Genomic DNA, 250,376 nt, shown 5'->3' with positions numbered 1-250,376 from the left:
AAGTCTTTAGATAACAGTGGACTTCTTCCTCCCTCTCCACTTAGTCCCATTGGACAACTTTTTCAAATCATCTTTAAAACAACACAAGTTGGGAATAAAATCTTGAGTTAGTGTTCACCACAGACCTTATTTCAGGCTTTTAATCAAAATTCCATTTAAAAAAATGATAGGACTCGTTTTCGAAGTTTGGCCTACAAAAATAGCTTTATGTCATCACCGCATCACTCCACGGAGTCAAGAACCCTGGGGTTCTATTAACCTTTTTTTCTAAGGGTGTTTAATTTATGGAATTTTTTATGAAAAAAGTAACCTAAACACTTTTACAAACTATAAATGTGTAATAAAAAAGGATTGAATTCCCTCAAATTAGCTTTCAACAGTCTTTAGAAACAGCCAAAACATCAACATCATATATTAGAAACTATCTCTAATACTCTAAAATATTGACACTGAACTTAAATAACAAGAATTTATGTCTTATATCAGAGGAGAATAATTGTCTAATTATACATGCGGTCAAACGCACATGGCCCTTGGAGTGTGTGTGTGGTTGAGAGCAGATTTACAGTGCTGTGAAGAATAAGTCATTGTTTGACAGGGCCAGCTGTCAGCTCCAATCTTCCTCACGACAGGCCTTGCCTGGCCACCTGCCTACTATTCTCCAACTATGGTCACAAACTCTCTCCTCAGACCACCTCCGATTAGTGCCAAAACACATTACTTTATTGCTAATTGCCATTTTGTACTGTTCAGTAAAAAAGTGACCAGTTGCTCTTCTCAAAGAACCAAATATAATGCCCATTTGGAGCAATTCAGACATTTAACTGTATATAAAACACCTTATAAGTAGCAAATCAATACATTTATTTTAGATGACTTACAGAATATTCTACCGTTCAAAGGTTTGAGGTAAATACGATTTTTGTTTAAAAATTCATCAATACTTTTATTTAGCAAGGATGCAGTAAATTGATCAAAAGTGACAGTAGAGACGTAAATTGCAACAAAAGAGTGCTATTTCAAATAAACCCTGTTCTTTTGTATTTTCTATTCATCAAAGAATCATAGTCTCCAAAAAATTATATTATTAAACTGCAGAACTGTTTCAATATTGAAAATAATAAGAAATGTTTCTTCCGCAGCAAATCAGCATATTAATGATTTCTGAATGACCATGTAACACTGAAGACTGGAGTAATGATGCTGAAAATTCAGCTTTGGCATTACATTTTTAAATATATTAAGATAAAAAATGAGTTATTTTAAATTGTAATAATATTTCATTTTTTTTTACTGGATTTTTAATTAAATAAATGCAGCCTTGGTGACCACACTGTAAAATCTAATTAGTTAGACCTACAAAAAAAAAAAGAGAATGCAAACCAATTGCCTTAAAAAAAACAAGTAAAGTGAAATAGGAATAGTTGTGCTAACAAATGCTTAGTTAGTATAGTTCACTTACACTTACAGTTCTAGTAACTAAAAAAATAACTGTAGAGAGTTCTTGATAATTTAATTTAGATTTACTCTTGACTTAGTATAGTTGTTACCATTGTGTTTTGCATGCTGAATGTTGAAATCATGAAGACTCAAGCATGATCAACCGCAAGATATTGTTACAAATATAGAGGGATTATATCAACCCACGGTTTCACAAGGTGTTCATGACATAAGCATTAGCAATAAAATTGTAAACAATCATTATACGACATGAAGGGAAGTATAGGTTGCTTGTAAAAGGTGACTTAATTTCTGACTAAATCATTAACTAATGATTCAGTCAGAAGCTAGGTCAACTTTTAAAAGCCACCTATTTATTTCTTATCTTCCTTTGACACCAAATAACTGATTTCCTGTTGCATTGCTGCATCAATAGGAAGCGAATTACAATAATATGAATGTTCCAAGTGCGCAACCAAAGGGAACACTGATCACCATAATGGAGAGTTTTTTGTTTTGTTTTTGTGCTTGACAAAATGCCACTCAAACCAATCAATTAATCTTGGGTTTTCTGAGTAAACAAAGCATAGTATGTGAATAGTACAGATTACTAGAATTTTACAATTCTATTAATTAAGACTAGAAAGGAATACAACTACGGGCACTGGGCATGCGCACATCAATATTGCGCAATTTAATTACTGTATTTGCATTATTTTAAGGGTAGGTTAAGGTAGGGATGGCTGACGCGAAACTAACGTTTGGGCGATTTGCAGAGATCCTGAAGCGCAGATGTTTCGAAACACTGCTCCGAACAGTGATTCGGAACACCCATGTCACGTGACTATGGCTAAATGAAGCTTCAAGTGTTTCATCAGGTGGCGCCTGTCGAAACTACGTTTGATTGAAAGGGGCGGGAACAAACCACACAGTCACACATCTGTATAAACAATGTTTATAAAAAATCTGTCTTAAAAAATGTTATGTAACAAATGTGACATATTGTGGCTTTATTTATTTTTATTAATCATTTTCATTAATCATTCATCATTTTTCATGACCAAAAAAAACAAAACTATAGTTATCCACAACGAGGAGGCTACAGGTAAAAAAAAAAACAAGATCATGTAGTTGTCAAACAGATGTTAAAAACTTTTTTCTTCTTCTTTTTACATGGATCGTCAAGGTTATCTCAGATCAACACATGCAAGTGACCACTAGGTGTCGCCGTAGAGACGGGTGTCAAATTTGATTTGAAGCTTCGAAACAATTTGGCACATTTGCTTCAACTGTTTCAGTGCTTCACGAAGCCTCGGTCTGCCCATCATTAGGTTTAGGGTTGGAGTAGGTGTAGGAGTTAATAAAACACATCTGGTAAGTAGCAAATTTATTTATTGTTATTTTATTGTGAGCTTTTGCCTCACTTCCTACCATTGCTGTCCCCCTTCTAGCCACAACTCTTCTTCTCCGTTTTTAGTGTATTTCTGTGGCAGAATTACAGCACCACATATTGGCCTGGCATGTATACTACATCCTTTTGAGTCGGTTTTAGTGCTCTTGTGTGTACGCAGATATTTCTTGAAACGAGGGGAAAAAAGATTGGATAGGGAAAGCTCTGGCTTCGTGTGGACGGGGCCAAAAAAACGTAACAAATTGCAATATGCTGCACTAGGAACATGCAAAAGTAAGTACACTGTAAAAAAAAAAAAAAAGTTGTTTCAACATAAAAAGTAAGTGTTCGTGCTGCCTTAAAATTTTAAGTTTAGTCAACTTGAAATGTGAAGTTGTACTAAGTGACAACAATTTTAAGGCAGCACAAACACTTTTTTAAGTTGAAACAACACAAGGCATTTATTTATATAGTACACTATCCCAGCAGGCACACAACATCATAAGACGTTAATATTTGGTTACATTTTGGTTGCGACGTAAGGTGACATCAACGTCTCAAGCCAACATCATTTTGATGTCATATTCTAACATCATTAGGCGTTGATCCTTTGTTGGTTTTAGGTTGTGGTATTAACTAACCAAAATCTAACGTTGAGCCAACGTCTCAAGCCAACATCATATTGACGTATTAATATTTTTATTAGTTTTAGGTTGTGAAACTCTAACATGAAACAGGAAACTCTAACATCATTAGACGTTGATATCTTGTTGGTTTTAACACATTTGTAGTGGAGGAAACCTCCCGAAACTACTAGTGTCGAGGAGCGGGCGTGTTACGGATACGTGGTGTTGTCAGACGCAGCATGCGGATGTTTGTAGTGGTGTTTGTAACAAATAATCAAATTACGAGCAACAGCACAATTCATATCGAGCAGAACAAACATACAAAGGATGTAGGCTAATATAGGTCTAAACTAGATTTTCAGGTACACAAATAGTAATCAAATGTAAAATATTACTGCACAGTCTGCATTAAATTATATATCACTGCATATAAATATGGATTAACCCTTATTAAAAGTTATTCCGTCAAGAGTCGTGAGTGATTTTTTTTCCCTGTCTTTTGTTATCTCTACGATATTTTCACATTTCCATGTTATACGGTAGGGGGTGCTATTACACATCTCCTGAACGAGTACAGCATCTCTTGATTAAAACAAGCGAAGAAGAAGAAGCAGCAACGACAACGATTACAGACTGGTGATATCACTGAATTCATAGTGTGAAATATCCTAAACCATTGCTTTTGGTTCCATCTAATAATTGCTCAGTCAGTTGTTTGTTGTTTTTTCTCTTTTTTGTGTACATATTCACAACAGACCTAAGTAAATGTTTAGAGATTTTTAGGTTTTAGATTTTTGAATTGCATGTTATCACTTGTGTTGCCAGAAGATAAAAACCTGGCAATCTGGGTGAGCCCATGACCTTCCATCTAGCACCAGAGTAGAACCAGTGTGACATCTGCATTAGATATGACGAACCTGACAAAAACTATGACAACCGGTTCATAATGTGTTACGTATTATTAATTATTTGGACATTTAAATCCTTTTCTTTTTATATCCACAGGCTGATGACAAATGAGATAATGGCCAGTTTCAATATGAATGTAATGCAACGTCTGTCCAACGTTGGAGGTTGATGTCAATCTGGTGTTGAGTTTAGAACCCAATGTCAGATAGACGTCAACATCCAACGTTGGACGGACATTGCATTTTGGTTGAAAATGAAAATCGGGTTGATGTCAGAACCCAACGTCAGATTGATGTCAGAACCCAACGTCAGATAGACGTCAACATCCAACGTTGGACGGACGTTGCATTTTGGTTGAAAATGAAAATCGGGTTGACGTCATAACCCAACGTCAGATTGACATCAGAACCCAACGTTAGATTGATGTCAACATCCAACGTTGGATGGACGTTGCATTTTGGTTGAAAATGAAAATCGGGTTGACGTCATAACCCAACGTTAGATTGACGTCAGAACCCAACGTCAGATTGATGTCAACATCCAACGTTGGACGGACGTTGCATTTTGGTTGAAAAAGAAAATCGGGTTGACGTCAGAACCCAACGTTAGATTGACGTCAGAACCCAACGTTAGATTGATGTCAACATCCAACGTTGGATGGACGTTGCATTTTGGTTGAAAATGAAAATCGGGTTGACGTCATAACCCAACGTTAGATTGACGTCAGAACCCAACGTCAGATTGATGTCAACATCCAACGTTGGACGGACGTTGCATTTTGGTTGAAAAAGAAAATCGGGTTGACGTCAGAACCCAACGTTAGATTGACGTCAGAACCCAACGTAAGATTGACGTCAGAACCCAACGTTAGATTGACGTCAGAACCCAACGTCAGATAGACGTCAACATCCAACGTTGGACGGACATTGCATTTTGGTTGAAAATGAAAATCGGGTTGATGTCAGAACCCAACGTCAGATTGATGTCAGAACCCAACGTCAGATAGACATCAACATCCAACGTTGGACGGACGTTGCATTTTGGTTGAAAAAGATAATCGGGTTGACGTCAGAACCCAACGTTAGATTGACGTCAGAACCCAACGTCAGATTGATGTCAGAACCCAACGTCAGATAGACGTCAACATCCAACATTGGACGGACGTTGCATTTTGGTTGAAAATGAAAATCGGGTTGACGTCAGAACCCAACGTCAATCTGACGTCATATTGACGTCCTGTGCCTGCTGGGATATAGTACAAATCATCTACGTAATCTATCACACAGCATTACAAAATTTACTAAAACTGCTAAGAATGTATCTTAAAGGAGAACCAGATTGGTGCTTGCACCACGGAGCTGTTACAGCTATTACAGTTACAGCTCCGTGTTGCAAGCACCAATCCGGTTCGGTTTTTTTTCTATAGACAGTACTCGCAAAGGTATAACGATCAAGATTAACTTAAAAATTCCCTGGAGTTCTCCTTTAAATTAATGTATCTTATAAAATATCACTGGATCATTGTAGAGTTGTATCATGAGTTGCATCAGCATTGCAAATCAGTCAGAACTCTGTATTTAAAACAGTGATCCAAACAAGATTGGGGGTGGAACAGTGACACATCAGATGCCACTGTGCTGGCATGAACATGCCACAGACATGTCAGCACAACTACAACATAACTATCATTCTGTGTCATCCCAACGCCCCACAAAAACACTCCGCAACATGCCACTCTATACCGGCGACTCCTAAAACTCAGTTCTGTCGTAAACAAGGCTTTATGCTTTCAAACACAGAGTAGGAAGGTTGTGTTATGTTTATGTAGGAAGCTGCCTTGACTGGAACCTGTCTTTGTTTATCAAGTCATTGAAGTCAGGGATATGCCTGGTATCTGTGTCACTTTCCTAGATTTGCATTCCAGAGACTGGGATGTTTACACTATTCCGTTTATGTCTCTTCAAGTAAGAGTAACCGTATCTGCATCATGGGCATTCTCACCCCGTCTTCAATGTTGTCTAACTATTTGGTCGCTCCAGAAACCGAAGCGCTAAATTTGTGCTCCTGATGACATGGGAGAAGGTCATTGGAGCCCAGAGTCAGATATAAACATTGAGGGGACGAGCAGAGAAGCTTGTAGGCCATATTTTTACTCGCAGATAAAGCCTGGGACGGGGCTCAACTTTCCTCAACGTCCCAACTGGAATCCAGACATGGAAGACAAACAAAATTAGGACCATTGCCGGCATAGTTTCCGCAGAGGACATTTGAATGCAGTCCCATCCCTGCCCCTCCTTTTCAAATGGATGTCAGATACAAGTAATGACCACAAATGTGATTTCCATGCATTCATTTATGGAATGATCGCCATTAACTGCTGAGAATGAAAAATATGCATGTGTTTGAAATCTATATTTCGAATTCCAAAGACTAATATTAGGTCTACAAACTGCAGAGAAAAGGTATTTAAAGGATGCTATTCTGAGATGCATTCCTGGATGTTCATGGCATCAGTGTAGGTCTGTGGGTGACAATCAAATGGAATTCAACAGGAACACACACCCTGTTATGTGGCAAAAAACAGAACAGATATCTAATCTTGACTGACACAATTCATAGGGAGGTCATAGGTGATCCATTTTTAGCAGTAATAGGCCTACACTACATGAAAATGCAGAGGTGCATTTTTCCACAAAGTCTTTTGAAGGGCATATTATGAGGTTTAATGGGTTTGTCAGCTGTTCTATGATGCTTTTGTCAAGAGGTGTTTCCACCAGCTTCCCACATGGACAGCCGCCATGATGGTGCACTTAGAAAGTGATGTATCGTTAACGGCTTGTCTGGTCTATTTAAATGACCCATGAGAGGCCGCAGTCACACTGCCACAGTTTAAGAAGGTGATTAATAGTTCGCCTCGTGAGGTTGATACTGTTGTGGAATACATGCTAATTGGACACATATGACCTATGGAAATAATCTATCCCTGAATGAGCTGATGTTTTAAAGAGTGAAAGGAATCAGGCCCTTGTTTTAAATATATTGTTTTTCCACAGTACATATACTACCATTTAAACGTTTGGGGTCAGTACGATTTTTGTATACATTAAATTAATCACAATAATATTTTCATTCTTTTCATTGCTCTTTCCATTCATCAAAAATCCTTAAAATGCTGCACAATTGTTTTCAAATTTCAATAAAAAATGTGTCTTGAGCGCCAAATCAGCATATTAGAATGAATTCTGAAGGATCATGTTGCTGAAAATGTAGCAATGCCATCACAGTAATATATTATTACAAAAAGTTATTTTAAATAGTAATATTATTTCACAGTATTACTGCTTTTACTGCGTTTTAGATCAAATAAATGTAGCTTGGTGAGCATGAGATCTTATCGGCCCCAAACTTTTAAATGCCATAGTGTAGCTGAAGTTTTAAAGGGATAGTTCACCAAAAAAATGAACATTTTCTCATTACTTACCCTCAAGTTGTTCCAAACCTGTATGAGTTTCTATTGAACGCAAAATATATTTTAAAGAATGTTGGCACCCAATGACTCCCATAGAAGGAAAAAAAATACTATGGAAGTCAATGGGTGCCGTCAACTGTCTGGTTACCAACATCCTTTAAAATATCTTCTTTTGTGTTCAACGGATTTTAACAGCTATTTTCATTTATGATCCCCACTGAAATGCCTTGAAATGCACAGTGTTATTCAAAGCTTTGACATAATTTCCACTGAAACAGGAAGACAGGGTGGGACACGCTTTAAAATATAGCATTCTGTGCAGAATTCGAATGGGTCCGATACATTTTATGGTATGCGCTGACTCGTACATACACTATAATGCCAAAAGTATTGGCACACCTCTCCAAATAATTGAATTCAGGTGTTCCAATCACTTCCATGGCCACAGGTGTATAAAATCAAACAACCAGGCATGTAGACTGCTTCAAACATTTGTGAAAGAATGGGTCGCTCTCAGGAGCTCAGTGAATTCAAGCGTGGTACCGTGAGAGGTCACCTGTGCAATAAGTCCATTCGTGAAATTTCCTTGCTAAATATTCCATGGTCAACTGTTAGTGGTTTTATAACAAATGTGGAAGCAATTGGGAACAACAGCAACTCAGCCAGATGTGGTAGGCCATGTAAAATCACAGAGCGGGGTCAGCGCACGCTGAGGCACACAGTGCGTAGAAGTCGCCAACTTTCTGCAGAGTCAATAGCTACAGACCTCCAAACTTCATGTGGCCTTCAGATTAGCTCAAGAACTGTGTGTAGAGAGCTTCATTGAATGGGCTCCCATGGCAGAGCAGCTGCATCCAAGTCTTACATCACCAAGTGCAATGCAAAGTCAAAGTGTCGGATACAGTGGTGTAAAGAATGCCTCCACTGGACTCTAGAGCAGTGGAGACGTGTTCTCTGGAGTGACGAATCACACTTCTCTGGCAATCCGATGGATGAGTCTGGACTTGGCGGTTTCCAAGAAAACGGTACTGCATTGTGCCAAATGTAAAATTATAGTGTGTGTTTGTTTTTCAGGGGTTGGGCTTGGTCACTTAGTTCCAGTGAAAGGAACTCTTAATGCTTCAGCAAGACATTTTGGACAATTTCATGCTCCCAACTTTGTGGGAACAGTTCCTGTTCCAACATGACTACGCACCAGTGCACAACGCAAGATCCATAAAAGCATGGATGAGCCAGTTTGGTGTGGAGGAACTTGAATGGCCTGCAGAGAGTGCTGATCTCAACCCTCAACCTTTGGGATATATTAGAGTGGAGACTGTGAGCCAGGCCTTCTCGTCCAACATCAGTGCCTGACCTCACAACTGCACTTCCAGAAAAATTGTCAAAAATTCCCATAAACACACTTCTAAACTTTGTGGAAAGCCTTCCCAGAAGAGTTGAAGCTGTTATAGCTGCAAAGGGTGGGCCAACTCCATATTAAACCCTACGGATTAAGAATGGGATGTCATTAAAGTTCATGTGCATGTAAAGGCAGGCGTCCCAAAACTTTTGGCAATATAGTGTATGATCCGCTTTGTGTCTCTGAACCGGAGCAGTCTCTGCTCGCTGCGGAGGTTAACATGACACTAACATGAAACCAGACTTCATTCGCCCCAATGGAAAGCATATTTACACTGTTTGAATAGTTCCCTATCCACTATATAGTGCACTGTGTGCCATTCACCATGTCAGTAAATGTGTGAACAAGTGACCAATTTCAGCCGCAGCTTCAGCGTCTTATGGTGTAAGGGGCGGGACACTGTAGATTCTAGAGAGCATTTGATTGGACAGAAAATCTGATGAGAAGCTGAAGTGCAGAGTGATGTCATCAAAATCATTGATCCATAATGGCGGAAGTGAGAGACTGTAAGTTTTGAATGCTGCTTATATCTCTTAAATGAGTATTTTGTCATTGTTTTGAAGCACACTAGCTTGTAGATAACAGTAAGGCATACATATTCATACTTAAAGCAAAAAAAAAAGTTTAAGACTGATGGAAAAATGCTACATTACAGCTGACATGGACATGTAGTTTTTACTGTAAGATCTTACTTTACCTCCCTTTTTTTAAAGAATCAAGAATATGAGTCTGGAATGGACTCTTATAATTGACTCAAAGAGTCTGTTCCAAAATTCTGGCTTCTCTTTTTCAATGCGCGTGTCGATTAGGGTTTGAGAAACATATTATAAACAAACAATGTGTTTTACTTTTACTTTGGGTCAGATGTACCCAAAGTACATGTTTTTACAATAATATACAGGGGGTTTGTTTAGGTCAGAGGGACACATTTCAAAATGACTATTATTATTTTTACACGTACATTCTCTCAGGGACCCCAAACATAACAACAGTTAATCACAACAGAATATGAAGGTTAAATTGGACAGCCTCTCTCTTCATAAAGCACAAGGCCACATCTCGAAAAGACTGAACCCACCAAATCGTTTTTATGTGGTATTCTTCTTTCCGCTCTAACAGTGAGGCAGCTTTGTTTGTGGTCTCTTGGAGAGAGGCATTTACTAACAGTGAGTAGCGTGCCACTGAGGGGAGAGGCAGTCATGGTGCTCATAGAGCCAGGATCATTCCTGTGACTTAACATGACACCACTTGCACTAAGACACCGACAGCTGCACACGCACATGCTTTCCATTCTGTTTGTTGTAGAGGATTATAACCTGATAAAAGAGACCAGTGGCTATCGTATTGTAAGGCCCTGTCCACTACTGTTTCTTTCTGACGAGAGCCCTTAAGACAGTAAAAACACAGGTACCGCGGTCAGTGTGATTTTAGTACTATTCTAGTGTTTATTCATATTTTAAATACATTTTTTATATTTTCAGTTTCATTTTAATTTCAGTTAATTTTGTTATGTGATTTTGTCAACATATACATTTTAAAAAATGAAAAAAATTTTTTATCATGATACACCGCCAATCAAAAGTTTGGGTTAAGTCAGATTAAAAAAAAAAATTAAAAAAAAATGACTACTTTTATTTAACAAAGGAACATTAAATTGATAAATGACATTTATGAAATAATAAATATTACAAAAAGGTTAGACCTTTTGAACTTTCTATTCATCAAAAAATCCTGAGAAATTAACAGTTTTAACAGTTTTTAAATTAACAAAAAATTAAGCAGCACAACTGTGTTTAACATTAAAAATACTAATAAGAAATGTTTATTTAGCACCAAATCAGCATATTAGGATGATTTCTGAAGGATCATGTGACTCTGAAGACTGGGGTAATGATGCTGAAAATTCAGCTTTGCCATCACAGGAATAAATTATACTTTAAAATGTATTACAATAGAAACCAGTTAATCTAAATTGAAATAATATTCACAGTATTTCTGTTTTTACTGCATTTTTGATCAAATAAATGCAGCCTTAATGAGATTACGACTCTACTTTCAAAAAACATTAAAAAACCTTAATGTTTCCAAACCTTTGAATACTTGTATATGTTTGAGGTATTCAATATGTACACAGACTCAATTAAATCTAGCGGAACTGTAGTAACTAGTTGTGAACTTGTGAGCTGTTTGCCATTTTTGTTTTATGAATAAACATAACTTTTTTTTATTTAGAGATGCCATAGAAGAACCATCATGGGTTCCTCAAATAAACTTTCAGTGAACAGTTGTTAAGAGAACCTATTTTCTTTTCTTAGTGTAAAGAACATTTTCATAATCTAAAGAACACTTTTCCACAATAAGAAGAACATCCCATGGATGTTGAAGATTTGGGACCATAGACCTTATTCATGGCAGCGCCATCTTTGATTTTTAACGGCAATGAAAGGGAGGGATAGACATACATCTCTCAAATGGGTTGTTATTTAATGTGTTTTTGGATTGTTCTGCTGACTAAAATTGTCCTTTTGCAAAAATATATTTCTAAGATATTTCAGTTAAACTTTATTTTAAGGTGTCATTTTTACAGTGTAATTACATATAAGTACTGAGTAATATTACTTAATATAGGGTTAGGGTATGATTAGGGTTTGGTTGAGGGTTAGTTGCATGTAATTATGCATAATTTACTGTTATTACTATGGTAAGTGCATGTAACATATGTAACAAGGACACTGCAAAATAAAGTGTTACCGACATTTCAATATACAAAAAACTCGACAACATGAGCTGTGGAAAATTGTAAGTGATCTAGGAGCTTTATACAACTTTTTTACAGCGGATGAAGTATATCCCTCACAGCCTTGCTTTCATACCTGGCATGGCGCTACTCTGAATAAGATCTATAGATGCCGATAAAGTGTGACCCCAAAAGTATTTGGACATTTCATTTTTAATAATGTATAAATGGTATTGCATAGATAACAGTATCAAAAACAAGTCGAATCTGCAAGCACGTGATTCTACACCTTTTTACACGTAACTTTTATGCTTTATTTTCACTTTTTAATGATATTTTGTTATCAACACAATCACATACACATTTTTGGGGCCGCTGCATTTGATAAGGCATGCTTAGAAGTCATAACAGAGGTGCTGGAAAAGAGCGAGTCTCTGACAGACAGCCCTGATGAGACTTGAACCTGTTGCTAGGCCAGCTCAGCGCTGCTTGCGGTCCAGAGGATCCAAGCATCTGTTCCAGTCGCTACTCCCTCTCCTAAAAGCAATAACAGAGCTCGTAATATCTTTCTTGGGTTTGAGAGCCAAATATGAGCGAAGAGTGAGCATTCCATGGCTAATGCAGCCACGTTCTGGGCATTTCTTCACAAGAAGCCAATTCCCCCTCTCTCCTCCTCCCTTTCTGCCAGCTGTCCTGCAATGTGCTGCTGCTTGTCAGTGAGGAGAAGTAGCACACTGTTTTCAGTGACAGGGCAGCACACCATGTCGCCTTACACCTAAGACCCACTCAAATAGACTGATATCATCTGTCTGGTTCAGGATCTACTCAATCCCCCACGATAAACCTTTGTTTCTAGCGTGCTTGCCGGTAGTCAGGGACACTTGAACTTGAAACGGTTCATTTTGACTATAAGTAGTTCAATTCATTTAACAAAAAGGATTGATATGGTGATTGTTACTTGTGTACGAGTTTTAAAACGTAGAAATTGTGAATTAATCAGCCGATTCACAAAGAAACACGAAAGTCGCTGTTTGGATTTAAATAGGCAAATGCTTAAGAGTCAATGACTGGATCATTAATGCTGTGATTATTATGTTTATTGCATGTTATATGTGCGGTAACAGGTCTTATAACCCTAATTGATGGAGTCTGTAGCTTTTCATTTCGTAAAGGAATAGTTCACCCAAAAATGAAAATTACCCCATGATTTACTCACCCTCAAGACATTCCAGGTGTTAATGACATTCTTCTTTCAGATGAATACGGAGGGAGCTATATTTTACTTTATAAAGTTTTAAATATGGATATTTTTCTTACAACATATCGATTCGCTTAAGAAGGCCTTTATCAACCCCCCGGAGCCGTGTGGATTACTTTTAGAATGGATGGAGGCACTTTTTTTGTGCTTCAAATTTTGTGCTGCCATTTACTGCTATTATAAAGCTTGGAAGATTTTTCTTTATATAACTCATATTGTATTCGTCTGAAAGAAGAATGTCATATATACCGGGATAATCATGGGGTAATTTTCATTTTTGGGTGAACTATACCTTTAAACAACCATGTAGGAATACACATCATGGCCATATTCCAGGATGACAATGCCCAGATTCATCAGGCTCAAATTGAAGCATGAAGAATCATTTTCACACATGAATTGGCACTGTCAATTCATTGAAAGTTTTTGGGATGTGCTGAAGTAGACTTTACAGACTGCTCAACTCTTGCATTTTCAATACAAAATCTTGCACATCTTGATGGAAATAACATCACAACATTAATTTCCATCAAGAGGTGCATACAGTTTTGGTCAAGATCTGGTATTGACAATTCAAGAGTCAAGCACTTTGTAAAGTCTACTCCAGCACATCCCAAAGATTTTCAATGAATTTAAAGTGCCCCATTATGCTATTTTAAAGTTTCCTAATTTACTTTTGGAGGTCTCCAACAACAGGTTTACATGCATCAAAGGTCAAAAAACGGTTTAATTTTCTCATAATATACATTGCACATCACCACAATGTTCAATGATTCTCAAATGACTTGATGGATGAATCAGTCTCTCTAAATCCCTCCTTTACGTGAGCCTACACTCTCAAAAATAAGAGTACAAAAAAAAGTGTCCGTCATTGGGGTGGTACCCTTAAGGGTAAATTTTTGTACCTCTAAGTCAGGGGTAGGCAAGTTCGGTCCTAGAGAGCTGATGTCCTGCAGAGTTTAGCTGCAACCCTACTAAGCCACCACAGTATAAAACGCATGGTTCCCAGCATGCATTGCAGCATTAAGTATGTCACCATTGTTGAGATTCATATACTGATTCTTGATATCTGTGTGCATGTAATCCCCCCCCCCCCCCCAGAATGTATTTAAGAATTCAAATTCAGAATGTCTGATCTGTGGCAAGAAAGTATTGTTAGTAAATATTTTTAATAAAAAACAAATTTTTCGGTCAGTGATGAGTTTTTTGTGTATGGCTTTTTTTGATTTGAACAGATTATGTGTTTTGTTAACACTGTAACAAAAAACAACAAACTCCAATAAAAAGCCAGAGCCAAACTACCCTCAAACTTAAGGAAACACTGATCATCATAATGGTGACCAAATATTTTCAATAAAACTCAAACATCTAAACCTCTGTTAATTCTCAATAAGAGCTTCTATAGATGTCTTTAAGGGCTGGAGCCAAACTCTGCAGGACACCGACTCACTAGCACTGAACTCTCCTGCCCCTGCTCTAAGTAGAGGAAAACAATGGTATAATGGTACCCTAAGGATCAATTGTGTACCTTTAAAGGTACAGTTATACGTTTTGTTCCCCAAGGAACAAAATTGTACCTCCACTGTACTTTTTTTTCCTGAGAGTGTACTCTGCTCTGATTGGTCAGATGGCCCAGTCTGTTGTGAAACAAACGGTCATTACCATAACTGAACTCCTGCTCCATCCGGAGGCTTCCTAAAGCTCAGCGATTATTGTACACACTGTAAAGACAGTAATGATGACGTTGATTTTACACCAATCCCAGCACGAGTCCAATGATGAAATATTGGAAGAACCAGTTATTCAACCCGAACCTTGAGCAGGACGTTTCTCAGTGTTGCTACTCAGTTTGAGGTATTTTATGAGATGTTTCAACTGTAATTCCACACCATCAGCATTAACAAGTGTGCGTCCATCAACAAACTGTGTGTGTGTTTCTAATTTATTGTGGTGCACATGCGGGAACTGTATCAATAACAGCGCAACAGAAGCCTGAAAGAATGATGGAACATCCAAGTTTGCTAAACAAATCTTGCTCCATCCTTTATATTTACTCAGAGTAGTAAGAATGACAGACAATCTGCATTAATAGACAGTTTTAGGTACAGTACTCCATATACTAATATATAAGAATGCAGCCCACAGCTGATTTACAGTAGTATTTCAGTAAGACAGTAATAATGTGAGTTAGCCGGTTAGCCAAAAACCTACACAATATGAAATAAAATAAACACATTGTAGAGTACAGCGTTTTCTCGACATGATGCTATCCAGTATCCGCTGCTGTGTTCCAGGTTTCCCTGGTGTCTGCGCAGCGTGGTGATATCCCAAATGAAACGGCTTGCGATTCGTTTAATTGACTCTTACTTTTGAAAGACTTTATAAATGGAGCAGTTTCAGATTTAAAACTTTACAGGATGTTTTTATTCACCTACAACTATGTTACACACTACATGAAAGGTCATTTTCAAAAATCCCTAATAGGGGCACTTTAAAGGGGTGGTAAACCACGATTTCACTATTCTAACTTTAGCTAGCGTGTAATGTTGCTGCTTGAGCATAAACAACATCTGCAAAGTTACAACGTTCAAAGTTTAAAGCAAAGGGAGATATTTGCTTTTAAAGAAATCAGTTTCTAAGAACTACAGCAAACGGCCAGCAGGCGACTACACACATTCCTCCAGGGTTGGTGACATCAACAGGCTCAATATTTACATAAACCCCTCCTCCGAGAATATTAAATAAGGGGGGTGAGGCCATTTTGTATCGCGGCGCTGTTGTGGTATAGTTAGGCTGGAGTGTTGTTGCCGCGATGCCAAGGAAACGCTGTTATTTTCATCTGGATTGCAGGTCTGGAGTACTTGCTCTGTTCAGCCTTCCTTGGGACGGGGGTGCGTTGCAGAGCGTTTAACATACAGCATGTTATATGCACGTGTGTTTGAGTCAGCGGGGAATCAGGCGCGCGCAGGGCTCCCTGCAGCACATCTAACAGAGGAAAACATCCACCGTCTTCGCGATTTCAATGCCAGATTTGCACAACGTCAGCTGCGTGAAAAAAACACTGCCGGCGCGTGGATGCACGACACGCGCGCTGCACATTTCACAGAGGACAACACAAACTTCCACAAACTTCGCGAGTTCAATACAGGATATGCACAACGGCTTGTCCTGAAAGCTGGATTTACAAACAGAAGCTGTTTACGGGCCACAACCTGTAAGTCTGATTTATTTTTCATCGATGTGTTTTCCTGTAATAGGTTGTAGCAAGGAAGTAAACAGATGACAACACTGTTCTGCAAACCAGTCTGTTAAATGCTCATTCATACTTAACGTTATCCGACGAACACCTAACGTTACAAACACTAACGTTAAAATCTCAACAGCGAACCTGGCATTAGTGTAAATGATTCTTTGATTAGAGCTTTTATGTATTGTTTATCTACAGGCATGCTAAACATGGTTCTGTGTGTGATTTGGCTAACTTACTAGTTAAAGCCAGTGCTTAGTGTTCGTTTTGGGTTAGTTCTTGCAACAGATATTTGGCTATAATCGTTCTAAAAATACGAAAGTAACCGTGCCATTCAGTAGCGATCACTATAGATCCGCAGTCTTTACTCTTGAGGACTGAACAGGTTCTGCTCGATCATCTTCACTCAAATGTTCTGGGTCTGATTCGGGCTCATATGGTTTTATTGACGCAAGCACAGCCTCCGGTAAGGGGCGTGACGTTTCCGACAAACGTACACTAGGCGGTTAGCGAATCACAACACACTGGGCCAGCTAACCAATCAGAGCCCACTGCGTATTTTTGAGGGACTGGCTTCATACAACCCGGAAAGCATCAGACCGTTTTACAAGGAGGGACAGAGCAGTGTAGAATAAAGGTCAAATATATGAAAAATAAGGCTATTTTTTTTAAAACGAAGCATGAACACATGTTACAGTGCACCCCACAAACACAGCCAAGCCTTCAAAAGAATGTGTTTTACCAACTCAATTCAAACTCAATTCAGGTGCCAATTCATGTGTGAAAATGATTATTCATGCTCCCTCCCAACCATGCTTTCACAATTTGAGCCTGATGAATCTTGTCATTGTCATCTTGGAATATGGCCATGATGTGTCTTCCTACATGATGGTTTAAGAAATGAAAGCTACACACTCCATCAATTAGGGTTGGATGAACTGTTGCCTAACATATGTCATGCTAGAAACATAGATCATAGACTCTTAAGCATTTGCCTATTTAAATCCAAACAGCGACTTTTTTTTTTTTTGGCTGGGCAGTGTAATTACAATACAGAAGAGTTTAAAACTGTTGATAAATACAGTTTTAAAAAATCTTATTTTTTTGTTTTTCTGTTGTGTCATTTTTGGTCAATTGTATTAAATCCAATTAAGGTCAATTTGATGCTGACCAAGGTGATCGTACCCATATTTTTAACCTAATATAAGGGTTAAGCTATAGATTTTGACATTTTCTGCAAAATATGTGAGGTTCTTGCACATGTTCTCTCACGATGCTAAGACATTACATGTGGTTGCCAAATATACTGTAATCCACAATCTGGCAAAAAGTTTACTATTAATGACTAGGAAAGGTTAGTTTAGGTTGTGAAATGTCATGTGGTGTGACTAACCGAAAAAAGGGTAATGACATTTATGAAGTATTAATTATGATTATTGGTACAAAAAAAAAAATCTTGAAAAATGCATTTCAAAAAGATAATGTATTGAAGGTATAAAAGAATATGATATTACTTTTTACTGGATGGTGCACCACATATTTAAAGTCATTACATTGAAACTTTTTTGATAATTAGTTGATAAATGGGTTATGTTTTTAAAAACCAGTGTGAACACAAACACAGAAAAAGTTTAGTTTTCCCCCCCCCAAAGATTTTCATCATGGACACCCCTCTTTGTGATACACCTTTCGAACAAGACAACTGTTATATCATTGGTAACCTGACCTTTACTAAAATGCTGAGAAAGCGCTTTCCTCTTCAGGAAGAGTTCCTGGGTGGTGTGTGTGTGTATGTGTGTGGGTGGTCCTGGTAAACCCTACATTATGGGGACAAAATGTCCGCACAAAGATGGCAATACTTTGGTCCCCATGAGGAAAACAGCTTATAAATTGTACTAAGTGATGTTTTATGAAAATGTAAAAATATTGAAAGTTTTCTGTGATGGGTAGGTTTAGGGTTAGGAAAAAGAATATAGTTTGTACAGTATAACAATCATTATCTACAGTATGTGTGTTTTTCTATCCCGGTGGGGACTTAAACCTGAATGCACTGACTGATGGGGACTTTTGTTACCATGGGGACCTATATTTGAGGGCCCCATGAGGAAACAAACTTATAAATCATACAGAATGAGTTTCTTTGAAAATGTAAAAATGCAGAAGGTTTTCTAGTTTTAGGGCTAGGGTTAGTGTAAGGGGATAGAATATACAGTTTGTGCAGTATAACAAACATTACGTCTATGGAGAGTCCCCACAAAGATAGTAAACCAGACGTGTGTGTGTGTGTGTGTGTGTGTGGATGCATGGACCTGTCACCCTGCCATGCTCCGTTTCTGCTGACAGTAGGCTGAGAGAAGGTCTGGGGTGAATGACTCCAACACACTGCTCCCCTGCAGCCTGGACAGCCACAGAGGCCCCATTGTGCTCCGCAACCATCAGTGATCATCCATCACATTTTAACCTGACAGCCAACTGCACAGCCTCCTAATCCTGCCAAGGATGGAGGCTTGGGTTTCCATGACGAGAGCACCACAGGGTTTCCCACTTCAGACCTGTGCTGGACAAGGGCAGAACGTATGTTCTGAAACGGGTCTCCACTTCTACATTCACAAACAAAAGATCTGAAAGGACAGAGTCAAAAGTATTTTGAGGGACTCTTTCACCAGTGACATTGTAGAAGTGTTCAGCATACTGTCACTCAGGGAAAATATCATGGTGAAAAACCCCCTTCACCATGTACTACATGGACCTTGAATAGCTGTGGTGTGTCAGTAACCATAAATAAGCCTGTGGATTCATTAGGAAACATAGCGGAAGCTCTTCCGAATTAGCATGTGAGCTATGAGCCCAGACAAGCCCATTAGGGATTTCCTGCATCCGGAGAGCCTACCTCACTTTTTGGGGTCAGGGACAAGAAAGGTCTACCTTACTGAACCAATGCCAGACATTGCAGGACAGGTAAACATATAGACACAGTAGTTACCTCAAAGATTTTAAGAGAAACATGCAGCAAAAACAAAACAAAAAAACTTCATGTGTTAATAGGACAATGATTGCAAACATTTTATTGATTCTATATTAAAATAATATATATTATTGTTATTATTAACAAAAGCAAATTATTGAGTTAATTGGACAACATTTTTGAAGATAATTTAAAACATCTAATATTTCTATATTATATTTTATAACATGAAAAAATTGTATTTTTTATTATTAACAGGAAATTATAATAAGATTGAGAATATTATAATTTTATATATTAATATATGTATTATTACTATTGTTATTATACATTCTTAACATTACTATATTTATATTATTATTATATTTTATAATAAATTAAAATTAATTAATTTATTATTATTATTATTATTATTATTATTATCAAAATTGATTGCTGACTCAAAACTGTAAATTCACCGGTTGTAGCTTATATATAAACAGAGAATTTAAAGTGATATAATAGTTTTATATAATAGTTTATATATATATATATATATATATATATATATATATATATATATATATATGTGTGTGTGTGTGTGTGTGTGTGTGTGTGTGTGTGTGTGTGTGTGTGTGTGTGTGTGTGTGTGTGTGTGTGTGTGTGTGTGTGTGTGTGTGTGTGTGTGTGTTTTTAATTGTTTTTTATAAATAAAATGTGTTTATATATTATTAAAATATATAAATACAACATATAAATAATATTGTATTTATATATTAATACATTCTACTTGTTATTACAATTTATTTTACAATATTATTTATTATATTAACAGTTAATTGCATTTATTGTCTCTAAAACAGCTATAAAATATAAAAATAAAACCAGAGGATTTTCTAAAGTTTCCCATTTATCTTGAGCTTCTTCTTCCAAAAAGACACCCTCAATAATGAAGCTATAGAAACAACAAACTGTTTATAATACATAAAAGCTATGAGACATTTTTTTCAGCTTTAGAATAGAAGGGGATGTCGTCTGACAAGGATTTAGATCAGTTAATTAAGGAGCCATAGTGGATCTTTCATATCTGCTGTAGTCTGTTTGATTTCCACAGCACCCAGATCATGTTCCTGGACTTTCAACAGCGGCCTGACGCCGTTCTTGAAGCAAACCGGTCCCAAATCCCCAGAAGATTGGGGAATGAAAAGAGATGTAAAGTTTAGATGTGTGGCAACAGCTAAACGCAGGGTCAGGTTTCTCAGAGCCCTGGCTATATTTAACCTACTGATCTAACACCAGGCAGAGAGTTTAAATGCCACCACTGCAGTTGGTGTGGAGCAGTTGTCGTCCACAGATCTTCTTCAGCACGAGCTCAGCTCCGGGGGAAACACCCACACACGCTCGCAAGGACCGTAAAGGACCTATACCGCTTTCAGAGAAGACACAGCAGAGCCGGTGGACTCTAATTCCAGCAAGACATGGAGCTTTTCGAGACCAACCCCTACTTCTTCGCAGACCAGCGTTTTTATGAAGGCGGTGATAACTTCTTCCAATCCAGGCTGACCGGAGGCTTTGACCAAGCAGGATATCAGGACAGAAGCTCCATGATGGGCTTGTGCGGAGACGGAAGGCTGCTGTCCAACGGAGTGGGATTGGAGGACAAACCGTCTCCATCATCTAGCCTCGGTCTGTCCATGTCTCCTCATCAGGAGCAGCAGCACTGTCCGGGTCAGTGTCTGCCTTGGGCCTGCAAGGTGTGCAAGCGCAAGTCGGTGACTATGGATCGACGGAAAGCCGCCACTTTGAGGGAGAAGAGGAGGTTGAAGAAGGTCAACGAGGCCTTTGAGGCTCTTAAGAGAAGCACACTCATGAATCCCAACCAGAGGCTGCCTAAGGTGGAAATCCTGCGCAGCGCCATCCAGTACATCGAGAGACTGCAAGCGCTGGTCAGCTCCCTCAACCAGCAGGAACACGAGCAGGGAAACCTGCATTACAGAGCCGCAGCTCCTCAAGGGGTGAGTGAAGCTCGGGGGATCAGGGGCAGGTGTACGATGGGATTTTTCATTGTCAAACTGGACTGTACTTCCAAAACCGGCATTTTCTTTTCTTAAAGCAAAACTTATTGGAAAGTGCTTCACATTAAGTAAGTGGGCACTCTTTTGACATTGTACAGTTTTGTGGGCATTTATTACCTGATTTTATTTCCAATTGTGTAAAACTAAAAGACTTTTCTCTAAAAAATTGAAAATGTTGATAAAGCTGCATGCATTCCAAAAAAAAGTTAAATGGATTTATTTCAATTGAATAAAACAAATGCAATTGTATTTTACAAATTCAGCATGCATTGCAAAAAAAAAAAATAATAATAATATAAAATTTTTAAATTGAAGACTAAATACAGCCTTGAATGCAGTATGCACTGCAAAAATGGCAAGTTAAAATGTAAATGTTTAAATTAAATAAATAAGAATGCATTTTAAATAACTTTTAAAAACACGAAAACGCCTACATAAAATGTTCAATCAAACGTGTGAAGGCAGATAATAGGTTGCCGTGTGCAGTTCTTGTTTCTGATGGTTGTGAGGGTGTTGAGGGTCCTGTGGTCGGGTGGGGTGGGGTAGCTGCTGATGTGACTGACAGTAGTGTGTGTGTTTGTGTGTAACAGGTGTCGTCCTCCAGCGATCAGGGCTCTGGCAGCACCTGCTCTAGCAGTCCAGAGTGGAGCAGTGCGTCGGAGCACTGCGCCCCCGTCTACAGCTCCACCCACGAGGGTAAGACCACCACACCTACACTAACCAGCCTGACAAATATGAGGGATCAGTTTAACACAAACAATCCATATTGTGAGGTTTGAACGACTTGCCTGGCAAACGTGTGACAGCGTTCTCTCATTTCCTCAGATCTCCTGAATGATGACTCCCCAGAGCAGACCAACCTGAGGTCTCTGACCTCTATTGTGGACAGCATTACAGGAACAGAGGTGACTCCGGTGGCCTATTCAGTGGACATAAGCAAATAAATGAGGAGGGTGACCCTACCGTTATGTTCAGACCACCTTTCAACGACCACAACAGCACTATCTACGACACCCAAGGTGAATGAAGAACCTTTTAAAAGTCATAAAAGCCTTGGGGGCTTAATTTCCAGACAAATCTTGAGGTCCATATGATTATATTTCCAAATGTTTCTTATCTCTGTGGGAATAAGAACCAATTTCAGATCAGCCTAATTCCTGCTGAAACTTAAGACAGTCAGGCTGGGCAAATCGTACTTTTCATAATTTGTCCTTTTTTCCTCTTGATTCCTTTATTTTTTCATTCTGTTTGTGTGTGCTTTATGCTTACCAACAAAAAACATTTGTGGGTCCAATGATTTACTTCTGGTTTTGACCAATTTCTGCTTAATTTAAACTAGTTCCGAATGCCAGTCGTGTAAATATGTTCCTATTTTCTACAGAGTGGTTTTGTTCTTTTATTTTGTATTTTCTCTGTGTGGTTGGAATAACTTATTTGAACTTTTATAATAAAGATTGTTGTGTATTTGTATACATTCATTTCTAATCCTATTCTCCGTCCTCTAAAAACAATTTTCTTCTTTCTTTTGCTGATTTGATCATGACATTGAGCTTTTTGTTGGAAAGTACTTTCACAAAAACAACCCAATAATCCATGAAATGATTTATAATACATAAGGTAAATATTTATTTTATATATTCATATAATTATTTATTTGTGACAGCTTTTTACATTTAAAGTGAAAAAAAAAAAACCTCAACAGTATCTGACCAGTACTAAACAAACAAATATCACATTAAAAGAAAAATTCTCACTTGTTCAACCACATGCTTTATGTGGAATCTGCATCTACTCTATACAGAATTATATACATAAATCATCTATTTACACACACACATTAAACCTTACATGCACACAAAAGAGAAAGAGCTTGTGAGAGAGAGAAAGAGAGAGAGAGAGAGAGAGAGAGAGAGAGAGAGAGAGACCTGCACCTGTTTTACAGTTCACATTACTGTCAAGAGCTACAGAAACAAATTAGCGTAAAAATGACCATCACAGGAGAACACTCTGCAAAGCAAGAGGCTTCAGTTACTCCACCACTATCGCATCAGGGAAACGTCTCGGCATTGTACTAACGCTTGGTCCTCGTCAAGGCATTATTTTTAGCAAGCCACTAAAAGATCAAACAGATATTCAGCGAGCGTGCTGAATATTAAAGAGGCATTATAAATGAAACGGAAACAACTAAACTGGCTGTGAGAGGCTAGGCACAATTGGCAGATCGAGGCTTAAAAAAAGAGCAGCACACCACAGGATTTCAAGTTCAAGTGTTTGAGTGGTGATATATTGTAGTATATCTGTGGTAATGGCGATTGAGAGCGAGAGAGAGGCAATAGATGCTACAGTGATTGTCAAGTTTAGTGGCATGCATGCTCCACCGGACGCCCCAATGCCAACAGTGACCCACACAGCACAAACAAGACTTAATCATCATTCATTCATTTAAAATGATGATTACGGTGATTTTTTTGCGTATAAAATGAAAAAACAGTCACTTATATTAATACTTTTTTTAATAGAGAGCACTTCTTAAAGTAAGAACATGATTTGTCAGCATTGTGTAACACTTAATACACACATACACACACACACACACGTTTTCACACACAGTACAGTAGCTGCCACAATAGCACGATACATCCTGTGAATTATACAGAAAACATTGTCTTAAATGAAGAAATGCCCAATGCGCTCGTAACTTGTTTGGTAGGTATGCTGCTCAAGAATCATTTGCTCCCATAGTGGTTCAATTTCAAATGGCGGCACCAAAAGAGATCATATGTTCGTTTGCAGGTCCTACGTGCTGGAAATCTTTTTTTTTTTTTTTTTTTTCTCCTGATGCTAAGTGAACTGAAGTCTATTGCTTTCCCTGATGCTCGACAATATTTAGCATCATGGCTTCATACGATCTCGATGTCCTGGAAGTGTGTGGACCGAAACTCTACGTGGATAAGCACTGCTGATGTGAACACAAACGCACGTTTCTCCAGTCACCACTGGTGTAAGACACCGACTACAAGTGTAACACCCTTTCTAGCAGACGGAGCTGTCTAACCGACAGGAAACAGTCACAACTGAGACTTTAAAATTCATATAATAATGATATATTCATCTCGATATACAAGTCTGATATATATATATTTCCATAAAAAACATAATAGCATATTTTTCTGTTTTTCATATATACATAGACGTTGATTAATAATTTGCATAACCAAAGGGAAGAAAGCCTTAAACAGTAAAATGCCAATGGCACACCCAAAGGAGCAGACTAGCACTGACAGACTACAGGGCCAAGTACACCAGTTAAGTACGACCACCACAAAGACTATATAACCGGGATTACTGGGAAACGACTGATACGACGAGATTTCTCCTTTGCGGCTGCAAAGCGTTCCACGCGCGAAAAGAGTTCAAAATTCGTCTTTCTGTCCCCCTCTATTGCACGGTGTCCAAGAAAGCTCTGGTGTGGTTCAGGACAGGGGAGGGGCGGAGGTTAACCCTTCCCTCATCTTTTCAAGGTGTCCCCAGATTTTGGCATATTTCATTGTCGAAAGGCCGCAAGCATGTGTCCGTACAGGTAGTGGGAATGCACTGGGAGGAAACGACAAGAAAGAAATCACAAAAAATATCATCAAAATCAAAGTTTGTTCCAGGTTCGAGCATGTCAGGCGATAACAAAGCAGTCAGAGACAGTATAAACACAAGCTGTCAGCTACTTCTTTACCTGATGTCATGCCTCTGTTGATGTACAATGTCAATGACAAGTAAACAGAAGTTATTTTATGGAACAATTCACACAAAAATGATCAACTTAACATTCAGTTTTTGCGTGTTGGTATTAAATGTCCATTGTAAGGGGTTATACACACAGAACGCATGAATTTCAAAATGTGAGATGGAGGTCAGTGGAATAAAAAACAAAACGCAAGGTTGGACTTTTAACTTGAACGCCACATTTTCAGAATGCCGTGTCATATACAAAGAGGCAACAAAAGATGAGTGCAACGGTCACACGTGTCTGTCTGTTTACATATATAAAAAAGGGAAAAGCAGCATAGTGGAAGGCAAACATATTTTGTGTATGAACTGCCCCTAACACATGCAAATGCTTCAGACCGGAAACGCAAGCTCATGTGAAAAGTTTCGCATTTTGCTGTGTTCAAGCTTGGTGAACTCTAATCTGCGAATTCACATCGCATGACGACGTGTGACCAATAGAAGACTGATATATCATGAAGTTCACGGCTGAATTAAAAGAACAATATTTTTGCAGTAGAGTAGATTGTATATTTTTTTTAATTTTGAGTGTCGTACTATTTGTTATATGTTGAATTCATGTTAATAAAAAAGACGCTTCAGGGAGTGACATCATATCACAACCGTTGCAGTGTGCGTAGAAATTTCGCATACTCAAAGTCTAGTGTGACAGAGGCTTTAGTGCGTTTAAAAATGCCAGATGCAGGGCAATGGAATGACGCAAGATCTAGAGATGCAGTTTTTAAAAGTTAAACAACTTTTAACTTGAGAGGCAAATTTTTATGTGCAATGTGGCAGAGGCTACAAAAGACGCAAGTGCAACAGTCATATGGTGCTTTTCCACTATACAGTACCAGCTCACCTCGACTTGACTCGACTCGCCTTTGTTTGATTTTACACACAGGTTGTACCTGTACCTGCTTCCAGGTACTTTTTTTCGTATCGCCTCCGGCGAGGTTCTGAGCGAGCTGAGGCGATACTAAAATGTGACGTGAACACGTGGCAGACTGCTGATTGGTCAGAGAGAATCGTCACTTATCACTGCATCATCATTGCACGCACCAGAGTATCCTGAATATTTTTTTACGGTCTATGGAATAACCCCGCTATTTTTAAATAGTTTGGCCAGAGATCACGTGATATACCCATTTATATTATGACAACTCGGAAAAATACGCCGTGGTCAAACGACAAGGTTTCCTTTGTCTGGTTGCCGAAGAGAGGATCCTGCGAGAGCTTGATGGGGCAACGAGGAACGAAAAAGTTTCCTGCGGCGTCGCTATGACGACCAGGTACTATTGTGGAGGTACTATCTGCACTGGAAAACGGAGCGAAAAGCGAGCCGAGCCGAGGCGAGGCGAGTCGAGCTGGTACTGGTTATGGAAAAGCGCCAATATTGTCATTGTGCATAGTTAACGTGCATATGTAAGCAGCGCAGTGGAAAGCAAAAATGGGTTCAAGGTCTGCTTTCTTAAAGTCTGAAACTCTTTTAACTTGAGTGCTGCATTTTAGAATGGCTTGCTATGAGCGAGACGGTGCAAAATAGGCACAACAGTCAAACACGTCTGTCTAGAGCAGGTTTACATAGAAAAACAATGGAAATGCAGTGCAGTGGAATGCAATTGAGTGTTCTGTGTGAACAGCCTTTTACTCTAACTGCAACTTCTGCTTAGAGTTTTCAAACATTATGCTACAAATTTTGAGCTTAACTTGTATCAAATGCAAAGCAGCACTTTAAAGGGCTAGTTCACCCAAAAATGAAAATAATGTCATTTATTACACACCCTCATGCCGTTCCACACCCCTAAGACCTCCGTTCATCTTCAGAACACAAATTATGATATTTTTGTTGAAATCCGATGGCTCAGTGAGGCCTGCATAGCCAGCAATGACATTTCAATATTAATATTATAAAGCGAATATTTTTGGATTTCAGAAAATTTTTGGATTTCAAAACACTGCTTCATGAAGCTTCGGAGCGTTATGAATTACTGTATCGAATCAGTGGTTCGTTGCGCCAAAGTCACATGATATCAGCAGTTTGGTGGTTTGACACGGGATCCGAATCATGATTCATAACGCTGATTCATAACGCTCCAAAGATTCATGAAGCAGTGTTTTGAAATCGGTTATCACGATATAAGTCATTATTTAGGTTTTTTTGTTGCACCAAAAATATTCTTGTCGCTTTATAATATTAATATTGAACCAATGTAATCACATGAAGTGATTTAAATATGTTTTTAGTACATTAATGGATCTTGAGAGAGGAAATGTCATTGCTGATGTCATTGAGCCATCGGATTTCAACAAAAATATCTTAATTTGTGTTCCGAAGATGAACGGAGGTCTTACGGGTGTGGAACGGCATGAGGGTGAGTAATAAATTACATTATTTTCATTTTTGGGTGAACTAACCCTTTAACAATTTGAGTGCAATAGTTGTAAAAAAGGTCATAAGTTCACATGTTCATATAATCCATGAGTATATGAATATATGAAAGGACATTAGGGCTTTTCACACTCAAAATAGTTAACCCTGGGTCATTCTAAATCCTGGGTAAACAGAATCCTGGGTTATCTTGCTTCACGTTTCACACTGCTCATAATTTACCCGGAGTTAATAATTAATCCTGAGTATTCATATGGTGACGTTTCACACTGTACATTCCTTAATCCTGGGTTAACATCCTTATTTGCATATTTGCAGTCTCAGTGTCACTGACTAGACAAACGCAGCATGTGACCTGTTTACATAAAGGCTCTAGCATTGCGCGTCCTCATATTACACATTGCTGACTGCAATATCAAGTTTTTTTCTGAATGAACTTTTCGAGTGAACCGATCTCTTCTTCACTCCAATTGTAGAGTTTTCCATTGATGTTTGACGTTTTTCATATCAAATGTAGAAACCACTATTTATATACATCACACAGAGTTTCCTTGACTGCCCAAAGCACATGGTTATAAGGTACGTGATTGGTTGTCATTTGCTAAGCAAATCTAGTTGTAACATTCTAACACTGCATTGTTTCACACTGTACAAGTTTGGCACCACAATGCGGAGTTAAAGGGTTAGTTCACCCAAAAATGAAAATTCTGTCATTAATTACTTACCCTCATGTCGTTCGACACCCGTCAGACCTCCGTTCATCTTCGGAACAGAAATTAAGATATTTTAGTTGAAATCTGATTGCTCTGAAAGTCCTCCATTGGCACAATGGTACTCTACACTCTCAAGACCCTTAAAAGGTACTAAAGACGTCGTTACAAAGTCCATCTCACTACAGTGGTTCTAAAATAACTTTATGAATCGGCGACAATAGTTTTTGTGCGCAAAAAAACCCTAAATAACGACTTACATAGTGATGACGATTTCAAAACAAAGCATCATGAAGCTTCGAAGCGTTATGAATCACTGAGCCGAAGATGATTCGGATCGCGTGTCAAACCGCCAAACTGCTGAAATTTGGCGATTCAAACCGCTGAATCGACTCAGTGATTCATAACGCTTCGAAGCTTCATGATGCTTTGTTTTGAAATCATCATCACTATGTAAGTCGTTATTTAGGGTTTTTTTGCGCACAAAAACTATTGTCGCCGATTCATAAAGTTATTTTAGAACCACTGTAGTGAGATGGACTTTGTAACGACGTCTTTAGTACCTTTTAAGGGTCTTGAGAGTGTAGAGTACCATGGTGCCAATGGAGGACTTTCAGAGCAATCAGATTTCAACTAAAATATCTTAATTTCTGTTCCGAAGATGAACGGAGGTCTGACGGGTGTCGAACGACATGAGGGTAAGTAATTAATGACAGAATTTTCATTTTTGGGTGAACTAACCCTTTAAGACCGCAAAAGAGCAGGGTTTTATAATCCAGGATAAAAAAGCGCTGCTAACCTCGCATCTAAATTACAAGTGTGAAACTTTCCTTCACCCAGGGTTAAAAGCAGGGTTAAAAAGGACGATAACCCGAGGTTAAGTGCAGTGTGAGAAGCCCTTTTGAAAATTGAAATAAAATAATAAGAGCACAATAATCCATAGCAATTGGTACTTCATATATGGAAGTCAGTGTGTTGCTATGCAGTTGTATTCTGACTGGTTGCTACGTGGTTCCTAGGGTGTTGACAGGATTATATGAACTTTCATTTTAAACTTTCATTCAAGTCTGTTTTATAAAAGTTTACGCTACTTTGCTAGTTTATGTTTTGAATTCAAACACTCAAAAAGAAACTCAACTGACCATTTATGTCCAAAAAGCAGAACAAAAAAAGCCAAGCAACAAATCTGAGCATCATTGCCTAACCAGATGCGATGCGACGCCACAACATGCGGTTAAAGGTATCCTTTCCATGTTTTTATCCTTACCAGATGCAACAATGATACTCAACGATTTTAGATTTTAGAAACAGTTTCTATTTTTCTTAGACATTGCAGCTAGAATAACATACAAAGTATGACAGTGATAATCAGCTACTGATGATTAAACACATTAAATGTGCTTCATTTAATGTAAAAAATAATTTAATGTGAGTTTGAATATCATTTTGTGTGACCTTTACAGCCATACTAAAAGTGACAATGGATAATTCAAAGGGATACAATTAAAACGGAAAAAAAAATGCAAATGCAAAAAAAAAGCTGTATTCTATGACAAAGATTGTATCAGTTTTTTTTATCAATGTTAAAATGGGCTCTCTTCAGATTGGCTGTGATTTTTGACTGATTTCTCGTAGGTCTGGTGGACAGACAAATTGCCTGATGCTCCAATCTTATCGCATCGCTTCTGGTTAGGAGATGGTGTTAAACATCTCTTACTGAGCCATCAGAGTTTATAGACGAGAGGCTGAAGTGAACAGCTTACCTGTTAGTGTAAGTGCAGTGATTAGTAAAAGCAAGTTAGCAGGAGTAAGTCCTGACAGCTGAGGGGTCTAGTCTCTGCGGGGCCGGGGGACCGGCTGCTGAACCACAGAGACAGAGGGGAGAAAACATGCAATGACACAAACTGAAGGACCCCGACCTGTGCCATTAATATTAGTTACTTTTAACACATGCTTTCACAGTCAATATGCATACATGTTTGCCATTAGCGTCGTAAGATATACTGTAAAAGAGTTAGAGAAGGCACTACTTGTTAGTACTGTACTGCAACCATTAAAGAGCAACGTGCTAATGGAAATGCTGAACTCATTTCACCCTTGTAAAACACCCTGCCCCCCTTTCTACCTTCTGGTTGCAGCTGTCTCCTGGGCACAGCAGCCATAGAAGGGGGAATGGACATGGTGTTGAGGCGGAAGCCAGCGGGAAGAGTCTCTATGGACCCCGGCATCATACCAAGACCCTGGCCGTCCCTCGGCCTGAAGCGCTTACGCCACGATGGAGACCTTCGGAAGGACTTGTCATCACACTGATGATAAGGATGACAGCACAACAACTGGGTTCAGATATTGTTCTAAAGTATGACTGCAGTATGACATGGCAACAGAGAATGAATGAGAGCACAATGATATAAAAGCTTCAGCTTATTTCCTCGTTCTATGGGGAACAAATGTCAACGTTAATGATGAGCAGAACAATCCTGGCTATTTCTACAGAAGTGTCTGGCTGCCGACATGCACTCATAAAATGTAAAAGCAACTATCTGCCATTTAATCACGTTTTATACCATTTCACATATTTTATTATAAAATGTTTTTTTGTTGTTGTTTTTTTTACAGAAAAAGCTGTTATACATATACAATAAAATAAAAAATTCTAGTTTATGTTTCATTTTGAAAAGGCTGTTAGATAAATAAAACAATAAATAAATAAATAAATTAAATAAATAAATATAACTATTTTATGTTTCTATTTCACTCAGATCAGTGAAATTCACTCAGATCAGCTGTTACACAGATAAAACAAACAAACAAAAGAAATTAATACATATTTTTGTTTTCTCTTTGAAAAGGCTGTGACACAGATGAAATAAACAAAACAAAAAAACAAATAAAGAAATATATCTATTTTATGTTTATGTTTCACTCTGAAAAGGCTGTTACACAGATAATACAAACAAACAAAATAAATGAATAAATATTTTATAATTGTTTAAATATATTAAATTAAATGATTGGTACCTGACATATAAATTAAAATATATCCATCTCATCAATTCTATAAAATGACTATATAAGATGCCTTATCCTGTAATCATAAATGATTGTGATTGGTCCCTCCTGACCAGCACTGACAAAAGATAAACAGATAAAGACAACAGATAATTGTGACAGTGTCATTCTTAGTGGGTTAGCAGCTCTGGTCTACATTTTGAACCTGAAACATTATTTTCCCATTCAAAAGACTACAGTTAAAGGGGTCCTGAATTGAGAAAACCGCTTTCCCTTGAGCTTTTGATAAATAAAAGGTCATTTTATTAAATGTAATTTAATTAAATTATTAAAGGTCATACAAGGTAAGTTTCAGAGCTGAAAACGTCCTTGTTAGTCAAAGAAACGCTTTTATTGACACCAGGCCCAGCAAACAATCGATCTCAGAATGAAGAACAACGCATGATTCTGTAGCCCCGCCCACCGACTTGCACCTGACATGTCATAGGCCTACATAGAGCTAAACCGGATCGAACTTCTAAGCAATAAACATGCTGCATCAGCTTCATTCGGATTCCAATATTATGAATACATGGATGAACTTTATTTTTAATGAATATCGAGCTCAAGTGAGGAAGACATTGCGCGTTTGTTCCTTCAGTTCACCACGGATTTGTTTGTAAACAAGAGACTGGATTTGCAGACAGGATAAGATTACATGAATGAATGAAGCAACACACTAATTTTTTTTATATTTGATAGTATTGCATTGTTACAGATCTTTTGATATCTATTGATTAATGTGTACATGTGTAACTGAACATAACTTCCTTTATTCCATAAAATCCTTTATTTGTGGTGTTGTTGGTTCATTGCGATTCGGGATCAGACTCGGACATGTTTATGGGCCAGTGCTCGAAAATGTGTTTTCTAGACCGGCTACCAAAACGTAAGCCCGGCCTGCCAACAGGCTATCTTAAATAGTGAAATAACATTCCTTTCTTGATGTGTGTTGTTCACTCTCTTGACTTGATTTTTGAAGGAAAAATACAATCGCAGATGTTTTGATTATGCTGTCTGCAACGTACTTGGCGTGTGTCTGTGATGCACGGTTCGTGCTTATATACACCGATCGGGCGCACCAAGTAATGAAAAAATAACATTCCAATCAATTCCAATCGGGTGGATGAGAGATAAATCATTGTGTTTGTTTTGCAAGCCCTGTGGGCAATTCATTCCGGTTGTCGTTTCCCCACACGCTTTCAAAACAATTCCCACATGTACTGACAGGGGAGCAGAAATCTTATCCAATCCAAGCCGTGGGTGTTTACTTCCAAGTCTTCAGTGCGGCACGCCCATGAAAACCGAGTGTTCCGGAAGAGAGCCTCAAAACCAGGGTAGAAAATAGCCTATAACTTATTCATTATGATGTTTTTGAATGTAAAAACCACGCAAACGTCATAAGTTGATAACAATATAACATTTTTAAAAAAGCCAGTTCATGACACCTTTAAGACAAAAGAAAAACCACTATATATTACCATGACAATCTTTAGTTACATCCAACTTTATGTTTTTGTTTTGATGTATTATGTGTTCTCATGCATTTCCTGACGACTTCAAGTTCATCAGTGTTCAGTCATTAAGTGGCCATTGAGATGCTTTTCAGGTGTCCCAAGCAAAACAGCGTGTAACGATGGAGAAGCCTTCCACCTATTGAAATCTGCCCAAATAACTGCACCGTTGGAGGTGAGAGAATTGGACAAAGAGGGTCAGATTATCGTCGGAAAGGTGCCACAGAAGCAGAAGTTTCACAAAGGAGTGACACGTTAACTGAAACCCAAGTCACAAGGTCCCAGACTGAATCTATGAACAGTGCCCACATGCTGTGCTGAACCACAGGTAGAACACCTGGGCACATTCATCCACCTGCTGAGCTCAAGCTACACACACCTGGTGAGACGGGGTGTCCAGCAAGTGAACATAGAGCCCCTACAAGGTCTCTACAGCTGCTAACTGTACAATGACAAGTTCTGAGAAATCTGTCTTGCCAATTCTGTCTTGGCACTCTGCGTTGCCTAATATTCAGAAGTCAGGTATCGATATCTTATTGTTTGCTACAAAGTATTTGATGTTATGTACGAATTATCTTTGAGTTGATTATGTAATTGGCATTATACATTTACCTGACTGTTAATAAATTGTCACATTTTGATCCTTTCTGAATTACTCTGTAATTATTAACCATCTCCAGTACGGAACGGTATAACTGCAACAAAGGGTTAAAACGAAATGATTAAATGTGTGACTAACTAGTATAAAATGTATAACTAAGTATAAAATGACCAAACAACCAATTGGCATTCTATCCTAAATTCGACAACTATGATAAATGGAGTCAGATAAAGAATATTATAATCAAATCCATTTTGCCCAGCTTAAACACGAACGAGCAACGGTCTTCAGTCGCAGCTCGTTACCTTCCTTGGAACGAGATTTCAGCGGCCTTACAGTTACATGCTTTTGGCTTCATAAGAAAACAAACCCAAGTGGACTGGAGTGCATTTCCAGAATCCAAATCTTCACCTACCTCTTCCAGGCGCCGGTCCGTTCCCAATGCTAAGAGGTTATTGAACTCCCTTTCCAGAATCTGCCTGGCCTGGAAGACACATCAGAGATACAGGATTTTGGAAAGATCCTCAGTATGCTGAACCACCATATCACCTATGTTAGAACATTACATAAGTCCTTTCCTAGAACGGTAGGCAGGTATGGACCAGCTAGTGGCTTTCAATTGCTTTTAAACATCTGTGTGGTCCTCACCTGGGTGTTCTGCATGGGGATCTGTAGAATGAGGGCCAAGCTACAGAAGTCAAATGTCTCATCTAGGGCAATGAGAGCTCCATGCACGCTGCTTTCCAGCAGGTTATTACTGTATTCCTTCAGACCGATGTTCTGAATCCACTGCATGACATGATCATTGGTCCACACCAGGGTATCTAGGAGCGACAACGGTACATGCATTTGCTCTTATCTCTTGTTATTATTTCACAATAAACTGAATCAAATTACTTGCATTATAGAGCCATATTATAAAACATGTAAAAGTATATACATCTTGATATAAAACGATTTCGGTCAGACCACCTGTAGCAAACATTAATGAAATCTTCGAAGGGGCTGTGTTTACAACTGTACTGGAAATATCTGTGTTTAGGTAACAGTATATGTGGAGTGTGATCATTTTGCACAGCTGGCTAGCCTGCTTTCTGTTTGTACAATCCTGTGCGTAATGTGCTTAAGTGTGTGTGTGTGTCATAAGCAGTTGGTGCGTGTGTCTTTAGCTATGAAGATGAAAGATTTTAAAAAGCTGTGACAGCTGTGTCAAGTTCATGTGTTATGCTGAAGTTCAGCCGGGCGCCGTCCCTTTAAATGGATTTGACACTAAAAAGCTCAGCTGTTGACCTCACACATTCCTGCCACCGAAATGCAAATAACAGGTACGGCCACTAGATAGTGCTCTTCCCTTCATAAGTTAGAAGTAATGAATCCAGAGAGTGCAATGATAATTTACTCATACCTTTGATGTCATGTTGGAAATTCTCTCTTCTTCGCTCCAGCTCCTTCCTGTCATAGTTCAGCCTTTTTAAGCACATGATGCCATAGTGTAAACTAGCCCTGTAAGGATATAATAAATGTACCATTGTAAGTAAAGTCTATTTCACACCGTGGTTATAAAAATGAGCAATCGCTGCTATAGTTTACCTGTGGAAGCTGTCCACCATCTTGAGATGTGTCCGCAGGTCTTTCTTAGTAAGGTGGTCCAGCATACGGGCGTCCACCAAGCACTCCATGAAGTAGCTGCGGTACTGAGGCAGGCCGAGACTGGGCAGCCACTCGTTCCCAATCCACTCATGGTTCATGTCACCATATGCTAACGTCTGAGAAAGCAAAGAGACATTATCCTTCTGTGCCTCTGTCAACTGGATCTAACATGGGTTTAGTTAGTTTAAACAGTCATTTTAATTAGATTTAATTAAAAAAAATTATTTTATGAAATGAATATAATATATACATTTATATATAGTACATTTCTATATAATAAACAAAATCTATTATATATAAAATATGTATTTATAATATATAGCAGTATTTCTATTTTATAATTAAAATATTTAGTTATATTATATGCATTTCTAATTTTCAATAATATAATAAAATGATATAAAATTTTTATTATACTAATAGTTCATGATATACATTATATATTTACTAATATATATGTACTATAATAACATAAAATATGTATTTTTGGCAGATTTTACCTTCCACATTTAATATAACTGCATGAATTTCAATGTGACAAACTGGCACATTTTCCAATCAATTCCATTTGAAAATCATATTCCATTTGAAGATCATGCATTCTTTCTAAGCTATAAACCAAGTCAATAACAGACTTTTAAAATGAATGGTTGATGGAAAGGCAAGTGAAAACCACATATAAGAGTCAGTGGAAGGCTCTTGTTTGGTCAAAGACAGCCAGCTCTCTCACCTGAGCCCAGCTTCCTTCCTCATTCTCCTGTCAGTCAAAGGTGACAGCGTGTTATAGCACAGAGGAGACAGTGTTAGCAAGACTCTCTTCAAGCTAAATAACTCACTGAGCTCAGTTCAGTCTGAGTAAATGAAGTGCACACCAAGCAACAGCATCAGTGGTTGTTACTAGGTAACAATTATTGCAAATGCAGTTAAATATGGAATACTTTTGCAAAGCAACAGGACATCAATCACACAGAAACATGCGAAAAGGTTTAATAAGCGCACTCTTTGGGTAGATTGCAGGGCAGAGGGTATGGGGGTGGATTCAGGGGCAGCAGGCTGGGGGTTGTGAGGGCTGCGGAAGCGTGGCATATGCATGGCACCGCGGGCACAAGGGAGTCACCCAGATGGACTAACCATTTTGGTGGAGGTTGCCATGTTTTCCATCTCCTCATGAGTCACCCACACATTTCCGGAAGACTGCACAGAGAAAAAGAAGCACACACAGATAAATGATCACACATTGCATAGTCCTCATAAACACCTTTATGAGTGAGTGTCTTCAGCAAAGTTCCTTTGGCAGCCATGTTACTACCGCCCCCGGGCAGCTATTTTCTATGTATGTAATAGGCGTACAGGTGCCTGAATGGGGACAGACCAAAATCTCTGTTTGTTATTAGAGTTTAAGTGTTTAAATAAAGTGTGATAAATAAAGTATAATAAAATATTTTTATAAAAATATATTTAATATTGAATTTTTTACACAAAAATTGTTGATCAATTATTTTTATATAGTATATTATTTGTTTTTAATATAGCTTTAAAGTTACATAGTTTTTTATTTAATTATTTTATATAAATGATTAAAATAATAAGCAAATAAAAACATTAAAATTATAAAATAATGATTTTCAAATAATTACATCAAATAAAATATAAAATAAAATAGTTTTATAAAAACAATTTAACAAAATATATTGAAAATATTATGTTTAATAATTGCTTAAATTGTAAAATTATTTTTATTTCGTTTTAAAGTTACATAATTGTTTTATATAATTTTATATAAATTATTAAAACAATAAGAAAATACAAAAAAGAAAAATAATGATAATAAAAATAATAATTAAAATAAAATAAAACATTTAAATAAATAAAGATTTTAAAATTATGGAGGAAAATCTTGAGTAAAGAGAAAGTCGAGACATGATAGCAAATGATTTGGGTACGCGATCAGGATGATTACGACTCCCACATGAGCACAGCATCTGTCTAAAGGTCACATATTACCAATAAGCCAATAATGTAATAAGTATGTTAATGTAATATTGTTACAAAGGAAAGGATCTGCACCGAATATTTTTTTTATTCATATTTGTTTTCAGTTTGAGACTGTATATGTGAAAATGAGCAGTTTAGGAGCAGGCCTCTTACTGTGCGTGAGGTGAGAGGAGCTGACGGACTTGTCAGTGACACCATTTCCTGGATGGCCAGTCTCAGTTTCAACCGATGCAGTGGGTTACTGATGCCGATCTCTCGCTGAATCTCCGTGTCCGACAGTGCCGACATGATAGCGCCGCTCTTCACATTGGCACGGCACGCTGCCACGTACCAAGCTGGCATGCCCACCCACAGCTGGAGGATGTCAGAGAGAAGACCGTCAAGATGCATCTTTGTTATCTCCATCATCATCAGAGCGAGTAAGAAATTATCGTAATTATTGTCATCCGAATCCCCCTTGTGATTTGTGTGATTATAATCATGAGGATCATGAGTGCTGTGCTCATTACTGCACGGTGGGAGGGATGGTGGATGATGTCTTTGTACCTCGAGCCAGGAGACCACGGTGGGGCCGTCCCACTGAGCAAAAGGAAGCCCTTTCCTCCTGGCATCCTCCAGCAGCTCATGCCTAATAGAAGACAAAGAAAGGTCACAGCTAGGAGGAAATACAAGCATACAACATATGAAGCATACAGTGTAGTGGTTAAACCATATGGGGATTTCAACGTCCAATGTTGTGTACAATATCTAGAGAGAAGGGTGGCTGATATAGATCCAATTTATTCACAACTGTTGAAAAGTTCAAAAAGCTTTTTTGAAAGTCTCTTATGCTGACCAGGGCTGAATTTATTTGATCAAAAAACTGTAATATTGTTAAATAATAGATGCAACGTGAGCAGATCTTTTTTTCTGATAATTTTTTTGCCCCTGTATCTTGAATTTAGGGCCATATTTGTTTTGCCACAAGGCCCTTATAAAGGGATAGTTCACCCAAAAATGAAAATTCTGTCATCATTTACAAAACTTGGTTACTGATATTCTTCAAAACATCTTCTTTTGTGTTCATCAGAAGAAAGAAATTCATAGAAGTTTGGAACAACTTGAGGGTGAGTAAATGATAACATTTTTGGGTGAACTATAATTTCTGAACTCTAATTTCAACTGAGAATTTTTTTCAGGGATCTTTGATGAATAGAAAGTTCAAACAAACAGCATTTATTTGAAATAGAATTCTTTTGTTAAATTATAAATTACTTTACTGTCACTTTTGATACATTTTATGCACCAGTACTGACACCTACTGTAGAAAATAATGAAATGGATCAAAACATTTAAGTAATTTTAATAACAATATATTAAATGTTTTTTTTCTTTACACAAAATTGTTAGGAAGATTTATTTTTTGTATATAATAATTTTATAAAAATAATAGTTATAAATTACATTATTTATAAAAAATGTATAAACATAATAAATATTAAATTTACAATATACATACAATATTAAACAACCCATGAATAAATGTTTTAAGGTTAAATGATAGCATATGAGAAGTACATCTGTTTTTGTGAATATAGAAGACATAATTTTGACATCGTTTAAAAAAAATTTTTTTATTAGACTGCAAAGGCTATCTAATTTATTTTCCTCATCTTACACCCAAACAAGAAGAACATTTCGTTCTTAGAACAGTGCCAAAGAACGGAGACACACACACACACACACACACCCATATAACTCATCCACATGGCAGGTGCTAATTAGGAAACCTATTTTTTCTGTCACACTAATGGTCAGGGGACAGAGATAAGATGTGGAGATGAGGACAGACTCGACAGAATGGTAATGTACACTTAAATGAGGCCCTGTTATTAACCTACTATTAAGCGTTATTTGTAACTTGTTTATCTGCAGGAAATGGCACTTTGCCATCGAATTGATTGGTCATTTGCTTTAATTGAGCCGTGTAATTAGGTAATAAGGATTAGGTCAGATTAGCGAATGTCTCAGGGTGATTTGGTGGGCGTCAGTGTGAAGGAGCTGTATGAGTGAGAATCACAGAGCAAGAGAGACCTACTTTTTCTTCATCCTGCGGTCTCGCTCTGCCTGTGTGCCCAGTTTGCTCAAGGTCATGGTATCTCCAATACCCATCTCGAAATCTGTCACAACATATTAAAATACTGTTAGTTAAGGAGTATATGATCTTCATTTACTTAGTTATCTGAAATCAAATAAAAATGAGACATTTCCTGCATGTAATGTGTGCGTGTGTTTGTTTCATGGTACCTGGAATGATAGGTGGTGTCACTTGGCCATCCTTGATCAGAGGCTGATCTAAACGTGCTTTCTCCTTCTTGCCAAAGAGACGGCCTATGGAGGACTTTATGCCCTTCTTTTTGTTGCCCCTAAGCAGAGAGAGAAAGAGAAAGTGAGAAAAAAAGGACATTATTTGACTTTTAGCAACTACAAATGACCTTAACTTTATACAAATGAAAAGTAAAGCAATATGGGAATTGCAAATGGGTTTGCAGAAAGTAATCTGTCAGCTAATAGTTGAATACTGCAGTCGAATAGGAACAGCACCAAAGACTACATATACATGTGCACCAATAATGCGATTATTTCTAATAATCAGAGTAAGGCCTTAATCGTGGTAAGATGTTAACATGACATGAGCAGAAGCCTTCACTCCAGTTTACATGCAATTTTCATTATTGTGATTGTTCGCTCTGGTTATACCACACTCAGATAGACATACAGTATGCATGTTACCGACCATTGTTTTAATCTACAAACATCAAATTCAAAATACATTTTTATGGACGTACTGGACATTATTCAGCGCCGTGATGAACATTGCAATGCCGGGCTTATGCGCTGCCGTAGCGTTCTTTGCGCCATCTGAATGAAGAAACGGAGCAAAGACTGCACAGCGAATTGTGTTGACAGAGTTTAGCGATTCAGAGAAGAAAAAAACTTCATTCATGAAGTTGTGTGAAACCAAGCACATGCGCACTTTGGTCAGAACGGTAATAATGCGATTAAGACGTTTACATGCCTGTTTATTGCGATTAAAATTGGCGTACGCCACATAGTTTAATGCAATTATGGTTACTACGATTATGAGTGTAATCGCATTAGTTTGATATTGAAGTATTGCGTTTACAAGAGATAAAATTATATCGCAATATTGCCAAAATCCCATTATAATCGCATTATGAGGGTTCATGTAAACACACTCATTGACGAGGCTTGGACATTAATCACTGTCAGCATGTTTCCATTCATCATCCATTCAGTTTTGGGATATCACAAAAAAAAAGAGAGAAGATGATGGATAGAAACGCCAAGATGCACATAAACTGTAAAAAGAATACATGCACATGAACTACGCGGGATACATTTATGCGTAACTGGACTAACCAGCGGACCAATTTCTTTAGACAGCATCTCAGTATCGCATGTTGGTTTGGTCATAATGAAATGCCTGAGCCAAAGTCTGTCATTAAAATTACATAATTTTTATTACAGATATTTTGCACCAATTTCTAAGGAAGTGACAATTTTGTTCTCTTGAATGCATTGGATGGAACACAGGATTGTATGTGATACTCCAATATTCCGCATAATTTAAATTCGCAACTTTGAAAGGAAACTAGTGTGAATGCATCCCTTTCAGTATGTTGCAACATTAAAAAAAATGGACTCTATAATATAAATGGACTGTATAAACAAACATTTTTAAAAAGTGCAGAGGAAATGCAAAACACCCGTCCTGTGTGACCATCACCTTATATTATATAACATGCAAGATCATTTCTGTTTGTAATCTTTTTTATCAGCCTGCCCTGTGTAGTGGAAATTAAGTTTGCTTTATGTAAAATGTATTTACTTTATATTATGTATGTGTTTACATAACAACAGACAACTGATTTTAGTGGAAAATTACTGTGTATGTGTGCTCATGTGTCAGACGAACTGAAATTGTGTTTACAACAAAAGGTGTTACATGTCTACAATCCTGCTGTTTTTTGTAGAAGTGGCTCCTCTATCCGAGGCCTGGAGAATGAGAGATGGGTTTTGGTACAAATCTTTAATTCTTATTGTGCATCTCCTTCTATAGTACATATCTTCAATTCCTATTTCGCATAACAGGAACACAGCAGGGTGAGGGGTAACAACGTATATCAGACAGCCCGCACTGGGCGAGGCTGTCCTTCTCTGCAGAAACTTTGTCTGTATGTGAATAGCCTTCTTGCAAGAATAAAATACTTCGAAGACAAGTGGGTTTGGTTTTCATTACAATCTCATCACTAAAGAGTTAAAATTTCCTCAACACCTGCTGGGCCAATTCAATCATAATGAAATCACTCCTCCCCTGACATCACCATGAATTTGTGTGAACATTCTGATAGAGTCTGGCTGCTCTGAAAAGCAGTTTAACTCCCCGACAGTAATGTGGGAGTAGAAGGGACAGAGGGAGACTGAAAAATAGAGAACATAAGGTTTGATTTCTTGATTTGATTCAAATCAATGTGTTTTAGTCTGAGAGTGCGAATTAAATTAGCCAGACTACAAAGGTTTGATTTGTATTCGACAATACCCATGGTAGTTCATCATTAAAAACATTACGCAGCTAAAACCTCACAGAGCTCAAATAGAAGAAGATTCTCTGGAGAGAACATCTGGAGGAACATAATTAAAAACACAGCATCACTGATGGCTAAAAATGATGCTGCCCACCAGGAAATCCTTTTGTTATTTGCATAAGTGTAAGATTAGAAAGTATGTAAAGACTGCATGCATTGATCAAAAATACAGTGTCAACAATGATATTGTGAAATATTACAACAATTTAAAATAACTTTCTTTAAAAAAAAAAAAAAAAAATATATATATATATATATATATATATATATATATATATATATATATATATATATATATATATATATATATATATATATATATATATATATATATATATATATATATATATATATATATATATATATTGTCATCGTAGGTGCACGTCCACTGTGAGAGACATAATCTAAAAAAAAAAATCCAGAAATCACAATGTATGATTTTTTAACTATTTATTTGTATGATACAGCTGCAAATAAGTATTTGAACACCTGAGAAAATCAATGTTAATATTTGGTACAGTAGCCTTTGTTTGCAATTACAGAGGTCAAACGTCTCCTGTAGTTTTTCACCAGGTTTGCCCACACTGGAGGAGGGATTTTGGCCCACTCCTCCACACAGATCTTCTCTAGATCAGTCAGGTTTCTGGCCTGTCGCTGAGAAACACGGAGTTTGAGCTCCCTCCAAAGATTCTCTATTGGGTTTAGGTCTGGAGACTGGCTAGGCCACGCAAGAACCTTGATAAGCTTCTTACAGAGACACTCCTTGGTTATCCTGGCTGTGTGCTTCGGGTCATTGTCATGTTGGAAGACCCAGCCTCGACCCATCTTCAATGCTCTAACTGAGGGAAGGAGGTTGTTCCCCAAAATCTCGCAATACATGGCCCCGGTCATCCTCTCCTTAATACAGTGCAGTCGCCCTGTCCCATGTGCAGAAAAACACCCCCAAAGCATGATGCTACCACCCCCATGCTTCACAGTAGGGATGGTGTTCTTGGGATGGTACTCATCATTCTTCTTCCTCCAAACACGTTTAGTGGAATTATGATCAAAAAGTTCTATTTTGGTCTCATCTGACCACATGACTTTCTCCCATGACTCCTCTGGATCATCCAAATGGTCATTGGCAAACTTAAGACGGGCCTGGACATGTGCTGGTTTAAGCAGGGGAACCTTCTGAGCCATGCATGATTTCAAACCATGACGTCTTAGTGTATTACCAAGAGTAACCTTGGAAACGGTGGTCCCAGCTCTTTTCAGGTCATTGACCAGCTCCTCCCGTGTAGTTTTGGGCTGATTTCTCACCTTTCTTAGGACCATTGAGACCCCACGAGGTGAGATCTTGCATGGAGCCCCAGTCCAAGGGATATTGACAGTCATGTTTAGCTTCTTCCATTTTTTAATGATTGCTCCAACAGTGGACCTTTTTTCACCAAGCTGCTTGGCAATTTCCCCGTAGCCCTTTCCAGCCTTGTGGAGGTGTACAATTTTGTCTCTAGTGTCTTTGGACAGCTCTTTGGTCTTGGCCATGTTAGTAGTTGGATTCTTACTGATTGTATGGGGTGGACAGGTGTCTTTATGCAGCTAACGACCTCAAACAGGTGCATCTAATTTAGGATAATAAATGGAGTGGAGGTGGACATTTTAAAGGCAGACTAACAGGTCTTTGAGGGTCAGAATTCTAGCTGATAGACAGGTGTTCAATACTTATTTGCAGCTGTATCATACAAATAAATAGTTAAAAAATCATATATTGTGATTTCTGGATTTTCTTTTTTAGATTATGTCTCTCACAGTGGACATGCACCTATGATGACAATTACAGGCCCCTCCATGATTTCCAAGTGGGAGAACTTGCAAAATAGCAGGGTGTTCAAATACTTCCGTGTTTATCTAAGCGCAGGGCTCCAGACTGTAGCCGAAGATATACTAGTGTCTGTGGATATTAAACTGCAAAATACTATTTAAATATTACTCCTCCATGTACTGCGTCTCTGTGTGAATGACGGGGCGCAGAGGCGCGGGCGGGCGCTCCATCGCTGTCTTTGCAGTCTCTGCCGTGTCTCACTATCTGGTCACTATATAAGGACACGAACGCATAAACCGTCCCTTCATGAGAATTTACCGTTTAATTTGAGAAAACTGTCATATCATGAACACAGACACTCAAAAGTCATGGAAACCTGTCAAAATAAAAGTTTGGTTTACCGAGTACCATACAATTTTTATGGTATTGGTACCGACTACTGGAATTTTGGTACCGTGACATCCCTATATATATATATATATATTAGGGGTGGCACGGTTCACAAAACCCACGGTTCGGTTCGTATCACGGTTTTAGGGTCACGGTTTTCGGTTCTGTACGGTTGTTGTTGTTGTTTTTTTTAATCGTTAACACTCCAGAAATTTACTTCAGCATAAGGTATATATGGCTTAAACATCCACAATTTAGGATACAGTATTAAAAAATTGTTATATCAAGTTGTTTCCTAACTGGCTGTCTACCGAGTCCGACACATTGGCATAACATTTTTCATGTTAATCATATCAATTTTGATTAGAACAATGCACTGTGGCTTTAATTCAGCTGACCTGATTAACAAATTTCACCATGAAGTGTTCCGTGTGTTTCACAATCACCATATGACATCCAGCGCTGTGAAAAAATAAAATAAAATACACGAAAACACAACACTGCTAGAAGTTTTTGCCCAAACTTCAAAGGCATGTTTAAATTATTAAAACTAGAAGCATATCTTAACTTTTAAATGTTACATTTATCATGTGAACTACTTATATACAACATGTTATATATGCATGTGAACACGGTCGCATTTGCAGCAGATATGCTACCCATCATAAATCAAAGCATGAGACAGACAGGGGTCAGAGGAGAACACCGAAAAATGTGACATAATGGACTATATTTTTCTGTATTTGCAATACACGAGCCGCAGTTCAGCTGCGCGAGACAAACACTGCCCGTGTGTGTATGCGCAACGGGCGCGCGCGGCGCGGCTCCCGCTCTCCGCACTGCGTCTGCCCTGCCTGCTATACGACGCTAGCGCATCCTCCAACAACTCCGGGCAGCCTTCCTTATCTCTCCCACTTTCATTTCTACAGGTGCAGCACTCCACTTTTACTTTACTGTATGTCCACACAAACACACACCTCTTATTTCGCGCGAAAAGGACACCCACTGTCTGAGGTAACATACGGGCACCAGGATACATTGCGCATGCGTCGAACCGTGCGACGCACACACTCCGAACCGAGACAAGCGAACCGAACGGTTCGGTTTTTTTCTATGTACCGTGCCACCCCTAATATATATATACATACATACACAGGGCTATACATTAACTTTTTTTGAACATAGCACTGGTGCTACAGAGGTTGAAAGTTTGAACATAGCACTGGTGCTACAGAGGTTGAAAGTTTTGTAGCACAGGCCGAACAATTGTAGCACATGTATAAAACATCTGTTACCATGTCTGAAAAACATTTAATAATAATAACAATTATTATTATTATACAAACCCAAATCAGAAAAAGTTGGGACAGTATAGAAAACGCAAAAAAAAAAGTGATTTCTAAATTTACTTTGACTTGTATTTCATTGCAGACAATATGAACACAAAATATTTCATGTTTTGTCTGGTCAACTTCATGTCATTTGTAAATATGCATCCTTTCCTGTCATTCAGACCTGCAACACATTTAAAAAAAAGTTGGGACAGGAGCAATTTAGGGCTAGTAATGAGGTAAAATGGTTAAATAATGATGTGATTTGAAACAGGTGATGTCAACAGGTGATTGTAATTATGATTTGGTACAAAAGCAGCATCCAAGAAAGGTCTAATCCTTTAGGACCAAAGATGGGCCGAGGATCGCCAGTTTGCCAACAAATACGTGAGAAAATTATTGAAATGTTTAAAAACAATGTTCCTCAAAGAAAGATAGGAAGAGATTTGGATATTTCACATTCAACAGTGCATAACATAATTAAAAGATTCAAGGAATCTGGAGGAATTTCAGTGCGTAAAGGACAAGGGCGCAAGCCTAAGCTGAACAACCGTGATCTCCGATCCCTCAGGCGGCACTGCATCAAGAATCGTCATTCATCTATAAGCGATATCACCACATGGGCTCAGGACTACTTTGGCAAACCTTTGTCAAGTACCACAATACATAGTTACATCCACAAATGCCAGTTAAAACTGTACTGTGCCAAAAGGAAGCCCTTTGTTAACAGTGTCCAGAAGCACCGTCGACTTCTCTGGGCTCGGAGGCATCTGGGATGGACCATCACACAGTGGAAACGTGTACTGTGGTCAGATTAATCAGTATTTAAGGTATTTTTTGGGAGGAATGGACGCTGTGTGCTCCGGACCAAAGAAGAAAAGGATCATCCAGACTGTTACCAGCAACAAGTCCAAAAGCCAGGGTCTGTCATGGTATGGGGTTGTGTCAGTGCCCTTGGCAAAGGTAACTTGCACTTCTGTGAAGGCACCATTAATGCTGAAAAGTACATAGAGATTTTGGAGCATAATATGCTGCCTTCAAGAAGACATCTTTTCCAGGGACGTCCATGCATATTTCAACAAGACAATGCAAAACCACATTATGCACACATTACAAAGTCGTGGCTGTGGAGGAAGAGGGTACGGGTACTTGACTGGCCTGCCTGCAGTCCCGAACTGTCTCCGATAGAGAATGTGTGGCACATTTTGAAGCGCAAAATGCGACAACGAAGACCCCGTACTGTTGCCCACCTTAAGACTTGTTTGCAGGAAGAATGGGACAAAATTACACCTGAAACACTTCATCACTTGGTGTCTTCCGTCCATAAACGTCTTTTAAGTGTTGTGAAAAGGAATGGCAACATTACAAAGTGGTAAATGCTTTACTGTCCCAACTTTTTTAGAAATGTGTTGCAGGTCTGAATGACAGGAAAGGATGCATATTTACAAATGACATGAAGTTGACCAGACAAAACATGAAATATTTTGTGTTCATGTCTCTACACCGCGAATCACTTTACAGAATATAATAAAATAATATAATTTCTGCCTCATTCTGTGATGTGAAGCACATCCGATCTCAAAAGTAGGTTATTTCAAACACTCGATTAAACGCTTCTCATAACAAGTTTGGAAAGATGTTTGGCACATGTTGCTTTTGGCTTTTCGCAGCGTTGGCCTGGTTTCACACTCAACTTGATTCTATCGAACCCTGGTGTATTTGCGTTCATCTCATCACAAACGTGCACGGCGCATGATAGAAAACAGACCGCGGTAATTATATTGTGTTTTTTATTAATTTGGTGCTATTATGCGCAGCTGAATGAACGACACTTGGGTTTACTGTACATGCACCGCATGAAGTTGGCTTTCTGCTGCTTGCAAACGGACTCTTTAGAGGAAACAGTGGATTGCCATTCATTCGCTGCCCTGATTTTCACTTGCTTTGCATGAATACACTGTAGACTCATTCTCGCTCATATCTAAATCATCAACACTATCATCCCTTACACGTGTTTTATTGAACTAAATACTTCGCAATCAGCTAAAACACATGCCCTGGTTACTTTTCTTCCTGAAGAAGTGCGCACCCGAGTCCGTTGCTTTCACATTCACGCGAATCACGGCACAGTTCGAGTGCCACCGAAGTCAAACCACCTCCTGGCTACAGGTAGTGTCGGGTTTCGGTACCTCAGTGCCATGCATGACAGTTTCGAACTAAACTGCTAATGACTCGCAGCGCTTGCAGAGATGGCGCAGCATGTACTGTGAACCGATCGATCTGCCCTGAACAGTGCTCACGCTTCACCTGCACATTTATTTATTTAAAAATTGAAGTCTTAGTGATTTCATAATCTCACTAGAAAAATCGTGATTTTGGATTAATTTCAGTTCATCGTGCAGCCCTAGATAACCTCACACAAGCACCTAACAAATTCTCACCTCACACAAACGATCTCGGTCTCACATGATAAACTGTATGGCACGCGTATTTGTAGCATATATGTCGCACTGTACAGCCCTGTATATATACCAAATATATAACAAGTCAACATATTAAGAATGATTTTCATAATGATTAAATATATATATATATATATATATATATATATATATATATATATATATATATATATATATATATATATATATATATATATATTTAATCATTATGAAAATATATATATATATATATATATATATATATATATATATATATATATATATATATATATATATATATATATATATATATATATATATATATATATATATATATATATATATATATATATATATATATATATATATATATATATATATTGGCCATGAATTACCAAACTGTTCCCACAACTTACTAATACATCAGCACGTTTTACTAATAGTGTGTGTGTGTGTGTGTGTGTGTGTACAGTATATATATATATACTATATACATATACTATATATACATTTACCAAACAAAGCTGCAAAGGTATAACTTTATTGAAGAGCAAAAATGTAGACGTAGATGTAGACGTAGATGTAGATGTAAATGTGTTTCAGATATTTTTATTTTTATTTTTAAACCTACAATAAGCAAATTCAACTTATTTTCAAAGATTTAAGTTATGATTAAAACCCATTTAGCTCAAAGATCTGGGGGTGGGGAGTTTGTGCATGACACACCTGGAGGTGTATTACAGGACAAATGTGGGTTGCAAGTGACTTGAACAAATGCAAGCTGACAGTAATTAACTAGTTTTTAGACCCATAGTCTCAAGAGCAGTTGAGTGTGTGTGGGAGAGTCAGTGCCTGTAACAAACTCTCAAGTGTGCCTGCTGGATAAATTATGTCTCATCTTGTTCAATCAGAGAGGGATCTATTAGCACCTGAGATGTGACTGTCTGTGTATTTGTGTGTGCATTTACCCTCGGCCATCCTCAAGGCTTCCTGTTAGTTGAGCGAAGTTCATTTGGTCTAGTCTGAGACTTCGGGGGGAGGAAGGGGGCGACGTCTCGCACTTGATGGTGGCTTTGTCCTCTCTGGCTTCCACAGGGGACTAGGAAAAGCAAAAACACACACATACACACACACACAAACAAACAAAAAACATTGTCACAATATCCCCTAACATTAGCATTACACCAAATCTTCACCTCTGAACAGAAACGCATTGATACTTAGTCACCTACAAATAAACACACAAAATCATATTTAATTCCTTCACTTTATCCACAGAAGCTAAATACGCACACACTGAATTAGCCACAAGCAAGCCGATGTTCAGTCATTTAGAGATGAAGACACACTTACAGCCACTCTCCTGCGATGTTTCCTTAAATCACTAGGCTGAAAGTGTTAGCAGGAAGAAAGAGACAGAGGAAAAATACAGGGTGACAGATGATTAAGTGTTGTCAGTGTTAGAAAAAGGACATTTAATAGGGTTAGCACAAATTAAAAGCATTGCAGTGTGAAGCAAGGATCACCAGGGTCATGATGCCCAACTCGTGGGCCGCTGAACCGGATGTCAGTTTTGGCGTGGATCGGCCGCTGACGGGAGGCGATGAACTGGCCAGAGAGAGGGCGGTGACGGAGGTGGGGATGGAGGAGCGTGGCCGCAGGGTCACATTGAGGCCGTCCATACTGCCGCTGTTCACTCGACTCTCAATCTCATCTGCCCGGAGCTCTGCTGATTCCCTCTCCACCTGGATCATTCTAGAACAGAAGAAGAGAGAGAGATAGAGAGAGCACTCAGCACATGGACAGCAGGAACTCAAACTTCCTACATAAAACACACACATCGCTAGACAGCACATATTCTCTGCAGAATACACTTCAAATCAAAGCCAAACGCAAGTGTGTCTGAAGAGCAGTAAGCACATCTGCCATCCTTTTCCAAGCTTTTGTTGGTCGTTTTTTTCATCGGGGAGAAACTGCAATTTCTAATTTCTGTGCCACTAGCACAAAACCAAATAGAACTGCAAAACTATTTAGACTACCGGTATATAAAATAAATAAATAAATAAATATTGTATATACATACATTTTGTACTTGTAACGTGTTACTATGTCACCTGTCACATATTTAAAGTTAAAAAAAGTTATACACATAAACGTTATACACATCAGCTCCAGTTTGTATCCAGCCTCTCATGGAGACTTCAGATGCCCCAACACCTGTGATGAGACGACTCGACGCCTGTGAAGAGACGACTCAACGCCAGCGTTGTTATGGCCTAAAATAATACATGATTGATTAACTTATTCTAACATTTTTCTTTAACATTCTCTTTCTAACATTTTTCAGTGTACATTTATGAAATGCACTTTCTGTAAAGCTGCTTTGAAACAATGTGTATTGTGAAAAGCGCTATACAAATAAATTTTAATTGAATTGAATAAACATTTAAATAATTATCATCTAATTTCATGTCTTATGTTACATCTTATAATGAATTTTATACAGTGACGGCTAGTAATTGTTAAACCATAAATGCACTACTAATAGCCTTAAAGGTCATAATGTATTCAATGTCATCATGACTCCGCTTACTATTGATATCCGTTAGTATTCATGCAGTGGAAGTTTTGTCTGTTGAACCCACAGCTCAGGTCATGAGTCATCACTATCTGCACATTTCAGGTGATAGCTCTGCCATTGTCTGGCATTTATATTCATCCACAACTCAGAATCAATCTGTGTGATGGGCAGATTCAGCTTACAGACTTACAAATATCGCCATATTTGACAGATGTTCTAGCGCCAGCGCTTTGTGCCGCTGAAAGGAAGCCAGACAGCTCGGTATCAGGACAAGCTTCAGAGGACTATTTGGATTTAAACTGAAGTTTTCAAACTGCCTGACAGTTTCTGTTACCGTTCTAGTTATATCTGCAGTCGGCCAGAGCACAGAGAAGCAGAAGTGCTCCTTTATTCAGCGTGCAGGGTCTAAGTCATTGTGAATCCGAAAAAGGTCAGTGAGTTTGAGAAGAAAGTTGACTCTGGCTTTAACTGGTCACCAGTCTGAAGACTGTGTTTAACAAGGCATGTATTTAAAGCACAAGCTCCGATCAATAAGACAAATTACATTTGAAGGCTCTAAGCTGATATCGAGGCAGATGATTATTTCTCATGCAAATCATCCAATCTGTGAAATTGTAAGTACTCATATACTAAAGCAAATATTGTAAAGTGTAACCCCGAGTGAACTGTAAAAGAGTTTTTATTAAAATCTGTTCAAACTGATTAGAAATACATCCGTGAGATAAGGACTTTACTGCTATTTTAAGGGGGCATTTAAGCACCTTTATTTGACACTTTTCGAGCATATAATTTCCTTATAATGTAAGTCAAGGTTTCTTGCACCAAAAAGAAATTAAATAGCCAGCGCAAACCCTCTTTTGGCATTAAAAGTGGGGTAAGTGTTATTTCAAAAATGCTCTATAAAAGTGTCTCGGGCCGAGGACCAAAACAAACTTGTAGCCAATCAGCAGTAAGGGGCGTGTCTACTAATGACGGGGAGAAGAAAGCGCTCAGTGCACGTCATTATTCAAAAGACACGACAAAGGACGGCATTAGCAGAGTGACGACAGAAAGAGAGAGAGGGCAGATAAAAAACACGTGGAAAATGTCTATGGAACAAAAGAAGGCTTACGATCAGGCAAGAAGTAGGACCCGTGTAAATATCGGATCAGCTTTCCAGCGCTAGAGAGAACTCAAGGAGTGCTAAGGCCTGCAATCAAATGCCGAGGTTGCTTTATTTCTTCTTGATAGGCGAGTAATATTGGTTTTGTTTTGTTTCACAGAACTAATATATGCTAGCTTTTGCTTGAATATGCTCGTGTCATGTTCGCTTGTTTGTCCATTTGCAATCGTATCGTCGTTCACTTCAGCGATGATAACGACCCATTCATTTCCACATTGTTTCCAGTCGGTTTCAAGCGCCAGCTCGCAGTGTGTCCGAAAAGTAAAATAATAAACATCTAATACACTCACCTAAAGGATTATTAGGAACACCATACTAATACTGTGTTTGACCCCCTTTCGCCTTCAGAACTGCCTTAATTCAACATGGCATTGATTCAACAAGGTGCTGAAAGCATTCTTTAGAAATGTTGGCCCATATTTATAGGATAGCATCTTGCAGTTGAGGCAACAGTCTTCAACTGTCCAATTTTGGTGAGCTTGTGCAAATTGTAGCCTCTTTTTCCTATTTGTAGTGGAGATGAGTGGTACCCGGTGGGGTCTTCTGCTGTTGTAGCCCATCCGCCTCAAGTTTGTGCGTGTTGTGGCTTCACAAATGCTTTGCTGCATACCTCGGTTGTAACGAGTGGTTATTTCAGTCAAAGTTGCTCTTCTATCAGCTTGAATCAGTCGGCCCATTCTCCTCTGACCTCTAGCATCAACAAGGCATTTTTGCCCACAGGACTGCCGCATACTGGATGTTTTTCCCTTTTCACACCATTCTTTGAAAACCCTAGAAATGGCTGTGCATGAAAATCCCAGTAACTGAGCAGATTGTGAAATACTCAGACCGGCCCGTCTGGCACCAACAACCATGCCACGCTCAAAATTGCTTAAATCACCTTTCTTTCCCATTCTGACATTCAGTTTGGAGTTCAGGAGATTGTCTTGACCAGGACCACACCCCTAAATGCATTGAAGCAACAGCCATGTGATTGGCTGATTAGATAATTGCATTAATGAGAAATTGAACAGGTGTTCCTAATAATCCTTTAGGTGAGTGTATATTTTTGTTTCCTTTGTTCCTCTTTTCGTGATCGTTATATAACCCTCTAATCTTGTCATATTTGTAATATGTTTGTTAGTTGGTCTGTCATGCTCGTGCTATCGAGTTGTTCATGAGAACTGTTTGTGTTTTTGTGATCGCTATAACCCTCTAATCTTGTCATAATTGTAATATGTTCGTTAGTTGGACTGTCTTGTCCGTGCCATCGAGTTGTTCATGAGAACTGTGTTTGTGTTTTTGGGATGTAACGGAATGACTTTTGCATTGAACATTCGACCTGCATTATCATAGTAACACACATTACTTTCACTTATTGATGGCATCATACCCTCGGCTGGCTGGCACAGCAGATTCCGCCATAGTCGTTGCCTGCGTTGCGTATGTATGTGTGGGGCGGAGCTATCAAAATAGGGGAGAGACCCTTTTGGGGTAGGGGCGTGTTTGTTTTGGTGATATGAAATATCAACATCGGTTACCAGAAAGCACTTACCCCACCTTTAAAAAACTACTGTCAGGATTTACTAAAGACAAGTGGTGAAAGATTTGCGCTGAAATGGCGTGGACAGGATTATTTTTGTGGCTGAACTTATTGCATATGCATTTGTAGGAGTTTCCCTTTCAGACGCAAAACTTATAGCACGAGAGTATTTAAATGAATCATGCCCAAAAAAAGCATGTCTTAAACCAAACGCTAATTTGTACTGCTCTTGGTAGATAGCGTTGGTCATTATGAAAATGATCCGGCTGCATCTATGTTCTTTAATTTGCGAGTCATCAGTAGATCACGCCAAGAACTTTCCACCCCCATCTGCGCTTTTTTGGAATTGTGCTCTCACGCTAATTTGCTGTTTAGTAAATCTGGCCCTAAGACTATGCAAACCGCTGTTTATTGGCTAACGTTTCACAAGTTAAATGAGTAACAACGCCCCCATCCTAATGATGAATACTGAATAGGTGTTGATATGGGTGGTCACATGATAATGTGTTGATAGTTCTGACATCATAATTATGACACACTCTGAATGACCCATTTTTGCTGCTAACTTAGGGGTTAGTCATTTTAACAGTTAACAGTGAAATTGCTATATTAGTGGGCTAATTCATGCAAAACTCACTGCCACAGTGCAAGGGTGTTGTGAATGGTTGTCAGGCTGTTGCTAATGTGTTATGAACGATTCCAGGGCATTGCTAGGTAGTTAGCTAGGTAAGGTGTTCTTCAGAGTGGTTCTAGGTAGCACTGCCCTGCACAATGCCTATGCCCTGGCACTGCGGTGTCATGTTATGCCTTCCTTTAATAGCCAATATTCCCAACCTGATCTCCTCATTGATGGCATCCAACTGCTCTTGTAGCATGAGGGCAAGCGTCTGGGCGTCTGAGTGCCCGCTGGGGGACAGCATATCGGCTGAGCTGAATATGGTCTCACGGTCTTCATCGTCCAAGTCAGACAGCTCGGTGTCGCTTCCCATCAGGTGAGTACGGCTGGCCCGCAAGCTGGAAGGTTGAGAGCGATCCCAATCCTGCTCCACCATCGGCAGCATCTGGGAATAAAGACATGGATCAGGGCACAAACCAATATTTTGAGGATTTTTTCGAATCAGGCTTCCAGATTTTAGTGTTTCAGCAAGATCTGATGTGCTATAAACATGTTTTGTTGTGGATTAGAGAACCCGGAACTTACAATAAACACATCCAACGGGGCAAAAGAAAAGAACAGAGAGAAAGAGAGAGATATGACTGAAAGAATAAACATTCATGTTCATGTCTATTAGTTTAGAATAAGGATTCTCAATGATTTCATGACATGCACAATTTATGCTATTGCTTATATTTATTACATTCTAGTGCAGAGAACAAGAAGAGAAGTTTTGGTTAAGACATTGACAGATGTGAGATGTGGAGAGGTGTGACATTGGCACCTTCGTGGGTTCATCCCTGAGTGCCACCAGTCGACCTTTCTGAGCCCGTCGTATGACCCCTGTGGAGGAGTAATGATCTCCCTGACCTTCCACCACCGAGAACCGCAGGTCTGTGGCACTGCCAACATGAGACCTAATACAGCAGAGAGAGACAGAAAAAAAGGCTCAGACACTTCACTGCATGTTTACAGCCATATCACTTTTAATGACCAAATAAAAACAGGGCTCATATTTTAGTATAATTATATAACAATACAATCATCGTTCTAAATCTGGATGTCACCTAGGATATGTTCCGTCTCCAAATGCCCCGCTCCTGCGCTTCAGATGATCGAGTTCAGCCCGTAACTTCTCAATCTCCCCAATGAGCCTCTCCTACACAGCCAGAAAACACTTGATTAGTCGAGCAAACTCGGATCAATATAATTATTTTACAATTACTAGGAAAATTGCTTTTATGTACTTAAATGAATTGAGACTAATATTTAAAAAAACATTTTTAAATTAGACATTTTTAAAAATTCCTTTTAAAAATACACTACTGTTCAAAAGTTTGGGGTCAATACGATTATTTTAAAGAAATTTTATTCACCAAGGGTGCATTAAATGAATCAAAAGTGACAGTAAATACATTTATAATGTTACAAAAAGATTCAATTTTAAATAAATGCTGTTCTTTTGGACTTTGTATTCATCAAATAATCCTGCTAAATATTAATACAAAACATATTAAGAAGTTTTAAAACAGTTTTTAACTGATAATAATAAGACATGTTACGTAGTGTATGTATGTATACATACACTTTTTTTTTAGCAACACATTTTTTTTAAGCTACAAATATTTTTTTCACTTATGTGAAAAAAATAATTTGCAGCTTTAAAAATATAATTGTCATAACGCAGGACAGTGAAGACAAAAAGATTGTTTAAAATAATGAAAAAACATAAAAGAAATGCTGACCGTTCACAGGATATTGACTTTTACACTTCTTTATACAGTACATTGATAAGAAGTCCATATACACTTAATGCTACTCATTTATTTCTGGCAATTGCAAAATCTCTGACTGTTGCTCTGCAGATCTTTGTGATATTAATGAACAGTGGTACCTTGTTGTGATGGAACTCCTCCATTTGTTTTTGGGAATTCTCCAGATCATGGATGAGTGCATTCTTGATGGCAGTAACAGAAAAAACAACAACAACAACAGAAGAAACTAAGTTAATAAAAGCTTAAAGCAGCAGGTTGTGCATGCGATAACATGCACATTCTCTCTCTCTCTACATGTGGTGCTTCAGCCTGTCCCTTCACATTTGGCCATTCATTTTTTTCACAGTCTGTTCTGTCCTCTCAGCTTACAGCTCAAAAGAGAAACAAACGGGGTTCTATTAATTCAAGCTGAATAGGGAACCTTTACATCTGTTTATCACAAACTATTCCTTGTACCATTTCAGTATATGCCTAGAATATGGCCTTGCACTCTCAGTGGTGTAGGCAGAGTATAAATATGGACATTCTGCTACACTCAAATTTTTGAAATATTTATTTAAAATAATTTCTTATTTTCAATCATTTCTAATGCATTTGGGTCCGTTTGGACGAGGAAGAGGTACATAAAAATAACACATTTAAAAAAAAGCTTTAGTGTTTAGTATGAATATATGAATATAAATGAATATATAGTTTATTATTAAGAATAATTTACTGTATTTACTATAGTATAGTATACTATGTTATATATGTTACTTTACACATGAAATTATGCTGCCTTTTTTATTTTTATTTTACTTCTATAAAACACATTTAGCCTTGTAGTGTATGAAAATACACTCAAAAACCTTGAAAAGCATTTTGTTTATAAACATAATTGTACATGCACACACAATAATTCTGAAATTAAAATAAAATGACAAATTAAATTGAGGTCTGTTTGTAGATCAAAAGTTCATAGACCAAATAGTCAAAATTTTAAAATAGAAAGAGGGTTCAAAAAAGGAGAAGTCCACATTTCACTCGGCTGCAACCTATTGATGAACCATTGCAGCATAAAAAGGAGAATTTTCTTGAATCACATTGGTTTTTACTGTGGTTCTGGTAACATTTTAAATTTCAAATAATATTTTTTTTTATTATTAATAAAAAGGGGGTAAATGCAGTAATAGCATAAAATATGGTAACATTAATGAGAAGCTATTGATCAGATATAATATAGTTTTAGTTTAAAAATATTAAGTTATGACTGTCTTATAAGCTTACGTTCCACCGGGTCCAAAAAGACCCGGAATTTGCGACAGGTGTATACAGTGTATTAATGCATTGCAAGGGTTAAATAATCATTTAAATAATTCAGTAAATGTATTAAGAAAGGAAAAATCAGCAATGAAAAACTATTTGCCAAAAGTAATTACAATTTTATTTCTGAAGATAGCTCTTAATACTGTATCTTATGCTTTTTTTGTTTTTGTCCTAAGGATGAAAATTGAATGCCTGTTTGTGGCTGTGTGCTGTTTGAATACTTTAAGCATCAGATGATAATGGTGCTTGAAGTAATAAGCGATAATAATTGTGTACAGTATATGTGGAGACGGGCATGGTAAAATCCACACCTTGTCCTCCAGCGCAGCCATGCGCTCCTTCAGGTGCAGCTGAAGACGTTCATTGGACTCGGTGAGGAGACGGTCCACAGTGTCAGACAGACGTTTGTTATGCTCCTCATTCATCTTCTCCCTCTGCCGAGCCTGAGAAAAAGTGATGGAGCGAATAGAGAAGATAAAAAAGGGGAAGTATGAAACAAATTCCTTACTTTTAGCAGTAAAAACTAGATTCTTACATTTTTAGAAGATGTCTATAGGATTTTATTTCTGATATACATTACGCACAGTATAACCAATAGAGGGCAGTGTTACACCCTAAAGCTCTGTGAACATATTCAAGGAGTTGTCTGATTTTCAAGTCTGGTTCATGATAATAAAACACAGCTGACTCTGACAGTTCACATTTTGCTTTAGAATTTAATACTAACTTCTCACATTTTTCTAAAGGTGTGTATTTTGTGATCATCCCTCTGGAGAATGAATAACGACAGTCCTTGTAGTGGAATGCAGGGGTGATGACTTTTAAACACAGTTGCGGTGGGATATGGGCACTCTGTTGCCTGGCAACAAAATCTTAATTTTCTTTTGGTGGCAAACGGCCTTTAAAATGTAGTCAACACAGAGCTTTGTGACTGTCAGGGGAAGAATTCAAACTAAAGCTCAGTCTGAGGTGTACGTATCAAGGGTTAATTAAGGCTGAAGGGAGATAAGGACTCTCTTTGACTGCTTTAAGTCATTACAACCATCAGCTCACACGCAGGAGAAAATTAACCATGCATGAATTATTCAAAATCCAAATATAGCAGCCAATTACAGCTCTGCTCTCACTGGGGGTGGGGAAATTCATCTGCAAGATGAGCTAAAAAATGCCCCATATTCACAGAACAGCAGCATATGTGTGTGTGTGTGTGTGTGTGTGTGTGTGTGTGTGTGTGTTTACAGGAGTGCTAGCTTATCAATCTTTGTACGCCTCAGTTTGTGTGTGAGAAACACAAAAGAACGGGCAAAGCAGCACAGGCTAATCGGAGTGGTCAGATCTCAGAGTCCCTACTGTGAGGTCAAACACACCGCCTGAAGGCCTGGTCAAGACCTATTGTACAATAGGTAACATCTTCACGTCTTCCTAAACACATATGTGTTTTCTATCTAATTAGAACCATATACTTACAAATTTATATATATATATATTTATTTAGTATAATATAATGCAAACTGCTAGGACTAATCTGTCACTAAACAATGGCTAATTAAACATTTCTGACACTGAGCTAATAATGAAATAAAAATAAATAAATAAATATAAATAAATAAATAATATATTTTATTTTATTTTAATATTATTATATGTTTATAATTCATTATTGTAACACTTTGCAATACGATCCCATTAGGTAACATTAGTTAATGTATTAACTAACATTAACTGACAATTAGCAATACATTTTTTACAATATTTATATATAAACACATAACTGTTCATTGCTTTATTAATGATTGATTTTATTAATGTATTAACTAAGATTAATATATTTTCTTGGAAGTGTTTTTCACTGTTAGCTGATGATATAACTTATGTAGTTAACAAATGGAACCTTATTGAAAGTGTTACTACATTATATATATTGTATAAATATTACAAACAATATGGCTAAACAAATATTTTTACAGCTAATATCCCTTATCCCAACCATTAAACCTAACCATAAACATAACTCATATAAACCTTTTTGCTATTTTACATTTTGATATTTTGTTTATTTAATGAATTTATTAAGCCTTTTCCAGTAACACTTTACAATAAGGTTTAATTTGTTAAAATTAGTAAATGTATTAACTTACATGAACTAACTATGAGCAATACATTTGTTACTGTATTTGTTCATCTTTGTTAACGTTAGTTAACTGTTCATTTTGTTTGTTCATGTGCATTAAATAATGTTAACAAATAATACATTTGATTTTAATAATGTATTAGTAAATGCTGAAATTAATAATATTATAAATTAATAATACTAAATGCTATAGAAGTGCAGTTAATTATTAGTTCATGTTAACCAATGTAGTTAACTAATGTTAACTAATTAAACCTTATTGTAAAGTGTTACCCATTTTCCTTAATGGGAACCATTTGAAATAGGCATTTCGAGTTATGTGGAGACATTGTGTCCACACATTCACACACATTCAAAACAACACTGGTGCCTCTTTATAGTGTTCATTCTTATGTGCACTTAAACAAATCAAAACCACACATAATGAACCAAAGCCACACACACTTCCTCATTTTCTCCCTCCTATCATCCTTCAAGCAATCTCATATTTTCTCTATCCAACGTTCACTCTCTCAATGACACACTCTACACCCCTCTTCCCTTTTGGTGTCATGTCCCCAACCCAGTCCTCACCCTGCCCAGCTCTTGGTTCTTCTCCTCCAGCTGGGCCTCCAGTTGGCGCAAACGCTCTTCGATGTTGCCATGACGCTCCTCCGCCTGCAGGAAACACTAACATTAGTATAAAGAGAGCAGGGCTAAAACCTTCAAGGATTAGAAACTTCACCTTTAAGAAGAAAGGTTTAGAAATTGCTTTAAGCTTATTGGTTGGAGAAATCTACTTGTCATATATTTGAATAAACCATATTTAAATAATAACTAGCCATAAATGTACAGTCTGTTTAGTGCATATTGCTGTACAGTTCAGCTTCCCTGACTAAAGTAGACTATAGTCCAATAATGGCATGTTCTGTGTATAATAAATAGGATCTAAGGAAGGAGAAAGTCTCCATCTGGTTTAAGGCCGGCCATGGATTTGTGTCATTAGGAGCATGAGGTGTGTGACAGGATGCCACCGACTGAGAATGACAAAAAGTTGCCATTTTTAATTAGCTGCATTAGGAAGACTATAAACAAAACCCCACTGCCTCTCTGCCACACTGACAAGACATTTGGCTGCCTCGGAAAAACACTGTCATCCACAATTCCAGCTGATGCTTGGATGGAACGTGACTGCGACCAAGTGAGGATTATCTAAACTGGCAAGAAAAGGAGATGGAAGTCTGTAAAAGAGAAATATCTGCTCTACCTGTGCATGTTTGACGGCTGATGCAATGGTGTGCTTTATCATGAACAGTACAGCTGTATTTTTATATTTTGGTCTTTTTTTTTTACTTATAACAAGAAACTGCACAGAAATGAGGAATTGGAACAAGATAAAGAAATACTGCCAGACTCAAACTTGCATGAGCACCATGGCTCATTGTGTCGGAAAACTCATTGCCAAACGAATGGTTTGAATCAGTGATCCTCAAATGGTTTTGCATCAGGATCCAGATTTTATACTGGACACCAAGTGGCGATCCACCACGGTAAAGACACACTAAAATCGCTTAAAGAAAACCTCCATATATCAGAACTGCATAGTCCCAAACATTTTCGAAAATTGATTCCTTGCAGCTGCTGTTTTGACTCGTTTACACATTTCATAAGCTCTTCACGAGTTCCGTATATCGCAAAAAAAGGAGGTGGTATACAGGCAATTCGAAAAAGGTACGTAAAAGTTACACATCATTCATTAAAGATGACACGGTATGTTCAGACAGAAGATGAGACAGAGCTCTTTATTAAACTATAAAAGACAAAAGAATTACGGGGAATACTGGATTCTAAACAACAAAGAAATGCCACAATTTATCAAGAGCTCAAAGCATTATTTTTGGTCCAGACCAAAAGAAACAACAGAACCGACCAACAAATGTGAACCCTAAATTAAAATTAAAACTTGAAGTACTAAAATGACTAAAACTAATACTGAAATAAACATCAATTAAAACTAAATCGACATATTAAAAAACCTGGTCTGCTTAATACATTAACCGTTTAACGTTAATATGAATCTGCTTAATATGCAATTAGTTGCATTTGCAACCCAAATTTGGGTCTTGACCCATCATAGAACACTAAATCATGTCTCAGTAGGCTAAAAAGTCTTTTGAACAGCCTTTTGTTGCTTATCTTTTATCTAATCCTGCTGTGTAATCTTTTCATGTCAGTTTCCGCCCTTCTTTACCTTATCATTTTGTTTCATCACTATCTCAGAGGGTGTTTTCCTGACAGAAAATAATCTCATGAACTGACTCTCTAATTTTTTTTTCCTGCTGCTGTTGTCTGGAGGAGTGATTGAGTACTCGCCTTAGTGAGGGCGGCCACTCTCTGGGCCAGTTCAGCCTCCACCTCGGGCAGAGTCTCCGCCTTCCTCATGGTCTGCTGCAGCCGCTGTTCCGCCAACTCCAATAATTCCTGGAGGTGTCGTACCTTCTCCTCACTCTGATAAAGAGACACGTGCACACAAATGGCACGAAAATAAGGCAAACAGAGGGTGTATACACATGTTGACACCATAAACACACCAATTTTAGAGAACGCACAGATATTGAGATATTATACACCCAATATATGAATTGACACACAAAGGAAGTCCACACAAGGTTCTCACAAACATACACACATAAACGAAAAACATACCACACATATAAAAAGGAAGCACACATACAATACAAAATAAATAAGTGCACATAAAAACAAACCACCAGTGTATACACAACACACACAAAATATAAAGACATGATAAAGTATCAAAATCTGGATTATACACTACCGTTCAAATGTTTGGGGTCAGTAAGATTTTAAAATGCTGCATTTATTTGATCAAAAATACAGTAAAACAGTAATATTGTTAAATATTGTTACAATTTACAGTAATTGTTTTCTATTCAAATATATTTTAAAATGTAATTTATTCCTGTGATGGCAAACAGTTTTAAGCATTATTACTCCAGTATTCAGTGTCACATTAATTTGGGGACATTCAATTTTTCAACTAAACATCGAAATACATCTAAATAATAAACTAAATTAACCATTTAAACTAAATTACTGATCGAATTATTGATCTAAAGCCCACACTGTCACTGTATGATACTTGAAATTTTTCCAGAATGGCTATACAGCTGGATAAAATTATGCTGCATTATTTTCCTGTTTAACACTGTAAAGCTGCTTTGAAACAATCTACATTGTTAAAAGCGCTATATAAATAAAGTTGACTTGACTTGACATGATCCTTAAAGGGATAGTTATCCCATGATTTACTCACCCTCAAGTCATCCTAGGTGTATATTCAGACGAATAAAATCGGAGTTATATTACAAAAGTCCTGGCTAATCCACACATTATAATAGCAGTTTTTGAAGTCCATAAAAAATGCATCTGTCCATCAAATAACTGCTCCACACGGCTCCGGGAGGTTAATAAAGGCCTTCTGAAGCGAATCGATGCGTTTGTGTAAGAAAAATATCCATATTTAAAACTTTATAAAGTAAAGTTTCGGCCGATCGCCTTCCGTATTCAAATTATGGAAAAAGTGTTGAAAGTGCCTCTGCCGATCAAAGGCTTCCGTTACACGGTACGCTCGTCAGACGTCGCGTACGCATCTTGAATTGCGAGAAGGTACTTTCAACACTTTTCCACAGAAGGCCATCAGCTGGAACTTTACTGTTTAAAGTTTTAAATATTATAAAGCATTATAAAGCTTGGAAGACCTAGGATGACTTAAGGGTGTGTAAATCATGGGCTAATTTTCATTTTTGGGTGAACTATCCCTTTAAGAAATCATTCTCATATGATGATTTGGTGCTCAAGAAACATTTCACATTCTATCAATGTTGAAAACAGTTGTGCTGCTTAATATTCGCCTAACGAACAGCATTTATTTAAAATAGAAATCTTCTGTAACATTATGAATGTCTTTACTTTTGATCAATTTAATGCTTCCTTGATTAATACAAGTTTTAAAACCTTACTGACCCCACACTTTTGAATAGTAGTGTACATCACTGCAATATCAATGTGATGCAATGAGAATATTTGCTTAAACAGGGCTGTCGCTAGTATTCAACATTTCATTGGGTCTGCCCACTCTGTCCACTCCTGGTTGTCCCCACTGATGACAGTCCTGCCTGGAGCGCAAAATCACAAACTCATGCTGTCTAAACAAGATACTTGATTTATCTATCTCTATTGAGATATTTATACCCACTGCATTCAGAACAAACACTCTGTCCAAACTGGCACCAACATCAATGCAGTTGGGAATCCTCTTTATTTCTCCAGATGATGGATCTGGATATTAAAACAGTCAGGTGGTACCTGCTTTCTCCCAGCATGCCTCTTCTCAGCAGGCAGTAGGATTCTGAAGGATTCCAACATGAGTCTGCTGGTTTAGTACTAATTAAACCCCCTCTGACTAACACACACCCTTCATACGGACAAGCACAGATGGAACATGACTCTGATAACATCTCAACTGAATTATGGGACATCAACCAGCACTGACCTACGGCTCTTATTTAAATCAGCCCAGGTCTGATTCAAGGTTGGCGTACCTGTCGGTAAAGTGAGTCCTTGGTGGCCAGCTCGTTCTCTAGCTTGTCATTCAGGTCATGGATCGAGGTGGTTTCTCTCTGGGCGGCCAGGTAACGCTTTTCTAACGTTGTGATTCGCTCTTCCATGTCCTCCTTCTGTGCCATCGCCTGTCGAACAGGCACATAGTAAGAGAAAACAAAAACCCTTGGGAAGTTTGAAAACCTTTAATAGACTACAACGACATTTGGGAAAGTTTTTCTAAACTATGAAACGGTGCTTAAAGTCAGCATGAAATAGAAATGTATTTAAACTTAAACAACGACCCTTACTTCCAATCAACTGAAATCTGCTTCTATCCAATCAACTACCAACAGATAATTATTATCAAGTCCCACATTTTCTCTTTTTCGACAATCCGTTTCACTTGGATGTCACAATATGGAACAAAATATCTGTCAATAGTTCTGATACTATCTTTAATAGAAATAATTACAATAAAAATGTTCTAACCAATATGACTATTTTTGGCGGTAAACAGAATCTTTACGCTACTCTTCTATACAATGAAAGTGGACGGTAATAATAACAAGCTCCAAATATGACAAAAACATCATACAATTATCATAAAACTAGTTCCATGACATAGCTTTAGGTAAAGAACAATATAAGAACAATTTAAGCCATTTTTCACTGAAAAGAATCACTTACGCTGTAGCTTTCAAATCTCATTCAGGATTGTCATATTTGATTACACAATACAAGAACCAATATTATTTTGTTTGTTTGTTGCTGGTGTCAAACCAGGAGCAACATGATGTGAAAGCGCTTTAGATGTATTTAGAATATTATGCAAAATATCATCTGTGTTTCACTGAAAAAAGTACTGGTGTGCAAAGTAAATGATTTTACCTTTTTAAACTTTAGACCGCGTCAAGGGATGAGTCACAATCGCATTATTTGTAACCTTCTGTCTCTCAGTGAAAACAAAGCAGAGCTGAGAAAATGTGCTTGCTGCCTGACACTGTATCTTCCCTGAGACAAGCCCTCATAGTTCTGTCCCCATTCTGTCCCTTTCCTCTCCCCCCAATCATTCTAACCTCGCGTATGTCCCTCTGGTGTTTGGCGCTCTGCTCTTCACTCTTCAGTAGGTCTTTGCGGGCGGTAGCCAGTTCTGTCTCAAGCTCGGACATGTGATTGGTCAGGCCGCTGATCCGGTCTCTGTTTTGGGCCAGCTCCTTATTGGCCTTATCCAGCAGTTCCTGCAGCTCCAAACACCTGCTGGTGTCGTCGTGCACATCGATGGAGCCATTAGGAAGCCTCTGTCACAAATACAAAAAAATGTTAGAGATGCAATGGAGAGCTAGTTGAGAACTTGTTTAGTGGTCCCCTGATTTCCACTCAGGGTCCTAAATAAGCTTCTAAATAAGTTTCAGAGAAGCAAAATATGCTGAGTCAGAGTCTGAAGAACACGGTCAGCAAGTTATGCAGCAGTGCAATTACGGGCCCCAGGAGTTCAGAGGTTCTCTCGCATACATCACGTCGTGACCGTGCATTTCATCCATCGACTTTACACAGCTGAGCAAATTAAAACTTCCAGATTTTGCCAGCCCTGAAACGAAGGGTTCCTCTGCACGTTATTGGGAACAAAAATACGACCTGGGTGAGATGCATATCTTTGCCCCAAAAATGAGCTGCTTTCTCAAAACAGAAACGTCCAGTTTGGGGTTGACAGGAGAATTCCATAGAGGCATATTTAATGAGGACACTTTTACAGGGCTGTCTAAAGTGAACGGAGTTCGCTTCACTGATGTGCTTGGCTCTATATCACTACAGGAAAGCTTAGAAAGGGACCTTTAAAGAGCCCTGCCTGAAGTGTTTTTGCACATATGTGTTTGTGGATGTCAGTAATGCTTATTGGCAGATGATTTGATGCGCTTCTCAGCCATAAACTGAATTACACGCTGTTAATTAAATAATTCTTCAGAGAGAGCTCCAGATTCAGAATCGCAGCAGGCAGTCCGCCAGAGACAACTAATTTACAGTTTTTTTTGTCTCTCGCATCTCTATGACATTTACACCTTATATTTACATTTGCAATTGCTCATTATATACTCATTTAATACACTGCCACTAAAACCCACTGCCTCTTTCATTTGAATCATACAATAGGCCTACTTTCTGAACCGAACAGGCACTTCAACTATAGAAACTTTAGTGTCTTGCGTGTTTAATTTGATCAAAACAATTCGATTTCAATGTATTACCTTTAGCTATAAAACTAAAGATTTTATACTATGGCTTCAACATATTTGTGCTACTTTTCAAAAAGCTTTATGCATAGATTTCATTGTTTTACCCTTGTCACAGAACTTACAATATGAAAATGTCAACTATACTGATCCAAACAAAAAGTGAAAAACAACAACAAAAAGTGTAGTAAGTATTAATAAGTATTTAAGTATATAATAAGTGTAAACCCTCTCCGTCACTCTACTGGGAGTCTGCTGAGAAACCCATGGCTGAACTTTGCTTTAAGTATTTGATGAGCCATGAACCGCAGGCATTATCAGCCATATTTCTGCCCTCCAGGGAGACATCAGCCAGCTCTCCAGAGAGACAGAGTCTGGACCACGTCTGCCGTGTCTGGGAATTCTATCGGCTTTCATCCTCTCCATCCAGCTCTACATGATTCATCGTTTCTAATAGCACATGCAGATTCAAATGTACAATGTAAGATTTCCTGCGAAAATTCAAGAAAGCTATGTTTGAAAAAAGCCTGCAGGCCTCTGATTTTCATCAACTTCTCCTGAAGGTGTAATATTATGAAACATAACCTTTCAGGTGCTAACAACTCCCAGGGGAAACCCACCAGAACACGTTTTGCCTTTGTTCTATTAAAATACAACTATATAAATCATAACAATCACATCAGAATGATTAGAGCACTTGTATTTTGGAGAAAATATATAAAAATGAGGGCCTAAATACCTGCCAGTAATGATCTAAAATAAACACAGAAGAGCCAGACCGTGAGTGACACCTGGAGGAGCTCTACTGATAAATGGCACAAGTAGAGAACTTAAAGAGCGTCAGTTCACACAGAGACTGGTGAAGAGACAGTGAATCACACACTGTGAGATATCAAACAGTCAGCATGGCAATGTTCTTCCTCATTAGGAGCGGTAACATTTTAGTTACCTTTTCAGAGTCTGAAACATTTCAGAAAAATGCTGACACAGAACATTGGAACATGATGTAAAACATGATGTTAAATTAGCTCCTTAAAAAAAAACAATGGTCAATGGGGCAGATTTACTAAACAGAGCAAATTAGCATGCAAATGCAATTCCAAAAAAGCATTGATGGGAGTGGAAAGTTCTGCATGTGATCTACTGATGACTCGCAAATTAAAGAACCATTTCCATAATGACAAATACAATCAATCAGTTAGCGTTTGGTTTAAGACGCGCTTTTTTTGGCGGTAAATAATGGCGCAAATACCAGTAAATTGACGAGCGTAAACCTTGGTAAATCACCTTGCGTGATTCATTTAAATACTCTCCTCCCATACATTTTGCATCTGAAAGGGAAACTCCTACAAATGCATATGCAATAAAGTCAGCCACCAAAATAACCCTATCCACGCCTTTTCAGTGCTAATTTTCTCATTTTAGTAAATCCTGACAGTAGTTTTATAACACCAAAAGAGGGTTTGTGCCGGCCCTATGTCATCAAAATTGACTTTTTTTTTAATGGAATATTGTAAGTATTCATTATACTGTAAATGATTAATTCGTACACATAATTACTATTTTTTTTTTTTATTTCAGGTGCCCTTGTAATCTTTCATCAAAATAGCTTCCCTTGCCTCTGCAGCGACATCTCTTTTCTTCTCTCATGATGATGCGTTTACTGTCACGAGGACAGGGCAACCTGTCATTCACATGAGATCCACCGCATTAGCAAACCACAATAATCCAATCAATTCCTTATGGACAAAATCAAGTCCCATCCTACATTTTTTCTTGTTCGAAAAGCCGTTTCACTTGGACATACTGTACGGCACGATAATGATGATCGCAATTTACGTTTCATGCCGACTTTAACTATAAAGTTCATCTATATGCTTTTTCACTTATTTGTAGTAAATATACACATTTAAATGTATTAATTGTGTATATTTACTTTAATACCCTTAAATCTTTAGATGTCATACTCTTATATATTAAAGGTGAACTATGTAAGATTTTTGCAGTAAAATATCCAAAAACCACTAGGCCAGTGTTATATATTTTGTTCAGTTGGGTACTTAGAATATCCCAAATGTTTCCAACTATTCCAACAAGAATCCGGGATGTGTGAGCTATGCGTTTGAGGGAGTCGCCTATCGATTTCGTCATATCTGCGTTACCCTCGGTTTCCGGTTTTATTTCGCAGAAACGCTGTACTCTCACTGCAGTGGGAACAAGTGTCATAGCAGCCGCCGAGCGAACGTTATAACTTCCTTTTCAACACACTCAGATATATCTAATACGATAAACAGAGTTGCGTTACCTCACACTCATGACTGGAAAAGAGGATGTAGCGCCGGCGACCGTGTCATAATAAAAGTCCCGCCGCGACTATTGCTCAGCTCCACAACACTCGATCCCGCTCTGCTTCATACTACAGTAATGTTAATAATCGCATCCATGAACATGATCTCTGCCTGAGTCCTATCCCGATTCTTTTCCACCGGCTGTGAGGTGAAGACCACAAGTCCCAAGATTCTGCGCTCAAACGTGCCGTCATCAAACTACAACTTTGTTTTGAACAGGCGACCTCTAGTGGACGGAAAAGTTACATAGTGTAGCTTTAAATATGCCCTTATGTCGTAAACCCCTGTTTCAATAGGAAATACATAAACATGGAAATATGGAATTGTGAAGTTGGTGTAAGTCGAACAGATGAAGATTCAGTTTTAAGCTGACGAAATGATTGAAGAAGTCATGTATACGTCACCAGAGAGAAGTCTGACGTTTCACAGGAAGATCAAGTTAAGACATTTTGATTAAAAATGATGTGGTCAATTTTGTTTTTTTACGAAACACATACATGGATGAATAAATCACAATAAGACCTATAACATGCATTTAGAAAACAGGGCAAATTTTTACTTCATGCCGACTTTAAAGACAGACCTTTGTAATGAAACCCACAAGCTGCCCCCCAAACTAATTTTGCGTACTAATGGGAAAATCGATACTGCTGCATCGAAAAAAGTCTCTTACAACAGAAAATCAATCAATAGCATTTCAATTACATAAATAAAAGATAAGGTCATATTTAAACAATGAACCACGGGATCAAAGTTTAAGAGCAATTCACAATTCTCCTATTGACCAGACTCCAGTTGGCTGGCTGCTAGAAGTGAGTCACACTCAGAGACAGGAGACAATTTAGCAGCCTGTGCTGAAGGTTGAAGGGCAAAACCACTTGGCGCATAATCAATGCAGTTTATTTCTCAGTAGCGAAGAAAATACCATCTGCAAGAGAGATATTAGAGCAGGAGGGATCCCTTTTGGACCAGTGCCTCAGATAAAAATGTTACAAATTGTATGTAATGATAAAACCTATGGGGTCAAACACTATCGTTCAAAAGTTTGGAGTTGGTACGATTTTTTCATACTTTTAAAAGTCTAATGCTCACCAAGTTCGCATTTATTTAATCAAAAATACAGAAAAAAATGTAATAATAGTTTTGTTTTTGATAGTTTTGATTATGACTAATTTATTATATTTTAAGAGGTAATTTATTCCTCTGATGAAAAAACTGTATCATATGATCCTGTAGAAATCATTCTAGTATGTTGATTTGGTACTCAAGAAACATTTCTTATTATTATCAATGTTAAAACGTGTCTGGCTATCACCAGATCAAGCTCAATTTAAGATTGAACACAGCTCCCTAGTTCAGTAGTCAGGGCACTGATCAGGGAGTCAGCCCATTGACTTATGTCCTCATCAGTGTCCTGACTACTGAACTAGGGAGCTGATTGAGACACACCCTAGCTATTTCTACTGCACCGAGCATAATTCAAATGACTCTATATGCAATTGGATAGTCCTTCAACCAATTAGACAACAAGAGGCGTGATCAACAGGCATTGATCCATCGCTTCTCTATCCGTCATCATGTTAAACCCGCCAATAGTGCACCAGGTGGATAAGCCAGTCTGTGATTGGTTCCCGCAAAAGTGTGACAGAAGCAGGATAAATGAATGTACAGGTTTCCAGCCTGAGCTGCAGGGCGAGATCAAATTGCTGGCAGATCAGGCTGGGTTTACCCAGTCTATGTTAAAACAGTTAAAAATAAATATTATTTTTTTTAAATATAATATTATTAAAAATATATTTTTGTACAAACTACTGACCCCAAACGTTTGAACGGTAGTGTATTTTGGCATGACATTTGCATTGTGTTCTTGGTGATTCAAGAAGGTCAGAATTTACAGTATGATGTACAGCATATCCTGATAAAAATTTAGCTTAAAAAGGACTGAAGATCAAAGAAAATTTGTTTCCTCATGATTTGACCCCCTTCAAAAAATCTAAATTCTAAATGATTATTAAAAGTTTGTAGAAACATGTACTTTAGAAAGCTTTAGCACTCTCTTATAGCACAAGTGACTATTTTAAGCACTGACCAAAATTAAAATATTAAAATTTATGCTAATCCAACTTTAAGCAACTAAACACACGCACACACACCTTCCAAGTAGGTTTAGAGCTGTCCATCCTGTCCACAGCATCCCCATCTGCTCTTCCATCCTTTCTCTGTCTCAACATGATCACCTACATAAACAAAAAACAAAAAAAAGTCACTCTATCAATGTATTACATGTGTTAAACAAACAAAATTCATGTTAGACACATTAAATGTGGCCTACCACATAATTACTGTTCACAAAGCACAGCACAGGCATTGATGCACTTTTCCATTCCCTTTTTTTCCAATTGCACATTATGAAGATGTACATTTTCAGTGATAGTGGGATTTAATAGTGTTCCTTTTAATAGCATTTGACGCTGTTCCTGTCTTCTTAAGGCAGGCTAGGAGTCTGGCGGGAGATAAGATTATACGAACTACCCATTTTAAGGAATTAACTTATCATTGTGCTTAAAAGCAGCATGTTATTAAGGTATTAATGAAATACTGGTAGGCCATTTGCATTTGAATCCTGGCATATCAGGACCAGTGAATTTTTAAATTGGAGGAAGACAATTAAAATATGTACATATTAATTTGCATGCCGGTATTTGGATGAAGGGATCTGATTTAAATATTCACAAGGCTCTCTTTATTATAGCTCGTTTGTATTAAAGTATTAGAGCAGGCTGGCGAGACAAAGTGAGTGACACCGCTTCATAATAATACCTCAAAACCAACTACTGTACGAGTGCAACATTCAACACAACTACACAGACTGAAGAATTTGTAGAATTACAATCACTTTTTCTCCAGCAAGAGGACAATCAAATCAGGTTTGAGAGAGTGGAATGAAAGAAAGTTTGTGTTCTTAAGAGTTTTATGACACACGATCTACCACAGTGACCAGTAATGCGAGTAACTAGGTAACACTAACAATATCCTGTGACATAGTTCAGTGGTTTTCAAAGTAGTGTAGCATTTTCCAAAGAGTAATGTGACCAAACGCTTCATTGCTGTTTTAATATCTGAGCTGATGGAAAAATCAAATATGCTCACTTAAACTGTCCGACTGGAAAGACTTATTCAATATAAGTTTCTTTGGACAGTCCCATCTCTCATCTGCAATGTCCAATTCTTTATAGTGAATCTTTTCATTTGGACTGGCCTTTCTGCGTGTGGAGTCCATGCATCCAGACTGCATAAGAGACTGCTTGATATTTTTGTACAGATCAAATAAATCAAAGCAGAAGCCTTATAGTCTCAAATTAAAAATGCTCTTATGCAAAAATAAGGTGGGTAGCACCTTTAACTACTTCAAATTATGAGTAGCTTGTTTCTTGGGAATTTCAGAGTAGATTTCCCAACACAGTACAGGTGATGACCACTTCCTTTGCTCCCTTTGTACTCTTTGCAGCATTAGGTCCTGTTTGTACTGAGACAGCATAAAATCTTCCAGTTGGTCTAAATGCAGCATCATGACACCCAGAGGCCACTTCTCATCCCGCCTCTGCAGTGCGGGCTGCAGCCAAAAGACTCTTCTTACTCAGCGGATGATGAAAAAATAGCTTTTGTCTCAGTGTTCACGCATGCTGACCGACCCGTCCTAGACAGTTATGAATGATGTGAAGATTTATTCAATGGGGGAGTGTAAAACTGGACCATTAAGGCCTGCAGCACTTTTTTTGCTATTAATAAAGGACATGCATTTTACATCTCATATGTATTTTTAACTAGAGTCAGTATACACCACCTACTCAAGCTTTTAAATTACACATTAAGGAGTTAACCAAACTGACAAGCCTTTTGTTCGTTAAACACAAACTAAGATATTTTTAATGTTCTCTCATCATTTTTGTCCATGCACTGAAAGTCTATGTAATCAACATTTTTGATGACAGAATTATAATTTTCCGGTGAACTAGACTTTATTATGGTGACACTAGATAATGTTGTTGATGGTTTCATAGTTTGCACAAAGTCTCTAAAGCAGCTGCAGTGAATTTCTGCAGCCAAATATCATCTAAAATATATTCTCAGTGTAAATAAAGTTTCGCTAAAACAAGATGAGAGGCATTTTGTGTAAAAAAAAGTAGTTAATTACTGAAATATTAAAATGTAAGTTACAAATAATGAGTATGTATATTTTGCTTTATTCACAAAATTACAAATCATCAATTAAGGAACAATATGCATTAACAAAGATTTTAAAAAGATTTAAAAAAAGTGTGATGATGCATAGAAACCAATTAGGGAAACCCATGAATTATGGTAAGTAAAAAACACATTCAATAATTCGAAACAGAATGCACTGAAATATAGTGCAGTGAGTAATTGTGTTGTCAATGCTTTTTCTTATCAGTGTAAATCTATGGTGTGTCAAGTGCATTCGCTCAGCTTGAACTCTCAGTGGCATGTGAGTGATGGTAACAGACAGCGTGCATTTCTTGTACGGGTTCACATCAGGGGGCAGGTGCTCATTGGACAGATGTTAATGAGATCAGCAAATACATACCAGTGTTCGTGCATATACCTGAACACACACACATGCACAAAACGACCGTACCTCCTGACTGGCGGCTGCCAGCTGTCCTTCTAAAGTAGTCACCCTTTCAAGAGCCACCCGTAACCTTTCACGCACCTGTGCAAATTAAAAAAAAGACATTTTAATTGTCAAATTTACACATGCAAACAAAGCCCCTTCAGCATATACTGTATTCCACTTGAACTACCACTAATGTTACATGCTTATACTGACTTCATTGAAAAACATTAAGGAGGACCTTTTATGCTCTTTTACAAAGTCTTGATTTAGTTTTTGGGGTCTACTAGAATAGGTTTTCATGCTTGAATGTTCAAAAAACTCTTTAATTTTTTTTCACATATTTTACATTTTTGCCACCATCTCTCTTCCCAAACAGTCAGTAAGGCTTTGTTTAGTTCCCGTCTCTACGAAGCTTTTCCTTCTAAAAAGCACAATGTGCTCTGATTGGCCGGCTGAATCAGTGTGTTGTGATTGTTCAACCACTTCGAGCTTGTTTTAGAAATGCCCCTAACTATAATCACGAGTTTCAGCACACTACTAAGTGTTGTCACAATACTGGAATTTCTAACTTCAATACGATACCTTGAAAAATAACGATATTTGATACCATTTTTGATACCACAATGAAAACTGCCATTTATCAATAGTTTTCACGTGACATCACACCATTACAGGAACGGCCACCGGTTTGTAGTAAGATTTAATGTAGTAAGACAGTGATATTAAAATACCAAATTCAATATACAGCTTTTTGATGTTGCATACTTTGTACCGGCAAGCAAATTAACAGAATATTAAATACAACACAAGGTTTCTCGTTAAGTCTTTGTCCCATCGAAAACCATTATAAAGAAAACGCATTGCGTTCATATTTCTACTGGCCTATATATAGTATGCATCATCAAAAAGGTGTAAACTGAATTTAATATTTTAATATAACTGTTATAGTACATTAAGGCACTTTAAGGGTGGTTGCACTCACGGTTGCACTAATAAGAATAAGGTTCATGCTCCACCTGTGCTGCTCGATCAGCCATTTAATTCTAACGGTCTTTCTTCGTAGTTAATCTGTGTTTAAAATTAAGTGGTGCAACAGAACTCGATTTAGAATAAAACCCAGATCAACAAATCCTTGATTAGCTTTAAATTTTGCTTAATTTAATCCTTATTGGTGCAACTCACCCTATAGTGTTTTTCACGTTAAGCCTTTAAAAAAGTCGCGCTGTTTTTAGTGATTTAAATACTATAGCAGGTGCTTTATATGGGTCACATGTGCCCAAAACTTGCATCTTGTTCACATATTTTTATTTTTAAGATGATTTATTTTTTATTTTTAGACTTTTGCTGCAGTTCTATGGCTGTTTTGCCCTCCAGGGCTCCGCAACAGTCATGTGACTGAAAACTATGAATAGGCCCACTGCCATATAAATATTTTTAATATTATCTTGTAATTTTTTGATAATTTGTGTAACTGTGTTGCAAAAGCTTATACACAGAACAGGGAGGGGAGGCTTTATTTTGAAACTGAAACTGAAAAAATAAAAAAAGACATCAATAGTCAGTAATAAAATAAGAACAAATCAACAAATTGCAAATGATAGCACAAATAAATACAATAGAATAAAGATAAAATTAAATAAACAAGTTTTTCAGGTGGGTCTAACAGCAATATTCGGGTAAGAAATACTACAGAAATGAAATAGTCAAATGTAAAATAACACTGAATAATCTTCATTGTACAAATTAAATACAGATTAATGCTTATAATTCAAGTTACAAAAGTTATTCAGTCAAGAGCAGTGAGTGATTTTCTTTTTATCTTTTGATCTTTAATTAACATGATGGACAGCAGCAGGTATATTAGGCTGCTGTCACTTTAAGAGCTTAAGAGCACGGATCCAATATACTGTTACACAATATACATTTTCTTTCTCAACAATTTACATTCCAACACTGACTGTTTACCTGAATACTTGCCAAGATGTACATTTTTACAAGGTTGTGTGTATTTGAACGTTTAAGCACAATAAGCCATGAAAAATAACTAAATTTGGTATTTGCGAGCTGTTTATGTGCGCGGGAATGCGTAAAATTATGTGCAATACCCGCAACCCTGCATTGAAATTCAGGCCATGTAACAACAACACTATTCAACCGGAGAAGAATGGAACGAGTGAGTGAGAGAGTGAGGAGGCACGTGTGTGTGTCAATTCGCATCTGAGAAAAGAGAGAGTGAGAACGTGCAACTGGTATCGTGTATTGATGCTGCAGAAAAGGAGTATTGGAATCGTTTAATATATAGTATCGATACACACTGAAATATCAATATTTTTGACAACACTACTACTTTTGCAACTCAACCAAGCCTTGGCACCTTTATTTGGCATTTGCCTTCAGCAGGAATTATTTAAATGAGGGATAGTGTGACGCATACATTCCTGGAAGAAAACTTAAGACTATAATTGAGGCATTTCAGGGAGTTCAGAAAAAAATGCTTACTGATATAGAAAATAACTCCCTTTTGTGTGGATATTGTGCTTTGTAACTTTTCAGACCTTTGTTAATGGCCAAACAGCAACATTACACACAAAAGAACATTAAAAATGTACAAAAAAATTATAATGTTATAAGACAATATACATTTAAAAAGTCTTACTTTTTCATCCAGGGCCTTATGATGCTCAAAGAGGGATTTCAAAGCCTTGAGCACCTCTACCTCACTGGACACCCCGGATGGCGGAGGAGCCTGCCTCTTCACCACAGTCATCCTCAGCGAACGCTCGTGACGAGACACCAGACACTCCAAGTGCTCCAAAAGAAGCTATAGAACAACATAAAGATGCAGAAACACACAAGCACATCCATCGACAAGTCCTGTATCACATAACTTCAGTTATTCTATACATTCCACTTATAGGAAGAAAAAGGCTCTTCATAAACTGCTACTCATTAGCTTTGAATAGTAACATGTAATAGCCCAATACATTAGTGTCACACAAGAGTGAATATATCATGTGAATTTTAGGCGCTTTGCATTGGAAAAGCATGTTGTAAGCGAATTTAGCTGGCCATGCGACATTAGATGGTGCTTGCATACCATACAAGTCAAAAATCTTGCAAACCGCCCTAAAGCGAATCAAGTGTTGCCTAACGGCTAACAGAGTCTACAAGCGAATGGGCATCTTTTACATTGTTCATGACAATGCAGCAGCATGAATCTGGCAATGGAGATATGCACACTTCCATTTGACACCTGCATTATCTCAGCTGTGCGAACATCCTCTCCATTCACACAATCTAGCAGCACTTGGCAAGAAAGATAAAGGCCGCTGATGCTGCACAATGTATGGCGAGTCATTTACACAAGTGAAGCTTTTACATAAACATTTACTCACTGACTACTTTTCAAGAGAACTAGTTGACAATTAAAAATGAGTTCTCTTACAATCCCTAGACCATACATTACTACCATTCAACAATTTAAGCTCAGTACGATTTTATGTTTTTTAAGTCCCTAATGCTCACCAGGGCTGCATTTAGTTGATCAAAAATAGGACAAAAAAGTGATATTGGGAAATATTATTAGAATTTAAAATATATCTATTTTAATATATTTTAAAATGTAATTTGTGTCTGTAATGTCAAAGCTGAATTTTCAGCATCATTACTCCAGTCTTTAGTGTCCCATGATCCTTTAGAAGTCATTCTAATATGTCATCATGAAAGCTTTCTTATTATTAATGTTGAAAACTTGTGGAAATCATAATGCAGTTTTTTCAGGATTCTTTGATGAATAGAAAGTTCAAAAGAGCACCCTTTATTTTAATCTTTTGTGACATTATAAATGTTGTCATTTTTGATTAATTTAACGCATCCTTGCTGAATAAAATGTTAATTTCTAAAATAATTTCTAATTTAATTTATAAAATTGCTTTTTTTTTTTCTTTTTTTTTTTAAGAAATCTAACTGACTGAAAGCGTATTTAAAATAAACTAAATCTAAAATAAAATACTGGAACAAAACACGTGCCTGTACGTTTTTGAATGTATTGGGATGTCTGGTCACCTTACACACACACACACACACACACACACACACACACACACACACACACACACACACACACACACACACACACACACACACACACACACACACACACACACACACACACACACACACACACACACACACACACTCACCCTGGTGTTATTCCTCTCTGCTTTAAGCTCAGATATCTCCTCCTCTTTTTCTAGAAGCTGCTCTCGACACAAATTCAGCTCCTTAGTCAGGGTAGCAAACTCCTGTCAGGAGAAAGAGAAAGAGGGAGATTAATTATTTCATTTCATATAAATAATTCACTCTAATATGCTACTGTTACACCAAACTTATACACAACGCTGCGGTTTGACTTCACAGTTTTTATTGTGGTTTTTATTCACAGCTATTCTTCCAGGGCAATACTAATCTGCTCAGGGAATGATAATAACTCTTTCAAATGGTCACATTTCATACTGTATGTTATTTACTGATCTATCAATGGGGCAATGAGAATGAATGGTCATAGCCCATAGAGCTCAGAGTTAGTGAAGCTTCAAGTCCTGTTCCAACAATTACTGGCCTTTTGTTGACCAGGGCCACACAATTTAAACCCAGGACCACACAGATGGATATCATTCTTTTTTTGTGGTATAAGACATTCAGCCACCACAAACGACACCAACACCAGTCACATGTTAAGAAACAATTTGTTATTAATTTGATAATTTTTATTTTATCCTTTATAATTCCATTTAGAAATGTTAATCGAAGTTGGCAATGTACCAAAAATATCCTTGTAAAAACGGTTTATTTGTGGTGAACTTGCAGTTACTTTGCAACAAATAAAACTAGTATAATGTTCACTTGCAAGATGAACATTTTAAACGGAAAGGGTTTTGTTTTTTGCTACTATAGCTTTAGATGCTAGGGTTTTGTTTTTGCTACTATAATACCCCTTTTTTTTTTACAAGATTACAAGACTCTACTGTCCCCAGAGAGTGTATGTGAAGTTTCAGCACAAAATACCCCACATATTTTGTATAGCATGTTCAAATTGTCACTTTTTGAGGGTGAGCAAAAACACACCATTTTAGTGTGTCATTTAAATGCAAATGAGCAGCTGCTCCTGTCCCCCTTTCAAGAAGAGGGCGGAGCTTCAAGAGCTCGTGTTAGCAGTAGGGATAGGAAGTTCGGTTCTTTTCTTTTGAAAAGACGGATGTGACAGCTTGAGCAGACTCCCAAATGTGTTCTACTACAACAACTCTTCCTCTTCTCAACATGGCTTCACCCCCTTTGTTGTGTTATTCCTAGGGCAGGGTTTTTGTAAATTTTAGGGTTAGTGATGGCCCTGCTGTCCGTTTACCAAGTACTAAAAAGGTACTGATATGTAAATGTGGGCTCTCAAATGTAAATGCACTCATGGTCATGACATCATAACTATAACCATTTCTATATAGTGAACCTTAAAGGAACATGCCGACATTTTGGGACTTTATCTTATTCACCGTATCCCCCAGAGTTAGATAAGTCCATACATACAATTCTCATCTCTGTGCGTGCCATAACTCTGTCTGGCGCACCCACCGCTAGCCTAGCTTAGCACAAAGACTGGAGGTAAATGGCTCCAGCTAGTCTATTGCTCAATAAGTGACAAAATAACGCCAACACTTTCCAATTTACATGTTGTGAGGTGTATAGTTACATTGTGTACTAAGACCGACGGAAAATGAAAAGTTGTGATTTTCTAGATTACACAGTGCCTGAAAATAGTCCCTAGCACGCTCTCTGTGTAAGCAGGTTGTCACTTTGGTTATGTTGACGGAAGTTAGTCTATTTTCAGGCGCTGTGTAATATCATTGCGAGGCTGCACTCATGGTACGGCACAAAGTTAATTGATTATTACGCAGGAATGAGAGTATAGTTTCTAGCCATATCGGTCTAGAAAATCCTGAGTACACAATGTAACTAAACACATCACAACATGTAAATAGGAAAAATGTTGGCGTTATTTTGTCACCTCCAGTCTTTGTGCTAAGCTAGGCTAGCGGTGTGTGCGTCAGAGAGTTATGGCACGCACATAGATGAAAATGGTATGTATGGACTTATCTAACTCTGGGGGATACGGTGAATAAGCTAAAGTCGCAAAAAGTTGGCGAGTTCCTTTAATGTGCATTCACATTTACCATTACACTGTGAAATTTTGAGGACGAAATCCCGTCATTTCAGTAGGAAACTCCACGATTGGAAATTTTGCACGAGAGCAAAAAAATTCCCCACAGAGATATTGGAATAGGTTCAAGATTTTCACACTAGTTGGCTGTGAATGCAACTTTATCGTTGGCCTAGCTAGTACATCAAATTATTTTATTTCAAAAGGGCAAGAGAAATCTTGTGTTTCATGATATAGTTTTAAGTACACTTAAAAACAGTTAATATAACACAACAAAAATCTTGTATCTCGACAATGAGATGATTTATAAAAGGACATCAGTCACAATATGCGTAACATTTCACTAACATTAACACTATGTATTTCTCTAGCAACATGAAAGCAGAAACATTCTGATTTGGCCTCTCTGCCTCTCAGTCCCGCTGGCATCCAGGCTGCACTCTTGCGTGGCTCAATAGCTCTGTTCTATGAAATGCCCTGGCCGGGCCTCTGGCACTAGTCCCAGTTAACCCAGCTGTTCCTCGTAGTCTTTTGGGAAACTTTCAGGGCACTGTTGAAGCATGTCAACACCCCCTCCTGTTTCGGCATGCATGCATTCATACGCTCTTTGATTCAAGTGCACAATATACTAGGGGGCTGAAAAAAGGGTCACATGGTTTTTTCACAGATGGTGAAATGGACAGGAGAACTGTCATCCTTGCTGAGCGGCAAATTATTTTGCTATGGCGGAGCAATAACAATCCTAGCGTGCATGCGGATGGGTTTGAATCTTATGTCTTAAATAAAATAAAATAATATCAAAATCACAAAAATGCACCACCCAGGATCATGTGATCATAAAAGCTTCCTTAAAGGATAAACCAAAAATGTTAATTCCAACACTGTTTACAAACCTGTATGTCTTTCTTTCTTCTGTGGAACATTCAATGACAATCAATGGTGGTGTTGATTTGGAAATTGACTTTCATTATCTGGGCAAAAACAGTTGAAACATTTATTAAAATAACTTTTTTTGTGTTCCACAGAATAAAGAAAGTCATACAGGTTTTGAACAACATGAGGATGAGTAAATGAAGACAAGGTTTTAATTTTGGGTAAACTATCCCTTTAATTGTGGTATATGGAAGAAGCAGTCCTAATGACTCGATTCCTGCTAATGAAAACGTGACCATACTGACAATTGCTGCATTCAAATATGCCTACTTCCATACTATATAGTAGACGAATAACAGTATGCGAGCCGAGCAGTCTGAATTCATAGTGTTCATAAAACAGTAGATGTAAAGTACCTTGATGACCTACTTCTTCCGGCGAAATTCAGAAGTGTGCATTAAATGGACACCATTAGGCCACAGGAGGGGATTTGTGAATGGAAGGGAAGCGACGCAACTGACGCTGTATGTCACATGACAATGACAACATAGTGAATGTGGCATGTCCGAATTTCATTCATAATACACACATTCATACTATATAGATTACAGAATATTTGTTTTTAGCAGTTGTGAAGGAAGTTTCAACCAAATTGTATCTGTGTGTGATTTCAAGTGATTTCAGAAGCAGCAAATGAGTTTATGAGGCTATTGGGTCAGCTATGATTGTGAATACTAAATGAATACTATCGAGGCCACACATTGTGTTAGTGTGCTGTTTTTCTGCTTTTTGAATAATGCTGCTTGACTGAAATGTAGGGGCAGAAAGTACCGGGAGGGGGGTAGAGGAAAAAGAAAATGGGTCAGTGCGTTTATTTGATTTTTTTTCTTTTTTTTTTCACAGGAATGGAGGAATAGGTAGGAAGCAAGTTCAAATCCATAAACAGATGTTGGATCTTCCAGCCTCTTCCAATCACTGCATCAGCCTCTGAAAAACCCAAGCATTTCTCTGATATAGCAGGGCATGGGTGAAAAAAAAATGAAACAAAAAACACATTTAATCAACAACAACAAAAAAATTATATTCCAATCCGCCACGGCTCCTCAATAAATGTTTGAGAATAAACAAAAAGGAATTGAAAACATGCATTTGAGGTTTGCCATCAGAGATTGCCGTTTCAGCGCTGAATTCAAAGAAAAAAATGTGTCTCCGAACTATAGAAGTAACACAAGAGGATTTTCTGTGCTGAGGTTTTGCATTTGAAGCCCTGGATTATATTTATATTGTGACTTGTGAGCGTGAAAAGCTGAAATCCCCCCAGTTAGTAGTTGACTGACTTTCTCATCTAGAGCTTGTGGTTCTGCTTAAAAGTGGTTGCAATAAACTTTTCAGCTCTTGAAGTCAACCCAACAACTATGAATGCAATAAATAAGTCTTTACAAAAATAATATTTCAAACACTTACGAACCCAGATTTAGCATTTAATATAGGGTACTTTCAAATGTGGTAACAAAATGTTACATATGATATATGGTCATAAACACTTGTTTCTGATTCTCTAGAAAGGTTCACACTGTGTAAATAAGGGATGCAATAATACAAAATAATGGCCAATATAAAAAATCTGCATTTTGTCTCAAAAATTACAATAAATCTTTTTTGTGAATTTAAGTAGCAACAGTTAAAGTTTGTTAAAAAGTTATATTAATTTATGAATTTGCTTAGGATTCTAAGTATTACATGTTATGGTGTTATTGAATTCTTAGAGCTTTCCCCCTAAAGATAGGGGAAATGAGCATGCATAATAAAATACCCAATATTGGCTGATAACGGATATGGTGTCAATATACTGTGCACTGTGCATATACTGTTTATGCAGCCAAAATGGCATTCATACACTTCACTTAAACATTTTCAACAGCTGTGATAACTATATACAATTCATAAGCACATAACTACTAAAACTCTTCAGGTAAATACTATATGAAAAGCAAATCAGTCCCACTGAGATATAATTCATAGGCTGAGCCTCTGGGAACACTTTCTTCATTTATGCTTCAACGTAGGTACCACAGTTAACTTTGGTTTATCAACAGAAGAAATTATAAGGCTGGCATAATTACCATTTTCCTAGAAAGAAAGAAAAAAATGGCACCACAGGAAAGGAACACTGCTAATTATTACAGGACATCTATCACGTAAAAAGGTGAATTCATGGTTGTGTTTTCATGAGGTGATAACATGAGACTATATTGCCAAAAGTATCGGGACACCCCTCCAAATAATTGAATTCAGGTGTTCCAATCCCTTCCATGGCCACAGGTGTATAAAATCAAGCACCTAGACATGCAGACTGCATCTAAAAACATTTGTGAAAGAATGGGTCACTCTCAGGAGCTCAGTGAATTCAAGTGTGGTACCGTGATAGGTACATTTGTGCCAACAATTTTCCATTTGTGAAATTTCCTCACTACTCAATATTCTACGGTCAACTGTTAGTGGTATTAGAACAGAGTGGAAGTAATTGGGAAACACAGCATCTCAGCCACGAAGTGGTAGGCCGTAAAATCACTGAGGTGCACTGAGTAGAAGTCGCCAACTTTCTGCAGAGTCAATAGCTACAGACCTCTAAACGTCTTGTGGCCTTCAGATTAGCTCAAGAACAGTGCGTAGAGAGCTACATAGACTGGGTTTCATTGGCCGAGCAGCTGCATCTAAGCCGTACATCACTGCCACTGGACTCTAGAGCAGTGGAGACGTGTTCTCTTGAGTGATGAATCACTCTTCTCTGTCTGGCAATCCGATGGACGAGTCTGGATTTGGCGGTTGCCAGGAGAATGGTACTTGCCTCACTGCATTGTGCAAGTGTAATGTTTGGTGGATGGGGGATTATGGTGTGGGGTTGTTTTTCAGGGGTTGGGCTTGGCCCCTTAGTTCCAGTGAAAGGAACTCTTAATGCGTCAGCATACCAAGACATTTTGGACAATTTCATGCTCTCAACTTTGTGGGAACAGTTTGGGGATGGTCCCCTTCCTGTGTCAACACTCCTAAACCTTGTGAAAAGAAGAGTTGCAGCTGTTATAGCTGCAAAGAGAGGGCCAACTACATATTAACACTTACGGATTAAGAATGGGATGTCATTAAAGTTCATGTGCATGTAAAGGCAGGCGTCCCAAAACTTTTGGCAATATAGTGTATGAGGTGTGAGTGCTGTTTCATGAGAACACTGCTTATAGCTCTTAAAATACTGGATGCAAACTTAACCTATATTGTTCTGTTATTTTTGTTAGTTTTGATGGCTATAAACCACCATCCTCAATTTTCTTTGGCAAAAATACTCTTTCAAATGAAGACATTGTTTTGCATGGCAGTTAAACTCACTAAGGGTTTCTAAAATGTCAAAACTGCTGTACTGATGAAAGAGAGAAAAATGCACAATGTGTCAGCCAGCAGTGTGACCTTGTGAGGCGGTATTCGGCAGGTGAGCAGCTCCAGGGATTTATCTGTGTTTGGTTGGTAAAAGCCTTGGGATTAAGGAATGGAAGGAATATTGCCAAATACAGCAGCGTTTCTGAGCACAGGATTAAGTCATACTGCAGTCTGCAGAACTACAAGCACCAATAGACAACACTCACACACACATTATGGAGGCCGCAAATGGTTTCCATAGTATACAACAGATTTAACAGTATTGTGGATTTGACACCTAACATGGTTAGTAGTTAAGTAATTCATGCTTCTTAACTTATACATCAGAGGATAAAATTAAATAAAATCTTTGTCAGTGCAGATAAATGTGGAATGGGGACTCTGATCAGGAATGTTGGCGTTTACAGTACATTAACCATTTTTATATTTACAGTCTCAAATGACAAAGTTCACTGAGCTTCTAAAGAACTTCTTGCAAACATATTTTGTAATTAGTACAAAATGATAAAGGCTTGAAACACAAAATATAATATCCAAATGTAGTACTTAAGTTTTTCATAAATGCTCCACAGCATGCTCCTCATGCGGACCTGTCACAAACAGCTTTAAACTTTTTCCCCACCTCCACCAGACAAGCTTACAGTAAGCCGATTTCTCTTAGTCTACCCAAATCCATAACAATGTTCAATGTCTTATACATGAAGTGGCTTCTGAATAAAGAAACACGTTGACAATCAAAGATTGAGAAGAAAGGCCACACAACTAACAACAAACATCTGTTTGTCTGTTGTTGACTGAAACCGCTCAGTCAAGCCTTCCTGCTCAATGAGCGTTTTTACATGCACAACAAAAATCAGCTCATTATAAGTAACTCTTTTTTTATACATGGAAATTATTTAACCAACAATGCACATCATATATGTGCATATTACCAGACAGAATGCTGATAAATAAATTAAATCAGGATAATGAGCAACAAATGTGTCCATTGGGTTTTTGTACATCATTAGTGACATTCTCCAATAAAAAAATATGCTGATGGTTGAATCATAATCCGTGTACGATGCAAATGTAAATGCGTGTAAATACACTCAATGGAAAAAATAATGCCATGTACATTATTAAATGTCAAACTGGACTTGCAAATCAAGACTATCACGACCCACATCACATCATTATATTCTACTAAATAAATGTTAGCATAGGGATGTGCGATAAGGCCCAAAAATGTTAAGTAATAAAAACGCCATCTTCTCATCGCCTTTACAACATTTCAAATCCCTGTTCTCGTCATCTCTACATCAAATTATTGTAATCAGATTGTAGATGGAATGAATTTGCCACCAATTAAGATGGTGCGAATTAGCCACCAACTTGCCAAAAAGTAAAATAGTTACGATTTGTTGGTGTTTCCCATACTGAACTGTCAAGTTCAACAAAAATGCTTCATCAACTTGCATTTTTCTTTATTCTCCCTGATAAGTCCTATGAACAATAAATATTGAGGGAACTTTTTTCTTAGCTAGCAAATAAGACGTGACAACTTAGAAATCAACATGATTTATTTTCATTTGAAAAAAATCCAACATCTAACAGTTATCTAATTAAATAAGTGAGTCTGGGGATGGGATGGAAGAAATCTAGGGAAGAAAGCTATTAGCTTTAATTAATCACCTCAAGCTATCTGTGAGATGGCGGTCTGGCACAATGTACAGACGGTCAGCTCATACTGGTTATCTATTTCATCTCCATTTTGCTTAGCGGGCTTGTTTACATGTTGGAACACATATGAAATATGATAAATCTTACCGTAATAGGACAGAAACCACAGTCTATCTTTTCAATGTAGACCTTGTTAGCAAAATGTGCTTGAATAGGAAAATTGCCTTAATAAACTGAATCGATTCACTGAACTGATTCATGGAAATGAATCAAATTTACAACAAAAACGCCATTTTGCTAAAACACCAAAGGGATTATTGAAACATCACCATACTTGCAATTTGTAATACAAGGAGCAATCATGAAATTAATAAATCAATATTAAATTTTGCTTACTTTCATTAAAATTGTGAATATATTTTGCACATTGCTTTATACATATACACACCCTGACAGGCCATCTCCAATGGGCATTTCAGAGAACAGACTGAATCTCTTGGCTTGGTGTTGGTGGGTTATTAGAGACTGATGTTGGTTTATTTCATACCACATGCAGCTGCTCTTTTGGCCCATCTTCCCCTTGGTCAAATGCAAAGAGGGAATTGTCGGAAAGTATGCAGAACACGGTGCTCAATTGGCTGCTAATGGATTGATTCCTCTAAAACACGGCATCTCCTGTGGGATCAGGACAGATTACGGCCATGCGCTCCAGGGCTGGAATCAGTCAGGCAGAGCGCAGAGACAGGCACGCGAGGGACAGCAGTGGCCCAAACGCTGACATAATGCCTGTGGGCACTGGAACAGGTGAGGCAGAGGCAAGGGGCTAGACTTTTAGGTTGGCATTTAATGAGTTAATCTTACTCCCAAAGCATTCTGATTGGTCAAGGCACTCCACATATAATTGATTTTCACTCAGAAACCAACATCCTGAAGATTCACCGCTCCCTTCATCAATCATTTCACAAAGAAATTTTATTCTCAGACTTTATAAAATCAAACTAAATTGTAAAAATGACTAGTTTCTTTCACTTTGCTCAGTCTCTGACATGACCCATGGAAAGCAAACTCATGCCAGCTCAGATATGACAGCGCAAATATGAAATGTGAATAGATACAGTGAGAGTAAAGGCAAAACAGTTAACACTCCATCAACTGCGAGCAGCACAGATGGTTTCACTGACGAAACCAATGAGAAAATTATACCAATCACTCATCACTGCAGTAGTTCAATTAAAACATGCAAAATATGTACGGAAAATGTCGCTTTCCTCCCTGATTGGTCAAATGTTGGCTAATGATAGCCTCCACAAAGACTTTATTCCAGGTTAGGAACACAGAAAAGTTATAAATCACTGGCAACAGGGAGTCCCCTGGGTGACAATATGGAGTAAAATCAAACCTGATGCTGCATAAAACTACAAGATGTCACTGAAGGACAGAATCAATCAATAAGTCACTCAAGGTCATGCGTTACAGGGATTTTACCATGGGTACATTGGCGTGACATGAAGCAAAGATGTAATAAAATAAAATACAATGCATTGTCTCGAGTGGCTTATTGCTTTTAAAAAGTGGCAGCAACAGCAATTTAATAAAATACATAATTTGATATAATAATAATAGTAAACATAAGATCACAATAAACACTGCTTCCACCAATTAATAATACACTTCTAAAGAACATGTCTAAATGCAGCCTGTTTCAAAATGTTGTGCTAACAGCATACATAATATTTTAATATAAATATAAAATCGCAGCAATTAAAACGTTAAAGGTAGGGTAGGCAATTTCTGAGAGGCTAGCAATAGCAAGCTTGTTTTGAAAGCATCAGATCCCACCCTCCCTTCAGAGGGTCTCCAAAGCCACGATTCCTTTAAAACACATGAAGGTGCACAGCCAGAGCAAAGTCTGCAAAGTGTCACGAGAGACAGCTGCAAATTACCTCATGTCTCAAAGCACATACTGTAACACATAATAATGAAAGTAAACCACTTACAGAGCTCTTACTTGTACCACCTGACTGCTGCATATTACACCGTTACACCATAATATCCACTGTTTTTTGTTAACATTTTAATTTATAATTTCCAGTCTCGCATCTGAATGCAGATTTTTGGATAAAGTATCAGATAACACTAATCTAATTTAGGATCATATTGTTCCATAACACCACTGATCTAAATCAATACATACTAAAGCGACCCAGTTGCTCAGAATACAGGATGCACATGTAAACAAAGATTAGTGTTTTCAGCACCTCCACTTCCCTCCGAGGTGTGATATCAGTACCATGGTAACGATGGTTCGAACACATTCGCTGTCATCCCCCCTGCCAATGCAGCAGAATGCGATGCCTCCCTGAACTTTGTGCGTGTTAGAAACAGAGACCTGCCTTTGCCATTACTGCACTACTCCCTATCATATACAACTGGGCTTATTTAAAGAGACACAGTTTTAAAAAAAAAAATCTAATATAACAAGGCTCTCTGGAATACTTGATTCTGATTGGTCATTTGCTGCATTGCTGCAATCACTGTTGTCCCAGGCAACCAATTTTCTTACACAGCTGCGCTATAGTCTGATGTGTCTCATATCACTCTGTACCATGTTAATATGAAGTCATTTTCTGTACAGATTTTTCACCAATGTTTTACCTGTATTTTGAATTATGCATTGCATTGTGTTGTGTTTTAAAGGCCCTTAAACCTTACGGAAAATTACTGGCAATTTTCTGGCCAGGCCTTTTTTTCTACTATGGATTTTTTTCTTACAGTGTAACGGTTAGGAATAATTGGTTAGCCAGTTAGGAATAAAAAGAATAATTGACGATACATCTCAACCCAAAGCCTACAAATTTTAGAGCTAGTAACTGAGGATTGCAGGAGCCACTGATATGCAGATTAATGTAGTTATTAGAGAGATTGAATGATTGAATGATTGATTGATTGCTTAAGCAAGTCTGTGTGTCTCTTAACTGTAGTAGTCATTTTTATCATATGTTTTGTTATATCTATTTGCTTGGGTTTTGGTTATTTTGCTGTTGTTGACTGTAAGGACCTTTGAAATGACTGTATTCCATATCACTTTTGCCAAATGTTTTCAGTTAAGACCTGCCTGAAAGTACTTTAACTGCACGTCTCCTCAAAAATAAGTGCACACCTTAGTGCGTTCATCAACCAATCAGAATCAAGCATTCAACATGCCCATAGTTTAAATAAGATGCCTTTATTGGCATTGCATTTAAAATACAACAAAATTTGTAGTATACAGGTAGTATATAGTTAGATGGTCAATATTGCAAAATAATCACCCTTTAAGATGATACAAGACCAACTCATGTTTAATGTAGTTAGATGTAAATAAATAAATACGTTACCAGTTTAATATATATATATATATATATATATATATATATATATATATATATATATATATATATATATATATATATATATATTAAAAGCCAATTTAAAATGTGTATATATATATATATAAAAAAAAAAGAAATTTCGCTCAGTCCTTGTATTGGAAAAAGAACAGAAGTTTGACTAATTGTCTAGATTTGAACAAGCTACTTGAAACAAATAATTTTAGTGCAAAAGGCTTTAAAAATTTTTACTCAATTATAAGTTGAGTGAAGGTTTTATTCATGTATTATTCTTGAGTACCTAATCACCCTGTCTGGTTTATTTTGCTGTCTGTACATCATCCTTCATATAACTTTGTTTGCCATGCTACTTACACAGAAGTCAGCAGCAACATTACACTGAACAAGTCAATGCATCCGAAATGTTTAAACCATACAGGCCTGTAATTTGTTCTTTAAGGCCCTTTTTACACCTCGTGTTAAAATGCGATTTGGTCGATCAGATCACAAGTGGACAATGCTAAATTCAGGTGTCCACTTTGACCACTTCCAGTGGTAGTCGAAAACGTATTCGACTGGATTGCTTTCGTAGTGTAAATGCTCATCTGGTCAAATGTGTTCGAACAGTCACAAAAGACCGTCTACTCTCCACCTACCGACCTAATGTGTAAACATCATGGAAAGAGCGCTATCCAGACAGGATTTTGCCAGCTGATGACCCAAGTTTGATTTGAAGACAAAAAAAACGTACCAAGCACAATGTTCTCTCTCCACTCCTGATTTCTAACAATCACTCACATCGTTCGGTGTGGTCTTGTGGCTATCAGAGCAGAAACGATAGCCACTGCTCTCCTTATGTTAAATTGCGCAAGCTTATTTTGTCCATTAGATCGAAAGGACTGAAAAAACATTGAAGAAATCGGGACAGAAGTGGTTCAAAGTGGACAAAGAAAACACCACGTGTAATCGGGTATGTGTCTCCCTCGTCTACTTGTGATCCGATCGACAAAAATGCATCTTAATACCAGGTGTAAACAGGGCCTTAGAGATCTGCCAAAAATGTTTTCTTTATTAATTAAAAAAAGAGATACAGAATTATTTGTAGCTCTGTAAAATGTCAAAAGAGGCAGGGTTTTGGCACAAGTATGAATCAGTCACAATTTAATTAGAAGTAAAGGCAACAAAAGCTGAGTTGACGAAGTGCCAGAATACACATTTACTGAAGTGTATCACAGACAGGGGACACGGCTCAGTGGGACCGGTTCTGATCCTATAGCCTAAAGCAGAGATTACTGAGAGAAACCAAGAAGATAAGAAAAATCGCACCAAATATACACTGTCAAACAACTCTGAAAGTTTCATCTAATTCTGACATACTTTGGATCTTGCTGTGTATGTATAAACAATATATGTTATTGTTATTAAAATATAACAATAACATATTAAAATATATGCTTTTATGTTTTTAAAGTTGTATAACTTATGCTTTAAATTTACAATAATGTGGAGAAATTCAAACAGACAAGGGCAACTGCACAACAATAAGACATCATTAAAATACTTTACATAACAAATGTGAATCGTGAAGATGTTAAGAATGTTTTTCATGGACAAAGGAAAGGTACTCCTCTCTGAAAACGTACAAATAAAGATACTTTTAGATGTTTAATTGCTATTTGGAGCATTGGGATCGCAAGACTTAATGAATAAATGTTTGTGAAAACTTCAAAATTTACATTTTTAAATTGTTTTGCCTTTAGCTTTGAAATTATCCGGTGCGCATTCCAACTCCTTTTGCCATCACGGGTCATAAATATTTGATTTTCCACAACAGACATCTAATAAAGAATGTTTCCTGTTTTCAAACCGAACATTGCCTGAATGTATTCAACTCCCCCAAGCATTATACAGACAATCAGAGACTAACACAATAACCCCACCCTAACCTTTCATACACTGTTATATATTGTACTGCTCAGGCCCAAGGCTCAGAACCAAATAGACAGAGAAAAGCAAAGAAGGAGAAACAGAGAGTTCACAAACAGACAGAGGGACACATCTCTCATCAGACCCAATCTGTCAGAAACACTCTAGAGAAGGCAGATGCTGTGAAGGTGCGGACAGATGTCGTTCTCATCGGTGAACTCCAGTAACGTCCAGCACAGTCATCAGGCTCCCCGAGAATAAGAAGAAACAGACTCGCATTCGGCAGAAACATAAATACACCACATTTCAAAGGACATATACGGCTAGCTAGCCTGACAGGATTTTGGGTAAGGATATAACAAGAGTAGAACTGAGCCCCCAATACTGAAAGTGAATCTTTTAGCTGAAGTGACATATCATGACCAAAGGAACCATCACACATCAGCTCTTCAAGAGTTCTCTGCAGTTTAATTCTTTCATGCGTCACAGACGTTCTGTTTTTGTCAAGCCTAAAAGTGCCTTTGGTGAGATAGAGAGGATATCCATCATCTGATACACAGGAGAACACAAAAGACAGTTTCTGCACCTCTTGACAGAACCAAAGTTAGTTCTCCCCAACAACTTTCACATCAGCTCACCTCATCTATCGCTCCTTCTCTTGTTCTCTGTAGTGCCTCAACCCGAAATAGCTTCATACGTGTATTCCTCATTATTAAACAACAAAATGAATGTTTTTGTCTCAAGAAACCTGGCTTGGAGTCCCTCCAAATCTCTCTCTCTCTGGGGAGAGAGGCGACAGAAAAAGCTCAAAAGCTCAAGAAGTTCACTGCAGTATTTGCTTCAGAATGCATCTTAGAACAGGACACTGTGTCTCTATGTAGAGAAATATGCAGCATGGAAAATTACTGTCAAGCTATTATGAATATAGTTTCATCATACCACCAGGGGCATTGCTAGACATAAATGACATTTAGCATAATGAGCCATAGCATAATGAAAATTACCTTCAAATGTAAATAATTGAAAGCAGAGCCATTTTTTATAGGATTTTTAATTTGGCTATTAAATGTTTTAAATCAATTATTAACTTAAAATTAAGAATCAAAGATACAACTAAGGTCACTTCCAATCTCAGATAAATTTTTACTTTCTAAGTTATGTTTTATAGTCCATCTTGGTAAAATGTTGTAACTAAAAATAATGATTTTTTTTTCACACAAATACATCTCTGTATATCAGTGTAAGTCCAAAAACATTGTTTCCGCCAGCAAGTTTTAGTAAAAACTTCAGGCTTTGTTTTTATGTAAATGAAGTTGCATTCATTGCTGTCATGACACTCATTAGAGTGTATCATGTTTTCAGTTGGCTACAGAAGGTTAAAGATGCAAGAACAAAAAGATCAACTACAAATTGTATTGCAAACACTGTAATTAGTCGACACATACAATCTCCACACACATACAGGCAGTTATCATTTAACAGCACAGCACCAAAGACAGCTTGTCTTTAATTAGTGATAACACGCGTGCTGGACGCTGAAAGATGCCACTGTATTGGGCCTAAATAAATATATAAAAGTCAAAGATTATATATATATATATACATAGACACATACATACACTGTATACACAAACACACATGTCTGATTTACTATCTTTGTGGGGACTCTCACGTAATGGTTTTTATACTGTACAAACTGTATTTTCTATCCCCTTGCACTAACCCTACCCCTAAACCTTTCTGCATTTTTACATTTTAAAAAATGTAAAAAAAAACACTCATTCTGTTTGATTTATTAGCTTTTTTCCTCATGGGGACATCAATTTAGGTCCACATTGTGACACGAGTCCCCATGAGTCTGTGTGCATTCAGGTTGAAGTCCCTGCAGGGATAGAATAACATGAACGCACACACACGCACACACGCACGCACGTACACACACACACATTTGTTTTTGTTTATTTGATATATATATATATATCCTTTCACTATAATAAAATAGAAAAAAAGTTTTTGTAAAAATAAAATTAGTTGAAATATATTATTAGGTAAAATATATAAAAAGAAAAAATACAATCATATATTATAAAGAATCATATATTTTAATTATTACTTTAAATATGATAATATGAAAAGAAGAACTATTTAGATTTAATGGATCTATAATAGATTTTTTTTTTAAATATTTATATATTTTGTTATTTGCAACATTTCCTTACTCAGTATTATTTTCTCTTTTTTTCCCTGCTAAATCTAAGCATCCTTGAAACAAATGAAATTTACTTGAAAAGGAAAAGTCCATAACATATTAAGACAAGAACATATATCTTGAGTTTATGTCTGTTCCAAGCATAAATCTAATTTTAAATAATTTAGTTAGGTTCATGCTTAAAACAACTTCAGAGATATATTCTCTGAATACAAGTCTTATTAACTTCTCAAGCAAATTTAAATTGTTCAAGGATGATCTTTACTGGGAAACAATACAAACATAACAAATACCTCCACACAAAACACTTGAAATAAGCAACACACACATCTAGGTTTCCACACACACACACACACACACACACACGCTGAAGTTTAAATAAGCCACTGATAGTGGCCTGTTTCCCTGCTTTGAGTTAATTAATGCACTGTAAACCTGCAATGTAAGCAAGTCAAACAGCCACTTAGTCTGTGTTCCCTTCTGCGATTTCCTTTTAGAATGACTCCGCACAAGAAATCCCATGTAGGCAAAGGCTCTAACAAGAAGCACCTTGGATAGCTGACGCACCGTTTAAAGTACCTTGCATGTTTAAACAGCCAGCCAATGGCAGGATGGGTCACAGTCCCTCACCTACCTGATACATGTATGTGCTAAAGTAGATCCCATTGTTTAGTTGGATCTTCGGAGAGGTGAGGTTCATCTCGCAAGAATCATATCAGAACCTGGTTTGGATCTGCGAGCCCCCCGCAGCGAGGAGAGAAGGGGAGGGTGGAAAAATAGAGAGACAGAGAGAGAACACAACTCTCCCTCTGTCTCCAAATCCCTGATGGATGACAGTAAGCTAGAGAATAAATTAAAGTCTTCGAGACCGGCTCTAAGCAGACAGCGGTACAACGCGACTCTCTGGACTGAGACCAACATGGAAACGAAAGAAAGAGACTGAGAGAGAGACATGGGGGGTGGGGGGGTATTTGAGAGAGAGTGTAGCAAGAAAAAAAGGATGCTAGACAGTGCAAACAGAAAAGGAAATAGAGCAAAGGACAGGATAGAGATGTTTCAGAGGGGAGAGAGGCAACGGAATGAGAATGGGAGGGACAGAAACAGACAGTTTTGATAGAGTGTTTACTGGCATGGCATGTGAGGTTACATGGAGACAGAAAGAGTTCAAAGCACGGTGGACATCAGCCCACCTGTCATGGGCATCAAAAACTTGTAATGGCTTCATCAAAACATTCCAATGGAAGAGCTACTCTACTCTGGACAATTATTTGCAGGTTGACAACCATCTTTGTCATGCCGCCTTTTACATCCGTCCAATAAGAGCAGATGAGTCAATGAAAAAAAGACATGTGACTAGCATTTGAGGCATTGGTTTTTAGCTTAATATTCCCCTGGTCTAACCAGGGGTTTTCAAATGAAACGTCACACTGTTGTGAATTTCCTTTTCCTCGTTTGAAGAAGAGACCAGGAGACGTTGGGAGACGTTGGGATATCTTTAAAGCAGACGTTACTCGTTTATTGAGAATCGTGCTGTTCTTCGGCTGAGGTTCCAAGTCTAACTAAAGGAGTTATACATTGTAATTTATCTATATTTCAGGGGGAGGGATTATACAGCAGGGGAGGAGACACTCTGAACAATATAATGCAAATGTTGTATAGGTAAAAGGACACACCCTACTATGAAAGCCCTACCAGTCCCATTGAATCAGCATAACTATTTGCATGCTGATATTGGCCAGGAACTCCATTTCCAAGAGCCATCCCAGAGCCATTAAAGACAAAAGGTGCAACGTCTGGGCTCCAAAAGGTCTATCTATCTATCTATCTATCTATCTATCTATCTATCTATCTATCTATCTATCTATCTATCTATCTATCTATCTATCTATCTATCTATCTATCTATCTATCTATCTATCTATCTATCTATCTATCTATCTATCTATCTATCTATCTATCTATCTATCTATCTATGTCTGTCTGTCTGTCTGTCTGTCTGTCCGTCCATCCGTAAAAAATTTTTAGGGAGCAGGTTGTCGATAGATACTGTATAGTGGATATGTGATATCACAATATTTGATTTAAAGATAGCAACAAAAAAAGACAAAATAGTAAATTCAATATGACAAAGATATTTCAAATCGAAAAAATAAAATGTAAAATAAAAAAATATACATATACTTCAGATAGAAACGTCTTGATTCTGTAATCATATAGTATTTTAGTATATATACATATAGTTTATTATTTATTCCAATATTTTAGAACATATTTTACTTGTATATCAATTATGTATATACATCCAGTTAGGGCTGTCAACGAATATTCTAAATTCGAATATATATTCGAATAGTTTTTAAAAAACGAATTTCGAAGGTGAAAATTAATATTCGAATAAATAAAAAAATGTGGGGGAAAAAACGCCGGCGGTAGTAGAGGCGTGGATGTCTGCTTTGCGAGCGGGCGCGCTAGCGCCTGAAGCCTGTCTCCGCAGCGCGAGCCCCCGCTGACTGCGCGCGCTCCTCCCCAAACGGACGACGTGTTTATACTTGACGCGCTCGCCGTTGTGCTTTTCTTTGAAACGACAGATGGCGACTCGGAGTAATTGTTCTATAAACTATCAGGAAAAGCGTCGAGAAGAAGTGGGCTAATGTACACAGGTGACGATATTTATTTTAGTACACTTCACCGAAAACCACACTACAAAAGAATCATGTAAAACAGATCAAAATAAACCTTGATATCACTTGTGACATGAGAACAAAATGTATGTAGAAATGTAACGCTAACTTGTTCAACTCAATTTATGATATCTAAATGTTTCCTAATTTCACTAAACACTTTAGTGACTTTTCACTTAGTTTCGTGAACTTTTCTTTATTAAACGGGCTTTTTTATGCTTTTGTAGGCTCGTTTTGTAAATATAAGCAACTAATTTGTATGTGCAAACTGGACCACCCTTTACTTTGCATCGCGCGCCACAAGCTCTCTGTCTGCAACACGACAAGAGGCCATAACGGAGAAATTAATTTTGTTCATTTGTAAGAACATGAGAGCGATCAGTGTCGTGGATGGGGCGGCTTCAGTGAGTTCTGTCAAGCAGTGGAACCGAGGTACTGACTGAATAGATATTGCATGAATGAAGGAATGCACTGCTTCCACTGGTTTGATTATTTACCGTTTCACTTTCATATCAAGGAAAAGTTCCATGTTTACCACAGCACAGCTCGCTCGGAGCGTTCAATAATATGCTGTAAAACTTATATTAATATTTGTTTCAATCACTGAATGAAGCCTGCTATATTTGGGACAAGAGTCGCGACCTTAAATTGCTTGCACAAAACTCTTGATCAGCACTCAATGTGTGTGTGTTTATTTAAACCATGCGCAGAGAGGGTGAGGGCGAGAGAGAGTGAGGTCTGCGGTCTTTAGCCATTAGTTGATTTACTTGTTTTTGTGTAGGTAATACATTGTCAAATATGTTTAAACTTAAATAGACTACCTATATAAGTAGTTATGTCTCCTTGTATTAATTTGTCCTGTTATTGACGTAATGCGCGTCATTGATAAAATGCGCAACCAGATGTTCGAATAGTTCGAATATTCGTGCTTTTTTTAGAGGGAATATTCGAACGTCATTTTTGAGCAATTTTGACAGCCCTACATCCAGTATGCGGCAGTCCTGTGGGCGAAAATGCCTTGTTGATGCTTGAGGTCAGAGGAGAATGGGCCGACTGATTCAAGCTGATAGAAGAGCAACTTGAACTTGAACTGAAATAACCACTCGTTACAACCGAGGTATGCAGCATACCATTTGTGAAGCCACAACACGCAGAACTTTGAGGTGGATGGGCTACAACAGCAGAAGACCCCACCGGGCACTCATCTCCACTACAAATAGGAAAAAGAGGCTACAATTTGCACAAGCTCACCAAAATTGGACAGTTGAAGACTGGAAAAATGTTGCCTGGTCTGATGAGTCTCGATTTCTGTTGAGACATTCAGATGGTAGAGTCAGAATTTGGCGTAAACAGAATGAGAACATGGATCCATCATGCCTTGTTACCACTGTGCAGGCTGGTGGTGGTGGTGTAATGGTGTGGGGGATGTTTTCTTGGCACACTTTAGGCCCCTTAGTGCCAATTGGGCATTGTTTAAATGCCACGGCCTACCTGAGCATTGTTTCTGACCATGTCCATCCCTTTATGACCACCATGTACCCATCCTCTGATGGCTACTTCCAGCAAGATAATGCACCATGTCACAAAGCTCAAATCATTTCAAATTGGTTTCTTGAACATGACAATGAGTTCACTGTAATAAAATGGCCCCCACAGTCACCAGATCTCAACCCAATAGAGCATCTTTGGGATGTGGTGGAACGGGAGCTTCGTGCTCTGGATGTGCATCCCACAAATCTCCATCAACTTTAAGATGCTATCCTATCAATATGGGCCAACATTTCTAAAGAATGCTTTCAGCACCTTGTTGAATAAATGCCACGTAGAATTAAGGCAGTTCTGAAGTCGAAAGGGGGTCAAACACAGTATTAGTATGGTGTTCCGAATAATCCTTTAGGTGAGTGTATATATAAAGTTATATATAATATATATAAGTTTCCATTTATACATATAAAATGACCAGTTTGTTTTGTTTTTATGTGAGATTTAGGGGCAGAAATGGATGAAACGAATGACACCACAATAATAGTTTGTGGAACGATAGATTGATAAATCTGACCTGGGTCATGTCCTGAAGCCATTCACCCTCTCTCTCCCTCTGTTTTCCTGTCAAAATCTCCACAGTCCTACATAATATGACATAAAGGGGAAAGAAAATGTGCACCATAACATTCAGAAGGTGTTAAGCACATGAAGCGGTCCAAAAAATTACTATGTGTATTCAAGGGTGAGATATAAGGGTCTGAGACAATTTCTGAGAGGAGTTTCTGGGTCTGAGGGGAATATATTTCATAAAAACCTCACATTAACAATATAGCAAGAATTACACTTGTATAAGCCAATAACAATGCAACTTATTGCCAAACAAAAACAGAGGCTGCTATAAAGGGAAAGGGATTAGCATTATATTCTTCTGTTTCTGGGTTAGACGGGTTAGACATACAGCCATTGTTCAGCTCACAACACACAGCTCAAAGGCTTTTTTGAGTAAAAGTGACAGAAAAATGGTCCTCCCAAAAGCCTTACCAAGAAAAGTTTCCAAGTTGGAGAAAAAAAAAAACCCAAACCATGTCCCAAAGGCACAGAGAAGATGTGAATAGATATTGAAGCTGAGCTCACTCTGCAAAAATAAATCCTTCATCTCTATTTGTGTGTTGTGTGTGTGTCTGTCATTTCTACTTTTTCTTATTTTTTTCCTCACCGAGTCACCGTCATATCTCAAACCACAAGATTTCACCCAAAAGATATAGAGCTACTGGGATTTCACAGTTGGTGTGGCCGTTTGTATTTTAAAATTAATAGGAACAGTCTGGATGTTAAAGGAAAAATAGAAGATCCTCTTATTGAGACTGATCAGGGAACAGTGTGTTTGGTTAGCGAGAGGAAGAAGAGTGACAGACGTTTGCTGGGACCGTGGGAGACATGATTAGGCTAAGAGACGTGCTGGAAGGTACTAGATGAGGAGGAAGAAGAACAGCAAGTGTAATGCAAGACAAAACACCCAATGGGACACACAATCACAGGTGGCTGAAACTGGAGAGTCCCACGTGTGGCTGTTAATGGCAGGACTAAAGGAAATCACAAAGACTCAAATCATGGCGTTACAAGAACAAGCACTTAGAACCAGATCAATGGAAAAAAAAGCCAACGTAATTCCAGTGGAGACAGAGGTATCCCAGCACAACTCCAACAGATCCGAGTTAAGGGTGAAGAACCAGATCCAGAAAAGAGCAATGCTTATACCAGCAAAGATCCATCTCTGAATTATTAAGCTCTCAGACCACAATCGACTGATTAATAGAAACACATTTGCATATGTGTCTATGGGACATCATTTATAAATGCCACACCAGAATATCAAAGCCACTGATCATAAACACACTTTCACAAAATTGATCGTGTAAAACTGTGTGAACAATTCTCCTCCTGAGAAATAGGACCAGAAATCTTGCACATGTCAAAAAAGTGCAGAGATTTCAATATGAACTCAAACATTCCTTATCTAATTCTTCCTCAAATTATCTGAGCTATGCAAACTACATTACATTTAGGGCACCCATTTCAAAGTTCGGTTGATACCAATAATTATTTTTATATTATGACTGGAATTAAAATCTTTACCTTTTTTGTCTAAATAAATTAAAACAAAATTAATTGTTCTAAATGTTGATAACAGTGTAATTGAATTATTATAGTTTGTATAGACTAACTTTAAATGAGGATTGGATGACTGCAAAGAAAAATGAAGAAATATGGAAATTAGCATCACGTCCAATTAAATATGCAATAATCAATGCAACAGATAGATTAAAAAAATACTAATGATACTAACATATTGTGCATGCATTCTTAATATTAACACTATTTTTAAAATTCTATACAAATACACTGTTAACAACCATCTCATTTACTGTATGTCTGTATGAGACTTATATCAAAATAAATAATAATTTATTGACTGGAAAGTGACGAGTGATGTTTTCTTAATATAAAACAGAAATATAAGAGATCAATTCTTGTGTATTTGTAAAACTTTCATAACACACAAGTGGTGTTATGAAAAGGCAACCTCTGAGAAATGACTTCATTTTTTCACACATCCTGTAAAAAAGGTTCCACTTCCTGTTCCCCATCTTCAAGTTCAACCGAGAACTAATTGACAATATCATATCCATTGGTTCAAGCACACTTAAACGCAGTTGTCAAGGAAACAGTAACACATCTATGCCAAGTAAGAATCAGGTTCTGAGAAGCGATAACAGGAGAGCAGCACTACGGTCACTATTAAACACGACACAATGAACACACCAAGCTAAATGAGCAGCTCTATCCTTGACTTCTTATGGGAGCTCTAAAAGGCCTTGCAGGAATAATTGAGCTTGAATAAGGACTCACAGATTCTCAGCAGAGTTTTTAGGCAGCAAGTTTTCTGGTGAGAAATACCAATCGGGCTGGAGGCCAGACTGAAGCTGGAGAGGTCTAGCACTCATAATACAGTAATCCATCAGTAAAAGAGATTGCTGTCATTGGACACTCAAAGGCAATGGGTGAGATGAGAATATTACGATGACCTCACTTTGAAAAACAGTGAAGTAAAAGTACAGAAATGAAAAATGAAAATCTCCCCTCCGGTCTTGCCTACCCCCCTACAAGCCACTGTTGAAGACCTTCTCCATCATTTGTAATGAGACTGAGCCCCCTTGTGACTAGGAGGTGTAAGTGCTGACCTGGAGCGGGGCCGACTGCACTTCTCAGACTGCATTTCCCATGATGCCTTTCAGTAAGCATCAGTAAAACATCAGTAACAGATGTTCTTGAGTAAGAGATTAATGGAGAGCAGCTGAAATTCAAATAAACACCCTTAAAAACACCCTTATATGCTAGTGCATGTTTCCCCCCCCATTTTTTTTTATTTATGTGAAGGACCCACTAATGGTGATCCCATTTCGAAGGACCCCCTTCATATATAGCCGTCTTTATATTTTAAGTCTGTGTAAGACATATAGTTGATATTATAAAGACTACATAATATAATGTTTTATATTATTTATATTAAATATTATATTATAATATATTATTAGTATATTATATTAAGTTTAGTGTTGTCAAATTGATTAATCGTATTTTTATATTATATATATATATATGTGTGTGTGTGTGTGTGTGTGTGTGTATATAATATATATACACACACACACACAAACAAATATGTATACACAGACACATACACACAAACAAAAATACACATATATAATATAATAATAATAATATACACACACACATTTTGCCACAGGTGTGTGCAGGCAAGAAGACGAAGACAGGCAGATACAATTCCAAAAACGTAATTTAATCTTAAATAAAGGCAAGACAGGTAGACGGGCAACTGCACAACACACTTAAACATAACTGAGATCGGAAAATGACAGAGAGAACATGAGGAACTTAAATAGCAAATACAAATGAGGATAATTAACAGATCACAGCTGAGACAAATGAACTAATGATGATGGTAACCAGGGAGACAGAAAAGTGGCGGGAAACAAAGGAACATGTGACAGATAAAAACTGAAAAAACTGAAAAGTCTAATCACACTGAAACTAAAAGTGACTGTGACACATATATTATGTAAACAAAAACTTTTATGTTAGAACGTGATTAATCAATTTGACAGCACTAATTATATTTAAATAATTGCCATTTATGGTATTGTACCAAAGCCAGATTACATAATACAATTTTTATAATTGTAATTATAAAACATAATATATGTTTATATTGTATTTATAAACATAATACAATATTTACATTTATTTGATTAGCACTTATAATGATTTATAGTCACCTGTTTGATAACCCCTGTGATAGTGCACTTCTAAAAGTTGAAGAAAAAAAAGAATTTGTAGCATATAAACACATTTCAAATTACTATAAGTCTCTCTTTTCCATGTAAATGGAAATTACGAATCAGTGATTTGTTATTGGTTATTTAATAAAGCTCTTCAAAAATGACTTGCCCCAACTTCAAGTTTCAGTAGAAAAACTCAAAATATCATATTCCAAATTACAATAGATGATGACAGAATAGCTGGCATTTTGCAAATATTTTTGTAATAATTGGTTTAGTTGCATTAACATAGGTGAGAATCGCATCACCCTTTTTCCGTCTCATCACTATAAGGTGAAGAAAGAGACACATTTCTAGAAGGAAGACAGGGTTTCCCACACGGCAGAATGATGCCAGCAGCTCTACCAAAAAGCTTTTGCTCATCTATTGCCACCCTGTCTCATCTCTTTTACCCCTCACCATGCATCTTTCTTTCCTGCGGCTTTTCTTAAATCACCTCTCCAGATAATCTCCTTATGCTGGACTGGGTGACTGCATGACCGAGGAGCCATTTTACAGCTCAGCATGATGCTCGAGGAACATACTGTACATGCACACACGTTAACGCCCAGTTGCCAGTGTCAGCACAAAAACAGAGACTCAGCCACATATATTACTCCCAAGCACACAATAACTGCAGTCACACCCTGAGTTGTCCCTGGTGAGGTCAATTCACCTCCAAAAAAAATTCACCACTGGGATTTCAGGGACTACTCAAGTTCTATATCTTCACGTAATATACGATTTCTGTGTATCACATCTGTCAGAAGGTGCTGGTGACCTGATGCTGAGTTACAGCGCCAATCCATCATTGCAAAATAGCATAAGCAAACCATGAATCACTCGTACTACGTAGTGCTGAGAACAGAATGTGAGGGATAATTTTATTTTAGCATGACAAGGTTATTTAGCATTAGATGCAATTAAAGCAAAACGGAGACAATCCAAATGCTTTCATTTTCTTTTTCTCATTACATTTTTACAATTCAACTTATTTAAACTAAAATACATAGCTCACTACAGTACATAGTCACTATATTTTAAGACCCATTTTTACGGTGTGAGACAAATTGTAACCCCAAATATACATACTAGGGGTGTAACGGTACACAGAAGTCACGGTTCGGTAAGTACCTCGGTTGTGAGGTCACGGTTCGATACAACAGGAAAAAGCAACAAATCACCAATGCTAGTTTTCTTTTCATTTATTTTGAACAGACAGTACTGCAAATCACAGTTTGTTCCACCTAGCAGCATTTAGTCTCCTAGTTGGTACAGTACAGTGCAGACTCCCTTCATGTATAAATCGCTAAGCAGTAAACAGAATGCACCCTTGCATAGGTCTTTTTTTTGTAGGTCTTATAAAAACAAGAGGTATTTGGTCATAATTAACTACAAAACTGAAAGGCATCTCTTAGGTTATACAAAATAAATTGAATGCTGAAAAATAAAACATGTGCAAAGATTTGTTTACTTTGTGCGTGAGTTCATTAAGGGGGGAGTGGGGGGTCTAATGATGTTTCATGCATTCTGACTTATTTACACTGTTATACAGTTGGATTCTCATGTTAAATATGGCCAACATTTCAGTATTTCTGTGCCAAATACACTCCTTCATGATTCAAATCAGTTTCGGAAAGTTTTTTTTGAGTATGGCACTGTATGACTTCATAAAGGGCAGAATTCCTTGTAGGGATGTCACGGTACCAAAATTCCAGTAGTCGGTACAAATACCATAAAAATTGTACGGTACTCAGTACCAATTTCAAAGCTTATTTTTGTATTTTTATTTAACTATTTAAAAAATACATATTAAATGCATTAAGTTTATTATTTATGATGAAAATCATTATAAGTAAATAATACAAACATTTAAAGGCTGTCTGCTGTTTAAAAATAAACATTGTTTATAAAAAAAAGTAAAAAATAATCAACCATTTAATTCTCATGAAGGGACGGTTTATCGTGTCCTCATATAGTGACACACGGCAGAGACTACAAAGACAGCGAGCGAGTGTCACGCGCGCCCGTGCGTCTGCGCCCCGTCATTCACACAGAGACGCAGAACATGGAGGAGTAATATTTAGATAGTATTTTGCAGTTTAATATCCACAGACACTAGTATATATTCGGCTACAGTCTGGAGCCCTGCACTTGGATAAACACGGAAGCCACTGAAAGCAGCTGCGGGTACCGAATATTAGGGCTGTGCAATTAATCGAATTTCGATTTCGATTTTGCCTCCCAACGATCACCAAAATAGTACAATCAAGAAAAAACGATTATTTTGTAATCCGCATCCGCCCCTCCCGAAGCCACAAATCTCTCAGGTCGTGAGTCTCGTGTGTATATCATCCGCTGGAATTTAAAAACTCGGCGCGAGTAAAGATGGCAGAAGGGGGGCAGTTACAGCAGCGTTTGGTGAGCAAAAAAGGCAAAACCAACTCCGTTGTCTGGGAACAGTTCGGCTTCGAGGAATCAGACGACGAGCAGAAACATGCTACGTGCAAGATTTGAGAGAGAGGCACACGCGGATCACAGCGCGCAAATATTGAGTTCTCTTTCAAGTCTTGCTCTTGAACGGACAAACTCACACAAAACGTATGTCAACATGTCCAACTTGATGAGTATCCTAGCAGACATAGTCTGTATATGCCTTAAGTGAACTTTATACAGTCGATAAAGACGACGCATATCCGATCATTAGGTCTTAAAGAGGCAGTAGCCTTTACTGCTGTCTCTTTAATGTCAAACAACAACAGACAAGGACATCACTCACTGCACTTGATTGAATAGCTTTTGTAAGTTTAATAGGATTAATCTTTAATTTATGCACTCAAATATGCAATGTTATTTTACATTTGATACATTTCTGTACCTGAAAACTAATGTTAGACGTACCTGAAAAGCATATCTAGCCGAACCAAATTGTTTATCTTATTTATTTGTGGTTATCATTTTTACGTGAATACTTTTATACTTTAATTTGAATATATGTTATATTATTTATTTTAATAGTTCAAAAAGTACAACAAATGTTACAATTTCAATTGAATTGTTGAAAGGTGTATTTTTAATAAATACAACACATTCCCAAAGTCATGTGAAATAATCGTGTTACATAATCGTGATTTCAATATTGACCAAAATAATCGTGATTATGATTTTTTCCATAATCGAGCAGCCCTACCGAATATACTCGGGAGTCAGTACTACAGAAATGCTGGTATAGTCACATTTTTATAATTTCAGTACCGACTTGGTACCAAAGTACCGGTACTTGTGACATCCCTAATTCCTTGTATGGACACTTCTCCACATCAACCAGAGCGAGAGCAAGAGCATGCCCATCAGCTTAATTCGGGTTACAGAAGCTGTCGGCAGCGCTGTCATTTTGTTTTTCGACCACGAAATCAACAATGTCACTAAAGAAGTGAGTTTTTGGTTGTGAGGGAAAGATAACCTCGTTCAGATTCCCAAACAACCCAGCGTGAAGGAAACAGTGGATGCAGTTTGTTTTTCTGGAGCAGCAACGGAGTTCTGCAAGTGTGTTTATTTGTTCCCGGTCATGAGTCCAAACCACAGGCGGTGAATTTTATTTGCAATCGTGCATAAGTGCATATAATGTAAACAACACAAACGTATATTGAATCGGAAGTTATCCAGGGATAATGCCATGATGTATTGTGTGTGTTTGTGTGTGTGTGTGTGTGTGTGTGTGTGTGTGTGCGTGTGCGCCCGTGACTCCGCCCACTGCACACCTGCACGAGTTCGGCTGTTTTCGGAAAGAATCAGTACAGCGTATCTGTCTTTTATAAATATGATAAAACTAAAGACTCTTTGGAGATATGAAGGATGCAATACTACTCCATAGGTACTAGGTATGCTCCGATCGATCGGCTGGAGATCGGTATCGACTGATCATCATATTTTAAGACTCGATCGGTACTCACTACACTTGGCCGGTCTCATGACCCGATCACAATTTGATGACGTCAGCGCATGAGGACATACATGATGCGTAAGGACGTACATGATGTGTGGGGTAGTAACAAATATTCAAACAAGAGCTTTGAAGGCCGAAGTGGAGAGGGGTTCCATGTGAACAGCAGTTGAACATGGGTCGGTCGGTCCTAAAGGATGGGCGAACGCCGTAGTGGCGGAGAACGCAAACGAACCTGGCGAGAGCCCCAGGAAGAGTTCTCTTTTCTTTGTGAAAGCCCTGGAAAGTGCCAAGGTTCCGGCGGCGTCCGGTGAGCTCTCGCCGGCCCATGACGTGTGGGGACTTAAATTATTTGGCGCCGAAGTCATGTCATCGCCGGTGTGGAATTACTATGACGTTTCAAGAAACAATGAAAAATTTGCTATTTGCCGTGTATGTTCCAAAGAAATCTCGCGTGGAGGAGCATTGTATTGGACAATGTTTAAGTTACATCAGACTTCTCCATTTTAGGAGATTAAATGTTTATTTTGTCCTCAACATTTTACTATTGGACAATGTTTAAATAAACCTTGTGGGCTGTCAGACTGCTCCATTTCGTTTGTTTGTTTTTTTTCTTATATTAAGTATCCTGATATGCATAGTGTTATGCAGAAACTCCATTTTAAAGGCATATTAAAATGTTCACTGTATAATGAATAATTTTGGTGATTAGTTAGTACCCGGTTAAAACAATATTTACATTACATTACATAATTACCATAAAAATGTAACAAAAATATGATAAAGGCAACATCTATAGTATTTTTTTTTATCTGAAAAAAAAAAGGTCAACAGTGATCAGAGAGCTTACAGATCAGTGTAGCATTGTAATCGGAATCGGCCAATCACCATGACAAGAAATCGGTACTCAACATCGGCAGTAAAATCCTGATCGGAGCATCCCTAATAGGTACTCAAATTTAACATGATATTGGCAGAAACTGGGGGTGTTATGTAGGGATGCACCGGTTGACCGGTCAAAAATCGGAACCGTCGGTTTTCTTTGTATTTTTCTGCCGATTTTTCCGGAAGTGCGCCCGCGTGAACATACGCCTATATTGCAATCATTCGCGAATATGTCACTTGTGTGTTACAAACGGAAACTGGAGAACTGAGGGAAGAGACGAGATACGCTGAAGGGAATGAAGAGCCGCTTTCCTGAGCGAGCTGAAGTTGCGCGAGCTTACCTCTCCGCGCCCTGCACAAGCGTAGATAGTGAGCGTTTGTTCAGCTCAGCTTCTCACGTGTTGGATCGGATGAGAACGAAACAGACTAACTTGTGACAAAGCCGAAATACTTATTTTTGTAAAGAAGAACATGCATGCACTTTTGAAATGAAATACTATCAGGTCTGTAGGCTGATCATTTTTATTTTACCTTAAAACTACATTGACTTAATTTGATTTAAAAAGCACCTGCTGTAGCATTTTAGTTGTTTTTCGTTGCACTAAACATTATTTGATTTAACATTTTGGAACAATTATATACTTTGGTTTTATTTAATTTCACTGGTAAAGACTTTTTTTTCTTTACACTGAATTTAAAAACAAATGCTGATTTAAGTAACATCTTTGTTTGGATTGCAGAATATGCAGTTGTTGCCTTTAATTTCACCTTTCAGCCTTTTAATTTCCAATTAATTTTCCCGTTAATTTCAGATTGCGGACTTGTTTTCATTAGCCAAAAGCCAATTTAGCCTGCTAAATACCAAATAAACATCTTGTTCATGTATACTTTCATTCTTTTATTGTGATTAAAAAAAAAATCGGAAATCGGTATCGGAATCGGCCAGTTTTCTTGAAAAAAAATCGGTATCGGAATCGGCCATGTAAAATCATGGTCGGTGCATCACTAGTGTTATGTACCCTTTAACATGCGGTGACAATGGCTGATGCAGAGAGTTCAATATTACTCCTTTTCAAGAAATCACGGGAAGGAAAAGTGCCTTGTACATCTGAGCCTACTTCACCTTTCCGCGAGGAGACAGTGAGGGAAGCGGCACCTGAGGCTTCCCATTTCCTGGACATGCATATTTCATCAATGGACTGTAGTAATGACTAGTGAGACAGACTTCCACGACTCAAAGCCAAATGATTTTGTCTCAATATAACAGCAGAAACAACATAAAATACTAATTTATGGTCATATAGATAAGAGTAAGATATCCTTCAAAACTGTAAGGTGTCAATTTTTATTTGTGTACACTACACTACACTCACAATCAATACAAAACATTTGCTTTTGCAAAAGGTTTCTGTGAAGTTAGTGGAACGCATCACAAATATAAATCGAAACTCTCCGTTTAGGCTACTAGCAAGCTCTTGTGTGCCATCTGAACTCGTTTTGGGTTGGTGCAGATCATCTATTCTTCTTCTGCACTTTTTTCCTCTTGTTGCGGTTAGCAAACAGCATTGCATTACCTTGTGCGCCCCCTTCTGGATTGCAGTGTGGACTGTATTCATCGTTTGACTGTATGCACCGAACCGTGACGTCTGTATAGTGACAGTTCGGGATGAATACAAGTTACAAAAATACCTTTTATAAAAAATATAATTAAATATTATTGTAAAATTCTATTAAACTAAATGCAAATATTTTTCTTTACACTTGTAGTCTCAGACTTTATAATAAAGACTCTGTATCAGTAAATTTGCCAACCACTAACACAATAACATGCATGCCCTCATGAACACATACATGTTTACACACAATGAACTACATAAGTCAAAACAGCTCAAACACATCCAAGCAAATGACATATTCCCTCCTTTCCAGTTGTCACATGCAATTATTACAAGAGTCGGTTCACCCTTCTCTCTGCTATCATGCCATCATGTGCATTCCCTTCTCTCTTTGTCTTAACTAGTATGTCTCCTTCTCCATGCATACTGTGTCTTCTGTTAAAAAGCCTTTCATGTACATGGCCATGCCATTAAAGCTCTCAAGGGTGTGTGAATGTGTGTTTTCCTTTCCTTCTCTGAATCTCTGTATGCATTTCCACTTGCTGCATGTCAGTGTCATGTGCCTGCTAGCTGCCTCCTCATTAGTTAGTCATGCACAAAGCCAAATAGTAAAATTGCCTCTTTCAAAGCTTCAATCATGGGAAAGCCTACAACAAAGCTGGAGGAGCTATCAATGGACAAGATAACAAAACAATGAAAGCCTTCTATTTCAAGTGTTTGTTCACATCAATAAAAAATCTCTGAGCGCAGGAATGTGAGATATATGAGATACCCATTTATGATTTTTGAGGTCTGTTATGCAGATTTTTCACCCATTGACAGGATCACAAGCAATATCAGCGCCCAGAAAACTCTGAAAAAAAAAAAAAATATATATATATATATATTTATATATATATATATATATATATATATATATATATATATATATATATATATATATATATATATATATATATATATATATATATATATATATATATATATATATATAAACAGTGAGGAAAATAAGTATTTGAACACCCTGCTATTTTGCAAGTTCTCCCCCTTAGAAATCATGGAGGGGTCTGAAATTGTCATCGTAGGTGCATGTCCACTGTGAGAGACATAATCTAAAAAAAAAAATCCAGAAATCACAATGTATGATTTTTTAACTATTTATTTGTATGATACAGCTGCAAATAAGTATTTGAACACCTGTCTATCAGCTAGAATTCTGACCCTCAAAGACCTGTTAGTCTGCCTTTAAAATGTCCACCTCCTCTCCATTTATTATCCTAAATTAGATGCACCTGTTTGAGGTCGTTAGCTGCATAAAGACACCTGTCCACCCCATACAATCAGTAAGAAACCAACTACTAACATGGCCAAGACCAAAGAGCTGTCCAAAAGACACTAGAGACAAAATTGTACACCTCCACAAGACTGGAAAGGGCTACGGGGAAATTGCCAAGCAGCTTAAAAAATGTCCACTTTTGGAGTAATCATTATAAAATGGAAGAAGCTAAACATGACTGTCAAATCTCCCTCGGACTGGGGCTCCATGCAAGATCTCACCTCGTGGGGTCTCAATGATCCTAAGAAAGGTGAGAAATCAGCCCAGAACTACACGGGAGGAGCTGGTCAATGACCTGAAAAGAGCTGGGACCACCGTTTCCAAGCTACTGTTGGTAATACACTAAGACGTCATGGTTTGAAATCATGCATGGCACGGAAAGTTCCCCTGCTTAAACCAGCACATGTCCAGGCCCGTCTTAAGTTTGCCAATGGCCATTTGGATGATCCAGAGGAGTCATGGGAGATGGTCATGTGGTCAGATGAGACCAAAATAGAACTTTTTGGTCATAATTCCACTAAACGTGTTTGGAGGAAGAAGAATGATGAGTCCCATCCCAAGAACACCATCCCTACTGTGAAGCATGGGGGTGGTAGCATCATGCTTTGGGGGTGTTTTTCTGCACATGGGACAGGGCGACTGCACTGTATCAAGGAGAGGATAACCGGGGCCATGTATTGCGAGATTTTAGGGAACAACCTCCTTCCCTCAGTTAGAGCATTGAAGATGGGTCGAGGCTGGGTCTTCCAACATGACAATGACCCGAAGCACACAGCCAGGATAACCAAGGAGTGGCTCTGTAAGAAGCATATCAAGGTTCTGGCGTGGCCTAGCCAGTCTCCAGACCTAAACCCAATAGAGACTCTTTGGAGGGAGCTCAAACTCCGTGTTTCTCAGCGACAGGCCAGAAACCTGACTGATCTAGAGAAGATCTGTGTGGAGGAGTGGGCCAAAATCCCTCCTGCAGTGTGTGCAAACTTGGTGAAAAACTACAGGAAACGTTTGACCTCTGTAATTGCAAACAAAGGCTACTGTACCAAATATTAACATTGATTTTCTCAGGTGTTCAAATACTTATTTGCAGCTGTATCATACAAATAAATAGTTAAAAAATCATATATTGTGATTTCTGGATTTTTTTTTTTTAGATTATGTCTCTCACAGTGGACATGCACCTACGATGACAATTTCACACCCCTCCATGATTTCTAAGTGGGAGAACTTGCAAAATAGCAGGGTGTTCAAATACTTATTTTCCTCACTGTATATATACAGTATATATATATTGGGGGTGGGCAAGAAAGCACTCAAGCATTAAATATGGGTTTTATTGTATTATGCAAAAAAGGCAAAAACAAAGAGTTCACAGGAAATAAAGCATGAAGCAATGTAATCAGTTATTAATATTTGGTTGGTTCTCCCTTGTTTTTTTATTACAGCCATTCTCCTAGGCATTGACTCACTAAACTTTGTGCATGTGTCATGCTTAACTTCTTTTCATTCCTCCTTAAGTTCTTTCCAAAGTTCCGCTTCCTTGGAAGACATGTGTGCCTTATCACAATGCATGTTTATAATTTTATAAGGTAAGGGAACTGAGAAGGCCACTTAAAGAAAAAAATTCTGAGCATTGCGCACAACTTTGTGGCACTCGTCTTGTGTTTGAGATCGTTATCATGTTGGAAAATGCACATTGGATCTCCAAATAAGTCCTCCATACTTTGCTACATTGTGTTCAGCAGGATTCCCAAGTACTGGTCCATTTTCAAAGTGCCAGCAACATTGTAGATCCTTTCAACATGGGCTGCAGACATGCGTCTCCAAAACCATTATGTTTCCCCTGCCGTGCTTAATGGTGTCACGCATGCATTTGGTATTAAAACACTCCAGTCGTCTCCAATGAACATAACAGACACCATCCAATGTTACATTTTGACGTGTCTGACTGCAGGACATGGCTCCAATCATTATGTGTTTTTTTATTTATTATTTTGCAGAAGATAAAATTAATAAATGGTACACAACCTCTCAATCCAGCCTCTTATAGCCATTGTCTTACAGTTCAGGTTGGAAGTCTCATCCAGGTTTTTAGAAGCTGTTTTGAGGTGGTCCCACATTCAGGTGATTTTCTTTCTTTCTTTCTTCTTATAAAGCACAATTTAATACAACACAAGTGCAACACAAGATTGCTCACAAGACAGCACTTTACATTCTGCATGGTAGTGGTCTTACTGTGCTTCTGTGGACATTGTGAACATTCACATCCAGCAAATGAGCAATATCCAAAAACGATTGACCAGATTTAGCCATTTTAACAATATCCTTCATTCTTGGTTGCAGAGGACAACTCCTTCCATAAGGCCAGTTTCACTAAAACCCACAAAATAAAATCTAATAATATAGCTAATACTTAAAAAATTGAAAAAAAATTAAGTCCTCACAATTCTGTATGTTTCATTGTGTCATGACACCTCAGGCACAACTTTACAACATGTATAGGAAATATCTAATAAATATATTTTATAAAAAGGTTGAATAAAGTATGAAGAAGCCAGTTTTCCTAGGTCGGACACCAACAGTTACTTCTGGTCCTTGAATCTGCAATATATATATATATATATATATATATATATATATATATATATATATATATATATATATATATATATATATATATATATATATATATATATATATATATATATATATATAAAAGAACAGACCCTCTGCTTTTAGACAACAACAACAACACCACATGTTTTATTCTAGCTTAATGCATTCTTTTTTTTATCAACACTTGAATGTTGGTAAGTTTGACAATTTTTTTTTGCAAAAAGCGGATAAAAATCAAGTTTTTGTCAAAGACTACATCCAGATCAGATTCAAAACGATGATCAAAACATAGATGGAGTAGATCAAGTCCATCAACACCCTAAAGCTTGCAGTCTACAGCTCGTCCTGGGTTGAGATTTCGTTCAGTAACATAAGGCAGTTTTGATTTATATGCTGTTTAATGTAGATGTTCACGTTATTTTACATAAAGCTCTGGAGCTGTATGCATTTGACTACACGCGATATCGCTTGTTTCTGCTTCTTTACATGTCTTGATCATTAGATTCAGTACTCTTTCAGAAGATGTATCATAGGGCCCCCTACCGTATAACAGTGAAAACACGGAAAGCTGGAAAATTCTGTCAATGTCAGGAAGAGTTTTCTCACAAATGATGAACTTTTCCATCAATGGCAGGGAAAGACTTCAATAAAGCAACTCCTTCGGTACTAGCTCTAAAGTGACGTTTTCAAATTAGTAATGGAGGGTTGGGCTCAACTGTTAAACTGTCAACTTGAGATTTGAATCAAACTGTGTGTCAAACTGTTGTAAAAATGCCTTATCACACTCGTATTACCTCTATGGCACTCGGCCTGCAACCTCGTCTCGTGCCTACGGCCGAATCAGAGCCGTGCTGATATACAGCCATAATCACACTCCTTCTTGTGTGATATCCAAAAATATCCAATATCCAGCTGATATTGGATATTAAATTGTACATTCTCATTTCCTAAATTTTTACAATTTAAGATTACCTTTGCCATCATCTAACACTCACTTAACGTTAATCTTTAAAAAAAGTTATAATTTAATAACATTATTAAACCTAATCTTAAAAAAACCTACATTCAGTTATTTAAATGGTCTGATTTTAGGTATTATGTTTTTACATTTATTTAGAAAAAAATTGTATATAATTTTAATACTGGCCAGTTATTGTCCATAACATGAAAACCGTATCTGTCTTAATATACCATTTTACAATTCTGCGTGTTTTTTCTCAAAATGAGCACAGATTCCGTTTGGATCTGCACGTTGATAATTGTTTCCATAGAAACAGCTTTTTATGTGTCAATCCAAATAACATTTTATTACCCAGACATTCAATTTCATTTGTAAATCAGATTTTAATATCGCTGAACGCTCTCTCCAATGTAATCTGTGAGTGCTATTAGTGAACAGCCTGCGCTGTGTAATCTGATACAGGACATGATCTGATACCTGCTTCACATTTATCAAGAGGAGGAGGGGGAAGAGACGAAGCAGGAGGAAGGGTGAGAGAAAGGAATTGTAAGCTCATTCCAGCAGGAGTGGTTATAGACAGGCGCATTTTGTAGTGTTGTAGTGAGCATGGGTGGACTGATGCCTTCATATAGTTTTTGTTTATGGAAGTGAATGCTGGGACATAAAGAAAAGGTCAAAGTCACAGCTACTCTCATCCTCACAGGGGCACCAAATTAACATGTATGTGTTTGACTGAATTTCTGAGCTGTGGAGAGATGAAACCTTATACTCTATGGTGGACGATAGGATTTGATTGGGAGAGGAAGGAGAATGTTGTGTGGCAGGAAGCTAGGAAGGCGCCACGGCCTTAATCTTGACCTTTCTCCTGTCTGCACATCACACTCCTCATTAATAAAATATAGATGCTAACACTCATCTCACTGTAAACATTCTTTTGTATTTAGTCATTTTATTAAATAGTGATTTACATGATTTACTCTGAGGTAAAGTTGTGTATTAAATGGGGTGAACATATGTCCCATTTTCATATGTCCCAGTGTTCTGACAATTCTCTAAAAAAATCATATGTCCTTCTAGCTATTGTTTATGGTATAATGTCCCATCAGACAAAGGCAGACAAATACTGTGGGCCCAAAAAGTATTGAAGACAATTCTGGACACTAAAATAATGTCTGAATGCCATTGCAATATACAAAAATATCAACAAAAAGTGTCAACAAATTATGCTAGAGCTTTTCTCATAATATAATAATATGTTATAATATAATAAAACATTTTCGCTTTATTCCTTTAAAATAAATGTGCCACTTGGTTTATATTTTATCTAATTGAATGACATTTTAAGCTGGAAAAAACAACAACAACAACAAATTAGATTCCCTTAATATCAAGATCTGCTAGATTGTCTCTGTCCAAACTTTTGAATATGCTGCATTCAACCAAATGTCAACCTTTGTTAAAAACAAGCTGCATGACTGCTATGACTCACACTTGCCCTCTTTATAATTAAAATGCTTAAAGTTTTCATGCAAAGAAAGTTTTGAAAGTCATCTCTTTTCTTGAAGATGTAGATGCTGATTTTAGTCCATCTGGAAATTATTGAATTGTTGGACTTGTTTGCCAATTGCGGAAGTGACAGGTTGCTGGAAGGGAGGAATTATTGTATCATATTGCACACATCGAAATGACTGATGCATGTGGAAACTCTTTTCATGCGTACCTGTGTACCACTTCATGTGTTGTTGTTTTTTCTGATCGGATAGATATCCAATCATGAAAAGACTGAATTCCGCATTCCAGATGAAACTGGTTGTTGGTTATTGAAATCTGGTTGTTGAAGCCACATATGTAAATTTGACTTTTATAGTAAAAGTAGATATGATAGCTATCCAATCAGTTAAAATGCATGAATGACCATATACCCATTGGAAATCTTCAAAGTCTCACCTGAAAACAAACAAACTAAAAGGAATTTGACAATTGTCAAACAAATTTTATGAAAAATTGCTTTTAGGTTCTGTTAGCCATTATGAATATTTTTAAATCACTGACAGGTGAAGTGAATAACACTGATTATCTCTTCATCACGGCTCCTGTTAGTGAGTAGGATATATTAGGCAGCAAGTGAACATTTTGTCTTCAAAGTTGATGTGTTAGAAGCAGGAAAAATGGGCAAGTGTAAGGATTTGAGCGAGTTTGACAATGGACAAATTCTGATGCCTAGACAACTGGGTCAGAGCATCTCCAAAACTGCAGCTCTTGTGGGGTGTTCCCAGTCTGCAGTGGTCAGTATCTATCAAAAGTGATCCAAGGAAGGAACAGTGGTGAACCGGCGACAGGGTCATTGGCGGCCAATACTCATTGATGCACGTGGGGAGCGAAGGCTGGCCCGTGTGGTCTGATCAAACAGACGAGCTACTGTAGCTCAATTTGCTCAAGTTAAGGCTGATTCTGATAGAAAGGTGTCAGAATACACAGTGCATTGCAGTTTGTTGCGTATGTGGCTGCAGATCAGTCAGGGTACCCATACTGACCCCTGTCCACCGCCGAAAGCGCTAACAGTGGGCACGTGAGCATCAGAACTGGACCACATAGCAATATAAGAAGGTGGCCTGGTCTGATAAATCACATTTTCTTTTACATCGCGTGGATGACCGGGTGCGTGTGTGTCACTTACCTGGGGAACACATGGCACCAGGATGCACTATGGGAAGAAGGCAAGCCTACGGAGGCAGTGTGATGCTTTGGGCAATGTTCTGCTGGGAAACCTTAGGTCCAGCCATCCATGTGGATGTTACTTTGACACATACCACCTACCTAAGCATTGTCGCAGACCAAGTACCCCCTTTCATGGAAACGGTATTCCTTGGTGGCTGTGACCTCTTTCAGCAGAATAATGCTCCCTGCCCCAAAGCAAAATTTGTTCAGGAATGGTTTGAGGAGCACAACAACAAGTTTGAGGTGTTGACTTGGCCTACAAATTCCCCAGATCTCAATCCAATCAAGCATCTGTGGGATGTGCTGAACAAACAAGTCTGATCCATGGAGGCCCCACCTCGCAACTTACAGGACTTAAAGGATCTGCTGCTAACATCTTGGTGCCAGATACCACAGCACACCTTCAGGGGTCTAGTGGAGTCCATGCTTTGACAGGTCAGGGCTGTTTTGGCAGCAAAAGTGGGACCAACACAATATCATAAGGTCATAATGTTATGCCTGATCGGTGTATGTTTATGTATATTTACTATTTATACATATATGATGTTGTTGTGGCACAGTGATTAACTCTGAAACTTAAAAATGGCACTTCATGAGAAAAAGGTTGCACACCCCTGGTTTAAATCGTCCTGCTTTCTAAACTCTATATTGATTTATCTGGATCTGTCCACAGCATTCAACACAGTTAATCACAAACTGTTAATCTCAGTTCTCACAGAGTTTTACTGAATCTGCATTTGCCTGGTATATTGCCTAGATCAGATCACACTAAGTTAGCTGGAAAGGTTCAATCTACTATAGTAGATCTCTTAGCACTGTTATCCAGCTGTATAGATTCTCTTATCACTGCTAAGGCGCTGATACTGTGCATCTCATTTCCTACCTCTGCATTCTCAAGAGACGGTCTTGGCTTGCCTTCCAGGCATTTCGACCTGGATGGCTACTCATCACCTCCCGATTATCCTTGACAAGACTAAGCTCCTTTACCTCCTCCTCTCACGCTTTTTCCATTTTAGTTAAAAGTAATTCAGTCATCGCCTTTATAAAACCCCAGGAGACATCCTAGATGACAGAGTGTCCGAGTGACATTACAGCACTAACACGATCCTGCTCACCCTTGACTCCGCTCTTGGTCCAGGCTCTGGTCCTGTCATGACTAGACAACATAGACCAACCTACTTGCCACTTCACTCCAAAACTTAATGTAGAGCTGCATTAAAAATAATCCATATGACTATACCCAAGTCCTCTAAAGCCATAACTTGTGAAGAAAAGAGAGAAATTTAAATAGATAGATAGATGATAGATAGCAAAACAAAGCGAAAAAGAGTAAGAGCGGGGACATGGATGGACGGATGGATCAGAGGTTCATTTACTTCAGTGATTGAGTCAGACATATTTTTTGTAAGCCATTAGAACACAAATCACTATCATTTTTCAAAGAAATAGCTTCATTAAAACCCATTTTTCTTACATCAATAAAAAGCGGTTATGTTGACGCCGCAGCATATTAATGGCCCTCTCTCTAACTGTAACTTGTGAGAGAAAAAGAGCTGGGAATAAAATCATTGGCCATAACGGCCTGGCTGTTTCCTGTTTCACAGTGTCTGTCATACCTCAGTCTATTGGATTTAACAGTATTCACTCCGGACAGCCTTTAAACAACAGCATTAACCTGCGAGGATTCAGTTCCCCAGCCAGGAGAGAGAGAGAGAAAAAAAATCACATTTCATAAATAAATCAGACACGCTCCTGAAAGAGAGAGAGCTACAGCGGTGCTGCTGAGATCCGCCACGGCCACCCAGAGACATCTGAGACATATGACTTCAGAGCTGTATTTAAAGCACTCTGCAGCTCTCTGCGTCTCTGTCCAATGAGAGGGAAGGAGGCAGATGGAGTAGTCTGGGTGTGAGAGAAGCGATGGGGGAGAGAATATGAGCATGTTTGTGTGCATGTATTTCTGCATTCACGACCGCATATGTGAACATGTGAACTTGTGCAAAGTGATCTTATAAGCCCTTATACTGTTACAGGACGGCCAAGTGGTGGAGCTGGGTCTTAAAGAAGTGCTCCACTCGGGACAGTTGATGAGTTTTAGTGACCTTGAGAGCAGTCCAGTCAAAACATCTCTCATTAAAGAAGGACATCAAGTAAACAAAATAAATCAATAATAAAAATACACTAATTTGTTTAGCGTCTCCATATGTGGGGTACAGTTCAGTGGTATACATTACAGAACAGATGACCGTAAAACAATTTAATAAAACAATAAAAACATGCATTTTAGAGAATGAAACAGGATATTCAATGAGAAGATTATAGGGTGGATTATATACATTATATTAAAGGGTTAGTTCACCCAAAAATGAAAATTCTGTCATTAATTACTCTGTCATATGCCTCCACGACGCATGCGCGAGAATATTACGCAGATCCGCCGTTCGGACACATGACCCAGAAGCGATTTGTTTACAAGCAGAGGAAGACGCGCGTATCTAAGCTGTTGAATTCTACATTGATCGTGCTTTAGGTCTCGGCGTAGTGCTCAAAATGGGGCTAAAGTGTGCATTTCATGGATTCCCGAACGCCGGTGCTACGTCATATTCTCGCGCATGCGTCGTGGAGGCACACACGGAAGACAAGAACAAGTTGGATAAAGGCGTTATTTTGATTTTTTTGGCGCACAAAAACTATTGTCGTCGCTTCGTAAAATTATTGTAGAGCCACTGTGGTGAGATGGACTTTGTAACAACGTTTTAAGTGCCTTTTATGGGTCTTGTGAGTGTGAATGTACTGAATGCCAATGGAGGCCTATCTGAAGCCTTTCTCAGCCATCAGCTTTCAACAAAAATATCTTAATTTGTGTTCCGAAGATGAACGGAGGTCTTACGGTGTCGAACGACATGAGGGTGAGTATTTAATGACAGGATTTTCATTTTTGGGTGAACTAACCCTTTAAGATTAAATAAAGATTATGAACAGGGATGTACTGATATTAAAATAGCGGCTGAAAAAATTAAGTCTGATAACTGATACATTAAAATTATATACTCTTTACTCTAGATAAATTAAAAATAAAACACTAAAAAATAAAAACAATCTTTTTAAATGTCAGTGTTGTTACTTTTAACTAAAACAATTAAAAATATTTTTTTTATTTGAAGAAAGCTAAAATAAAATACAATATAAATATTAGATCTTATAAAAACGTAACAACATACGAAACAAAAATTAGAACGGTTGCATTGGCAGCTAACTGACAAAATAAGTAAGTTGAAGTAAAAAAAATAATTACATTAAAGCTAAATAAAACTACTAAAAAACTTAAAAATTACAAACACACACAAGATTACTAAAACTCAAATGAAAATGAAAAATATACTATAATAGTATATAAATAATACTAAGATAACAATTTAGAAAATCACAACATTATCATGTACAGTATAAAATAGATATTCAGTTTAAGATTTGATAAAGATTACACTTAGTTTTATTTAATTATTAGTATTTTTAAAGATTAACTTTAAGTGAGTATTAGATGACAATCTAGATGTAAAAATATGGAAAATAAGCATGCGCAAAATATCTGATATCAACCAATAAGATCAAAAATGTGCATTTATTTATAGGGTCAATAAGGTTTTAATTTCATGTTCCCATTTAACCCATCAATATGCAAATGCTATCCTTGTGCAACTTAAAAATGATGACAATGAACTGTAAAAATGTCTCTATTACAGAACTGATATGGACAATCCTTTGAATTTCATCTTTAAGACTGTACCATACATTAGTGCTTCTTTCCATTCTCAAGGTCTTAACCGAGGCATCTGGATGGTATTTTTGGCCCAGGATTGGTGTAGCTCGCGATACTGACAGCACAGCCCATGAACAGCTCTAGCGACTCTGCACTCACTCCATGAATAATGAAGAGACACGGGACTCAGCCAGACTGTGGATTAGCATTAGTATGATGTAATGCTTCTGGAGCGGTTTAGCACTTTTTTTTTCTTTTTTTTTTACTATGTACCACATTGTCTGGAAGAACAAGGCTGGAAGAAAAATGTCCCTATGTCAGCCCCGATCCGGGGCATTTTTACTTTGTAAATTCCCAACATGAATAACACAAATGGAGCTACAAAAGCTGCTCTTTGAATATCAACGAGTAGTAACTTAAACACCGCCTCATAAGGTGCAAACAGATCTAATATCCACTGGCACAATGTCAAAACAACAACTCTCTCCTCTGTGTACAAGCAAGACCACAATCGAGCTAAAGGTGTGGTTGGAGCACGTGCCAACCCCGAGTCACCCCCTACTGGGCTGGCATGGCACTGTAGTTGGCAGACAGCGTTGTCTCTTTGTGTCTGAAACTAGAGACACCACACCCCACTCATGCACGACTGACTATATCAGTCATGGCAGGACAGCTATAAAAACAGAATTGATCCAGAACCCATATAGGATGGTGAAAAAACTAATCCCACTTAAAGAACAGCTGTTATATAACATACTTACAAACTGCATACTAAAAATTGTAGTGTCTAATTGACTGACAGATCCAAACAAGATCCCTTATTTGCTCTCTCCAGTTTGTATGTAAATGTATGATTGCGCCCTTCGGCTAGTAGAGTTAAAATGACACATTCATAAACAGTGCGTGCATAACGCATGCGATGCACTCTTGGCATCAGCTGTAAAAAAGCTTTAAGGAAAATGTCTTACAGTATAAATAATCACAGTTTGAATAATTCATGAGAATCCCTCCGAGTTTAAGCATTCAATTTAGGAAGTGTGAATCAAACATTTCACGGATCTTTAACTATATTCTTCCATAGCCTTCATAGTTTACGAGCAATTCACTGCGACCATGTCCCAAAAATGCACTCATAATTTGGCTGAGGATCAAGAGGCAGACAATGACACGAAGAGAATGATGTAATTCACTCTGCCCATATAACCCAAAACTGCCTTAAAACTTGACGTTTACAAACAAAGTGCTGTTTCTTCTATTAAAAATAAAACTCATTTATTTACTCACCTTCATGTGGTTTCAAACTTGCACTGTGAAAAAAATAACTTGCAAATTTCAGGAAATTTTACACAAAAATACTGTTAAATGTACCTGTGGCAAGCAGGACGAGGCAAGGGGGCCGCGAGAACGGGGCGAGGCCGGTGGGGAGTGATAATGAGCACCACCTCCGTCAGGCACGCAGGTGGTGCTCATTATCACCCACCACCGGCCTCGCCCCGTTCTCACGGTCCCTCGCCCTGTCCTGCTTGCCACAGTACCATTTTTGGAAGTAAAAAAAGTCATTTTTTGGATTTTCCAGATTTTCTGTTAACACGATCGTTATTTCTGTGAATAAAAGCCTAAATTCAATCTATTCATCATATAAAGTGATATAAAGTCAATGTAGGGAGAGAAATCTCTCAGATTTCATCAAAAAGATCTTCATTTGTGTTCAGAAGATGAACGAAAGTCTTACGGGTTTGGAACGACATAAGGGTGAGTAACAGATGACAGAATTTAAATTTTTAGGGGAACCATCCAACAAGCTGTTGTACCCTTAAAGGGTTAGTTCACCCAAAAATGAAAATTCTGTCATTAATTACTCACCCTCATGTCGTTGGACACCCGTAAGACCTCCGTTCATATTCGGAACACAAATGAAGATATTTTAGTTGAAAGCTGATGGCTGAGAAAGGCTTCACACAGGCCTCCATTGGCATTCAGTACATTGACACTTCCAAGATCCATGAAAGGCACTTAAAACGTCGTTACAAAGTCTATCTCACCACAGTGGCTCTACAATAATCATACAATGCGACGACAATAGTTTTTGTGCGCAAAAAAAAATCAAAATAACACCTTTATCCAACTTGTTCTCGACTTCCGTGTGTGCCTCCACGACGCATGCGCGAGAATATGACGTAGCGCCGGTGTTCGGGAATCCATGAAATACACACTTAAGCCCCATTTTGAGCACTACGCCGAGACCTAAAGCACGATCAATGTAGAATCCAACAGCTTAGACACGCGCGTCTTCCTCTGCTCGTAAACAAATCGCTTCTGGGTCATGTGTCCGAACGCCGGATCTGCGTCATATTCTCGCGCATGCGTCGTGGAGGCATACACGGAAGTCGAGAACAAGTTGGATAAAGGTGTTATTTTGATTTTTTTTGCGCACAAAAACTATTGTCGTCGCATCGTAAGATTATTGTAGAGCCACTGTGGTGAGATAGACTTTGTAACGACGTTTTAAGTGCCTTTCATGGATCTTGGAAGTGTCAATGTACTGAATGCCAATGGAGGCCTGATTGAAGCCTTTCTCAGCCATCAGCTTTCAACTAAAATATCTCCATTTGTGTTCCGAATATGAACGGAGGTCTTACGGGTGTCCAACGACATGAGGGTGAGTAATTAATGACAGAATTTTCATTTTTGGGTGAACTAACCCTTTAAATGGTAAAAAAAAAAATTCTGACAGTGTATTTTTCAACTGTCTTTCTACCATGGAATACAAAAAAGGAGAAATTTTGTATCAGCATAAAAGTAGTTCATATGCCTCAAACACTATGTTCAAATTATATATTCCAAGGCATATGATAGCTTTGTGCAGGAAAAAAAACTAAACAAACAATTCTTCACTAATGATCTTCACTTCAGGCAAAATTTGTACCCCTGTACAAATTCAAATATTTTGTCAATACTGATACTGAAGAATGATTTTTTTGGTCTATTCCTAAGGCTCCAGAAGACTATTTTGTGTGTTTTTTAAGAAGCTTGTTAACTGGTCACTATGAATGGTCATTTCATGGCAATATCACCATGGAAAACATCCAACATTTGGACTACATGAGTGAATAATAACATCCTTTTCATTTTTGGTTGAACTATCCCTTTAACTGACTGTACTTTTCTGACAAACAAGTCAGTATTTGCACCTGCCTGGATAATGAGACCAAGAATCTAGCATGAAACAAACCCATCAATCCTAAAATCTGGTGAGGTAGTTTCCTCGTGTGTGTGCATCTGTGAAAGGAAGTCGCTGACTGTTTACACCTCTTGGGGTAGATGGGAGATGTAAAGTTGACTTCAGCTGCCACAACGTCTCGCTGTTTCCAAGGAGACAGGATTTTCAGGGCCCCTGGACATGAGCCATTTGAAAAGAAAAAAAAAAACAAGGAAAGAAAGAGACAAATGTGCAGAGAGCAAAGAGGCAGGGCACGAGTTACGGAATATGACTTCTGAATGGTAAAACGGTCAGCATACGTAACCAATATACACAGTGTAAACACAAGCGAGCTATAGAGGTCGTGTTTACATACCGCATACACTTAAATAGATGAGCCCCTCTTTGTCGCACGCTTTAAATAGCACATAAGGGCAGAGCTCAACTGTTCCATCAAAACAATACAATGCTTTCCTCAAGAGAAAACATTAGACCATATATGCACCTTGCTATTTCAAAACCCAACAACTGCTTCCAATTTTAATGACTCTTTACTTGGCCTACATTTGAATCCCCAGTCAAAACCTCCTCCAAAAACGCCCCTGGCCGAGCTATGGCGTCATCGTTACCTCCTGCACTATTTCCCAGAAGGGGCACAAATGACATGACCCTGTCATCGAGTCGCAGTGAGCACTGGCCCAGACAGCCACGGCCATTCCAGAACAGCCTATGGTGCCACACATGCCCCTTATTTTTAATTACAGCCCGTCCCTGTCTGGCACACCGATGCACGCCCACTATCACTTATATACAACAAGAGACCATTACACCGACAATGCAGATTACTGTTGTGTGGTAAAGAACATTAGTCACAGAGATCCGGGGGAAGGAAGGAAGGGAAGAAAAAGAGACAGAGAAAGAACGCATTTAACCGTTTAATTGGACAACATGGAGGATTTAAAGCAACATTTTTCAGGTGTCGAACCACGTCGACATTAAAACAAATTGACACCGACATTAAAACGATTTGTCAAAGGCTGCGATTTTTTTATGCGCAGCTTGTCAGTGAAGCACGGCTCTGGGATCAGTAGTAAATGCTGCTCCATTTGAAAGCCAGAGGGTGCTCTCGCGCAGAAACTCCAAATTTGCCCCGCAGAAGTACGATAATGCACGTCTTTCCAGGAAATCCCTATGGGCATCATACTATCGCTGTAGCTGAATAAACAAAAGATTGAAACGCTTAATTTGATTAAATTAAACATGACTAATAAACACACGACTACAACAATATATGGTTTATCGGGAGTTCTTCATCCCTTCTTGGGTATTTTCATGATAATAAAATATATTTATATTAGTGCAGGGCAAATTAACGTGTCAACGTGGGCGATTATTTTTTTCAGTTTAACGCATTCAAAATATTCGCCAGTCTCATGCACACATCGAGTTCTCTTTCGCTCTTGAACAAACAATAACAACACAGAGAATGTTGTCAAAACGGCAGTTTTGTCTTAATCGTTAGTTAAATTAGTTAAATAATGTTAAATAACAAGAAAATGAGATGCGCAGGACAGCGCGTGAGATCCACGTCATGTTCGGCAGTGGATCTTAAAGTGACAGCAGCACTGAGGATGTCTGTCATTAATGTTCATCAAAGAACAACAGGAAGACAGAAAATTGTAGCTTTAATGATGATTAATCTATATTTCATTTATTATTTATGCAGTTAAGAAAGGTGTTGATATCTTTATTCAATTTCTGTGTAGACTAGGTCTAACAGGGAAGTAAAACAATATAATAATAGTGTCTAAATATAACATTTATTATAATGGGTTTATGTAAAGATTGTTTTAAGTTCAATTAAATTAAAAGTTGTTATTTTTTTAAAGCCTAATAAATGTTGAAATTGGTAGCTTTCAGTTATACTGTAATGTAACGTCATTAATGTTTCATAGAGACATTAGTATCAGTGATACTGGCCTTCATTCATAAAAAAGATGCCATTACAACAAATATTTAAAATTTTAGCTGTCTTTAAATTGTTTCTACATTCATTTGGAGAGTAACTGAAATTAATACAATATCAAAATATTAAAAACTCCCCCCAAAATAAAAAAAACTTGTGATTAATCGCGATTAATTACAGAACAATTTTGATTAATTAGTTCATTTTTTTAATCGATTTCCAGCACTCATTTATATATTATAAATAATAAAAAATAATTTATTTAATATCTATATTTTAGAAACATAAATAAAATATATATTTTATACTTTCGACATATCACTGTATAGAATATTATGAAATAATATGTTGTGTACCTTATTTTGTGCAAGGTATCATCTCACAGAAAGATGCTCAACTGAAGCGAGTTTGGAGTAAAAACTTGTCATTAAATGTTGTCTTTTAGACAAGAGGATCATAAATGCTTTGATGTTTGAGGCATGTTGCTTTTTCAAAAGTACATTATAAGCGACTCAAACTCACAGTGCATTCAGATGGAGAAGCATTAATAATAATAACAGAGCCGTGCATCACTGACAAGCTGCGCATAAAAAATAAATAAATCGCAGCCTTTGCAATTTCATCGCACTAAGCCAAATCGGTTTAAGCGAGTTCGGGTCAATTGCGATTAATCATGCAGCCCTAATTGAAACAAACTAGACTAGCTAATGCACTTAAGTGAGCCGACTGTTTCCCAGCAAAAAATGTTGGACTGAACACTTACGTACACTGACTTTTAGGTACGCTATTGAAGTGAGACCGAAACAATGTCACAAATTAATTTCCACATTCACAGTGGTGACAAGCATTTTTTTTTTTTTTGCTTTTTTTCCACACTAATTTTTTTGTGCAGTCTGCTTTCAGCATGTGCAAATGATTTGAGTGCTTGAACAGAAAGGATCAGTGAATAGTGCACTCACTCTGAGCACATTCACCCGCGCTCATGGTCATTTGGTGTGTGTGTGTGTGTGTGTGTGTGTGTGTGTGTGTGTGTGTGTGTGTGTGTGTGTGTGTGTGTGTGTGTGTGTGTGTGTGTGTGTGTGTGTGTGTGTGTGTGTGTGTGTGTGTGTGTGTGTGTGTGTGTGTGGAGCGTAGCTGAGTGAATTTTTTCAATTCATTCCTATAGAAAGTTGAGCTTCATGCTGAAGTGATGAATTGTGGGATTGACAGCGGGCCGGAGAAAGTGTTGAGAGCGGCAAAAATGGCTGCCCACTGCTCTGGGTGTGAGTGTCCATGCTTTGCAGCATGTGTGTGTGTTCTCACTACTCACTGCACCTAATGTGTGTGCATTAACTTGGATGGGTTAAATGCAGAGGATAAATTCTGGCCATAACTTCACTTCACATACATTATACTGGCGGGGTGTACAAATGTTTATCATTTGTGATGAACACATATGCTACAAACACACCCCAAAGCGGAGGCATTTTAGCGTTGTCAGCAGCACTGAGCTGAGTTTTGCCGCTGTAGTGGACATTCACCATTAGAGTATCCTTTGAAAGGCTTAAGTGCTCAACTGCGCACAAGAAGAAGCAGAACTTGGAAAATTCCATATATCTGGACCTTGAGTCATCTTACACAAGTTATTGAAGCCTTCATTGTACTTATTCATTAAAAGGTGCAGTCACATTTTCTGTTGTTTTGCAAATCTTTGAGGGCAAAATTCAGTCATTTCAAAAGGAATCCACATGATCTGGAATCCACAAAATAATTATCCACGCAGATTTCATGTCAGCTTCAGCTAACTGTGAGTTTGCCATATTGACCAACAAAAAGCTGCTTTGTTTGAAAATGACTTCTGTGAGAGCTGTGCTTCATACATCGCTACAGTATCTCAATAGACAATTAACCTTTTTGCCCACAAAATTTCACTAATGTGACCGCAACTTAAACACGGAGCCCACACTCAAATGCTCATTAAAGTAAACTAGAAGGATTTGTTAACTTAAAAGATAACTGCGAGTTCAGGAGTGACTCCATATTGCACACAAATACAGCATGATAATTTAGAGGATTCCCTTCTGCATTCAAATGCTACTGTCATCCCTAAAACTTTGCAGTGCTTATGCGGCTTTAAAGGGTAAGTTCACCCAAAAATGAAAATTCTGTCATTAATTACTCACCCTCATGTCGTTCGACACCCGTAAGACCTCCGTTCATATTCGGAACACAAATGAAGATATTTAAGTTGAAAGCTGATGGCTGAGAAAGGCTTCAGATAGGCCTCCATTGGCATTCAGTACATTCATAATCCCAAGACCCATAAAAGGCACTTAAAACGTTGTTACAAAGTCCATCTCACCACAGTGACTCTACAATAATTTTACGAAACAACGACAATAGTTTTTGTGCGAAAAAAAAAATCAAAATAACACCTTTATCCAGCTTGTTATTGCCTTCCGCGTGTGCCTCCACGACGCATGCGCGAGAATATGACGTAGCGCCAGCGTTCGGGAATCCATGAAATGCACACTTAAGCCCCATTTTGAGCACTACGCCGAGACCTAAAGCACGATCAATGTAGAATCCAACAGCTTAGGCACGCGCGTCTTCCTCTGCTTGTAAACAAATCGCTTCTGGGTCATGTGTCCGAACGCCGGATCTGCGTAATATTCTCGCGCATGCGTCGTGGAGGCACACACGGAAGACAATAACAAGTTGGATAAAGGTGTTATTTTGATTTTTTTTTGCCACAAAAACTATTGTCGTCGCATCGTAAAATTATTGTAGAGTCACTGTGGTGAGATGGACTTTGTAACGACGTTTTAAGTGCCTTTTATGCGTCTTGGGAGTGTAAATGTACTGAATGCCAATGGAGGCCTATCTGAAGCCTTTCTCAGCCATCAGCTTTCAACAAAAATATCTTCATTTGTGTTCCGAATATGAACGGAGGTCTTACGGGTGTCGAACGACATGAGGGTGAGTAATTAATGACAGAATTTTCATTTTTGGGTGAACTAACCCTTTAAGAATAAATGCAAATATTATATATTATAAGATTTTTTAAACCTTAAAAGTCAGCGATTTCCACAGCTCAAGATTAAGCATCTCTCCTAGGAATCCTTATTTATGGTTCAGGATGCCTAATGCATAATCATTAGTATTGACTTCCAAATATGCAGATTCCAAAGTGATCTCAAACATGCCATGGTCTGCAGAAACCCATCCCGCCACACGTTCTCGCAGAGCTCTTAGCCTAGTCACTGGATGTTTTATAAAAAGACACTATGGAGAATGCCTGGAGCCATATTAATCTTAAGATGGCTACCATGGAAACAGTTTGGCATTGCGAGGATCAGCCGGTGATCTATTTTTAACAAAAGAGCAAAGGTGCTCATGCCAGGCAGTCAATATGCCATGTTTATACATATTACGTATCAATATGGGCAAGAAGACATATGCTTACATTGGAACAGATCTATTTCAAGCTTAACTGTAACAGTTATAGGACCACACACACACATGAGCCACGTGAGTCTTATGAATGCCAATTAAGACGGGCAAACTGAGTGGAAATGAATGGCACTGACAAAGAACGCTTCAATTCCTCTCTGCGCCTTGCCAGTGTCTTTAGTTTACGTGCCAGTGACCGAATCCAATCTTGAACAATTAAAGAGCATTGCCCTGTGTGTATGTGTGTGAGAAAGAGTATGTGGAGCCTGTGTGTCTGGCCTGAAGATAAAGGACACCCTGATGCATGTGCACGCATAAAGGAAAACATTGATTAACCCTGAGAGACCTAGAGAGAAAGCCAGAGGAAAAAAATGTGGATGCAAAAGAGCTAAAGAAATACAAGAAAGACTTCTTGTGTGCGCCTGTGCAGGTATTGCTGACAGCGAGAGGCATTCCCTATCACTTTTATGTAATGAATCTAAAAAGCTTCTAAAAAGGTATTCAATTTAAATTGTTAAATAACATTTCAAAGTGTTAAAATTCATTTTTGACTTTTTTTTTTTTACTTCACCATCGAACAAAAATGTCAGGTGGTTCAACCAAATATTTGTATATATTGTTAATCTTATTTCTAAGTGAAATCTTAGCAAAGTAACCAGGGCCTAACACATTATTATTTTGTAGTTGTGTATTTTATTCATATTAAAGGGATAGTTCACCCAAAAATGAAAATTACCCCATGATTTACTCACCCTCAAGAAGAGCACGTGAGCGAAGCGGAGTGGTGTGACGCTCAGCTCAATATTCCGCTCTATGCCAGCACACTCCACTCAATCGCTCATGGCCCAAGCGAACGCTCCACTCATGAACCGCTCACGCTCACCGGTTAAACGACATTTGCTCAAATCCCGTTCCGACATGAATTCCGCTCCGAATGAGTGCAACCTACCACTACTGTATGTTGAAGATTTCATGTTTGCATAATATTGACAGGCTGAAAGGTATTATTATCATTGTTTTTACAAATCATTTACTAATAATAATATTGTTATCCATGTAGAGACATTTCCCAACAACACACACTGCATATACACTTCATTATTTAATCACACTGGCTTCACAGCAGGTTGTGATGGCTGTAGTCAGACGACTTTAGCTGTATTTTCTACACTGCTAGCCTACATTGTACTGCTGAAAAAAAATTAAATAGGCATGTTTAACAAGATTTCATCATTTTTACTTTTATTATCAAGATGTCTGCAAAAGAGTTAACTCTAATCTGTGCAAACATTAAACTTTGTTAAAATGAAAAATCTTGCTTTGGTCTTTGTTCTGGTAACTGCTAAACTATAATTACTAAAACTAAAACTGAAACTAAATATATAAAAACTAAATAGAAATGTGTTCACAAAATAAAAAAAACTAAACTAAAACTAGCAAAACAATTTATGAAACGAACTAAAACTAAACTGAAATGTATAGCAAAACTGAAAACGATATTAAAATTAAAAACTAGAGCAAAACTAGAATAACCTTGGTTGCACTGATTTGTATGTATTTATTTATTTTTACTTTTCAATTACATATATATAAATGAATACAGATACAAGAGACATAGAGTCATCCGTCTCTATTGAAGTAAAAGTAGTAAATTGATCAAAAACAATAAATACCATGACATGACATTTGATAGGACTGTATAACATTTTAATTACTTTTATATATAAAAAAAAATTAATATAATATATGAATTTAAATAATGAAGTCATCCAACGGCCCCCTTGGAAATTTGCTGAGGCCCCCTTGTGCGCATTTAAATAGAAACAAAAACAACTAAATGTTTTGCATTCAATATCTTCCTTAAATGTGTTGATTTTAATAACTTTCATATTATTTATTTGAAATCAGCTTTTTTTCTCCCACCTTAGATAGTGCTCTGAAGACACACAGGCAAAAACGAAGAGGAGTTCTTTATACCTCACATAGAGATATCAACGAATGTGAACTATCAATTAAGTAGCATACTAGTGATTAATTACATTTTAGAGAATGTTTGAAGTGTTCTTTCCCACGGAGATTACAGTGTAACCACAAGCAGGAGCGGTCATGTTTGTGCCTCTATTAAAAGCAAAACATCTGAAGAGGTAGTTAAAAAGAGTGTAGGGAGGTTGAGAAATACAGAACAGAGGCCCGCCATCTCGGGTGACTGGGACACGGTGGAAAACAACACTGACATGCTTGGCTGTGGGACAGGGAAACTGTCACATGTGGGGATTACTGTAAATATTCAAGAACTAATATTTGTTATTTACAAAATGAATGCCTTTTTGTCACTTTCCAACTTGTAATCTCCTTTCCAGCTTTAATGTCCTCCCTCTCACACATTGAGGACTGGAGCCAAGTGTTGTGGTCTATATTGACCCATTCAAGCTGGACATTGAATGAATGGGTTTGTATTGATCTTCCGGGCATGCCTGGAGGTCCAAAATAGCATACTGAAGGAGAAGACCCAAAATAAACATCTCATAAAATGTACATGTTAATACGGCTGAGTGTTTGGCTCACATTGCCTAGGGTTGCACTGTACTAAAACCAAGAGATGGAGGGGGGGATGATTATATTGCGTTTTTTTATTCTATTTTATTTTATTTTATTATATAACTATGACTTGTGTAATATTTTTTTTTGTAATATAATATTCAAAATGAATTATTACATAAATAAATGTAAAAATGAGATGCATTTACTTCTGAATGTGCTGGAAGCAAATCTCTTAGTGGCTCTTTATGTCTTCATGTCAAATTTTGACCAGAATGCAGATGACCGTCCCCTCATAAAAATCGCTTAGTTTTATTGCAGCAAATTTAATTTCCAGTACACATGACTTGGCCTGACTCACTGTTTACTGAGACTGTCTCTCTTAACAAGCCCTGTGCTGGGCACATTCTGGGAGTCCTGCTAGCACAGCAAAGGGCGCTACACATCCCAATTACAGCCCTAATCAAGTGAATCACAGGGCTTATTTGACGGACTTTAGTGGAACAGGTTAACAGTCTCATTAGCTAAGTTGATTTCTTCATTACTTGCTGGAATGCTAAATTTCTCGAGGCTTGTGAAGCCATATCAATTTAATCTCATACACTACAGTTCAAATGTTTGGGACCGATTTTTAAGTTAAGTTTTAGTAAGATTATGCTCTTATGCTCACCAAGACTGCATGTAATTGATCCAAAATACAGTGAAACCAGTAATACTGTAAAATATTTGTACAATTTAATATAACTGTTTTATATTTGAATGCTGAATAAAAGTATTCATTTCTTTTAAAAAATCTTATTGACCACAAACTTTTAAACAGTAGAGTATAAAAAAAAACTAAGAACATTTATAAATTGATTAACATGTAAACAGAAAAAATAAATGTTGCAAAAGCCTCTAAGTTTGTCTGATGCTTCTATACATAGGTCTCTACCTAAGTACCGATCGCCTCTGTTTCTCAGAGGAAGTCCGTAAACATAACTGTGCAGATTGTGCACGCCACCTCAGTGATAAAACCTAAAACTCGTGCATTCAGATTGTGATTTCTTCACATTGGAGGGGAGAGTTTTGTGATCGGGAACACGCTGCTCACGTGGTCCGTAACAAGATTGTATGCTGTAAATAAAATGTCATGTGCTTGGTATGATAAGAATAAATGCTGCCGTAAATAATGGCCCAATTCAAATGTTTACGTGCTTTTCTTCTTTTTATTATTTGAGCGGTGATGAAATGTATTGCTCTTGTAAATACTAGCCAGCATTTAAAGAAATACAAGTCTAGAAATGCATCCAAATTACAGCGAAGCGCAACCGCATGGTGCTCTGCAGTGGTCAAAAAGGATATAAACAGTGAATTTTGAAGTGATATATTCTTGAAAACTCAGAGATGTGGATTCGGACAGCAATTAACACGACCTTGGTGTTTGTCTAGAACAGTAGGTAAATGCGGCCGGGGATTTTTACACAGGTGGTGGGAGACGGACGGCAATAAAATCACTGACTAGCCCCTGTAAATGATGACAATACCTTCTGGCCCCACGGGAAACAATTACCGTCGGAAAATGGCTTCAGCCAACTCCTTCACCACTAACGGAGCTAGCTGGAAAATCAAACTTTTCCCGAACCCTGTGTGGAGGAGAGCCACAACATCATGGCCACCAACAAAACTCAGCAAAGATTGTTCTTGCTCCGGCTTTAACTTCTGGATATTCGGCAGCGTTGCCACAACGGAATGAATGGCTTCGCTCGCATCTTTCTCTGCCACCATTACCGAACTACAACTCAAACTAGCGCAAAACATCAACGTCATCGTTCTCAGCAACTCCCTGTTCGCTGATTGGACCAGTAAAAATTTGTTCGGAGAAAACCAGAAAATATACCGCAGTCCCAGACGGAGTACTGAAGGAAAATTAAAATTAAGCGGAAGTACGTAGGAGGGCGGAGCCAGGCTAGCTCTTAGAGGCTTTTGCATCTGAACATTTCATATATATATATTAATGTCTTATTCTGCAAATCTGCATAACCATATTCTACTACATCCATTAATCCTACCCAATACCTAAACTTAACAACTACCTTACTAACTATTAAGCAGTAATTAGGAGTTTATTGAGGCAAAATTTGTAGTTAATAGTGAGAATTGGTCAAACTAAAGTGTGTCCGGAAATTCTTATCATAAAACTTTTTTTTTTCCTGAATATGTATTCCACAATTATTAGCACCCCTTCATGTAATACTTTGTGCATCCTCCCTTTGCCAAGATAACAGCTCTGGATCTTCTCCTATAAATGCACAATTAGATTTATGAACATATGGAAAGAGATCTGAGACCATTTCTCCATACAGAACCTCTCCAGATCCTTCAGACTCAAAGGTCCATGCTTGTAGACTCTGTTCTTCAGCTCATCACACAGTTTTTTTAATGGGGTTTGGATCAGAGGGCTGATTTGTCAATGGAAAAAGGTAGAATGTCACCATCTCCAGTTGGTTTAAACTTCTTAATTATTACTCAGATAGTGGAAACAAGTTTTCCAACAATTAAACTATTATCTTATACAACCATTTCAAGATTTGTGCATCTCAACAACCTTTTGTCACACATCATTCCTGTATTCTCAGGTCTTTCACATAGTGATGGATGACTATAGGAATTTGGCCTGTGTGTCACTTCATATTTAGAGCCTAGTGAAACAGGAAGTCATGACTTATCACTTAAAGGAACTGTATGTAAGAAATGTATTTCAATTAATCATAAAATGGCCCTGATATGTCACTAGACATTAAGAAATCATGTTAATTTCAAATATTTTTATCACTGACAACGGTTGTCCGGCCAAGATATTGTCATTTTAAAAGTGAAGTTGCAGCCCTCAACTGATGTTGATGTTGACATGTTGTGTTTTGGCCTGAAGCGCCACCCTCCACCTATCTATCAATCACGAAGTCAGTAGTGTTTCTGCATTCGGGTTGCCAGCTCTGCTCTAGTTACCACAGCTGCAGCTACAAACTTTTTGGATAAACAATGTCTAACTTTACGAAACCTAAACGACCTCGTTATGAATCAGAAAAACGTTGTGACAGTGTCCGAAATAAAACAAGGATTTGAGATGCCTTTGAAAGATAGAGACGGCTGAAAACTGAGAATAATTTGAAGACTGATGCCAACGTTGCTAATTTTCTCCTGGACAGGTAAGGTTCATCTATGTTTGGCTAACTTGTACTTAATGTAAATGGACATTTCAAATATTCATGACAGTCGAACAAAGATATGCATGTTCGTGCAAAGTAACGTTAGGTTAGCGCAGATGGAGGAGGTGGGTCATTGAATTGAAAAGGTAACGTTAAGGAATTGTTTGGTAAATAAAAACGGCGACTCGTCATTGCTAACATTAGTAATGCATTATCAGAGCCTGTTTCTCTGTCATTATGCTGGGACGCTGAGGAAAACAACATTAGCACGCCTATTAGCACTGTGTAAACGTATTTGAGACAGTAACCTAACGTTACCTCAGTAAAAATGATTCCTCATTCGTTCTTCGCATATATAGTGGACAAAACATGCTGCAAGTTGACCTGTATGACCATTGCTAATGTTATTTAGCTTTGCTGTAATTTTACTATAGTATTTTTTCATGTGGGAATATACTGTCACATACGAGCGTTCATATTTACGATTATATTTGGCTAATCGCCATTAGTACATTTTTGCGATTCATAATTACTTCACAAAACATCGCTCTTGAAGCATAAACATAATTAACACAAAGGAAAAAAAACTTACTGTGTACGACTCGTCACTTGCCATTGAAAGCTCCGTGTAGCAGCCTACGTTCCTGCTGCATCCTGCAGCCTATCTGGCAACCTCGAGTCAGGGGGAGGGGGAGAGGGGATACACCGCTCTACAGTAATTTGAAAGTGATTGCAGTACCAGTTTTGGCCACAGTCCTACATACAGCTCCTTTAAGTGTTCTTGATGACTAAGCTAAACTTAAAAATGGGAATATACTGTACTGTTAACTAGGGATGCACCGAATATTCGGCCACCGAAAATTTTCGGCCGAAAATGCCCCAAAAGTGCATTTTCGGTTTTCGGCCGAAAGACTTTTATCACCGAAACAACATGGCCGAAATGTTGTGATGACGCAAACAGAAACCGCGACCTGCACGTGCTTGTCTGAAGCAACATGTCTGCGGTGTGGACGTGTTTCAGTATATCTGAGAAACACCCACGTCTGCTCCATGCACAAGCACTGACAGCGAGAGCTCAGAGCTGTTCATGTTCTCGATGAGAAGAGGACCAGACTTCACTGTGAAACCGAACGCAATCTTTAACAGTGGGCATGTTTTAAGCGCGGAACACACTTCAATCTGGCGGCAGCGCGCGCGCGTGAACGCGATCATCTGTGAGCGCGATCGATCATCTCTTCCTAAAGAATAAACATGAATGAACATCTAAGGTGTGTTGAGGATACATTACAACTTACTGTCATGTGTATATATGTGGTGTAATCGCTCAGTCAGTGTTTCAACGGCGGAAAGACCTCAATATAACTGCTGTAAACTAAACAGTCATGTAGCATCATTTACCTCAGGCACCTCAGTGTCCACAGCTGTTAGTTCACTAGAAAAATCAACTCTTTCACTAAATATATGACCTATATTAGCCGTTATATTCATTATATTCTACTTAACCTGTTAATGATATCTTGATTATTTCATGTATGTTTAAATAAAATGACAGACACTGTGTTTAAATGATTATATTTCAACAACGAATTGGATAAAAAACTATTTTATAATTAGATTTAGAAGTTATTGCAAAAACTGCCTTATGTGAAGTGTACATGTTTGTGTACGATGTTATTTGAGTGTTGATTATTAGACCTAAAAATCAATAGCAGCAGAATTTGGGCTAATAGTTTGGGCTCTGTTTTTAACCTTTAATATTAATGTGCAAGTAAGGGCTCCCTATATAGTTTAGAGCAATATATTCAATAAACTTTTAGTTATAATTTAATTCATTTAAGGACAGACTTTTTTTTTCAGTTAACCAATAAAAATAAATAAAAAGCCATTTTGTAAAACTGCTGTACCGAACCGTCAGTTGTGTGTACCGCTACACCCCTATTCTACAGTTAACATATGGGCTATGGCAGTCTTTGCTTTGATACACTATTATGTTAAAGGCCTACAGAGAAAATAAATGTATCTTTAAGCAGTTGCACTTGTTCTGAATGCACTTTCTTGTAGTAGTCCTACAGAGTACAATTTTAAATGCACTAGACCTAAATGCACTTTGTTTTTATGAGAGAACATTTAATTTTAAAACCTTTCTGTAGGCCTGTACATTATTATTTAATGTACAAATGAGTGGGGTCAAGTTAAACATTTTAGTTTGAATTTTATTTTATACTGTGCATTGTTGCAATGTGCTAAATAAATATTGGCATAACTTGTAATTGATTTATTCTTTGAAACTTTAATATTAATTTATGCAATTGCAATGCCTTGATTTTAGTAAAGTTACTACACAGTCATAGCGATAAATGCAATGGTACTAATATTTGGCATAATTTCTTTCGGTGTTTCGGCTTTCGGCCTTGGTTTCCTCTTTTTCGGTTTTTGGTTTCGGCCAAGAATTTTCATTTCGGTGCATCCCTACTGTTAACTGTACTGTTTCTATGAATGAAAATATCTGCCCGAGAGTGTTACCAAGGCCACTGGATGAACGTGGATTTAACCACTTGGTGAGTGATACCAGAGAGAGGAGGAGGAAATGACGGAGCATTCAAAGAAAAGTGAATAGGAAAATCACAATGCTCAATATGGATGTAGAAATGGAGCCAAATAAAGACTTCAGATGCAAAACGCCACTAAACACCACCTCAGTCAAAAATGAGATAACGGTTTTGAGCGATTGCTCTCTGCACGTATACGTTCATCAAATACTTTCGCTTCAAACCCACTAAATCCCAGCCGCAGCCCATTCAGAAATACTTGTTCGTTGGAAGAAGCCTCTAAACGCCGCTTCCCTCAGCCAGCAAAAGCCTCTAAGTTCACAGAACCCGTCAGAAGACGAGAATCGCATCATATGATTTCGAACTGAATGACAGTGTGCATATGAGTTGGCTTTCAATATCGAGCTGCAAGTTTTTATCCTGTTCAAAGAAAACTTTTTTTTTTTTTTTTTTTTTTTTTTTTTAGCATGAGTGGTGTAGTTATTGTATAGTCTTCTATTTGTCTTCTGTTTGTTGTTGTTATCCGATAAAGTGTGCTGTCATTTTGTGTCATTATTAGGGATGTAACGGTACACTTATTCGTACCGAACCGTTTCGGTACAGGGCTTTCGGTTCGGTGGACGCGTGTACTGAACGGTTTCATTAACAGTTAACAGTAGGCTTGTTTTAAGCACAGAACACACTTCAATCCTAGTTCCCACACGAACATATTAAGTAGGCTATTCAGTCCATTTTAATTATCAGGAAACTCAAACGATAAATGCCGTTTTGACGCTCTTTAATGTGGCCTGACTGATCACTGTATAGGCGCGTCAGTTCAAGCGGCCACACGCAATCATCTGTGAACACGATCGATCATCTCTTCCTAAAGAATAAACATGAATGAACATCTGAAGGTATTTTGAGGATACATTACAACTTACTGTCACGTATCATATGTGCTCAATCAGTGTTTAATCAATCAGCGGAAAGAAGTCAATATAACTGCTTGTAAACTAAACAATGTCATGTAGCATCATATTTACCTCAGGCAGTCATTCAGTGTCCACAGAATGTTATAATTTAATTCATTTAATTGCGCCTTGCATGGCTGACACTGCCGTCGGTGTATGAATGGGTGAATGTGAAGGCAAAAATGTAACGCGCTTTGGATGGCCGTAGGTCTGTTAAAAGCGCTATATAAATGCAGTCCATTTACCATTTACCATTTAAGGACAGACACTTTTTTCAGTAAACTACTGTTTAATAAAAATAAATAAAAAGCAATTTTCTAAAACTGCTGTACAGAACCCGACTTCAAAACCGAGGTACAAACCCAACCGTCAGTTTTGTGTACCGTTACACCCCTAGTCATTATGGTTTTACTGTGTGAATAATGTTTTTGACTATATTTTTGAGCCTTTTACTTTTATTCAGAAAGGACATGAAGAGTGATTGGAAAGAGATAGGGTGTGATCGGGAAACAACTGTAGGTCATATTCGAACCCGCGTCCCCTGTGATCACTTGTACCTGAGTATGATACAGACGTGGCAGTAATGATTCTGCAACTGTTTACTATGTCTTGTCCAAAGAGGTGGACTTGAGAGGTTTTTGCAACAAAAAAAATGGAATCTGGTTTTGCAGCAAAAGACAATCAAATTTGTTAAATACCAATGAATTGACTAAAGTGACATTTTTGAAAATAAGGCAATAACTGACCTTTTCAGTGCCATTAAAGTGAAATTAATGAACCTTAACATGCCTGATAAGCCTGATATGCTCATTTAAAAGAAAAATGTCAGACAGACTTAGAGGTTTTTGCATCTAAAGTATTCAAATGCTTTCGGGTAGTGATATGAATCAAGGTTTCTTGATTTTCTTTTTTCAAGGGTTCTTTTTTTTCCAAATAACATTAGAACACAGATTTGAAAACATGACTGATTTCACATGCTATAGAAATGCAATCTTGACAAACACTTTAAGAATTTAGTCTTTCGCCATTCCAGTGGATTCAAGCAGCTGTACTTTTATGTCTATTGCCTACATAAAAAATTGTTGCCAGAGGGGGTTGACTTGCCTTACAGGGACTGTGTTGGACTTTGGCAGTTCTTTTCGTAGTGAACTGTTTTGGCATGAACAGAAGCATCCATCATTGCAAATGTGAAACAGAGAAAGTAACTATGTGGAAAAAAGTATAACATTTTGCCAAGTGTTTTTTTTTCTTTCCTGAGGACAGTTGGAGGTTGAAGCTTTGGTGGGTCAGCAGCGTGTTACTGGCTCTGGCTGCAAGTGAAGCACTTTCTTGCCAGTAAGTGCAAAAGCAGCACTGGGCACTCCAGGAAAAAGCTCCATGATGCGGTAGCATAAACTTATTTTGAGATTTAACAAAGTTCCTTTGATTACGATACAACAAAAAACAAAGTTATGTAAAACTGCTTTCAAAGTTTTTCAGAAGTGGTAACATCTCCTCTACATCTTCTCTCCCAATGGGAATCATTAACCTAGTTAGGACTTCATTAAAAGTCTCGCCTGCCTAAGTTGATTTCTTTAGCATGACTTTACAGAATTAAATTATTCAACACTTATCATTGAGTATCTTAGGCCGCACAAGCTTTCCATGTAACCATGTAATGGTCCATACGAGTGCTGTGCTACGCTACATAAACAGACCAGTTCCTCTAACAGACTGCTCATATTCTCTTCATTTCATTCTGTACCTTTTGGGCATGCTAAAATTGAGCTGTCTGGCTCAGTGGATGACCTATTTAGCATGACAGAAGCGAATTTACTTGAACCTCCTTGAGATATTTTCCCCTCCATTGATTTTTGGGTCCAGGATGGCACCTTCTTGGCAACGTGCATGTCTTGACGTCTCGGGGGTTGTTCTCAAGGATATGCCAGAGCTACGCGTATTAGTCAAGGATTTGGAAGCGCTTTAGAACACTAGAATATCATTAAGTGAATGTGTTGTTTACTACTGCATGCATGCGCAAAACAACGTCCATGACACCCAGAAAAAAAAGCTCATCTTAAATGTAATTAAATTGGATTATTTTCCCCGTGAAAGTCATGAAGGAAATAAGACAGCATCTAATTGAATATTCAGCTGTGGCTGCCAATTGTTGTGTCTTCCACAACGTGCCACAGTAAACCACCTCTGTAAATGGACAGGCTGGTGGGAGATAATACCAGATCACAAACGCACACAAACACAAGCCTGTCCTAGAGAGGGATTGTTAACATGTAAGAAAATAACACAGATGGTCTCTCAACAAGTGATGTGTCTGCCTAAGTACTACTGTTACATTATAAACTTTGCCAGTCAAGTTTTATTGTAAGCAAGGAGAAATGAGAAAGAGTTTAAAGTAATACAGCTATATTTCTGGATGGATCGACAGACGGACGGATTTTGCTCCATTAGACAGAAAAAGGTTTAACATTCAGAATATTACAATTATTTTTTATTTTTAAAAAATTGTAAGAGTGTTTTTAATGCTATTTTCTACATGGCCAAGAGCTTACCTCAAAGAATCTGACACACTAGCTAGCATTTTGGGGGAAAATCCTTAATCATTGACTCAAGTTTTAGCTAAATAAATTGTAAGAATGTTTTTAATACTATTTTCTACATGGCCAAGAGCTTACCTCAAAGAATCTGACACACTAGCTAACATTTTGGGGAAAATCCTTAATCAATGACTCAAGTTTTAGCTAAATAATATACATGGTTTTGTACATTGGCAATTCACCAACGTGTAATATTTTTTAATCTGCTTTAATAAAAAACTGATCTAAACTTTCATGTGAGAAATAACATGAAAAAAGTGTCTCTCTCGTTTAGTGGTATATGATGGGCCTTTTCCAAATATAAGGTCATGTATGCGCACAGTTTGCTAAATTTAGGGGCGCTTACCCACTTACACATCTTTCCCCACTATCCCCTACTGTCCTTGACCCATTCTCCACTTATCCAGTTTTAAAATAGACGCTACTATGAGTCACGCTCGACCCCCTAAAAGGATCTTAAGCAACTTCAAATGGTATATCTTGTGCATGAAATCTTCCTTGTCACCTTCTCTCAGTCCAGTGACAAATGGCAACGCTTTCATTGGCTCCCTGATGAAATGAGGCTATCACATCCATGTTTGGATTAGCCGTGGGGGCGGGTGTGAAGGCTGATGATATTACTGTAACTGGACTCTAAATTGACTGCCTCAATGACTACATTGAGCGATAAATCACAGTCCTGTCAAAAACTGAAATAGTTAGAGAAGAGTTCCTTATTAACACAACATAAAACTTCTTAAACACACCACTTTCTCTAAGTCATTAAGTCTTCCAGCAAGCCATAAATCACTCAAATTCTGTTTTTAATCCATTTAACCCCTTCAACATTCTCTCTGGATGCACTCCAGTTAGCCCCAGAATTTTTGTTTTAAGATTGCCTTTTTTGCTGCACCCATAACAGATCAGGATTTTTAATTTGCCCCCTGAAATTGATTTTCCAGTGCATTTTATACCTTTATGAATACCTTTATAAAATAAATAAGAATAAGAATATAAATAATACATAAAATAAAATATTTAGTAGAGAAATATGCAATGATGGTAAAAACTAAGTGGTACTTTTAAATATTAAAAGGGGACCTATGATGCAAAATGATGCACTGTGTGTCCACATTGTGTGTAAACAACCACCCCTATAATGGAAACAATCCACCCAATACTCTTTTTTATAATCCCCATGAATCATTCTCAATCTCTCATAACACGCGTTTCATAGTCTTCACTGACTCAAGGTATCCAAGCCACTGAGGACACCATGGTTGAAGTTCATTTTTGAAGGAAATGTGCCGAAGAATATCGGTAAAATGTTATATATTTGCGTAAATCATTTTACGCATGACTGCTTAACCCATGACGGTGAGTACAACGCTGGATTTGCGAAAAAGTTGTTTCTGAAGGATGGGTCAATACCAACACTTCGTACTCGAACTTCAAATCCAGAACAAGTAAGGATGGCACTTCTTATTTTGTGAATGTTTGCAAATTTCCATTCTGAATGAGCTTTCTAGAATGCTGTACAGCTAATATGGATAAAGTTACCATAGTATCTGACTGTATTCACAGAGAATACAGGTGACGGTCTTTTTTATGTTCCCACACAAGCACCTAAACAACTCTACAACAACTAACATTACATAAATGTATCCATGAACCATTCAGAAATGTCTAGGCGCAATCTAAAAGTTGCAACCACTTCCTAAAGGCCTGTTCACACCGGGACGATTTTCGCACACGTTTATCGCCGACTTTTAATGCCTCGTAACTAAACAAAGAGCACCAATGTGAGTGTGCACACCGACGCGCAAAACGGCAGGTGTAAAAGCGCCATTTAAAAAAAAAAAACGCCTTGAGATTGGCGCTTTTGTTCACGTGCCTGGAGCTGCTGAAGTTACAGTAAAACACGACTTGGTGGTGCTCAAGCACACATTGTTCATGCCGAGCACACAAAGAAGTACATACACAAAGAAGAAGATAAGCTGCTAATGCTGCTTGCCAATTAGAAAATGTGTGTGAATGGTTTTTGCAAGCACGTAAATACTGTCTCTCTTCTTCTTCTGAGTGACAAGCGAGTGTCAGAAGCGTAAAGTGGCGCAGCACCACCTTGTGTACCGGGAGCGTCATCTACTGATTTTGCACATTCACTCGGCGCATCGCCAGTGAAAATCGTTTGGGTGTGAACACTCAATACGTGTCGAAAAACGTTGGCAATAAGCGTGCACGATATTCGTCCCGATGTGTACAGGCCTTAAGTCTCTACATCTGTGTCCGACTATTCAAACATGTAAGGCTGCACTCCACAACTGGTTATTTCTGATATTTTGGCTGAGTGAGATGCACCTATTTTGTTTTTGACAGAGTATCCGAAGCTTGTGTAAAGGATCCGCCCTCTTGTGAAAGGGGCGGGGAGCAGCATCTCATTTGCATTTAAAGGGACACACAAAAAAGTCACGTTTTTGCTCACACCCAAATAGAGGCAATTTGACATGCTATAATAAATGATCTAAGGGGTATTTTTAGCTGATATTTCACAGACCCATTCTGGGGACACCAGAGATTTATATTACATCTTGTGAAAAGGGGCATAATATGTCCCCTTTAAACTAAACCACCAGAACATGGCAGTAAGTCACTGTCTTAATGAGTGAGTCATTCATTCAGAAATGAAGACAGTTGCTGTATTTATAAATGGGCCATTTAATCTTGGACTCTCACAATTAGATCACAGCCGCAGATTCGTTCACGAAACACACTGTGTTGCAGTTCTGCTTTCGTTGGAACTATTATTTTGTTGCAAAATGGAGCTGACAATACTGTGTTTAAAATGTACATCGCTTAATATTACCCTTTTGTTTGTTGAACTGGATAAATTGCAATCTTGCCCGTATAATATAATATCAACATTAAAAACAAACTCAGACAGTATATGTTTTTGTATCCAAGAGAGTTTGAGTCTTAAATCGATCTCTATGCACAGTCTGTGTCTATATTTGCTCTTCATGCTAGTAAGTGCTAAATCCAAACTTTTACAAAGGTACATTGTCAAGAATGGCAGTAATGTAGCATGATTTGCTAAGGCAGCATACTCTGCACGCAACATTATATGCACGCTGTGCTTGTGTGGATGTAATTTGATTGGATGTCATATATTTGACCTTTTATGGCCTTTTGCCTGTTAGAAATACATGATCTGTCGGTTTTAATGTTATTCCAAGGTGGGGTAGAATTAAAGGTGTACTCACACTAGGCATGGTTGCCTTGTAACATGTCGAAGTACAATTGTCCCATCTCCCCACTTTCCCGCTGACCTACACTCCGTTGCACTTAACATTCCAGGCCGGAGCACGCTTGCGTCATAACGATGCTTTTTGTTTTGAAGAAAACTGGAAGAAAATCGCTTTCGCTAAAAGACTGCCAAATAGATGTATCACTTATACAGTGCAGCAATTTACATTTAATTGTGTGTCAGAACATTATTACAGAGGCAGATGATGCTGATGGAGGAAACTACTCAAATCAATAAGGTGAGAACCAGACCCTTTATAAACCTAAATATACTCAAATTAAATTAAGAGTGTAGCTATTATCCAAGTAGCTTCTTCAAGGGCCAGGGCATGGTACGGAGCGATCATTCTCACACATTTATATTAAAAGAGCCCATTCTCATAAGCCCCATATTAATAAAAGGGGAAAAAACAGCGAAGAGCAGAAAAAGATAGGAGAGAAGTAACACCTAGTGCATCAGACTCATTTTTCTATTTGTTTGAAGGCAAACCTTTACACTTTCTTAGCTTTGTAAGCATTTTCCTCAATCAAAACCTCTTTTTTTTCATTCATTTCATCCAGTCCAACAGTATGCTGAAATGTGACCATCGATTTCATAAACTTTTCAGTGTCTGAAAAATAACTCTTATTTCTAGGGCTGCATGATTATGACAAAAATCATAATTGTCAATAATTCCCTTGAAATTGTAATTGCGATTATTAATTGCGATTATTCTATAGCATTAAGCCTCGAAAGTCAAGTATACATTGGTTTGGTTTCTTTAAGTAAAAAAAGTAAAAATATGCATGGTATTATGATGTTATACAAAAAATTAAAATAAAAACAATGGAGAAAAAACTTAAGATGACCTGTAGAAAGAAAAAAAAACATATTAAGTACACAGAAAAATATGAGTGGACTTTTTTTTTTTTACAACTTCGATTAATTGTGCAGCCCTACTTATATCTACTATCTACTAGAAAATGTATTTTGCCGCGAATGTAGTCTAGCAACTCTCGGTAGACCTGAGAGCTGGAAAAACCAAACTCTGCTCAGGCCAATCACAGCGTGTGTAGAGTCGGTGGGCGGGCTTAACATAATGACAGCACATCACGGCAGAGTTGCGGAGGTTCTGCATGCTACTCGTAAACAAAGAAGCTGACGAACAGCGGTATTTTGAATCGGCAATGGCCGCGACTCTGAAAGACTTGGTTAATTTAAGCTTTTCTTTGAGAAAAGAACAAAGAACGGAACTGAAGTCATTCTTAAGAAAAGAAGATATGTCCGAAGTTTTGCCTACCGAATACGGCAAAAGTCTATCAACTAACGTTAGCTCGGCTTCACCTTCTTCTTTGCTCTGGTTGGTTGTGGCGCTCATGGCGCTATCCAATTGCGTGCAGAGGGAATTTGAAAGACAACCGTTTATCCCGCTCCTCGGATTGAGCCCTGTCAATGGTGAGTTTCCAGACCCAACATCTTGATGTGAGTCTGGCTTGTCAGGCTATATATCGACCGTTCTTCCAAATGTTTCATCCAAAATATCATTCATCTCCAGAAGAGAATAATGATGGTTATCTTCCATCTGAGACTCTGAGAAAATTTTCAGAATGTTCAGAATCATTTCTGACAATCGAATGGAAAAAAATTCAACCTATTTCAACTTTAAAAAATGAAGTTAAAGCAACATAAATGCACAAGTCATTGCAACTCACTATATTACAATTAAAATAAACTGACTTACAATTTTGAATTGAATCTTGTATAACTTAAATTAAAAAGTTGAAATTGCTTAACTTATTTTAATGAGTTAAATTAACTTAAAAAAATATTTTGTCATAACTTTTTACAGCCAGACATTTGAGAGAATGTAACTTCATTCCGTTATTATCATCCTCTAGTAGGCCCTACCACTGTACTTTGCATTTTCTCATACTTCAGCATCCCAACTCCAGTCATACTCACACATTCTCATCAATAATATCTTGTGTTTCTACAGACTGACTTTCATCTTGCACCACATTTTCCTTCATTATCAATCTCATGTACTTCAGCTATGGCCTGTTCAGTTCCTGTTTCAGTTCATTCATTTTGGGTTCTCTCTCCAACCTGCTCGTTCGCATCCTGTATCAACAATGTTCACCTCATAGTGTTCACTTGAGCTTTATGAGGGCAAGCAAACTGCTTGTAACCAATGTCACCACATTCAAAACATTTCAACAGCTGTAGAAGCATAAAACATAAATGGCTTACCTTCATTTATGACCCGAAATTATATATCCAGCATTGGCTCTTTTTAAAAACATGAAAACCACATGACATAAGTTTTAGTTCCGAACTTCTACAACCCAGTGATATGGCTTTTATTCGACAAGCGTTTCTTCCGAACCTATAAGTTCTCTCTTGCTAACTTCATCTGGGATAAATGGCGGCACATTTGAGAAAATTCCTTGGAATTTAATGTAGCTACTGGAAAGATTAGGCAAAAACTTCCATTAATGACCACTCCACTCTCAATAAATTTCTCCATCCATCTCTCTCTCATGCTAAATCAAAGATGCATTAATTATACATCTTATCCTTAAATACCCCAAATGCAGGCTCGTCACCATGCACTAATGCTGCCGCAATGACTTTTTAAAGAGCGCTGGGCCTCAGAAGGGTTCGGCACTCCAGTGATGTTGCGGGAGCTTTGAAAATTGTTCTGAGATTTGCTGTTTTCTAAAAAAACTGCAGTTACACTGACAGCCAGGCCCTCAAGGGGAAATGCTTTCTTGTTCCTGGCCTGAGTGACAGACAGCTGAAGTTAATGTACTGCACACAGATCAACATGCCTGACATATTATGTGCTTTTGTAATACAGAGCTGGACACTTATTGACAGATCATATACTGCAAGCATACCAGGCAGAGTGGCCAACAATGACACAGCATGTTTTCCATTTTAGAAGAAAAACTGTTTTACTATAGCGATCTATAGGTACCACTTTACAACATTTTATATTAACGGTGCGTGCTGAAAGATGTAGACCCTAAGCTTCATGAATGGATCCTCATTGTGTCAGGACTGTGATAGTTCAGTGCTGGAGTTTTATTGAAGCATTAGTCACCATAGTTTTGCATTCATTCATGGTTGGTAGAATCTTTATGAAGAAATACACACAAAAATTACATGTTTTGCTAAATCTAAACAGGCTCATTAGGGTTCTTAAGTAATCCAAATGATTGCTCTTCATTCAGGTGTGACAGTTTCCATGTTGCTGCTAATATTCACCCTGTCTGATGGCAAGAAGGGACAAATTGGCATCTCGGTGCGCTAATCGCGCTGAGAGCCTTTGGTGGCAGATGGTTTGGCAAACCTACAGAGGCTAAGACACAGCATCATGCTGTGTGAAAGCACTCACAGCAATATTTCATTAGTGTTCAAGAGTCTTATCTTTACGTGAACGCACAAAGGAGTGAACTCTGGCCAGGGTTGTGTACAGCACAGGCGGGACATCATAAGACACTGGCCATGGGTGTGGCAGTGAGCTACAGAGGTGGCAGAACATCACAGAAACAAAGAACCACCTTAACCTTAACTATTAAACCTTGGCAACTAACTCACCCAGCACCGTTTGTGCTACAGAGATGAATGATCCCTAAAATTGAGGATGTCTAAAGTACTAGTGCTTTGATACTTAGTTGATCATACAAAAAAAAAACTATATCAGCCTATAACAATTACCAGCAGCCATATCACCCTGTAGTCCAAGACTGGTTTCCCACTGAAGCTAAGCAGGGTTGAGCCTGGTCAGTACCTGGATGGGAGACAATAGCTGCTGGGAGATGCGCTGAAATATTTTATCTCTTGCGGCTCGACCGTATGCGACCGGCCAACTGGATTTGATGTATTCTAATCAAAACTATGAGTGCGAAGCCAACATTTTAAAGGGGTGGTTGCATGCAATTTCACTTTTTTAACTTTAGTTAGTGTGTAATGTTGCTGCTTGAGCATAAACAGTATCTGCAAAGTTACAGCGCTGAAAGTTCAATGCAAACGGAGATATTGTCTTTTAAAGTTATGGCAGTTTATTGCCTACAAAAATGGCCGGTTTGGACTACAACAAGGTTCTTCCCGGGTTGGTGACATCATAAACCCTTGCTATTAACATAAACACTGTCCCCGCGAACACGCAACAAAGTGGGCGAGGCCACGTCGCAGTCATTACGGAAGAGAGAGAGCTGTTGCAGAACTACAAACTACATTTTGGCCATCTAACCAATCTAAGACCATTGCTTTTTTTCAGAGGGATGGGCTTCATAGAAGCAGGAAGCAAACGAGCCGTTCAAAGGACAGTGGAGACAGCGGTGTGGAATAAAGGTAAAATATAAGAAAAATACGGCGTTTAAAAAAAAAAGAAGTATTAAGACATGTTATACTGTGCCCTATAAACCCAACCAAGCCTAGAAAAAAACCACGGAACCACCTCTTTAACACTTTAACGTCATTCTGTAAACACTATTTCTGTAAAATGGCTGTTATTAATAATGTCAGAAATAATTATTTTATAATTATTAAATCAATATTTATGTTGATTAGCTCTATAACATCTATGTTTTTATTTTAGATGAATTGAGGGTTATTTGTTTTGTGTGGATATATTCATACATGCATTACCATTCATTAAAATCATTCATATTTATGAATGGTAAAAAAAAAGCTGAGGGTAACAGTTGCTTCACGACTAATTTCAAAGTTCTGTGCGACTGCCGCTAGGGGGAGAAATGCGACAATCATATGCGAATGTTGTGTGCAGTGGAAAGATGCTTTAGTGAGGCTAGCAGGGGTCCTAACGCCCCAGTGATGGGGACACTATACTGTAACAAGCACCGCCCTTCGGATGAGACGTTAAACCGAGGTCCTGACTCTCTGTGGTCATTAAAATCCCAGATGTCCTTTGGAAAAAGAGCAGGGTTGTAACCCCGACATCCTGGCCAAATTTGCCCATCGGCCTCTGTCCATCATGGCCTCCCTCCCCTTATAATGATTGGCTTCATCACTCTGTCTCTTCTCCACCAATAAGCTGGTGTGTGGTGGGCGTTCTGGCGCAATATGGCTGTCGTAGCATCATCTTGGTGGATGCTGCACATTTGTGGTGGTTGAGGAGATTCCCCCCTTCTATATGTAAAGCGCTTTGAGTACCCAGAAAAATGCTATTATTATTATTATAAACCATTTAAAAATAATATACAAATTCATTTTCAAAGGTTTGGGGTTGGTACGATTTTTTTAATGCTATAGTTTTGAAAGACATCTGTTATGCTCACCAAAACGCTCACTGCATTTGTTTTGTCTTGTCATCCATTTTATGGGTTATCTGCCCCCTTGCTTGAAACAGGAGACACGAGGAACCACAGCGATCTTTGATATTCCCTATAAATCCAGTATTTGATCACTTTCAAAAATGTCAAAATAGGCAGATACTGTGACCGTTTATTTTCGAACTATACAAAAGCTAGCACAATATGAGTCACACACACAAAAAAAGTCACAGCATCTCGAAAAATAAAAATAGACCAGCCGTTCTCTGCTCGCCTATACAGCCTCCTTTAAATATACATAAACACTTTCATTTTTAGCCCGTGACACAACACAAGCCTACATTTTAGCATGACCTAAAAAAAGCTGTCAAACCCCATGCACTTTTTCCCAAAATCTGTAATTCTTCTCACCTTGTCTCCAACATTTCAGAGATTTTTTTTCCCCTCTGCACACAGTAACTGCCCTCAAACTAATCCCTTAAGATACTCAAAAACTCTCTCGCTTGCTCTGTGACTCTTCCTCTCACTTTGCAACACTCTTTCACTGTTTGTCAAGTCACCAAAGCTCTCTTCCTAATCCCCAGCCACAGCATCTGAGTGGCATTACACTTATATCACGCCTGGAGGAAAACACACCACAGATAACAGACCAATTCCACATACATTTCCTTAAGGTTTCGTACATGACAAACTTTGGCATGACAATCTTAAACCCAGACCACCATGACAGTCTTTTCCTGATTTAAATATGGTTGCTTCTTCACTCTACAACCCAAGATATCATAATCCCCAACAAGAGACCCTCAGATTCTGCCTTCAGCTGTAAAATTCTTGAAGGAAAAGGTCCTTGAGAAATTGCTAATCCATTTGCCCTCTATTATATCAAGGGCTCTTGTCTTCTTTCACAGCTGATGTTAACATAAAGATACAAATACTGTAGCTAAAAACGACTTTTATACTCTAAAATGACAAAGAAAAGACATCTTGGATTAATAATAGCCCCTTCCTTCATATCTTTCCTTTGGGAAACTAGAGCCCTATGATTTCAGCAATGCGGAATTTACTGTATAAAGCGGAATTTCACAGAATTTGTAAAAATTGATGAATAAATAAAAAGCAGGTCAGTACACTTAAATCAAATTGCGATATAGAGTGTCTGTGAATTTAAATATGAATTCAAATATGGATGTTCTGCGTGTCTCTGTGTGAATGAATGGTTTCATTTCCCACACACACACTGAAGCAACCATGACGCTCGCAGTGTTTTCAGCCTCTGCCGCCTCACTATATGAGGACCTGAATGCATGAACTTCATCTCCAGCCGCTCTGAGAGTCAATTCATAAGCATTTTACCATTTGAGATAAACTACCGTCATATCATAAGCACATAGAAACTCAAAGGTCTTCTTAAAGGTCGTTATTTGTGAGAAATGAGTGCAGAATCTCCTGATCAAAACACAGGCGAAGAAGTCGCAAAAAAACAAGTGATCGTATGTAAGCTGATGTAAGATAACGTGATCATCAACATTAAACATCATATAAATCAAAACTGCCTAATGTTACTGAATGAAATGTCGACCCAGGACAAGCTATAGGACTGTGAAGCTTTGGGTTGATGGACTCTATTTACTCCATCGGTGTTTGTCATCACTCTGAATCTGATCCAGATGCAGTCTATGACAAAAACGTGATATTCTCTGCTTTTTGTTCAAAATGTTGCTTTTTTATGAAACTAACCCATATATATCTAAGTGTTGATAAAAAGGAATGCATGAAGCTAGAATAAAAAGGGGTTTTTTTTGTATAAAAGCCGAGGGTCTGCTTTTTCTCTTGATATTGTATGCTCATATTCATAAATATTCAAAATATTTTATGGGCCATTACATTTTTGTGAAAATGATCAAAAACCCTGGCGGTGGCTGGCAACTTTTTTTAAAACGCTGGTGAGGAAAGAGTTAAAACTTTATTTTTTTTGTGCTTAACTTTGTTTGACATAAAAGTTTGTTTAATTTCAAATGATTAAAAGATGCATTTAATTAATGTTTTAAGCCTTCTTTTGTTTGCCATAAAAAATTTAATACACACAGGATTTCTGACTTAATAAAAATTTAAAATAAATAAAAACTTTTCATAGAAATTCAATTTTATTTTTAAATGAATAAATGTATGTCTTTATGAATTCAATTAATTAGACATGCTTTTTGATTATTAAAATGTAATTAAACCATTAAAATAGACTAAAATAAAAAATTGAGAAATAAAATAAAAAAATAGGGCCTGAAACATTTTTTCTTAAACGTTTAATAAAACATTGTTAAATTGCTGTACATTCAATTAATTAGACATCCATTTTGGTTACTAAAATTTGAATTTAACCATTAAAATTAATCCAGATAAATTTAAACAGAAAAAACGGAATTTGGGGGGAAAAAAATATAATGGAAATTTAGGAAAAAATAAAACGAATTTCATAGGGCCCTATAAAACTGCGTACAATCATTATTGTATTTAGTCCCACAAATAATATCTGTACATAGTTAGACTTCATAAAAGCAGCCTGATACAAGTTATTTTGTTTAGGAACATGGTAGCATGATTCCTCTAACTTAACTGCATTTGTAAAGCCGTCTGGGTAAAAGATCTTGATGGGAAAGTGTTGTCAGAGATCATGTGAGAATATAGTCCTTTTCTCCGGCACTTCTGTACAGTCAGCTGTGCACTACAAGCTCGAGTGCACAAATGACTTCAGACATAAGCCGGCCACACGCTTCGGGGTGCTTCATTTTAATTTAATTACATGCACACAAAAAAATGCAGTAGAACAAAAATAATGTGAAGGGGCAGATCCAAATTTATTTTCCTTTCAATCAGCTGCAATAGAGATCATGAACCAGCTGCTGACCAAAAAAAATTCCAGTGCTAAATGCCTGAGATACTCGAATGTCAGGGTGGTCCACTTTAAAAAGAAAAACAACCTAACCATCTGAAAAATACAAGAATACAATAAAACAAATATTTATGTTTGGAAGAGGTCGGAAGTATCAGTAAATGTATAAAATGAAAGGTCATTGCTTTGTTCAAAACAAAGAAACAAGAGTGAAATGTGTGCATGTGAGAGGTTAAATCAACAAATCGCCCACAGCTGCTGAGGGAGGGTCCGGCAGCTCAGAGGTGTCATGCTGGAGATTACGGCAGCTGCCAAAAGCCATGTGATGCTGTTTTTACACCTGTGCTGGCACGGTACTAGTCTGCAATGGTGTGAGGATCCTTTAGTTTGGGAAAACAAAGCCGGTACTGTTTCTTTTTCGCAATACGCATATTATAAACAAATGTTAACTGAATTTGTCGATTTGATGAAGCATAATTATCAGTGTGCGGATTATACCAGCATAAAGAAACAGCAATGGCATTTTCTGCATTTACATTTTAATCATTTAGCATATGCTTTTATCCAAAGCGACTTCCAAATGAGGAAATGCATCACATTATTTCTATAATTTTGGCCCAGCTGCCTAAAATTAAACTGTCTGCTGGGTCGCACTGTTCTCTGAGAGTAGAGTGTAAATTTTCAGAGACTCTGCAAAACTGAGACATCCTCCAATGAGGCAGCGATGAGAAAATAGCATCTATTGATCAGTCTCATCTATCACTGAGAGCTGGGGAATGCTGAGTCGCTCAATGACGGGAGACGAAAAGCAGTGGTCAGTGAAGCACAGCAAACTTTATTTCAGGGGTTAATAGGACGGGAGCTGTTCTGGGGTCTGTTATTTTAGTAAAATCGCAAAAGTATTAATGATAGTAAGGATTAAAATACTACATGATGATACATCCTTCAAACATTTGAGTGAAAACTAAGGCTAGGCAATATAAAAAATCTATGATATATTTGCTGACTAATATATATATTTACATATTCCTTAAATATATACTTGCATGTGTGTGTGTGTATTGAAATATACATAATAATTATACAGTACACACACATATATTATGTAAACACCAACTTTTAATTTGGATAAACAGCAGCCCTTGACAGCCCTAATATATATATTTGGCCATTATGTTTCCTGAAGACTATGGGCCCAGAGCCCTATTATATACCTTGGTGCAATGCGACGGCACGGCAGGCACAACGCAAGTTTTTTGCTATCAGCCCGACGCAGTTCACATTTTCACTTTCAGCGTCACATTGTTTAAATAGCAAATGCACTCGCGCACATCTGTTCCCCCATGGGCGTTCTAGTCTGAAAACGAGGTGTGTTGCTATTTTGAGGCAACTGAAAACATCTGCACTATTGACCAACAAAAACCTGGTCTAAAGCCAATAGCGCAGTATTTTTTGTGTTATTTAAAGGGAACGTTAGTAATATGCGCCTATAGGAGGGTGCACATTGCGCGTACACACATTTTTAAAAATAAAAATAAAAGGATTCCTCTCAGGAGTCTTTCCGCTCGCAAATTCTGCCATTTAACTAGCGAATCCGTCATGGTGCAAGTGCAACTGGCTTTTAAAGGGAATGGGAGATGAGACTCTGATTGGTTTATTGCATGTTACGCCCAAAACACACCCATGACTCATTAAGAGACAACCCAATTGGACCATGCGCCTGTCACGCTGACCGTCTTTTTCCAACTAGCAAAAGTGGATTCGGACTAAGTGTACCTGCGCCATGCAGAGAAATTAAGAATTAAAAACTATAAATTGTACAAATATTTTCCTTGAAAAAAGAAGAAAGCACTCATTTTTAATCAGATTTTTACTGTATTTTTCTTCTTGATTAAACATTTTCAATCTGCTTGGCTACATTGGCTGTTTAGTTTAAATGTTGGATCCTCTAATTGAAAACGGTCATCCTTTGAAGCCATTAAACATCAAATTTCATCAAAAAGCTGGAGGAAAAACCGACCACCAACAATTTAAAAAGAAATAGATTTGAATCTTGCTTAAAATGTGAAAAGACATCAAAAGGCAATATTCATCAAATACACAAGCACAAAGAAGCAGAAACGTCTCAACTCTCCCAGACAGGCGAGTATTCTCATGTCTCAGACATAAACTGCTGCAGAATCCACCCTGCCACAGATCATCACACACAGTGTTAGGGTGATCAAACGGATCCCTTTTGCTAGTTAGTTTTTATTATTCAAGGATTTCTTGAAACAACTGCTTGGTGGACAAATTAAACAACCACACACTTGACCTCCATTCTACACCAGTGAGCAGATGACTCAGGATTTAACTGCTCAACTCAAGAACCATCTCCACATGCCAGTTCCTCTAAACATCACACAGATAAACAGGGTACAAAGCTCCTCCCCACAGCAGACAGAGACAGCCTGGCATTTCTCCCCACTCGTTTGTGTGCATGGCATTTGGCCAGTTCACCAGCTCTCATCCCCACTCCAGTTCTCCCTGTATGGACAAACATGTTTGATTGACAGCACTGCTGACAAGCCAACATCCCTGATAGACTATAATTCAAGAGTGAGAAGGAGGATGCTAACTCTGCACTGTGATAAACCCCACGAGTGCACAGGACACATATTTTCTGTCAGCTGTCTTTGCCAGTTGTCTTAAAGATGACTCTGCAGAATCAAGTCTGTATACTGTTCATGCATCATCACTATCCTCAATATTGTCTTCATGATCTGCATTAACAATGCATTCATAATCAGTAACTCAGTGCCAATTAATTTCCAGACCTAACTAAAGGATTAAAAGCTTTGTGTTTGAAAACCTATTTTACTAGCTGCCGAACAGCAATTACAGACCACCAAAACAGAAGTGATCAACCATGACAGGTATAATTAGCTTCATACACTATGGACAAAAAGAAAGGTGGTGTGCACTAAACAACTATCAAAGAAACAGTCTACTGCAACTACAGCGGCCTATGAAAATACAACACAAAGCAAATAGGGGGTTATTCAAAGAATCGGTCGGTCCAGTGGCACCACCAAAAAAAGTAATTAAAAATAATAATAAAATAGGCCTAGTTATTGTCTTCACTGTTTTTGACCCATATAACCTTACTAAATAAGGTTGAGACACCAAAAACTACTAGCCTAAAAACTCATATTCATTTCAAATACTGTTATCTTTGTAATTTTTGATTAACATTAAAACACAGAAAGCAGCAGGAATACTAGGCTGCTGTCATTTTAAGAGCTGCATATTATAAAGCGACGAGAATATTTTTGGTGCGCCAAAAAAAACGAAATAACGACTTATATAGTGATGGCCGATTTCAAAACACTGCTTCATGAAGCTTCGGAGCATTCTGAATCAGCGTAGCGAATCAGCGGTTTGGAGCGCCAAAGTCACGTGATTTCAGCGGTTTGACACTGTAAGACTAGAAAAAACTAGCAAATGCCAGAATGTCTGATTGAGGAATAAGCACTCTCTGAGAAAATAAAGGAAACTCACTCACTACATTTGGCGCCCCCATCTGAGAGGAGGTCACGCTGAGTTTCCTTTCACCTGAATCTTCCCCAATCCTTCCTCCAGAATTCACCCCAAATCTATATGGTTTAATGTGAATTCTCACTATACAGTATTGTACATGTTTGATATCGTTTGAAATGTCTCAGTGCGACTGGTACAAAGATCTCATCCCCATAGAAGTAAACAAGAAGATAATAAAGGTTTTAAGAGTTTAGAGATATTTTTTTGAACTTATTACGTTGGGTGTGGCTTCAAATGACATTATTTTCATTTTTGGGTGAACTAACCCTTTAAGGTATGTTCACTTAAGGTATAACAGTCTATGGGCCAGATTTACTAAACAGGGCAAATTAGTGTAAGAGCGCAAGCCAGATGATTTCCATAATGACCAACGCAATCTACCAAGAGAAGCGCAAGTTAGTATCTGGTTTAAGACATGTGATTTTGGGCGGTAAATAATGGTAAATACAAACCTTAGTAAATCACCTTGCGTGATTCATTTAAATAATCTCCTCCCATAATTTTTGCTTCTGAAAGGGAAACTCCTACAAATGCATATGTAATAAGGTCAGCCACAAAAAAGAACTGTCTACGCCTTTTCAGCGCTAATTTTTCACAACGTGTGTTTAGTAAATCCTGACAGTAGTTTTTAACCCCAAAAGAGGGTTTGTTCTGACGCAAGCCATTAGTAAATCTGGCCCATAGGATACTCGCCGAGACCAGTATTTTTTTTGTGTGTGAATATGTCTGTTCAAGAGCAAAAAGACGTGAAAGAGAGCTAAATTCAGCATTCACACGCTGTCTGAAGCAGATTTCTGAGCGCGCGCCTCGGATGTGTGCGCACACAAAACTTCTCACACTATCGAATTAAATTCTCTTTCGTTTGTTCTTCTTGCGCTTTAATATTTAAATTGGCAACTTTGGCAAGGCTTAAAGGGGTGGTAAAACACATTCTTTTGAAGGCTTGACTGTGTTTGTGGGGTGCACTGTAACATGTGTTCATGCTTCGTTTTAAAAAAAATTGCCTTATTTTTCATATATTTGACCTTTATTCTACACTGCTCTGTCCCTCCTTGTAAAACGGTCTGATGCTTTCCGGGTTGTATGAAGCCAGTCCCTCAAAAATACGCAGTGGGCTCTGATTGGTTAGCTGGCCCAGTGTGTTGTGATTCGCTAACCGCAGTGCACGTCGGAAATGTCACGCCCCTTACCGGAGGCTGTTCAGAATTAGAAACAACGGCGTCAATAAAACCATATGAGCTCGAATCAGACCCAGAACATTTGAGTGAAGATGATCGAGCAGAACCTGTTCATTCCTCAAGAGTAAAGACTGCGGATCTATAGTGATCGCTACTGAATGGCACTTTAACTTTTGTATTTTTAGAACGATTATAGCCAAATATCTGTCGCAAGAACTAACGTTAACCCAAAACGAACACTAAGCACTGGCTTTAGTAAGTTAGCCAAATCACACACAGAACCATGTTTAGCAAGCCTGTAGATAAACAATACATAAAAGCTCTAATCAAAGAATCATTTACACTAATGCCAGGTTCGCTGTTGAGATTTTAACGTTAATGTTTGTAACGTTAGATGTTCGTCGGATATCGTTAAGTATGAATGAGCATTTAACAGACTGGTTTGCAGAACAGCGTTGTCATCTGTTTACTTCCTTGCTACAACATATTACAGGAAAACACATCGATGAAAAATAAATCAGACTTACAGGTTGTGGCCCGTAAACAGCTTCTGTTTGTAAATCCAGCTTTCAGGACAAGCCGTTGTGCATATCCTGTATTGAACTCGCGAAGTTTGTGGAAGTTTGTGTTGTCCTCCGTGAAATGTGCAGCGCGCGTCGTGCATCCACGCACCGGCAGTGTTTTTTTCACGCAGCTGACGTTGTGCAAATCTGGCATTGAAATCGCGAAGACGGTGGATGTTTTCCTCTGTTAGATGTGCTTAGATGTTAGATCTCCTCTGCAGGGAGCCCTGCACGCGCCTGATTCCCCGCTGACTCAAACACACGTGCATATAACATGCTGTATGTTAAACGCTCTGCAACGCACCCCCGTCCCTATGAAGGCTGAACAGAGCAAGTACCCCAGACCTGCAATCCGGATGAAAATAACAGCGTTTCCTCGGCATCGCGGCAACAACACTCCAGCCTAACTATACCACAACAGCGCCGCGATACAAAATGGCCTCCCCCCCCCCCCCCCTATTTAATATTCTCGGAGGAGGGGTTTATGTAAATATTGAGCCTGGTGATGTCAGCAAGCCCTGGAGGAATGTGTGTAGTCGCCTACTGGCCGTTTGCTGTAGTTCTTAGAAACTGATTTCTTTAAAAGCAAATATCTCCCTTTGCTTTAAACTTTGAACGTTGTAACTTTGCAGATGTTGTTTATGCTCAAGCAGCAACATTACATGCTAGCTAAAGTTAGAATAGTGAAATCGTGGTTTACCACCCCTTTAAAAACACATGCAAGTGATAAACTTTCATGATGCAGCACTGGCCCGATTGTGCAAGTGACAGTTGTATCAACTGTCCCGAGCGATGTTTACTCTGGTTGGTTGACTAACAACATCTAAGAGCTCGACTAAGCAGTTCTTAGTCGAGCTCTGCCCTCTGCTGAAATAAAAGAGGTAACTTTCCTCCGACTCGTCTATAAGCAAGGACTAAAATAAAGCAACTTAATATATGAATTAATATCGATTCTGGAATCTGGAAAATCGAATTCTTGAAATAATATTGATTTTTTTTCCCCCTCCAGCCCTGTTTTTTTGTAACATTATAAATGTTTTTACTTTTGATCAGTTTAATGCATCCTTGCTGAATAGAAGTTAAATTTTTTCAAAAGAAAAAAATGATCAAATCTTATTGGCCCCAACAATCCTTGCTTCTAAGTGCCTCAAAGATGCCACGAACCTCTCAAACTTTTCATCCTCAAAAGCATTCATTGCATGCATCATCTCAATAGTATCTTATAAACAAGACTTTGTTTCCAGATGGACAGATAAAATAGACATGCATGCCCTTACTCCCAGAGATTGCATGAGGACAGCCAATCAAATTAGAGCTTGCCAGGTCAAGAAAGTGCTAACAGTCTGAGGTTGCACGCCATTTGAGGATAAGACTATACAGGCAATAAGTTAAATCAGGGGGTTTAAATGTAAACGTTGGCTGTAAACTAGATTTAGATTAATTGGCCTCTTAGCAACAGTCTCACTGCCCCAGAGCGTCACATGAAAGGAGGCCTTTTCCTTTGAACAGTCCTAGACATGCAAGCCGCAAGACAGGAAGTTCAATTTTCCTCTGGAGACAGAATGGTGATGCATCTTTCAACTGCATAAGCTGGTCCTGGTCTCTGTTTCCAAGGTTCAGTCACCTCCTTTTAAAAACTAGTTTGCAAGTAACAGTCTTAAAATCCTCCCACAGGAATAGAGTTCTTGATTCATAATATCCCACCTATTAGCAGTCTGGATGAGCAAGGTGACGTAAACTGAGACGTAAGCTGCTTTTGCATCACTTGTGTGGAAGACAAAATTAGAGGGAGGGAGACGGGGAAAGGATGGGGACGGAATGCTCAGATGAATCGATAAATATCACTTGTGTCCTTGGCGAATTACCAAAAAGAGCAATGTGATACAGAGGAAGATACACTAGAAGAAACCCTCTTCATCTCTGCCTCTTGCTTACGTAAACTGAAGCCTAACTACCACCCTCATAGACCTCACTATGGAAAAAACGAAATGCTATTTATATGCATAATTGTATAATTGTGGTAGGATTTTGTCTTTAAATTGTAACCTTCTTGCCATTATTTGACTGGGATGCATGCACAATCACCACCGCTGACATTTCTGGGACACATATATTCAAGTAAATGATGCACCTTTGTAAAACAAGTGTTTACCTGCCACCAGCAGTTTCACAATGCATCCCCAATAATTGTGTGTGTCCGAGAAGCCACTAAACAGAATGCACACTAAATGAATAATACATCAGTTTTAGCACTTTTACCAAAACAGCTCATCTGGGAACATTTCTTCTGAGGACAATTGGTTCATATAATTACACATTTTCAAAACATTTCCTCTATAATACCATATTAATGGTCACTTAAATCATAAAGTTTCGAATTCTCATTGCCATATCAATTTGGCTACGTTGAAAAATCTCACAAAATCTTTTTTTGTTTTTTTTTGTAACTTTTAGTTCATGTCATTGTCTGTTAGATTTGAAGTTATCCATAAGTGAGTGTACACCTAAAAGTTAGATGGTAGGGTAGGCAAATTCGGAGTGGCTAGCAATAGCAAGCTAGCTTTGAAAGCATGAGATTCCACCCTCCCTTCAGAGCGTCTCCAAAGCCATGCCTCCTTCAAAACACATGAACGCATATAGCAGATTCTGCAAAGCATCACGAGATGAGACATCATTAAATTAACCCATGTCTCAAAGCACAATACAATAATAATGAACGTAGAGCTCTTACTTGTACCACCTGACCGAATGCACTGTTAATCAGACACAAGCATTTAAAATGTTAAATCTCTTCTTGGAAAACAGATGCAATATCTATTAGGGGTGTAACGATATTCAAACCAAACCGAAAAAACACGATACACCACCCACGGTTCGAACCGCGATACTCTCATGTCGAACCGTATATTATAAGCGCAAGAGAAACTACGAGCATGCAACGCTCCGATGTAAATTTGTAATTCATTAAATAAAAGTAGAGTACCAATAACTCACGTAACTGGTTCGACGTGTGTGAACTGGGAAGGATTTGCATGCAGTTATGATGCGCATTCTGTTTATCAGGATTTCATGTTTCATGTTCATGAAGTATTGTGTATTCGCCATGTTAACAGTTGTTTCCATAACCACAAAATGCCACTTTATTTTCACTTTATGTTATTTTGTTTCTTTTTAAATTAGTGTGGTGGCTACTTTATAGTATACCAAAAACTGCTTATTTATTCATCAGTATTAGTCATATTCATACAATTAATGTGTTTGTCAAGTATGCTAGAGTGGGACATTACTTGTGTGTCATCAATTTTTATGAAATAAATGTGCTTTTTTTTTTTTTTCTTACATTATGGTAAATGGTAAAATTAGTAGATTATTTCTGACTAGCCTACAGTGCAGACATTTATTTCATTTATTTAAATTTAGTTTAAATAAAACTAAAACTGCTCTAAATAAAATGTGAAGCCAATGTATAAAGTTAAATTATTGCTGTTGTTATTATTAAGTTAAAAGTGAATCTAGTGTTATTATTGCTGGTGCCCGCCATGAACCATGACTCCACAGCAAACAGAACAGAACCGAACCGTGGCTCCAAAACTGTGGCATGAACCGAACCGTGGCATTGGTGTATCGTTACACCCCTAATATACAGTATATTACTATCTACTAACTTATAAACCACTAAAAACAGGCCTACTGTGAGTTATGAGGTTGTTATCGATAGTACATGCTTTTGTTGAAGCCATCATCCTGCATTATATCAACTTTTTCTTTTCTTTTTTTTTTTTTATAAATCATCATACTCAACAATGGAAATTTCTGGTAAAATTACCCATAATTCTGCAAAGAAATTAGCAAATCACACCAAAAGAATTCTTGAGCGCCCACCCACTCCCATGAAGCAATGTGAATATAGATGTAATAGGCTATACATACAGTACTAATATTATGCTTCAAATCAAAATTTGTAATGTTGTGATTCACCTTGTAGCTGGTCCACGCCACGGCTTTTAAGTCTTAAAGGGATAGTTCACCCAAAAATGAAAATTGGATGTTTATCTGCTTACCCCCAAACTAGAGATGCTCCGATCAGCATTTTTGGGGCCGATCACCGATTACCGATCACCAAGATCATGATCTGCCGATTGCCGATCACTGCCGATCACAGAATGGCAGGGGAATGGCAATCTTTTATCTATAATCTTGCAGAGTTTGCACCATTTGTAGAAATGAAACTAACTCTAAATTAACTGAGTCAAGATCTTGAAGAACCACCAAGTGTTAATTTTTGAAAATGAGATAACTTAAGGCTACTGTAGGCCATCTTACCCAAATACATGTATATAATAAATGTATATAATTATCTCACCTAAATATTTGATCATGCAGTGCATTTTTGTTTTTAAAAACAATTTTTCAGGTAGGTCTAACATTAGTATTGAGGTAAGAAATACTTAAGACATTTAGTTAATAAGAAATCAAATGTAAATTAATATTGGTCTTCCCTGAATAAATTAAATTAGATTAATCCTTACACTTAAGGTTGCAAAAGTTAGTCATTCAAAAGCAGTGAGTGTCATAAAGGTTCATCAAGCAGCAGTTTATTCGACAGCTGTCACTTTAAGAGCGAACACGGATACATGCAGTTGCACAAACGTCCACTCGTCTCTCCAGACCGTGCGCGCGAGTGCTGAGCGGTTTGAACACTGGCAAGACTCAAAAATAAATGCAAATGATAAACTTTAGTGACGATGCGACCTTGCCTCGATTGTGCAAAGTGGCAAATCCTGTGTCAACTGTGCAGCTCGATTTTAGTGCAGATGCGATGCGCTGATGTGAAGCCATTTGAGCATTTTCAAAAGGGAGAGAGAGAGCGTGCGGACGCGGTGATTCACGCGCGCTGTTTGTGAATTTACGTCCCACAGAAAGTTTTCACTGCGTAAGTGTAAGTTATTTAATATAGAAATATGAATTGTACCTCACCTTCAGCATTATAATTATTTTACCCGAGCTGGAAAGAGAATGAGACGGTGTCGCTGCATATCATGCCCTAGCTCTCACGGCAGGTGCGGGTTTATGTGACGTCAGCTGCGATCGGTTCATGAGATCGGCCTTTTTGGAGACCGCCGATCAATCATCCCAAAGCGATTATCGACCGATCGAGATCGGTTGCCGATCAGTCGGAGCACCCCTACCCCAAACCAATTGTTTCATGTCTTAAGACATCAATGTGTCGTCATGAGCTGCAGGGTTTAATATGGATTTGTGTGTGCATGTTTTCTTTACTCTCATAGATTTTGCTACCATTCACATGCATTATATGACTGACAGACTGCAACGGTTGGAGTTAAAAATCTTCATTTGTGTTCTACTGAAGAAAAAAAGTCACCTATATCTTGGATGCCCTGGGGGTAAGCCATGGGCGTCGGAAGCAAAAAAAATGTGGTTGGGTCCTCAAAAATTTTTTTACTGGAGTACATGATTACATTAAGTACAAATACATGTATACTGCTTTGCTTGCTAAACGTATAGTTCGGAAAGACAAAATTACGGAAATCTTCATATCATTAAGGGCGGCAGAAGTGTAGGCGTAAGACGCACAGCATCTTTTGACACAAATCGACCCACGGTTCGAGTCCGCCTTTCGCCGAGCTAAATCTTCTCCCTTTTCCCATCACATATCAGATCGGAAAGGTATTTATTTTCAATAAAAATGAAGAAAATATTAGAAAAGTGGAAATAAAGTGTCTAACATGTGTTTAATAATACGTTTTATCGATTAGGGGTAGGTAAACAGACATGTGCTGAATGTTAGAGACGAAAAAAGTGAGTGGGTCCAATCTCATTCATCGTGAAAAGTGGGTGGGTCTTGTCCCATCCACATACAATGGTTCCGACGCCCGTTGGGTAAGCAGATAAACATAAAATTTTCATTTTTGGGTGAACTATCCCTTTAAACAAGGGAAGAGCTTGTATGGGAAAAATACTTCACGAATCAAGGCCGTTGAAAAAGTGGGCAGGCCGGGCACTGTTGCACTCTATTGGGTGTAGCAAAAAAAAAATGGGATGAGCCCATTTCCATGTTTCAACAGGAAATATGCCAACATAAGAACGAAGACACATTTCAAGCAATTTCATGGGGTCTTTAAACACATCAGTGGGCTGAAAAGAAACTATTTTGAACTCGCTGGGCAAGTATATGGTAACCATGGTTTCTTTCAAAATAACATAGTTATTGTCAATTTGGTAACAAAAATAGACGTTTAAATTAGCTTCTTTCACTGTTCGAAGACCTCACAGTTAAACGCCATTTTAGCTTCAACTATATTACCATAGTAAATTATCACGCAACTTCCTGTGTACCTGTGTGAGGTGTGTTTACCTGCGGTAACGCGGAGTTGAGCTGTCTCTGAAGCACATCTCTCTCGTGAAGAACATCCTGGAGTTTGGTCTGCGACTGGATGAGGGTCTCCTGTGTCTCCCGTAAAGACTCCAGCAGCTTATCTCTCTCGTCTAACATATTCACCATCAGCTGTTCAAAATTAGCCTCGGCATCCGTGCCGTTCTGAGAGCCTCTCTGAGAACTCACCGAGTCCCCCTCATTTATGGTAGGCATCACTTCGCACATCATATTGCTCGGTGTGCTATGAAGTCTAAGTCAAATTAGAAATAGCTTTTTTAAATTCAGGAATGAGGCGCACTATTGATATTTAGTGCCATTTAAATGCACATTAAACATGTCCATGTATTTTAAATTTGTACTAATTGCATCCCTGTCTAGATTCTTCACACACCTTGACCTCTCTGGTCCATGACTGTCGGCCTTTTCCGCTCTGACATTATCCACCTAGTTTGACTGGGAACTCAATGCATTTCGATGCACGCTCATCACAGCGCTCGCCACATGCATATTCCGATTTCAGCTGCTTGAACCTCGGCGCCCTTCGCTCTAACATCCACCAGTTGCCATTAACCTTTCAGAAAACGGTGAAATTCGCGTCTGCCGCATCCTCCAGATCCCTCTGCCGCCGCCACCATCATCATCATCTCCCTTCACGGCGAGCCGAGCGAAGCGCTCCTCCCTCTACGAGCTCATTCCCGCTTGCAACACAGCTATTCCGCTATCTCCACAAACATTGGAGCATGTTTTAAAATATCAATGTTTGGTGGACGTAAAGGCTAAACGTCTCCCACGTCGTCGGCGAAAAGCATATCCACCCGGCGTGGCTCAGTAAAGCTCGTGCAAACAGCGTAAAATCGGAGTTCCTCACATCAGCACCACGCGACTACATGACTGTCATGCACGAGACGACAGTGTGAGAAATGTTGTCACGGGCAACGCCCTCTGGCGGCAGGCAGGCTCATAGAAATGACGGACCTATCATGAAGTGCCAGTATATTTCAAAAGCCCTAAAAAGGAATTTTTGCATGCATCTTTTGTAGAAAATCTCATATTTATTATAACTATTATTCTTAAATGTTTTTCAGTATTTTATTCAGTTTTGTAGCATTTTATGCATCGTTTTATTAACATTACGGGCTCCAAGTTTAACTAAAAGTAAAAACAACAACATTAAAACATGGTTTAGATTAAATAAAGTAAAACTAAAAGAAGAGAAATGTATCAAATAAAAAGAAAATATTATTTCTGGTTGCTCTATGTGAGACAATTTTCTTCAACACGATCAAATGATCATGATATGCATGATCAAATGTGTTTACAGTAGCCTATATGTTATGAGGAAGACTCTCATTAGAAATGCAGAATCTAAAAGTATCCCGTTTTAACTCTCTGCTAAAATGACTTTTCCCGAGGTTCTTTTTTTAAATGTTTATTGATTCTCCCATTTATTTATTTGTATAATTATAAGTACTTCAAGAACTTACAGTAACAAAAAAATAAATAAAAAACAGCTGAGATGACGTCATGGTTTTTGTATGTATTTTTCTCTGAAGCTCGGGGTTATGAATATACACCGTCTGATTGGACGAGTCAACTCGCATATGATTTCTCCGTCCAGTCCGGTGAGTCGTTTGCCTTCTGAGATCTCGCGAGAATGTACGCGACCTTGAGCGTCACTTCCATAATGGCTGAAGATCCTGGAGGAGCTTTCTTTAATTCCACCCTCGTTTTTATCGGTTTTTCGTTACCTCTGCTGGAAAGATGGCAGGGCAAACAGCCTCGATAAACGGCCACAGACCCCCGCTCTCGTCATGCCCAAGAAAGGGAACCGAAAACGGCTGAAATTTAAAGCCGAGGATGTTTGCTCGGAGTCAGGTAATACAGCGAGGCGGGCTGATGGCTTATGGTGTGATGTGTGCTGCGTATAATAGCGAAAGTCCACTTTTATGTCAACTTAATTTCTTGTATTCCTTCATCTTCACAGTAACTGTGGCTGACTATGCCAACGCCGATCCAGCCATCGTGAAGTCGGGAAGAGTTAAAAAGGCTGTTGCCAATGCAATTGAAAAAGAAGGTAAATTTAGAAATACTAAAGTCAACATGAATTCATGGTAATCATGGCGGGACAGCCAGTCACTCGCATGAGATAACAGCAGAGTACATTAGTATCCGCCCACTTTTTCAGCAGAGTTGGTTCCAGAATTAATTTTTTCCCCCGTTCTTTTTTCTCATAGTCTTTAGCATTACAAATTTTTTTTTAAACAAAAAAGTTTCAGAAAATTGGGCATAACAACACTGTGTACTTAAAGGCTTTAGTGAGGGAAAGACCTACAATCCCATGAACTGTTGCATAAAGCATAATCTAATTAAACTACTCACTATAAAAATGTTGATTGAATATGGAAAAGTATATTTTAAGTTCATTGCAAAATATGCATTATACACAAAGTATTTTGAAAGCGCAGAGAGACCGACTCTTACATCATTCGCAGTGCTTCCTGGGAGTGGGCAGAGCGAAATAGCTCTTTTGTCATGTTTTATTTGTTTTGACTGTAATTGCTGGAATTCTCTGTACAGCATCATGGGTAATGTAGGTTTTTACCACAAATTCCGCTGTTAAACACAATTATTTAAATAATAAAATAATGCAGGCTGATGGCTTTAACAGAAGCATATACCATTGATTAGCAACCTCTGCGCTCACAGTAGGTCTATCTTTAATGGTTTATAAGTTATCTTTAAAAATCAGTTTCCCTATGGAGAAAATGAATTGTATTTACTTTCAAAACCCGGCTTGTGCACTATAGCAAACAACAATGAACCACAAGAATTTCGTCCAATCGATTTCTGATGGACAAAATCAAGTTCTGCCCTAATTTTTTTTCTTGTTTGAGAAGCCGTTTCACTCAAATATACATCACATTAGAGAAGAAAAGACTATCACAACTTCTCGTTCATGTCACATGGAAGCCCAAAAATAATGCTTTGATAAATCGTGACATACGGAGTTAGAAATTCAGAATTTTGTCATAATTATGACTTATCCCATACATTTTCCTTTTTATGTCTTAATTTTTTCGATTAATTTAATTTATTTATATATCATTATTATGATTTACAAAAGCTTGCCATGCTTACTTCCAATCTGTATGAATAGAATATAAGAATTCGTAAAACTGTAGGTGAAAATTACTCAGATGATCTTCTACTTATAGCAAGATTCTGAAATGCACATCCACTGGACACTTTTCTATCCCATGAGGCTACAGGGCAAGATTTGATATTTGTGAATGGCAGTGAAGCAACGCAACTGATGCTGTGGGGTAACACATGACAGTGACAGCATGACAGATGTCCAAATTTCATTCATGCTACACATTCATACTAATTAGAACATGCTTATTTAATGGTCGCAAAGTAAGTTTCAAACCAAATTTAGAACCTACTTTACAGTAGGAAATCTTTAGCGATGATTTTCTTTCCCCCCCTTAAGGCACGCGTTTATCGCCGACGTTTAACGCCTCGGGACTTAACAATGGGCGCCAATGTGAGTGTTCACACCGACACGCAAAACGCCAGGCGTAAAAGCGTCATTTTAAAAAAAACGCCTCTGGTTCGTTTTTTTATTTTGACGCGGCGCGTAAAAAACTGTCCGACCAATGAGATCGGCGCTTTTGTTCACGTGCCTGGAGCTGCTGAAGTGACAGTAAAACACGACTTGGTGGCGCTCAAGCACAAAACGGTCTTGCCGAGCACACATTGATACGAAGAAGAAGTAGTAAGTAGACAAAGAAGAAGATGAACTGCTAATGCTGCTTGCCAGTTAGCAAAAAGTGTGTGAATGGTTTTGTCCATATACATAATATGTCTATGGTTTTGGCAAGCACGTAAATACTGTCTCTCTTCTCCTTCTGTGTGACAAGCGAGTGTCAGAGGCTTAAAGTGCCGCAGCACCACCTTGTGTACCGGGAGCGCATCGACTGAATGTGCACGTTCACTCGGCGCAACGCCAGTGGAAATCGCTTGGGTGTGAACACTCAAGACGCGCCGAAAAACGCTGGCGATAAGCGCGCGCGATATTCGTCCCGGTGTGTACAGGCCTTTATGTAGTGGAAATGGGCTTCCGTTATGAGAATAGGAAAAAATGATGTGCATACAAACATTTAAAAACATTGTTCATAGGATCATTTCAGAATCTGTCACATTTAGGATAATTTTACATATGTCTTTATAAATGAGGCCTCCGTATAATACAGCTGCTCTTAATACACCTGCCTGTAATTTACAATGACCACAAACATCTTTAATCAGCCTAATTAGCTGACTCGGGTGTGTTTGATTAAAACTGAAACTAAACTCTCCAAAAGTCTCCAAAAGCAAGACTGAACACTTCTAGTTCAGACTAGAAGATGCTGTTATCAGACAGAGATTATCAGTATAAATTGCTATGTATTTATTTGACACTTTAAGCTAAAAAACACCGTGATCTTTATTCTTTTTCAGTGAAATTACTCCGTGGACTCGAGGCATCTCAGGGTCCTGTGCAGGAAGTGCTCTCGTCTGCAGTCGGTGTGAGTAACGCAGCCCATGAGAGCAGTGACGAACTGGACTCAGAGGAAGGGGATGAAATCAAAGGGTCCCACAAAAAGAAAAACAAAAGACGCAAAGGTAACCGCAGGGCATTTGGCCAAGTGAGTTTTCTAATTCAGAGTTTTCCAAACTGATGTTCGGAACTGCTGGGGGTTTGTGAGGTAATGAAAAGACACTTACTTACTAAAACACAAAAAATAAAACGACGAGTAGAGAATTTTTTTTACACCTATGTCATGTGATTATTCACTGACATCAGAGGACTATGGAAGGATATCGCGGACAATTTTCAAAAGGAATTGCAAATGGTATTTGCAATTGCGTTTTCAATTTGTGGACGCATAATATGTGACACAATCCAAACGCAATTGCAAATCGCGCATTACCATTTGCATTTTCGTTTACGCAAACGCACAATGACTGCCAAATTTCAAATGGAAAAGCAAAGTCTGTTTGCAATTGCATTTCCAATGTCTTGCAAGTTATGACCCTGCCATTTTGGAATAGCAATAGAAAATCACCTATTTGCTCTTTTATTTCCTCCGTGTCCTGCCACAACCTGCACAAAATTCAAATGGAATCGCAATCCTCTTTGCGTTTGCATTTCCGATGCCTAACACAGTCAACTGTCAATCAGGCTTGAGGGCGGGGTTTATTGATGTAGTCGGAAAGTAGGCCACGCCCTCAAGTGGTGGAAAACCAAGGACTTTTTCATCATTATTCATTCCTAAGAACATGGGGAGAAATATCCAATGTGTCTATTTAGCAAAAACAACAAAAAAGTCATAAAACTACTGTGTAGTTTTTTGCACTTCAAACAAAGCCAAATACCTGGAAATAGACTATTTATCACCTTCCAACCAAACAAAAAGAAACCAAAAGAAGACTGCTCTGGTTGCAAGCAAATTGTCAAGAAGCAATTAAGATAGGGATGCTTTAACCGTTGACCAAAAGTAAGAATTTTGACAGATTAATATACAGTTAAACGGTTTAAAATGTGTATATATATATTTATTTATTTTTTTAAGGTTTTTATTTTTATTAAATTATTTACTGCATGGTTAAAGCAAAATATGCTAAATTCGGTTTAAAAATCAGTTCAATATATAATATAGGCCTATAATCTTTTAAAATAGGCCTATCCTTTTATTGAACCTGGGGCAAAAAGACATTTTGAAAGATTTCACCAGCTGGTACTTTCGGTTTTGCCGCGGAGATCCTTGTGATAAATAAATGTGTTGTATTTATGATAATCCGTGTAGATTTCAGTTGACGAAAATAAATAATAAAAGCGTGATAAGTCACGAAAGACAACTGAATTACTGACAGGATGCTGTGCGCGTGTTCCGAGCGCAACACGGACAAGCGTGCCCAAACGGCCAAATAAACACAGAAATAGGCTATATCGAAATGCCAAGTCGAGTATTCACATAAACACAGTAGATGTAAGCACTGTGTGCGTGCACTGCACACACACACAAATTTATAACCGGACCTCAAAGTGAAAAATGTTAAATTAATCTGATGAGAAAAAAAATGCCGGTTCTTTATAAGATTCAATCTGATTTAGTAGTTTTTCGTTTTGTCATCTTAATGTATTAATTATTTAGAATAAGTGAGAAATAGGCTATTTAGTATTTATTTATTTTATGCTTTTTATTTATATTACTTTATTATATATTATTTCAGTTTTTCTCTGTTGTCAGAAACGCTGCAGGTGCGTGAAAATTTGTGTGAATCCAGGTTCTGTTGTTGAGCTGTTCTGTCAAATCTGTTAAATGTCAAAATAAAGATACAAATATAGTTCAATGAATAGGAATAGGCTACATATGATGAAAATAATAATGTTGAATAAAATGAAATGAAGAAGAAAATCAGATCATCAGAGGAGGTAGGCTACGAAACGAACATGAACTGCGATTGAATGTCACTAATGTAGTTTTCTTTTCTTTTTTGATCGCTTGGCTCTTGAGCACAGAATCGTATGGACAACACACAACTCACATCATGTCAAGTTTCTATAGATTTTCTGATTTTAACTCATCATGATAATTTACTGTGTCGGGTGCAATATGATGATATTCGTCTGATATAGGCTATAGCCTACCGAATGCAGTCATGTCACTTTTCTTACTTGCTGTTTTTTTTTCTGGTTGCAGGTGAACATACAATCAGTTCTGCATTTTGACTTTGTTTGAACTAAAGAGTTTAAACTTGTTTTTTATTACAAAAATAGCCAAATCCCCCGTTTTCCACCACTTGAGGGCGTGGCCTACTTTCCGACTACATCAATAAACCCCGCCCTCAAGCCTGATTGACAGTTGACTGTGTTAGGCATCGGAAATGCAAACGCAAAGAGGATTGCGATTCCATTTGAATTTTGTGCAGGTTGTGGCAGGACACGAAGGAAATGAAAGAGCAAATAGGTGATTTTCTATTGCTATTCCAAAATGGCAGGGTCATAACTTGCAAGACATTGGAAATGCAATTGCAAACAGACTTTGCTTTTCCATTTGAAATTTGGCAGTCATTGTGCGTTTGCGTAAACGAAAATGCAAATGGTAATGCGCGATTTGCAATTGCGTTTGGATTGTGTCACATATTATGCGTCCACAAATTGAAAACGCAATTGCAAATACCATTTGCAATTCCTTTTGAAAATTGTCCGCGATATCCTTCCATAGAGGACTGTAAACATGCAAATGTGTTATGGTTAGTTCACCCAAAAACATTACTTATTCACTCTCATATAGTTCCAAACCTATATGGCTTTCGTTCAGCTTCAGAACACACAAGCATGCTTGAGCTTTCATTTACCAAATATCAGTGCTCTATGTACGTTCACTGATCAATGTTTATATGTGAATAAAAGCTTAAATTATATCTGAAACCTCTGGATTCATATGGATTTCTTTTACAATCTCTTCATGAAAGTTCTGAAGTGAGTTTTGGCTGAATAGACCTTCAATAGAGGGATAGTCATCCTTCAGGTTTCATTAAAAATATCTTTATTTGTGTCTTATGGGAACAACACAAGGATGAGTAATTTATGACAGAAGTTTCATTTTTGGGTATACTAACCCTTTAACTTTAAATATAACTTCATCTCAAGAGGTACTTCATTCTTTATTTAGGTCAAAAGGGGTTTGGCTGACAAAACATCTTTAATCAGCCTAAATAGCCTAAATATACAAATTCAAATGTATTCTGATATTATTTGTTTTCTTGCTTGTTGAGATTAAGTAAACCCTGTCATTATTACCCTGTCAGAACACAGTGAAAGCATGGATGGAGAGGAGTATCCCATTGATATTTGGCTTGTGCTTGCTGCATACATTCGACCAGAAGACGTCTGCAGATTCTCTTTGATCTGCAAGAATGCTTGGACTGCCACGTGCACAGCTGCATTTTGGACACGACTCTACAAAAGGTGCGCTGCCAAAAAAAAGCACTAAACATATTTAGTAAAATTGCAACAGTTGGTCAATTTTATATTTCTCCATAGTCCCCCCACCCCCCCTCATTAAAGCTGTTAAAGGGTTAGTTCATCAAAAAAATTTAATTATCCCTATAATTTACTCATTCTCAAGCCATCCTAGGTGTATATGACTTTCTTATATTATATTATATTAAATATAATATTAAAAATATTATATTTAAGTTATATTAAAAATATCTTGGCTAGGGTTGTGCTGATGGACGATATTATCTATTGCAACCTATTGGAAAACGCGGATGAGTCATTAGTTGGGTTAGTAAAATAACGAAATGGTTTTTAAGTAGAAAATAGTATTTATGTAAAGAGATATAGTAAAATACAAATATTCATATTTACATGTAAAATATATATTTAAGTAAAAAGTTCTGGCGGGAGAGTGACCTCTGACCCGCCGCATGATGTATTGACGAACACAGAAACACAGGGGATAGAGTAGAACAAAACACAGATCACAAATTAGAAGTCTAAAAGTCACCTAAGCTTACGCTTCCCCAACATCCAACGTCATACACTAGGTCAGAGGTCACTCACCAGAACTCGACTTGTGTACAGCCGTTATCCGAAGACGGTGATTTATAGCTTATAAAGTTATAAATATGGATATTTATCTTAAAAAAGCTTGGCTTCAGAAGGCCTTTATTAACACTCTGGAGTCGTATGGATTACTTTTATGATGAATGAATGCATTTTTTGGGATTCAAAATCTATGGTATCCTTCACTCCCTTTATAAAGCTTGGATGAGCCAGGATATTTTTTAATATAACTCTGTGTTTGGCTGAAAGAAGAAAGTCATATACACCTAGGATGGCTTGAGGTGAGTAAAGGATGGAATAATTGTTGGGTGAACTAACTCTTTAAGTAAAAGTCCCTTTTGTCTTTCTCCCATTTTTCCAATACTTTAAAAAAAAGTTTATAATGTTGTGAATCACCCCGTAGCTGGTTGGTTTTGTTCATGTCTTATTACTCTTTAACAAAGACTTTTTTTATAATGTCCTATGAGAAAAATAAATGGGAAAGATAGTTTCAGAACCAAGCCTTCTTTAAATGTGTACTGGTACTGTTGTGCACTATTAGACTTATCTGTTTTTCCCATCCAGGGCATTTATGCATGACTAAATGCCCTCTTGATGTGTTTTTTTGTTTTTGTTTGTTTTTTACCTTTCCCCAGGCACTATAATCTTGATGCAGACCTCCCTGATCGCCTTCGGCCTGATTCTATTGCAAGGATGCGTTGTCTTCGTGCCCGTGTGATTCGCTCGCTTTTTCACTTATATGAGCCCTTTAGCTTGCGGGTTTCCAAAAGCCCTCCTCTTCCTGAATCTACACCTACTACACTCCTCAATTCCAAGGTTTGTAGATGTACTTTCTCTTTTAAATCCACATAATGTGAGGATTTTTCTGTTGATGTATTTCTTGTTCCTCCAGTGTTTATTGTTTTGGATCAACAAAGTGTCTGGAAGTAGGTCAGAGCCGATGTGGGAATTCAACTTCAAGTTTGTAAAACTGGTATGCCCACAACAATATTGTTGTAAAAGCAGAATATGAGATGAATGCATTGATTTAATTCCCTTGTACTTTAACTTTCAGCCAACCAAGGGCAAAAATGGATGTAGTATGGGTCTTCAGTTTCCCAAGCAGTATAAAGATGTTCACACTAATCCAGACTCAGACTGTTATCTACTGCGGGTCACTACCCTCAATTTCATTTTTACTTCTGTTGTGATGGGCATGACATTAACTTTGGTGAGTGATGAGTCTATTTAACGTGTTATGATTATGTATTTATTATATTGTTGAATTACAGGAGGATGTCTGTATGTAATCCTGTTGCTAAATCTCTAATCAACTGGGATAGTTCACCCAAAAATTTTCATTCTGTCATTTACTTACCCTCAGGTTGTACCAAACCTGTATTGATTTCTTTCTTCTGCTAAACGCAAAAGATATTTTGAAGAATATGGGTAGCCAAATAGGCTATTTGGTTCATAGGCCCCCTTTTATACTATGAAAGTCAATGGGGCCCATCAACTGTGAACTATCCCTTTAAAGGGTTAGGTTACCCAAAAATAAAAATTCTGTCATTTAATTACGTACCCTCATGTCGTTCCAAACCCGTAAGACTTTCGTTCATCTTTGGAACAAAAATAAAGGTATTTTTAATAAAACGCCTTCTGTCCCTCCATTGACAGGTATGCAACTTGACGCTTCAAAAAGTTAATAAAGAGATCGTAAAACGAATCCATATGAATTGAGCGGTTTAGTCCAAATTTTCTGGAGAGATTCCATCACTTTAAACGATGAACTGATTAAATTATTATTATTATTTTTTTTATAAACCTTTTTTCAGGAAACATAAGCAGAAGCTTAACTGAACCTGCTTGACGTAGCTGTCAATGGAGGGGACAGAAAGCTCTCAGATTTCATCAAAAAGATCTTCATTTGTATTCTGAAAATGACCGAAAGTCTTAAGGTGATGAGACACGGGGCAACTTTTGAACAAAATGTTGCTGTCAACGGGCAACCAAGTGAGACACGGCCCACGACCAATCTAAAGTATCCAGATAGAAATTTGTTGCCCATTTTCAATGGGAAAGTGCCCAAGCAACATTGCTCAAAAAAGTGTCCCCATGTATCATCACCTTTAAGGGTTTGGAACCACATGAGGGTGAGTAATTAATGACAGAATTTTCATTTTTGGATGAACTATCCCTTTAAGCCTGGAATACACAAAATGACTTCTCAAGGGCAAAAACTGGGCAAGAGTTGATGCCAGTCTGCAAATTTTTGTGTGTTGTCGTTGACCGATTTCACAGAAAATCATGATGTATGATAGAAAAGAAAAACAAAAACATTACTGTGTCTGAAATTGCATACGGTGTAGTAAATACTACATTTGTTTTTAAACTTAATTTGTGACCGTGAAAGTATGTTCTATATATTGTGAATGTGTGTGTGTATTGAGTGAAATTCGGCCAGTGTCAGTTGTCGCTTTAAAGCCATTCACAACTGCCCTCCCATAGTAAAGTGTCCATTGAATGCGCACTTTAGAATCTTGCCGGAAGTAGTAGGTCATTCGGGTTCTTCATGATTTTAGACGGATGTCACTTGATATTTGTTGTGTTGAATCTATAGCCTCAGAGGATCTTCAGCATTGTGTTCTTTTTAGAGAGTGTTGTGAAAGTTATGTAAGCTGATGCCTAGCAGTGTAGACCAGCTGAAGTTGCCACATTCATTTTTACTTGCATTTTCACGAGAAGTCATGCTGATGTCATAAATGACAATGTATCCTTCATTCCTTGTCTTTCAGTTCACCATTAATGTGAGCACGGACATGAGACACCACCGAGTGCGCCTGGATTTCCAGGATTCGCCAGTCATTCGAGGAAAGAAACTTAGGGGTGAACAGGGGGTGCAGGTAGTGCTGGACCCTGTCCACAGTGTGCGCCTCATGGACTGGTGGCACCCTCAGTACCCCACATCTTCATATAATTATTAGACCGATCTCAATTACAGAAATATTGCAGAAGACAATTCAGGCCTGTTTCAACCAATCTAAAGTCCTCAGTCGGCTTGGCAGTCACTATTTGTTTTTCTGTTTAATTTTACGCTCTGCATTTAGTGTGCTGCTTTTATGGACACTTTAGTTTGACCAGAAGTCCTAACTCAAAAGACATTGTAGGAGGAAATTGCCTTTTAATAGTTTGTTTAGCTGCCATATTTAATTTGACAAAAATGAAAACAACATGGGATGTTTTCTAGAGGGCGTTCTGAAAAAATTCGGAAAATTCCTGCCTTGCTTGAATTATCAAATTCCAAGTGCACTGAACAAACTTTGCTTGCCTCCCTCAGTTTTTGTATATGGCTAAATTAATTGTCAAATTAAATATGACATCTTAATCCGAAGTATATGGTGTGCTTTTCTTTCCTTTGAGAGTGATTTCAGCATCAAGTAATCATAACAGTTGCATAGTAGGATTTGCATGACTTTAATCTTGAATCATATGTGAAATATTTTTTTTTCTTCTATAACATCCCAAGCGTCTCCTAAACTAGATTTTTCTCACTCTGTCTCTGCAAATTTGTGATTTTGCCAAACTGGATGAACATTCAAATCTATAAAAAAAAATCTTGGTGTTCAAAAAGCAGTTGTAGCGTAACCCATTTTGAATAACTTTTAGATTGGTGTTAGATTTAGGGAAGGGAAAGCTGGAATTTCACGTATTCAGTTCTTTCTTTGGGGCCGTTATGAGTTCAGCTTTGCTACTGTACGTGATTGCCTAGTTAAAGTGGTTCTAATTGACTGCATTGGCGAGGGAGTTTCTATGTGTTGTAGATATTAAAGTGTCTTAGTTAAAAGAATGATATTGTTGTGATCGAAAAGTTATAGGTAAAGCCAAAGTTATTGTGATCAAATATAGAAATTTGTCAAATAAAATCTGATTTTGTTTAAGCCCTGGAGCATTTTGATTTAGACCGGAAAGTTGCATCAGAAGGCACTGATGTTTTGTGCTATTAAATAAGATGAGCCGTAATCTGTGTTTTGTGGTTCTGTCCTGCGTGGGAAAGTATGACACCCGGTGGGCCAAGCTGAAACAACCTCTGAACCCAATTACTGAATTTATACAAATGCAGTGGCGTTTGTCTGATTATGTTGCTGGGTTTTGATTGTAATACCACTGAATTACACACTGTATGATTACATACTTGCTGGAGTAAAGAACAGCTGTGCATAAAATGCCTGACAACTGAATGCAACAACTGACCAATCGCAATGAAGAAGAGATCTGTGTAATGAGTAAGAGATATATAGTCAGCGCCTCCACCTCTTTCAATTTTTTCAGTCTGGGTTAACTGGGGCATTATCTCTTAATTTATAGGCAGTACATGATTATAAATAATAGCAAAACAAAAAATATATATAATCTACTTACATTTGGGATAATTATTTTAAATGTAATGTTTACAGCCATGAAATTGCAAAATTTAACTGCAGATTTTTTACTTTTTTTTTTTTTTTTGCGCTCCGAAACAGAATTATCAAAGGTTTAGCGCCTCTGGTAATCAGGAAAAAGAGGGGGGGTTCAGGAGGATGGATGGGGGGGGGGGGAAACTAATATGTATATACATAATTATACACTGTACACATGGAACATTTTGGATTATTTTGATTTATCTATCTGACAGCACTAATATATGTATGTATGTACACATACATACATGCACCTATTAATACACTGTTATATACGTTTACAGTCATCCTTTTACATTGGCTGAACTGAACGACATTTCCCACAATGCACTGTGCGCGCTGTGATTGGTTCCCTCGGCTGCTGCGGCTGTCACAAGTGCCTACAGGTGACTGGTGTACAGCGCTGTCACATCACAGCGCAGTGAGAAAACAAATCGCACATCACACAGGGGAGTGAGTTCTGCTGAAATTATCGAGAAGTTGTAAACGGTGCTCTTTCGCAGTTTCGCTTCCATACGAATGTAGAGGGAACTGATACCAGGTCGGCTTGAAGTCTGCACAACTGCCGCTCCTTTCCAAAAAAAAACTACGTCCCAACTTTGTACTTTCTGACCTTCAGCGGGTAAGTGATACAGCCCATTGCGCTCCACTCTTGTGTCTAAATAAGTCTGCCTCTGCTTGAGTTGCATTCATTTCCAGCTTATTCCATAGCGACAGTGTTTACATATATATTTTACATGTTAACAATAGACAGAACCGCGGTTGGTGCGTATGCTTTTCGTTTTTTTGAAAGTCATTGACTTGCTGGAGGGAGAAGTGACTCAACTGTATAATCATAAACTTAGTTATGCTTGAAATCATTATGCCTTAAATTCAAGTTAAGTTGTCTGTGCGCCCTGGCGTCTTTAATTCTGTTATTGAATATATATATATATATTCATTTCTGGTGCTGTTCACGAGATAAACTTATGTTTATTGACGTAACGTATGGTTAATGCAAGTCGTATGCGCTTATATTGTTGGCGCTGAGCCATATAAGCTACTGCTGATACCCGATCTGCTTAAACTCTCGAAATATGTATAAACAGCGTCTTATGTAATGCGCACGGCGCAGCGCAAACCGCCACATATGCGGCCCCTATAAAAGTTACGCTATTTACACATAATGTACAAATATAGCGTCCAAGTTATTTATAGGCATCATAAGCAAGGCATCTGAATATACTTCCTAGTCTATGTGAGACCATGACAACTTCAGTATGTCTGTAGATCTGTATCAGAGAGCACATTAACCATGTTAATATGCACGTAGTTTTCATAAGTTTAATAAGAATTCAAGCATTTTCTAAATAAAAGTACTCATTAAATGATTTTATATGGGCATATTATTAATGCAGTAGTAATGTATATATTCCAATGTTAATCTGAATGTCCTTGTGCTTGTCAAATGCAGTCATTACTTTCAGTATGGTGACATAATCACTGTCTGGTGAACAGTCATTATTTTTTTATTGTGTCACTTTATTCTGTTACTAATACTAACCACAAATGTCAAGATGATCTATTTGAGAGTTGTAATTAATAGCTAGGTGTTTTTATGATAGCATTGGTTCAGTTTATTCAAGTATCCGATAACCCACACAAAAACTGTACATAGCTACAGTATAATCCAGTATTTAGATTTAGTCGAGATAAAACGTGACCAATGTATGAAGGTTTTTGCCTCAGTGAAACTGATAGTATCAAGTTAGTCCATTGTTTGTTTATTATTGTGTAGTTAGTACACAAACCTTCACCAAGGAAAAGTAATTTGAAAAAAAGTGAGGAAATATTGATTTATTTATTTTTTTTTTCATTCAGCTGATGCAATATTGAAAATACATCTTTACAAAAGCCTTTTGTCACCAAAAAATAGCCTACTTGTGTTGTGAGAATTAGACCTGGCAGGATGGTTGCGTTTAACTTAACTTTTTTGATCCTGTCGACTTTCACACAAGTGGAAATTTCTTCCTCTGGCTCTTGTGTTTCTCATTAAATTGAATGGGCCTGTCCAAACGTTCCCTCCGCTGCTTCTTGTAGTTCAGCTGAATCATCCATAGGATAAATTTTCTGACATGCCAGAAAATCAAGTTCACCCGCAGGTCATATCAGACAGCAGCAGAAAGCTGAAGGCTTTATCTATCCTCTCTGATGGTGAGAGATAAACACATAGTCTTGTCGCAGGTGTGGCACCACAGCCTTGTCCATCACACGCGCCGACACACGTTTGACGTGTCATCCAAACAAAGTCAGTGCATTAGGCGGGAGTTATGTGTCTGTTTTGATGCAACTGAGTGACTTGATCAGATATACACAGAGAGGAAGACAGTATGGCTGATGAAAGGTAACTCCTGAACACTCACCTCTCCCACACACCCGTGGACACACAAACAAAACACCCAGCAGCGAGGACAACGGTAAACACATTTGTTACTGCGCATTTGGGTATTTGGGTTGGCTTGCTGTTGCTTTGTTTCCATTACGCTGCTTTTGAGTCAAGCATTTTAGTTGAACATAAACTACACTTGTGTTAATTCTAGACATGACCCCGTCGTCTGGACTTAAAATGAGCTGCTACTGAAGGTACTTTAGTGGAACAATATGTTGGTGTACACAAATGAACAATGATTAAAGGGGTCATGAACTGGCTTTTTAAAAAAATGTATACTGTAGTCTGAGGTCAACTTATGACGTTTGCGTGTGGTTTTTACATTCAAAAACATCATAATGAATAAGTAATAGGCTATTTTCTGCCCTGGTTTTGAGGCTCTCTCAAAAAACGCTCAGTTTTTATGGGCGTGCCACACTGAAGACTTGGAAGTAAACGCCCACGGCTAGGATTGGATAAGATTTGCATATTTAATGAGCTTCAGCTCCCCTGTCAGTACATGTGGGAATTGTTTTGAAAGCGTGTTGGGAAACGGCAAACGGAATGAATCGCCCACAGGGCTCGTAAAATGTCTTTATCAAACAAATACAATGATTCATCTCTCATCCACCCACGATTGATTGGAATGTTATTTTTTTTTATTAACGTTACTTGACCCGCCTGATCGATGAATATAACCGTAAACCATACACACACACACACACGCCCGCGCACCCTTCAAATATCAAGTCAAGAGAGTGAATAACGCACATCAAGAAAGGAATGTTATTTCACTATTTAAGATGCGTTAAGATACGTTATGGTAGCCCGTCTGGAAAACACATAGCCCCGGGGCGTTGGGCTTTGCGAGCACTGGCCCATAAACATGTCAGAGTCTGATCACGAATCGCAATGAACCACAACACCACAAATAAAGGATTCTTCAGCCTTTGGCAGTGTGCTAAGGTATGTTCAGTTAGACATGTACACATAATCAATACTATCTGTAACAATGCAATCCTATCACATATAAAAAAAAAATGTTTTACTCACATTAGTGTGTTGCTTCATTCATTCATGTAATCTCATCCTGTCTGCAAATCAAGTCTCTTGTTTACAAACGAATCCGTGGTTAAATGAAGGAACAGAGTGAGCTGGGGCCTATACCATGAAGCCGGTTTAGCTGACTAGCTAGATATGTTTAAGCTTAGTTTGTGCCAATCCTGGGTTTTAGGTACCATTAAAGTGGTTTGGCTTTTAGCCGTGTTCATCTCCATAGTAACTTACTCTCCACGGCTAACCTGCTCCAGGGCAGGTTATGTTCTGGATAAGAGATCTCATACTGAAATTGGACCAATCAGCTGTGAGCAAAGTGACACATATCTGATGCAATAAAGTCACTCCCCCTTTTTCTACTCCAAATTAAAGGTAACTATAGCAAATGGTTTTTAAAGACTAAAGCGTCTGGCTTTTAACAATGCTTATTTATAATAATAATACTTGAATGATTTAGATATCATTTATATAATTATACCCTTATATATTTTAGTTAATCAATCATTAATAGGCACTTAGTTAAAATTAATATTAATAGCCTATATAAAGGTCATACAAATAAGCTTTAAAATCAATAAATAAAGCTATAAAAATGACTACATGTGATCTTAAATGTTCAATTCTCTCTATATATCAACTAAACTAACTTCATAACTTTTACTTGCATTAACGTATAAGATATTTCTTTAAGTTATCCTCTTTCATAGACAGCTCTTTTCTTCCTGTCTATTTGTTTAAATTCTTAATATTTTTCAATCATGTAATATTCTGCAGAAGAGAGAAATGAATCTCAGTTTTACTGATCCACAGCGTGTGATTGGCTGTTCACTACTGATGTCACAGCTAAACTCCTAAACTCCGGATCAAAGCCTGAGTTGACAGAGAAAGCTGATAATGAGCATCATGGGACCAACAAAGCCTGAATAGATTGGTTTGGTTTTGTCAACTCAAAACTAATCCTGTAACCCTGAGGCCCGGTTTCACAGACAGGGCTTAGACTAAGCCAGGATTAGGCCTTAGTTCAATTAGGACATTTAAGTAACTTTTATAAACGTGCCCAAGAAAAAAACATTACTGGTGCGCATCTTGAGACAAAACAATGCCACTGACATATTTTAAGATTTGTCAGTGCAAGATTCTTTCAGTTAAAACAGCTCAAACATGCATTTTAGTCTAGGATTAGTTTAAGCATTGTCTGTGAAACCGGGGGTATGTTTGTTAAACTACCATCATGGTACAGGCCCCTGGATTCATTAAAAATAAAGTTCATCCATGCATTCATAATATTGGAATCCGAATGATGCATATGCGGTATGTTTACTGCTTAGAAATTCAAAGCGGTTTAGCTCCATGTAGGCCTATGTCATGTCAGTGGCACGAGTCGGTGGGCGGGGCTAATGAATTAGGTGTTGTTCTTTTTCTTTTGAGGCAGTGTTTCACAACAGGATGACGTCAAGGTGTGGCATATTCTGAGATCGATCGTTTGCTGGGCCTGGTGTCAGTAAAAGCTTTTCTTTGACTAACAAGGACGTTTTCAGCTCTGAAAATTACAGGATATTTTTATATTACTATGACCTTTTATATATCAAAAGCTCAAGGGAAAGTTGATTTCTCGATTCATGGCCCCTTTAAATTCCTTACCCTTTTCATGTTTAGGCTGTGATGTAACAGTCAAAAGGAAAATTAAATTGAACGACTGTTGTAGTCTATAATTTGATTGAATTCTAATTCAGTATTGTTTGGTTGAACAACTAGCGCTCTGTTCAGGCCAGCACTTTAAAAACTAAAAGGTCAAGATGTGCCTTTTTTTAGCCAACTCTTGCACCAAATCATGTGCCAAAAGCCTGCTTTGTAGATGTAACCCTTTCCTGTAAATGTGAAACCAAATTTTGTTCCTCTCTGCTTGTTTTCACAATGCTACTCTGAGGCGATACTTGAAGCTGATGGAGCGTGGAGAGAGAGAAAGAGCAGTGGGCCATTTAATGCAACAGCTGTTCTTAACAATGACAGAGGCATTACTGACTGAGAAAGCAGAATGCACGATGGACAATACAGCTCTCTGTTTTGTTTCTAAAGCCTGGTGCACAGATTTTGGCCATGGTTTTGCTGTCTGAGAACATTTTCAGGAATTGTAAAGGATTTCTTTGGTTATGAAAAGTCTGCAGTCTTGGTCAGCTTAGCGTGACCTGGTCATGTTTTCTTGTCTTTTGCGATGACTCTTAGCCTAAAATTCTGCATGGAATCAAAATGGTCCCTGTTTGCTGTACTTTGTTAGCTCACATTACTAGTCTTGTGTTGAATTATGAATCACTGCAAGTTAATCCGCAGACAAAAATAGTGTCTTTGTAATCTTTAATCAAAATTTGAACATTTGCTCCCCCTCTGGAATAGCGTTCCCTCAGCCCGATGGACTTCCAGTGGCAAGTTCATATTGGATTCAAGTGTTTGCAAACTTTGACACATTAATTCGCAGAGCCGACCAATAGGCTAGCAAAACTTTTGGTTCGGCAATAAACTCTGTGTAGGCAGAGATCTGTAACATCTGATGCTCATTCTGGTGGTGTCTACTTTGGCCAGTTTTCAATAACATGACAATGCAAAATTATACACATTTTCCATAAAGAAGCTGTTTAGAATGCAGTTATTTAGTAGTGGTCTTAGGTCACCCAAAAATGAACATTGTGTCATCTACTCACCCTCATGTTGTTCCAAACCTGGAGTGTGTGCAAAGATATAACTCATTGGTTAACTATACACTCACCTAAAGGATTATTAGGAACAGCATACTAATACTGTGTTTGACCCCCTTTCGACTTCAGAACTGCCTTAATTCTACGTGGCATTGATTCAACAAGGTGCTGAAAAGTTTCGCCCACAGGACTGCCGCATACTGGATGTTTTTCCCTTTTCACAACATTCTTTGTAAACCCTAGAAATGGTTGTGCGTGAAAATCCCAGTAACTGAGCAGATTGTGAAATACTCAGACCGGCCCGTCTGGCACCAACAACCATGCCACGCTCAAAATTGCTTAAATCACCTTTCTTTCCCATTCTGACATTCAGTTTGGAGTTCAGGAGATTGTCTTGACCAGGAACACACCCCTTAATGCATTGAAGCAACTGCCATGTGATTGGATGATTAGATAATTGCATTAATGAGAAATTGAACAGGTGTTCCTAATAATCCTTTAGGTGAGTGTAGTACGATGCATCATTGGACAAACTCTAGTCAGGACTGTTTCCTGAAACTGTAATAACATGATCATACCTCTGTGATTTATATCACATTGGTTCACCAATATTGGACTGTCTTAATGACATCACACTTTATCACACTTAATGACGTTATTACTGGTGAAGGAGTAATAACTTCTGCTAATTCATCTTTTCGAGATCTCTGACATGCTGCTGTAACAAACATGCAACAAAAACAGTGAAGTATACTCTAAAAAATGGTTAATTGGCTTGTAATCATAGGGGAACCACTGTGTGCTATATAGCCGCTATCTTTAAAGATGCTATACAGCACCACGTAGAACCATAGAACCACCCAATTCTCCTCCTCAGATTTCAGATCTGTTACTCACTCTCATATGTTTGATATGAATGGGAATTAACTACAATGGCAAAAGCTGTTTTGAATCACTTGTATGCTTTTCTGAGGTCAAAAAGTCTTGTGTGGGGGCCCTGGAATATTTCCTTGGGGGTAAAATGTTAAGAACCACGTTATCTCCAGGAAATACACTGTATTTTAATGTTGTTTTAAACTTTAAAGAATTATACAGTGGCTAATGGATTCTTTATATGGCAGTGGTGCTATAGCACCTTAACCACCCCAAAGAACCACTGAAGAACGGCTAAAAGAACCACACTGGGCTTAACAGGTTCTTTATATGGTAGTGGTGCTATATAGCACCTCAACCACCCCGAAGAACCACTGAAGAACAAATTTTTTTGTGTGTATTCATTATGTGCCATGTCATTTAGCTTTATTTGATTTATTTTAGTTCCCTTGCGCATTTTACGCACTTGTTGCCCACTCTTTAAAAATGGTGCTGATTGTTGACTAAAATATATAGCTTAAAATGTATGCATATTTAAATCGAATGAAGGATATAGCATATACTGAATGTTAGCTTGCTTATTGTGCTTAAGAGTAGGATCTATTTAAGTCCACACGTCATTTAACAAGAAACTATGCTTCTAACCACAGGTCGAGAGTTTGCGATGCTGATTGCGAATGTTCATTGGAACATGGTTGTTTGGGAAACATGCCCCTTACTTTGACTTTTTTTTCTTTCTTTTTTTTCAGTCAAACAAAAAATGAAATTTTGATATTTTTCTTTTGTCCATACAATAAAAAGTCAATTGGGTCCACTGTTGTTTTGGACCCCAATGACTTTCATTGTATAGACAAAAACATCTTTTGTGTTTGACAGGAATAAAAAGGTTTGGAACGGCACGAAACAATGTACATTTTTAAGTGAACTATCCCTTTTAAACCTCTAGCTGTAATGTTATAAACCAACTATTGAACACAATTCTCAAAAGGACCTCATCATGTAATTTGCAACAAATAATGTATACATTGCATAATAGTTCTGTTCTCAAATTCATGACTTCAGACAGCTGTTGGTGTGCAATATAACCTGAAACCAGACCAGGCGGTCCTGTTCTTATGTATACAGGAGCGTAATATCCTGTTTAACTTCAGCCTCATCCTTACTGTATGCAATAGCAGAGAGTGAAGATAATGTGATCAATGCTATGCAATGCAATGATCACTGCTTGGAGAGTATCGTAGTTAGATATTCTAGATACAAATCAAAGGTAGTTACATGGGGAGCATGGGAACAGTAATGTGGTGTACAGATGAAAAGTGAAGGCCTGAAGGCGCAGTGCAGAATGATGTTAGGGCCAGGCCACCCTGACCCTGTACCCCTGGCTCTGGGACAGTTACAAGAGCAATACAAATGTATTTTAAGTTTCTATAATGTCTTTACATATCAGACCAATGATCTCTTGTTGTTGTTGCTTTACCGTTTGTCCAGTCAGTTTCCTATCCCTATATGAAAATGCACACAGTTATTTCTAAAAAACAAAAAGCCTTTTTTATGAGATGAAATTTAAGTGTCCCATATATATAGAGCTCTGAGCAGAAACAACAGAGATCTGTAGCAGTATCAGTACATGGTTTAATTTAAAGTTCAAACTCTTTAAGATGATAATGGTTATTAAAGAAGGTGCATGATACATTTACATGACACATTTACTTACACATGTTAGTTCAAGCTTTCAAACCAAAAAGGTCAGTTGCAATTTCAGTATATTATTATGCAAAACTTGGCAGAAGATGGTTCTCAGCCAGGGGTCCAAGTATTTTTATTCAACCTCTTTTATTAAACTTAATTTGAATGAGGGTTTTTTTAAGAACCAGATTTTTTTCCTTCTTTTAAGACTGTTACGTAAAACATAGATTGGTCTAATTTGGTACCGAAAAGCAAGACTACCCCTTCCATACCCCTAACTAACTGCTAGTTGGTCAGACTAGATCTTAAGAGACAGTCTTAACATAATGGCTGTTTATGCAACTGGCCCGTGGAATATTATGGAATATGCTTATTTTAATAATCCATATTTGATTAAAAATGTAGCATACATAAGCGATAATTATTTTTATTTTTTTTAATATATTGACAGTATCTGTCATTTAAATGTATTTTATTTAAATTTAAATAATTTTTTTTTTTTTTTTTTTGATTAGCAGCTTTGTCATTACAGTAGTTCCAGAAATAGGAGGCCTTTGACAATGGGGGACTTGAAATCAAAACAGTTTGGAATCACTGGTCTAGTCTCATATGGCAAGGCCCGTTTACTGACTGTCTGATGCATATTGCGTACAAACATGGGAAGTGTTGGGTAACCTCCAGTTCCAATCTGATTTACATAAACAAAACTGTGTTTGGGCTTAACCAGAATAAGGTGTAATGATGACCAGACCTAGTGCTGTTTAGTCAAATTGGCATCATCTGTTTACAGTTGTCTTCCGCTGGCACGGAGTTACCACTATTGTGTAATAATAACAAAAGAATTTACATTTGTTTGTTCTCATCCCATTATTGTTCTACTAGCGTGCACAATGTTTATGTCAGCTTCACCCTGGCCTGTAAATCTCACACAGCTAAACATGGACATGGTTGCTTTCTTTACCCTCTGACTCAGGTCCCAAAGCATCCCGTCTCTCTTTCTCAACCTTTCTCTCTCCACACACATGCCAGATAGGCCAAAGGCGGGCATAGTTGCATACTGTCAAGTAAATGCTGCTAGTTTTGAGTGGGGGAGGTGGATCGTGCGTTGTAATGCAGAATAAGCAACATTGACAATCGCAAACAGTGTTCTGCCGCTACCAACGCTCCTAATCGCTCAACATATCTCCTAAAGAGCCCGATGGCTGATCCCCAAGCATTCTTGTTTAAGCCCTCACCAACAAATTAACCCTCTGGTATTCCTCACTTGGAGTCAATGAGAGTACTATTTTAATTTTTTTTTTTTAAATGAATGTGCTATAATGTATAATGCCATCTAAATATTATTGAAACTATCAAAACTACTTCACCGTGGCTGATTTGTAGATTGTTCCCAATAAAATTGGTCTGTATCAAAAGTGTTTCTTTTTTTAATGATCTTTTTGTTTGTTTGTTGTTCATATAGTTTCAGATCATTCCGGTAAAGTAAAATATTGGGAATTTTTTTTTTTTTTTGTCTAAACTGGTTGAAGACCTACAAAAGGTTATATCATATGAACTAGTTTTTCCCCTATACAGTCTGGCTAAAATAACATCTACGTTATTACAAAAACACTCCACAAGCAGGCTGTGAATATGTAACTTTGGGATCTTTGGGACATATTTTAATATCATTGCAAAATTCATGGGTTTCTTTTTAGTTTCCTCCTGATCAGAAAAACTGAGGGAAAATAATAGAAATGCCAGACCAGCTGGTTTAGACATAGTGAGGGTCTAGAAATATCCTCCTTTCCATAGGCTATTGTCAGGAACACAACAGTTCCTTGATCATAAACACGGCCTCCTACACAGGAGCTGGAGCATTGCAACAGGCCCGCAGCTGTTCGGACCAATGAAATGCAGATTTGTTTCTGGCGCTCCTTCTATGGCCCAAATACTACTGTAAGTAAATACATTGTTGTCTGTATTTAGTTTATTAAACCGCCTCAGTGTGTGCGCACAAGGCTGGTCTTGTTTCGCATGTTGAATGTCAACAAGCCATTTAAACCGCTTTTGCTACAGTTTGCATCTGCGCAACTCTTTCTGTCGGTGTTTATAATTTAAAAAGCCCCCCAGCGAGGTTCTTTTTAGAGGAAAGTTCACCGGTGGTTTGAGTATTCTGCAGAGGTCACAGCCCCTGAATGGAAATGCATGGTGTCCGGCCTTTTATTACCCATAATACATCTTCCAAACAAAGCCATAGAAAAAAACAGAGCTTCGAATTGATCACAGAAAGCCCACAGTGGAGCTTAAAGTTGATGGATGTATATTATTTTAATGTTAAGAATCAAATGTAGAATAATGAAATGCATTTGAAAACAAACTGCTTGTTTTAGTTCATTATAATCAAAGGTTTGTACCATTGCTGAGCAGGGCAGGACTTGGTCCCTGGGCTTGAGTCACAGTTCGGTCTCTCTACAAATGACCAACTAGAACAACATCATTATAGAGTACAACAAGTAAACTTGGCCTATGCTTTAAAGTCAAGTCAACTTTATTTATATAGCGCTTTTAACAATGTAGATTGTTTCAAAGCAGCTTTACAGTGTTAAACAGGAAAATAATGCAGCATAATTTTATTCAGCTGTATAGCCATTCTGGAAAAAACGCTGATGTCATCAGTTCATTTCAATTATCATACAGTGACAGTGTGGGCTTTAGATCAATAATTCGATCAGTAATTTAGTTTAAATGGTTAATTTAATTTATTAATTAGATTTATTTCGATGTTTAGTTGAAAAGGTGCACTAAAGGTGCACTATGTAAAACATTTTCAGTAAAATATCCAAAAACCACTAGGCCAGTGTTATATATTTTGTTCAGTTGAGTACTTACAATATCCCAAATGTTTCCAACTATTTGTGAATCGTGAGAAAATTGCTATTTTAACCAAGGAACCGGGACGTGTGAGGGAGTCGCCTGTCAATTGCGTCATATCTGCGTTACCCTCGGTTTCCGGTTTTATTTTGCAGAAACGCTTTACTCTTACTACAATGTGTAACAAGTGTCATAGCAGCCGCCAAGTGAACGCACAGAGTAACGTCATAACATAATTTTCAACACACTCCGATGTATCTAATATGATAAACAGAGCTGCGTTACCTCATACTCATGGTCAGAAAAGCGGAAATGGCGACTATGCCATAATAAAGGTCCCGCTGCTCGAGAGACTTGTGTTGCGTTCTTCTTATTAGCAATCGCTCCTGCTTCTGCTTCATACTACAGTAACGTTAATAATCACATCCATGAACATGATTTCTGCCCGAATCCTATCCCGATTCTTTTCCACTGGCTGTGAAGAGAAGACCACATGTCCCAAGATTGTGCGCTCAAACTTGGCGTCATCCAGCTACAGGAGTACAGGAGGTGTATTTATACAGACATTGTAATGCAGCTCAGAGGGCATAAATACATTTACAGTGCAATTACAATTGTATAAATAATATGAGATTAAAGTTAGAGTTAATTATTTAAAAATGCAGAAATATGAAATTATTAATTATACTTTTCAATATGAATTTAAAACATTAGGTAGGTGGCAGCAAGTCACTGAATTGAATCATTCATTGAAACGATTCTTTAAAAATGCTGATTCATTCAGGAATGAAGCAAATGACTGACAGCATTCGGATTCGGAACAGCAGACTTGCATACTACTCTTACTAAATAATTGCAGCATCCGAAATCGCATACTTCCCTATAGTAGGCGAAAACAGTATGTGACAAAAGAAGTAATTCCGAATTCACAAGTACTCATAGAAAGTAGGCAAAAAGTTCCCGTATGACCTACTTCTTCCGGCAAGATTCTGAGTGTGCATACCATGAACACTTTACTATCTCATGAGGCCACGGGAGAGGATTTATGAATGGCAGTGAAGTGACGTAACTGACGCTGGTAGGTCAGATGATAATGATAACATGGCATTTAACATGGTAGTGTGTCCGGATTACATTCATACTACACACATTCATACTATATAGAACATACTTTTTTAGCGGTTGTGTAGTAATTACTTATTTAAAATAAGTACACTCTAAAAAAAAAAGGTTCTTTACTCAAGAGAGTGTGCATTTTCGAACGCAGCCCATGTGTTTACGAATGGGTCATTGAATCATTTACTCAACTGATTCGTTCAAATAGGCTGATTCATTCAAGAATGAAACAGTTTTTCTGCTGTGGCTTTGTTTAGAACTACTTTCTTTGACTTTTTGACAAACAACAAGTATTGTGTATTGTCTAATATTAAAGTTACTCAATAACTTGCTTATTGAACTGTTGTATAAAGTCAGTGTCACGTTTGTGATCATGATGTTCAGGAAAATAGTACTGCTTGTGTATATTAAATATAAAAAATATTTTTTTAAAAACGGGAACTCATTACAGGGGTGTTTTTGCCACCATATATTAGGGGTGTTTTTGCCACAATATATTGGGGTTGGGTATAATTTTTTTTTATTTGATGACATTTTTGCCCCAGTAGCCAATTATGTGACTGGTAACAGTATAGTGAGATGGGAGAGAGTGCGCAAAGCTTCTCAGAATGCATAATTTAACATAAAATTAAAACAAATGATCATTCTCTCTAAAGAAATGTGATAATTTATCAATATTTTTTTTAAATGTGCACTTATGGAGCCCTTATGGAGCTGTTTAAAGTAGCTGTGTGATCACAAAAAAGCAGGAGCAGATGCGATTGAAAACGTTTATTTTTGTGTGAAAATTATTAAAAATGGTCTTGGGTTAGCCCAGTGTAGCCCAGGCCTATTGCTGAGCTGTGATGGCCAGTTTCACATTCACATTAGTTTGGCATCAAAACAGAATCTGAAAACCTCCATAAATGCCCACAGACAATCTGCTGTCTCATTGTTATTTTGGTAACTTTGGTTTATGGCCATGCTAAACCAAACTTCTTTGCATGTAATTCATTGTGCACCCTAAAACGCGCGATTAACTTTTATAGAAAGTAATGCACACATACAATTACAGTTCTTTGTTTTGTATGTTTTAGAATGATTTTTTTGCGGTAATTGCAGGCAGACTGGAATAATGTGTCATTAATATGGTATATACTGTAACAGTGGTTCTCAAATGTTGGTTTTGTACTGTGGGTAGTGCAGCAGTGAAAATACCAAATCCTCTCATTTATTATTTATTTTATTTGGTTCCCCCTGTGTTAGGCAGGTAAATAAATAGCTAAATCATGCATTTTACCATTTTTAAATGCATTCCTCTAATGACAAAACTAAAATTTCATCTGCCATTACTTCAGTCTTCAGTGTCACATGATCCTTCAGAAATCATTCTAATATGCTGATTTGATGCAGAAAAAATATATCAGTTGTGCTGCTTAATAGTTTTGTAGAAGCCATGATACATTTTTTCAAGATTCTTTGATGGATAGCTTTTATGTATCCTTGCTGATTAAAAGTGTAAAATGTATGCAGCTTTTAGTAAAAAAAAAAAAAAAAAAAAAATTCTATAAAGGACCAGTGGTATACTGGCAATCAAGCTATTCATAAAATTTGAGACCTTTAACTATTAGTTTTAATATGTCAGTAAGTTTGATCCTCTAATGTCATTCGAAATGCCAGAGAACCCCATAATGCAGAAATCTATTTTTTATGTGCACATGATCTAAAGCAGAGGAGGGAATTATTCAGGCATAATGCAATACTCATTTCTTGTAACCAACATCTCGCTTCCTCTTAACTCACCCTTCCATCAGTCTTTTTGTCTGATTGTGATGCATTACTTTGGTGGTAATGGTTGATAGTCCTCTGTATGTCAACTTGTACATGCTGAGTTTGTGATTTGCACTCAGTGGGCCATCAATTTACTGTGTCATTCCTTAAAATGCACATCTGGCCTTTACCAAGGGCACTTAATGGAACATTTGACATAATATAAACAACTTATATAATTATTTATGTCTATTTTTATGACCACTAGGGGGAGACAGTGTCTCAGCTGTTATTTTTATTCTGAAAGCGCCAGTTTTATGTAAAATTTCTTAATTTCTTTGGTTTGATCTTACATATTAGAAAAGCTCTCACTGTATCATGTTTTTCTGCTTTCCAGCAATTCCCCTTCCATTACATTGACTTTAAACCCCAAGAGGTAAAAATCAAAGCATTTGCAATTTAGCATTAAGCAGAATCAGTATCCAAAAGCGACATTCAAGGTTCATATTTTTGCCATGAATATTACTCACCCCTGTCACTGCAAACCTATATGGCTCTCTTTCTTATGCAGTACACAAAAGAAGATACTTGACAACATTGAACCCCATTTACTTCAATTGCACGGCGAAAGAACTTGTATTGTCTTCAAAGAATAAAGAAAGTCATGCAGGTTTGGAATAACGGGATGTGGGTGAGTAAATGATATCATTTTGTAAGTGAACTATCCCTTTAATAGCCAATGATTTTGCATTGCATAGAAAAGAGCAGCTTTGATAATATATTTTAACTCCTTGTGTATACCACAAGAAAATGGGTGCTGACAGACATGAGGAAGCAAATGATCTTTATGAAGTGTGACTCAATTGGCCTCACTGAATTTTGACATGTGAATGGGGATTTCTGCATTTTAGACAAACTCTGTTTTACTTAAAAAATAATTAAATTTAATGATCAAAGTTACTTTTTTGTATGATGCTTCTATATCTTAAAAATGCTACATCTTGTACATTACCATTCAAAATTTTGGGGGCATTTAAAAAAGTAAAATAGAAATTATTTTTTTTATTCAGCAAAAGATGCATTCAATTGATTAAAAGTGGCAATGAAGACATTTATAACATTACAAAAGATTTCTATTTAAAAAAATGCTGTTCTGTTGAACTTTATATTCATCAAAGAATCCTGAAAAAAATGTATCATGGTTTCCACAAAAATATTAAACAGCATATTAAACTGCTTTCAACATTGTTAATAATAAATGTTTCTTGACCACCTAAAATTTCACAGGAAAATGTGTATGAAAATGTACAGCTTTTGCTATCACAGGAATAAATGACAGATATAGATAAAAAGGAACTGTTGTTAAATTGTATTAATATTTCACAATATTACTGTTTTTATTGTATTTTTCATCAAGTGAATGCAACTTTATAACATAAGAAACTTTCAAAACATAAAAAAAAAATTCTGAATTGTGAATGATCGTGTATGTGAAGGGTTAATCATAATCATCATCATCATCATGTGAGACTTGAAGACCATATTAGAGCATCATCATATACTAATAGTTATTATTAAAAAAAATGTTACTTTAGGATTAAAGGATTAAAACCTCTGCCGAATGAATTAGTAGACATTAGGGGTGTGGCGGTACACATATTCGTACCAAACCGTTTCTGTACAGGACTTTTGGTACGGTGCATGTGTGTACCGAACGGTTCCGAATGCAATCTTTAAAATGAACAGTTAACAGTCGGCTCGTTTTAAGTGCCGAACATACTTCAATCCAAGTTCCCACACGAACATCTTAAGTATTCTGTCTTTAATATGACGTGATGGATCACAGTATAGGTGCGTCAGTTCAATGCGCGTGTGAATGCGATCATCTCTTCCTAAAGAATAAACATGAATTAATATCTTAAGGTATGTTGAGGATACATTACAACTGAAACGTATCATATGTCATGTAATCGCTCAATCAGTGTTTCAGCCGCGGAAAGATGTCAATAAAACAGCGTGTAAACAATGTCACACAGCATTACAGTTACCTCAGGCAAGTCATTCAGTGTCCACAGCTGTTAATCCACTAAATCAACTCTTTCACTAAATATATGCACTATATTAGCCTATATGTTCATTATATTCTACTGAACATGTTAGTGATGTCTTGATTATTTCATGTATGTTTAAATAAATCTGTCTTGAAAATGACAGACACTGTGTATAAATGATTATATTTCAACAATGAATTGGAGAAAAACCATAATTTTATAATTAGATTTAGAAGTTAATGCAAAAACTGCCTAAATAGCAACTGAATTTAGGCTAATAGTTTGGACTCTGTTGTTAACCTTTAATATTATAGTAATGTCCAAGTAAAGGCTCCCTTTATAGTTTACAGCATTATTTTAAGAAACTTTTAGTTATAATTGAATTTGTTTAAGGACAGACACAATTTTTTAGAAAACCACTGTTTAATAAAAAGCAATTTTGTAAACGCTGTACCGAACCGTGACTTCAAAACCGAGGTACTTACCGAACCGTCAGTTTTTTGTACTGTTACACCTCTAGTAGACATTCATCTGACGTGTATCTGCGTGCTTGAACTTGCGGTGAAGGTAAGACCTTGAGGGACAACAACGCGCAGCGGTTATAAATATATATATTTTGATTGAGTAACTTCCCTAATAACTCCCAGTAATCCAGATGTAGTCGTGTGAATTGTGTTTGCACGCATGTCCACATGAGTGTTTTGCTGACCCAGCCTAACCTGTGATTCACCACACTCCTCCAGGCTCATTACATTCAGCAGCGCAGTCAGAGAAGACGGAAGAGGACTCGAGGAAAGGGATGAGGGACAATAAAGTGTCCTTGTTCCTCTCACAGAAACTCACAGGGTTTGGGTCATTTAGGGGAACTGGAGGAGGTAATAGAGAGAAGAAGAGAAGTTGTGGACACTGTACTGTAAGACTTCATGACTAAGGATTTCCCTGTGACTGTTGATCGCTCTCCATCTCTCTTTCTCTGTGGCAATTGGTCACGAGTGGCGGCGCTGTCAGCCAGCACAGTCTCTAATATAAGAGCCATGCTTCAACATGAAGGCTCTGTATTCTGTTAGGACGCCACTTGGGTTTGGACTTACATGGGGATTGTGTATCTGTGACGAATAGGACGGGATAATCATTGACCGGCCTTTTTCATTTGCACTGCCTGTCTACAACTGCATTTAAGGTACAGAGAGTGAATCATTACTGAGCTGAGTGTATAATTTGATATCAACAACCCATAGCGGGCTTGAATATTAATGGACACATATTTAGTGAAAGTCATCTCAATGGTTGGGAAATGTGTTTTATTGGAAGTCTCACACTTCATGGAGATATACTTGCTGGAGCTATTTAAAGCAGTTTATAGGTCATTTTGACTTGTACTAGCTTTTATTATGCTGGTCGTAGTATTGTGAGATCACTGGCAGAGACTCATAAGCAGGTCTGGATGGAATCACTGGACTTTTTGGCATTTTCTGCGCTGATTTTGAGGTACAAATCTGCAATTAGGTTTAAATATAGTAAAATTTGTTTAACCGAGCTGAGAGTGCACTTTGGAGAACGATGCTCAATGCTATTTGCACACACAATAGGACATAACATAATAACATTAAAAACCAGAGCATAAAAAAAAGCATAATATAATTAGCCAAAATATTAGATAGATAGATTTGTTTTTTTCAGGATGTATTCAGGATACATTTTTGCATTTTAAATTTAGCAGTCAACACTGTGCTACATTTTACCTCTAGCCTCCATTTTATTTTATTTTTACAAAGACAATTCACAATAAATATTAGCATTTGAATATTAGCAGTATTATTTAAGAGCTACTTTTCAACTTTAGCGCCTATTTTATTTTATTTTTACAGGGACAATTCACAATAAATATTAGCAGTATTATGAGCTACCATTTTTTCATTGTATTTTATTTCATTTGATTTTATTTTTACAGGGACAATTCACAATGAATATTTGCATTTGAATATTAGTAGTATTATTTAAGATCTACGTTTCAACTGTAGACCCTATTTTATTTAATTTTTACAGGGAAAATCCACAATACATATTATCATTTAAATATTAGAAGTATAAAATCACTTCAACTGTTCTCCCTAAGAACAAAAACATTTCCTGTTCTCAGTGTTCTGGAGGCATCTGCTCTAAGATCATTGGATCACACTGAATGTAATGATTGCGCTTACATTATTATATCTTTATCATCACCTTTAACATGGATGCTCAACGTTCTGATGTTTTACACCTCATTGTGCAGAATAACTTTATGGAGATGTTGGGTCTATAAGAGCTCTCTCGCAGTTTGGAAAGAAGTTTAATGAGATGTTTCATAGTTTGACCCAGATATCAACTGTGCATATAAATAGATATATCTGCGATGCACCTGTTGCCTTGTTACTTTGACTGCTAGAAACAGCACAGCCGCAGCTATCTGCAGTATTCTCACCATTGATTCATCCAGCCACAGCCGGACACCTCTTCATGTTACTCACTGGGAAAAGGATGGGCACTAATACACATCTCTGTGTTTCTCTTCCAGTTTTTCAGCCCACTCATAGGCAGGCACCCAGTCATGTAGAGAGCAGCGCGTGGAGGACACCCAGATCACTTTCAGAACTTTCTACACAAAGAGGTAATTGTTAGATATTTCTCACAGAGAGAAATGAATAAAGGCACAGAAAGCTGTGGAGAATACAGCATTCAGCGTGTGTCCAAGTGCAGCTGGGCCTGTCTGTTAGGAAAATCCATTGGGTCGTTTGTGTATTTTCCAGTAAATGCCGTCAAAGTTGGAAGTTGCGTTAGGTCGTATTGGGTTATGATTTCCTGTTGAACGAGTGAGTAATCAGTGACACGGGTTAAGTAAATAAAGTGCCCCCTCAGTATGAAATTACCCAAATGAAAGGGGTTTATATAAAACGTGAAAAGCATATTTGAGCATATCTTACTTGGTCTAACATAGAATTTGAAAGCATTTGTGGTCCTTCCCAAGTGCATGAAAATCTTTGCACGTGGCTCTGACTGCACACCACAGCGTTTGCATTATTAAATGATTTATTTTTGAAAACAGACTTCTCAATAGCAGCATTGTATGATAATAATAAACAAACACATTTTCCACTGCTTCAGAGTCAAGAGGTCAGTCAGTAATTCGCATGGCAAAGACAGTAGAAACGAGGCAGTCATGTTGTTTGTGTATGTTTTGAACGTTTTGAAAGAAGTCACTCACGGGTCATTGTAGTCGTTACATAAGTTAGAATCTAATCAAGTTAGACTACACACTAATAATCGAGCTTAACATTGCTCCGGATTTTATCAAGATACACGTGTACAACAGAGACATTTCAGGAATGTAAGAGTGTCATCCTCGTTTTTGTATTTCCACTATTTTTTCCCCCTAGATACTAGACATAACTTCACATCAGGTGTTATTGAGATGAAGTATAGGCCTACATCTTTTTAAAGAATATTAATTTTGAACGTTGTATTCATTAAAGAATCCCATATATATATATATACACTCACCTAAAGGATTATTAGGAACACCATACTAATACTGTGTTTGACCCTTTTTCGCCTTCAGAACTGCCTTAATTCTACATGGCATTGATTCAACAAGGTGCTGAAAGTATTCTTTAGAAATGTTGGCCCATATTGATAGGATAGCTTCTTGCAGTTGATGGAGATTTGTGGGATGCACATCCAGAGCACGAAGCTCCCGTTCCACCACATACAAAAGATGCTCTATTGGGTTGAGATCTGGTGACTGTGGGGGCCATTTTAGTACAGTGAACTCATTTTCATGTTCAAGAAACCAATTTGAAATGATTCAAGCTTTGTGACATGGTACATTATCCTGCTGAGAGTAGCCATCAGAGGATGGGTACATGGTGGTCATAAAGGGATGGACATGGTCAGAAACAATGCACAGGTAGGCCGTGGCATTTAAACGATGCCCAATTGGCACTAAGGGGCATAAAGTGTGCCAAGAAAACATCCCCCACACCATTACACCACCACCACCAGCCTGCACAGTGGTAACAAGGCATGATGGATCCATGTTCTCATTCTGTTTACGCCAAATTCTGACTCTACCATCTGAATGTCTCAACAGAAATCGAGACTCATCAGACCAGGCAACATTTTTCCAGTCTTCAACTGTCCAATTTTGTTGAGCTTGTGCAAATTGTAGCCTCTTTTTCCTATTTGTAGTGGAGATGAGTGGTACCCGGTGGGGTCTTCTGCTGTTGTAGCCCATCCGCCTCAAGGTTGTGCGTGTTGTGGCTTCACAAATGCTTTGCTGCATACCTCGGTTGTAACGAGTGGTTATTTCAGTCAAAGTTGCTCTTCTATCAGCTTGAATCAGTCGGCCCATTCTCCTCTGACCTCTAGCGTCAACAAGGCATTTTCGCCCACAGGACTGCCGCATACTGGATGTTTTTACCTTTTCACATCATTCTTTGTAAACCCTAGAAATGTTTGTGCGTGAAAATCCCAGTAACTGAGCAGATTGTGAAATACTCAGACCGGCCCGTCTGACACCAACAACCATGCCACACTCAAAATTGCTTAAATCACCTTTCTTTCCCATTCTGACATTCAGTTTGGAGTTCAGGAGATTGTCTTAACCAGGACCACACCCCTAAATGCATTGAAGCAACTGCCATGTGATTGGTTGATTAGATAATTGCATTAATGAGAAATTGAACAGGCGTTCCTAATAATCCTTTAGGTGAGTGTATATATATATATATAATATATATATAGCAGCACAACAGTTTTCAGATGCAATTCAGCATATTATAATGATTTCTGTAGGATCATGTGACACTGCGGACTGGAGTAATGATGCTGAAAATTCAGCTTTGCCATCACAGAAATAAATAACATTTTAAAATGTTAAAATAGAAAACAGTTATTTTAAATAGTAATAATATTTAATAATATTACAGTTTTACTGTATTTTTTATCAAATAAATGCATCCAGACAAAATATACTTATATTTTAATTATTTATAATTTTTATAAAATATATTTTAAAACTGTCAGGAAAAGCCAGCTGTGTTGTTGTAAGTAAACATACTAATGTATTGTGACAGCTGTGTCAAGATTAAGTTGTCCTGCCTTTTGGACTAAATCCAGCAAAGCCAGAAATCCGTTAAATCCAGCATATGACCACTTAACTCCTTCCCTGCCAGCATTCAAAAAAAAAAAAAAACTTAACTTAATGCATTCTTTTTTTTATCAACTCTTAAATGTGGGTAAGTTTAAAAATGAAACAAAAACATTTTGAACTAAAAGAATATTGTGTTTTTGTCAAAGACTACATCCATCTGGACGTCGCACCGCCAAAGCTTGCACAGCCCGATACCTCTTCTTAAATTTTATTCAGTAACGTTAGGCATTTCTTATTTATAGGCTGTTAAATGTTTGATGATGATGTTAGATTACATGTGCATAAGCAATGCTTCTATCGATTCTTTCTGCTTGTTCTTCGCTTGTTTTTGGATCTGGAGGTTCTGTACTATTTGAGAAGATGTGTAATAGCGCCCCTTCCGTATAACAGTGAAAACATGGATTGCTGAAAAATTCCATCAATGGCGGGAAAGCGTTGTTTTTATAAATGACGGAAAACTCCATCAATGGCGGGGAAAGAGTTAAAAGTATGAGAGGTCAGGGAAGTTTCTTGTTCAGGTGAAATCTGGGAAACCTGAAAACGTTTGTTCTCTTTTGATGTTTAGTGAATTAGCATTTTCTCCATTCTCACTGTCAATCACCAGTGAAATGAAACAGTGTAGATCAGTTTTGGAATGAGGACAGCAGAATCAGTGACTTTAAAAGCAGAAGTTTAGTGATGTTTATTTATTTCATTGCGTGAGTTTGTGTGAGGTAATCACTGTGTTGTTGGGAGCCCAAAAGGCATGACCACACTGCACATGACACAAGCATCATTTGGGGATTTTTTTGGGGGGGGTTTATTTTCTTGAAATCAGATGATGTTCAGATTATCAACTGAAGTGCTCCATATCGTTTAAATAATCTCTGCCATCTTGTACAGAATTTATTAAAACTATGATGCACAGTATATCGATACTATATAGGTTATCATGGGGTATTTAAGTTGTTTGTTTTTTATCATATTGGTAAAGATTAACTTAAAAGTTCAACTTTAAAAACATTACTTTGATAGCACTGTTAAATAAAATCTGAATGTCCTTTTTTATATATACTTTACACTATAATGTTGTGATGCCTACATTTGCTTGTAGCATTTAAATTAAAAAAAGTATTTTGACAAAAGCATAGAATTTTAATATCTACCATTTGTTGTTATCTGCTCCAGTTTAATTTCTTGTAATGTTTGTGACCTGGTTTGTATCAAATCAAATCTCAAAGTAAAGCAGCTTTGTGGAAAACTGACGCTCTTGGTGATCTTGAGGAAAAAGAGGAAGGAAAAGGGTGCTGTGAAGACACTGTCAAAAGGTTCAGCTTCCTACTTGAGGTTTGTCCTTCCCTTACCCATCCCACCTAGCATTATCCCGGCGAGTGTTAATCCCATGTGCGAGTGTGAATCCTTAGAACATGCCATATAAATTGCCCAGAGCATGGAAAGTTCACTGTGTTGCAGAGGCATTTTACACAGCAGCCGCCTATTACCCCGAGGGAACAGGGTGTCTCTACAAACAGGAACAGAAAGTGTGGGAGTTATTTTTGGTTCCGCTTGCCTCGCTGCTTTGCTAGAGAGGGTGGATGGTAAATAAAGGGTGGGCAGAAACTGCAGAGCCATAATCTGGTTTATTTCCAGACCCCTGACCACCATTCCTGTGCAGGTTACGGCAGTGTCCAAAATCCCACGACTATGAGTTATATTCATATTTGCATATATGCAGCAGTTCCTCACCAAACCTCAGATTTGTGAATGAGCTCATATCTGATATTGCAGACGCTCGCTCTGAACACTGGCTAATGCTAATTGCATTCTAGGAAATAATGAAGTTTATTCTAGGAAGTCTTAGAAGCTTGAGAAGTCTCTATCTGGCAAGCTATCTGTTAGCATTCCCATTCCCTGGAAATATCTACCATGCTATGATGAAATAGTAGCCGTATGTGTCAAAGTACCTGCAAATTGTTTTAGTTTTGTCCAAATAAACCTTTAATAACAAATCAACCAAAGGCCATTAATCCATAAAGATGTTTTTGGATCCATTTTTGTGTAGTTACAATATCTAGTAGCAGGGGCTAGTTGGCAAACCTTGACTTGACACAGTATTCACGCACATGTGTTTTGAGGGCATTTTCAGATTATAGAATTGTTATGTTTAGGACATTTGTGAGAATTTTGGCCTAGTGGTTAGTGCAGGTGCTCTGACACATGGTGTTTGTGTAGGAAATGTGTTTGAGTCTTGTCATTTCCTGATTATACCCCCTATCATTTCCTTTCTCCTTTATCACTGTCTTTGCCAATTAAGGAATATATGCATAACATTTTTCTATCATTCACATAAATGTTTTCAACCAATGCTGGAATATATAATAAATATATAATATTTAGGAGTATTGAGCTTTGCTGTGTTAAAGTCGGCACACAAGCATAGTGATATATTGAATGCTATGAGACTTTGTTAGCATGCAGGTGTGTTTGTGCGTGTATAAGCGTGGCTTTTTCTATTTTTTTTCTTCATCCTTTGATGTAGAGATGCTGTGAATTCACTAGCTACTGTGACAATGGGGCACTTTGATAGCTGGCCTCGGTTGGGATGCATCTCCATCGGGGCAGTGTATGCCTGGCATTCGCTGATGGGCGGTGTGGGAGAGCAACGTCACCGGAGGAGGTGGTGTACGCACAGAACAGCGTCAGTATATGCCGGATATATACGTCACTATGTTCAGGGCTGAGCCTGAAATGTTTTGTGGATACAGCAATGATACAAGATAAGAGAACACCCAACTCTGACTCTTCAGTGACTTCTGAGAAACAATCAAGCTAAGCTATCAGGTTGTTTCTTCATTGGAAGAACTGAAAATGTTTACCAGTTATTTATACATTTCCACTTAGTCATTTGCCAAAGCTATTGCTCATACTTACAAGTATTACAAGTAAGTATTTTTCAATGCTAAAATACTCCTATTTTGATTTAAGAGGTTGAGACAGCTATATGTAAGCTATTGATAGTTTGATTCCCTTGAAAAGTAGGGATGCACTATATTGTAGGTACCATATGCTATTGGCTGATATTAGAAAGTATTGGTGAGTATTTGGTATTTAATTGCGCATGCTCATTTTCAGTTATAGTATATAAACATTGTTAAATGTAATATTTAGCTAAGTGTAAAATGAATATCCATTATTCATACTGTGCATTATAATATTGTGATGTCTAAATTCACATTTAAAATAATTGATTTTAGTTTTTGTTTATTTAGTCAAACTAATGTATGCTTTAATATAGATCACAACATGAAAATAATTATTGACTTATCAGTAGTGGTTAGAATTGTAATATCAGTGCATCCCTTTTGAAACGTATAAATACTGTGGCTGTGGGGCACGATCAAAACATTACTCTTTTTGCTTGAGAATCCTGGGGGGTATTCCAGAAAGCAAGGTTAACTTACCATCACATATACCTTGAACACTCGGTTGATTAACCCAAACCTTGCTTCCTCGAGGTATGCTGGTTACAAAAACTTTTCCGTGAGTAAGTTCGGACAACCCCGAGTATGTTCCCGGTTAACACACAAGACATTCTCAACAGAGCGACGAATCGATGATTCACCATGCAAACAAACGCTAAGAAAAAGCACGCCATTCTACTTCCTCTTCCTCTTTTGTTTAATGGCAATTTACATAACCTACTTAGTGCACATCGCCACCTATTTGGTGGTTGTGCAATCATTTGTTTAATCTTTTCATTTAATAAGTAATCTTTATTCACTGAGAATTAGGATTATATTGTTTGTTTGATGCTAATTAATTGAATGCAAATCCTTGTGTGAGATGACCATAAACAAAATAATAAATATATTTGAATTTAATTAACATTTAAACATTACCTTGTTATAATAGTGATTTAGAATTAATATATAATATTGTATATTATATAACTGTAACTATATAACAAATTTAGTTGTATTAATATAACTATATTAATTATATAACACACATCTGAATACCTCTTAAACAAACCAACCCTGGAACATAATCTGCTCCGAAGCAGGTTATGTTTAGAGAGTGAGTTGCTATGGATAGTTACCTCTGTTTTTGAAATCGAAAGTTGAGGTTATCCGCCTACTTACTCTTAAACAAACCCAGGTATGTCACATAACCTGCTTTCTGGAATACCCCCCTTATCAGCCCAAAACAACATCACTGACTCAACCAATGGTGTAACTTGGGACGAGACTAGCTGTAAGACCAATGGCATACCGCTTAGATTTTTTTTCAAAGCAATCAGACTTGCATTTGGTAAAATGAGTAAAGTGTTGTCTACACTCTTAAAATGTGGTTAGCGAAATGTATGGGGGAAAAGTCTATTGTTGATAGTGTTGCGATGTTAGAAGTAAATCTCTGACAGAGGTCACTTTCAAACCAAGCAGCTCTCTATTGGTCAACAAAGAGAATTCACATTAACAACTGAACCCGATGCAAATTTTGGAAATCTTTCACCCTTGAAATTCTCGATTGTGTAGATTCCTATTGAAATGGCTGCATTTCATCCAACTTTAAAGGGTTAGTTCACTCAAAATTTTTAATTCTGTCATTAATTACTTACCCTCATGTCGTTCGACACCCGTAAGACCTCCGTTCATCTTCGGAACACAAATGAAGATATTTTAGTGGAAATCCGATGGCTCAGAAAGGCCTCCATTGGCACAATGCACTTTACACTCTCAAGACCCATAATAGGTATTAAAGACGTCGTTACAAAGTCCATCTCACTACAGTGGTTCTACAATAACTTTACGAAGCGAACAGAATAGTTTTTGTGCACAAAAAACCCTAAATAACGATTTATATAGTAATGACCGATTTCAAAACACGGCATCATGAAGCTTCGAAGCGTTATGAATCAGCGAGTCGAATCATGATTCGGATCGCGTGTCAAACAGCCAAACTGCTGAAATCACACGACTTTGGCGATCCAAACCGCTGAATCGACTCACTGAGACAAAGAAGTTTTTAGTTGAAGTGTCTATTCTCTAACTGAACAAAATTATTTTATTACTATGAATATCAAAACGACGGTGGGGCGGTGCCGCAGTGGGCAAGTGATAACCAATAGCCATGGCTGTATCTTTTCTCAGTCTAGAAGGCACCAAATTCAAAAAGAATTTCACATCTCTACTACAATAAGTCACGTCACATAAATGACAGTTTAAATACACATTCATCTTCCCAGCGCTGAAATGCCCCTTTAAACACACCTAAACAACTAACAAAGGTCTTCAGGATTACTATGCAGCCTCCAAAAAAGCCTACTTTCATACTATATAGTAAGCGAAAAACAGTATACACAGTTGTGAGCCAAGTAGTATGTAATTCATAGTATTCACAGAAGTCAAAAAGTACCTGGATGACCTACTACTTCTGCTGAGATTCTGAAGTGCGCATTCGATGGACACTTAACTATCCCATGAGGCCACGATAGAGGATTTGTGAATGGAAGTGAATCAACGGAACTGACGCTGTATGTCACATGACAATGACAACATGACGGATGTAGTACATCTGAATTTTATTCAAACTACTACATACATTCATACTTTTTAACGGTCGCAAAGTACGTTTCAAACCAACCTACTATATGGTATGCAATTTCAAACGCAGCACTAGAAACTTCCAGATAGGTGTGTCGAGGCAACAGGCAAGTTGGAGCTAAACTATTCGCACATTGGCCCTCCAGGAGCAGATTTTCACACTCCTGCTCTAGAAACTACTCAGAACATCTTGGCAACCATTAAAGCAACAATAATAAAACCTGCCCACTAGTATAATAGTCAAGTGACTAATGTAGCTCTGGTGCCACTTTCAAATCTGAACTCATTTTGAAATCATGTGTTGGGGGTAACGCATTACAAGTAACTTGAGTTACGTAATCAGATTTATTATATCAAGTAATTAGTAAACTAATGCATTACTTTTACATTTTCAAATAAGTAACTCGTTACTTTGTTTTTCCATTTACTGACTGACACTTCTCCTGTCCCCATGTTGAGGGAAATCGTATGTAAGTGCAAAGGCGTTGTGTGCACTGTGTGAACACGATGGTTTTTGCAGTTCTAGACTAAATGTTTACTCATACCCCTTTTCCACCAGAATGAATCGGGTGCTAGTTCAGAGCCAGTGCTAGTGCCAGTTCGGAGTTAGTTCGACTGACGAGCCTTCTAAGAAACAGTTTGCCTTTCCACATGCGAGAGCCACCACAGAGCCAGGTCTTGCGTCACTGTATACGGCTCATCTTTCTCAGAAACGCGAGGTCACGGGATACACAAACACACCAGGCTTGTTCGAGATGCATCGGCACTGCGCAGACCGATCGACGTATGATATCAAAATACAGCGATTCAAAGCGATTCAAAAGCATAAGGAGTCGTATGATCTCGCTGTACTTTAATGTCATACGGCGATCGGTCTGCACAGCGCCGCTGCATCTCGAACAAGCCTTCCATCAACAATGGCGAACGTTGCGTTACTATTGATACACATGGCTTTACGATCCTACATTGGCCTCAAAACACAGCGAATCCAACGCATTCGTGCAGCTCACCGAAATTTGAATAGACGGAGATTACAATCGAGCAGCTATTAGCTCCATTTGCTGCTATTTCAAAAATGGGGGTCACAAGTTTGTGTTTGTGTTGGTCACGGTAACCCCGGCCCAGCCCCTGACACTATTCCTGGTTCAGAGCTGGTGCTTTTGGTTTTGAAAGACAAAGAACCGATTTGAAATTAGGCTCTTGCTCCAAACCAGCACTGCCTTGGTGGAAAAGGGGTATCATATCACTTGCAAAAAACAGATTCACTATTACTCAAAATGAATAAAAACAGTGGAATGCAAACTCAGAATATTACACAAATATACTTTATGCATTTAATCTCACTTTATTAACCTGTATATGTTTATGGCCCTGTTTCACAAACAGGGCTTAGATTAAGCCATTTAGGTAGATTTTATAAACGTGTCTTAAAAAAACATTCCTGGTGTGCATCTTGAGACAAAGCAGTGAAACTGACATTTTAAGATATGTCAGTGCAAGTTGCTTTCAGTTAAAACAGCTCAAACATGCACTTTAGTCTGGGACTATCTTAAGCCTTGTCTGTGAAACTGGTGGTATATGTCTTTGCTGCTGACCTTTGATGATCGACTTCAACCATATTAATAATCAAAAATTACTTAAGATAAACCTCACATTTGTGTTTCAATTATTATTATTTTTATTATTGTTATTGCTGAAGTAAGCGTGTTGAATTTTCTTTTCCTGCATCCTATTTTTCTGCCATCCAGAATTCACAGCTGAAACATTTGTTTGAGCTGCGCCCTCTACTGTACAGGTGTGAATTTGCAGTTTTTTTCAGCCTGAGGCTTGTTCATTTCACTTTTGGTGTGAAAGGGCCTTTACATTTGCCAAAAATGTAACTTTTTTGTTGCTGTTAAAAAAAACAAGCAAGCATGCCGAGCTCAGGTGAGAAAAAGTATGCATAAGTAATGTAATGCATTACTTTCCATAAAAAGTAACTAAGTAACGCAATTAGTTACTTTTTTAGGGAGTAACGCATTATTGTAATGCATTACTTTTAAAAGTAACTTTCCCCCAAAACTGCAGGTAATTAACCACCCCGGTGGTCTGGTTCTTCTGTGCATCAGTACAGCTGTTTGCGAGACAGCCTGTCCCAAAGCTCTGCTCTCCTGGAACTGAGTCAACCTCTGGCAACTGCCTTGGTGACAGAGCCTGAAAGTGTCCACTGACCAGTGTGAACCACAAAGCTTGTAGTGTGTTTGCCCCCCTCCACCGCTGAAATGTACACTGTGGGCTAAATACTGCTTCAGTACTATCTCAATAGGAGCTGCTTTGCTTATTGTACCTCTAGTACAATAAGCTTTTCTCCATAGGCGGCCCAGTCCCTCTGGGTTGTCCTTTCCACCCTGTGGCTATGTACAGTATACTTAATGGTGTGGAGCAACTGAGGATGTGCCTGGCAGACCTCAGATGGCTTTATCTAACATTGTGTGCATACTTAGTACCCCATCTTTCTCAATAAGTGCACTTAAATTCCACTTCCCGTTTGTATGCTTCTCACAATATCTCCAGTAATAGCAAAGTCATGCTTGTTTGCATATTGGTCTTCTGTAGCACCCCAAAAGGAGGAACTCCTTTGATTAGGGACTGCCCAGGACCGCAAAAGAAACAGGGTGTGGGCATTTCTTTATAGTGTAGTGGGGTGAGGGACATGGGGTGTGGATGTTTTGGAGGCATTTCCAAATTAAAAAGACAACTCACATGAGCTTTAAAAATAATGAAAAACACCACCTGACCCTCACATGACTTCCCCATCACACTCATCGTTACTTCTGAGTTCTATTTATTTAGAGCTATCGGTCTCCTTGTGGCATCAGGAATGCCATAGGCTGTTGATATTCTTACAGACAATTTGAAGACACCTAAATGACATCATGAATGGATCGTATTGTGGTTAAATGGGAAATGTGGGTATAATAATAGATACCTAAAATTCTCAAAATATTTTTTTTGTTTTGCACGCAATGATTTTTTTTTTCTATTTTAGGAAATGCCAAGTTACATGATTTATCTTTTAGGTTCCTCTTTAGGTTCTACACTTTATTGTGTTATTCAGTTAATCCTGAGGCTTTATATTATATACGTATATTAAATATCTATAATTATATATCTATATATAGTTATCTGTCTGTCTGTCTGTCTATCTATAGATATATGAAACATTATCAAGAAACATTATATAATTATCAATGTTGAAAACAGTCATGCTGCATAATATTTTTGTGGAAACCATGATTGTGTTCTTTGACAAATTGAAAATTCAAAAGACAGGCATTCATTTGAAATTGAAATATTTTGTAACATTACTAAATAAATGTTCTCTCTGTCACATAGGCTTACCTGAAGCTCATTCATTATGCAGCTCATTATGCATTTTATGCTATTATGTTCTTTTGTCCTCTCAGGTGTGATTCCAGCATTATTCATTAGATATTATGCCTCCTCGCATACGGGCTTTGTGAAGAAAAATTCTCACATCAGTTTGAAGCAAAAACTCTAGGCAAATACACCCATTACTCAAAAGTCTTGTGGACACCTGTCTATTGTGTGTTTTGAGGCCTTAATTTTAAAACAGTTTTTTTTTGTTTTCTCAAAAACCATTCATAAACATTTTTCTCTCAAAAATACAAGCATGTACCAACATGTTGCTCACATATTATGGTATCCCAGTTTGTGCTGAATACAGTGTAATTACACTTTTGCCATTAATGTGTTTATAAGCAACTGAAAAAAACACAAATGTCAGAGCATGTCAAAACTTCTAAACGGCCCCAAAACAGCTAGGGGTTAATGTTAATTTCCTCTAACTATTTTCTTTGCAGACACCCCACCACTCTTCGGGCTGGACTGCGCGGCGACAGCAGCCCGCCCCCCGCGTCCCCCAGCCATGTCGTCACGCATCGGCCTGCGCCTGCAGCTCATGCGGGACCAAATGCAGCAGGAGGAGCAGCGGGAGCGGCAGCAACAACAGGCAGCATCCATGCATTATATGCAGCATCGCATGCAAGGCCCACCTGCACCCTCGTCAGCCATCAGTGCACCAAGTCACTTCCAGGCATCCATGCAGGTGCCTGTTGAAGTGCTAAAGGTAGGTGTATCCATCAGCCTGTGTGTGCTCGTCCTAATTTGGGTTTGATGAAGTGATTCTTACATTTAAATGTATGCATTTAACAGGCCGCAAATACCACTGTGATGATGCATTTCCACAGTTATTATTATCATAAATCTAGTAATGTTTTTTATATATTCTTTTTAAATTTTCTTTTTTTTTTCAAATGTAATGTACATTAAAGACTACTTTGGATAAACAGGGCAAATTAGCACGCAGTCGAGTCAGGTGCCAAAACAAGACATGCTTTTTTGGGCTATAAATAATGCCGCAAATACCACTTAATTGACTACTGCAAATGTTAGTAAATCAGGTTGTATGATTAAGTTAAACATTCTCCGCCCATACATTTTGCTGTCTGACAGGGAAACTCCTACAAATGCATATGCAAAAAGGTCAGCCACAAAAAATAACCGTGTCCACGCCTTTTCAGCGCTAATTTCTCACTGCGTGTTTTTAGTAAATCCTAATAGCAGTTTTTAACGCCAAAAGAGGGTTTGCGCAGGCACAAGTGGTTAGAAAATCTGGCCTTTTGTGGTTTAGTACCTTGGCATTACATTTCAGAAAACTGGTTAACACACTGCTGAATGAGTGTTCCTAATACAACGACTGAGGGAGTCAATTTGACATCTCTCTTCTGACCAACGTCATCAAGCTCTCAATATTTTTTTCCTCTTTTGGAAAAGTCATAGAAACACTATGGTGGATTTGATCTATTGCTAGTGATCGAATGGGAATGCAAAAATTATATTTGTTGTAGTTTCTGTTCACCACTATAGAAGTTTACCCAACTATGAACACTTCCGCTTCTGAGAACCCCAGAAAGGAAAAGTGCCAGTTAGTTCAAAACCATTTTTTTGGTTTTCATGAAAAACATGATACATAGAGTAGGTGTTTGTGAAAATTCTTTGCTAAGATAAGAAACTCCCTCACCCTTAAATCTTGTCAAATTCCATCTAATCATTGTGCAGCTATGTGTTCGTAGTATGAATGAGCTCCCCCATGAGACCCTAATCTTGCCTTCCATTGGATAGTCTAGCCGCGCTCAGGCCACCCTAGTGGTCCCAACTGGATGAATGAGTTCTAAGGAGTGCACGAAGACCAAATTAGGCAAGATTAAGTACTCTGGTAATCTCCTCTTGTGTTGCGGTGAAAGAGTAGTGGGCAAAGTCCAGAAGTCAGTGGGTCGTGCAGGACTGACCACGGCTTTGGTGTGCCGGATTACATTTCAACCAAGATCAAAAACAAAGTGGGGAAAATTTGTAGAAGAATGCGGTGGAACAGCAGCCAGGTAAGAGGAAAGAGACAGAAAAGAAGGGCCACTCTGACATAACTTATACAGAGATAACACACAGGAAGACATTCTTACAGGTGACCTGTTTCTGTCTGATTGCATCTGTTATCCTGGATTGTTATCAGTTAGTTTAAAGAAAGCAACTCTTTGCTCAGTGTAGATTTTGAGTTAAGATGTGTGTATGATGTTATGAAACTTTGTACTTCACCTACAAGTTCTTTTTCCAGATTTTTTTTTTATAGAACAGCTTCTTTCATTCTTCTTTCAGAACCTAACAAAACACCCCCACAGTTTTTTGGAGATCTGTAAAGCTTAAGAAAGTGAGGTTGTGGAATTCATTTTAGAGTTATTTAATGTACTGTAGCTCATGTTTGGGGCTGCCTTGTGCTTCTCTGAATAGACAGTAACAGGCTCTGTTGTGTGTGGTAGACGACTAAAACATTAAGGTTTGTTTATTATCCTCCAAGACAATAATATCTGAAAAATTCATTCAAACTGGGCGTCAGAGATTTAGGGAGATTTAGAATATATATACATATATATGTATATAATTAATTGTATCAAATTGTAAAATAATAACAATTGTAATACTACTACTAATATTAATATAATTAATAATAATAAACTATAATGCATATTATGGTGTTATTGATTTACTTTAAGGTCATTTAATTGTGTTTTAAAATCATAAATAAAACCACTTTCACTACTGTTCAAATGTTTGGGGTCAGTAAGATGTTTTTGAAAGTTTCTTATGCTTACCAAGTCTGCATTTATTTGAAAGATTATTATTATTGATTAATTAAATTATTAACTTGATGCATCCTTGCTGAAAAAAAAAGTAAAGTTTCAACTGTTTAAATTACATAAATAAAATGACATCTCTGGCTTATCAGTTATCGTAACTCAAACATTAAAATAATCTGTATCTATATCATAAGGGTTGACTCAAACAGATCCTGTTTGCATAGTCAAACCTCTGTTTTTCTCAGGCCAAAGTAGTGTTAAGGGTCATCATGAGATATAATAGCTACACTGTTGTGTTTGTTGAGTGTAAGTGGCAATAACATGTGCTACTAGCATGTTGTTGTTGCTAACTTCCCATACAGCCAACCATGTGTTACCTCAGGATTAAGCAACAGTAGCTCCTGTTTCACACAGAGTGTATCATTTAGCTGGACATTTACTGTCACCGTTCCTAGATTGAATAAAAATATGCAATGAAGAGCTCCATGCTAGATGCACTTCTAACCACAACGAGCCTTCTGTAATTTCACCTCTGAGAGCTCAGAGCAACTTTCCCTACCCAAAATTCTTTTACATAACCTTCATGGAGAGGTTTAACACCAGGGAATTGCCCTCCCAGACAGTGCCCCCAGTTTACAGCTTGTGTGTGTAAATTGGGGTCCTGTATCCTTCACTTTCACTGCCTATAAAAGTTTTACTTGCTCCATCATGTTCTTTAATCTTTCAAACTTTAAATAATACAAGAGGTTGGCTTGAGATAGTATAATAAGTCTAAATGCTTTCATCCACTAATCCTGAGGCTTGCTTTCATTCAGGAATGTGGTTGATGTATTATGGCTTGTTGATATGCATGCTTGCTCAAATATGAGAACAGTCGTGCATAAGTTCATAGACAATATGTTGCTTTATTAACACTTATCCTTTTTCTTTTCTTCACTGCACATCTATCACACATTTGATCAAATGTCAGTTTTGTGTACTAAATCACTCAGTTAAAGACAGTCTGGCTTTGAAGTGAAAGAATGAGGCCAGTCCAGTCAGACGTCACCCCCGTTCTGAACCTCCACCAGCAGGTGCTTGTGTGACTCATTGAACCTCTAGAGGCTCTTTCTGGCCCCTCTGTGCCCCGTGTATGCCTAGATTTAAACCCCACAGTTACATAACTATCTATGAGTGTGGCTCTAAAACATAGCTGGTTGAGCCTAAAGGCTGTGTAATGGTGACAGTAAAAACACTGTACTTTCCACTGGAATAGTCATGAGATGTGATATTGCCAGATGATGCAGAGTTTTTTTAAATTGTGTTCAATACTCAATGTGTTGCTTTAGAAAATGCAAGTTATTGCATTCTTACAGGTCTTACATTTCAGTCAAAGTATATTTCAACTAGGAGTCAGTAAGATTTTTTATGTATTTGAAAGAAGTCCCTCATGCTCACCAAGGCTTTATTTATTTAATCAATATTGCCGTTTTTTATTCAAATATATTTTAAAATTGCAAAAATTTCAGCAGCCATTACCCCAGTTTTAGTATAACATGATCCTTCAGAAATCATTCTAATATGCTGATTTGGTGCTCAAGAAACATTATTATCAATGTAGTTTTTTTTGTGGATACTTTTCGTGATATTTTTTTTCAGAATTCATTGATAAAAGAATTGCATTTATTTGAAATATAAATTGTGTTACATTTTATAAATGTCTTTCCTGTCACTTTTGATCAATTTAATGGATCCTTGCTGAATAAAAGCATTAATTTCTTTAAAACAAATATATCATATCATATTAATCATGTCATATATCATATCAATCTATTATATAAATTATATTTATTATATTATTGTTTACAGGTGCAGACCCATCTTGAGAACCCCACAGACTACCACATTCGACAGTCTCAACGGCAGCAAGTCAAGGAGTACCTGTCCACCACATATGCCACCAAGCAGGCTGTGCACGCTGTCACAAGCTTGGTACAGCCTTCTCCTCCCACCATGGCTCAGGGTCAGACAGGATCCGCCCCACCATCCATGGCCTCTCCTTGCATGCGCACTGAGCAGCTCATGAACTCCGCTGGGAACAGCGCGCCTAACAGTCCCATGGCCATGCTCAACATCGGCTCCAATCATGAGAACGAGGTAGTTTCTTAGTTTCCATACGGTTGTGCTTTGAAAGCATGTCCAGGCATTTTTGAAACAAAGATTTTTCCCATAACATATCTTCACATTCATCAGTGATTCATTTGTCACAACATGTTTAATTTACAGTTTGTATATCTGTCACAATTTTATATTTAGCACCATAGTTCCTCTTTCAGTTCACAGAAACCTAAAGTTCAGTAAATCACAAAGCCTTACTCATCTTTCATACATATTATTTTCTCAATTTCTCACCCCTGGCGAGTATTATTTGCCCAGGTGCACATAAAGGTCAGGGTGTTAACTAACTTAACTCTATTGTCATTGGAGTTTAAGTGGCCAATTATGGCCGTGGAGGTATAATTACAGATTAAAGAGTGACAGGGAACCCAAGGCAGGATGGCCCTTTGGAACGGAGCAGACTTTGGTCCTTCCTTCCTTCCTCCGCTCCCAATGCCACCAAATCCTATGGGATACGAAGTGAATGTTTGCTTGTGGCACACTAACAACCTTTGTGAGCTAAACTACAGAGGGATTATGTCTCTACGGCTGTTTAGAGGAATTCATCTTTCATCTGTAATTTCTAGCGATATTACAATTAGATGATTATAATGGAGAATTTATAGCAAACATCTTCAATAATCAAGAGAAAGTGTGCATACTTTTGTAGAATGCAAATGCATAAGGTGTCTAAATTCTCCTTATGTGTTTTTTGACAAGATGGATGAGGTTATTGATGACATCATCAGCCTGCAGTCCAGTTATGATGACATCCAGGCTTATATTGACCCCGTGGTCCAGATGCCAAACACAGTAAGTAAAGACTTCACTCAGTTCAGGCCTTTTAGTCGTTGACATTGCCGCCTGTGACTAATACAGATCACTGAATCCCAGAAGGTAAGTGGAAAATTGAGTGAATAATATCTGTTTATGATGCACACTCTGCGTCGCCTTGCCTCTGAATAGGTCTATTTTTGAAAGCCCCACAACCTCTTACTTTGACAATGGAAGAATTATGCTGGATCCATTCGTTGTGCCGCTTTTTATCAGGATTATAGGGATGAAAAGCATCTTTGTCTGATTACCAAAAGTCACGTCTAATTATAGCAAAGCACTGTCTCACTGTAAAATGATGCAACTGTTTTTCTCTCATGCAACCTCAAAACAACTTAATTTTTTGTTTTTGCCTGCTGAATTTTTTGGGCTTGATTTCTTGGATAACCGATATTAGGACCTTGCCAGCTTCCTTTGGCATGTCTCTGGGGGAAATGTTTTAAGTATTTAAAAAGTTTAATCGACTTAAAATTGTGGCCTGATTTACTCAAGGGAAGACATTGCGTTGGAAATCAGGAAAGTGGGAGCACTGTGCTTTGTATTTAAAGTAACTGCCCGACATTAACAATTAAGCTGCTCTCAGTTAGAGTTCAACTTGTTTACAAGGCATTTCGTGAAGGTGGGGAAGCAGGGGGGGAGGTTTGGGAGAGAGAGGGCCGGGGAGGGGAGGCTGAAAGTCCAGATAGGGGAAAGTTCAGTGTTTAGTGGTAAGGAGAAAGTAGAAGAGAGAAGTTCCCTGGGCGGCTCATGTTAGTCTCTGCAGAGAGGTTGAGGGTGAACGACAAGTGTGTGCAGCTATGAGAGATTCAGAGGCCAATATGAAAGACACAAATAAAACTTATGCTATTGTGGAGGTTATCGATGGAGAGAAGATTCAGCTGGTAAGGCCGACTTTTTCCCATCACTCTCCTTTCTCCAGGCCGATATGGGGTAGGAAGCAGGGGGTGGGGTTGTTTGGTCTTGCTGCTATTTGTTTCTGTGCGTCTTGTTCCTGGAAACTAGAGGGACTAGAAAGAAAAAAGAAAATGCCATGGGCACTTTAAGGCCACCGGTAACCTTGTCACACACATTTAGCCGCACACTTATAGCATGTTGTGCGCATATATCTGTAAATGCCTTGTTGTTTATGGCTGTTGTTTAGGTGGACCTGCAGGGGAGCAACTGAGTGCAACTGTTTCAACTGTTAAAGGGATAGTTCACACATAAATGAAAAATTCTGTCATCATTTCCTCATGGTGTTCCAAACCTGTCCACACAGTGGAAGTAAGTGGGGTTCAGTGTTGTTTTGGACCCCACTGATTTTCCTATTGATCCTTGGGGATCTATTTTCCATTGTAATGATTGATCTTTGGTTCAAGACTTTCTGACTTGGTCTCCTGCATACAGGAAACACCATGCATAAGGAAGTGCTACTGTTGGTTTTCTTCTGTTTACCAGAAACGTATTTACCTGAATAAGTCCAGTATCTTGCCATTTCTCCCTGCCATTCTTTCCAAATGCAAAGGTTTTGGTTGATAAATGATGTCATTATGCTTATCCACGGAACAATTCAATTCCTAATCCTGGTAGATTTGTAATATGGCCATTAATAAAAGCAAACAGTGGCGAATAGTCTCAGAACATTGGCCACTTTGCTCAATATTTAATGTGCAAACTATATTTTTCTGTGAGGCATTGGTCGGGAAATGCATGGGGGTGAAGAGGTGGGGTTTCGACTCCTAATGAGGCTGCAAAGGCCGCCTCTGACCCTGTTGACCATGTCCCTCCTTTGATCACTGTTTCTTTGATCAGTGGTTTAAAAGCCTCTCAGGATGGAATTCCAAAAACCAATAGGCCGTCAAAGACTTTGTATTGTGCATACATATTTGGAATCATCACCATTGTTTGTCAGGAAGCGGCATTCATAATTTCACACCCTCTTTTATACACTTTCCTCTTAGTTTATCTTATCGCATTCAAAATGCCTAATGAGCCATTTCTGTTTTCTCAGTATTGATCATAAGAAAATCGTACGGTTTCATGTAACGGCGGGTGCACATTTAACCAGAAGTAATGGCTTTGCATAACGGGCAACCCTCTCTTTGCTGACTTTTTACTGTTGATTTGTGTTTGTTTGCCTTCGTGCTTCACAGTAGCTTCTGTGATAAGGTATCTGAGCTGATTTATCTGTCACGGCTCATTAGGAGCCCATAGCCGGCTCACTTACAATTATACTCTGACACTAAGATGGAATAAAAGATACAACTGGTATAAAACCATAAAGACTCCGATAAGAAAGAACATAGTCAATCATTTCTCTCACCTAGAAGCAATAGCAATAGTGTGATTTTTATTTTATTTTTATCTCCATTATCTCAAGCGTTTATGGATTTGCTCTAGAGATAAGCTGAGTGTTTATTGGGTTTCTAGTGATTGTGATGATTTACCAGGGTTACGCTGTATATAGCTTCATAAAATGCCATTTGCAAGACAAACTAGTTGAATCTTCTTCTGTAAGGAAAGCATAGATTGCAGTAAGGACATGCAGTAGTCTTCAATTACAGGGGAATATGTTTGATGATTTGGTTTGTTACTCAATGCTTAGAAAGAATTTGTCTTTGTAGCTTTAAATACTGCTGTTGTCCTCTTACTCACCAAGACTCACATATAACCTCTTTGTGCACTGTAGCTCCCGCTGTCCAGCAGCCATTTGGATGTGTACACGGGGCCAGGTATGTCCGGATCAGCTATCGCCATGACCAGCAACTCCTGTCCTGCAAATCTGGCCATAAAGAGAGAGCTGTCAGGTACATTCTCTAGACATATACAAATCAAAGTTCTGCACACACATGGTCCCTACTGTTGGGAACCACATACAATTTCTGCTATGGCAACAAAAGTTCCAGCAAAAAATCAAAAGTTTAGACACATATTTTATTTGCACTACTACCCAGATACAATAGGGGTCAACAAATAAGCCATGTGAAATAAAACAAATGAAAGAATAGGAATTATATACCAAAAATAAAATAGTTTGTTAACCGACTTCTCAACCAATTTTTTTTGTTGCCTTTTTTCTCTATTTATATATATTACTAAATTACATTGCTTAACAACTGTAAGACATGAGAGAAAATTCACCATTCCAAAGTAATGTCACTTATTGCCACTATTACAAAACCTCATAAATCCAGTTCAAACTGCATTTGCGTGTGTAGCAAAGCATGTTGATTGACAGAATTGCCTCTTGTTTTTGGCAAGATGCTGAAGCTCGGGCAATGGCTAAAGAGAGGCAGAAGAAAGACAACCACAACCTGAGTGAGTATGCGCATTTTTCCCCCTCATTTCTTTCAGTTTACAACCCCTCACAGTTTAAAGTACACTATCTCCGCTAGTGCCCTGCCATTGACACCCCCCCGTCACCACCACCTCCGGGCAAATTTAGCTGACAGCACACTATACTTTGGTGTATCGTTAACTCGGACAGATCCTGCTGCCGTGGCATTAAAATGTAATTGCCTGTGACATTTCACAAGTATTGGAGTTGTACAATAAGACAGTAATTCCGCAAAACTTGGCCTGTTCCCAAGCACTTTGGTATAAGAGAGTATATATTGCTAGTGCATTACAATTTACACACAGAACCGGTTATCTCCCATCATTAGATTGAGTCAGAAAACAAATAAAAAAGTGATGACCACATGATGGTCAAGGTCAGATATCATGCTATAGTCTGTATAAAAAGAGTGGGGTGGATTCCTCATTCTGTCCTAATACTACACATTTTTTGTATTACCAAACTAACAAACTCTTCTTTTTTTTCTTTTAGTTGAAAGGAGGAGAAGGTTTAACATCAATGATCGAATTAAGGAGCTGGGCACCATGATTCCCAAAACCAATGACCTGTAAGTTTGTGTTGTTCATCTAAGCATTTAAACAATTATAATTTCATACTGACCAGATGTGAACTTTGTGGAGTTGGAGATGAACTGTAGTATTCTTTCATTGGGAAGCACTTAACTTTCTGGAATCTCTTGTGTTCAGGGATGTGCGCTGGAATAAAGGCACTATTCTGAGGGCCTCTGTGGAGTATATTAAACGCATGCAGAAGGACGTCCAGAGAACCAGAGAGGTGGAGAACAACTTCAGGAGAATGGAAATGGCAAACAAACAGCTGTGGCTTCGCATTCAGGTGAACATTCATTCAGGACATATGTGACCGATACAAAAATAAAAACCTAAAGCATCCGTTAAGAATAATAGTCTGTGACAACATTGAAAACAATTGGCATTGCAAAAAGATGAGCACTAAAACCATAATAAACCATATCAGTTCCTTGTTATTCTTTAAAAGAAATTCATGTGTATTCAGCAAAGATTCATTAATCTGATTAAAAGTGATGGTAAAAAAAATGTATAATGTTACAAAATATCTATTTCAAATAAATGTTGCTTTTTGAACTTTCTGTTAATTAAAAAAACCCTTAAAAAATGTATCCGTTTCCACAAAAATATGAAATATTAGGCAATATTAGGAATGCTCAGGCTGATAATGTTTTTTTGCTGACCATCACTTTTATGTTATGAACTAAATAAATAATAATTAATAATTGTTCAAAATAAATAGGCCTAATATTTGTTTAAACATAATTTTAAAGTGAATTTAGGTATCATAACATTATAATGTACAGTATGAAAAATGGACATTAACTTTGAGATTTGCTAAAAAGAATATTTAACTGTGTTATTTAATTATTAGTGATTCTAAAGATTTATTTTAATGAGTGATAAATGACAACACAGGTAATCGGAATGTAAATATGGGAAATATAAAATATATAAAACACAGAACAGGGTTATTTTAGTTTAACTAAAACTAAAACCATTTTGTTACTTGAAATAAAATATTCATTAACTAAAATAAACTTATTTTATTTCAGCTAGTTTCCAAGGCAACATGTCTCATTTTTATTCAGTTTAACTTGATGTACTAAAATAACTAAAAATGAAATAAAAATTTATAAAAAATATATATAGACATATTTTTAAAAAAAACTGAACTTACTAAAACTTAAAATGAAAATATAAAAATGAATTAAATCTATTATTTAAAAATGTAATAGTATCTCGATAGTAAAATAACACTGACAAAGAACAATACAAATAAATACAAACAAATCTAATATCGACCATAATAACCAATATGGTATTTATATATTGTGTACTCATTATACAAAAATACATAAAAAATGAGAACTGTTATTTTGAGAGATGCTAAACTGACCATCTTTATTGTGATCTTATTGTGCGAATTCATCAGGAGCTTGAAAGTCAGGCCCGAATGCACGGCCTCCCCAGCTCATCTCCATCCGGCCTGAACAACACTGAGGTTCTAAACCCCTTCGTCAAGCAGGAGAACAGCCCTGAAGAGAACCACCTCCCGCATCAGCCCCATCTCCCTCCTCACTACCCCCAGCATCAGCAGCACCCGGGTCAGCAGCAGCCCCTGCCCCACACTCAACTCCACCAGCACCAGCACCAGCACCTCCACCCCCAGCCCCCACTGCAGTACCCAGCAGTAGGCAGCTCCCAGCACTTTGACTTTGCCCAGTCGCTGGACTTGTGCGACGGCGGCATCTCGGGATATCAGGATGGCATGGGGGATCTCAGCTCGTTGGGCGGAGGTATCGGCCAGATGGGAAAGAAGAGCGAGCTAGGCTTCTTGCTGATGGAAGAGGCCCTGTCGCCGCTGGGAGGAGACCCGCTGCTGTCCGCCATGTCCCCCGATGCTTCTGTTGACAGCAGTCGCCGTAGCAGCTTCAGCATTGAGGACTCAGACATACTGTGACCTGGACAACCTTGGGTGTCACTGCACCACATTCATATGATGCAACACGTACACACACACACACACAGATATTGCATTTAGTCTGGCACACTGTTAAAGAAGAAAGGTACGATTTTGATGCGCCCTGCCACCATGAAATTAAAGTTTAGCTACTTTTTTTAAATTATTTTTTAGTCTGACATACAACATTTCTTGCTCCACAACTGTCACAGAAATGAAAATATGCACGTTGATATATGCAATATAGACTAACTAAACAAAGAGAACTGATATGCTTGAAATCTGTCACCAAGAAATATTATATTGAATATTGAATATTTTGTACAAAAATATGTACTCCGATACATAGAAGGCAGTGAAAAAGTGCTATTTTGAGTCTGAACTTTTGCACTCCCTGCCATATAGCAGTATATCTTTTGAATAGTCCAAACAAATTTAAATATGCCTTTTAGATATACATATTCTCCCCAGAATTGTAACTGTCCAAACCACACACTCGCATTCTCTAGCTATAGAATTATAAATTTTTAGAATTATAAAGTCAGCCGTTTCTCGTGTGAGAAACACACTTAATGTCCTCTAAATCAGGATAAAAATTATTATTGGAGCTTTTTTTATTATTATTATTATTATTATTATTATGCCGCCACGTCTGAGCTCTTAAACACAGCGCCTACTCTATCATAGCAATATGCAAAGGCAGCTTATCCTCAAAGTTGATCAACAAGCAGGCAGAACTGGCTTCCCGCAGCCATGGAAAACCTGGAAATATCAAGGAATTGTGTTTTCTATATTAAGATTAATACAATCTTAGTTGTATTAATCTTAGTCCTAAGACTATTATTATTTAGTTCTTTTAAATGAGTCAGCCAAATAGATTCACAAAACAGTCTGAATGATTCATTAGTGAAGTCACACTGAAACTTGAAAGGTCCTGGAAAATTCATTGGTTAAAGTGTATGGGAACTCTTGAATGTCCGTTCAGATAAATGCAAGAAGAAAAAGGACAGGTCATGCCTCAGGTGTGACTCCACCAAAATGCAGAGACTTGGAAATAAAGGTATCAAAAGAAACCGATGTTGAGTATGAAACAATGACACCAGGCTTCTGTTTGCATTACAGGCCAGACCAGGTGTTATTGTGACAGTACGTTCAGTGGACAGAATGCGACATAAATGAACTACCGGTAGTTAGTCCTGTTGCCACACATGTGCCGTAAAGCCAAGGCCGGATTCTTCAAGAGGCACACACTCAAATGCCCTCTCGTATTGGCACGCTGTAAAATAAAGCCCACAGCTGTGAGCGGCGTTTGTCCAACTGAAGTTCATACAGTTCAAGGTGCCTTTCAGGAAACCTGGATCAACGTGAAATTTGATCCAGCTTTTGAGCTGTACACTGAAGGAATTATAATATATAGAAAATGTACATTATTATTATAGGTTTTCTTTTTTTTTCTTCTTCCCAAAGCACTGGAAAAAATCTATTTTAATTTTATTGATATTATAAAGATTTTATGAAGTGAGTTTTATTTCAAATGTGTTATGCCACTAAGCCATTTAAATGTACTTTATCTGTGCTTTTTATTTTGTATTCTATCACTGCCGAGCCATTGAAATATACAAATATTTCTGCCATTCTGTTATACAATTGGCAAGTGCAGAGCCATAGTATATTTTTCTTTTCTCTCTTCTTTTTTTGTGTACAGAATCGTTAAAACACATTAGGCTTTTAAGAGATTTAAAGAACAATGTGTAATGTTGTTTTTTTTATATTGATTTTATTCCTTTTTTAAGAAAAAGACAGTTGAGGAAAAGTGATACTGTTGAGTAGTGATTTCATTCAAACTTTGAGAATGTGAATTTTATGTATTGTACAGTTAAACTAAGGTGGCTTGTAAACTGCCTGTGTTGAACATGAGCTTTAATAGAACCTGTGCGCTGTCCTCAGAAACAGTATGATGCACCTCCAGTGTCTTATTGCCTATAACCACCTCTCCCAGTTTTACTGCTTTATTGTTTTAAAGGTACAGTTCATAGGTGCTGAAACAGCACCATTCAAACCTCATGAATTAGTATTGAAATACTGGTGAGACACTTTTTGTGATAGTGTATTTTATGCAATGTGTATGACTGACTGCCTCGATCATACACCGAATTCAGCCGAGTTAAAACCAGCCAACTACTTTTAATGAGAGTTGGTTACTCTATGCAAATCTTTGACTTGGTTAGCTAGAATAGGCGTAGCATAGCAAAATAAGCAAGGGCATTTTGGATAGCATAGCAGAATGGGGCTTCTAATTTTGCTTGTGTGATTTTTTTTTTTTAATTTCCTTTTGTTTTATCCATGCACCAAGAATGAGAAGGTTTGCCATTTAAGGATGAAGATAAATCACTTGAAGTAAAGAGTGTGCTTTGGTAAAATATCTTGATGATTAAACAAACAAAAAAAAAACTTTGGCATCTTATTATACAGCATGCTGAAAGACAATACAAGCAGAATGTGTCTCAATTTTTTTACCAAAACCCTCTGAAGGCCTTGAGAATGTTTCAGTACTGTGGATGTGTCATGTTAATGGGATTTGCTCTTTCAAAAATCTCTGGAAGTAAATGACACCTCACATTAAATGTATTTAAGTTGATGGTATGTTACTGGCTTCTGTGTTTTGTGGGCTGCGTCTGAATTTAAATTCCAACTCAATTTGAATTAGTAATTACTTGAATTATACTTGAACTATGAATGTGTGTAGTATGAATGTAATCGATGTAATCCGGACGTAGGGCCTACTACATCGGCCATGTTATCATCATGTGACCTACCATCCTTTTCTTTAAATGAATCAGTGTACAGAACATCCATTCATTAATCAAAAAAAAAGTGTAGTCATTCTTTTATGTTTTTGCTCATCATGGAGAAAGTGAATGACATTTGGATCAGACCCGACCATTTCTTCTTGTGTAGCTATGGAACTTCCCCCAAATAATAAAAAGTTGAAAAATACAATTACTATTATTTCCATTGCAATAATATACATATATCTAAATTATTTAACTTGAATATAATATCTGTTTTCATAATAACAGTTTCCATGTGTGACCTGCAAGCTAGTTGTCGCGTCACTGCACTGTCAGAAAAAAAGGTACATTGCTGTCACTGGGGCGGTACCCTAAGGTACATAACAAAAAAGGTACTAATATGTACCTTTAAGGTACTAATATGCACTCTTAAAGTACTGATATGTACCTTTTGAGGTACTAAAATGTACCTTTCAGGGGTGAGTAAGGTACAAAGATGTACCTTTTCACTTTTGTACCTTAGGGTACCGCCCCAGTGACAGCCCTGTACCTTTTTTTCATGCCATTCACGAATCCTTTCCCATGGCCTCATGGGATAATGGACATTGTGTCCATCGTATGCGGACTTATTTTCGGACATACTTCCTTTAAACTGTTTTTCGCCTACTATAGGAAGTATGCGATTTCGGATACATGTTTTAATGGTGGTCAGTATGTGAACGTTTCTCGACAGTGCCATGAGGGGGAGCTCTACACCAGCATACTGGGTTAAAACAGAGATACTTGTCTTTAACTATGTTTGGAATGGAATACTTTTAGTCAGTTAAATGCTGACTGGATTTGGAGCAGTATTGTATAGGCTACTGCATACTAAAAGAATGAATTATGATAAACAATTTGATCAATGATGCATTGTCATGATCTCATTACACTGCATGTTAAATTCACATAGTGATTTAGTCATTTGAAATGGTAAGATTATTATTATTTTTAAATATACAGATTATTTAAAATGTCAACTTTTTGCTTTTTATTTAAATCAATTAGCAAAAAAAATTTGAATTGCATTGTGGGATTTGCATTTCATGCATTGTTCTTGCTGTATACTGATTTAGCAAATGTAACAGTGTTATTTTAGCATTACATTATAAGATTAGATGTTCTTTTTATAGTTTCCATTTTAATTTAATTTAATTTTAAGCTTTTAGTAATTTTGAGTGCTTTTGATTAGTTTATTTTCTTAATATTAAAATATATCTCCAATTATTTTTTATTTCAGCTTTATTTCTATGACCGAAAACCATGTTTAATAGTTTTAGTTAACAGTAAGTAACCACACTGCTAGGTAATTCATGTATTCCATGCATATAAAGAAAATAGACTGTGCTCAGTCAGTATGCATTCTATATATTGCAGAAACTGTAGTAAATTCAAATGGTACATGAATGTTTTCAGCTTTCAGTAAAAAAAAATTTATTCCAAAACGCACCCATAGGCTATATGATAAATAGGCTAAAGGATATCTGCTGAGAGGAAACATGCACAACAATGGAGGAAGAAAAGAAATATACTCTGGGAAACATTTTTGAGGTTTAATATAAAATTTGTAATCACCCCATTGAAAACAGGAAAACAAAAAATTCATCATTGATGAACTGACCTCTTTGTTTTGTGTCTTACAACGATAATATTACCTTTTATTATATCTTATTTCTTATGTCAGTGACATGAAGCAAAGCTTGATGTCTTTAGCACCTTACTTGGTGCTTGGTTTGGCACAAATTACAAATTTTTCAAGGGTATAAATAGATTAAATGTGAACATGGGACTCATTACTTAACTCAAGCATCAATCTTGACTAATCTGCCATAACCACTTAATTTTCCCATACACTCATGAATCAAGAGATTATCTTCAGTGGGAAGGATGACTAAAGCAGTCAAAAAAACAAAAAAAGACAAGAAACCTGCGCTGTATCCTCTAGGGGGCACCAGAGAACTGTGAAACTCCCTCAGTGCAACCTCATTTATTTCCTGTAACAATTACAGAAACAGCACTGCAATGCAATTAACCCATTTTTAAATACCATTTTATTAGGGCGGTTTATCCCAGATAAAGAGAAGCTTAAAATAGGACGAGGTGAGGAATAATTAGCTTGCAGTCATCTTGCCACCTCACGCATGAAATGTTCTGGCCGAGAACTGTGTTGCTTCGTTACAATGAGTGAACTGTAAACAGAGACTGAGAAGAACTGCAGAATTAATCTGCTCTTAATGTATGACGTCAATTCAACTGACCTCTTGAAATATCATCTAAAGAAAACAAACACGAATTCCATACGCATCAAAAATAAACATGACTTAGTTCTTTATGTAGGAAAATATAATCACAACCAATTATCACTAGTGTTTTTAGGCCTTGATCTAGACTGGGTTTGGCATGCTAACTGAATACAAATACACACACACAGTTCACACTCCAAAAGACTTATCTAATGCATTTATAGCTTATTATTATACATTTGTGTTCTTTAACATATATTACATATTCAATTAAATTGATTAAATATTACTAAAATAGTTTGTAAAATATATATTATTGAACAGTCTATCCAACCTTTAGAAAAAATCTTACATCTTTGCATATGTGTAGCCTGTCATATTTGATACTTCAGGCTTTTATGGCTTTTAACACTCGAGGAGGAAGGCCCAAAATTAGCGAAAATATGCTTGCTCAAGTTGCTGATATTTATATGACATAAAAGTAAGATGAAATTCTGATAGCTTATAGTGTAAATCAATGTGATTTTTATAACAGTATAGCAGCCTACTTACATACAATTTATATAAATATCTCAAAATAGTGTCTTAGAAAGATGATGTCAAGTCACCTTTATTTATATAGAGCTTTATACAATACAGTTTTAAAGCAGCTTTAAAGTGATAACAGGAAAAATATACATTTCGGCAATTGTTCAGCTGAGGTCAGTTCAGTCAGTGTTGATTCAGTTCTGTTGTAACTCAATTATTAAATTAGTAAATTTCATCAATAAAGCAGTTCTGAAAAAAAATAATGATATCATTGCCCAGCACAGTTCAGTTCTTATACAGCAGCATCAGTACAGTCAGATCAATAATATTGTTGAATATTAAGTGTCCCCAACTAAGCAAAGGCGACAGTGGCAAGGAACCCAAACTCCATCAGGTGACAGAATGGAGAAAAAACCTTGAAAGAAGCCAGGCTCAGTTTGTCTGGCTATCACCAGTCTGCTATGTATTTTCTACTGCACAAGAGGCGTGATAAACGAGCATAAATTAAATGACTCTATACGCAATTGGATAGTCCTTTAACCAATCATACCACAAGAGGCGTGTGATCAACGGGCAACGACCCATCGCTTCTCTATCCGTCATCGTGTTAAACCCGCCAATACTGCGCCAGGTGGATAAGCCAGTCTGTGATTGGTTCCCGCAAAAGTGTAACAGAAGCAGTAGAAATGAATGTACAGGTTTCCAGACTGAGTTGCAGGGCGAAATCAAAACGCCGGAAGACCAGGCTGGGTTTACCCAGTCTGAGGCTCAGTTGGAGGGCCAGTTCTCCTCTCACCAACGAACAAACATGGTCTCTGCTGACATTCAGCGAAGCGTTTTAGTCGTGTCAAGGGGAAGGTCCACCATCTGATCTGGATATTGACCAGATCCAGCTGACTACAGTAACCTCTGGATGAGACAGACAGACTAATAGTAGATGTCAGTCTTATTACGATGTAACAAGTACATCGGGTGTTATAGGAAGTGTTCCCGGAAGTGACCCAATTAATGCAGTCTAACAATCATTTAACTTTTTGAATAATATAAATTGATAATGTGTTATGTGTATGCCAGGTTAAAGATATGTGCTTTTAGTCTAGATTTAAGAGTGTCTGTTTCTCGAACAAGGCTAGGAATTCCAGAGTTTGGGTGCTAAATCGGAAAAGGATCTACCACATGCAGTTGATTTTGAAATTCTAGGTATATGAACTGGGCAGAATTTTGAGATCACAACAGACACAAAGGACTATAATGTGTTAAGAGCTTGCTTATGTTCTGAGGAGCTAAACCATTTAGTGCTTTGTAAGTAATTAGCAATATTTTAAAATGTATGCAATGTTTAAGAGGGAGCCAATGCAGTGTTGACAGAACCAGCTAATACGGTCATACTTCCTGGTTCTAGTAAGAAGGTCCCGCTAGAGTCTGTTTATTAAGTGTGCAAGTCAACCACCCAGTAGAACATTACAATAATCTAGCCTTGAGGTAAACGCATTATCTAATTTTTCTGCATTTGTTATTTAGAGTCATAGTGTTATGCCTGATCAGTGTGTCATAACTTAGATAAATATATATTTTTAAGACAGAAAATGTGGTTTTACAGATGCTAGAAATGTGGCTTTCAAATGGAAGATTTGTATCAAAGAGCACACCCAGGTTCCTAACTGACGACGAAGAATTGACAGAGCAGCCATCAAGTGTTAGACAGTACTTTAGGTTATGTTCAGAGGTTTTTAGAAACTTTTTTTTTTCAGAATTAAGTAGTAGGAAATGACTAGTCATCCATTTTTTATATCAACTATCCATTCTGTTAATTTTGAGAATGTGTATGATTCATCTGAGTGTGAAAAAATATAGAGCTGAGTATCATCTGTGTAACAGTGAAAACTAATGCCACGTTTCCTAATGATATCTCCCAAGGGAAGCATGTACAGGATGTAAAGCAACAGTCCTAGTACTGAGCCTTGCAGCACTCCATCCTGAACTTGTGATCGATATGACACCTCTTCATTTACTGCTACAAATTGGTAATGGTCAGATAAGTATGATTTGAACCATGCCAATGCAATTCCACTAACGCCAACGTAATTTGAAAAGAATGTTGTGGTCGATAGTATCAAATGCAGCACTAACATCCAGTAACACTAATAGAGAGATACAAACACGATCAGATGATAAGAGGAAATTATTTTTAACTCTAATGATGATATGGTCTAAATCCTGACTAGAAATCCTCACAGTTACCATTTCTTTCAAAAAAAAAAAAAAAAAAAAAAAGAACACAGTTGTGAGGATACTTTTCTAGTATTTTTGACAGAAAAGGTAGATTTAAGATTGATCTGTAATGAACTAATTCTAGGATCAAGTTGAGTTTTTTTAATAGGTTTACTAACAGCCAGCTTAAAAGTGTTTGGTATCCTAAAGACAAGGATTAATTAATAATATTAAAAAGAGGAACTTCTGGAAGCATCACTTTCAGTAGCTTAGTAGGTATAGGGTCTAACATACATGTTTTTGAGTTTGATGATTTCAGTTAATTCTTTATCTCCTATAGCAAATAATGAATCGTATTGTTCCTCAGGGGGTCTATAGCACGATGTCTGATGCGATACTGTAGTGGCCGTTTGCATGGTTATAATTTTCTCTCTAATAGTATTAATCTTGCAAGTAAAGAAATTTAAAAAGTTATTACTACTGTGATAATTACTTTATTTCTCGTTAATATAACAAATATTAACTGTATATATAAACTGTATCAAATAAATACCTAGGGTTGTGTTTGTTCTCGTTGAAAAAAGTAAGCAGATCTAGCAGTTTTTAAGGCCTTTATGTATGCAGTAACACTTTCCTTCCACAAAATGCGAAATACTTCTTTTTATTTTCTTCCAGCTGCGCTTCATATTTTAGGCTGCTTTCTTGAGAGCCTGAATGTGCTCGTTATACCACAATTTATTACCAAAGTTCTGTATTTTGTTTTTAATTTTTTATGGGGAGGGGGGGGGGGGCATATAATGCAATGCAATATTATGATGGTTGAGAGATGTACAAATAAATGTTCTTGAAAAGCCTCTTGTATTTGATACTTACATTTTACCATTATTTTTATTTCTATTTTTATTTATCTGTCAAAGTAAAAGGTACTGGAGATTGTATCTTTAAAACCATGGTATTTTCTCCTGCCGTGCACATGGACACCCATACATACTTACACACTCATTCCCCAACCCACCATCTGCATCAAATTGGACACTGACATAAAGAAAGTGCAGTGCAAGTGTGGACTGTTGGTGGTCTCCCTTCACTCACGTCCTGCCCGATTATACACCTTCCATCAGACTCTGAGTGCTGAAGATGCATATCTGAGTTAAACAGCCCTTCTTGTGCTTAAATCAAGACAAATCGGCTTATTCAGATCCAGACGTCCATGTGTCTTTAAGCTTGCCCCAGCCCTGGCGAAGCGCCATTCTCTGACTGTTCTTTATGATGCTAATGGACTTCCATATCTAATAAATCCCTGTAGATTTGAAGTGTGGAGATGTTATGGCTCGCTTGTTGGAATCCTCCCTCCAACCCCCCTCAATACACATACACCTTTATTCCTTAATTCATCACTCGACTTATTTTCCTCCCCCTACTCGTCGTCGTCAAAACACATGCGAAAATTCCTGACCAGCACATACTTCCTCGTGGTTTCCTGCTGAAAACCCTTGTAAGTTTGAGGAAGAGAAAAATCAAATGTGAAAACATAAATTAAGGTAAAGGAGGGCTTGTGTTACGCCACAAGGTTTTAGCACTGCTGAAGCATGTCTGCCCTGGAGGTGGCCTGGGCGGGATCCACATTTTCCCTATGGTGTTTGGCAGAAGAACCTCTTTGGAGCTCTGGAAGAGCTTTCGGATGGCATGCGGAAGAGGGATGGAGGAGGATAATGCATAAACAAGAGAAAAGGGAAAATAATCAAATAGGTCATTTTATTGCCCCAACAAACAAATAGCCTATCAAGGGAATCCATTCATGGAAGGGAATTGTACATTGTGTCCAATTCATCTGTTTTAGATCAGTGTTTCTAGCCTCTAAAAATCTTTATTCAACACATACTAGAAATTTGTTGACATTAGAGGCCTATTCATATTATATAATTTGGGAATTACTATTATCATTAATAGGCATTATCAAACTTACCAAGTCGCACATATTCTGCTATGAGTGGCATCTACTCAATGTGCAAAGCTTGCAGTCGCAGCATTCAGCAGTCTGACATTTCCTAATATTCGCTGTCATCCAAGGCAGCACTGTCAGTCCGTTCTGTGTAACTGAAACCGGCGCTACTTTCATGTCTCTTGTATCACTCTGCAGACTCCTTTTGTTTCATACATTTGTTGTTACATTCCATCTCAGTTATCATTTGTAGTGGAAATGATAGAGGTCTTCAATATTAATATTACTGTATTGTTGCTAGGCCTTTTTTTTGTACATTGCAATGGAATTTTTTTTTTACCATTAAAATAATATTTAGATCAAATTATAAAAAGCCTTTTACCTGATAAAAAGTATAAACTATCAAAGATGGTATTTAGTATAGTCATGTAGTAGATTGTGAAGGTATGTAGTAGATTGTGTGCAGTAGAAGGTATGTAGTTGATTGTGTGCATGGAGTGTTGTCTACAATGCAAAAAAAAAAAAAAAAACATTGTCAAAGAGCAGCACTTTTGAAGAGTTCTCAGAGTATGCATTTATTTGTTATTTTGGGCCCTTTCATACACCCGGCACAATGCGATGCCAGACGCGACGCAATTGTTCTTTGCTAGTTTCATCCTGACGCAGTTATCATTTCCACGTCCAGACATTTCCAGGTCAATAGCGCAGTATTTTTTATGTTATTTAAAAGGGTGTGCTAGTAATACAGGCATATAAGCAGGTGCACAATAAGCGTACACTCCCTGTGTCCCTGACTCCCTGCTTATTACACACAGGGACAGGCAGTAGCACACAAATATTTTTAAATATTAAAAACAAAAGGATTCCTCTCTGTAGAAGCGTTCAGTATTTCCACTCGCAAATTCCGCCATGCAAAAAGCGAATCCACCATGGCGCTTGCACTGGCTTTTAAAGGGAAAGGGAAATGAGACTCTGATTGGTTTATTGCACCTTACGGCCAAAATACAAAATACTGGCGTGCCGACTGTTTTTTATGTTGTTAAACTGGCAAAAGTGGATTCAGACACATCCTAAGTCCACCTGTGCAATGCGCTCAGATCGCTAAAATAGGGCCCTTAAACTGTTGGAAACTGAGCGTAAAAATGGAATTTAAAAAATATCTGATCTGTTGCGCCCTATATAAGCCATGATCAGCGAGACGACAATGCGACTAGCAGAGCATTTAAGTCAACTAGTCTGTGCAACCAGCTTTTATTTGTTTATGTTGTGGATATTTAAGCAAAAAGTTTGCTTCACTTCATACAGTCAGTTTAACAGCATTAGACTGAACTGCACAGATATATTTTAAACACTTACATTTTGTCCATTCTCCCAGTGGTGCGTGCAGCTTTACGGCTGTTCACACTGTGCGTACCATTAGTACTCCTACTTTATCAGTTATTATGTAGCCTAAGTATTTCTGTCAACTGAACCAGCAAATTAATCATTTTTTTGTGTCTTTGCAAAATTGTCTTAATCAATTTGCATTCGCTTGGATCACTCTCTCAATGAATCACTAGAAAGTATGTAAAGCAACAAACAGGGCTGTTTTTTCAGGTGTTTTCCTATGTGAACATGCGCTAAATGGATGTCTTTGACAATTTTGATGCTTTTTGCAGGTATCACGTTTAAAACATTTCTAGAGAGATACAGTAGGCTACACTCATTCTGCTGAACCGTTGCTCTCACTGATGGCCCGAAAGGTTTGTAATAGTTAGGCTATGCTTTGACCTTTTAATGTTAAATCCACATCCTTGAATGAGCCCGGATTTCTAGCAAATTTTCTTGAACTTCTCGGGTAATATCCATGGTTTGACCCATTTTAGAAGCAGCCAAAATTAGAACTTAACCCCTTACTGCACCCCCAATCACCAACCCTTACCCCCATATGATTTATCTGTGTTGTAGAAACTTAGAAACACAATTCTGCACATGCTTCATTTCAAATCTGAGGATCTTATCTCTAAAACTATGCATTTTATTAAACATTCTGTAAGACCATGTCAGAGTGAGTTTTTAGAGAATGCTGATAAGATACGAATACAAAATTTTATTGCCCTGTAAAAACCCACTTGCACTCTATTTTCGAGGTCTGGCGAGGCAAACTACCTTGTTCTATTGTTCTCACTCCACGAACCTTTCATACCTCTGCCGGTGTGAAGCCTAAAATTCATTATTCTTTTATCGTTATTCTTTTGTTTGTATTTAGCCATTATTAGCCTTTATTCTGGCATTATGGCTTGCCAATCTACACCACTTTGATCCCACACTACATTAATCCACCTATTATCTGAAGTCTTTCTAGAAAACAAACAAAAAAAGAGCATATTCTTGGGACATTATGTGAATTATTTTAACCAATTCTATTATGAAATAGAATAGCTTCTGGCACGACAGGTGCATTAGAGCTATACACTAGGTACTAAAGACGTCGTTACAAAGTCCATCTCACTACAGTGGTTCTAAAATAACTTTATGAATCTGCGATAATAGTTTTTGTGCGCAAAAAACCCCTAAATAACGACTTACATAGTGATGACGATTTAAAAAAAACAGCATCATGAAGCTTCGAAGCGTTATGAATCAGCGAGTCGATTCAGCGGTTTGAATCGCCAAATTTCAGCAGTTTGGCGGTTTGACACGCGATCCGAATCATGATTTGGCTCAGTGATTCATAACGCTTCGAAGCTTCACGATGCCTTGTTTTGAAATCGTCATCACTATGTACGTCGTTATTTAGGGTTTTTTTGCGCACAAAAACTATTATCGCCGATTCATAAAGTTATTTTAGAACCACTGTAGTGAGATGGACTTTATAACGACGTCTTTAGTACCTTTTAAGGGTCTTGAGAGTGAACCGTGCCATTGTGCCAATGGAGGCCTTTCAGAGCCATCAGATTTCAACTAAAATATCTTCATTTCTGTTCCGAAGATGAACGGAGGTCTGACGGGTGTCGAACGACATGAGGGTAAGTAATTAATGACAGAATTTTCATTTTTGGGTGAACTAACCCTTTAACAAAGATTAATAAATGCTTTATAAGTGCAGTTCATTATTAGTTCATGTTAACTAATGTAGTTAACTAATGTTAAATGTTATCTATCTATCTATCTATCTATCTATCTATCTATCTATCTATCTATCTATCTATCTATCTATCTATCTATCTATCTATCTATCTATCTATCTATCTATCTATCTATCTATCTATCTATCTATCTATCTATCTATCTATCTATCTATCTATCTATCTATCTATCTATCTATCTATCTATCGACTTCTATTAGATCTAAGATATTGACTTCTTGATCTGACACATTCTGCTGTCAGATGGCATTTCCTTACATGCATCTGTGCTTTTTCCATCATGTCCTTCTGTCTATCCTTCCTAGAGCAGTGTATCATCAGGGTTTAAACCCAGAGAGCAGAGGGCAAATATCTGCTGATTGAGGTAATTTAGCCCCACGAGGCTGCACTGTCTTTTTAATAGGCATGTGTCAAGATCAGTAAGGAGGCTGTAAAACCTGACAGATTGGGATGTATTTATTACATTTTGTTCACAAGACAGTAAAAAACTTTTATGAACACAAAGTGACATTGTGAAGTTCGTAAAGGTTTATGCATACTGGCTTATGTTAAAACTTCTGATATTGCTTATTGATCCTACACTTATCCATTACCACACCATTCATCAGGGGCTTTTTTATGATCTTGTCTTAAGAAATTGACAGCTCATTTTCTCCACCGTGACACAAAGCACTGAACGTGTGGATTCAGTGCAAAATTGAAGGTTATGTATTCTTTATGGTGAGATGATCAATTGTAACCTCAGCCTGTCTGCAGCGGCCTATTTTAATGAGGGAGACGAGACCAAACTCCGTGTCCTGAGAGAAGAGCCTCAAAAAGAGAATAATAAAGTTGGACAATCGACACATGGAGGATTGTGTCAGAGAAGTAAATGGGGGCTCTTTTTTCCTCCCAGAAAGGTCAATTATGTTCGGTGACAGCTTCCTCTCAGGTAGTTACCCTGTCATCTTCCTCTCTTCCTTCACCGCAGACTCCACTACATATTTAATACTTTTTTCCTGACTTATTTCAATCCACCATCAGACGGAGGCCCAAATTGGCAGGGGTGAGAAAAGAAGGTGAATAATTCTCTTCTGCATTAACATGGTAGGGAGACTGATTGCCCTTTCGCGTCTAGAGAACGTGAGTCGAGGCCAAAGGAGCAGAGGTGAGAGAAGGTAGGAAAATGACATTGTTCAGCCTTGAGAATGCCATCGCTCTTTAATCCGGCACAGATCGCAATTCTCCCTCGCGACGCCGCCTGCGACCTGCCGATGTCTCACAAGGTTCTTTCTTCTTTTCATATAGGCTTAATTAAGTAAGCTGGGCTTGAAAATCAGGAAATAAGAGGTCAATTTACAACTTATAGAATGGAGAGATCAAATCAACTCGCTGGCAATTAACAAGGGAATGAGTGAGAATAAAAGATTGGATTCTGCTGCCGAGGGTCTCTTTTAGTACTAGTGCTGAAAAGGATTAGTTAGAAGGTCATCTAAAACCATGGAATGACCTTGAAGATTAGACCCCCATGCAGACTCCATTCTGTCCCTGTGTAACCAATCTAGGCTGCCCCAAGGATGGATCTGAGCTTCCTTTGAGGCCCACGGCAGCTCCGGCTGGGGCTCTTTTGCTCTGTGAGCTTCCGCGCTCATCAACCTCTGTGTCATTGTATCGTTTACAGAAGGAGTGCTAAAAGATTTTAAAGTGCATACGTAATGAAAGGACTTTTCTTGCTTCAAATCCTTTCCTGCTTCAAATTTTTGAAAATCAGTGAACACTTAAACAGAAAACTCCTGATCTCAAACTAACTGAGTGCCATCATTTGAAACCTCCACAAGCACCAAACGTGATGTCACTAACCTGTTTCCAAATCTGTCTGGAAAAATGGGCCAAATATCAAACCTGAACAGTGTCGGATGGTGGAACTTGTCCATCCAACAGATTTGTGGCAAATGTTGGCTCTAATATGAATAGAGAAAAAGATCTAGTCATTTAAAAATATATATTTTAAAAATAACATTTCCTACATTTTCTAAAATAGAAAATGCGCTTTATTTATTTAAATTAGATTATGAATCCCAAAATGTCAATGTAGTTTCAAACATTTGGGCAAGAATATTTCCTAACATGTGAAAATACTTTTCTAACATGTAAAACATGATTAAATAATTTAAAATAAAAATATTGATTCTATACAATTCCAAATATAAAAATATGGTATCACTTTACAACAATGTCTCATTTGTTAACGCATTAAAGGTACACTGTAACATTTGGCCTTAGAAAATAAAACTGCATGCGTTTTGCGGAAGAACGTTGATTTGTTTGTGGTCTCTTCGTGTCTGTCCAGATAAATATGGTTATCCTACTCATAACTTCTTTGAAAATAAATTCCAGCAGAATGGTATAATGAAACGACCCTTTACAATAGATAATGGTTTATGGCAATTTATCTGTTCAATAAAGTACCTTACTCACCTGTTGAGTAATAAAAACACCATCAACATTTCAAACCCCTCACTTCTCGCCATCTCCGAAAAGCCAAGAAAATGCGTTCTCTTTTTGCCATCAGACTCTCCTCTGTTCTGCATTTTTTTTAAAACGAGATTCAAGATTTCTTTCTCGCTTGTTGTGACAACTAACCTATGCCACTCCCACACCCTACATGCATTTTATTGGGTGTAAATAACTAAACAGCCAATAATGTAAGTCACAGGGGGACCACAATACAAAGTATTTTCCCCAAATTCCTTTTTAATAGTATTTTCATGCTGTGACTTACTAAACTATGCAGCCTTCTGTTTGAGAAGCACATAAAGTCACCGGAGCAATTTACTTTTCTCTATTTACGGATATGACGAGACACGCACATGCGAGGGAATTTACATTTAAATTATGTTAATTTTGAAGAAAAAAGTTACATAGTGTACCACTAAAAGTGGTTCTTTGGCTCGTAATCATATAGGGGAACCACTTTAAGTGTATAGCACCAAATATTGGTGCTTCAGTGGTTCTTCAGCGGTTCTTCACCGGTTCTTTGGGATGACTGAGGTGCTATCACCGCTACCATATACAAAACCTGTTAAGATATGGTGCTATAAAGCACCAAAAGTGGTTCCCCTATGATTACGAGCAAAGAACCACTTTTAGTGCCATAGCACCATTTTTTTTTAGAGTGAACAATATATTTTGTACAGCATTTATTAATGCTAGTAGTTGCTGTACATTTACATTTACATTTATGCATTTGGCAGGCGCTTTTATCCAAAGCGACTTACATTGCATTCAAGGTACAAATTTTTTACATTTTGTCAGGTCTTGCTTTCCCTGGGAATCGAACCCATGACCTTGGCGTTGCTAGCGCCATGCTCTACTGTTTGAGCTACAGGAAAATATCTTACTGCACCTTTAACCTTTGTTAATGTTAGTGAATTTAGTTGCATTAACTAATGATAACTATGTACAAGTAAACCTCACTCCTCTGATCTCAAGAGACGCTCTAGCAAGTGACGCTAGGGGTTTCAGCCTTTAGCCTCCTTGATAGAGCGTCCGACTCTCCTGCCGGAACACCTGGGTTCGAGTCCTGCTTGGAACGAACAGGAGAGGTTACATTGGTGCCATGACCCGGATGGGAGTGAGGTTTAGGGGGGTGAGTGTAATGGAGGCCAGCAAGTAGTTGCTGTGCGAGTAAACCTCACTCCTCTGATCTCAAGAGATGCTCTAACGACTGACGCTAGGGGTTGCAGCCTTTAGCCTCCTTGATAGAGCGTCCAACTCTCATACCGGCAAACCCGGGTTCGAGTCCCGTTTGGAGCGGGCGGTTCGAACAGGAGGGGTTACTTACATAAGCGATTTCTGAGAAACGCTGTTGAAAGACACGTGTAGCCAATCAGCAGTAAGGGGCATATCAGAGATTGTCTTATTATAGGGAGATGAGAGGGTCGGTAATATCTCTTACCATTTGAGAAATCGTAACGGCTAACTGGATCACGTGACGCACACCAGCCTATCGTGTAATGGCAGTGATGTCAGTTTCCGCCGTTCAAAGTTTTATGACAGTCAGTAACACGTTAATAACTTGTGGATTAGAATGTTGGTCTTGTGAATAAATGTTCTATATTAGGCGTTATATCGCTAGTAAACGTACAGTAGCACTGCAACTGCATTATTTGTGGAATGTGTTTTACTATATCTCTATTAGTTGCAAATTACTGATCACTGCAGGGTACATCAAACTACATTTAAGACTACACTAAAAACTTAATTGTAATTTAATGCTTGTTTAATTCATTAAAATTGTATGTATTTTTTTTACCATCATTCATTAAAAAGCATTATATCATCATCATCATAAGGCACACAGCAGTCATAAATCATTACAATACAAGACTAACCTGGCAGCGATAGAAAGAACAATTCTTGAACAATTCTCAATTCAATTTGTACAATCTCTTTCGTACGATCTCATTCGTACAAATTTGTACGATTTGTCTAAACCCCAGTGACAGGTAGGTTTTGGGGTGGGGTTAGGGGGAGGTAATTTGTACAAATTCATACGAATTGAGCAACTCGTATAATACATACGATTTAGCAAAAATCGTACAAATTAGTACGAGTGATATATACAAATTTGTACAAATTAGCCACCTCGTAAAATACGTACAAATTGCCATGAGATCGGGTTGTTTATTCAGTTTAGTGAAGCCTCTTCTCCATTGACATCCATTAAAAAAAGGCCTCTTTTCTCTTTCCCTATACAGCCTCAGCGTTAGCATTAGCCCTAACACTTTTTTGGCTAAAGGTTGCAGGCGCACTCATGCTCATCTATATACCTATTCATTAACAAACTGTATTCTTACTTCTATGCCATAGCTATTATATTGATTAATAATAGATAGTTAGCTAATCTGTGTGCTTGTATATGTGCAATTCTGAAATGCATAACATGTACAAATCAATTAAACTGTAATGTAGATGCTTTTTCTGTGAAGCTGCTTTGAAACGATATGTATCGTGAAAAGTGCTATACAAATAAATTTGAATTGAATTGAATTGTCATCTAGTGGCTTTGGGCATATACACTTATAGGGGGTGCCTGTATTGCACGTTAGTGAATTTGGGGGCGGAGCTATCCAGATAGGGGTGTGATCCTTTTGTGTAGGGGCGTGTTTGTTTTGGTGATTTCAAATATCAACAGTGTTTCTCAGAAATCGCTTACTGCACCTTTAACCTTTGTTAATGTTAGTGAATTTAGTTGCATTAACTAATGATAACGATAAAACTTTTGATCTTTTAAATGGACTAGTAAATGCTGAGATTAACATTAGATTAATAAATGCTGCAAAAAGTATTGTTTATTGTTCGTTCCTGTTAATGAATGTATAGGTAACTAATATTAACAAATGAAATATTATTTTAAAGTGTTACCAAAAATAAAATGTTATTTAAAATAGTCTGACACAGACTACATTTTTTCAATACATTTTAATTCAATACAAATCTGCCATATATTATATATTTTACATATAATTTAGAAAAAAGTGAAAATTAACTTATTTGTATGCATAAAATTAGATAATGAATCCAAAAATGTCAATTATTTAAAAAAAAAATTTATTATATATATAAATAAGCACTTGATAATGTATTAAAAAATGTATTTATTAAAATGTTGCAGTCCACTGTGCATGACTGTTTGTTTGTCTGAGCGTCTGTTTGCACGCTCATGTGTTTAAATGTTACATGATAGATGTTTGTGTATACTCTCTGATGAGCCTCCAGCTGTGTTTTCCTGGGCCCCTCTCTGGTTGAACGAATCTCCAAACTAAATAAACCGGGGCAGAGCCTGATTAAGACCCATATTCCTCCCTGTGGGCCTTGCTAACATCTCCTCACCTGAACACCTGAACAATATGCAGATGAGAGATTAAATACACCATCCACAACCTGAAGATATATCAGAAACCAGCACACAGAGAACCAACAGGGGGAAGCAGTGGCCCGCACTTCACCGTGTCTTTAAAGCCAGTAAATGAAGCCTGAGAGCAGACTACAGCCTGAGAGCAAAGATCTTGTTCTGTTTGTTGCAACTTCACATATTATTAGGCGTTTTATTGCAACTGTACATGTTATTGGGCATTTTGTGGGTGTTGTTGGAAACAAACATAGGCCTACTGTCAGTCTCAGTTGAGGCTGATTGTATGTTTGGATGAATCCAAATCAGAATGAATTTGCTATTTTCACTTCAAATAGTCACAGTAGGCAATAACAGGCTTTATATATAATACAGTTGCAAGTAAAAGTATGTGAACCGCTTGCAGAATCTGTAAGAGAGATCATACAAAATACGTTATTTTCTGAATATATCCTGAATAAGATATTTTACATCTTTTTTTAGTCCACAAGACAAAAAAAATAGCAGAATATATTAAAATGACCCGTTCAAACGTTTATGAACCATTGATTCTCAATACTGTGTGTCGTTCCCTGGATGATCCACGGCTGTTTTTGTGTTTTGTGATGGTTGTTCATGAGTCCCTTGTTTGTCCTGAGCAGTTAAACTGCCCAATGTTCTTCAGAAAAATCGAGTTTCAGTTCATTTGCATATTTGAACCCTCTCCAGTAGTGACTGTATGATTTTGAGATCCATCTTTTTTTTCCTGAAGAACATTGGGCAGTTTAACTGCTCAGGACAAACAAGGGACGCATGAACAACCATCACAAAACCAAAATACAGTCGTGGATCATCCAGGGAACGACACACAGTATTGAGAATCAATGGTTCATAAACTTTTGAACAGATTCATTTTAATACATTCAGCTATTTTTTTGTCTTGTGGACTATATGTAAACAAATATCAATGTAAAATATCTTATTCAGGACAGTACTAAATAAAAAATTACATGCATTTTGTATGATCTCTCTTTTTTTATTATTTACATTTCACTGATTCTGCAAGCGGTTCACATACTTTTTCTTGCAACGGTATATTCATTTAAAGCTTGTTATCCAGTTGAAATACAGAAATGTATAGAGATATAAAAACTCAACTAGGCACATGCAAATTGGATTGACAGAGGAAGAGAGAGAAAGAAGAGAGTGCTCATGTTTTTTCAGTTGGTGCTTCACCCTAGGACTGCATAAAGAATGCAAGAAAATGATTATGCAATAATGCCTCTGCTAACTACAACAAAATGTCTTTCAAAATAACACTGTTGCAAAAACCTTGTGCAATAATCACTGTTTACACTACTTGATATACCATAACAAAATGGAAAAGTGAAACAGCTGTCCAAACTGAACCATGTCAAACAGCACATAATGGAACATTTAGCCTATACGAATATAACATTATAAGGCTGTCAATTCAACATTTTAATTTAGAGTGATTAATTAAAGAAAATAAAAAAAATCTAATTTAATTATGCCCTTGACCTGTATGTTTAGCTATTGATCAAAAATTAAAAACTACTGCAGACGAAAGGCAGGCCAGTAGGTGGCGACAATTAACTGTTTATGAATCATTTAATCAATTGATTCATTCAAACACGGATTCATTTTATGAACGAGTCATTGAATCATTCACATTAACGATTTGTTCAAACGAAACTGTACTGATTCATTGCTGAATTCAGAACAGCATACTCTTCTTATTTCTGCCATTTAAAGATATTTGAGGAAAGGAGTAGAATGCTAATATCATGGTGTTTCAAATTCAGCCAGTGTCTTTTTGAGTGAGTCACTGAATCGTTAATTTAACTGATTTGGTCAACTTATTGATTCATTCACCAATGAATGCAGCGTTTTCCTCGGAGAACGGAGAATTTGCGGAGCAAAATCGGACAAAGTGGGGACATTTTATCTAAAATGTAAGCAACTCAATATTAACCTCTTGTTTGATGAACTGCTGTACAATATCAAGCTTGCATTACTGTTGGTCTGAATATCAGCACGGCTATGATTACTTACTGGCATGTACAGCACACTTGGTCGTGTATAGCATATTTCCATACCACTTTTTGTAACTTCTGTTGAATGCTTGGTGAAGTTGCCCCTTACAGTCATAAATCTGTCTCATTTGAGTACCAATCCTTGAATAAAATTAAGAATAATACAGTCACCTACATAATTCCTTTCTTATTTCTGCCGATTTAAAGTCTTGGACAATGCTTCCATTGCTGGGATTCCACTTAAACCCCCCTCTCTCTTTGCTGAGGAGCCCAGAAGCCAAACCTCGAGAAACCTACTGAAAGTGTTGGGTTGGATCCAGTCTTCCTTTGAGATATGTGGACTTAAAGTTGGATTCCATTTTCACTTTCCAGGTAATAAGAAAAGTTTCTTCTTTCGTCTGTACCACTCGCAGGAGATAAAGCCCTGGAATGACTTTGTGGCGGAGAGATCTTAACACCACATAAGGCACCAAGAAGCTCTTCTCAACTATTATTACAGCTCTTGAAAAAAAGAAAGGAGAAGATATGGAGAGGGAGTGAGGAAGTTAGTCGCTAAATGCAATGGAACCTGGTTACAATTAGAGGGCGATTTCCAAAAAGGTCAATGAATTCAGATAATATCCTTAGAGGGAGGAAATTTAATACCATTTTTTTGCTGAATTAATTAATTGTAATATTAGGCTCACTCATGGGGGCTCTTTCTTGAGTGATTAAGCGAGCACATATCTTTAAAAGAGTCCTCAACCCTCATGGGTGTTGTGCCTTTGAACCCAGGGTGTAGGATATATTTATATATAATGCATGAGTCTAAAATAATATACATAAATGTGATCTTACCTCCATCAGAGAGATGCTACAATTATTCAGATGAATCTCTTTTGCCCCATTAACTCTCTTCAGCTTCATCTGGACAAATTTATAGTTCCTTGATTCATTTTCCCTATTCATTGTCTTCCACAATTATTTGTTTCCATATCAATATGCTTGTTATTTTCTGTTTACAGTCAATATCAATTACTTTTCTAGGTCAGAACCCTTTCATAAGTGTATATTAGGCTTGCTACGATAGTCGGTGTTGCCGGTGTTACCGGTGTCCAGACTCAACACCGGTTACATCACTTGCCCACCGTGGCACCGCCCACCGTCTTTTTGATTTTTTTATAGTAATAAAATAATTTAGTTCAGTTAGAGAACAGACAATACAAATAAAAACTGAACGTATCTGCTTAATAAAGCAGGATCCGACCGTGAGTCTCGTCAGCGGCAGGAGTCATTCATCAGATTTAAGAGTGAGGAGCTGACTGAGATGATCGCGGAAAATTTGGTTTCAAAGCGAAACGTAAAAGCACCTATTTAAGGGAGTTTGTCATTTGTTATGTTGTTGTGTTTTTCATTAAAAATAATAGGCTAATGAACCCACAATTCAAGCAACCCGCAGCCGAATTGGCGCTAATTCAAAACCGAAAGTTGAATGTGCACGGCCGCACAGAGCGCGCATTGTTTACTTTCGCCTGGCTCCGCAGTGCGAGCCTCCGCTACGCTGACTGCGCGCATTTATTTTTGCCGCGCGCACCCTCGCGCTTGTGCGGGCGCGTCGAGTATAAACGAGGCTTTACGGACGAACTGTTATTCATTCATGGCGTGCATCTCAATCATAGACTGATCAATGCTTGATCAGTGCCCTGACTACTGAACTAGGGAACTGATTGAGACGCACCCATGGCTTCACAGAGCGCGCATTTACAGACGAGCTGTCATTCACGTGTGTGAATAGGCCTACGCAACACTGGCGCGTTTTCAGTTCAGAGCGGTCGTGTGCATGTTACTTTCGGTTTGATACAATTAGTGATTTAAAAGCCTCCGCCGGTGATACCGGTATTACCGGTGTTGTCACACATCAATTAACCGGTGGGAAAATTTCCTCACCGTCACATCCCTAGTGTATATGAATAAATATATTTTGATGTATCACTACATATTACAATGATTAACATAAGTTAGACAGATACAAATTATTCAAATTCTATTCACTCACTGTTCATTTTTATCTTTATATATTCTCTTTGGACCCACTTTAGTATTTTGGGGGCCCTGTTTTGAAAGCCCTGTTACGTTCCCAATTAGATTTCTTGGGGGAAAAGGGAAGTAAGGTTTTAAAGGTGTCATGAACTGGCTTTTTAAAATTTTTTATACTGTTGTCTGAGGTCAACTTATGACGTTTGCGTGGTTTTTAAATTCAGAAACATCATAATGAATAAGTAATAGGCTATTTTCTGCCTTGGTTTTGAGGCTCTCTGAAAAACGGTCGGTTTTTATGGGCGTGCCGCACTGAAGACTTGGAAGTAAACGCCCACGGCTAGAATTTGATAGATTTTCATATTTAATGAGCTTCTGCTCCCCTGTCAGTGACAGCATGTGGCAAACGGCAACCGGATTGAATCGCCCAGCCCACAGCCAGGGCTTGCAAAATGTCTTTATCAAACAAACACAATGATTCATCTCTCATCCACCCGCGATTGATTGGAATGTTATTTCTGTATTACCTGGCTCGCCCGATCATCAGTGAATATAACCGCGAACTGTACACACACACACGCGCGTGCGCAAGAAAGGAATGTTATTTCACTACAGCCCGGCAGGCCGGTGATAGCCCGTCTGAAAAACACATAGGCCCGGGACTTTGGGCTTTGCGAGCTGGCATTACAAGTCCGAGTCTGATCATGAATGAACCAATAACACCTTCCCCAGCCTGTGACCGCATGCTAAGGTATATAATCAATAGATATCAAACGATCTGTAACAATGCAATATTAACACATATAATAAAACATGTTTTACTCACATAAGTGTGTTGCACCGTTCCTGCCGGATCCAATATAGAAGGCACAGCATTGTGTTTTAATCTCAATATGTCAGCAAATCCAGTCTCGACTTGTCTTGTTTACAATCGATTCCGCGGTGAAATGAAGCAAACAAACGCTATGTCTTATGCACGTGAGCTGGAACCGGCATCGTTTTGCTGCACGAGTCGGTGGGCGTGCATGAGGCGGTGCTTTTGCGTCCTATTACGTCAATGGTCGACATTTTGTGAGAGCTCTCGTTTTCTGGGCCTGGTGTCTATAAAAGCTTTTCTTTTACTAACAAGGACGTTTTCCGCTCTGAAACTTACAGGATATTCTTATATCACGATGAACTTTTCTATAACAAAAGACTCAAAGGAAAGTTGATTTCTCAATTCTAGGGCTGTAATCCCAGTCGATTAGTCGATTTTTAGTCGATACGTTCTGGCTCGACCAAAATTCAGATTTTTTTTGCCGCGTTCATTTCTTTAGTTTTGCTGCGTTCATTTCAACAGGTGGAAAGCACTATTCACGAGTTCACACTTACATCAAATTAAATAGAGTAAAGATTATGCGTATTTGGCGTGCTGTCCGGGGGAGGGCTCCAGGCTCGGAATTTTGGCCCGAACCCAGAGTATCCCCCCCGTGATAGAGATAGTCTATAACTAGACTGTATTTTATTTTGGATTGTGTTGATGTCTAATAAGAGTTTATTAAAATCAAAGTGAGGAGATGGGGTGGTGGAGGGATGCTAAAATAAAAACGGTCAACGAAAGAAGGTAAATATGCTGTATATATATACACCTCTTATCATTGATTAAAGCGATTAGCTTGATGTGCTCCACATGTGTTTAATTAGGTATAATTATCTGAGGGTGCTCCACTTGTGTTTAATTAGTTTTAATTTTCTGAATGTGCTTCTCCCGAAATTTGTTTATAAAACATCAAATTGCTAATGGGGGTGTTTTCAGAACACCCCTGTTTCACAGGTAACAGTCTGTCTTCAGAACACCCCCCTTGTTTTCACTTCTTTTGGATTAGCCCAACCCACCGGAGAAGAGAGACAGATTGAAGTAACGTTTGGCTACTCTGCTGTTATATTATTTATTTAAAGCTACACTGTGTGATATTTTCCCCCATCTAGTGGTGAAAAGGTATATGATCATCCAGCGAATTTTTTTTTCTTTTCCTCTCAATTCTGATTTCGGTTTAACTCCTACGGTGGCCGATTTAGTCCAAGATTAACATGGCTTCCAGTACCATAGATCCAGTTCGACCTCGTCCACATTCGACACGGTGCCATCGAGTGTTAAAACGCGAAAGGCGAAGCTTGAATTTACGGGTATGTCCCTCTTTGGCTAATGTACTTTCAAGATGGAGGGGCAACATGGCGACCCGCATTCGAACCCCTTACCCGTATGTATTTTCAATGGCATATTATAAACTTACGAGAATACTTTATTACTTGAAAGAAGTAAATATACATTAATGAACACATATATTTTTTAGCTAAGAATAAACTAAAAAAGTTACACAGTGTAGCTTTAATTGTGAGAGCGTTTTCCTAGTCAGTCCTCTTCTACCATGTCAACAAAGACATCGGCAGTGTGGCAGCATTTAAAAAAAATAGATTTTTGATCTCTTGATCTGACTTGTTTAATAAATATTCCTCTTTTTTTTTTAAAGTGGACGTGCCTTTTGTGTTTAAGAGTAAAAGCTTTAAGTTAATAGTCTATTTGTGTCTCAGCCGCGAAGCTGAGCTGAGCTCCTATATGTTCAAGCTGCATAGAGCGGCTGAAATGATAGTGTCTGTCAGTTATTATAATAAATATGACAAAAACAATTGTCTAAATTATGTTGCATATTGCATACATATACATAGTACTATATTTTCAGAAATCATAGGCTATGATATTACGCAGGTGCACGTGATGGAACTCTGTCAGAGCCGACAGACTTGTGCGTCAGACTCATTTCAGTGCAAAATAATCAGGTCAAAAACAATTTAATATACTGCAAATAGCCTACTACTTTTTTATGTGTATTTATAATTCATTTAGGCAGACAACATTAATTTAACGTTTTTTTTTCCTAAAGTCATTTTTAGTCGAAAATTTCAGGACTTCAGTCGACCAAGATTTACTTTGGTTTATTACAGCCCTACTCAATTCATCACCCCTTTAAAGAAAAAGTTAGCAGCGACAAAGTGAAGGTTTGAATGTTCTCAGTCCCAGCACTCAGTACACAATGTAATATTTAAATAGATTTATTTACAATAAACAAGTGATAACATAAATACAGTGCCGAAGGAACACTAAACAAGCATTCCCAACATAAAAAAAGAGAAGCGTGTTCAAGAGTGGGTATGGCCAAAACAACAAACAAAAGATCACTACCTGGTGGTATGGAACCTAATGAACCTGCAAAAATAAATACAAATAAACAACAGCACTCTTACCTTACTTCCTTAACAAAAACAGGAGAGAATGAGAACAAAAGAAAAATGGCACCCGTTTCCCTACTGCTTTAACACTCAATAGTGGGCAAGTGACTCAAAGCTGGGCACCACAGCCACAACACATTTAAGTTTGATTTTTAAGTTTAAGCTTAACACATAAAATACGCACACTACAGCAATAACACCCATTTAAGCTTAAAGGGATCATTTACTATTGACTACCATAGTATTTTTTTTCCTACTATGGTAGTCAATAGTTGCTCTATCTGCTTGGTTACAAACATTCTTCTAAATATCTCTTTTTGTGTTCAGCAGAACAAAGAAACTCATTCAGGTTGGGAACAACTTAAGGGTGAGTAAATGATGATAAAAAAAAATCATTTTTGGGTGAACTATCCCTTTAAGACACAACAAGAGCAACACTCTTATGCTCTTGGGAGAAGGAATCTCTCTTTGGCTCTCTCTCCTGTTCTGCTTAAATACTGGCTCCTCTTGACAGTGATGAGGAGCAGCTGGTAGGTCCCCATCACCTAGGCTGAATCCGAAATCGCCCCCTATACCCTCAAATAGGGCATTGTTTGAGGGGACAGCCATTTGTAGTGGTGTCCGAAACCAAAGTGGACATTTATAGTGCACTCATTCTATCCCACATTGCACTGCAATAACGAGTGTACAGTCGATGTACACACAACGGCTGTCCGACTTCACGCACTTGTTTTCATTCACTCCTTCAAGTGAACTATATTAGTGGACTAACGTAGGGAATAGTGAATGAGAGTTTAGGGTGCGGTTAGGACAGGGAGGAGCACAGGAAATAGGGCAGAACACACAACAAAAACTAAAAATCCCAGCAGACCGTTAGGTCAATTGGCGGCACAGTACATCAGTGAATGACACATACACCATAATTGTAAAACAAATACACACGTCCCGGGCCTTTTATTGGCAAATTCACAATGTTAGGTCATTGTTATTGTTAAAGTTTGATCTTTGTGATCATTGAACAAACTTTAGCATTCAATTGTGAAAGTGTTAAACTCAACGCCTCATTTATTAATCAAACTTAATATTCTAGACCAATCGAACCTATGTATTTAGTCCTGTCTGTCACATTCAAAAGATTTAGATACTGCAAAGCATCTCCTTGATGTTACTTTCATGTTTCCATTCTTGTACGACCCCCCCTCATCTCCACCCCCGCCTCTGTTATAGGGGTCTGTGTTGTCCCAGGCCCCCTTTCCTGTCAATTGCTTTGCCCTGGGGAGAGTTACACAAAGACCTGCAACATGACAGCTTCCTTAACCTGCTGCCAACAGTCCCCAATCAACCTCTCATAATGCGTCATGTCCAGCAGGAAAATAACCTCCCTCATTCCCTTTCAGACTGGCAAATGCGTCAGTCACTCCCTACCCACTGATATGTCAATCAAATGGGTGCTTTTGAAATGCTGTTGGGCTTTTTTTTTTTACAGCTCTACAGCTTTACAGAACCATTATCATTGTTCGGTTCCAATTCTGTTGGCATCTCATCATGGCGTTCTTTTTGAGAACCTGATCTCTCTGTTTGTCAGGTGAGATTGCTGGGTACAAATAGACTATGAAGGCTAGAAGCATGCCATGCCCACATTTATCATTTACAAGCCGTCTTTATGGATCTCAGAGGTGCAGGTAGCCTGCGTAGCCGAAACGTTCCCAGATACGAGGGCTGAAACAGGAAATTGTATTTTGTTGAGCAAAGGATGTCTCTATGACATTGCACATTGTGATTTTTCTAAAACATCCTCTCGCCAAGTTCAGGGGTTAATGTTTTGGTGTCATAAACCGCTCTCCTTTTAATGAGCGTTTGTTGGAAACAGTTGGGAATGGACTCTTAAATTTGTTGCTTTTCCTTCTCCTCCTCACACATCCTCTCCTCCACTTTCTAAATCTGACACATCAGGTTTCTTCCACCGGTAATGATCAAAGTCATATTAAAACGATGCTTGTTTCACACAGGAGGGGGGTAGGGGGGACAATGTGTGTGCCTCCAGCTTCGGTTCCTGAATTAATTTTCAGATGAAAATGTTGGTTTAGCGCAATCAAGTGATGTTATAAACATCCCTCTATACCTCAGGCGTTGTGCTACCATTCTCTGACCTTGCTAAACATTCAGGTGCAATTAATTATTTCAGCGAGATCTAGCGACTGCTTCAAACTGATTAGCCTCCCTGGGGGGTTGGACATTATTTTAAAAACACTTTCTCATCATGAATTTTAATCATCCCAAAATGTATCGATTAATTATTAATTAAGTAACTTTAAGTGATGCCAGGTGGGTATAATTTCAAAAAGAATTGGAAAAATCCTTTTGGGGGTGAAGACTTTAAAGTACAGGCGCTGTGAATTTATGAACCAAGTGTTGGCAGTTTGGTTTCTTTCATGTTCAAAAACACTTTTTTCCTCCCTAAAGAGGGTCTTTGGTCTTGTTTGGACAGAAGAGACTAACTATGGATATTTTTTTTTTCCGCTTGTTTGCACGGAGCGCCAGTTCTTCGCTTTTAGCCCTGAGATATATTTAAAATTGAGCGCACTCGCTTTAAATGGCAGAGTTGTACTATTAAACAGGTGCCACTGAGAGCCAATATGTGAATATGGGAACTTGTCTGAAATGAGTACTTGCATTCAACCCCCTAAATAAAATTAAATACATACATGATGGCATTTTTTGCCCCCAATTAAATGAAGGTGTCCTTATAATCTACATTTTAAATGTTGAAGCTTAAATAAAACAAAGCTGTCAAATGACTCGGGAAAAAAAAAATGTCAGTTAATTTTTTTAATACTATCAATTTTTTTATTAATTCTTTATTTTACTACCGTTTAAAAATTTGGGGTCGGAAGTTTCTTATACCTGCCAAGGTTGTATTTATGTTTTTTTTTATATATTTTGAAATGTATTTTATTCCTGTAACGAAACGCTGAATTACTCAAGTCTTCAGTGTCACATGATTCTTCAGAAATCATTCTAATATGCTGAATTGGTGCTTAAGAAACTTTTTATTATTATTATTATTATTAGGGATGCAACAATACAGTTAGTCCACGGTTCAATACATACCTCGGTTTTTTTAACCAATCGGTTTTCGGTTCGGTTCTGAAAAATAATGAACTTTCGTGATTGTGAATAACTATAGTGTTCCGTGAGTAGAACTCTACCTCTAACGTGTGATGTGAATGTATGTCGCGTTGTTCAGTATTGGGATGGAGGAAAATTATAGAATCTGTAGAAAAATTATTATTTAAATGCAAAACCGAAAAAAAAACGCAATTCACAAGCACGTATTGAACCGTGAGTGCCGTACCGAACGGTTCAATATTATATTGAGAATTGTGGCATCCCTAATTATTATCAATGATGAAAACAGTTTTCCTTCTTAATATCTATGTTGAAACCATGAGACGTTTTTTTCAGGAGTCTTTGATTAATAGATTTAAAAGAGCGTAAATGATTTGATATCTTTATATAGATATATAGCATTTGTGGGTCTGTGTTTTAGTTTATTTAAGTAGCTTTCCATTTCAATAAATCCAAATCCTATTATGCTTTGCAACATTGCATTCAAATCCAATTTGTGCAGATTTGTCTAAATAATGCTGTTGGAAAAAGGATCCTAAATTTACAGTAATTCAATGCCATTTCTAAATAATTACCTGACCAATTGTTGCAACCTCTAAAAAGCTTTTGATTTTCTAGAACATGCTCAGCGTCAAATGACAAGTTTTTGATATGTTCATAATTGCACTATAAATAATGAATAAATAAATAGCCCAGGTAAGGCAGGTAGTACTTCAAAAATCCCCCTAGTTCTGTTCAAATAGATGCATATTAACCTATGCGGCAGGTCCTTGGTGAAAACACAGCAAATTACAAATTACCTGCCTGATTACGGCTGACCCCAAATATCCTACAGGCATGAATATTCATTACGAAATATATCCCAGTCTCGAAAAATTATTAATTTCTTCCTTCTCTATCTCCTCTCACTCTCTCCGTCTCTTTTCTCGTCTGGGTGGACTGTGAATAAGAATGATTAATGAAATTCTCACACATACAAATTCATCATTCTCAGGGAGCCGAAATGGTAATAAGGATCCAATTAAAGACACAGTAGGAAAAGAGCAGTGGGGGCTTTAGATTCACACTGCACTCTGACTGCAGCGAGGGCAAGTGAGATAAAGAAGCAGAATCACTTAGTTTGCCACAATATGCTCCAATGTGCTGCTGAAATGCTACTTTTAAGATACACAACTGTTATTACAGTAGTCAATTCTTTTTCAGAAGTTCACAGCCATGTTACTGAGCACATGACACCGACGACCTCCTCCGCTCTATACCTTTGCCACCCACTCTGTTGTATTTACAGAGGCCTAAATCAAGTTTTTGGTTGCTCTGCACCCCTGCCCGTCTGCACACCGCTTAATTTCATGTTCGGTTGGATTCTAAGATGGCTCATCCGCCAGCCAAATATTTGTTGTGAGTCGGCGGGGTAATCTGTGGCTGAGTACATACACTTATCTTTGAAGCTGCCACTGGAAAGGAAGGACACTGGAGTCATGGAGGGCAGGAGGTTGTGTGCATGCTGAACCCTGTGATAACAGCATTTGGATAAATCCTCTGCACTGCCAATACTGCTTCAACCGTGAGGCATTAGGGCTGAATCCACTCTTTGAGACCACTTTAAAATGAACCTCAGGGTTTGCAATGGGGTGCTGTGGTAGACCAAAATGCAAGCAGGTCCTTAGTTTCTCTGTATATATATATATATATATACTGAACAAAATTATAAATGCAACACTTTTGTTTTTGCTCCCATTTTTCATGTACTGAACTCAAAGATCTAAGACTTTTTCTATGTTCACAAAAGACCTATTTCTCTCAAATATTGTTCACAAATCTGTGTTAGTGAGCACTTCTCCTTTGCCGAGATAATCCATCCACCTCACAGGTGTGGCATATCAAGATGCTGATTTGACAGCATGATTATTGCACAGGTGTGCCTTATGCCGAGTTCACACTGCCCAATTTTAGCCACGATTTTGACTCGCCGACAGGTTTTGCGAAATCGCAGACAAATGCCCGAAATCATAGGCAAATCGGTGCTCGTGCACGTGAGTGACAATCACGCATTGTGAATTATCAAAGATGCGATCTGAGAGAACCACAGATAAGTTGCCGACACTCGTGAGATATTTGGCATGCTAAATATCTGGACCTGTCGGCGATTCAAACTCCTGCTGTGTGAAATGTGTTCTGATTGAAAAATACATCGGTGATGACCGACAGCCAATGAGAGAGCAAGATACGGGAGGATCGGGGAGGAGTTATAGATCAGAATAGCAGTATTTTAATAGATAGATATACAATTCTATCAAACAGAAATAAAGCACAAACATTTGCTTGACCAGCTGCAACAGCAATTATTTATTTACCTCAAACTCTCTTTGCAGAAAACAGTCCTTGCTCCATGTGTCTCCAACCATTTCCTCCGCCATAATCTTTTTTCTTTTTCTCCTTTTCGCTGCAAATCAGCGCACAGACAATTTGGATTGCAAGCTTTCTGTAGTCTCTATTTTTAATAACAATTCCAGTCTCGCGCGAGAACTCCGGTCTGACGCATCTTGCGTTGATTCCTTGTCACTTCTTTGCTTGTGAAACGTAGTTTGCGCTGACGGGACAGAGCTGTGTGACTGTGTCGGCGATTCTTCCTCTTGGACAGTCATGCAATGTTAAACCCCCTGTCGCCGATCCATCGTGCAGTGTTTACACAGCAGTGACTGAATGCTACCACAGATAGTCATGTAGTGTGAAGAGAGCAGTGATCCGACAAGTTTGAAAATCGTGCAGTCTAAACTCGGCATTAGGCTGGCCACGATAGAGGGGGGAGAGGGGAGGGGGGACCAGTCAGTATCTGGTGTGACCACCATTTGCCTCACGCAGTGCAACGCATCTCATTCGCATGGAGTTGATCAGGTTGTTGATTGTGGCCTGTGGAATGTTGGTCCACTCTTCAATGGCTGTGCGAAGTTTCTGGATATTGGCAGGAACTGGAACACTCTGTCGTATGTGCCGATCCAGCGCACCCAAAACATGCTCAATGGGTGACATGTCCGGTGAAATATGCTGGCCATGCAAGAACTAAGATGTTTTCAGCTTCCAGGAATTGTGTACAGATCCTTGCAACATGGGGCAGTGCATTATCCCGCTGCAACGTGAGGTGATGGTCGTGGATGAATGGCACAACAATGGGCATCAGGATCTCGACACGGCATCTCAAAAGGCCATCAATAAAATGCACCTGTGGTCGTTGTCCATAACATACGCCTGCCCATATCATAACCCCACCGCCACCATGGGCCACTCGATCCACCATGTTGACATCAGCAAAATACTCACCCACGCGACGCCATACACGCTGTCTGCCATCTGCCCTGTACGGTGAAAACCGGATTCATCCGTGAAGAGAACACCTCTCCAAAGTGCCAGACGCCATCGAATATGAGCATTTGCCCACTCAAGTCGGTTACGACGACGAACTGCAGTCTGGTC

The 250,376-nt window shown here is 37.8% G+C and overlaps 4 protein-coding genes across 13 annotated transcripts; 3 read left to right on the top strand and 1 right to left on the bottom strand.

The window, feature by feature from the left end:
• The first annotated feature begins 20,467 nt into the window (after positions 1-20,467).
• On the top strand, positions 20,468-22,976 carry myog (myogenin). Of its 2 annotated transcripts, none has more exons than XM_079844375.1 (3): positions 20,468-21,434; positions 22,085-22,190; positions 22,320-22,976. In XM_079844375.1, the coding sequence occupies exons 1-3, from the start codon at positions 20,898-20,900 to the stop codon at positions 22,436-22,438; spliced, it is 762 nt and encodes a 253-aa protein (XP_079700501.1). In that variant the 5' UTR covers positions 20,468-20,897; the 3' UTR covers positions 22,439-22,976. The 2 variants fall into 2 exon arrangements, 1 of the variants encoding a protein (XP_079700501.1); XR_013818557.1 differs by having other exon boundaries at positions 20,743-21,562; positions 22,320-22,965.
• Positions 22,977-23,992: 1,016 nt separating this feature from the next.
• On the bottom strand, positions 23,993-163,293 carry ppfia4 (PTPRF interacting protein alpha 4). Of its 6 annotated transcripts, none has more exons than XM_079844369.1 (30): positions 162,363-163,293; positions 76,929-77,030; positions 75,383-75,547; positions 72,748-72,822; positions 70,244-70,327; positions 64,591-64,812; positions 63,514-63,660; positions 61,262-61,396; positions 59,483-59,566; positions 57,090-57,221; positions 55,593-55,655; positions 54,766-54,857; positions 54,483-54,615; positions 53,878-54,083; positions 49,305-49,533; positions 49,132-49,167; positions 48,747-48,877; positions 39,450-39,568; positions 39,241-39,322; positions 37,710-37,791; positions 37,317-37,517; positions 36,300-36,362; positions 35,899-35,925; positions 35,109-35,284; positions 34,924-35,021; positions 34,167-34,342; positions 33,934-34,002; positions 30,481-30,661; positions 30,119-30,212; positions 23,993-25,088 (listed from the first exon to the last, which is right to left on the bottom strand). In XM_079844369.1, the coding sequence occupies exons 1-29, from the start codon at positions 162,609-162,611 to the stop codon at positions 30,154-30,156; spliced, it is 3,618 nt and encodes a 1,205-aa protein (XP_079700495.1). In that variant the 5' UTR covers positions 162,612-163,293; the 3' UTR covers positions 23,993-25,088; positions 30,119-30,153. The 6 variants fall into 6 exon arrangements, with proteins under 6 accessions (XP_079700495.1, XP_079700494.1, XP_079700496.1 ...); XM_079844368.1 differs by having other exon boundaries at positions 24,327-25,088; positions 30,119-30,215; XM_079844370.1 differs by having other exon boundaries at positions 24,327-25,088; positions 30,119-30,215; positions 63,514-63,648.
• A 765-nt stretch (positions 163,294-164,058) lies between these two features.
• Positions 164,059-174,923, top strand: tmem183a (transmembrane protein 183A). The gene is made up of 8 exons (XM_079844605.1): positions 164,059-164,258; positions 164,368-164,457; positions 166,887-167,051; positions 170,244-170,403; positions 171,642-171,822; positions 171,899-171,979; positions 172,061-172,216; positions 173,781-174,923. The coding sequence occupies exons 1-8, from the start codon at positions 164,195-164,197 to the stop codon at positions 173,967-173,969; spliced, it is 1,086 nt and encodes a 361-aa protein (XP_079700731.1). The 5' UTR covers positions 164,059-164,194; the 3' UTR covers positions 173,970-174,923.
• Positions 174,924-175,834: 911 nt separating this feature from the next.
• On the top strand, positions 175,835-220,316 carry tfeb (transcription factor EB). 4 transcript variants are annotated; one of them, XM_079844603.1, is made up of 10 exons: positions 175,835-176,064; positions 194,478-194,570; positions 206,557-206,822; positions 210,733-211,020; positions 211,741-211,833; positions 214,523-214,640; positions 215,104-215,151; positions 215,663-215,738; positions 215,878-216,025; positions 217,154-220,316. In XM_079844603.1, the coding sequence occupies exons 3-10, from the start codon at positions 206,622-206,624 to the stop codon at positions 217,679-217,681; spliced, it is 1,500 nt and encodes a 499-aa protein (XP_079700729.1). In that variant the 5' UTR covers positions 175,835-176,064; positions 194,478-194,570; positions 206,557-206,621; the 3' UTR covers positions 217,682-220,316. The 4 variants fall into 4 exon arrangements, with proteins under 4 accessions (XP_079700729.1, XP_079700727.1, XP_079700730.1 ...); XM_079844601.1 differs by having other exon boundaries at positions 175,856-176,064; positions 215,095-215,151; XM_079844604.1 differs by lacking the exon at positions 194,478-194,570 and having other exon boundaries at positions 175,886-176,064.
• The last annotated feature ends 30,060 nt before the right edge of the window (positions 220,317-250,376 follow it).

Source organism: Gobio gobio (genome assembly GCF_949357685.1).
Source record: "Gobio gobio genome assembly, chromosome: 19".
In the NCBI taxonomy this organism is placed as follows: domain Eukaryota; kingdom Metazoa; phylum Chordata; class Actinopteri; order Cypriniformes; family Gobionidae; genus Gobio; species Gobio gobio.
The sequence above is the reverse complement of the archived record's forward strand: the minus strand, read 5'-3'. Positions and strand labels throughout refer to the sequence as shown.

Coding starts and splice junctions, on each gene's coding strand:
- ppfia4 (XM_079844367.1), bottom strand. CDS start 162,611: ATGATGTGCGAAGTGATGCCTACCATAAATGAGGGGGACTCGGTGAGT. Junction 70,328..72,747: donor TGGCAGCCGCCAGTCAGGAG/GTACGGTCGTTT, acceptor TTGTTTATGTAG/GTGATCATGTTGAGACAGAG. Junction 48,878..49,131: donor AACATCGCAGGAGAGTGGCT/GTAAGTGTGTCT, acceptor TGCTTTTCCTAG/TCCCCTGTGGAAGCCAGAGA.
- tfeb (XM_079844601.1), top strand. CDS start 206,622: ATGTCGTCACGCATCGGCCTGCGCCTGCAGCTCATGCGGGACCAAATG. Junction 211,834..214,522: donor TGGTCCAGATGCCAAACACA/GTAAGTAAAGAC, acceptor TGTGCACTGTAG/CTCCCGCTGTCCAGCAGCCA. Junction 215,739..215,877: donor ATTCCCAAAACCAATGACCT/GTAAGTTTGTGT, acceptor TCTTGTGTTCAG/GGATGTGCGCTGGAATAAAG.
- tmem183a (XM_079844605.1), top strand. CDS start 164,195: ATGCCCAAGAAAGGGAACCGAAAACGGCTGAAATTTAAAGCCGAGGAT. Junction 164,259..164,367: donor GGATGTTTGCTCGGAGTCAG/GTAATACAGCGA, acceptor TCATCTTCACAG/TAACTGTGGCTGACTATGCC. Junction 164,458..166,886: donor CAATGCAATTGAAAAAGAAG/GTAAATTTAGAA, acceptor ATTCTTTTTCAG/TGAAATTACTCCGTGGACTC.
- myog (XM_079844375.1), top strand. CDS start 20,898: ATGGAGCTTTTCGAGACCAACCCCTACTTCTTCGCAGACCAGCGTTTT. Junction 21,435..22,084: donor GAGCCGCAGCTCCTCAAGGG/GTGAGTGAAGCT, acceptor TGTGTGTAACAG/GTGTCGTCCTCCAGCGATCA. Junction 22,191..22,319: donor CTACAGCTCCACCCACGAGG/GTAAGACCACCA, acceptor TCATTTCCTCAG/ATCTCCTGAATGATGACTCC.